Source organism: Dasypus novemcinctus, chromosome 14 (genome assembly GCF_030445035.2).
Source record: "Dasypus novemcinctus isolate mDasNov1 chromosome 14, mDasNov1.1.hap2, whole genome shotgun sequence".
Taxonomy (NCBI): Eukaryota; Metazoa; Chordata; class Mammalia; order Cingulata; family Dasypodidae; genus Dasypus; species Dasypus novemcinctus.
Genome location: NC_080686.1, coordinates 71,060,472 through 71,319,339, shown reverse-complemented (window position 1 = coordinate 71,319,339; position 258,868 = coordinate 71,060,472). Strand labels below are relative to the sequence as shown.

At 38.2% G+C, this 258,868-nt stretch overlaps 1 protein-coding gene and 1 non-coding gene across 6 annotated transcripts; one reads left to right on the top strand and one right to left on the bottom strand.

Moving 5' to 3' along the window:
- The first annotated feature begins 78,979 nt into the window (after positions 1–78,979).
- RSPO2 (R-spondin 2) lies at positions 78,980–227,598 on the top strand. 5 transcript variants are annotated; one of them, XM_004457533.4, is made up of 6 exons: positions 78,980–79,519; positions 79,901–80,162; positions 147,388–147,576; positions 176,081–176,224; positions 178,268–178,456; positions 225,649–227,598. In XM_004457533.4, exons 2-6 carry the CDS (start codon positions 80,069–80,071, stop codon positions 225,762–225,764), a joined length of 732 nt encoding a protein of 243 aa, XP_004457590.1. In that variant the 5' UTR covers positions 78,980–79,519; positions 79,901–80,068; the 3' UTR covers positions 225,765–227,598. The 5 variants fall into 5 exon arrangements, with proteins under 5 accessions (XP_004457590.1, XP_004457591.1, XP_058131894.1 ...); XM_004457534.4 differs by having other exon boundaries at positions 79,010–79,667; XM_058275911.2 differs by having other exon boundaries at positions 79,042–79,519; positions 79,901–80,183.
- Positions 202,311–202,414, bottom strand: LOC111763919 (small nucleolar RNA U13). The gene has a single exon (XR_002796645.2). It is a non-coding gene; the product is annotated as a small nucleolar RNA U13 (small nucleolar RNA).
- Positions 227,599–258,868: the final 31,270 nt, after the last annotated feature.

Genomic DNA, 258,868 nt, shown 5'->3' with positions numbered 1-258,868 from the left:
CAGTATGCCTCATGTTTAGATAGCATAATTAGACAAGTTCTACTTGTCTAGCAATAACTCCTTTGCTCTGAGATTTGCAGAGTAGTTCTTTGAAGATATGTAGGACTCAAATGAGATTTCACTAATGTTCAATAATAATGCCTCTGGCGGCGAACCTGGCCCAGTGGTTAGGGCGTCCGTCTACCACATGGGAGGTCCGCGGTTCAAACCCTGGGCCTCCTTGACCCGTGTGGAGCTGTCCCATGCGCAGTGCTGATGCGTGCAAGATGTGCCGAGCCACGCAGGGGTGTCCCCCACATAGAGGAGCCCCATGCACAAGGAGTGCGCCCCGTAAGGAGGGCCGCCCAGCGCAACAGAAAGTGCAGCCTGTCCAGGAATGGTGCCGCACACACACGGAGAACTGACACAAAATGATGCAACCAAAAGAAACACAGATTCCCGTGTCACTGACAACAGAAGTGGACAAAGACGACTCAGCAAATAGACACAGAGAACAGACAACCGGGGTAGAGGGGGGGAAGGGGAGAGAAATAAATCTTTAAATAATAATAATAATAATGCCTCTGATTTGGTTTCTATTTTTATTTTTACTACACATTCACCTGTGGCACCTTCATGTACATGATTTCAAGTGAGTCTTGAAAGCAAGTTGGACATCATTCTTCAGGTTTAGCCAGTTGATCATTTGGCAGTTTTTTTGGTTTTTTTTGGTGTTAGGGAGCTTTAGGAAAAGAGTTAACTAATAATGATATATAGTCCCATGCTAACAAAATTATTTTTTATAAGATACTAAATTCTGTTATTAGAATGTACTAATAGGATGAGAGTTTGTGTGAAGCACCATTCATCAGAGAAAAAAATAAACATTTTACTTCCTTTTAGATCATCTAGGGAAAATAAGTGAAAACTCCCATGGCATGTCTGAATATTTGAATAGATTACAAGGAAGAACTGTAGCCTTTTTTTTTTCAGCTAAATTATCCTAAGAACACTCTGCTCCAACATAGGAATGCCGGTGGAACAAGAGATGGTAACACAAGATGCACCAGGAGACTGGAGGTTTTGTAAGTCTGAAATTTATATTCTACTATAATGACTAAATTGTAGAGAAGCAAAACTAGTGTAAGTGTATTTTAAATTCACCCAATGTTTTTTTAGTTTTGTCTTCTAGGAGCAGATTTCCTTTGTTTTTGTTTTTTTTTTTGTTTGTTTGTTTGCTTGTTTGTTTTAAAAGTTCACTCTTAAATTTTTAAAAACAATATAAGACAAGGGAAAATTTTTTTTAAATTATACTATACTAGAACAATGTATTTGCTCAAAATAGAAATGCCAAAGGCATATGAAGATATGCAGTGTCTTTTTCCACATAATTTATTTAAATTGGTGGGATATTTTTTTTCTTTCAACTTTTAATTTTACTATAAACAAAGGTGAAGTAAATACAATTCTTACTATCAATTGAACAGTAGATGAGGTCTCAGTATTTAAAAGAACAGCTCTCTTTTTTATAAACTTGCTTTTGATTTTAACTCAAGAATAATTACAGTGGGTTCTTATGTATGAGTGGACAAAAACATGCAGTTGTGTGTTTTGTCATATGTTCTTTGAGATTTTTCAGTGATAGTCATGATAAGCCAATAAATGAAGTTTAGATTGGAAGGTCTTTTTCTGTGAGATTCTAATAATCACCCTAAGAAAAATTCCAACACTTAATGGTTACTTTTATTTGACGACCTTATGTATTTTCATCTTTTTTTTTTTTCCCTATCTGATTGTGCTGTTTTTTTTTTTTGGTGCGTTGCTTTGCTGCGCAGGGAGGCATGGGGTCCTGTGCCTCTCTGTGCAGCTCTGGGACATCTTTTTTTCCTCTTTTACCAGGAGGTCCCAGGGCTCAAACCCAGATCCACCGTATGGTAAATGGGAGCTCAATTGGTTGAGCCACAGCCACTTCCCTGTATTTCATCTTGATGGTTTTGGGTGATGGAATACAGAGATATGGAATTCAAGAATAAACTTTTGAATGGAAGCAAAATGATACCTGCACAATGCATAATCCTTTCACCTCATTGCTGTTTTCAGGGGAAAATTACATAAAAATAGATAAGGAGGAATAAAACATTTGTATATAGGACATTGTTTCTACCATTCAGGTTTATAGTTTTCCCTGGAGAGCAGAATTGAAATTGTAATCCATAACTTCAAACTATATCATTACCAAAAAGAAAAAGAACACATGCTTGCTCTTACATACACATCTACTCACACACATACATATCCACACACACTTGTAAAAAAGTCTAGATTTTAGCATCAAACAGAGGTGTGAATGTTTTACGATCAACAAAGCTGTTGTAAAGTAATTAAAGAATTTTTAAGCTGAAGATGAAATTGGAATATTCTTATACACAGAAATGGTCAACATTTTTCTTCATATCGAAAGAAAACTTGGGGAGCAGGTGTAGGTCTGAGGTTTGAGCACCTGCTTCCCTTATACAAGGATCCAGGTTCAATCCCCAGTACCTCCTAAAAATAAATAAAAATAAAGTTAATGTGGTTTTTTTTTTTAAAAAAAAAAACCTCATTTCTAAAAATAAGCATCTTCTTTGTGATGACCTTTTAAAATAGTTTTAAGTGATTCTATTCACAAATGAGCTTTTTGGTCTGCAGCACTTTGCTGTAAGTGGTTTGCTCTTTGATCCTGTAGCTTTTAATCAGGTGTGTATCAATAAGAAGAAAGTATTGGGATGGCAATATAACCAGCCAGACTCTGAATCTACCAGAAAGTGAATAAGGAATGACTAAAATATGTTCCTGGGTCCTGAAAGATCTCCTTTGCTGATGTATTTAAGGAAATACCGGTTAAACCATTTAAACTTTATTTTATAAAAGTGAGACAAACGTGGACCTTCCTAAAATCACCAAATTAAAAAAATCACTTCGGTGAAAAACAAAAGAAAAATAGGAAAGTGTTTTTTGGTTTCATTTTACTTTCTCAGAAATAAGAATTAAGTAAAAGGAAGGAGGAAAATGTTACCTAGTCTGTTAAGTGTTGTTATTGACTTTAGCGTTCAATCCTTCGTAATGTGAAATTGATTTGGTGTAATCTAAAAGTCTAGACGTTCTTTACTTAGAATATACTGGATATTGCTTAAAGATGTGCAAACCAAGAACAATCATTCTACTATTTTTATTTCTCTTCCCACACCCATACCAAGACTTCAAAAAATTTTTTAATTTTATTTACTTTAGTTTTTCTTTGTTTATCCCCCCCTTCTCCCAGGTGTTTTGCTCATCCAGCTGCTTGTTGTTTGCTCTACTTCTCCAGGGGGCACCAGGAACCAAACCCGGAAGCTCCCAGATGAGAGGCAAGTGCCCAACGAACTGAGCCACATCCACTCCCTGTGGGCTGTGGTGTCTGCTGGCTTGTGGCCTCCGCTTGTTGTGGTGGGGGTGGGGTCTAGTTCCCTGCAGCAGGAAGCAGCATCTGTTCGTTGTCTTTTTTTAGGAGACACAGGACTTAACCTGGGACTTCCCATGTGGTAGGCAGACCCCCAAGTGTTTGAGCCACATCTGCTTCCTAAGTTTACTTCTTAACACCACCAATTCTGTCACTTAGACCTCAAATCTTGGTCTTTTCTTCCCTGTCCTTTAGTTCCCCCTATTTAAATAGTCACTGACATTGTTTTATTTCAAAAGTAATTTAGGGAAGTGGCTGTGGCTCAAGCAATTGAGCTCCCATTTACCACATGGAGGACCCAGTTCGATACCCAGGACTTCCTGGTAAAACAAGAAAAAAGGCATCCATCCCAGATCTGCACAGTGAGACACAGGCCCCCACATGGGAAAGCGACACACCAAAAAGACGATGACACACCCGGATAGAAAAAACAATAATTTGAGACTGAGTTTCCTGCTTTGCCAGTTGTAAATTATGTGCCCTTGGGAAAGTTACTTAACCTCTCTGAAGACTGTTTCCAATAGGGTTTGGGGATTAAATGAAACAATTCATTTAAAGGAAAGAACACATTCCCTACTTTCAGTAGTTAGCCACCACTCACGCTTCACCCTCCTCTCTCTCTACCTTCTCTCTCATCTGCCTCTCTCATATCCTCCCCCTATCCTTCTTCCTCCTCCTTCACCACACAGGTGTGTGTGACTATGAGTGTGAATGTGTGCACATATCTGTATATATATACAATTTTCTTGGGCTACACTTCAGGTTTGTGCACTTTACCATTTATATGTTATACCTCAAACAAAAACCAAATTTTAAGAAATGACACCCCAAAAATTCTTGGCACTAGCATTACTGGCAAGTTCTCTTATATTTTTAAAAAGTAGGTATTTCTCAGGCTATAAAAGCTGCCACAGAGTTAGAAAAAAAAATAGAAATCTTGTGAGTTAATTTTATGAAATTAGCACATGTCCAGCCATGAACCTACAGAATAGTTCTGCCAAAATTCTATGGGCACTTACAACTGAAAAACAAAGCAGGCCACTCCACATAACAAAATAGTAACAGTATATTAGGGAACATGTGGACCAGCAAGCTAGTTCTGGGCGGCTGTGGGATGTTCAGAGTAGTGCTCCACACTACCTGGTGGGTTACAGGGGGTTGTGTAGGATAAGAACAAAGAAGGCACAGAGCCAAGTCCAGATTTGCATGGTAAACATGTCTTTCTGAAGTTACCGATATGTAGCAGAGTGGTTGTAGTGATTCTCGTACAGACAGCTAGCCTGGTAGGAATGCGCATGTGAGCTTTAAGTTGGGGGTGGGGGAGTGGAGAGGGTTGAGTGATGGGTTGTCTTATCCAGGGATTCATGGTTTCTCTGGTTGTTCATGGCCTCACAGCATTAACTCTGAAACCGAGTTTAAAGAACCGCAATTCCACACCAATGCGAGCTGTTGGTGGTGGGGTGGTGTATGGGAATCCTGTATTTTATTATGATGGTTCTTTAAACCCACAAAACTTCTCTAATAAAGATAAAAAAGAACTATTGACCAATTTCACTTAGGAATAGAGATTTTAAAAATAATAAGTTATTCGCAATACAGTTCAACAGTACATTAAAAATTTTTTTACCAGGACAATGCAAGATTTATTCCAGGAATGCAGAGACATTTCATTTTTAAGAAATTTACCAATGTATCCCACCAATATGCCATAGATGTCAAATGGCATACCACACAGATTCCTGGTTTTAGCAATGAACAAAAATAGAAGTAGCTCTGCAAGATTTAAAAACTATATAGTAAAAAAAAAAAAAAAGGATAAAAATTTAAAAATAAAGAAAAAATATACAGCAAAATCAAGAAACTGAAAGGTTGCCTATTGTCATCACTATTGTTTAACATTGCAGCAATTAGAGAGTCTAGAATAATGAGAAATGAAATAAAAATAAGAGTTAAGGAGAATTAAATATTATTTGTATATAATACAACCATATGGGAACATAAATTAGCCTGCCCATTCAGGAACATGGTTTGTTTTTCCACTCAAATCTGATTTTATATAAAGGAAGTGGTATACTTTTGTCATCTGAGCCCTACATAATTTCTATTAGTACAATTTTATGTTTCCTGTTTCTAAGGCAATAGATTTCCAGTGTTTTTTAGTCTGTTGAAAAGGAAGCTATTCCTTTTAGCATATTTATCTTCTCTTCTGCTTCTTTGCTGAAAGTCTATCAATTTTAAGACTTTTAAAAGTTGATTTTCATCAGTTTTCAGAACATATGATAGTATTTTCTATTGGAGTTGAGGGAAGATGAGTCTGGCACCCTGGTTAGAACTGGATGAAATCCCTTTATGTCCAATAAGGCATTGGTTCTGTAAGAAATAAACTTAATTAGAATTTTGAAGATACATGGTCCCACTAAAAGGATAAAGGAGATGGTGGTAGGCAGGCCCACTAAGGGGCCCAGCCATGACATACTGGACCACAAGAGTGAAGTAGGCCAGGTACCTTCAAAGGCTGCATCCTCTCAAAGTTGATAGGAAACAGCATTCTTCCTTGAGTTCTTTTATGTGGTTGGTTAACTCTAGGGAGAGTTTGTGGTACACCTGCTGAGTTTGGGTATAAACTGCCAACTCCAGTTCCCACAGCAGGGGTTATGCTTAGGATAGCTAGAAGAGGTATGAGGAGAGGCACTGCCCTAGGCAGAAACTCACAAAGACAGTATAGGCAATAGCAAGACAAACACATGGCAAGCAAAATAAAGACAGTACTTAAGAGAGCCATTCCTTTATCTTATAGGCACATTCATTAACTACTTAGGAAATGAGTTAAATATACCAGAACTTGTAACATGTTCAGTATCCCTCTGCATATAATCTAGAATAGAAAAGATATCATCGTAATCATCAAGCATATAGGTATAGTACTTAATACTAGATAATGCACAAGTTCCTCTTTGAGCTGCAGTTAATAGATCCAAGCTCTAGGTTTGCAATCTCATACATATTATCTCTCCATGGGAGCAGGCTATAATGCCATTTGTGTTTGTTTAAGTTCTGCTCACAGTACTCTGGTAATTATTGCTCCACTTTAGTATGTCCTTCATACAGACGGCATGCTGCAGCACCGTTGGCCATAGAGAGGATAGGAAGTTAAGGCTCTAGTGTTTCACTGGCCTTGTGCACAGTGCTCTTTGGCACTATGAAACAGAGCCAGTCTGGAGGCAATATCCATTGTACATCTGACCATATCAAGCTAGTGCTGGCTGCTGCAGGAGTCTGAAGCTGCAAGTACTCCCCATCCACTTCAGGAGCAAAACCAGAGATGTAGTAGATACTTTTATTGTTTTAGGGGTTAGTGACCAATCTAGCCAATATCTCAAAAGGAGAGGCACCATGCAGGGTATTTGGGTCTGGTTTGAAAGCACAAAAGAATCTCACAATACTGAAGTCTATCTCTTTCAATCTTCATACACGTCTAAACACTTCCAATGCAATGTATAACATATCAAATGAACTTAACTTTTACCAAGTATTTAACTTGTTACAGTACAAGAAAAACAACCTTCTCAATTATTTTATGAAAACTGAAGATTCCCAAAGGAATCAAGGTTATCTTTCCTTACGACCACTTTAATATGCAGATTGAGGTGGCCTCTGACAGGTTTCCCTGTTGTGAAGTTACTCTTTGTTATTAAGATCAATTTAGGTTTCTAATTAACAATGGCTTCCTGGAGTTAGCCACTTAAATGCTTCAGATTAGAAGATGCTTTTACAAAGTTTCCATATTTAACTATAACCACATAAACTAGTTACTTTACTTTTATTTATTTATTTAAAGATTTATTTCTCTCCCCTTCCCTCCCAAACCCCTCCCCCGTTGTCTGCTCTCTGTGTCCAATCATTGTGTGTTCTTCTTTGCCCACTTCTGTTGTTGTCAGTGGCACGGGAATCTGTGTTTCTTTTTGTTGCGTCATCTTGTGTGTCAGCTCTCCGTGTGTGTGCGGCGCCATTCTTGGGCAGGCTGCACTTTCTTTAGCGCTGGGTGGCTCTCCTTAGGGGGCACACTTCTTGTGCATGGGGCTCCCCTATGCGGAGACACCCCTGCATGGCACAGCACTCCTTGTGAGCATCAGCACTGCATGTGGGCCAGCTCCACATGGGTCAAGGAGGCCCGGGGTTTGAACCGTAGACCTCCTATGTGGTAGACAGACGCCCTATGCACTGGGCCAAGTCCACTTCCCTTACTTTACTTTTAAATAAGCTTATTAAATTACACTTAGCAACCAATGAAATTTATCCATAAGTTCATTAGCCATGAACTTATAACTTTCATCATCTTAAAGATTAACTATATATAATGCTAATTTATTTATTTTTAAGATTTATTTATTTATTTCTCTCCCTTTCCCCCCCACCCTGGTTGTCTGTTCTCTATGTCTATTTGCTGCATCTTCTTTGTCCGCTTCAGTTGTTGTAAGTGGCACGGGAATCTGTGTTTCTTTTTGTTGCGTCATCTTGCTGCGTCAGCTCTCCGTGTGTGCGGCACCATTCCTGGGCAGGCTGCACTTTCTGTTGCGCTGGGCGGCTCTCCTTACGGGGCGCACTCCTTGTGCGTGGGGCTCCCCTACGCAGGGGACACCCCTGCGTGGCACGGCACTCCTTGCACGCATCAACACTGTGCATGGGCCAGCTCCACATGGGTCAAGGAGGCCTGGGGTTTGAACCTCAGACCTCCCATGTGGTAGATGGACGCCCTAACCACTGGGCCAAGTCTGCTGCCTATAATGCTAATTTATTTAATTGTTATCCTATAAACCTGGGGAGATTCCACCCAAACTAAATAAAATTGAAACAGTTATAGTTTATATAGAGAATGTTTTTTCCTTCCTTTACAGGAGGCTAAAACCTATTTTTTTAAATAAAATTCTAAAGTTGTGAATAGCTGTAAAAGCATACTGGGACGCAGATGTGGCTCAAGCGATTGAGTGCCTGCCTACCACATTGGAGGTCTGTGGTTTGGTTCCTGGTGCCTCCTAAAGAAGACAGCAAGCTGACACAATAAGATGATGCAACAAGAGACACAAGTAGAAAAACATAATGAAAGACAAAACAAAGCAGGGAGCAGAGGTTCCAGGTACCTCCTATAGAGAACAAGCAAGACAGTGAGCTTGCATAATCAGCAAACACAGCAAGCTGATGCAGGAGGATGATGCAACAAGAGACATAAGAAGAAAAAACATACTGAGAGACACAACAAAGCAGGGAATGGAGGTGGCTCAAGCCATTAGATGCCTCCCTCCCACATTGAAGGTCTCAGGTTCAGGTTCCAGATGGTGCCTTCTAAAGAAACAAGGAAGATGAACAGACACAGCAAGTGCAAACAACAAGGGGGTGGGGAGAAATAAATTTAAAAAAGTGAATCTTAAGAAAGAAAGCATACTGACCATTAGGTTCTGGAATATATTACAATTGTTTAATTTGTTTTAATTATAATTTAGAAAACTTTCCATAGCTTTCAAGAACTTTTCCTTTACTTTCTACTTAATAATAAGATTATTAATCACCTTATTTTAAGGCTGTTAAAAGTTTATATTGGGGAATTACAGGGCAAACTGATTCTTAATTCCTCAACTTGAAAGATAGAGTTTTAATCTGCCACACCTAGCCTCTCCCTCATAGCTCTTGCAAAGAGAAGGCCCTAGCAGCTGGATAAGTCAATGAGTTTAGGAAAATCTTTTTTCCCTTTCCCAATAGTTTCTATATTCAGATTTCTATAAGATCTTCCCATCCTGCTTAGCCTAATTTCAGTTCCAGGAATATTCATTCACATATATAAATGTGTGAATATTTAATTTTCAACAATTTAAATAGAGCTCTTTTAAGGATTTTCATTTGTTAATATATTACCATCACAATGTATGAAGATGTACACTGAACAAATAGACAGGCATAAATAGTTAGGCAGTTACTTATAATTTTTATTCCTTTACAAAATAAGTTTAACTGTAAAATAACATTTAAAAGATATCTTTGAAGGCTATTCTAATTATTCTAATTTGCACTTTGACCATGCAGTTTTGCACAATAATTTTGTTCCTTTTTAATTACTGACATAACCAAAATGTTCCCAATGCTTTAAAATACAATTTACATTTTCCTTTATTTCAGATCTTTGCTTATTTCCCATTTTGACTGTGACAGACCCTTGATGAGCAAGACTAATCAAAATATATACTTACTGAGGCCATCGAAGTCTCAGAGAGACTGTTTTTTTCTCATGCTGCTTTTGGGAACATCAACATTCCCCTCACGCCCCAGTCCTTAGAGATAACAGGACTCTGGCAGCCACTGGACTAGAAGAGTGGACATCCAACCCCAAGGGTCGAAAAGTCCCACCAAGCAGCAATTTAGTCTACACCTTTCACCATTATCCAATTTGTAACAGGCGAACCCCAAATTTGATTTACAAGTTCCTAGGCATGAGCAGACTGACAAAGTTAAAGCAAGCACAGATTAGAACAGAAGAGAGAATTTTATACTTACTTAGTTTAGGGAAAGACTTGACTTGAGGATCGTGCAGGACCCTTCAGCTTCATTCCTCCAGGAGAATTCCTGGGCAGCTGCTAAGTACAGAGTCAAGGGGTCCAGAGAAGCCTTGCCCTGATGAGACATGAATTGGGGCTGCTCTGGGGGCTGCATCTCATTAGTGACCTCCCACAAGGGTTAAAGTCCTGCTAGGCCTTTTTGCTGGAAGGACTGGAGTGTTACAAGGGAATAGGCAGGGAGCTAGAAATAGCCAGGAACGTTTTAATCTTAATTAATAGCATATGTGGAGGTTCCTTATTCTACAGGGGAGAAGTTAGTAAATGGCCTAGATTGTGATTTCCCCTTCACTCCCCTGTTAAACACAACCAAGGTTAGGAGAGCTCCAGAGTGCAGGCTAGGACTGAGTAGTTGGGTCCCATGTTAATTAAGATATTAACAATCTTACCTGCCACCTTGACGGTCACCTGAGGCCTCTTGGTTGATGGTTCACTTGTGGCTTCAGGCCCCTTCTGTCCTCCCCTGGGGTGAGGCCCCAGTGGTCCATGTAGTGAGGCAGCTTGGGGCCAGGTTCCTGCTGATGTGGAGCCTGGATTCCCATAAGACCGAGAGGACGTGGCTTTAAGGGCGGCAGTTAAAAGGTGAGCCTGCGCCTGCCACTCCTTACCTTCTCCATATTGGCAGTGTGGTTTCAACTGATGAAAACAGAAAGATGTTTCTAAAAAGGAGTTAATGGAAGTTTGGGGGCCCAGGAAAAGTTTCTGCAGCTTTCTACAGCTTATCCAAGGTAGACTGGAGTTCCTAGGAGGATCTGTCCTTCTCAAGAAGTAGGATCTACCAGGGGGTGCTTTTATTGCCTGTCCCAGCTTTCTTTGAAATAAGGCTGGGTTTCTAGGCTCTGCCTCTGTAAATTTCCCTGAACTTATAATTGACAAATGTGGTAGTGCATTTCCTCATCCCCTTTAAGGAGACATACCATGTGGTCTCTGGCCTTCAGATCTGTCTGTCCTCTCCCCTCTTACACACGTTTAACTGGAATTCAGGGTCCCATACAGAGGCCACTCTTGACCATACTACAGCCATGTACTATGGAAGGAAAAGATTACCCTCTTCCTTTTCAGACTACCAGTAGGTAGGTTGTTCCAATTAGAAGTTGCCAATTATTCTAGGGGAGGATAAATGCATTTGTCAGTCTGGGTGGCATCCCACTGCTAGACCTGGTTGAACAGATTGCTCACCGAGCCAGCGTCCTGGAGATCAGAAACCCTATTCGCTGTCCCCATGCTCCAGAGATCAGGAGCCTTATGTCTCTGGGCATCGCCAGAGACTTGGAGATCTTGGGGGACATCTGGGTTCATTTCCTAGACCTTAGCTCCCAAACCAGGCTTTCCCACTAGGAAAGGGACTGGCTAGGGACCTGTCTTTTGTCTGCTTTGCAGAGGTCTTAGGAGACAGCCATGAGTGAACTCATTTCATGGCCTTTCCCAGGATCCAAGTTCTGCAGTTAAACCTGACATTGAAAGGCAATTAAGAAGCAGAGACATATCTGCAGCCAACAGCCTCAAGGGTCCTGGAGGTACTGGATTAAGAGGAACTTCAGGGCCTCCCAGGGGCTGAGTAAGGAACAAACTTCCTGGTACAGCCCAGGGTGAGAATCTCAGGGCCTTACTAAACTAATAAAATAAAAGAGGGCACAGACAGGCTTTTATTAAAAACTCACCGGTCTCTGGTGGGGGTCGGGGAGTGCCCCTTGCCTCTGTCTCCTGGCTTGGTTCATCAAATAATGTTACTGGATGGCTCTGGTTTCTGGGCTTCTAGGTTCTTGGCTTATGTTGCATAAAAGAATTTAAGGACATGCCATAGGGTAGGCAAGGGAGTAAAGAGTCTACTAAGAAACAAGAAAAGGGAAGTGAGTTGTCCCAACAGATGGGGTATCTGCCTACTACATGGGAGGTCCAAGGTTCAAACCCAGGACCTCCTGACCTGTGTGATGAGCTGGCCCATGTGCAGTGCTGATGCATGCAAGGAGTGCTGTGCCACGCAGGGGTATTCCCCGTGCAGAGGAGCCCCATGCACAAGGAGTGCACCCCAGAAGGAGAGCTGCCCAGTGTGAAAAAATTGCCGCCTGCCCAGGAATGGCGCTGCACACAAAGAGCTGATGTAGCAAGATGACGCAACAAAACGTGACACAGATTCTGGGTGCTGCTGACAAGAATACAAGTGAACACAGAAGAAGACACAGCTAATGGACAGAGAGAGCAGACAACTGGGGTGGGGGTGGGGTGGGGAGGGGAGGGTAGGGGAGAGAAATAAATAAAAAATAAATCTTAAAGAAAAAAAAAGAAACAAGAAAAGAGGTAAGTACACAACATGGGTTGTGGGTATACTCCAGTGTGAGCCGTGCACATGGAGCCCCGGGTTAGACCTTTTAAGACCTTTCCTCCTCCCCTTTCCTGATGTTGGGGGAGGGGCCCAGCTGTTTGCTGTTCTGATTGGTTGCCCCACCTCTTAGCTCTCAGGGCACCAGCAGTGAGGCCTTTTGATTAGTGTTACCCAGGGCTTCCCTTTGACCCTAAAGAGTTCTGTGGGGTCTTTCCAGCTTTGTTCTTTGTAGCATGGGGTTTCCAGGTGGGGTCTCATGGCCATGGTCTCTGCCAGGTTCTAGCTTGTTTTACCTTTTTCCCTACATTAATCTGTCTCAATATGATTAGGGATTTGGAGCTTTGAGCCTTATCATGTCAGCCTGACTTCCTCTGGGGAGAGGTACTGGAAATTGAGTTCACCCACCTGGGCATTGATTCTATAAATCATGCCTATATAATAAAACCCTATATAATCTGGACACTCCAAACTCCAGGGCTCTTCCATGACTGGTAAGATATATAATTGTGCTGGGAGGGTGACACATTCTGATTCCACTTTGAGAAGACATGGAAGCTTGTGTTTGAGACCCTTCAAGACCTTGCCCTGTGTGTCTCTTCTTTTGGCTTCTTCTTATTTGTTTTGTTTTACTATAATAAAACTATAATAGTAAGTATAGCACTTACGTGAGTTTTGTGAGTCATTCCAGTGGATTATCAACCCAAATGTGTAACCAGTTGGTCAGATCTGCTGGTGGTCTGGGCTGCTGAATTTGTGACTGGTGTCTGACAGTCATCTTGTAGAAGACTGCCCTTACCTTGTGGAATCTGGCCTAACTCTGGGTAGAGGCAGAATTAAGTAGTATTTGCAGATGGTATCAGAAGTTATTAAACCTTTTGTAGTTTTTATGATGTTTTTGTCATAAAATCTGTTCTAGTTGATAGTAATATAGTGACCATGTATTTTTTTGTGTTTTTTTAATCAGTATTTCCTAGTGTTTTTCCAAATTTTTATTTTAAAATTCTCATAGCCTTATGTTTTAGTTTAGATTTTTTTTTCTCTTAAATGTATTCTGATGATCTTTGCCTTTTCATGGTAACAGGCCATTAAAATTTATTTTAGTCACTATATGTAGGTATAATAACTTTATATGTGTGTATAAATATGTATGATATATAAATACATATATTTTAGTCTGTTTTACATATGTTTTAATTACTATATAATATATAAAATTATATATAGATATATAATTTTATATAAAAATTATATAATTTTTAGATATAATTTTTGTATAATATATAATTATTATACTTTTTGTAGAAAGATGGATATGATGCATCAGATAATGGGAACCCAGGTAGTAGACAGGTCTAGAGTATGAGGATTTACGTTTATCTAGCTAAGAGGTAAGCTGTTTTTACTGTTTGCTGCAAATGTAGACATCAGAGGCTTCAAATCTTTTAGAGTCCTTGCTTTTATAATCCTCATTATCTTTACATTTCCCTAGAAACTCCTTCTTAAATAGAGTCTTAGCCTTGCAGTTCTTTCAGCTGTAGTCAATTGTAATTGCACAGGAGCCTTGCTGATGTAGTGGTAAGGTATGGGGAGAGGGTAAGCAATCTGTAATCCAATGATGAGATCTCAGTTTTTTGGTGGACCTGTGCCCCTGGGCTGTGACCTTGACAAGTGTTTCTCAGACTTTTATTCCCCCTTTATGTGAGACAGGTAGGGAAGAGGAGTCTGAAGTTGAGTATTTTCCCTTCGTTCAAATTAGATAAGGCTTTAGTGAAATTGTTTTCCCTTGCTGCTTAGACCTTTGTTGTGGAGAATGCCCTGGGATTATTTCAAAGTTGTTACTGCACCCTTCTCCCTGGTCAACACGAAGGGATTTTTCTCTAATCTTCACCATGAGAATCTGATGGGCTCTTGGAGGTAAAATCATCAAAAGAGTGGAGGCTCCCTTATACTATGCTTCCAAGAGTTTTAAACTCTTAAACTAATCTACACTCAGCCTCCAGCAATTTGTCAAACTTAGACCGTATATGTGTTTCTACCAGTTATTGGTTCCAGTGACTTCTGCTCTGAGTAAACCGATTTGGATATTCTGTATTCACCTGTCTGTCTAGTTTTTGGAGTGTTGGTTTGTCCTAGAACCTCAGTTCCCTGATGAATTGAATAAAAACCATCGCTTTTCAGTTTGTTGAGCTCTTATCTTATTGTGAGGGCTTCGAAGATCTTTACATGTTAAAGCAGAAACCAGAAGTCCTGTCCTTGCCTTTTGACCTTTTGTTTCAATTATTTATTCTATACTGGGTCTTAAGAGATCCTTGTTATTTTTATCATTTTCAATAGCATACTCTATTTGTTTCATAATGGAATTAACTTCACTTATCTTTCTCTTTTGTATAGGAGGAAGTTATTTATAGTTTTGTGGGTTTTCTTTTTTCCAGTTTTCTTTTGCTCTTTGTTTTGTCTCTATTTAGGAAAGTGTTTCCATTCTTCAGTGTGTTTTTAAATTTACATATTTGATTTCACATTCCAAATAACTAGCAAATGATGCTATGGGAATTGATGAAACTGCCTAGCAACAGATCAAGAACAGAATATAGCCCTAAAAAGCTCTAACATGTAATAGTTGGGTAGAGAAGAAAATATATTATTTTTATGGCCTCTTGAATTGACTGTTAGTTCATTACTCAGATTTTTAAAAAAAGAAATGAAGGTTATGAATTTGTCCTTTTGGACAGTGTAAACTATATTCCATAAACTTTGATCCAATAAGAGAAACACTTTTAATTTTTTAAAAATAAATTAATCAATTTATTTATTTTTTACCACCCCCCCCCAAGATGGCTCTCTCATCTGCTCGTTGTCTGCTCATTTTCTTTTAGGATGTACAGGGAACCAAACACAGGACCTCCCGCTTGGGAGGTGAGTGCCCAGCTGCTTTAGACACTTCTACTCCCTGCTGGTTGTGACACCTGCTTGTTGCAGGATCTGTTGGTTATGGTGTCTGCTGGTTGCAGCATCTGCTCATTGTGGTATCTGCTCATTGTGGTGGTTGCGGCGTCTGCTTATTGTGGCAGTTGTGCTGTCTGCTGGTTGGAGCATCTTTGCTGGTTGTGGTGCCTTGCTGGTTGCGGTGTCTTGCTGGTTGAAGTGTCTTGCTGGTTGTAGCATTTGCTGGTTGCAGCATTTGCTGGTTGCAGCAGTTGCAGTGTCTGCTTGTTGCGATGTCTTTACTGGTTGTGGCATCTTGCTAGTTGCGTTACCTTGCTGGTTGCAGTGTCTTGCTGGTTGTGGTGTCTACTCATTGCAATGTCTGCTTGTCTTTTTTAGGAGGTACTAAGAACCGAACCTGGGACCTCCCATGTAGGAGGTGGGCATTTAACTGCTTGAGCCGTATCCACTCCCCGCACTTCTAATTTTGAAGCAATTAAGGTTTTTCTGTTTAAATTTATATTATTAATTTGTGAATTTGTTGTTCTGAAGTTCAGAATTTAGACTGCTATAATTCATTTTTGCACAATTTATTTATATTTTCTTTTGGGTCTAGTTGAAGTCAGTATATTAATTTTACTTGCAGTTTTTTTTTAATGTGGTATGAAGTGTTTGCAGTGTACATAGTTTTTTAAAAATATATTATTTATTTATTTTTAAAAGATACATGTTACATTAAAAAATATAGGAGGTGCCCATATGCCCCACTCCCCACACCCCCATTTTTCCCACATCAACAACTTCTTTTATTAGTGTGGTACAATCATTGCATTTGATGAATACATTTTGGAGCACTGCTACACAGCATGGATTGTAGTTTACATTGTAGTTTACACTCTCCCCCAGTCCATTCAGTGGGTTATGGCAGGATATATAATGTCCTGCATCTGTTCCTGCAATATCATTAAGGACAACTTGAGGTCCTGAAATGCCCCCATATCACTCCTCCTTTTCACTCTCCCTGCCTTCAGCAACTCCAGTGGCCCCTGTCTCCACATCAATGATATAATTTCTTCCATTGCTAGAATCACAATAAGCCTAGAGTAGAATACCAGTAAGTCCACTCTAGTCCATATTTTATTCCCCAATCCTGAGGACCCTGGGATGGCGATGTCCACTTCACCACTCAATTGAGATGGGATTCAGTCTCACATGACTGATGGATGGGACTCTCCTGCCTGCAGGTGTAGACTCTCTCAGTTCCTTGGTGTGGTGGTTGTCCATCCTCACCTCCCTGTTAGCTGACCGAGTCAATCCAACAAACCGGAGAGTAGGTGTTGCAACTCTGCTGAGGCTCAGGACCCAGCTGGCACATGGACAGCCTAGAGATTCAAATCTCCTGGGCATACACCAACCCTAGTACGAACCACAGTTTCAATAAAAGGAACAGAAGAGGCATGTGTAGAGAAGTCACATCTGAGTCCAACTCCATCACACTCAAAAGCACAAATTCCAAAGTAGGGCCCACTGGCAAGGCACCAAACTCTGGAGCCATCTTCCATGACCATAGGACCTGGGTGTCTCTGGAGCCCTCAGAGCACCACTACCTGGGATTGTATCTACTTTGGTTGTCTATGAGAGCCTGCTAAGACATGCATAAGTATTACCTCTCTGATGACCCCCCAACTCATTTTGAAGTCTCTTAGCCACATGAACTCATTTGTCTTTACCATTTCCCCCTTTTAATCAAGGTCTTTTTCCAGTTGCATCACCAGCTGGTGCTTGGTAGTTAATTCAGTTGTTAAGTAACTGATTCAAATCTTCATTCTTGTTTTTTTCCATCTGGTATGACAATTTGAAGTCATATTGAAGTTTGACATATTGAAGTTTTCTATCAAAATTGTATTTCTAGGGAAGCGGATGTGGTTCAGATGATGCAGCCTCTGCCTACCATATGGGAGGACCTGGGTTTGATCCCTGGGGTCTCCTGGTGAAAAGAAGAAGAAAAAGCATGCATGGTCAGCCAGTGCCTGTGTGGCAAGCCAAGTGTCTGTGCGGTGAGTCTAGTGCCCACGCAGTGAGCCAAGTGTCCGTGTGGTGAGCCGAGTGCCCATGTGGTGAGCCGAGGGCCCATGTGGTGAGCCAAGTGACCACACAAGTGCCTGCGTGGTGAGCCAGTGCCCACGTGGTGAGTCAAGTGTCCGCACAGCAAGCTGAGTGCCTGCACGGTGAGCCAGTTCCCACACAAGTGAGTCATGCAGCAAGATGATGACACAACAAAAAAAATGAAGGGGAGAGTCAAGGTGAAGTACAGCAGAGACTGGGAACTGAGGTAGTGCAATTGATGGGGAACCTCTCTCCACATCAGAGGTCCCCAGGATCAAATCCCGGTGAATCTTAGAGGAGAAAGATGAGAAGAAAAGACAAAAAGAGAAATAGATACAGAAGATCACACAGTGAATGGACACAAACAGCAAAAACAGCAGGGTAGGAGAGGTGGAGGGGAAGAAAAAAATTGAATTTCTAAATACTTCTCATATGTTTTAATAACTTTTAATTTTTACATTTTCATGCTGTGTATGTAATTTGTGGCACAGAATTTTATAATTGTTATCGCTGTTTATAATATGTTATGACCCACACATGCACACACACAGATAATGAAACTTTTTCCCACTTACCGCTTTCTTCCTTGAATTCTTCATTTTGTGAAAGTAATGTCTTGACACCTGCTTTATTTGTGTTTGCCTGGTAATTCTAAACTCTATTCTGTTACTTTTAGTTGCTTCTCTTGTGTGAAGAATTTGTGTTTTAGTATTACCTAATCTGACAATATTTCCCTCCCTCCCTCTCTGCCACCCTTCCTTCCTTTCTCTCTCTTTTTCTTTCTTTCTTCACTGGGAACCAAACCCACACCTACAATGCAGGAAGCAGGTGCTCAACCACTTGAGCTACATCGGCTCTTCATTTTTAAAAAACTTTATTATTTTTTATCTTTAAATTGATGATTCTATGGCTACTTTTATGTAGTTGACTGCATACTGCATATGTGATTTTTTAAAAAATTAATTTATTGACGTATATCACACTCACATAAACATACATTAATAACTGTATAATAATAGTTGTGAATTTACAAAACAAACATATATAACATCATACAGGACTCTCATAACTCACCATACCACCAATAACTTTTTAACTAATGATTAAAGAGCATTGTCAAATTATTACTACTAACCAAAGTATTTTTCACCCAATCCACCCTATTATTATTATCTTTATATCATTTATATATGAACATGTATAAACAATTAAGTGTATAGCAAAAGTTGTGAACTTACAAAGCAAACATGCATAACATCATATAGGGGTCCCATACATCAACCCTCCACCAACACCCTGCGTTGTTGTGAGACATTTTTTACAAATTATGAAAGAATATTGTCAAAATCTTACTACTAATTATAGTCCTTACCTTACATTTGGTGTGTTTTTCCCACAAACCAACCTATTATTATTTTTAAATATGTATTTTATGACAGAAGTTGTAAACTTATAAAACAATCATGTACATGTGCAGAATTCCCAAACAACACCCTTCTATCAACACACCATACTGTGGTGGAACATTTGTTACAGAAAAGATAATATCATCTGATTGTTACCATGTCCATAGTGTACATTTGGTTTACATTTTCCATACTGCCTCATTACTCAACACAGTGCATCTTTCTCACAGATGCAAGAATATTATATTATTACTGCTGACCACAGTCCATAGGTCACTCCAGTTGTATTTTTCCCATGCTTCTCACATTCCCAATACCCTGCAGTAATGATGTACATTTGTTCTAGCTCACAGAGGACCCTCTTGCATCTGTACCATCAACCACGATTCTCATCCACTTCTTGGTTTGTTGTGCTATTCAGTTTTTAGATTATTCTCTAGCATTCTGTCAGTTGGCATTTACATACCTAGACTACCATTTTTAGCCACATCCGCATGTATAAACTAGATGTTACTCATTATGTGTTACCATCCACTCTATACATTTCCACACTTTTACAGTAAAGCTAATTAAAACTTCTGCGTACATTAAACAACAGTAGTCTATCTCTGTCCTCCTCTTATCTCCTTTAAGAATCTACCACCTACCACCAGGTCTTGAAGATATTTTCCTACAATTTCTTCTAGAAGTTTTATGATCCTTGCTTCTAGTTTTAGGTTTTTGATCCATTTTGAGTTAATTTTTGGATTAGGTGTGAGATAAGGGTCCTTTTTCCTTCTTTTGGTATGGATATCCAGTTCTTTCAGCACCATTTGTTGAATGGACTGTTCTGCCTGAGCTATGTGGCTTTGACAGGCTGGTCAAAAATCACTTGACCATACATGTGAGGATCTGTTACTGAACCATCAGTTTGGTTTCATTGGTCTATGTGTCTGACTTTATGTCAGTACCATGCGGTTTTTATCAGTATAGTTAGGTAATATGATTTAAAGTCTGGAGATGAGGGTTTGCTTTTCCTTTTTATGATGTTTCTGAATATTCAGGACCCCTTACCCTTCCAAATAAATTTGATGATTGTGTTTTCAATTTTTTTTTAATGCTCGTGGAATTTTTATTGGGATTGCATTGAATCTGTTTATCAATTTGAGTAGAAGTGACATCTTAATGATATTTAGTCTTCCAATCTGTGAGCATGGAATGTTCTTCCAGTTATTTAGGCCTTTTTTGATATAACACTGTGTTGCAGTTTTCTGAATTCAAAACTTTACATCATTGGTTAAGTTTATTCCTGACTATTTGAGTTTTATCTGTCATATTTTATATTCACCACTCTTTTGACACTTTTAGTTACTTTTATTGAATTAATCTTCATTTCTAGACTTTCTTCCAGGCCTCTCTCCTGTCTTTTCTTTTCAGGCTCTAGCACACCCTTTAGTATTTCCTGAAAATCTGGTCTCTTGCTTAGAAATTCTCTCAGTTTCTATTTATCTGTGAATATCCTAATCTCACACTCATTTCTGAAAGACAGTCTTGCTGGACATAAGATTCTTGGCTGGAAGTTTTTCTCTTGTAGTATCTTAAATATTATCAGATCACTGTCTTCTTGCCTCCATGGTTTCTGGTGAGGAATCAGCATTTAATCTTATTGGTCATCCCTTATATTTTATGCATTGCTTTTCTCTTGCTGTTCTCAGAATTCTCTCTTTGTCTTTGGCATTTGACATTCTGATGAGTATGTGTTTTGGAGTTGGTCTATTAGAATTTTTTTTGGGTGGGAGTATGTTGTGCTTCTTGGACATGGATGTCTATGTCCTTCAATTGGGTTGGAAATTTTCTACCACTATTTCTTCAAATATTCCTGCTGCCACTTTTCCCTTCTCTTCTCCTTCTGGGACACCCATGATATGTATATTTGCACACCTTTTGCTGTCATTTAGTTCTCTGAGACCTTGTTCAGTTTTTTCCATTCTTTTCTTCACCTGTTCTTTGGTATGTTCACTTTCAGAGGTCATTTCTTCAAGCTCACCAATTATTTCTTCTGCCTCCTCAAATCTGCTATTATATGATTCCAATGTTTTTAAATTTCATTTATTGCACCGTTCATTCCCATAAAATCTGCTATTTTTCTATGTATGCTTTCTAATTCTTCTTTGTGTTCACCCAGTGTCTTCTTAATATCCTTAATCTCATTAGCCATTTCATTGAATTTATTAAGGAGATCTATTTGAACATCTGTGATTAGTTGTCTCAACTCTTTTATGTCATCTGGAGGCTTATCTTTTTCCTTTAACTGGGACATTCCTTCCTGTTTCTTGGTGTGGATTATAATTTTTTGTTGGTGTCTTGGCATCCGGATTACTAGAGTATTTATTCTGGGTGTAGTTTTTCTCTTTAGTTTAGGGCTCCATGCCCTTTCTCTCTTGCCAGTTGTGCAGTAGGATCCAAAGTTATAATTGGTGGTATAAGCTGTAGAATTTCAAGCTGCCCTCATTGCCCCAGGGACCGATGAAGCTTTCCCCAACTTTCCCCTTTGCCAGGGGTAGAGACAGAGTCACAGCTGTGTGGAATAATCCAAGTCATGCAGGCCTAGACTGTAGTTGCCCAGAGAGACTGATGAAGCTTCACATCCCTTTCTTCCCTGCCTGGGATGGGGATGGAGCTGCAGAAGTGGGCAGCTATCTATGCAGTGTGGGTCTAAGATGACCACAGTTGCCCTGGTAGACTTCCCAATTTTCAGTCTGTGTTGGCCAAATGTACCCATAGTTACCTGTATAGGCTGGTGTAAGGCCCACCAATCTCCTCCCTGCCAGAGGTGGGGCTGAAGCCTAGTCTAGGGCTGCAGGCTGATCTGGGTGAAAGAAACTGGTTCCTACAATCCCTGTGATTTTTGGTCAGCCTGGCCTCACCTCAGGCTGGGGGCAGAGTCAAAATGGCCACCAAGGGCCCCTTTCTAAGTTGAGCAGATTCCTACCCCAGCTGTTCCCAGGGTCATATCTCAGCCAGCAGAGTCTACTAATCAGTAACCGAAATCGGCAGCTAACCATCTCCCCCTCCCCTGTTTTTGGGAAATGGCGCTTCCGATTCCAGCCACAGAATAGCTCCTGGGGTGGTTCATGCTGCCAGAGTAGGATAATCACTGGCCTCTGTGGCTTGGACAGTAATTTCCTGGAAAGGGTGACTCAGGTACCCCAGCTTCCTCCCTGCTGGAACTGGCACTGGAGATTAGGCTAGACCTGCAATCTGATCTGGGTGGAAAGAATCTCGTCCCCACCAGCACTGGGGTTTTCAGTCCGCCCCGCTTCCTCCTATGCCAGGCGCGGAGTTAAGATGGCGGCTCCCACCTCTTTCTGACTTAGACAGGCTCAAACTTTAGCTGTTCTCAGGATTATACTTTAGTCCACTGAATTTACTATCAGTAGCTGAATTTGGTGCCTCCCCTGTTTTTGGGAAGTGGAACTTTCAATTCCAGCCATGAAACAGCTCCTGAGGCGGTTTGTGCCTCCAGTGGAGGATGGGCACCGGCCTCTGTGGTGTGGAGCGCTCTACTTATGAGTCTTCTCTGCAGATGGGCAACTCCTTCTTCCATTCCGTCAAGGATGTGGCAGGATGCTCTTCTGGTCTCCCAGAACCCTCAGTCAGGTGCTTCAGCTAGCTCCAGAGAGCTCAGGGTGTTTACTAACTGCCCTGTAGCAGGAGCTGACTCTAGGAGCGCCTTACTCTGCCACCATCTTGCTGGTTATCCTGCATATGTAATTTTTATTATATACTTTTCTGGTTTTGCAATATGACAAAACATTTTATTTGTGAATAATATTCTTGTAAGGTCTCATAAGTGGTAGATGGTGTACCATAATTTTTCTATTACTGTTCTAGGGCATTCCTTTTATTTTTGTAATTGTTTCAAGTGATGCTTCGATATAGTTCTCTAGATTTTGATTTAGGATATCGTCTCAGAAATGAAATTAATAAATAACAGCATATAAATATTTATAAGTCCTCTGATATATAATTCCACATTTCATTAAATTTATTTTTCTCCTATCAGTGATTGATACTGAATTTAAGTAAATACACTAGATTTTATATATCCCAAAGTATCACCCCCTTAAACTGTTCATGCTGCACAAATAAGTGTTTTGTGAGTACCATGCTCCAGTACTAAAACTTCTCTTTAAAAAGTATGGAGCATAACTTTTAACAAATTTCACTGATGGTAATTGTAACTTTTGAGGGTAGATTTGATTTTCAGAAATAGTAGTCTTCCATATTCATGTTTTATGACTAAGAAGGAAGAATAAACTGGATAAAACTGTCTTTTATTAAAAGCCTCAATATATACTTATCTGGATAAGGGAGGATTTTGACCTATATCTGTCTGATTTCCAGACCTATGTATTTAACCACTAGGCTTTCCATCAGAAAATAAATATTTATTGAGTATTCATTGATTTCTAGGCACTGTCATAGGTCTCCAAGTAGAAAACAAGACCTACATATTTTGGTTTTTATGCTGCTTATTTGCAAGTATATTCTTCCACTTACATTCTTTAAACATATAAGTAATGGTACTGAAAAATTCCATCTTGTTACTTAATAGTTAGTGCTTATATACACCACCTTCTGTTAATGTCATTTCCTTAAAAGCAAAAAACATTACTTCTTTTTATCTCTCCACTGTTATGCATTTAGTATTACTCAGTTAATATTTGCTCTGATGAATAGTTGATTTCTTATTGATTACTTTGACACATGCTCATTTTAGGTAGGAAGACATTATAAGTTATCATCTGAACTGGGATATATGTTTGCTCTAACTTTAGATGATATTCTGGTGAAGAGGTTTTAACAGGGCAGCAGAGCTGCTTTGAGAATATTTAAATAGAGATAAAAGACTTGGGAAATTAAGGTGATTTTAGAGGACCTCTTGGAAAAGCACTATTTTTCCAAACTACCTATTAAAATAAAAATTGTAGTTTGATAAATACTCCTTAGAACACCTTTATTCCAATATATTTATTTTGTTAAGTTGGATTTGACTATCTTAAAATATAGAAAAATCCTTTTGAACCAAGTACAGTGACATCTTTGCTTTAAACATTATGGGACAAGCAGAATTGTGCCTGAACTTACAGAAATGAGTTAGTCATAAATTTTGGAATCCCCAGAAAGAAGATTGGCATTGGGCTTTATCCAAATCAAATTTCTCTTGTCATTTGGCAATGAGGTCAATATCTGAATTTTAATAGCTTACATTCTTTTCTATTTATTTATATATTTATTTATCCCCCCACCCCCACCCCCACCGCTTGCCCTCCTCCCAGCCTGCTGTTTTTGCTGTCTGTGTTGTCTACTCTTCTCATTTTCTCTCCTCTAGTATTCTCTGGGATTCAATTCTGGAGACTCCTGATGTAGAGAGAGGTTCCTTGTCAGTTGTGCCACCTCAGCTCCTGGATTCTCCTGCCCTTCACCTTGACTCTCCCCTATCTTGCATGGGCACTAGATCACCATGCAGGCACTTGCACAGGCACTGGCTCACTGCATGGGCATTTGCACACACCAGCTCACCACAATGGCACTAGCTTGCCACGTGGGTATACTTTCTCTTCTTTTTCACCAGGAGGCCCCAGGGATTGAACCCAGGTCCTCCCATATGGTAGGCAGAAGCTCTGTCGTTTGAGCCACATCTGCTTCCCAATAGCGTACATTCTTGAATCATTTCCTGACCCTATTTTGTTTTTCCCAAGTCAGCATGAGTATAAAGTGCATCTGGAAAACATTTGATATCATCTCCTGAAATTCCCATTTTTCCTTCCCTTCCTCCCTCCCTCCCTTGTACCTTCCTTCTCTCTCTTCTTCCCTTCCTTCCTTCCACCAGGGATTGAACCTGGGACCTCATATATGTGAAGAAGGTGCTCCATTGCTGAGCTACATCTGCTTCCCATGACTTCCCCCCTCCCCAAGATGGTTCCCTCATCTGTTTGCTCACTGTTTTTGCTCATTGTTTGCTCATTGTCTCCTCATTCTGTTTGTTTCTTCTTAGGAGGCAGTGGGAACTAAACCCAGGACCTCCCATGTGGGAGGCAGGCACCCAACTGCTTGAGCCATATCCGTCCCCTGCTCTTTTTTGTTTTTGCTTACTTTCTGCTCATTGTTTGCTTGCTGTCTGGCTTATTTGTGTGTTTTTTGTTGTTGTTGTTCATTGTCTGCTTATTGTTTTTTGCTCATTGTTTTTTCTTGTTGTCTGCTAGTTGTTTTTACTTGTTGTCTGCTCATTGTTTTTGCCCAATGTCTGCTTGTTATGTGCCTGTCTTCTTTAGCAGGCACTGGGCACTGAGACTGGGATCTCCCATGTGGGAGGTGGGTAACCATCAGCCTGAGCCACATCCACTTCCCATAACTTTCTTTTTAATTCATGATCACATGAACCATAGAAACTTCTTTTGCTCAAGAACAATTTATATTTCAAATATTTAATATATTACTCTGAGAAAAGGCTGTACCTATTTGAAATACAAACAGGGATTTGAGAAGTTGTTTTTGGAGAGAATGAAAACCTACCATTTACTTATTTGAAGTGGTTATTGACTTTCCCAGCCAATGTCTGTTCTAATAATTAAATGACTTATAAATTAACATTTTAAAATCATAACTTCAGTGATGAGACAGATTAGGTTAGGACAATCATTAGAGCCTTATTCAAACATGAACTTTACTTTGGATTTCCTGCCTCCTACTGATAATGATTACTTGTGATCCTCTAACGACCCATCATAAGTATCAGAATCTTTGTGGAGTCTTATTTTTAATGCATTTAGTTCCAGTACCAAACCAGATGGAGGAAGCCTACTATAGCCCTATCTCTCTCATTACATGAGGAGTCTGAAAAGTAAAATCAATAAGGCAGTAATAAGTTTCCTGTATAGCCACTCCCCATGCCTTCCCCCACCCCTTTTTGTCTCATAGCTTAAAAGCAAGAGTAGGCCAAATCAGATACCTGGGAAGCTGGCATAGGTAGTAAAAACTCCAAGTAAAACTTATCACTGTGACCAGAGGTCTGAGAAAAGTGGTCCCTGCAAAAGAGAAAGTGTGGGAGAAATCCTTCTGTATATATTTTTTCTCTTTTTTACCTCCTGGCCCTGATTGAAAATGAAGATATAGCACATTAAAATTTGTGCAATGCAACTAAATCACTGCTTAGAGAGAGATTTATAGAATTAAATAAGTATATTAGAATAGAAGAATGTTCTCAAATAATTTAAGCTTCCACTTTAAGAAACTAGAAAAAGAACAACATTAATTTGAAGCAAGAAGAAGGAAATAAGATAGCACAAATCAATGAAATTGAAAACAGAAAAAGAATAGAAAACACTCAGTGAACCAAGAATTGACTTTTTGTAGACATCATTTCAACAAATAAACCTTTAGCAAGAATGATCAAGAAAGAAAGAAAATGAAAGGAGGGGATACCTCTGTATAACATAAAGAAATTAAAAAGATAAAAGGGATTTGATGAACAACTCTAAGCCTATAAATTCTATAACAGATGAAATTGACATATTCTTTGAAAGATACAAATGACCAAAACTAACTCCAGAAGAAATAGATAACTTGATTTGTCTTATATCTATTAAAAATTGAATTTATATGTTAAAAGCCTTCCAACAACAACCAACAGCAACAAAGCATTTCAGAGGAAGAAGTAATATGAATTCTACAGAAACTCTTCCAGAAAATAGGAGAGAATCATTTCTCGGATACCCAAATCAGACAAAGATAATACCAGGAAAGTTTTAAAGTTGGGAAGCAAGAAACAAAGCTGTCTTTATTTGAAGATGGCATGTTTGTCTATGTAGAAAATCCTATAGGATCTACAAAAAACTCCTTGAATGAGCTTATCAAGGTTGTAGAATACTAGGACAATACTCAAACATCAATCTTATTTTTATTTACATTGTAAATGGAAATTTAAAAAACTGTATCGTTTACAATAACACTAATAACAATGAAACACTTAGGTGTAAATTTAACAAATATATGTAGGAGTTGTGTGCTGGAAACTACAAAATATTGACTGAAGAAGTTAGAGACCTAAATAAACGGAGATATACATATGTATACACACCATGTTTATGAATTGAGAACTTCAATATTGTTAAGATGTCAGTCTCCTCTGTTTGCTATATAGAGTCAATGCAATCTCAGTCTAAATACCAACAAAATATTTTATAGATATGTATAAGCTGATTCTAAACAAATACAAAAAGGCAAAGGAACCAGAATAGGCAAAAGAATTTTGAAAAAGAGAACAAAATTGAAGGACTAACAGCTTTATCACTCCTTTTAAAAATGTATGTATATGCTGTACATACGCTTTTGGATGGATAACATGTTTCACTATAAAAGGTAAAATTATGTGAAAGTATATGTGAATGGCATCCAAGAAGACAGCAAGCCCAACCAGAGTAGCAGGAATTAAAAACAAACAGGTTGATGTTTAATCCATTTCTCTGTGAGTGCTAAATAGTATACGATTGGTTGTTTTTTCCCTCTGTAAGCTTAAAATCTCACTTTCCTCAAAAACAGAGATAAATAATGGAAGTTATCAGGCAGAGTCAAAGGGTCACAACTGAAGGTATTAAAACCTCCTCGAGGAATGTCCCCTCTGACACCTAGCTAGCTGGGCTAGGCTCTCAGGCAGGAGGCAAGAGCGAGGCATTGTTGACAGGAAGAGCGTTCCCCTCACAATCCAAGCCCTTATTCCAGTTGACAAATGACACCTCACTGAAGGGAATGATGGAATTCAACCTGCCATAGAGGGTATAACTGAAGTAGGGCCTGGTCAGTCCTCAGTGGGGAAATGGAAGAGATCGAGTGAGGATAAGCCAAAGGAATGTACTTCTACTACAAAGATAAGAAAGAGATCTAAACTGATATATGTGCAAATTCAAATGCTTGGACTTTATCTCCTGTGTCCCAAATCTGCCCAAGCCACTCCATTGCTCATTGCTTTTTCCTTTTAAGCTTGCTGTTGAGAAAATAAGATGCAAGCTGAGCAGGTGGGAACTAGAATCTAAAAGTTTGATATTCTATTTGAATGCCTCTAGAATTTAGCCAGCAGGGGGGAAAATCCATTCTGAACCCCTTAGTATCTTTTTACAGCCAACCAAGTAAGATCTGAATATTTGGAAGTATACCTATATTATCTGGGTTCAATCAAAATCAACCTACCTCCCCCTGTCACTCAATCTCCAAAGAATATTATTCTGGGAACAAAATAAATGTCCAAGACTAAATAAAAGGAATATTGGAAGACCATAAAAGATATATCTTTGCCTTCTTATAATAGTGATTTTATTGTTGTTAGTATCATAATCCCTCAACAATCTTGGAAAATTGATGTTTTTCTGGGTAAGAAAGAAGCTCAGTGAGGTTAAATAATTTGACCAAGGACATATAGTGACTTAAGAATTCTGAGTTATGTCTGAATACAAAGTGAAAAAGAAAGTTAGATGATAACTAATTTCTTAAGAAGGTGACTATAAAGAAAATCTTCTCAGAGTTGGTCAGATAGGTGGTAGGACAGTTCCCAGAAGGATTGGTCCATCTGTCTAAATTTATGAAAGCCTTGGGGAGTGAGGCTGTTTACTAGCAAGCACAAGGAAGCAGCTTCCTAAGGGAAATGGAAAGATGGAGCCTGAAAAAACTTGGGAGAAAGAGATGCTGGCCTCCAAATTGGAAAGACTCAAGATAGTATATTTGAATTTAGTCATCTAAGACATCATTTATGGTCCCATTTCTGCCTCTAAAATACCATCAGACCTTGGGCAATCACTTCACTGACCTGTGAAATATAAACTGCAATATATCATCATTGCACTGAAGTTGAAAAATAGAATTGGGGGTACTCAGACTCTTAACAGTCCAGCACATGAAATGGAGTAATACCAGTGTCAAGTTGTATGTTAAATGTTCATAAATCTTAATTCATTTTATAAGATAAAAAAGTTGAAATGCTAACATTTTCTTCCTGCACCCCATTGCACTCTATGTCATGCATTCATGGCACTTTGGAGACCCCTGACCTAAATACACGCTGCCCAAAAGAGAGAATGGTCCCAGAGACATAGACTGAATGGGATACAGCAGGTTTGGAGGACGGCGATTCCACCTTGAGAATGCTGCCTCAGCTAAAGGTCAGCCAGGTCAAATAAATCAAGAAAGGAATTTAGTTTTGAAACACCGTTTGGGAGGGTTGCTTGGTAGAAAGAGTGTCTATGTGGGTTCTCAACTATAACTCTCCTGCAAAAATGCCTTCTAATTTTTATGTGTAAACAGACTTTTTTCTTCTTTTTCTTTTTAAAAGATTCTTAAATTACATAAAATGTTACATAAAAAATATATATAAGGGATTCCCATATACCCCACTCCCTACACTTCCCACCCTTACCCACATTAACAACAGCCTTCATTAGTGTGCTATATTCATTGCAATTGATGAACACATTTTGAAACATTGCCACTAATCAATGATTATAGTTTACATTGTTTTTTTATGCTCTCTCCCACTCAATTCTGTAGGTTATGGCCATATATATAATAACCATATCTGTCACTTCAATAAACAGATTTTAAAAAAAAATCTGAGAGTGGCTTGTACTGGGCACCACAAACTCAAATTCCTAAAGTGACCTAAATATGTGAAGTGAGCTAGGTGTGAATGGACACTCAATCCTTTTGTTTTCTCATTTTTATAAGAAATGTGTTCCTGCCATAATAAAGGTCTTATATGAAGATGTGTGGCATGTGAAAGAGTCTCAGTGTAGAGCTGCAAGTAAGTGATGGGATTTATAGCATCTATAGGGGGCAATGGCTATGCAAATCATGCTGATAATTGTAATGGGGGATTTAGATCCAGTGTTGCTAAATTTCTTATTTTTCAGAAGAGGCCAGAAATCCAGTTTTTAAGTAAAAATCTCCTGATTAAAAAATTTTAAGGACTTTATTGGGCCTAAGTTTTTGCAAAGCATTGCAGGTGCCAAACAAAGCATGCCTCAAGGCTGTATCTGCGCTATAGGCAGTTGGTTTGCAACCCAGGATTTTTTCCAATGCAGAAAACCTGGGCTTGCAGAGAGGGAAGCAATCCCTGTCTGGATCACCTGTCCCAGTTGTACTTTCAATAATTCTCTATACATCCCCTCTCCTTCTCCACACATTTTTTATAATTACAAGTCTGATGCTTTTCTTTCCTGCCAGACTCTAAGATAATTAAGGAAGGAATAATTTCTTTGTTGGTCATTGTCATTGGGTTCCCTGGAATCAGACTCTGGCAGACAGGGAGTTGTGTGAAGAAAGCTTACAGGGAATGTCCTTGGAAACAGGAAGGGAGAGAGGGAGCAGGACTGGGCTGGGAGAGAAGTAGTGTGGGCAAAGTTTTAGAGATCAATGTAGGACATAGCCATATGGAATAAATAATACATAATTTCTATTTGTTATTACTTTAACATAAAAATATGAAAAAATGGGAGTTTATTGGAAATTATATTAAGTTCTATATTATTTCCTTTTGTTATATAAATGATATTATTAAAGTCATGCAACAATACAATTAGTTGGCAGTGACAATTAGAAGTAATTAATAATAGGGTTAACTGAAGTAATATTTGTGAAAAAAACTAATATTTTGACAATATCTCTTCTGATCTAGCCATTTAAATCTTCTATCTCAGAGCTATGTCATGCAGGGGTGACCCCGTGTAGGGGAGCCCCACGCGCAAGGAGTGAGCCCCGCATTGAGCCACCAGACATGAAAAAGTGCAGCCTGCACAGATATGGCGCTGCACACATGGAGAGCTCATGCAGCAAGATGATACAACAAAAAGAAGAAACAGTTTCCCAGTGCCACCTGACAATACAAGCAGATGCAGAAGAACACACAGCAAATGGACACAGAGAGCAGACAACGGCAGGGGAGGGGAAGGGGAGAGAAATAAATCAAATAAATCTTCAAAATAAATAAATAAATCTTCTATCTCCTTATTAGATATTACAATTGTGTAGGCTATATTAGTTTGTGCTTTTAAGATACCTAAATGTAAGCTTTAAAAATAACATAAATATTACCTATATTTAGCAAAAAAGTAACAATACGATGTTTCTTTAGGATATTTTTAATCTTTCAGTTTCCTTTTCCAATGATACATCATTGAACTGCCTACAGACTTTAGGATATCCTTTTTCTTTTATGTAGTAGTAAAACTGATTACAGTCAAATGTAAAATTCACTTGGACTTGAAGCTCTATTCTTATTTAGCCCACATTACACTGATTCCTGGTGTCAATCCAAAGTAATGACATCAATCTCACTACCTTCTCAACAAAATAATTTGAGTATTGAATACTGAGAATTTTACTTACTAGCAACAGCAGGTTTTTAGACTTCTAGGAATAATTTATTTTGAGGGAATTGAAAAATGACCAAGCACTTCCTTTACGAAAAATCAGTATCACAGGTAAGCAAATTATCCCCTTTTTAACAGTGTTGTATACCAGAAAGCATGATCATTATTAATATCTAACAGAATCAGCTCTACTAAGAAGCCAACATCTCAGTCATCAAAATTGCCCCTTTTATTTGCCCATGGAACATTTTAGTTGAAACCTCTGAATCAGGAAATGTAACTTCACTCAGTGTCAAAGAGCATTTATTAATGTGGGTTTATATGGTATGCTCAAGCTAGCTCCATGGCCTCCATTTTCAGCTGAGCATGGATATCTTTTTGGGAAACAAAAATCTTTTTATTGATTTAGAAATAACTGCCTTTTTCATCCTAGACTTGCGACATTTAGTTTCCATTTGTGTGTTTACATCTCTTTGTCCACCATGCCCAACTCAAAATTCTTTTCTGCTTATTGTATCAGTATTGTACCAACAGCATGCTTTCTTTTGGTTACTTACCTCTCCAAACCAGTTGTATATGTCCTTCCATCTGTCATTAAAATAACAGTCATTTGGCCTTCTTTTTCAGTGATGTCTGGGTTATGCTGGAACCAATATTGTAATTGTTCTCATTTTCATTATCTGAACTTTTAGAAAGCATAGCCACAGTATTCACAATGTTAAAAATTAAACTAACAGTATCTTGTCCAAAGACCAACAGTCAAACAACAAAGTCAAAGACAGACTATAGCTCATATTACAACTTACTTAATTTCCACACTTAGGTCGCATCACTTGGAGTAATACAGCTGTAGATCATCCATTATTGTGAACTGCACCTCATGGTGGCCAACATCAGTGGTCAGGGGAGGAAACAACAGCATGTGACAATGGTTAGGTGAAATCGATGGTGCTTCCTTTTGCTATTAAAAACAGAGGCTTTTAGCTCATAGTGTTTGGAATGCTGTCTGGGTTTTGCAATTTTCCCTTAACTGTCTAGCTTCTTTGTCACCGAAGTACTCTAGAGGACACGGGTAGGTCAGTTTTCCATGTTGTATTACTCTCCATGAAGCCTTAGGTTCTTGTGCTGAAACTGTTTCCCACTGCCTTCCAGGGCTTCCCCGTATGGGATCCTTAGTCAGAGTCACCAGGGCCACCCCTTCTTGTTTTCTTGTCTTTGTATGTTTGTGAGCTGGTGTTGGCATGTTGGCCCTTCCCTCCCAGAAGTACCTGGGCTCCTGAGCCCTGGTGGTGCTCAAGTCAGCAAGGAGCTCTGCATTACAAGGGAAATGTCAAAACCTCTCCCTGGCTCCCTAGGAGACCACAGAAGTTTCCATTATATCCCTTACCTGGCTTCTTTCCAGACCTACATTTTTACAACTAAGTTGTCATACTTAAATGATTCTTCAAAGATAAAAAAATCTGCTGCAAGTTGACTTTATGTTCCCTGACTTTATGAATTTGCATTTGATAGCTTCTCTACCTAAAACCAATTGAGAGTCTGTCTACTAGGTGGTAGGTTCTTAAAATAGCCATGTTATTTTTTTTGTCATTCATTCATATCACCTGGAAACATAATAGAAGCTAATAAATATTTGTTTGATAAGTGAAGTTTGAGTAGTCTATAGATACCTTTGCTGGGATGGCAAAACATAAAGTCACTTGCAATGTGGAAGAGAGAATTTTTACTAGTGTGTTTCTTAACTGAAAACCTAAATTTCATTCTACCCTTGATACTTTCAAAGTATCTGAATAAAGAAACCATACAGAACAACCCAAAAAACCAGGGTTCTATAGAACCACAGAGAAGTTGGTCTCAGGGAGAAAGATGACCTGACCCTAATTGCATTTACTCATGTACATTTAAGGGAGTTAAGACAACTTGGTACCTGCAGGGAGAAATACACTTACTATTTAGATAACAGAGGTCAGATGAATTCTAGAAGAGCTAGGCACATAATAAATGGAATGCTGGATAGGTAAATTTTTTGATTAAGGGGAAGAAAGAAGGATAGTAAGGTACAGAGGGTCATCTGGACAGTGAGGTAAGGGCCTGCAAGGGGTAAGAGAAATGCTACCAGGTAGGATGAGGCAAGGGCACTTACCTCCTTGCAGCATATACAATCAGTTTCCAGGATTCTAACCAATGGTGAAACCCTCCAGGCTTCACACCCACTCATCAGGCTCTGGACCACTGAGAACATATAATAAGATACAATGCTGTGTAGTCACTGAGCACCAATTAGGGCCTTGACACGTTTGCTGACATGAATGAACAGGATTCGGACTTTCTCCCTTGCAGGAACCTCATCCCAGAGACCCTTTCTCTCGCTCTGAATCATTGTCTCCCTATGACTATCACACATCAGCACCTGTGTGTCCATTATTTAATAAAGTGCTTCTTAGCCTTAGCTTAGCTGTGTCTCACATGCAGCCACTGACTCAAGAACTGCTTAATGGAGTTTTTGTTTTTGTTTTTTTTAGGTACTAGGGGCCGGGCATTGAACCCAGAACCTCATATATGGGAAGGCAGTTGCTTAGCCACTGAGCCACATCAGCTTCCCTGGGTTTTGTTTTTTTTTTTCAAAGATTTATTTTTATTTATTTCTCTCCCCTCCCTCCCCCCCTCCCCCCCCCAGTTGCCTGCTCTGTGTCCATTCGCTGTGTGTTCTTCTGTGTCCACTTGCATTCTTGTCAGCAGCACCAGGAATCTGTGTCTGTTTTTGTTGCTTCATCTTGCTGCATCAGCTCTCCACGTGTGTGGTGCCACTCCTGGGCAGGCTGGACTTTTGCACGGGGCAGCTCTCCTTTCAGGGCGCACTCCTTGCGCGTGGGGCTCCCCTACATGGGGGACAACCCTGCATGGCATGGCACTCCTTATGCACATCAGCACTGTGTGTGAGCCAGCTCAGCACATGGGTCAGGGAACCCTGCGTTTGAACCCTAGACCTCCCATGTGGTAGGCGGATGCTCAATCTCTTGAGCCAAGTCTGCTTTCTGTTCCCTCGGATTTTTGTTCATTTTGCTTGTTTGTTTTTGTGATTTTCAGGAGGCACAGGGAACTGAACCCAGGACCTCCCATGTGGGAGGCAGGCTCTCAATTGCTTGTCACATCCATTCTGAGTTCATTTTAATTTTTAGAAAACTGTTCAATTTTCTATATACTGCTTGATGAATAGGAAGCCATATAAAAAAGGAGGCCCTAGCACAGGGGTTCTTAACATTTTTTGTTCCACAGACCCCTTTGCCAGTCAGGTGAAAACTATAGACCCCTTACTAAGTCCACACTATACTGTGTATTATTTAATAAATACATTATACCTGCACCAACATGCCCCACAAGAATAATGTTTTTGTTTTTAATTTTCAATTCAAGCTCACGGACCCCCTGAAATCTTTCCATGGACCCCTGTGGATCTGTGGAACCCTGATTAAGAACCCCTACCCTAGCAGGAACTTGCATGAGTTCTGGAGTCAGTATAGCTGAATGGATATAAACACCACCTCCCTTCTGTTGTTCCATTTTTTCTTTTGGATAAGCAAATGGGAATCATCTTTGGGGCATTATGTATTCACTCAGGGGCTGTGACCTCAATCCATAAAGCCCTATAGAGTTCATACTGTGATTACGTTAAAACCTGCCTCCCGCATACAATGTCATAGACCGTGATAATTGTCCCACAGTGTGCCTGCTAACAGTTCCCTGCTGCAGTGGACCCAACACGGAGCCATCTCATAAATAGGGCTTGGCACAGGGTTTCCCCTCAAGGATGTCCCACTATATAGTTTGGCCTTGCAAGGCCCAGCCTTGGAAGTCTCCTCCTCTCTTGCCATAACGCTGGGCCAGTTCTAAAGAACTCTCTCTCTATTATTGAAGAATACTGTACTTAACAAAAATAAGCTCTAATTGTGGATCCCCTGAAACACAGTCTCCATGAGACTTTCTAAATGAAATGTGAGGTATTTAGAGGTTTTGTTTTATTAAAAGGAGGTGAATAAAGTTTAAATTCAATTGGGGGGAAGCGGACTTGGCCCAGTGGTTAGGGCGTCTGTCTACCACATGGGAGTTGCGTGGTTCAAACCCCGGGCCTCCCTGACCCGTGTGGAGCTGCCCATGCGCAGTGCTGATGCGCACAAGGAGTGCCCTGCCACGCAGGGGTATCCCCCGCGTAGGGGAGCCCCACGTGCAAGGAGTGCGCCCCGTAAGGAGAGCTGCCCAGCATGAAAGAAAGTGCAGCCTGCCCAGGAATGGTGCCGCACACACGGAGAGCTGACACAACAAGATGACGCAACAAAAAGAAACACAGATTCCTGGTGCTGCTGATAAGGATAGAAGTGGTCACAGAAGAACACACAGCAAACGGACACAGAGAGCAGACAACTGGGGTGGGGGGAAGGGGAGAAAAATAAATAAAAAATAAATCTTAAAAAAAAATAAATGTAATAGAAAGCACACTTTAAAAAATAATAAAATAAAATAAATTCTATTGGGGGGGGGTACAAGGTAAAGAACTAGTATTTTTGGAGAACCTGCCATGCATCAGGGAATTAATGTGCTTTCTCATTCGATTTTTACAACTATAGATATTTTTATTCCCAGTTTACAAATGAGGAAACTGGCTCAGAAAATTTAAGTAACATTAAATGCATGTGGTAAGTGGAAGGCTTGGGATTCAAATTCAAGTATGCAAGGCTCAAGATTCCAGGTACTCTATTTACCAAATAATCTCTTACTGAACTTCCTATTTCTCACCCCCTTTCTGATTCATTTTTTCTTTATTCTCTTTACTTTGTTTACATTGTGTCATCTTGTCATATTTTTTTCTTCTTTATTCACTGACATTTCTCTTTTTGAGAATCTCTCATATTTCTTCTACTATCAATGACTCTTTTATTAGTTTCTTTTCTGGTCTCCTGTGAACTAAGCCACCATTATCTTTCCAAGACCAGTGTTTCAGTCTCCTAACTGGTCTGTTATTTATGCTCTTTCCCTTATGGTCTATTCTCCTGAGTGGCCAAACCGATCATTGTAAAGGAAAAAAAAAAAAATCAGATTATGCTACTCGCTTTCTCAAAATCGTGGGATAGACTCAAATTCTCTCTCATCAAAAGTAGAATTCTCTCATTTGATAACCTAGCAGGTCCTGTGTGATCTGATCTCTACTCTCCTCTCTCACCTTGACTCCTGACCCCAGGTTCCCCTCACTCTAGGCACACTGATCTTCTTGCAGGATCTTGCACATCAAGCTCATTCCTACTTCTGCACTTCCTGCTTCCTCTTCTCTCGATCTTTTCTTGGCTAACTCATAATTCATTTAGGTCTGATCAAACAGTACCTCTAGAGAGTGAGTTTCCTTGACTCTCCATTTCTAGAACAATCACCAGGTGGTCCCACTCTAATTCCTTACTCCACGTTACTTTTCTTCATAGCACTTACACTTACCGCTTGAAATTACATTAGTTTTGAACATGAACGTATTTGTTCTCTCTTTTGCCTGTTTTTCCTGACATTTAAATATGGACTTCATGGTTAAAGGGACCTTTTTTATCTTGTTTATTACTGTGTCTCAGACTCTACAACAGTGCCCAGTCATAGCAGGCACTCAGGAAATATTTTTTGAATGAATAAAATTATCCTTTAACAAATGCCTTAGTAATATTCAGGGAAATCTTAGCAAATTGCTTTCCCAGCTTCTGAATTATTTCTCCCCTTCTTTTATTTATTGTATATTTTAGTTATACCCTTACTCTAGTAATTAATCACATACAGCTTTTTGATATATTTTGTATTAATTACTTAGCTGGTACAATTGCCATAGTTTATGTATTTCAGTTTTATCTTGTTGACAAGTACCTTAGTAGCTTAAGCATGTCCTATGCTATTAACATTTCCCATAACAGTACAGTTCATTGATACCACATATTTGGAAATCAATAGATGTTTTATTTGATTCATGATTGAATTAATGACTATTACTAAATACCTACTATGCACTATTTCTAAGTGTTTTTTGTTTTGCTTCTGTTTTTCCTTTTATAATGGGAATTTTATTTGGGGTAAAAGCTTACAGTTCTGAGGCCATGAAATTTCCAAATCAAGACACTATCAGAGATGCTTTCTCACTAAAGTCAGCTGCTATTGATCCTGGTGCCCTGCCATGAGGCAATCAGGCAAATGGCAGGGTTCACCTCCTCAGCCTTGAGCTGCTCTGTCAGCCCAGCCTCTTGGGGGGGCCTCTTTCCATGTCTCTTTGTCCTGCTGATTCCAGACTCCGGGAACTCTCTTGGCCTCTCAGGACTTCCCTGTCTTTCTGCAGCTGTAGGTGAACCTGGAATCCTCTCTCGCACATGGCTGGGTCTATGTGCTGAGCTCCTTTTCCTGTGTGTCTCTTCCTCTGTGTCTTCATTTATATAAAGCCCAGCAATATGTGTCATCTCTCTCTCTGATGTAGTCCAGTCAAAAGGGCCCCACACTCACAGGAATGGATTAGTTAAAAAACATACTACTTTTCTTTTTGGGATTCATCAAATGTCACAGCTCCTGGCATTCAAAGGAAGCACTATTATAATATCACCTGGATAAAACCTTAAGTAACAGATGCCTCACAGACTAAATTCCAGCAATAACCCATTAAAATATCAAAATGTCCAAGTTTCAATAGGTCAATAGGTTTCAATGCAAAGTCTAAGTGCTTTTTAAGTATTATTCATTTTATTCTTATGACAACAATCTGATAGTGGGAATTCTTTTTCTAATTTTGCTACTAAGGAAAGAGTTGTTCGAAAGGACAAGGGAGCAGATGTAGCTCAAGAGGTTGAGCACCTGTTTCCCACATACAAGGACCTGGGTTCAATCCCCAGTACCTCCTAAAAAACAACAACAAACAAATGAAAACACTAACTTGGGAAACCTGATGTAGGTCAATGGTTGAGTGCGGGCTTCCCACATATGAGGCCCTGGGTTCTATCTCCTGCCTGGTACCTCAAAAAAAAAAAAAAAAGAAAAAGAAAAAGTGAGCAGAGCCAGTGTAGCTCAGTGGTTGAGCACCTGCTTTGCATGCATGAGGTCTTGGGATCAATCACCAGTACCTCCTAAAAAAAAAAGGACAAGTGAATGGCTTAAGGTTGTACATTTAAGAAAAGGTAAGGTGGGTCTTAAGCATATATAACTGATTTAAAAACAAATGCTTTTTCCACTGGAAACCATAGCTTTACAGTTAATGTCATTTGATATATAAATTCATTCATAAAGCACAATGACCCAAAAGTCATACTGATCTGACTTCCCTACCTTGGGGGAAGAGGAACGTACTGAGTGGAATATGTTGCTTCTGATTATTATGCCATATACGTACAGAGCCGTCTAAAGAAATACAGAAAGGGCCAAGTACTTTTCACTCAAATGAAAGGCATTTAAAAATGCAAAACATTTACATGAAGTGTAAAGTACATTTTTAATTCAATTCTCATTATTTGGGTTCCACATTCCTTGAGACTCAAGACAAACTATGTTCCTTGTCCTTTCCCCTCCAAAGACCATTGCCCCCAAATGGACCTGAGGTGCAATAAAGAGTAACTTATTAGAATTGAGAAACTCAACATGGGGCCTACGGGAAAAGAGAACCAATCACTAGCTAACCACATTCCAATTCTCCATAGTTGTCCAAACCTTTCTATGTCCTTAAAGTCTTTGCAAAAACCGAAGAAACAGTCCCTTCCCAGAAGGCACACATGTTGGGGAGCAACATGGTCCCTTACTTCACAGTAGGCTTTGGTGATTTGGTGAAGTGTGCCATTTCATGGATCTCTACTTTTGCTGTACTTTTAAATTCAAGTTGCGATTTCTTGAATGTTATTATAAGTCATTGGCTCTTCAGGTTTAATATGCTTAAGAATCACCAAAGGATCTTGTAATAAAAAGCAGATACCAGAATCCTCACTCTCAGAGATTCTAATGAAGTTGGACTTGGATACAGCTTAAGAACCTGAGTTTTAAAGATGGTTCTAAAAACAAATAATCTATGGAGAAATTTCAAATAAAAACCTTTCCCTCTTCTTGGATATTTTAATTCTGGAATTATATTTTATGCCTCTGAATAATATATTATTTCCCACATGCACACGGAAGACGATTGAATGTGTTGTTGTGCTAATATTAGAGACTTAAATCCAAAACAACAATCAGCCAAGAGATTCTTCTTGTAATGGCTTCTCCAAGTCTATTTTTTCTTCTTCTAGGGCTTTTAATGCACAGTCAATCTTTTAAATTAGACACCAGCCAAGTCTTAGCTCACCATCTATATTGCTAAGTACTAAAAGCTGGCCCAGCTTTCTGGCAAGAAGGATGAGCTGTGAACAGTGAGGCCTGACAACCAAAATGGTGTGAAGTGCATAGATCACCGTGGGGGGAATCCTGACACTAATGCTAATCCCTATTTCCCAGAAGGTTCCTCTAGTATCACAAGTGGGGAAACCATTAGTAGACACATTGTGAGAGGATTTTGATACCTGATGTTTTTATTCCATTAAGTTCTCTAAATAGTTACTGAAAAACTGTGTTAGACTCTGGAAAAACATATATTTCACAGTCCTCGCCCTATATACTCTACCACTTATGGATAGGAGCAGACTTGCCTGTTACTAATTATGATAGAAAATGAAAAACACTACACAAAGGGTGTGAACAATATGCTCAGAGCTCGGAGTTTGTGAAGAGCACAGAGAAGATGACATCTGAGTGAGGCATTAGAGTCTAAGTGGCCTTTCACCAGGCAGAGAATGAAGCAAAGCCTTTCTGGAAAGGAGGACTGCCATCTGAGGAAACAGAATGACAGCAGTTGGCATTTATTGGACTTATCATTTACTAGGCATTGTCCTAAGCACTTGTTAGGCTTTATCTCATTTAATCCTCAAAAATTCTACGAGATAGGCTCTGGTATTATTCCCCATCTATAGATGAGGACACCCAGCTGTGTGCATATATGTGGCATATTCTTGGGCAGCAGGAGCAGGTCAGGAGGCCGCAAACAGTGTGGCATGACCAGAGTCAACAGAGAAGGCATCAAAGACAGGTTGAGGGCAGGTGAAGCATCTTCATACATGGAAGTTATTTTTAATTAGTAAAATTTTTTATTAGCGTGTCTTGTTTAAAAGGCAATATCTACACATGAGTACAAAATCTCCAAAGAGCATGCAATAAAAAATCTGCTTGCCACCGCAGATCCTTAGTTCCACAGTCACCCTGCTGAAAAGCAACTGTCATTATTAACTTCTTGTTTATCTGCATCCTTACTTCATCCTTTGTTGCATGCCTGGGAGCATACTGGCACAATGATACATTTAGATCTATCTCATTCTTTTCCATTGTGCCATGTTTTTCAATTATGTGCTTGTACTTTGATTTAGTTAACCTGTTCACTAATGATGGCCAGTCAACAAATACTGATTTGAACAGTTTTTTCTTTGAACACGTGTGAGCATACCTACAGGAAGTCCTGATAGAGGTGGAAGTTCTGTGTCCCTAGGAAGGAATTTAAACAGGAGAATGGCATAAATAAACTGGCATTTTAGAGCCATTAATTTGGTAGCTGCCTGGAGGATGGCGTGGAAGGGGAATAATATAAAATAAGGAGATTTACCAAAAGTCTCTTGAATTTCTTTAGGTGAGGGGTGGTGAGAGCTATTCAAGGGCACTGGCAATAAGTATTGTGAGTAGAGGACAGATTGGAGAAACAGGTTATTGATAGGATCAATTCTCCTTCTGTGCTCCCTATTGCCCCACTAAATTGTTTTCAGGAGATACCTAGAACTTGTGATCAGAAAGTATGTGCCAACACCACCATGCTTGGCTTTGCGGATAAGGATGTATGTTTTTAGTATTTTGAAATTAGTAACCACACAGAATTTAAGGAACTAATAAGCAGTGGGAGAAGTGGGGAGAAAACCCTCATACAAACCAGTTCCAAAACCTAAGGTCAATTACATTAGTGGTAAAATGTGTTCCCAATTCCACCAGGGAATGAAGGCTACAGCTATGTGTCTTGGCTCCTTTCATCGTAGTCTTTTTTTTTTTCCTTTTCCTCTTCTCATACCCAAAAAAGTAAACTTGTTATCTTTTCAATTTGAGGGTAACCCTGGTACCCTACTAAGCCCCATGATTTCTTTCATTCATTGTCTAGTCATAATCTTTATTACCCCTGCTTTAAAAAGCTTAACCTACTTAAAGGAGAAATAACAAATTAATCCTAATTTGACAACACATGCACACTGCATCTGGCATTAGAAGCAACAGGGTCTCTGCGAGCATTTATTACTGTGCAACCTCGGTGGGGAAAAAGACGGAGAAGAAGAGGAGGCTTACAACTGCCACCCTCTGTTCTCTCCTTCTCATTGGTAGTGGCAGCTTTGGGAACAGGACCACTCACTCCAAGCCTGAGCTCCAGAGCCTCAGCAGCCCGTGTGCCCTGGGGCCATCCCTTCTTATGCAATGCAGATGTGAAGCCGATCTCCTCCCCTGTGGTTTCAAGACTACTAGAATTTGAGAAACACAAAACTAAAAGCCAGAGAGAGGATCTGGCTGGGCTGCCAGTCATACAGTGTGCCCTGCTGCCAGGGCACGCCTGCCCCTGATCATATGTGCGCCAATATTTATTATGTTCTGGCAAAAAAAAAAAAAAAAATCTTCAGATGGTGCAGCTCACATCGCTTTGGCTTCAAGGGACATGGAGTGCAGACACAATGTTTCTGCTGCACATCCAGCAGGCAGGTTTTGATTTCAGCATTGCAAGATGGTAGTTGCTGTTTATTTGGGACAGGAAGAAAGTGGATTCTGCAGCTTGGTAGACTTTGGGGCAAATGGTGTTCGCACTAAGCTTTGGGACTCCTAATGCTTCTATTGTAATTACTAGTGGTTTGTGTTCCTGGAGGAAGAAGGAGAAAAGGAAAGTTGAAACATCTTTCAGGTGGTGGGGTATTTTTTGTTTTGTTTCAGTGGTAACATTGACCTTATTCAACACAGTTCTCTTTATTCCTGGGACACTGAAAATCAGAGTGAGTAAAGGAACAGAGAAGAGGTGAAAAATGGAGAAGATAGTAGAGGTTCTGAGTTCATTTGCTTACGTGCCTGGAACAGTTCTCTAAGTCAGAACTTCCCAACCAGGGTAGATTTCCAGTGTGCCAAAATATCGATCACTTCAGCTCGCAGACAGGAGAGCAGGGTCAAGGGGACCTCAAGCTGTACCCAAAGCTTTCGTCAAATATAATTTTCTATTTATAACGAGATGTGTTCTGGAAACAGTGCCATAAGGAATGTAGTCTTAGAAACTAAGCCTCAAATCCATGCTAGAAATACAAGATGGCTGTTTGAACACACCAAAGTTTTAGTTTCCTAGAATGAGTGTGTGTGTACATACACATATGGAGAGAAAGAGAGAGTTATTAGTTCATCTCACATATTGCCTCACACCATATGCTTTGGAGTCAGATGGATATGGTTTGAAACTCGGCTTCACCATTTTCTGTGTGGCTTGAACAGGTTGATCCTCTGAAATGTAGTAGCCTGGGAGATAAATGCCCACCTTTCAGTGTCATGATCTTGAACAAGGAGCTTAATCTCTTTGTTGCTCAGTTTCTTTACTTGTAAAATGGGAGAATAATAATATCTACCTCAAATTTTGCCATGAGGATTAACTAATATATTAATATCCATATTGATATGAGTTGATATATGTGAAACACTTATAACACTGCCTGGTACATGGTAGGACTATCAAAGTATGAGCTATTATAATCTTCATCCTCATCCTCATCCTCATCCTCATGTACAGCTTCTAGCATAGAATCTTGTGTATGTGAAGTGTTCAATATATTATAGCTATTATTATTATCAATAGCTTTAGGGAAGAGAAGTATTTTTGTTACCACCACAGAAAGCTAAAATGTGTGGAGCTCTGATGATATGGTTGCTACTGCTGAGAATATAGGAGATAAAACTCTTGTCTGGGTGAATTTAAAATACACAATGGAAATAATCCTAGCAGTGGAGAGGACGAGTTCCACTGTGCGGTTCTTTCTCGGCAGCCATCTCTCCTCTTCACCCTTTTCCTCCCCACCTAATCTTGTCAGTTTCCTGTCCTAGCTCAACATTTATTCTGCCAAAAAGGGACAATGGGAATATGTGTGTTCCTTGGAGCTCTTGCATGCCCATTACCAAATTGAAAAGCCAGCTGCCAATGAAGCGATTGCAGTGGGCCTTACCCGCTTCCCCTGTGCTCCCACTCAGCTGCACTCCACGCTGGCAACTGAAGGAAGCAGTGTTCCTGGGGAGCCATGCGAAGAGTCAGCAAGAGCTGAGCTGGCCTTAAGTGTTAGTAGAACCAGAAGATTTACTGACAAATTGAGCTTTCAGATGGGAAATTAAGGGAGGAATCTGTACTGAATCCAGGTGGACATCCTAAAGCCCCACGGGCTTTGGGGCCGATATATTGTGCAGGCAGTGTGGCAAAATGACCCTTCAGGGGACTTCTCTCTGCTACCTGTTGCCACACTACAGGAGTCAGTCAGCCCCAATCTTAGAACTAGAGCAGAGCTGACCTAATGTAGGAATAAAGCAGGCATTGAATCCTCCTTTTAACCTCCTTTCTCTCTGTGCATTAATTGGGAGGCAAATTGGAAAGAAGGGGGGTAGGAGTCGGAACTTGAATATTGCATCCAAAGACCACTCCAAAGCTCCCAGTACAGCAGCCCTGCACAGGGGCTGGGATAACAAAACTGGAGTCAGACAGACTTGCGCTCTTCTTCTTTGCTATTGAGTGACCTTTGCTGAAGTTAGTTTTTTTTTACTTTATTTTTAAAGAAGTTTTTGATTACAGAAGAGTTACATTGAATATACAGGGTGTATTAGTCAGCCAAAGGGGTACTGATGCAAAACACCAGAAATCTGCTGGGCATTATAAAGGGTATTTATTTGGGGTAGGAGCTTACAGTTACCAGGCCATAAAGCACAAGTTACTTCCCTCACCAAAGTCTACTTGGAGCTAGATGGCTGCTGACGTCTGTGAAGGTTCAGGCTTCCTGGGTTCCTCCCTTCCAAGATCTTGCTTCTCTCTGTTTTCAAGATTCCTTTCTTCCCAGGGCTTGCTTCTTCCTGGGGCTGGCTTCTCTTTCCTCTATGAGCTTACTTCCCGGGGCTTCAGCTTAAGTCTTCAGCATGAAACTCCAACATCAAAACTCCAACATCAAAAAACCCCAACTCTGTCCTTCCCCATGCCTTTTATCTGTGGATCCCCACCCACAAAGGGGCAGGGACTCAATGCCCTAATGACATGGCCCAATTAAAGCCCTAATCATAACTCAGTCAGGCCCAGGTACAGATCAGATTACAAACATACTCCAATAACTATTTTTGGAATTCATAACCATATCAAACTGCTACACAGGAGATTCCCATATACCCCACTGCCCTACACACTCTCATTTTCCCCTATTAGTAACATCTTTCATTAGTATGATCTTTCATTAGTGTGGTACATTTGTTATAATTGATGAACAAACATTGAAACACTGCTAGTAACCATGGTCTATAGTTTACAAGATGGTTTATACTTTGAACCATATGATTTTTTAAGTTTTGACAAAATGTATAGTGCCCTGTGTCAGTCATTGCAATACCGTGCATAACAATTCCAATGTCCCCAAAATGTCTCACGTTCCACCTATTCTCCCCTCCCTGTCCTCTCAGAACTTCTGAATGCTCAAGTTATTAATTTCTCTAAGTCTTAGGGCCCTCATCTGAGAGATGGAGTTAAAGGGATTGTATACATTGCCTTGTGCCCAAATGAATTAACGTATGGAAATAACTTAATATAGCAGAGCATGGCAGATGCTTAATGTTAGCTCTTGTTATTCTATTATTATTATCTTTTTTTTTTTTCTTTGAGGTACTTGGGGCTGGGAATTCTTTGAGGTACCTGGGACCTCCTGTGTGGGAAGCCAGCGCTCAACCATGGAGCCACATTGGTTTCCTTGAATTGGTTTTCTTGTCTATTTGTTTGCTTTTGTTTATTCAGGAGACATCGCGAACTGAACCAAGGCCTCCCGTGTTGGAGGCAGTCACTCAACTGCTTGAGCCACATCCACTCCCTTATTATTATCTTTAATGTTAAAACAGATACACCAGCCTTCAGTGGGTATACCCACTGCCACACTAAGATTAAATCCTTTTCCTTCTTCACTCACATCTGCCGGCAGCTTATACTGCATTTTCCTTTGAATATTGCGACTGACTTTCTTTTATTCTGGATTTTACTTGTATATAAGTTTTCACTTTTTGTGATAGTCTCTTAACCCTGGGTTCTTCCTGGGCCACCCTGATCACCAGTGAGGTTGGGACTGATCACCAGTGAGGTTGGGAGAGACTCCCATCTCGGATCCTTGTCTCACACTCTGATCCCTCCCAAGTCTTTTCTTGCTACCTCCAGTCTACCTAAGGAGTATTATAAACTACACATGTACTCACAGGGAGCATGCTTGGGTGGGAAGAGGGAAATGATCCCTCCTGTGAAATGATCTCTGAGATGGAAGGTGGAAGGAAGGCTGGGTTGTACAAGAGCGAAAAAGGTGGTGATACTACAGTCAAAAGGCTCTTAGTGGCTGTTTATTGTGGTCTCTTGTTTTGAAATTGCCATGCTAAGAAAGCTACTGACACAGTTTCTTTGTGTGTAGATGCAAGGAGCTCAGAAGCCCAACCAAGATCCTCCCAAACCTCCTTCCCCTCCATGGGACTGTTTCAGAGGAAAATAAAGAGAAAGAAGGCCATTGGTATCGTCTCCCTCTGACACTTTTATAGCTCCAGTTATCTTTCTGGAAAGGGCTCTGACCCAGTATTTCATAAGAAAACCCAAATGAAGCATGTAAAATACTCCTCGGTAGGCCACCGGAGAGATGACCTTAGAGGCTACAGACTGAAATGTTGGCTCAGAGGAAGCACAACTTTGGTATGAATAGTGTTGTCTTGATGGTTGTAGACATAGTAACTCCACGGGTTGGCATGAGGAAAATGTGGTCATTCTCTTAATAAGCACGTAAAGAAGGCATCGTGATCCATGAAGAAAGACTGCAATCCCAGGGTTCTAAGCCTTCTAAAGCTAGTGGACATCTTAGGTGGAAAATTTGGTTAGCTTTAAAGGAACAAAGAGGAGGAATTTTAACTCAGGGTGAGGTCTCAATCTTTAAGGCTGATTAGACTAATACAGGACAGGGGCAATCCTAAGTCTGTGCATTTCAGACACCTCTCATTTTTTGCTCCTGGATACAGTTTCAAGTGATGTTATCTGAGAGTTATTAAAATGACTCAGGATATAATTATACCTGTCTTCTTGGCCTTACCTGATTGATTCACTCTCTCTCCCTTTGCCTAATGAGTTCTTGTCACTATGTTCAATTCCTGGAATTATCTGGCTGCTAAAAAGGCTATAATGTTTAGTGTGCTCTGGACATGTCTAGTTGAAGAATTGTAATTAAAATCATATTTGCTGTGCAGCAGAGTGGCACTGAGGCCTGCATCCCCTGGTTTCAAGGTATAAAACAATGCAGTGCAAAGTGATTAAGGAATTTTATCCTTCCAAAGACAATTTTCTATTCAACTTTAGCACATTAGCCTTGATGGTTAAGCTAAGATCAGTTGATTTTTTTCTCCATCTTTCTCATACCAGAATGTTCATTCATTCAACAAATACTTATTATGCAATAGAAATACTTTCAAGTGCTGGAGATACAGTACAAAACCAAGTCCACAATCTCATGGACTGCGTTCTACTACCAGGCACTGGACCAATAAACTAATGTGTATATTATGTAAAGGCAAGCAGGGGTGCTAAGTGCTGGGAGAAAAATAAAGCAGGCAATCTAGTAGAAGACTTGCTTGGAAAGCAAAATACTCCTTGAGGAAAAGAGAAAGTAAAGTTTTGATGCCTCAGGTGTCATTCATTCTGTATAATTTTTCCCAAATTGAATGCCTCAGGACTCAAGTGATGTTAATGGGTGCACAGCAAAAGTAAATACATTTGTGCCGACACAGATATATACATACATGTCATAAAGAAGGAACTATGATTCAGTCAGGTTTGACTAAGAATAGAGTGTCCCATGCAGACTGGCCCTTACCCCAGAAGTGGGCTGTGCAGAAATCAGCTTGTAGTGCTAAGCTTGACATACCCGATGTAGTTATCATCCTTGAACCACTATCTAATGACGTGCCCCTGAATGAAAGGCACAGGTCATTCACTTGTAGCTTGCTGCCGTTCTCTGATTTTTCCAACCCCCATCATGATAGGGTGAATTATATACACCAGAAAAATCATGGTCTTAATTTTAACACCTTTCCTGTGGGTTTGAGCCCATGGGAAATTGGACCTTTTGAAAATGTTATTTTTAGTTAAGGTGTGGCCGACTGGACCCAAATGGGTCCTAATCCTATTAGAAGAGGCCTCATAAAGAGAGAAAGCCATGGTAAGGGGCCGGAAGTCGGAAGTCAGTGGAAGCCAGAAGAGAAAGGAAGGAACATCGCCATGTGACCTGAAGAGATACGAATCCAAGGAACCCCAAGGATAGCCCAAGCCAGCCTCAGAATGCTACAGACTCAGAAGCAAGCCTTCTAGGTTCCAAAACCGTGATCCAGTAAATACCCGATGCTAAAGCCAGCCCATTGTGTGGTGTTTGTCACAGTAGCCTGGGAAACTAAGGCGTACATGTATCAAGCCCTTGATATTCCCAGCCTCTAGGGGGTGGGGGGAAGGAGAAGAATAATAAAAGCCAACACTTTTTTAGTACCTCGTAGGCTCTGGGCACTCTTTTAAGCTGAACTTGGGAGGTAGATACTGTTATTACCACCCCTGTTTGTAGGGAGAACGTGGAGGCACAGAGTTAACTGGCAAAGGAAGAATGGGATTCCGTCCCAGGCAGTCTGGCTCCAAAGCCTGTGCGTGTAACCACCACATGAGCAATCTTTCCTTTGCCTTCCAAATGTTCAGAGTGTGACAAGATGGGGCTGACTGACAAGGAAATGACTGCATTCAGCAGTGCAAGAATTGCTGCAGTGTAGACTCTCAAACAGCTGGCTTTAGTAACACAGAGCAAGAATCACTGAACCTCTATGGAATTGGGCAAGATTTTTCTAGAGGCAGAGAGGTTTGGGTTGAGGGGACCAAATGAACACAGGGTCATCATAGGAAGTGGTAACTGCATTTAATGCATTTGAAGAAACTTCCAGGTAAAATAAAATCCATGTTTTTGCATACCAACTGTGCCCACACCTGCATTCGATACCTATAATTCAAGTGTTTTCTATGTGCTAGGCCCTATCGTTAGCATTTTATGTATTATTTAATAATTCCTAACAAGTTACTGAAGGGCAGGCATAATTATCCTTATTTTACAGATGAGGAAACTGAGATTCAGAGAGGTTCAGTATGTTGCCCAAGGACACATGGCCAAAGGCCAAGCCTGGTGTGTCGATTCCTGAGCCAGTGTTCCCCACACCAAGGGCGAAGGCGGGATAAGACAACGAAGAGTCAAACTCTCCACCCTCGAAAAACCCTGAGGGTGCAATTGCCCAGGCAGAGGTGCGGCGTGAGTTGATTCAGTTTTGCCTACTGACTGATAAACTTGACTGGAGTACAGTGCAGAGAAGGAAAGGTTAAGGAAAAGGGCAAACTAGTAAGATCTTTCTTTAAAGAGCGAAAGCCAGGCCTCCTCCTTCCCTGCCCGGTGGTGCGGCAGGGTGGTGGCAGGGGTGTTTGGTTGCCTTGCAGCCGCTGTTTTCCCCCTTCTAAGGTTGCAGCATAAGGCTTTGTTCACCTGACACTATTGAAAAGAGGAGCGAGTGAAACAGTGGCTTATCACAGGGCTCCGGAGGTCTCTGTTTCTGGCCGTGTTCTACAGTGAACTTGGCATTTAGAAAGCAATTGTAGATGGACTGCCAAAATGCCAGCTTTTTTTTTTGAATCCAAAGTACGGTCAGATTTTCTCTCCTTCCACCCCCTTTTTCCTCCCCCAAGGTAGTAATCACATCACAAGGATACCTGAGCTCACTTGTTTTTCACTACTTGTTCCTATTTGCCTGAAAATATGACATTTGCCGGAGAAGACTCAGGGAGTAACTGTGTCCTGATTTATTGCTCTTTCCCTGAGAAGGTGTTTTGCTTCTGAGAATTCTATTGTGTCAGAACTGAGGTGGGATTTACTTGCTCTAAAGGGATTGAGCCTTTGTATTAGGATTAATAAAAGACATGTTCTGCTTCCTCAAAGCCCCATGATATGGAAACTTATTACGCAGAACAGAGAAGGGATGTTCTGTTAAGTTGCTCTGCTCCTCTGAGGACCTTTTCATACTACCCTGTTGCTCGATGATGGGCAAGCTTAGTGGGCCCAAGCTGTCACACAGGTTCTCCCTTGGGCTCAGTGTCCTGTCTGTCCACCCCCTGCCCCCAGCCCCTACCCACCCCACACAATGGCAAGATTTTCATGACAGGAAAGAAGAGGAATATGTGTATTTTCCCTTCAATGACAAACATCTGCAGTGGCATGGAGGCTCAAAGAATGTGTGTTAAACAGATGAGCTAGGATTTGGCAAAATGTTGAAACTAGGGGCAAAAAGCTAGGAGAAAGTGAGAAAGAGAATGGTGATACACACATGGGAAACCAAAGCTGGTGTCTCAGGTCCAGAAGCTATATGTTGGAAGACAATGTGGGAAAGGACATTTTTGATTAATATATGGGAAGATGAGTAAAGGATTACCTTGATTTTAATTGTAAAAGTAATTATTCAATTGCTTTCAAATGACAAAGTATAAAATTATGAACAGTCAGGATCATAATTTCTATATATGTGGAGTAATTACAGTCTTAGTGGGACTGGACTTAAGTTTCATCCTGAATTCTAATTTACCTGTTGTTGAGTATTATTTTTCAATCTTGAACTAAATCAGTGTCTTAGTTTCCTAAGGCTGTGTAAGAAAGTACCACAAACTGGGTGGCTTAAAACAACAGAAACTTACTGTCCTACAGTTCTGGAGGATAGAAGTACAAAGTCAAGGTGTCATCAAGACCATGCTTCCTCTGAAGTCTGTTGGAAAGAATATATTCCATACCTCTTTCTTGGCTTCTGGCAATCGCTTGCCAGAATCCATAGCATTGTCTGCCATCACATGGTATTTTCCTCCCTGTCTGTGTCCAATTCTCCCATTCCTATAAGGACATTGGTCATCCTGGATTGAGGACCACCCTAATCCAATTTGGCCTCATCTTGAATCTTGACTAATAACATCATCAAAGACCCTATTTCCAAATAAGGTCACATTCACAGGACTGGGGATTGAGACTTGAACACATATTTTGGGGGACACAATTCAACTCAAAACAGTAGGGGAGAAGAATAAGTTGGCATACAGGTATACCTAAGTACTTGCAAAGGGGGAAAAATGATGAATATGCTGCCAGTTTTAAAAAAGAAAGAATATGAGAATCTGGAAAGGAACAAATCACAAAACTTTATTCTACATTGCTCATCATAATGTGAGAGCTAGCGAAAGTGGCATCAGCTCTAACTTGATGATACCTAAAGAAGCATGGAATGGATTCAGAATCCCATTGGACTTCTACAGGCAGTGTGGCAGTTTGAAATTTTTCTACAAAAAACAAGAAAATCCTGTTCTTAAAGCTAATCCATTCCTGCACATGTAAACCTATTGTAGGTGGAAACTTTTGATTAAATTATTTCAGGTAAGGGCCTTTGATTAGATTGCATGACCCAGAGTAGATCTTAATCCTCTTACTAGAGTCCTTTATAAATGGAGGAATAAAAAGCTGCAGACACAGAAAGGCCACAAAGACAGAGAGGAACCCAGAATCTGAGAAAGAAGGTCCTGAGAGCCAGAAGCTGAGAGAAAATCATGTTAGCCAGAACCTGAAGCCAACAAGGCCTGGAGGAGGGAGAAGGGATGAGCCACCACCACCATTGTACCGTGCCATGAGCCTGATGTCCAAAGCTGCAGCGTGGGAAAAGGATCTCCCAATGATGCCTTGATTTGGACACTATCATGGTCTTAGAACTATAAGCTTTTACCCTAATAAACCTCCATTGTAAAAGTCAACTCATTCTGGTATATTTCTCCCAGCAGCTTTTTGAAACAGGAAGCAAAGCATGCTTAGAAGATTTTCCAATGAGGTCCTGAGATGCTGTGAAATCTCTCAAGTGAGGGCCTATGTCTCTCTTGCTCATACCTCGATTCATGGTACCTAAAGAAGAGTTGTTACCAAGTACTCAACAAATAATTGTTCAGCAGATCGAATTAAATAAAATGGGAAAATAAGTTGGAACACCTCTACTGGATAAAACACCGTCACTTCAGTAGTGAATAAAACAAAGTCTCGACTCCTCTGGTGCTTGCATTCTTACACCAGGATGTTGGTGTGGAGAATATCCTCAGAATTATTCCAAGATTGATGACTTTTTGTTGATAAAAGTGTATTTCAGGATTGAATTGCACTAACAATTTAATTATTTGATCAGTGTGACAGTTTGAGAGTTTGTGAATCTCAGAAAAGATCATGTTCTTTGAACTAAACAATTCATGTGGCTGTAGGTCCCTTTGCTTGTATTAGATTCAGTTAAGGGAACTTGATTAGATTAGTTTTAATTAGATTGCTTTAGGGCTTTGGATTGGACTATGTCAATGAGGCATGACCCAGGCTATGTCTCTGCACTCTTGTTGGGATCTTAAGTAAATTGAGAACTGAAAGCAGAAACATACACAGAGATAGACAGCCACCATTTTGGCCCTCCCATGAGAGAGAGGACTGCAGAAATACAGAGTAACCCCAAAAGACTGAGAGAGAGGCTGAGAGAAACCCAAGAGGCCAAGAGAGAGGCCAGAGACTGAAATCAGTGGAGCAGTCCTAAAGTGAGGAGAAGCCACCATTTTACCTTGCCATGTGGCAGGAGTTCAGGATGCAACCACCAGCTGATCTTTGGTGAGAAAGTATCTCTGATGATACCTTGATTTAGACATTTTTGTAGCCTTGGTACTAATAAATCCCCATTATAAAAGCCAACACATTTCTGATATTTTTGCATTGGTAGCCTTTGGCAAACTAAAGCAATCAATTTTCTATTGAGTATAGTCAAGCCTTTTCTGATATTTCCATTTTACTGTTTTAACTGAGATATTTTTCCTGTGTAAACTTTGCAAATTTGATTCATTGATTGGGTTTTGTCCATATCAAGTATTACCAATTATAGCTTCTTCCATTTGTAATTTTTGACCCTTTTTAAAAATTTGTAAAATTTATTCCTCTCCCCCTCTCCACCCCACAAGTTGCCTGCTCTTTGTGTCCATTCGCTGTGTGTTCTTCTGTGTCCACTTGCATTCTTGTCAGTGGCACGGGGAATCAGTGTCTCTTTTTGTTGTGTCATCTTGCTGCATCAGCTCTCTGTGTGTGTGGTGCCACTCCTGGGCAGGCTGCACTTTTTTTTGCATGGGCCACTCTCCTTACGGGGCTCACTCTTTGCGTGTGGGGCTCCCCTATGCGGGGTCACCCCAATATGGCACGGCACTCCTTGTGCACATCAGCACTGCACATTGGCCAGCTCACCACACAGGTCAGGAGGCCCTGGGTTTGAACCCTGGACCTCCCATGTGGTAGGTGGATGCTCTATCTTTTGAGCCAAATCTGCTTCCCTTGACCATTTCTTGATCCTTACATCTACTAAGTCTGACTGTCCCAGGTCAAAGTGAACTATTGCCAATCTTTATTTTGTTCTGATTAATTCTACCATTTGTTATAAATGGGATAAATGATTGTAAGTTTGTATTTATGTCCCAGCTAATTTTTGAGGGTGCAAGGTGGTTCTTTTGTCTGGAATTTGTCTCCTGCATTGCTAACACAGTTCTAATCATTTTGCATGTTCTGTTCACCCTGCTGGCAGAACAAAGTGTCAACATGTCCTGCTTCATCTCTAATTTTAACACGTATCGCAACACTTCAAACATTGTAGTTTCCAGCCAAATGGACTTCTCACTGAACATTACTTAAAAATCTTTGTTCTTTCCCAACTTGAGCTTTTCTCTTTTTGTTTTTGCTCCTGTAAATTTTATCAATCATTTTAGGCTTCTGTGAAAATGTTTTGGATCATTCCAATCATAGGTAATTTTTTTTTAACATCGTTCATGTCATGATACCAGATATACACGAATTTTGTAACCTTATCTTATCTTCCCTATTTTTCTAGATTAAAAAAAATCATGTTTAATTCCTTTTTGAACCCCTATCCTAGTAAGCTGAGGGATCCCAGTCATCACTGCTCCTCTTCCACCCTCAGTACATGTTCTCTGCCTAGATACCTTGGTTCCAGTTGGAGTGTCCTACTGTTTCTGAAGCTCAGCAATACCTGCACCACTCTTGGGATGTGGGAAGCTTAGACACTGAGGGTTACTGGCTTAGCTTTCTTGCCTGAGTCCCTACTCCTCTTACTTTGCATGGACAACATTTTTCTATTCATCTGAGTAAAGATATTTGATATAAACACTTCAATAAGTTTTTCCAAAATATAAAAATGTGTTATCTTCTTCCAGCAGCTTTTGTTTTCTTCCCAGCAAAATTTTCTGGGCCTGGTTAAACCACTGCTTGAAATAATAAGAGAAGGGAAAATATAAATAATATTATTTATTTATAATTATAAGTAAAAATAGCCTTCTGTACAAAAAGACTGAGCCTAGCTGATAGGTCCTGAGATGTGAACATGTATAAAAATAAATGGCAAGTCTGTATCAGGCGGCAGTCAGCTATTCGATGGGACTGGCTTAGGAGACCAGTAAGAATTCTAAGGAATAGGAAATAAATACTGGCAGCTGAGCTTCTGAGAATTCCGCCACAAGCAATAGCTAGAAATGTTAGCAAGAAGGGAGGTAGCACAGGAGGGCTTATCAGATGGTAGATGGAGTCAGTCTCAGAGATAGGACACTGGCAATTAGGAGGATCAATGGGACACAGGACTTTGGCCTTGGAAGGATGAGGTACTAATTACCAGAAATAGATCGAAAGTCATGTCTAGAAGCCAGGCTGACTTCATGCTGGGTTGCTGAATCACTGAATCACCTGACTACAGTTCCAGAGTTTCCACACCTAGGAGGAAAGAGGATTGGTCCCAAAGCTGGTGGTGGGGCTGAGCTCCAGGTTGGAGCAGAAATCTGAGTTGCCCCAGGGATGGGGAGTGAAGGGTTGGAGATGGAAAGGAGAGTGATTCAGACAGGCCATTTTACAGTAGGCTTCAGATACATACAGTTTCAAAAAGGCACTAGCATAAAAATTAGGCTTCGCACACTTCTCCACACATGGATGCCATCAACACTTAACTTTAAACATGCTGACCAAAATAAAAATGGCTTGCTTTTAAAAATCACCACTTAGATATTCTTCTCAAAAGCTCAATTGCCACAACCCAAGGTAGAGAATGTCTCACATAATGAAAAATATAGTGATAATATTGTTCTGATAATGACTTCTAGTGATGTCTCAAAAGCTGATAGCACATTTTCTGGGAGGATCAGACAGTATATCATGGACAATTGCCAGTTTGTGAACTATTTGTCAGGACACACTATATTAGGGTAACTCGAAGACCTTCTGTTGGGCCACAACCATAACTGTTCCAGTGGACGCATTTGAATGTTATTCAGTAACTTCATAGACAAATAGATCCGATCTCTTTCCATTTTAATCTATACCATATTCTCAACCACAAGCTTTCTTAAGCTAATAGTTAAGCACATTCTTCCCCTTGCTTCAAAACTTCCAGTGGACCCCAAATGTCTACCATGCAAGTCCAAACCTTTCTTGTCAAAGTTCCCCACAACTCGAACTCATCTACTAATCCAGCCTTTTCTCACTGCTCCTAAGCACAGTGTCTACTTTAATCTGCTCTCTGACTATATCAGGCTAATCATTCAAACTAAACTTCTTCTGTTCATGCAAGAATAAACTCCTCCTACCCTCATCTGGATATCTGCCATCTTTCAAGGGGTAGCCCTTGTCCCACTTCCTTCCTTAAGGCTTTCCCAGTAACTCTCAGAAATCTCTCCTTTTATTGAACTCTCAAAATTGCAGACACAAATGGTCATCTACATAATATCCACTCTGTACTTGTTCCTTCTTTATAGGATCCCAATTTTGGTCCGGACAGCTATTTTGCAGTGAACTGTAACCATATTCTGGCCAGTGGGACATAAAGGAATTACTAGGAATTGCTTCCCTGATGTAAACATGGTACCACTTTTTCCTCATGGGCATTTCTTTCAATCTTCTTTCTGGAACATGGACTGAAAGCTGCAGGTACAGCAGCCTTCTCATGCTTATAAAATGACCAAGGGAATGAAAACTAAATGTTAAGAATGGTAGAATGGAGAGAGAGAAGGAGCCTGGGATGTTGATAACATCATGGGTCCACTGTATCAGCCCCACTCTGTCTATATAGGCATTTTTTGTTATATGGGAAAAATAAACCCCTCTTTAGGTAATCCACAGTTTAATGCAATTCTTATTTGATACCTCCATATGCTTAGACTTGATATCATACCATAAATTAATGATTTATTCTCTTATCCCTTCATTTTTGTTAATTTTCTCTCTCCAATTAATTATCTCCTTGTGGGTAGGCATGATTCATGCATGTCTTTATCAACATTTCATCACTGTTTTTCACTGGAATAAGTGTCTAGTAAAATCATGATAGTGTTAATGCTGTCAAAATAAATCATATCGATCAGCCAATAAATATGTAGTAATGTGAACTTTATGTACAGCATAGTAGACACAGTAACAGCTGGGGGAGTTTGAAGTCTAGAGTAGTTTTATTGTGGTGTTAGAAATCAAATCCAGGCATATGTAATTTTAATGTATTTAAAAAAATAGTAATTGAGAGTCTTGTCAATTATATTTCAGTATTTAATTTAATCACATTTCACTTTGAAGGAATAATTTTTACTTTCTGTGGCCAGTCTTAAAATAGATACATTAATTAGATAGACAAAAAAGAGAGAAAGGCAACCTCACAGGGACCTATTTAAAATATATCTTAGTATAGTATTTTCTATGGGATGAATAATGTACTATGAAGATTCTTTAATAATGTATTTTTTTTTTAAAGATTTATTTTATTTATTTCTCTCTCCCTTCTCCCATTGGCTGCTCTCTGTGTCCATTTGCTGTGTGTTCTTCTGTGTCCACTTGTATTCTCCATGGCACCAGGAGTCTGTGTCTCTTTTTGTTGTGTCATCTTGCTGTATCAGCTCACCGTGCGTGTGGCACCACTCCTGGGTGGGCTGCGCTTTTTTCACATGGGGCGGTTTTCCATACAGGGCACACTCCTTGTGTGTGGCACGGCACTCCTTGAGAGCAACAGCACTGCGCGTGGGCCAGCTCTTCACATGGGTTAGGAGGTCCTGGGGATTGAACCCTGGACCCTCCATATGTTAAGTGGATGTTCTATCAGTTGAGCCACGTCCACTTCCCAAGTAATGTATTTCTAATGCAAATAAGAGGAGTATTCTTTCATTAGCTCTTTGTATAAGTAATTATTTGTTAATTTCTCTTCCTATGTTTTCCTTTTTAATGTAAAAAGGTTAAAATGTATAGGAAAATGAAAAACATTAAAATCTATAACTATTAAACAACAACTTTTTAAAAAGTAAGTAAATATGAACAATGGTAGGGGAAATTTATCCCTGTTTTCATTGAATTTGTCAATACTCAGGTAATTTGCATCTGCTTTGAAGTTATGGAATATTTTGCAAGAAGATGGCTATAGACTGAGATAATTTAGGTGGACAAACATTCTGACATGTATCCATGAGGTAAATCATTAATCTTAGGGCTTTATCTGGATTACTTACTGCATTAGTTAGTCAAAGGGGTTTTAATGCAAAATACCAGAAATTGGTTGGTTTTTATAAAGGGTATTTATTTGGGGTAGGAGCTTACAGTTACCAGGCCATAAAGCATAATATACTTCCCTCACCAAAGTCTATTTTCATGTGTTGGAGCAAGATGGCTACCCACGTCTGTGAGGGTTCAGGTTTCCTGGGTTCCTCCCTTTCAGGGTCTTGCTTCTCCCTGGGTTCAAGGTTCCTTTCTTCCTGGGGCTTGCTTCTCTTTTCTCTGTATGCTTTCTTCCTGGGGTGCCAACTTAAGACTTCAGCATTGGGAAGCGGATTTGGCTCAACTGATAGAGTGTCATCCTACCACATGGAAGGTCCAGGGTTCAAACCCAGGAACTCCTGACCCATGGCCCTTGGGTGGTGCTGATGCATGCAGAGAGTGCTGTGCCATGCAGGGGTGTTCCCCACATAGGGGAGCTCCCTGCACAAGGAGTGTGCTCTGTGAGGAGAGCTGCCCTGCATGAAAAAAGCTCAGCCTGCCCAGGAGTGATGCCTCACATGTGGAGAGCTGGTGCAGCAAGATGACGCAATAAAAAGCAACACAGATTTCCGGTGAGGTGCCACCTGACAAGAGTCCAAGAGAACAAAGAAGAACAAACACAGCAAATGGACACAGAGGAGATGGGGGAGGGGGGAAGGGTGGGGAGGAAGTAGAGAGCAATAAATAAAAAATAAATCTTTAAAAAAAAAAAGGCCTTCAGCATCAAACTCCAATATTTAGAACCCCTAACTCTGTCCTTTGCCATGTCTTTTATCTGTGAGTCCCCATCCCTTGGTGGATATCCTAATGATGTGTCCCAATCAAAGTTCTAATCATAACTTAATCACACTCAGGTACAGTCCAAAAATAGATATTACAAACAAAATTCAATATCTATTTTTGGAATTCATAACCATATCAAACTGCTACAGTTACTATCCAAAATTCCTTAATTAATCATTGCCTACTATAACTTGGCTAGAATGCCTTGAAAGCATTCTAAGAATATATCATAATACCATCATTGCAATATATCTGATAAGGGTGACAGGCTCCTTTTTAAATTTTTTATTTTGCCTCCCCCCTTGTGGCTTGCTTGCTGCTATTGCTCTCTGTGTCCATTCGCTGTGCATTCTTCTGCGTGTCTGTATATTTTATTTTTATTTATTTCCCCCCGCTTGTGGCTTGCTTATTGTCTGCTCTCTGTGTCCATTCGCTGCAAGCTCTTCTGTGTTTTTTACTTGTTTCCCTTTTTGTTGTGTCACCTTGCTGAGTTGGCTCTCTGCGGTGCTTGTGGGCTGGGTGGCATTCCGCAGGACACAGGCGAGCCTACCTTCATAAGGAGCCCTGGGACGCAAACCCAGGGCCTCCCATGTGTTAGATGGGAGCCCAACTGATTGAGCCACAGTCGCTTCCCGACAGGCTGCTTTTTTGGGGAAGAATGAGAGTGGGAAATAGAAAGTTTTAATTTGGGCAAATAAAGTTATATTTTTAAATAAATCCTCTAGTATGAATAAGTGTGGTGGATTTTCCAGCCTGGTTTGAAAACCCAAAGGATTTTTGTTTTAAACATAAAAGCATGTTTCTCTCACTTTTCTTTACTGTTTGTTCAAGTCATGTATGATGGAATCACCCTTTGGGAGTGAATACTGGGCTAGTGAATCTTCGATAATATGAGATTCTAGAGTTTAAATGATAGTCTTATTAAATCTGCACTTTCAGTATGAGATTTCATGTGGAAAAAGTTATTCTATTCCACAGACTGAGATAAAATATTTGCATATTTGTTAAAGGATTCTGCCATCCAGAATCTCTATATATTTTAAAAACCCTTTCAGCTCAATAATGATAAAACAAGCAACCTAATTTAAAAATGGGCAAACGATTTGAACTGACTACTTGTATCTCACCCAAGAAGAGATACAGATGCCAAATAAGAACATGAGAAAATGCTAAACATCACTAGTGATCCAAGAAATGCAAATTAAAACCACAGTGAAACACCATTACACACCTACTAAAATGTCTTAAAAAAAAAAACAAATCAAAACGATGAAACTCAACATTATCAAGTGATGGCAAATATGTCAAGCAAATGCCATTCTGATGTATTGCCAGCTAGAATGAAAAATGGAAGAGCCACTTTGGAAAATTGTCAGTTTCTTATAAAATTGGGCATATACTTACAATATTACTATATTACCTAGCAATCCATTTCTAGAAAAATGAAGATAAATGTTTAGACATGTATGCCAATGTTTATAACAGCTTTATTTATAATAGCTCTAAACTGGAAACAATCTAAATATCCATCAACAAATTGTGTAAGATCCATGCAATGAAATTTTACACAGCAATAAAAAGGAATGGATTAGTGATAAATGCAGCAATGTGAATTGCAAAAATGTTTTTCTGAGTGAAAGAAGCCAGACTCAAAAAGACAGTCATTTGATTGTGATTCCATTTATATGACATGGTGGAAAAGGTAAAACCATAGTAAGAGAAAGTAGATCAGTGGTTAGAGGGGTCAGTACATCAGAGGAGAGGACTGATTACAAAGGACAGGAGGCAATTTCTTGGGGTGATGGAATGCTGTGTCATGATTGTAGTGGTGGTTACATGATTACATACATTTTTTAAAATTAATAGTACTATATATCTAAAGAGGGTAGACTTTACAATTTGTAAATGACACTTCAATAAATCCAACTTTTAAAATTCTATACAAATTTCTGTGATTTATGGTGTAAATTGTCTCATAAATACATCATCATGACTTTTTGACATTCTGAAATCATATAAGCTGTAAATAAAATAAAGACAACTATATATTTATGTCCACATTCATTAATTTAATGAATATTCATTGGGTACCCACTATGTGTCAGGCATGATAGTACCAAGGATGTTATAGTGAGATACCATGCCTGGTCTCTTGGAGTTTTCATGCTAGTGGGAGGAGATGAAAAGCAAAGATAATTTTTAAAAGTGACAATTGCTATAAAGAACAGATAACAAAGTCAGAGATGGTGTCTGGAGTTGGTAGAGGGGAGGCTTTTAGTATAGAAATGGGTGGTGAGTCCTCCTGAGAGGAGGCACAAGAACTGAGACTTGAATGGTACAAAGGTGCCAACCACAAGGAGAGCTGGTGACCATGTTCAGAGCAGAAGGACCAACCAGCATGTGCAAAGGCAGGAAGGTGTATGACATTTTATAGGAAAAGAAACACCAGCATGGCTGAAGGGTAGTGATTGATGAGCAGTGTTTGGAGATGAGGAGAGAGAAATGGGCAGGAGCTAGATGTGTGGAGCTCATAGACCATGATAAGAACCAAGTTTAATGGGAGGCCTTTGGGGAGTTTATAGAGGGGAAGGACATGATCTGATCTGCAGTTTTAAAAGACATGTGTGGATGATGGATCATAGCCAGAAATGAGTGGAAGCAGGGGCACCAGTTAAGAGAAGAAATGATGGCTTTATAAGGCTGGTCACAGCGGTGATGGTGAGAAGTAATTAAACCCAGGGTATATTTCAGAGGAGGGCTGAAGAGGACGTGCTGATTATTTGGATGTGGAGTAAAGGGTACAAAGACCGAGGGTGGAGCAAATTTGATGGGGTAAATGATCAGGAAGTCTATTTTTGTCAATTTTGTCTGTTTTGTCTTCCTATATGTTTTTGTTGTAAAAGAGGGTAAAGAGTATGGTACCATGTGTCAACCATAATGTAAACTATAGACCATGGTTAGTAGCAATGCTTCAATATGTGTTCATCAATTGTGACAAATGTACCACACTAATCAAAGAAGTTAACAGGGGAAAATGTGAGAGGGGGAGGGGGTGGGGTATATGGGAATCCCCTATATTTTCGAAGTAACTTTTCTTTAATCTAAAACCTCTTTAAAAGTAAAGAAAAAAAAGAGAGAGAGAAGCAGATGTGGCTCAAGTGATGGAGCTTCCTCCTACCATATGGGAGGACCTGGGTTTGATGCCTGGGGCCTCCTGGTGAAAAAGAGGAAGAGAAACTGTACCTGTGTGTCAAGGTAGTGCCCGCATGAGTGCCTGTGTGTTGAGCTGGTGAGTGCAAGTGCCCACACAGTGAGGCAGTGCCCGCACGAGTGCCCACATGGTGATCCAGTGCCTCTGCAACATGGGGGAGAGTCAAGTGCAGCAGAAACCAGCAGCTGAGGTGGCACAATTGACAAGGAATCTCTCTCCACATCAGGAGTCTCCGGGATCAAATCCTGGTGAATCCTACAGGAGAGAAAATGAGAAGAGAAGGCAACACAGACAGCAAAAACAGCAGGGTGGGAGCAGGGGGAGGTGGAGAAATAAGTAAATAAATAAATCTTTTTTAAAAAGAGGGAGAATAAGCCTAAACTTTTACCTACACCCCTTCCCTCCAAAAAAGGGTAAAGAAATGGGGCTTTTCCTGGGAGACGGAATTGAAGTCCCAGAAAGTTTTTTCCTCTTTTTTTTTTTTTTTTTAAAAAAAACCAAACTGGTATTGTGATAAGCCCTGTATGTTTGCTTGGGAATGACCCAGTAGAGAGGGAGAAATTGATGGTGCAGGAGAGAAAAGTCCTGAGGTTGGCAAGGAAGAATGGGATGAACACCAGGGGATGGGGAAAGAATCTATGAAATATTTACCTGGGAGAGAGGGAAAACCAATTTGTTGGAGAAAACATAGTTAAATTGCCCAGCATTGATGAGTACTCTGAGATCAGTGGTCAAAATTAAAATGAGAACAATTGGTATAGTCGTAAGATTTTCTTCAACAACCATGAACTGTTAGGCACAGATATATAAGTTATTAGATATTTGGGTTAACCAGAGTTGGTAATATAATTTCCTATGACACCTTTTAGCATTTTGGAATCATTTTTATGAGTATCTTTTGTGGGAGTAAGCATGTTAGAAGGAGAGAGGGGCTAGGGACTTAAGAACATTGCAGGGAAGTATTTGTAGTGCTGAACCATGGAATCTAAGCCAGGTTGAGCTATGTACCTCCAGGGAAAAACATATTAAACTTAATCCATTCCTATGAGTATGAGTTCATTGTAAACAGGACCTTTTGAAGATGTTATTTTTGGTTAATGTGTGGCCCAACTGAATGAGTCCTGTTAATCTTATTACTGGAGGCTTTATGAAGACAAAATCATGTGAAGGAGCAGAAACTGGATGGAAGGCGATGAAACCACCCAGAAGAGAAAGGAGATGACATTTTTCTGTGACAGAAAAGCCAAGACTCAAGGATCTCCAGAGGGCAGCCTCTGAACTCCACACTCTTTGGGGAACAAGTGTGGCCTTGCTAGTGCCTTGAACTTAGACTTCTAGCTACAAACCTGTGAGCCAATAAATTCCCTTTGTTTAAGTCAACCCACTGTGTGGTGTTTGTTATAGCAACTGAGAAACTAGGACAGTTAAGGATGGTAGCAAAGACAAGATGAGAGTGATCAATAATGAAAAAAAGTAATATGAATGATGGAGTAGACGTCCTCTTGGCATTGATGGGGGTGTCAATGCCAGAGTAAGGGAGTTGGGAGGACAGAAGGTGGGAGTCAGAGAATGAGATATCTGAACTGAATTGTTGACAGTGTGGTTTAGTGGAAGAAGCAAGGTTCCAAGGCTGGAGGGAACTGAATTTATATCTTGGCCATGTCACTGATGAGTATGTGATTTTTGCACAGGTTACCCCATTTTCCCAAGTCTCTCCATCTAGAAATGTGGTTATACTACCTTGAAATTGTGTGAATTAAATTAGACACCATAAGTCCTCTAAAATAGTGCCTGAAACATAGAAGGTGCTCAATTAACACTCATGATCTTTTAAAGATAGCTTATAATTTATTTCAGAGGAGGGCAGCTGTTTGTCCTAAGTGAGAAGACTTGACCTGTTATTTTCAATTATAAAGAGACCCCAAAACATAGCTATAAATTATAAAGAGAATGATTTCAAAGTATCTGAAAGGGCTTCTATTCTAATTCCCTTCCTCAGTCACAGTATATTTAGATAAATATGTACATTTTAGGGCTTAAGGAAGGGTGCATCAAGGGTAAATGATGTGCAATTTCTTTTTAGAGATTTTGAATTTCATTCTATTATTTTCTGTGGCTTAACATCATAGCAGGCATTTTATTATGTTTTACTTACATATGAGCTATGAATGTTAAGGAGAGGGATCAGGGGTGAAGAGAAAAAGGGAGATAATCAGTTCTCATGAAAAAAGTGAGAGCAATGAGAAACACTGCAATTATGTTTCTTCTTAAGTTATTGCACCCATTTATATATAAAGACAGTCTGTATAACTGGCTTCATGATATGTACAATTTGGTAAAATAAGAAGCAGCCAACAGACATTTCCAACTCCTTCAGTATATGCAGTAATTATTGTGTGTGACAGAAACAGTGAGTTTCGGGGTAAGAGGAGCTGGGCATGAGGGGAGGCTAAGCAGGAGTGGAGTTTTGAGAGTTGATTTTAAAATCAACACAATGGCAGTTTATTGCAGTCAATAAATTCTGGTAATAGGCTGTTTATACCCATATTTATTTGGTTTTTCTGTAAGATTCCTAGGTAGTTTGTAAGCTCCTTGAAGGAAGGTACCATGCCCTCTCTTTACATCCATTCCCCCAGCATCATACGTCTCCATAAATGTTTGTTGGATGAATGAATAGATAAATGAAGGATCCTAAGATTAAATGTCTTGAAGTTACCAAGTTGAACATATCTTGCAATTCTGAAAAGGGTAAATGGTGAGACTTTGGATAAAACAAAGCCGTTAACTTCAGATTACAGCAAAATATTTTGAGGTCAACTCTATCTACTTACAGATCTAAAGAAATGTTACTAATATCACAAACTGGAGGCCCACAGGCTTAATTTGGTAAGCAATGTCTGTGTGTATAATGTGTTTACAATTTTAAATTAGTTGCCAATGTGAAAATTAGGCGATGTCATAAAATTTGGATTTGCATGGTTTACTTGATTGAATCTTGACTCATATACCATTTCTCTTGAAAAATCTGGCTTTACTAGGTCAAATTCTTATGTGAAAAAATTGGTCAGGAGGAAGTCGTGGCTGCCTTCTCCAGATTGGACATGGAATCTCCAGTTCAAACCGCTCCCTCCCGCTGCTCACTTTATTCACTTATGTTTCCCACCTGATCCCTAATAGCTCACTGAGTTTATGACTCCTGTATCAAGAGGTCACACAAGGAGAAAGGGAATACCTCCTCCTCCTCTTCCAAAAATACTGGTAGAAGTCCAGTTGGACCTGATGGGGAGTTGTGGTTAGAGGTGGAGGGAATATGCGCCTGCAGAGCAACAGCATTTGGGGGCAAAGTGATGCAACTGATTGTGCACTAAGTGGGGGAGTCACCAGAAAATTCCAAATTCCATTTCACTGGACTGCATAATTGTCCTTTGTGGTAAACAAAGACGCATCTTTCTGCAGCCAGGGGCTTGCAATTAAAGAACTTGGTCACCGAAGAGGGAAGAGCAGAATGGAAGACAATTGAGAATGTATTCAGTCCAAACTACCTCATACAGCACTCTGGTTCTTAGAAGTCAGCCAATTCAATTTACTTACATTTGGCTTTCACTTTCAAAAATGCATACATTGGATGACACCATCTGTTATATTAGATTTACTAATATTTTACAGTGATGCAGCAAAGAGCAGGCCAAGTACCTTAGACATCTGAGATTTATGGCCAGCGATTAACCTTGTAAAAATAATGAATTGCTACCAAAAAGAGGGAAAGAAAAGATTCTTTCCCAAACAGGAAAGGAAATCTAACCCATGCATTTTATGGGTGAGTATTTGTTTTAAGAAACAAATAAAAAGCATTTGGAATCTAAAAAATCTCTTTTTGGGCACCAACACTAATCATTTTCCAAAACCAACTTGGTGGGTACAGTTGGCAAACTGGAATTTGCCCTTTCACCTTAAGAATATTAGCTAATTGCAATGGGTACACTCCAAAAGAAATATGATATTCATGCACCAGTGCTTTCCAGCAGGAGTATGGCTTCTTCGGCTGGCAGGCTCTAATTGACACTTGTAAACAGGTCCAGTTTGAAAGATGAGGATTCAGGATGCAGTGTGCAGCATATTTTTCTTATTATTTTTATGTGTATTTAGCCTTTTGAAAAAAAAAAACAACTAGAACTGAAACTCAAATTATAAAAGGTCTTCCTTCATGCTTTCTCTAATTCTCACTTTTGCCCTGTGATTTGAAAAGAAGGGAGAAAAATGAAAGGCTACAGTTTGTTAGATTTAGAGGAAAAATAATTTTGAATTTTTGAGAAAGAAGATTGAGTAGCAGATTGGCTATATCTATACAAATACAAAAATACAGTATCCCTGGTGGTACTCTTGCCTCACTATTATTGATTTTTGTCCATTTTTCTTTTTTTCTTTTTTTTTTTTTTGAGCTATATATAAAAATTCTGGAGAGTCTTCCTTCACTGGTTTTTCATGAAAGAAAACATTTCCTTTGCAGCTTGGAATTAAAAAATGCAACTATTGGAGTTGTTTTCCTTTTCCTTCCTCTAAAACCAAGAAACATATTTTTCTTTCTACACTAAGATTATTACTGAACTATCAGATGACCAGTTGGGTCCCGAAAGCAAGATATTTATAGTCTGTAAATATTTTTATGGCAGTAGTGGTGAAGAAGGGGGTGGTCTTCCCCATACACACAGACTGCCTTATGATTTTTTTTTTCATTTAAAAGTAAAGTCTATTTTTCCTGCAATGAGAGTAAAGTAATCTAAATATCTGCTTTGAGAAGTTATGGAGATCCTTTATATTACCTTTTCAGACACTGTGGATCTGTACTCATTCAGATATGGACTGATTTTTGTGGCTCACTTTCATGTACAACATAGGTATTGTTGAGAAGTAGAAAAGGTTTATAAACCTGGACAAAGATATTCTTCAAATAATGCTTTTTTTCTGAATTGGTTTTATCTCAGAGGAATGTAGTCTTGGAATCAAATAACACAGCAGTTTACTTTTTAAAATATTGTTGCTTTGTAGCTCGAAGGCAATTTAAAGATGTATAAATCAGCTTTCTTGTAGAAACAAATGATCCATCAAATCTCAGTGACTTAGGACAACAAAAATGTAAGAGGTGTCTGACAATCTGCTGCATCTGAGTGTCTGTGGCTTGGATTCAGTTGTGGCTTACTGTGTGTGTCCTCTTATTACAGAATCCAGGAGAAAGGAACAGCCCTTATTTGGGACATGCTATGCTCCCAGCTAAAGAAAAAGAGCAAGAGAACTGGTAGAAACACACCATGGCTCTTTCTTTTTCTCCTTGGATATGGCATGGGTTTCACAAGCTGTTGACCCGGTTGTGCTGGTTTGGGTCTTATGGACCCCAGAATATTATGTTCTTAAGCTAACCCATTCCTGTGCATGTAAATCTATTGTAGTGGGGCCTTTTGATTAGATTACTTTTAATTAGATCATTTTAGTTAAGAAGCTTTGATTAGATTGTGGGGTCCAGGGTGGGTCTTAATCTTTTACTGCAGTCCTGTATAAATGGAGGGCAGAGAAAGAGAGCTGTCATTTTAACCTGCCATGTTGGGACAAAGGATTCTAGGATCCCCTGCAGCCACAGAAAGACAGAAACCCTGAGCCATATGCTGGATTGCCCACAGCTGAACTTGGGGAGAAAGTGCACCTGGAGAAGAAGAAAGAAGCTGGCTGCCATTTTGCCTTGCCACCTGGCAGGAATCCAGGATTGACAGCCAACCTTTGGTGAGACAGCATCTCTGATGATGCCTTGATTTGGACATTTTCACAACCTTGGAGCTCAAAGCTCTTACCCTGATAAATTCCACTATAAAAGCCAACCCATTTCTGATATTTTGCATTGGCAGCCTTTAGCAAATGAAGACACTGACCCAAGTCACATGGCCAAGTCTGAGATCTTTAGGGCTAGGATTGGGATGTGTATTTCTCCCAACACAAGTCACTGCAGGTCGGATGGCAAGGTCTGAGATGAATAATAACCCTAAAAGAAAGGTGGTACAAGTAATTGATAGCCATATCCAATCTTCCAGGATGAGCAAGAGGAACTTCCATAAACTCATCACTGGGGTGCTTTCTGTCACCATCATACATTCGTGATTTGAATTCGGAACTTCCCTTGCCATCCAGAACACATCCAAAGCTCCTCTTCCTGCTGTTTGGTGTGTACTCAGGATATTAATAGTAATTTTATTATTTTCAAAAGCAGAGAAAAATTAGAAGAATCAATATTCTAAAATAAAAGTATTATTATGTAGCCCACCACTAGGGACATTTCTACCTTCTCTCATTCTTTTTCTCATTCTTTCTCTATCTTCTTTCCTCTGTCTTCTATCCTCTAATCTTCTCCCTTCCCCAAATACATAAATTTTCTTTCTTATATATCTCACTTTTTCATAATATCTCCTCTTTTCTATCTTGTTTTCTCTTTTCATTTAATTAACTCATTCCTCCATTCAACCAATATTACCTTCTGAATACATCTAAGATATCAAGATAAACCAGGCATTGTCCCTACCTCAATTTATGAAATGTGAAATCTTACTAAGTCTGTCCAAGTTCTTTTTTTTTTTTTTTATTAATTTTTTTATTTTTTATTGACTTTGTAATAATATTACATTAAAAATATATATGTGAGGTCCCATTCAACCCCACCCCCCCACCCCCCCTCTCCCCCCCCCAACAACACTCGTTCCCATCATCATGACACATCCATTGGATTTGGTAAGTACATCTTTGGGCACCTCTGCACCTCATATACATTGGTTCACATCATGGCCCATACTCTCCTCTATTCCATCATGTAGGCCCTGTGAGGATTTACAATGTCCGGTGATTACCTCTGAAGCACCATCCAGGGCAGCTCCATGTCCCGAAGACGCCTCCACCTCTCATCTCTTCCTGCCTTTCCCCATACCCTTTGTCCATTATGTCCACTTTTCCCAATCCAATGCCACCTCTTCTATGTGGACACTGGATTGGTTGTGTCCATTGCACCTTTATGTCAAGAGGAGGCTCAGATTCCACATGGATGCTGGATGCAATCCTCCCATTTTCAGTTGTAATCACTCTAGGCTCCATGGTGTGGTGGTTGTCCTTCTTCACCTCCATCTTAGCTGAGTGTGGTAAGTCCAATAAATCAGATTGTAGGTGCTGGAGTCTGTTGAGGCTCAGGATCTGGCTATCACATTGTCAGTCCAGAGATTCAAATCCCCTAAATATATCTTAAACCCCAACATTAACTGCACCTCCAGCACATTAGCATGAAAGTCTTATGAAGGGAGATCCCATCTGAGTCCAGATTCATCACACATAAACACCATTTCCAAAGAGGGGCCATCTGCCCTGGTAGTTAACCCCATCGGCCATGACCATAACTCCCATGGGTCTCTTTAGCCCTCAAAGGAACCAATATCTGGGGGTTGTATCTGCTTTATCTGTCTCTCTGACTCTGCTCAGTTGTGCATGAGGGCAAACCTTCTGCCAGCCTCCAGACTCTTTTTTAGAAACTCGTAGCCATATAAACTCATTTCTCCTTTCCATTTCCCCCTTACTTTAGGTCAAACAGCATTTTAAAGTCATGGTATTTTATGTAGACATGGATATTCTGCTGATCCGCATTGAACCTTCCGTATAAGGTCATTTTCCAGTTGCATCATCAGTTGGTAGTTGATAGTGGTCCCTCGTTGCCAGGGAGGCTCATCCCCGGGTGTCATGTCCCACGCTGGGGGGAAGGCATTGCATTTACATGCTGAGTTTGGCTTCGAGACTGGCCACATTTGAGTAACATGAAGGCTGACAGAAGGAAATTCCCAGGCACAAAGTTGCTCTAGGCCTTGTTATTATTTTGGGTTTATCAGCTCACAAGCATAGTCATTAGTATCAGGGGCTCACTGTTGAACCCTCACTCCCTCCCGGTCCCCACCACTGTACCTGGGAGACTGTCGCTGCTCCCCTAGGGACCACGACAGAGCACCACTGGCCAGGAACCCAGTACCCCCCCTACTGTGGTTTTTAATTGTTGCCACTATGAGTATATCCAAACATTACCATGCACCCTGGACATATGTTCTGTACAGCTCCCTGTCAGTCATATATCATCTGTCATTGGTATCCCATACCAGTATCCCTCCATTGCCATTGTTGAAACACTCTGTGATCCAGAACTCCCCGAAATTTGAAGCCCAATATAATGTCATGGTCCCTTACTAGGGAATGGCATATAGCGATGAGTTTAAAGGATAGATAAAGAACTTGGATAAAGTTAGATAAAGAACTTAGATAAAGAATGTTGACTTGAAAAAATTCCACATCCTATTTTTTTCTTTTTTTTTTTTCCCCCCCCCCCCCCCCCCCCTAATTATTCAGCTTTTCTTCACAGGAGTCCTAGACCACAGCAATGTATATATATAATATACAGCACTCCCACACATCCACCAGAAAACCTTTTCCCTTCCACAGTGATACTCTTACGCCCTATTCATATCATATTTACTTAAAGTGATGTACAGAGTCTGAGACATTAGCTTTCTAACAAGGTGACATCTGTGTTTACATTATGGTGCATACTTTAGGATACACAGTTCTTTACATTTTTAGTTATCCTATGTTTTACATTATGGTTTACATTATCAGTCTGTCATCTCCTATATGTTATGGTGTAATATTACATGTTTATATACACACAATGGAATACTACTCGGCTGTAAGAACAAACACACTACAAACACATGTGATAACATGGATGAATCTTGAGAACCTTATGTTGAGTGAAGCAACCCAGACATTGAAGGACAAATACTACATGACCTCAATGATATGAAATAAACAAGCTGCCCTAGATAGCAAGAGACTGAACGATAGGCTTGCAGGAAATCGGAGGGTGGAGGAAGGATATGAGCCGATGTCTGCAGGGGTGGAATTTAAGACGAGATGGTGGTAAGTATGAACACAAAGAAGAGATAAAAGGGGGGCAAGGGGTTGCCTTTGCTTGGGGCTTTGCGGGTTTGAGGGTGGCTGGGGAGGGACGGGTGGGTAACGTTGCCCAAAAGTGGGGGGAGGGAGGGGTAGCATACGAACCAGGAGAGGGTCAGGTGTTGGTGGAGAGTAAAATGCCGAGAAAATCATATCAAAATATAATAAAGAGGGTTACCTGTTTAGAATGCTCGGAGGGGAGGGTCTGATGCAGGACGGGCTCCTGGGGAATGTCTAAATGCTCATTCTGCCAGAGTGGGTGACACCATGGGGTAGAAACCCAAGTAGTGAGAGTGGGGGTGGACCCACATCCTGGGGAGGACTAATGCCATCCAATAGAGGGAACTGTATCCCTCGAGAGAAAGGGTGGCTCCCAGGGCATTGGGGCAGTTGAGCAAGTTAGGCCCTGAACACTATTCCATCTATCTCTGGAAGTGGCTCCTCAGGAAACGGAGGTTGGCTATCACTGAGGGCACCAAGGTGGAAGGGAAAATGGACGTTAAATGTGTGGAACCAAAGTAAATGGGGGGTAAGAGAGGAGTTTCTTGAGAGTACACAAGGATGTCCAAGTTCTTTATAGCTCTGAAATCCTATGATTATTTGTTTTCAGTACTGTGCAGATTGTAGGAAAGACAAAGAGATGCAAAGTTAACTATAACTACCAAGTAAAATGTTTTAAGTGTAATTGATAAACTGCTATGGAAAGGTGGTAAAGGGACAAGGATGACAACTGTGTATCAGGCACAAAGAGTAATTAGTCCAGGTGAAGCATGCCAGAAGCCTTCAAGAGGGACTTTAAGAAGATGAAATTGATAGACTATTTGCATGAAAGAGCATACTAAGAGGGGATTAAGACATTTAGTGGGAAGTCTGTGGTTGAATTTTTGATAAGTCACAGAAAACTATGAAAATGAAAACTTTTTGTTTACCTGGAGTTATAATTTCCAATTAACTTTCAAAACAAAAAGTTGCACAAAAATTAATAGTAGTCACAGCTTACTACATGGTTTATCCCTGAATAACATGTTTAGTCACAATAATATAACTACTTAATTATATATTAATTTAAGCAAAATTCTATATAACCATATTTGAAGGATGGGATGAGGTAGCATAAAGGGAAGAAGCAGGAGAAAAAGGGTCCTACATTATCTTTTTTTTGTGGAAAGTCTATATAAAATATTTGTATCAGTCAGGGTTCAGTCAAGGGAGCAGAGTCACTGAGGGTTATGGATAAGGAATTTCTTATAGGAATTAGATCTTACATAATTGTGAGAGCAACTGAGGAAGAAAAGGTCTAAATAGGCCCAGCTGCCATGGAGTAATTGCATAGAGGAGATTTGTGGAGAGGTCTTTGGGAAGCTAGTGCCTCTACAGTTAGGCATCTAGTGGCAGTCCTGAGGCCTCTGTGGGCAGCAGGGCCAGCAGTCAGGAAGAAGACTTGAATGTTGAGCAGAGGAGAGTGAGGTCAATCTGGAACCACTATGGACCTCTGCAGATGCCTATCACTGCATCTTAATTAAAAAAGATTTTCAGACAGTAATGCCTACTGTTTTATTTCTGCCCTCCAAATCTCATGTAAACTCCTCTGTTAGCCAACTCTAACTCAAAACCATATGCAGTAGGGTATTTGAGAAATACAATTCCCAGCTTAACCCAGATGACAAAGGTTTATCCCTTGACAATGTGGCATCCAATAAACACCTCTTTTAATCACATTTAACTTCCAAATAAGGAGAAAAGCAAATTTATGCTTCTATACAACATGATACATCTATATTTCATAGAAATAAAATGTATTGCCCTTACTCCCAAAAGAGGATACACAAATACCATCTGCTACTCTATTCTTCTTGGAGTGATATTCACTCTTCTTTTAGCTGAGACACATGCACTATTTGATAACCTGCAGTTTAAGTATTGATACGTAAGGTCTGCTCAATTAACAAGTCATATGTTAGATAGTAAGGGAACAGGAGAAAAAAAACAATATATATACAAAATATTTACAACAAATCGAGGAAGAAATACAACTACTTAGTCTGTTTTTGAAACTAGACATTTGGTTATGGCTATTTGTAATTTCCTTTTTCTCATTGTTCCCTATGACTGAAATAGATGGACAGTACACTAAAGTCTTACTTAATTTGTATAGATAGAAAACTTCCATCTAGTTTACAGAAGTAGAACTTGAGTCACCACAACAGAGTCACAGCCCCTTAACCAGTCCCAGACTCGAGCTAGTTCACAAACTCAGCTCCTTGAATGAAGAGGAGGCCAGGTCTTTGAGCAAGGACTCTGCTCACTCTCAATCTTTCTCCCAACCTTCCGCAAAAAAAACCTAAGGCATTTACTCAGATGACCATGTTTTGGGGAAGAGGAAATACTAGATTTGGGGGGATACTGGACACTAGCTCTGAACCGACATTAATTTCGTGACACTCAAAATGCCATTGTGATCTACCAGTCACATTAGGAGTTTATGAAGCTTGGGTGATTACTGGAGTTTTGACTTGGCTCCATCTCCCAGTGGGTCTAGTGCAGGAGTTAAAAGGGGTCTGTGAGCTTGAATTGAAATGGAAAAAAACAGTATTTTTGTGGCAATATGTTGATGCGGGTATGATATATTTATTAAATAATACACAGTATAGTGTGGTCTTGGTAAGGGGTCTGTGGTTTTCACCTGACCGGCAAAGTGGTCTGTGGAACAAAAAAGGTTAAGAACCCCTGGTATAGTGGATCCCCAGATCCAATCATAGTGTTTCCCAAGTTCTGTAATGACTAGAGGAGACTTACTGGGCAACTAGAAGAATCTCCATGTTAGTCTCCAACCTGTGTTTGTTCTTTTTCTATTTAAAAATTTTTTTTAATTTTTAATTTTCCATTTTGTTCCAAAATTAAATTGGCTTGTAGAGAAGCATTTAGTACTGCAAAGTAAAATGTATTTTTTTAAAAATGTGAGAAAAGCTTGGAAAAGGGAAACAAATGAAAGAAAAAACAGCAAGAAATGAGGCCAGAACAAGAAAGGCATGTCTTATAGTTATGTGCACTTGCTGACAGCAAGTCACAAATTTACTCCCAAACACTGAAACAATTCTAATATATTTGTAAGTTAAAGACAAACTAACTGCTTAGGAGAGGCATGTCCACTTTGGATAGTTCTGGGGAGGACACTTCCTGCACTTGGGGATTTCCTGTTCAATTGTTTACAAACACAGTGAAAACAGGCATTCTATTACTATTAAAGAAAACTGAGCCTAATTCTTAAAATAGTTGAAAATCTTTATGTATCTCATATTGTTAATAGGGTATAGTGACACTCCCTTCCAGCTACCAAGTTCACACAAAAGAGAATGGAAAAGACACACAATACTTTAATTCAAAAGAGTTCAGGATACACATGATTTAAAACTTCAGGTCAAATTTTGAGTTTTCTTTTTTGAGCTGATCTGAGTTCGACTTCCTTTGAAGTCAACAAAACTGCCTCCTGGACCTCTCCATGGAGATAGAGAGCAAAATGAGACTTTGCCTTATCACATAAGTCTACAGAAGAAGTCTTAAGTGGCAGCACACACTATTAACATTTGGAGGAGCAAAATATTTACACATTTTTCAAATTTTAAATAAGTAATTGTGATGTGGTCTTAGAAAACAACAAATTAGCCTGGAGAAAGACTGCTCAATGACCTTGTTGAATATCTTTTGTATTAATTAATTTAATTGCTTCGTAGAAAATATAAGTGAGCATAGGCTAGCACATGAAACTAGCAAAATGTACATTCTATTTATACTTAACAGGGAAATGATACTATTAATTTTGACATTGGCAAAAATGTCATAATTTGTTTTAGAGAAAATAAAGGATGAATTTTAGGCTGGAAGTGTGAGCACAACATTAATAAATATCAGCAATAAATAAAAAGATTGTGGGAAACCTTAAGTCTGAGAATATGAATACAAAAAAGATAAGAGAAACCTAAATAAATTGGTTAATAAAAATGAGTCAGTGCCAAAGTCAAACAAATATGTGACTACAAATGCTAACTTAGGAATGAGTCAAGAAATTTTTAAACTGATTCTACTGTAGCCTCTGTTATCCAGTAAAAAACCACTAGCATCCTATGGTTTTCAACATTTAGAAAAATGCATTAGAAAATTCCTAAATGAAAAAAAAGTTTAAGGCATGGAGAAGAGCTTTTTTCAAGTATGACACAAACACACAAGCTATAAAAAATAAGACTAACTATATAAAAATATTGAAAAATTCTCTGCATAGTAATAGACATCAAAAGTTGAGACATAAGATAAATTGGAAAAAAATAACGTAAATCACAATAGATTATATATACATATACATATACCTATTTATGTGTATTGTAAAAAGCAAAAATAACTAACCAAGAACATAATAGAAAAAGAGGCAGATGGTTTCTTCAGAGTTCATGGAAAAGGAACTGTAAATGGCTTGAGTATACTAAAGATGCATAACTTCATTTAAAAGAAAATAAGTACACATTAAAACTTCACTGATATACCACTTTTTACCCAGGAGTATCAAAGACCAAAAAGTGTTGTTGACTGTTGTTCCTGGGTTTTGACACCAAAAACAGAAAAAACAAAACAACAAAAAAAGTGTTGACTGGTATACAGGGAAGCAAACACTCTTATACAATGAAATTTGTTAGAACATATATGGGGACTATATGTATACACACATGTACACACATATACCGCGTGATTGATTGATCCAATTTTTCTTTACTTTTCAGAGTTATAATGCAGACAAAGGTAAAATGACCCAAGAAAAGATGGCTAATTTAAGCATTGCTATAAAAAAAAATGAATGAAAGGGACCTGGCTAAATATATTAGGATATGTGTATATAATGAAATGATATGTGGTTGTAAAAAATAGAATAGGAAGTTCTTTATGAGTTGATACAGAATGAATGCTCTTAGATACATGAAAAATAACAAGCTACAGATCAGTGGATAACAGTATTCTACCATTTGCATAAAAGAGAGGGGATAATGTAATATACACACAAATATTATGACATGTTTACTCAATAAGCATGAAATATCTATGGAAGTATACTAAAAACCTGGAAGATTATGTAAGAATAACACTGTCTCTGAGGAGGAGAACTGGATGGCTGGGAGAGAGAGGAGGGAGAGACTTCTCCCTGTTGGCCCTTTTGTGAGGATTGAATTTTGGGCTGCATGAATTCATTGCAAGTCAAAATAGTGATAAAAAAAAAAAAAAGCCCTCCCATCTATCTCATCATCTTCCACTCCAGCCCTCAGTCAACTTTTTCTACTGCTGAGCTGCACTGGAGTCATCTTCACCAGACACAAGGCACATGTCTAGCTACAAGTTAGTTTAGTGAAACCACCATCTCTAAACTAGGTTTGAAGAAAAAGTCCTTTGGATTCCCAAAATGAAGACACTGTGGAATGTGAAACTCAACAATACATTTGGAGTTCAGAAATGAAAGGAAGTAGAGATATGGAATTAAAGTTAATGATTGTTTAGGATTCATGGGGGTTGTATTTTTCAGTAGCAAGCACATTCCTGGGTTTTTTAAATTAGGAGAAATATTCAATGAATGGTAAAAATTTTTTAAAGGAGAAAGTCTGCATTTTCAACAAATTAGCCCCAAAGACTTGTTTTTTAAATAATATTTCTTTATTTTTTAAAAGATACTTAGATTACACAAATTTTACACTAAAAATACAGGGATTCCTGTATGCCCCACTCCCCATACCTCTTACACCCTCACACACAAACAACATCCTTCATCACTGTGGCACATTCATTGCAATTGATAAACACATCCTGGGGCATTGCTGCTGTGCATGGCCTATAGTTCACATTGTAATTTACACTCTCTCCCACACAATTCCACATGTTATGGGAAGATATAAAACGGCCTGTATCTGTAGTTGCATTGTCATTCAGGACAATTCCCAAGTCCTGAAAAAGCCCCCATATTACACCTATTTTTCCTTCTCCCTGCCCCCAGAGCCTCCAGTTGCCACTACCTCCACATCAATGTTATCATTTCTTCCATTCCTAGAATCACAGTAAGTTTATAGTAGTCCATCATAGTTCACTCCCCAGTCCTAAGGATTCTGGGGATTGGTGATGCTCACTCTGCCTCTAATTGAGGGCCTCAATTCCATACAGCTGATAGATGGGACTCTCTTGCTTGCAGTTGTAGACTCTCTTGTTTCCTTGGTATGGTGGTTGTCAATCCTCACCTCCTTGTTAGTTGTCCTGGGTGAGTCCAATGAACTGGAGAGTAGGTATTGCAACTCTGCTGAGGCTGAGGGCCCAGCTGGCACATGGACATCCCAAAGTTCCAGTCTCTTGGACATTCACCTACAAACTCTAGTTTCAAATATAGGTTCAAATAGAAGGGATAGATGAGCCATGTACAGGGAAGCCATACTTGAACCCAACTCTGTCACTCTCAGGAGCACAAACTCCTGACAGGGCCCACTGGCAAGGTATCAAACTCTGGAACTACCTGCCCTGACCATAGGACCTGGGTGTCTCCAGAACCCTCAGGAGCCCCACTATTTGGGGGTAGTATCCACTTTGACAGTCTATGAGATCCTGCTGAGATGTGCATAAGCGTTACTTCTGGGATGACCTCCTGATAACTTTGCGGTCTTTTAGGCATATAAACTCATTTGTCTCCCAAAGAGTTTAAGTGTGAGACTTGAAGCACCCCAACGGCTAAGTGTAACTTAAATTTTTGAGGTTCAGTGGTAGCCTGTAAAAAGCAGAGACAGGCCAGGAGTGAGTGCAAGAAGAAAAGAATCAGGAATCTCCCACCTACCCCCAGAATCTATTTGTGGTTTATTAAACATATTTGCCAATTTTCCACAGAAATGATACTGTTAAAATTCTTTTTCATTAACTGGACCTGGTGGTTCACTAATTTTAAAAGTATCTCTGATTTTTAAAATTCCAAACTGCAACACAAATGATTAAAATTGTGAAAGTTATCTTTGAGGAAAGAAGGCTGAAAGTAATTTGTCCATTTAACTAAGGATGACAATGGCCATCTCGCATCTTTTTCCATGGAGACACCTTCACTGTTGAGTTTGTTCTAACACTGATTAGACTCTATGGCAATCTTCCTGATAAAAACAGAAAATTGATTGTAAATCAGAGTTGAGGGAAAAGGGAACTTGGTTTAATTTTCTGAGAATACCGCTGACAAAACTGGGATCAGAGAATTGCCCAAAGCCATACAAGTGGAGTTGGATCACTTAGTCTTATGCTAATTTTTTTGTTTTTAAATTTTTTAAAGGACCCTGATAACCATGGATCTTGAATGGGTCTCAAAGCTGTACAGGACAGCATAGGGCCTACTTAGAGAAGATGATTCCCCATGGATTTAATTCCTTTATAAGTGTAACAAATTTGGTGTGTGTGTATTCAGGGGAAATGGTATTTATGAAGTTGGAAATTGAAATTATGAAATCATTATGTCAAATGCTGGACTACTTCCTAGGCTGAATTCTGGGGTACATTCTGAACTGCTCTGCCTCCAAATTCTGTGGTAAAAGCCAAGAACCGAGTGCCGCACTGTTTGTGCTGTGTATATTGTCAGTCATATTTGTGCCTTGTGGGCCAGTCTCCGGGGCTGGATTTCCTCATCTATGAACAGGTAACCTCATCAGATTTATGTGGGTATTCTCAGGCATGCATAAAGGGAATGGCACTAAAACTCTTGGCACATAAATACTGTTAGGCAATCGTGATGTTTGTAAAATAGTTATGGATAAATAATAAAGGAATAGTCAATAAATGTGACTATTCTAATATTGATCCCTATTGTTTCTATACGATTGTGTCATGTTGCCAAATTTCTGTGCATCTGAAATGGAAGGAATAGCAAAGGGGATTTAAACAGTACAACACACCTGGAGGGATGTCTAATAGAGACATTTTAGGCCATGGTTAGCAATATAAATTCTTATGTTTTGACTAAGGACTATGTACATTCTTTCCTGCAGCAATGAATGCAGGGCAGATTTCACCAGAATTAAATCAGGGAACATCAAGAGTATGTCATGTAAAACTTTTAAAAACAGAGTATTTCCCCAAACCCAAGGCACCTAAAAGTCACAAGACTTGGCTGGGGAGAGTGGATAGAGAAGGACAGGAGTGAAACGTGAACTTTTTTTAAGAAAGCAACTTCTCATTTCCTTGAATGCTGCAAGGGAGGGTTCACAGGTTTTGTAAGTTCCTGTAGGAAGAACAAAGTCAAGAAATAATAACAGTGCATCAGGGGATAAGCAAAGCTATCAGAAATCCTCTTCTAACGCCCGAAACTGAGAGCCCATTCTAATCTCAGCGTCGCTATCAGACCTTCCCATAAAAAAGGCACCAAGACGTAAAATTAAAAAGTGGCAGAGGTGTGACATCTTGCAAGAGACAGTTCAGGTTTAACCTCTACTTTTCAGAAGCAGCAGTCCAGGCGGGAGATCAGGAAGCCATCTGTCAGATCTCCCTGCAGGTTGGGAGCCGACCCCGCAGCGCTCTGAAAAGCCCCCTGGTGTGACGACAGTTGGGCTCCGGGGCGCAGCCAGGTCAGGAGGCACCCCCAACCCAGCTACTCGGCTTTTTTGCCACCAGCTCCGAGAAAGCCCGCAGGGGATTCGCCTGGGGTTATGATCACTGGAGGCGGTCAGAACTCTTTAGGACCTCAGGGAAACCCGAGCGTTTCTAGCTTTAGGACCCAGGAACTCCGAGGCAGTCTAGATTTAGATGCCTTGGACCACAGCACCACCTACTTATAGAAGCATCCCGAGCCTCAGCGGGTCTGCATCTCCTTCGGAAAGTGCGCTCGCCACATCCCGTCGGACTCCCCAGAGCGTTCCGTCCCCCCCCAGCTTGGACAGAGAGAAACCCTGACGTTAGCCGTGCAGTGACCGTGGCAAAAGAGCCGGGAAACGGCAGGCTTGGATAGGGACGCAGAGAACGAAAGCGGGCGCTCAGTTCGCCCAGGATCGAACCCTCCGGAGCATCCAAGTGGCTGCAGACGCGCCCGCCCCGCCGCGCTCCTGCCAGGCGCTGCCGGCTAGAAGGACCCTCGGGGCACGCCGACCTCGCGGCGGCCGCTGGAATCCCCAAGCTGCCAGGCGCCGCCGGTGCGTCTGAGCAAACTTTTCCTCAGCCCACGTGCTAGCTGGGCGGCTGGCTGCCTGAGTTCTGGATGGAGCGCAGCGCCTAGGCAGGCTCCGCCGCCGGAGACTTTCGTGCGCACGGTAGGCGACCCGCGCCCGGCCGCCGCAGCGCTCGGGGACCCCGAAGTGGGGCACGAAGGGTCGAAGTGCGCTCCTTGAACTCTGCGCCTTTCCCGGAGCACCGGCCCAACGCCGCTCTTCTCCGGGTCAGCGCCCAGGCTCGGCAGAGGTTGCTAATTCACTGATTGTAATCACCTTCCTCTCTAGCTCGCCGGCAGCTGCGCGCGCGGGGTTAAGCTGCTTCGTGGCTCGTGCCAGGCTGTAGTTTCGCACCCTCTCCTCGCGTTCTATAAATCGGGACGCACTGAGGCGCAGCTGCCTTCCGGGGCTCTGTGCAGCCTCGCCCCCCCACCCCCCGAATCCACCCCTATTCACTCTGTCTCTCTCGTCCTTGTCTCGCAGGTTCGCAGCGGAGAGATGCTGAACGCGCGGAATTGACCAGTGCGGCTCGGGACTAGCGGCGACTCTCCCTCTGCGTGGTCCCCAGCAGCGCGGCCGGCGCCGGCTCGTCGGATGAGCCCTCCAGTTGCCCGACTTTGAGAGAAGCCTTTCCCTCTCCCGACCGTCCAAATGCAGTTTCGCCTTTTCTCCTTTGCCCTCATCATTCTGAACTGTATGGATTACAGCCACTGCCAAGGCAACCGATGGAGACGCAGCAAGCGAGGTGGGTCCCACCTTGTCGGAGGTGCGTGCGGGTCTGGGGCGCGCGGCTCCCAGCAGCCGGGCAGGACCGTGCCCTTCACCCTCGCCCTTGCACGCCACTCCCCTCCATTTTCCGGGTCCTGCCTGGCGTTCGGAACGCAGAGTCCTTTCTGTCCCCAGTAGGAACTGCGAGCCCTAGAGTGACGCGCCGAAAGCAGAGCGTCTAGCGGGCTCTCGGGGTGAAGTCGTGCGTTCACACCCACATTCGCCGCCGCGCTTCCGCTCCAGAACTCTTTTCTCTTTCGGTCGCATTTCTTTTCTGGCATCCATTTTTCGTTTTCATTCCTTTTTTTTTTTTCTCTCCTCTCCCTCCCCACCCCCGCCCTTTTTATCCTCTTAGCCATCTGCAGCACGTCTGTCTCTCCCATCCTTACACACGTACAGCCCAATTCCTGGCCCCAGATGCCCAGGACAAGGCCTAGCATCGTGTATGTGGGTGTGCATTTGGGATTTGGGGAGGGGTACCCAGTCGAGGTGAAGGATCGACATTTCCGGGGAACGGGCAACGTTGACCACTAAGAAGCTGAAAAGAGATGGGATGATCTCCTGAACTTTCCGCTGGTTCTCTGGGGAGCCCTCCTGCAAAGTGTATTGGGACTGGCCTAACTCGGTCCCTTCCATTTGCTTCCTCAAAAGCAGCTATTTCGGGGAGGGGTTTCAGTTCCTAATGAAATTCACCTGTGGTGTTTCTTAACCCTCCCCTCCCCCTCTTTTTAGCCCTCTCCCTCTCCTCGGCTTGGGTAAGTAGCAAGGAAGGCGATGGAAGCCTCCAGAAAGGTTTCAGAGTGTTAGCCTTCCTGCAGATATGCTCGCTTATGTTGTTTTCCTCGGGCTTATTTTGTCCTTTTAGGGCTACAGCTAATACTACAGCATTTTAGGGGAAGGGTTGCAAGACACAGTTAAGTCTTCTGGGGGATTTAAACACAAACATCAACAAAACACACACATACACCTTGCATTACCCACGCATGGAAAGCGCGTCGCCAGCCCCTTCCAATCACTTGGTGACGGCTGTCCCTCTTCCTCCAGCAATTTGGATGTTTGTGCATTTAGACTTTGTAGAGAGGCTAATAGATCTTGGTTTCCCTGGAATATAAATGTCTCCTTCGACCTGCTGTGAGATTTGTTTATAACTCGTTTCATGGAATCTTTGGGTCTACATCCAGATTTTGGAGAGGGCTTATGGCACCCTCTTTCTTGATGGTTATTTGCCTACGGGCAAAGCTGGAGGTTGGCGGACCCCAGGACAGTGCTCGAGTTAAAGAGTGGCTGTGCGTCGTGGGCAGGGTCTGATCTCCAGCTGGCATTGTGGAGCTGTGGTTCATAACACAAGTCTCTCTCCGTGTCTCTTTCTCTAAGTCTCTCTCTCTTTTCGGACATTTGGGAAATGCTGCTTCTTTTCAGAAATTATTCCACATAAAAATACTAGGGAGAACTTTCTTCCCAGAGGCCATGAAAGTGCGATATGGAACTTTGTCTGGGAAAAGTTCCTTTTCAATTCCCCCCACCCCTCCCAGCTGGTGTCTTTCTCTACACCAATATTTTCTTCCCAGGTATTATTTGACAGAGCGGCAGTATTTTTATGACACTGTGATAAGAAGTGTTTGGAGAGGCCTTTTCCCCTTTTGAAGCTGCAGTCTATTTGGTTGGGGGGAAAAACTCAGTTGCTTAAAGTTTGTGCAGTATAGAAATATCCAACCCCCTGTGCCAAATTCTTGTTTGTTTGATGATCTACTAATTCAGCAATGGTTTTCTGATCCACACGGTCCCACTGTGGTTGAGTGGAGAAAATTGAGTATATTGTTTTACTAGAACTTATTGCGGAGATGCTGTTTGGTGGAGAATGACATTACAGCACTCCTGTGGCCAGACACGTTACTGCAGGCCTTTCTCAGTGGTGCCATCTCTATCCTCTGCCTATAAGGCTAAAACCTATTTCAAAGCTTGCTTTAGCAAAATCTCTTGCAGCAATTACCATCCACATCGGCAAGCGCTGACATTTAGAAACCCCAGTCTAACGTGTGCAATAGTAACTTTTGCCAAACCAACCTTCATTTTAATAGAACTGAAATGCTTTCAAGCGCATTTAAATAGGTAAGGTTGTTTAAAAAAATCTATCAACGTTCTTCCCCTTCCCCCCCTCCCCCTTCCTCAACAGATGTCCCTTTCCAAATCCCAAGTTCTGGCTAAAATATCTGCGGTCCTTAAAAGTGACCACACTATCTGTGCCAACAAAGGGTGTACTGTGCTTTTAATTAAAAGTGGAACTACTTAAAAGGCTTGCTAGACAGTGTAGGGTGATAGTAGCTTTTCTGCTTTGCAAGGAAGCTTAGGGACTGCATTGTGAGAATACTGAAATGAATAGAGATCTTACTCAAGTTGTGTGAATTGTCCTTCTTCACAAACTTAAGCTGGTTTTAATTGATCTCATGTTCATTGATTGATCTTACATCAATTGTTGTGCATACCAAACAATTGGCTCTCCCCAAGGAGATTGATTTAAATTAGTTCCTTGGTGAATGCTTGACTACTAGCCAAATCGTGTCAGCAGTGACAGTTGACATGCTAGAGCCTATTGTGGTACCAACATTTCCCTTTGTTTTGGATAGTGGCAGTTAAATATTACATTCTAGAAAGAAAAGTGATTTTTACTCTTTTAAAAAGGTGCTGTAGCTTAGAAGATCTGTTATTTTCTAGACTTTGTGCTAGGATATAGGCAGTAGTAGTACCAGGTTGGGACCTGATTCTTTTTCTTTAGTTCTTTTTTTTTTTTTTCATATTCCATCTGCAAATAATCAAACCTTCACTGTGGAGCATTCTCAGAACTCCTTTGGCATTATGTTTAGTCTGCTCTATGATCTCAGATGCTCCATAATATCATTTTCTTAATGAAATAAAATTCTTGGCAGAGATCAGATAATTTAGTCAGTTAAAATCAATTGCATCCAGTCTGGAATAGAGAGCAAATATATCATTTACCTCTATGTTTTATTTCAAAATATAGCCAGGAGACTGAGAGAATAGAATGGCAGTCTTCCCTACTTTTGAATAAAACTTTGTACAGAGGAGACCATTATAAACAATACTGGTCATCTACCAGTCTTCCATTATTTTGAAAGCACAGCCCCAAATAAAAATTCATTTGATCATCACTGATGGGCCTGGGTGCAATCATTTTTTATTGACCAGTTAGACAATGAACACCTTGGGGAGAGGAGACACATGTCAACATTTTTGAAAAACTGGTTGACTACTGAGGTTATGTCTCCGTGGTGGTGATAGTAGTGAGACTTCTTGGCCCTCCTTTGAAGGCATCATTATTTTTAGCTACTCTTATCCCCTGCTTCCTATATCTGTCTTGGGAGCTCTTATACTTAGGATTTATTTGTGTGGTAAATGGAGTTGTTTGGTTAGTTTTATTTTTGGACTGGTCGTAAGCCACCTTTCAGGCTGAATTATTGAAAGGTGGAGACAAGATTCATAACTTTATTATGGTCTCCTGGAATTTCTTGAGCTTGATATGCAATGACTTAATTTTATAGCTCTTTCATGTACCTAATCATATTTTAACCAAGGATTTATGATAATTTCTTGAGAAAACTCTTTAACAGGAGCAAGACTCTGAAACATAATTCTTGTCTGTGGTGGTAGGGGGCGTGGTGTGACAGGCTCTCCTGCTGTACTCTTTACCATGCTGAAGCTGCAGCTTCTTCCATTAGCTCTCATTTTCAGAAGATTAGATTTGGCTTCTTCCATGAAATTGAAGTGTTTATCACAAATAGTGTGGTGTTTTTCTGGCAATGGAGGTTGGAAAATAAATGAACATTTTCTCTTAAACCTTATATGGCCAAATTAACTTATGTTCTTATTTTCAAAATTTAATGAAGAGATTTAGAGAGATTTGTTTTTACAACTATTTTTAATAATAGTTTATTTCTCATGGTATTCTTTCAAAACACAAAATGGCACATGGAACATATTAACCTACACTTAAAGGAAAAAGCTTAAATACTCTTGTGTGCTTGCTTTTTTAAGCTCCAAAGTATTTCAGAAAAGCTGATGTGATGTTTAAACTTTGAAACATAAACATGTTTCTTTTCTTTTGCTCTCTTCGTTTTTAATGGGCTGCTTTTTCTTCCAGCATAATTCCCTTAGTTTTGCTGGCCAGTGACTTACCAGTGCAGAGAAGACAGAAATTTGCCATGCTCAAATCAACATCTTATTTTGCTACTGAAATTTGAAGTGATTCACAATAGGTAACATTCCTCCAGGCTTCCATTTCATTCTTTCTTTAGCTGCTTTTAAAATTCAGCTTGAGTAGAATGCAGTATCTGCAGAAATCGCAAGTTGGATATGACACTTCTTAATTCTTTAATGCGAAACTTCTTCTTGATTTATTCAGAGATTAACTAGCCAGTTTATGGATTATCCAGGCTACTTTTACTTCTTTGCTTGCAATTGGCTGCTTTTTTTCCCCCTAAAAATAAGCATTCTTACTCCTCCCAAATACAGGAAAATAGATGACAGACAAATCATTTGCTATAACACTAGATAACCACTCTGCTAAAAGGATGTGATAAGCTTTGGGATGAAAATAAGGTTTCAGATTTATATTTTTCAGGATGTTATGTTCATCGTTTTCCCTCATTATCATCAGCAATCAAAGATTGAACACTAGATGAATACAATGTTACATCCATATTTATAATTTTATTATTTTCAGCTGGAATAAATATGGAAGGTGTTAATTTGAAAGTGTATATATAATATTTCTCAGTCACTGATCTGATACATAACAGGGAAGGTGTGTATATATATACATGAATATATGGGTATGCCTTTTCATATATGTATTTATATAGAGAAAGATAAAGAAATAGAGCATAAATGAATAAGGATAGAGTTTTTCACTCTTTTCAAGGACCCCCCTCATACCTGTTTTTTCTCTCCTCTAGGATTTTCTGAATTAGTCACTCTTTTTTGAAACATGACATTGTATCCCTTATCCTAAAATTTTTAACTTCCTCCACACATTGCTGTCCAGTCTCTTCCCTGTTTCTTCCCTTCTACTGTTGCCTTCTCTTGCTTAATAATCCTGCTTTATGCACTCTTCAGTCTGTTACAATCTGGCTTCTATCCTCTTCATTTTCCTGAAAGGGTTTGCTTACCACTTCATTGCCATCTCCAACAGCATCATTGCAGTTCTCTCTTGATGCTTCTCTGGAGATGTCATATTGTCCCTTTCCAAAGAAAATTTCTTCCTTTGGCTAGAGATTCTACACTCGATTTTTTCCCCCTCCCTCTTTTCTGCCCATTTCTCTTTTTTGGTCCATTTATTCAGAGTAGGCGTAGACTAGGATTTCTTCACCTTTGTTCTTTTCCTTGGGGGAATTTATCCATACCTGTGTCTTCAACTGTTATTTCCATGTAGACTCCTTCAATCCCAGCTCAAACATTTGTTTTTTGTTTTTAGCTTCAGAATAATACCCTCTGATTGCCCATGTCCTGCCATATGGATAAATGTTCCATGCAGCTCAAACTTGACAACTCATTTCCTCTCCTGTGCCATCTCCCAAATGTGTTCTTGTGCCCGTGTTCCTTGTTTCTATTCATGGAATTACTGTATTTCAAGGCTGGAGGCCTCATTGTATTTTGTGTTTTTTTTTTTTGCCTCTTTATCTGTTCATTCGATCTTAGTGAGCCTACCTCAAAAATGTTGTTTATATACATCTTATCCTTTTCTTACTAAAGGCATTCTCTAGCTCAGGCCCTTACATACTCCCGATCTCCCAGCATCTACTACTTCTTCACTCCATCCTCTACTCTGATGCCACATGGAGTATTTCTCAGTCACTGATCTGATCATGTTACTTCTCTAATAAAACCCCATCCCCTATGTCTCCAATATTGCCTGTAGAATAAGCCTCAGTTTCTTTCATGGCATTCAAGGCTCCCCACCATCTGAAGGCAGCACTGCATGCTTTGCTATACCAGATTACTTCATTTCTCAAGCTCACTGTGTGTGTTCCTTCTTGCCGTATTGTTGAGCATGTCGTGGTGCCTATCTGAAAAGCCAGGTCCATTGTACAGCCTTTCTGGAATTTTCTGCCTTCCTTGCTGAAGCCAGAAATCAGTGACTCCTTTATGACTTTCTAAGCTTTTTTTGTGCTGTTCTTATTTTTTCCCTTTGTTCTGGTTATTTTGGCACATGTCTCATCTGCATATTTTAAGTTTCTCTAGGGCAGGACTATGGCTTGCTGGCTGTTGTACACCCCATAGCAGGCCTAACAGAGGGCTTCCTCCACAGGTAATGGCTGAAAAGACAAAACAAAACACTAAATGAGATTTTGTTTGCCCTTAAAATAATTTTGACTTAATGAGAAATATATTTTTTGAAAATTTGAAGTTCTTTGCACATAGTTGAAGTTTGAATGATTATATATCACTTATAATAGGTGTAGTCACATTATTTGCTATATTTCTTTAAAGTTTAAAAAACAAACCACTGAGGTGTGAAAGCATGTTCAACCCAGTACTTATTCTGAAGTGTCTTATTACATTCAGAATGTCACAGAGCATCCTAGTGCCTGCTTGTGCAGCCATATACCTTTTATTATTTGAGTGATAGTATTTCAAATGGCAGTTGACAGACTTGGTGGGGGTCACCTATATTTTTAAAACACTTTTTCTAGAGAACAGGCCAAATCAGGGTTTTTTTTCATCCTAAACACTTTGCCCAATTGTTTAGGTGAAAATAAAAGTAGCATTTGTCTCTTTAAACATTCATTTTACTAATATAGATGTTAGTGCAGGTAAATCTGTGTTATTTTATTCATGACTTAGGGTAATGAATGTAGTTATACAGACATATCTGTGAGAAACACGTATGCGTGTATTTTGGAACAAGCTCTGTAAGAGTGAGTAGAATGCATAGTGTTTTTTTTTTTGTGTAGTGCATTCCAAGAAAGTACTGACATTTCACTACACTTGGAAGGAGGTGGGCTTGGACTGGTTTGACTTATAAGGAAGGTGAGCTGTGCACTGAAATGTGATTTTTAAAAGCTGTTAAATAGAGCGAGATTTAGAATCCAACTCTTTGAATTCACTGGCTTTTCCTGTACACAGCATGCTTTCAGTATACACATTCCTTTAAAAAAGAAAAAAAATTCTGAACCCATTCAAGAGTTCTTCAGACCACTGACTTTTATTGAGTCTCAGAACTTTCTCCACCTCATTTTTATGCTAATTAAATTATGGATATTAAATAACTGAAGGCTGAGAGGGTGGAGGAGTTAAGGTATAGAATGAGCAAAACAGCTTAAAATTTTCTGTTTATCTGAATCCTTTAAGGTCTTGGAACTCCACCTGTGGTTAATTGTATTGCCAAATTTGTTCACTCATCATTCTTCTTTTATGTGAATGTTAGGAACTTCTTTGATTTCTGGTACTCTTATAGTGAGAGCATGCACGTGGGGGTGGGAGGATCTAGAACTTTCACTAAAATCTCTAAGTGGTCCATGGTTCATTTCTTTTCTTCAGCAGGTTACAAACATTGATTAAGGTAGACCTTAATTAGGATGATGCTAAATGGCTGCTTCAGATTGATACAGGCATTTATTTTCTGCAAGTTTATTTTCCTTGTGTGGGTTTTCAGCTGTTGTATACTTAATATGAGACCATGTTGGAAGCACTATCTCAAGATTTGTTTCAGTAAATATTTCAGGGTTTCTTAACAATGGATCTGTGAGCTTATATTTAAATTAAAACAAATAAACATTCTTGTGGGGAAGTATTGGTGTGGGTGTGATGTATTTATTAAATAATACACAGTATAGTGTGGACTTAGTAAGGGGTCCATGGTTTTCACCTGACTGGCAAAGGGGTCCATGGGAAAAAACGGTTAAGAATCCCTGAATTTCTTGCTCAGTAATCCTTCAGTCAAAGACAATAGTTCTTAAATTTTCCTCTCCATTCCCAAAAAAAGTTTATAAAGGCACAAAGTAAATGCACAAAGTAAGGGGTTTTGTTAAAACTTCTCTTATGATCTAATTTCTATCTCATTAATAAAACAGTTTATACGTAATTTTAGATATAGCTGAATGTGGTTCTGGCGCTGATGTGACTTGTGAATATCACACTGCTTGTTCACAGAATGGTCAAACACCAAAGCCTAACTCTTCCATTCTGGTCAGTGGGTTTCTGCTAGACCTTTGCTGCTGCATCAGCACAGCACATTTTAGAATTTTTATGCTGTGATCATCTTTGTCTCTCTCTTACCTGTTCTTGGGTAAAACTTGCCAACCAACTTGTCAAGCACTTAAAACACACACACCGATAGAGGGCACACTTTGCATTCTTTTCCTTATGCTTTGTTCTCTGAAATTTTGTGTTCTGCTTTGCCCTGTTGGTTCAGGTGGCAAATCTGCTCTCCCCTCTGCATGAAGTTGATGCTGTGATCATCTTGTCATTACAGAGGCGGAAAAAGGAACGAATAAAGATAGCTTTTAGTCTTCTGAGCATTTCTTGTTTTGGTGTCTAATCTTCTGATAAAACCTCACTAAACAGCAAATTTAACCAACCTTACAGTTTTGCTTCCTGTGGGACAGATATTAAAGGTAGAGTTTGCATTCACCTGGATGTGGATTCCACTTTCTACAGGCACTTTGAAAGACACCAGAGTTTTTATTACAAAAATGTTTTCCGTAAAGTGTATGTCTACACATTTAAGTATCTGGTAAAGTGTAGAGTCACCCAAATGACTCCAATATTACTCCAATTAATTTGCCAAATTCCTTAATTTTTATGGAAAGACCCATTTCTGCCAATGGGTTGGATCTCTCATATAAGGTTAGCTCTTTGAGAAAGGTGAAATTTGTCTGAAAATCCAAAGTTTGATAATTTTAAAAAGGTTCTCTTTCCTGCTCATGTAATAAAGTGTGATTTAAGGTTTAAAAATTCTCTGATGCCTCATTTGTTGTTTGTCTCACTTGCTGTGTTTGCCTCTTTCTGATTGTTGAAAGCTGGCTTTTTGGGAGGTTTGTGCTCTATCATTAACCTGGAAGACCATGTTGACTTTAGTTGAATCATAGCAGCCTTAAAATATTGTAAACAAATTTGACATACGCTTTGCTTACCCTCAAAAGTAATCCTTCAGGAGAAACTATGGTATTGTTCTTAGCCCTTTCAGTGCCATCGAAGATCTTTGAAGACTTGTTTTAAATAAAGACACCTGACGGCCAAGTGGATTGGGAGAAATTGCTCCCAGGGGTCCTAGATTACTATATCTAAATACAGATTAAATTAAAGAAGTCACGAGTCTTTGACTTGTCAAGTCCTCTGAGTGGGTCTTGGATGTGGAAGAAAACTTTATTAAAATAAATGTTAATTCTTGACACTTGCTCCTTGATGATTTTTAAGGAGTTCACTTTCTGTGTGTATGTGTGTGTGTGTTTAAGGTCAGGTTTATTGGGGAATTTTGAGGAACTCTTTGGTATTGATTCTGGGCTCTTCTAAGTAGATAGAAGGAAGGATAGAATGAGCAAACAACTTAAAGTTTTCTATTTACACAAGGATCTGGACTTCTATCATAATGCTTTGAGAGAAATCAGAGCAGTTCTGTTTTCTAGCATTCCTTCCACCTGTGTGAGATAGCTTGTGGCCACTCTCCTTTCCCCAGCTTGGTGGAGTAGAGAAGTTCAGTAGGGGTTAGTAACTTGTCCACCGATACCAGTGGTTCCCAGAAGCATCACTAGCAGGCTGAGGTTAGTTCATCGTGGAGTCAAGGATGTGATCGGCATCACTCCTGGTGGTCACTAAGTAACCTGAATCCTGTAATTATGAAAGATCTTCTTTGTCCCTCCTTCAAACAGTGTTATCCTGAAAATTGACCTAGACATGAAGAATTATCTCTTACACTGTCCAAAACTATGAATTTGGTGTTCCCTTTTGCAGAAGTAAAGAGACTTGTTTCTTTACAGCCACTGTATGTGATTCCACATGATCTTACTTTGAAAGTGGCTCGGTGAATAATAACTGTTTTAAAGGCTTCAGCATACTTCTTCACATCAAGAAGGCATCTTTTTGTGAAATTCAGAGAGAAAGATTTGAAGAAATGGGAGGCAGGACCTAGGGGGAGGAAAGAATGAGCAGGAACAAGCTCACTCATTTCAAAGACTTAACGTCCTGTCATGTGGAAGAAGAATTCCTTTTGGAATTAAGGCAAAATGAAAGAAGCTCATAGGGAGGAAGGTTAAGGATTATATTTAAGAAACTGTCTGTTGATGTAAGAGACCTTTCTTGATGCCCTGACTCTCTGACTTTGAAATCGGCCCTTTTCCAATGGCAGAGAGGATCACTTAAGACTGTTAAGCAGGTGACTGCCTTGAGTTTAAGGGACCACTAAGGATCATTCACAGCATAAGAGCCACTGTGAGAATATCTGTAATGCATCTTGCATCTCATAGACATTCAAATATAAATATGTGGTGTTGAATATAACACTTGTCTTCCTAAATAGCAGATGCTGACAAAATTACTTCTTTAGATTGTGCATCATATGCCTCTGAGTCATCATTCTAAGCTTTGGTGAGAAATAATACTATAGGTATTGAAGTTCAATCTGCATTCCTAAAAAAGAAAAGAAGGCATATTTTCCAACAGGCTTTGCTGATCTCCAGGATGTTTCATTATAAGAAAGTCTGAGCTTTCAAGGCAGCAATAACAGCAGGTTAATGCCCTACAAATAATTTGGCTTTTTTTTTTTTTCAATTTGCTTTTTTTAATGGGGCTACTAGACTGGAAGACAAAGAAGCATTTGACAAGTTCAGTAATAATACCTTGCACTTATGAACACATAATAAGCTTAAATCCTTTGGACAAAGAAGAGAAATGGAGATATATACATTTACTCACTTGACCTACATTGGGCAGATAGTGAATAAAGGATTGTCACCTTGAAGGGAGGCCTCAGGTATAGTAAAGGACTCTGTCTTCAGCCTTTTAGGAAACAATATTTATTTCTGATTTTGGTTGAGGAAAGAGTTACTACGACCAACTTTTACATAATTGAAGTTCAACAGAACATTTAAAGTGTTGCATGACTGGTTTACAGAAAGATCTCGATGGTTGGGAATGGCAGGATGAATTTAAGAATGAAATCTTAACAGAGTAAGTATGGAGTTTAGCTCTTAAAAGCAAAGAACCAACTATGGAAAAATAGGACATCGGAGACCAAAGGTTTTCACTGATTCTTGACTCATCCTGAAGCTACAGCCTGGTAGAGTTACAAAAAGAAATTGGTCACTTAAGAGAAATGCTCATCTAGAATCAAGACTAAAGCAGATGAAGTCCCCAGACCATACCAGAGTTATGTTGTGTTCCAGATGCCATTACTTTCAGAAGTGCATTTGCAGAATTGATTATAATACTAACCTGAGCCAGACCCTGTATGTCCTTTAAGTCTTTTATTTTTAAAATTACCCTGTGGAATTATTATTAGTGTTGTTACTTATTCTATTAATAGTAGACATAGTAGTAGAAGTGGTGGTGGTGGAAATGGAGAAGTGGGATGATTAGTCAAGGTAGGGCCACTGGACACAACTATGCAGTCTGTGAACTGCATACTTGTGCACACAGTGGCCTTGGAGATGGTGATACTTTAGACATCCATGGCTTATAAGTGTATAGGGTTTGGACTAGGTGCTTTCTGCTTCTGAAGTTCTGTGAAACTGCAAGTATCAGAAAGAATCACTTGTGTTTTTACTTTTTCAGATAAAACAATATGTTTGGAATTGGATACTTGTTATTCATCTCCTTCATCTGAAGTCTAACTTTCTATTTCATTGGTATCCTATTAAAATTTTCTGTGTTCCAAGAACTGTTAGCATCCTTAGTGGAAAATTGCTCCCATTTCAATATTATCTACTGTACGTTGCTTTTCATATTGAGGTGTCTTAATTTAGTCCCCTCTAATTTTGGATAGTATCTAACATTGGCATTGCTAAGGGGCTTAGTCATACTTGTGCACTGTATATAAGGAGCTAGTAGCAACATTCTTTTAAAATTAATGTGAAAAAATTCAAATATATAAAAGAATAGAATTATATAGTGACTCTCCATAGCCCCATTGCCCTTTGAGATTATGCCCCACTTGCTTTGTCTACTTTTGTCTTTTTTACTTTTAATTGCCTGAAATGTTATGCAGAAAATCCTAGGTATTGTGCCATTTTACCTTACATATTTCTGTATGTAATTCTTATAGATATGGACATTTTCTTATAAAACCACAGTGTCCCTAACAGACTGAAAAAAATTAGTAATTCTTTGGTAATACCTAATACTTATCAGTATATAATTATTTCACCAGTCACCTCAAAAATGCCTTTATACAGCTGGTGTTTGTGAATCAGAATTTAAATTATGACAACTTATAGACTTGGTTGGTACATTTCTCAAGTTCCTTTGAATCTAGGGCAGTATTTCCTTCCCACCCATTTATTCCATGTTGCTGACTTGTTGAAGAAACCAGGTTCATTATCTACAGAATGTCTGACATTCTGGATTTTTCCATTTGCTTCCTTGTGGGGGTCATATCACTTATTCCTCTTGTCCTCCTATTTCCTGTAAACTAGTTCTCCTTGAAGGTTTAAATAGATTCAGGTTCAACTCTTCTGACTGGAACACTTCATAGCTGGTGCTATGTGCTTCCTGTGACATCACAGCAGGAGACCCACAATGTCACATTGCATCATTCTTTGTGATCCTAAGATTAGTAAGTGGCCTTATGAGGTAACAGCCTGATTCCTCCATTTTAAGGTTCCCTTTAAACCTTTCATCTAATGGTTTCTTTCATTGATGATCTTTGAATCATCAGTTTCTTTAGGGATTGCAAAATAGTAATTTTTTTTCCTAATTTTATTCCTTCTATACTAGCTGAAATTCTTCTATAAAAATAACTTCATTTTCAGTCATAGATATTTTGTTACTCTGAAATACAGTTAGCATAGGAAAAGCAGGCTGTAAGCTTAATTCTTCTTCCCCTTTAATTGCCAATTTTCAGAGTAAGAAGCTTGATGCTTGTAGGGCAGAGGTTCTTAACCATTTTTTTCCGTGGACCCCTTACTAAGCCCACACTCTGCTGTGTATTATTTAATGAATACATCACACCCACACCAACATCTACCACAAGAATTTTTTTTTTTTTTTTTAATTTTCAGTTCAAGTTCAATCTTGAATTGGAAATCTTAATCCCCTGGTTAAGAACCTCTGATGTAGGGCTATTCTTTTTTTTTTCTTTTTTTTTTTTTTTTACCATTTGATTTTTCTTTTGTCTTTATTTTTTTAATGTTACATTAAAAAAATATGAGGTCTCCATATGCCCCCCACCCCCCTCACCCCACTCCTCCCCTGTAGGGCTGTTCTTAACTGTTATTCTGGCCAATGGGTCACCTTCACTACAAGTGAATAAAATGCTTTGATTTGTTTCAAGCCATTGCCTGTCAGATGGAGGAGGCAAAGCCTTCCAGCATTTTTTGCTCACTGAAACATTAGTGGTAGAATGACATCAAAAAAGTCTTTTTGGCTTCTCCTAACAGGAATGTAATGTGAACCTTCTGAAAACCTGAATTCTATTAGACATCTTCTGATAATGTTTTCTGTTAACAGCTTTCAGAAAAACTACTCAGTGAACATACAGTAGCTTCAGCCTGGTGTAATCTGAGGCTCATTGGGTAGAAAAACAGTGCTTAAACACTCTCTGGAAGTCTTAGAAAGGAGAGGAAGGAAAATATTTGAGATCAACTGGATGTAGTAGAATACAAGTGATGTCACCTGAGAAGGATTAAAATTTCCCCAAAGCTTGAGCCGAATGGCAGCTGGCCACTTAGAATTTGTTCTCCTAACCCATCGCTGCTCATTTTTTTGCTGTTCAGTCTTTAAGTTGCAGGCATATAAAAAAGTACCTAGAGATTACTGGTCTTTAGTGGTTAAGTGGCAGCCAAGTTTTTTAAAAATTAACATTCCCTGTACTTATTTGCTGCAGCTGGCTCTTTCTAATTACAGAAATCTTTCCTTTATCTATTTAAAAACTTGTTGTTACTAATCAAGTCACCACTGGTGTAGCTTTTGTATGACCAATTGGAAGACACCTGTAATAAATACGTTTATTTTATTATGTAGTTTGAAAAATTAATTCACATAAATGTCTATGAGGGAGGATTAAATTAAATAGCTTGTTAGAAACTTTAAATGTAAACCCATTTAATGTGACTCACAAAAAATAGACCTGTTGATGGAGGAAATACAGCATTTAGATGTGTGATTTTCTTATTAGTAAAGTGCCTTCAAAGTATTTTTAAGAGAGCAAAATGTATCATGAACTGAAGAAATTAGTTATATTGCAAGCCAGGGGACTAGAACTGGGATGCAAGCAGCTTCTTTTACTAATGAAAGCTTCTTGAGAATGATTTTTTTCCCTGCCTCTTTGACCAGTACGTTTTTAAGTAAGAAAACAAATGAGCTGTATCTGCTATTCAGGACTCATAGCTCATGTTCTTTATCCTTCCCCCTTTTTTCATTTGGTTTTGAAAATTATTTTGGTAATAACCCTCCATATCGTTGAGGCATTTAGGTGTTTTTTTCTTAGAAGTAGTAAAGACATTACACTGTGTTCATATAAGTAATTGGTTTAAAAAACAAACACACTGTGGATTTTTTTGGACCATAAATCCAACATGTATTCATTGTTGGAAATTTGGAAAATGGAGAATAACCTGAAAAAGAAAATAAAACTACTGATAATCTTGTCACTCAGAGATAGCCACTATTAACATTTTTTTTAATCCTTCCAGAGTTTTTTTCTCCCTTTTACATAAATATGAGCTTTTGATGTTAATACATTGTAAGCTACATTTTTAACAATTTTGGTGACGTTATTTATGTCTACATGATAAGTTGTTTATCATACATTTTTAAAGTCATTCTATTGATGGTCATTATTAGAAGTTTTCAGTGTTAAAAGTTTTCAGTGTTAATGCTGCTGTGAACACCCTTACACATATAAATTTTTTCCATTTTTATTTATTTCCTTAGGAATCATTCCCAGAACTAAATATAACAAGACACTATAATCATTATAGTTACTGAAAACTGCTCTGCCAATTATGTAGTTTTAAAGGCTACACATCACCGTATTTAATTCTGAAAATCACCGTGTGAGGTAGAGCCTATTCTCCCCCCCGCACCCCTCCCCCGCATTTTACAGGTGAAGAATATGAAACACAGGAAGTTAAATAACTTGCCCAAGGCCACAGAGCTAAGAAGTGATAGAGCCAGAATTTTGATTTTGGCATTCTGGGCCATGCTCTTTACCACCAAGCTGACAAAATGAGGCTCTCAATCGAATTATCATTTGCTTTCCAGAATGTTGTACTGATTCTTATTCTGTAGGCAGGAAATGGGTATACATTGTGTTCAACTTTTGATACATTTTAAAAACATCTTATTGGACTATTCTTATTGAGAATAAAAGAAGGATCTCCCTTGTATTCCCAAGAAGCTCACTACGTAGATAGACAAGAAACTCTCTCCCACTTTTTCTTGGCTCCAAGTAACATTAATATCTACCCAGTTGCTTAAATCTTGAAAATATTCTGTGGTATTTGTGATATTTGGTGTAATCACACATTTGTGCATTCATTATTTCAATCATTCTTAGAGCACTTAATCATTCCATTAATAATAAAAATCAAAACTCATCACCTCTCCGTCTCTCTCAGCTTCCCCTGCCATACATAGCTGCTATGCTTTTTCCTTCTCTCTAGTGTATTTATATTTTGTAAGACAGTCTTATATATGCAATATCATCCATACTCATGTTTTACTTTCTTGTATAGTCCCATGTTACAGTTTTAAGCTTTCCTTCTAGTGATATACATGACCTTAGACTTTCAAAACTACGAGATATTATTTCATACCTGTTGAACTGGCTCCTAATAATAAGTCAGAAAACTGTAAAATGTTGGAGAAGATATGGAGAGATAAGAACGCCTATTTACTGTTGGTGGGAATGACAGCCACTGTGGAGGACTGTCTGGCAGTTCCTAAGGAAGTTGAATATAGACTTGTCATGTGGCCTGGTAATACATTTACTAGGTATATACCCTGAAGAACTGAGGGCACAGACACAAACCAACATCTGCACGCTGATGTTCATAATGGCATTATTCACAATTGCCAAAAGATGGGAACAACCCAGGTGTCCATCAACTGAAGAATGGATAAATACATTGTGGTGTATACAGATGATGGAATATTATTTAGCTGTAAGAAGAAATGAAGTCATGAAGCATATGACAACATGGATGAACCTGGAGGACATTATGCTGAGTGAAGCAAGCCAGATACAAAAGGACAAATACTGTGATTGCCCCATTATGAACTAAATATATTGTGTAAACTCAATGGAGTTAATCATTAGAATATAGGTCACCAGAAAATAGAAGGAGGGTAGAGATGGAAGGCTGAGGATAGGGTTTATCTGTGTAGACGTCGTAAAAATGTTGGGTGTAAATCTTTGGAAATGAATGGAAATGGTGAAAGCATATCATGGTGTTTGTAACTAGCAGAGCTATTTGTATGGTTATGACAGTGGTTGGAAGGGAAAGTCTAAGGTCATGCTTAAACTTTTATTTCTTGTTTCCTAGGAAATGCCTATTATTTCTACACCCCTTCCTCCAGTATAGTTTGAACCCCTCTTTCACCATCTAACTCTACTGTCATTTTGTAGACCAGGCTATCATCATGCCCCTCTTGAACCAGTCTGTAGCCTTCCATCTGATCCTACTGGGGTCCATTTTCCGTAGGGCTGTCAGAGTGAATTCTTATAAAACAAAGTCTGAGCATTTGATTTTCCTGCTTAAATGCTTCTGCAGATTTCCTTTATATGTCAAATAAAACACAAACTTGTTGCCTAGCCTGCAGGGATCTGAGGGGCCTGGCCCCTGCCTTTCTCCAGTCTCCTTTGTTATCTATAGTCTGTCATGTTGGCCCTCTTTCTGTTTCTTCAACGCGCTAAACTTGATTGTTTCAGGACCTTCGCATTTGCTGTTGACTCTGCCTAGAAAGCTCTTTCCCCATCCGTTTCACGACTAGCTCTTCCCAGATAACTGTATCTAAAGCAATACATTTTTCTACCTCTCCATATTCTGTAGTTGAACTCTCCATCAGGGTTGGGACTAGGATGAGGCAAGAGGGGGGGCTAGGACACATAATCTAAGAAGTGCCCTTGCCTGAGTCTGAGTTCAAGTATCTTCTTGAATTTTGTACCCTAGGAGCCTTACTCACTTCTCCCTAGATGCAGCCCTATTCATATCAACTGTTTCTTAAACACTAGAATTTTCTCTATTTTTCTTCTTGTTCCTGTGGCAGTGAATGCCATGTTCATCAAAACTGGCTTCCTTTGCCTCCTGGGCATCTGCTTGTCTTGGTTTCCCAGACTTCCTTGGGTCTGAGTTTTGACTAGAGGAAAATGAGTAGATAGAAGTGATGTCTTTATCATTTCCATGTCCAGCCCCAATAGTCCTCCTATGGGAGAACCTCTTGCTCTTTTGTCTGCCAACCTGGCCCAGAGAATCCAGTCCCCTGCTCTGAGTCCCAGGGGTCAGCAAGGGCACGGGGTGAAAAGCGCCTTGGTTTCCCTGCTAATCTGATATATCTGCACTGGATCCTGTGTGAGCAAAGAACAAACTTCTCTTGTGTCGAGCCAGTGAAATGTTAAGGCTTGTTTGTCTCAGAAGCTAGCATTGCTTATCCAGTACAGGCTCTTATCCCCACCAGAGTTTGTGGTACAAATGCCCAGAGGGTGGAATCCTTCTTCACAGTGTATCACCAGAGCTCAGGACAGTGCTTAATTAGTTGTTAAGTATTTAAAAAAATTTTTTTTGAACAAATGAAAGCAGCATACAAATAGCAGTATATAAACAACCCAAGACAGAATGTCCAAAGAATGATACAGACAGGGAATGTCTGTATTCATTGAGGGAGAGAGCAATGCAGGGCGAGTCTATAGAAAAAGATTTCATGAAAATAGGGACTTGAGCTAATAACTCTTATAAAATTATAAAGTTGTCCTTAGATTTCTTAGCCACAAATGTTTTGAAAACATATTCCAAAGATCCAGGACAGTGATTTCACACTTAAAGTGTGAAATTTAATCGTAACAGCTCACCTATTTAAGCCTATAATTAGAAAACATTGAAAATGTCTTCCCTTTCTTCTTCTACCCAGCATATATTTAAACCTTTATTTTCAGAATTTCTTAATTGATGCAACAGAGAAATAATGCCTGCTTTAATTACTTATATGGTGAAATTCCTTGGTGTTCAAGGGTCAATAGATTATTTTGCTTGCCTAGTGGTAGAAACATTAGTTTGCGCTTAGGTTGTCCTCCTTCTCTAAATGTCCTTGGGCTCTCAGGAGGTGGTATTGTATTGGCACTGTACTCTGGATGATGGCAAGGGTTTTTTGGTCACGATTAAGGATTTCCAAACCTTTTAAGAAGAGAACCTGTTTTTCATTTCTTGGAAACCTTGAGATTTTGGGCAGGGGTGAGGATAGATAAGAGGAAGTGATAATCCTTGCTAATGAGGTTCCTTGGCAGTCCTGGGGTTGGAGTGGGGGTGTGTGACTCCTAGCTGCAGGTGCCATTCTACTAGGAAGCCCGATCCACAAGCCCCAGGAGAATGAGGCATGTTGTGCTAGGAGCAGATGGCCTACATTTTGTGATCTGTTAGAAGATCCAGATATATGGGATCAGGAGTCAGGTTAAGGCCTAGAACATAAGCCTGAGTCTTTTATTCCAGTTATATTCGAAAGTCATTGGTAAAGTAATACCCTACCTAAATTAGTCCTAGCAACTAAATCTCTTGTAGTTCTGCCACAACTAAGTGTGTGTGTGTGTGTGTGTGTGTAAGAGAGGGAAGGAGGGAGGGAGGGAGGGATGGGGAGAGGGAGGGAAAGAAGGAGGGAGAGACAACTTAAATTCACCTTTTACAAATTTTTTAAAAATTTAAGTATCCCCCCCTTGCCGCTTGCTTGCTGTCTGCTCTCTGTCCATATGCTGTGTGTTCTTCTGTGTCTGCTTGTCTCCCTTTGTTGTGTCATCTTGATGCACCAGCTCTCTTCAGGCACGGGCCATCAGCTCTCGGCGGGTGTGAGCCAGCTTGCCTTCACAAGCTGGGAAGTGAACTGGGAAGTGAACCCAGGGCCTCCCATATGGTAGACAGGAGCCCAATCGGTTGAGCCATAGCCACTTCCCTTAAATTCACCTTTTTTGACTAGATATTCCTATGTAAAATAAATGGTCTGGACTAAATGATCCCAAGAGTCCTAACAATAAAATTTGTCTCTCTCTACTTTATTTGGTCCAGATTGTTTCCCTGATTAAAATCCTCCTATCCCCTAGTAGATGTGTGACACTTGTTAGATTATTTCTCATCTCTGCTATTTGTAGAATGGGGATATTAGTAATTACCTAACTTATAATTTCATTGTGAGGATTAAATGGTTTAGGTGCAGAGTCTGAGAGAGCTAGCATGCAGTGACTCTTAGCTGTTGCTGCTAACTAAATTTTTTACTTGCTCTGTGGATGGTTTTTCTTCTTTGGTTGTTATTTTTCCTATGTGTCTTCCATACTAGGTCTCTAATAAATTCTCCATTCATGATTTTGAAACATTCCCTGCAAGTGTCCTTTAAATTTTTTTCTACTTTTAATTTGAGCCATTAATGTACCTCTAAAATATGTAGGAGTTTCAGAATAGGTATGGTTTTATTAATCTGGCATTGTTGAGCATGATACTGAGGAATACATCCCAATTGGAAGGCTGCATCAAAATCATAGGTATTATGTTTGAATTTCTCAAAGGCAAGAGCTTTTTCTTTTCAACTGAGTGCTTCTGGTGAAGAACAGAAAATGTACATGCTTAGTGATATCAAATATTGCTTGCTGACTTTCAAAATACACATTATAAAAATCAGTGAAGCATGTAAATCTAGAACTCTAAGCTCAGATTCCATTTCCTGATTTTCTGTATGTCCCAGTTCCTGTGTGATCTGGCTATTATATGTATAGGTTTATTTCACTGGGAAAACAAACCACATTAGAAGAATTCCACCAACTGAAAGAGCTAAAATTTGGCTCTTTATTATCATAGCATTTTGGCTTTTAAATAAGATAGCTATGCAAACCAGTATTTTAACATGTACATTTCTTAGCTTGGTATAAGTTACTGAAGAACTAGAATGGAGATGCCCAAAGAAAACACTTGTCGAAACAAACCTGAATTTGTTTAGCCCTGATTGTGCATGTAACTGTTGTTCTCTGGTTACAGTTTAAGTAGAAAACGCTGATTTAAAAATGTCGGGAGTCCTGGCCTGGAATACCAGATGGGACACCAGCTCTCAACGTAACTGTGGTCTTTGTATCTTCCTACGCCTCCTGTTGAAAGAATGACTTTAGCAGGGATGGCTCCTCTCTCCTCTGTCTCTAAGCCACTGTCTCCCTGTCTTTCTTTCCTCTTCATTTACTGTTTAGCCACTTAGTTCATCTGCTCGGCTCTACTTGTCCTTTCAAAAGGTCTTATATCACAGCCCTGATAAGACCCTGACCCCTCTGCACTACTTCCCAGATATTGATGCGTTTTCTCCGCATTGCTAATTTTATTGGTGAGGATTTTTAGGAAAAAGGAAATGTTCTAAAAAAATTTCCTTTTAAGACATTTGGCATCTCTTAGTACCCACATCTTCATATGTTGCAAGAAGTAGCCAGTTTTTTTTGTTTCTTTTTAAAATTATTTGCGGTCTTTTTTTTTTTTTTTTTTGCTCATAGAGCTGCACAGCCCCAAACCTTAACAATGCTTAAGCATATATTTTCCCTCCCTAACTGCCTCTGCAGTGCTCATTCTTAACTTGGTGGCTGCCAGTGACATGCTGTTTAGATTGATTTATAGTGAGAAGCATCCCATTTTAACATTTCAATGCAATTTTTAAAAAAGTCAACTGCAGATTTTGATTCTCTCCCTTAAAATTTCAGTTAGTTTTCCTTTTCTTGACCAAATGTGTTATTAGTAGGGTTAGGGTACAGTAGGTTAGGGAAGACTTGCTCCTTGCTTGAAACCCTGCAGCATTCTCTGGCTCTTGCACACATTCTTACATGTGGTTTGATTTTATGGTGTAAGAGGGCTCTTCACTTCTTGACTCAGTTGTGGAATGTTGCTATAGCCATCGCTGTAATTTATCTCCCAGAGAGAAAGCTGAAGGTTCAAGTCATTGAAAGAGAACCTAGGGAAAAGCTGCTGAGCAACATTTCTCCCCCCATACTCCCTCAGGTAATTATTCTGTTCCCAGAGATATAGATAGCATCTCCTCCTGGATTTCACGGAGAGTATTATTGGCACTTTTTCTCTCTCATTTTTAATGGGGAAGGTAGTGAAGTGGGGTGGATTATCAGCCAGCCAAGCTTGAGGTCCTGATCAATGTTCGACGGAGAGTGGCTTCAGTTTTCCCTGGAAACTCTGTCATTTACTCATGCTTACAACTTATTTCTTTGCTTTGTTTATTCCAAATGGGGCTTTATTAATGCCACCTTGCCTACTTTTGTTACTTAACAAATATTGTGACTTTTAATTTTGAAACACTGTAAATAATTTTTAAAATGTTGACAAAATAGTAAGCACCCGCATGCCCACAGCCTAGAATCAAACATTAAGATGTTGCCATATTTGCTTCATCAGTCTCCCTCTCTGTGTCTTTGTTACTCCTTTTTTATAGGTAAACTGTAACAATTTTGTGTGGTCCATGAAAGAGGTGATGAGTTACTCAAAAGGGTAAATTTCACTCTTGGATAAACTCTTCTTAAAATTAAATATTATTGTAATTAACTGATTGATATTTCAAGTCCAAAATCTCATGAGAGCTAACATTCTGGCAATTAAGCATTGTAAATGAGAAGCAACTTGTTTTTATTATGAGACTTTTTTTTTGGGTGTATATCTATTTGAAAATGCAATATATATAAAACAAATATATCCTGGAAATACAAGTGGTTTGTAGGATACCAAAGATTTCTCAATTCTGACTAATAGTAGTGGAAAAACAGTGGTCTAGTGTTTTTTGTTTTTTTGCCCCTGAGATTATGGAATTATGTACACGATAGAAAATATTTGAGTTTTATAATTCCCAGCTTGGGGTAAAAATATGGAATGGAAAGAACTTTTTGTGTTCTTTCAACAAATATGACACTATCAACCTTAGGGTTTTAAAGATATGGTGAAGTCTGAGCTATTTGGAACTCTGGAGAATGAGTCATTTTGGAAATTCAAGATTCCAGGTAGATGAAAATGAATAATAGTATTGGAACTTAGGGGTGGGGGTGGGGGTGGGGGGAAGATGTATTTCTTTCTTAAATACATTTATTTTCCTGTCTCTAGTAGAGTTCCATTGTGACTTTCTATTATTTCTAGTTGTAACTGTTGTGTGATATCCTTGTGTGGACTTAAAGGTCCTAAGTATTGACAGGTCTTCTCCACTCTCCTTTCCCAGTGACATGGAATTTACTTAAAGTTTCTCATGATTTTCTTCCTCACAAAGCTGACATGAAGCATATAATGAGGAAGGGAGATTAATGGATAGCACACAGGAGCGGGAATGGACTGTAGAGTTTAAAGCTGTGTGTCTTCAGCTAGTTGCTTATCCTTTCCTGGCCTCCATTTTCCCATCTGTAAAATGGATGTTAATAGTACCTACCCTTTGGACAATTGTGAGGATTAGATCGCAATACTTACAAAGTGCCTTACCCAATACCTAGCACATAGTAAGGTTAAATAAGTTTTAGCTGTCATTAACTTTCTGCTGAATTATTTAGCAAACTCATGGAAAAAAATGCTCTGTAGATTTTTTTTTCTTGTCTTCAGAAAAACAGTATTGATCCTTTAACTTGTCCCATTATGTTGAGTGAATATTATAAACACAGTGGATCACAGGCTTTCTTTTAAATTGCATACACTTTATTACTCTACCAAGTATATTCACTGAAAGAAGAAACACTGCCCAGGAACCTTTCAATATTATTCCTGAGTGTTTTGAAGAGCATGTGTGGTGAAGCCTGAAAACTCATCATCATTATCAGAAGATACTTTTGCTGGCCAGACGTTAGGTCACAGAGTCCCCAGAGTTTACCTTAATTTACTTGGCATGGCCTCTGACATAAGCAGGATTAAAATTTGCAATTTAAATACTTATAATAAAGTAGAAAGCTTTGAATAGTGTTTTCTGGTTCATGATTAAATTTCATATTCATTAATAATACTTCATATCCTGGATAATGTCCATAAGTTATAATTGATGCTGAAAGGCTAGGAAACTGATAAAAATATTACCAATTGCTAGTCCTGTTTCTGCTGCGTGACCTCTTGCAAGAAAATGACTTTTTGGCTGCTGAGCCCTGCTAAAAACCCACGTGTCTAGATGCTACTTTCTGTCTTTGCCTCTCCCAGCAGCTTCTAATCCCCATCTTTGCTGCTTCTCTCTTTCTTCTTCTCTGTATTTTTACCTTTCTTGAATTTTTCTTTCCAGGCACTTGGAACCAGGCCCTTGCTCCAATGAACTTCTTCTCATTTACTGTATAAGTTTTTAACTTAGTTGATAATGCAGTGGTCCACTACTATGCTCTTGTTGAGACAGTGGACATTTAGGATGTGCTTTTTTTTTTTAATTGTTTATCTGAATCTTTTTAAAATTTATTTCTCTCCCCTACCGCTTTCCCCCAGTTGTCTGCTCTCTGTGTCCATTCACTGTGTGTTCTTCTGTGACTGCTTCTATCCTTATCAGTGGCCCCAGGAATCTGTGTTTCTTTTTGTTGCATCATCTTGTTGTGTCAGCTCGCCGTGTGTGTGGCGCCATTCTTGGGCAGGCTGTGCTTTCTTTTGCACTGGGCGGCTCTCCTTATGGGGCACACTCCTTGTGTGTGGGGCTCCTCTACGCGGGGACACCCCTGTATGGCAGGGCACTCCTTGTGTGCATCAGCGCTGCCCATGGGCCAGCTCCACACGGGTCAAAGAGGCCTGGGGTTTGAACTGCAGACCTCCCATGTGGTAAGTGGACGCCCTATCCATTGGGCCAAGTCCGCCTCCCAGAATGTGTTAAACTTAGGTGTATCATTCAGGATTTTTTCAGTGGTAAGTGATAAATCCAATTTATGCTCGCTTAAGCAAAAAATTAAAAAGAATATATTGGCTCATATAATTATGGGACTCATGTATTGCAGGCCTGATTGGATTCAGGGCCTGAAACTATATGATGACTTTGTTTTTCTGTATGTGGGTCTCTTGGTTTTCCAGCAGTGTGTTCCAGCAGTTTCTTTTTTCCAAAAGTTCCAGCATTGGTTTTGGAGCTGATTCTTTTTGGCCCAATTTGATTATGTGTCCATCCCTGAACTGATCACAGCAGATAGGGAAATAGAATACCCTGACTGGGCTCTGTCCTAAGTCCACCCTTGGAGGAGGAGTTTTGTGTGTGGCGGGGTGGGTAGCAGCAGACAGAACTAAATCATGTGGGTTGAGGGGTGGGCACAGTAAGCCCTAAAGACAAATCATGATTTTTTCCCCTCATGAAGGGGGAATGGGTATTCACTAGACAAAACCAACTATGTCATTATTGTTTGTTTTCTCAGATATGGTTCAATGCCAGTTTTCCATCCTCAGAATTGTCTTAAATCTTTCCGTCTTCTCATTTATTAAGGAAGTTAAGAACAATTAAGATTTTTTTTTCATTTAAATCTCCTGGCTAGGTGAAAACTTAGTGTTTTGTCTGTACAACTAAGTGGTTTGTTTCATTTGTAGAAGGCCTATATATGGGTTGTCTTGGCCAAATCTACTGGGAGAGGAAATTCATGGGGCATGTATTTAAAATTCATGTCCCCTTTATGTATACTTTGGCAGAATTGCATCAATATAGTGGGACTTAAATTATGAACTCGAAGCATGTACTTTTAAATTATTTTTTAAAAGATACTTAGATTACATAAATGTTACATTAAAAATATGGGGGATTCCCAGGTGCCCTACTCCCTATTGCTACCATACTTTCCCATATTAACAGTATCTTTCATTAGTGTGGTACATTTGTTACAATTGATAAGCACATATTGGAATATTGCCACTAAGTTTGGATTATAGTTTACATTATAATTTAAACTCTCTCCCACACCTTTTTGTAAGTTATGACAAAATATATAATGGCCTGTATCCGTCACTGCAACATCATTCAGGACAATTCTAATATCCTGAAAATGCCACCCCATTATGCAGCATGTACTGTTTGAGACGACTGGTGTACCTATGAAGTTAGTAGAGTAGAATTTTGCAAATCGTGTTTTTGTCTCAGAGTATGCAGTTTTAACCCAGGGGAAAAGTTTACAGAATATAATATAGAATTTTTCCTTCCCAAAGCTGTTGGTTTAAAAACAAAGTTATCAGGGACTATTTTCTTTGCTAGTCTTAGTTCTCTTTTTCTCCTTAACATCATATCATTTACACATCTTAATAGTTTTGTCTACCACTGAACAATTTTCTTCAGTCCTAATTTTTGAGTATTCTAAAAAAAATTCTTTGTTAACTGTTTCGTGGTATATGTGGTGTGAGAGGAATCTGCAGTTGTTCTTGTTTAGACATTTCACAAGGCAATCAAAGCCCAGATATTATAATCCAAGATAAATGATAGCACATTTATCTTTGCATTTGTGAAATCTTATTACAGTGTTCTGCAAATGTATGAAACATTTACTTTTCATAAGGCCCTAGGCCTAAATTATGACTGCTCATTAACAAATGGTTTCCATACTCTGAAACGCATGTGGGTGAGCCTTATACAGGAGACAGCCTTCAGCCTTTGCACTGTCTGGATTCAGGGTTATTTAGCATTTAACCATACCTGGCCTCGCTTTTTAATCCCAAAGATGAGAGGTGTTTCCGGTTTCAATGAATATTTACTTATGTGAACCTGAGATGCAGGGATTCTTCACCTCAGCGAATAAAGATGGCAAGGTAGGAAGGAGCGATTTCGAATGGATCTGTGTTTTATATTACACAGTTTAATTCCAACCATATTTATATCCTGGAGTGCCGACTCTATTGCAGTCTGAATGGAGTAAGCAGTTAGCAAATTGTTCACATGTTTTCCCCTGCACCTCGTTTATGTTGCTGTAGGAAAAAAGGTCTTTAACTATTTAAGATGTATATATCACTGTTACATATACAGACAAGATGGCTATCTTCTAATATCTAGGAAAGGCGAACATAATTCGTCTAACTTTGTGTTACAGCTGCATGTCAAATAGACTTCTCCCCCCACCTAATGCCCCTTCTTTCTGAAAAAGTTTTAAGACTTGTGAGTTTCAATATTTGTGGATAGTGAATGAAACACACTTCTTTATCATCGTGAATGTATCATGTTATTTTATAACTTGAAGAGGAATTACTGTTCTCAGAGCATTTGGATTTCGAACCCAGGTGTCTAATACAGGGGCGCTGTAATCAAGAATGAAACTTTTGGGTTTTAAATCAAATTTGACTTTCAATAGCCTTTTAAGGAATTAGATATAATGTTACTTTCTGACATCTAAAATGAGAGAAAATTTCCTTTCTTAATCACTTCCTAAATAAATATTCATAGTTTTCTTTCCAAATAGAAGAGTCAGCAGCATTTTATGTCTGTTTGTAAACCCGTTTTATAATTGTGGCATAATCATCAGGATATATCAACTCTTTATGGGACATGGATTCATTGAGCAAAGATCTCTTGACTTCCTACTGGGTGCCAGGCATTGTGCTAGATGGGATTATTATTTATAAGCTAGTAAAAAGTTGCTTTTGGATGAAAATTTTTCTTTTCTAAGTGGAAAATAGAGTATTTTTTTCTCCCTAAAGAGGCTCTTGGTAACAATTCAAATACAGCCCTACCCATGCATATCTCTTAAAATTTCTCATTAAAACAGTGTTTTGTATAAGTGGCTTTTTGACTTTCTTTTACTCACTCTTCCCTGCTTGGACAGCTGTGCCCAGGCTGCACATTCCTCTGCTACTTGCCTGGCTATCATAATTGTAAAGTTCAGCCAAGTTGTCATGTGTACCTCTTTAATTTTCTTTCACATCAAACGTGGAATGAGAGAATGTTGGCATCCTTCAGGCTGAGAGGTGCTAAGACTATCTTTTGGTTTTTTTCCAAGGTACCACTTATTTTTTCTTTTTCTTTTTTTTTGAGGCGGTGGGGGCTGGGGATTGAACCTGGGACCTCATATGTGGAAAGCTGGAGCTCAACCACTGAGCCACGTTGGCTCCCCTGAGTTGGTTCGTTTGTTTTCTTTTGCTTGGCTTTTTTGTTTTGTTTTGTTTTTTGTTTTTTACCAATGGACCCTGGGACCTCCCATGTGGGAAGCAGTCGCTCAACTGCTTGAGCCACATCTGCTCCCCACTTTTGATTTTCAAGACTATTGGTAAAGGGTATAATTAAATAAAAATAACCTTTGCCCTGTAGTAATTTGGCAAAAGAGTAATAAAATGTTTTATACACAACTTTAGAAATAATGTGTTTTCCTTGATTCCTTATTATGGACCAAACATAACTTCCTATTTGGCACCATTAGAGAAACAAAGCAGGCGAAACATAATCCTTACCTTGCCAGAGTGAGAGCGATTACAATCAGGGTGTCTATATGTGCAGACCAGTGCTTTCCCACTACACACCAGCCCTGACTTTATCTCTCTCAGGTTTATACAAAATCTCATGCAGGATTTCAAAGTGATGAAACATTAACATTACGTGTATGTAGATTGAACAGTTTCCTCAAAACAAACTTCCTAATACAAACTGAGTACACTTACCCTTAATGTTTAAAAACCCCATTTATCAAGGTACTTGCTTTTATGAAACTGCTCTTCTCCTTCCACCCACAGGCTCCTCTAGGCTGTTTTCACTTTTCACAGCCTCTGAGACTATTCTAACCTCCCCTCTAGTCATAATGGCTGTTTATTTTTATTGTTTTAATAGCTAGTATGTTCCAGCCATATGTTTTACAAGTATTATTTCGTTTACTCCTTGTAACTGCCGTATGAAGTTGATAAGGATTTTGAAGGTTACAGGTGAGGAGTTTAAGGGTTCACAGAGGTGAGGCGACAGGCTCTTACAGCTATCATATGATGGAACCAGGGTCCAAAGCTGGGCCTGACTTCAAACAAAGTCTTTGATCCCTCAGTCTACCAGTTTGGTGCTGCTTCCCAGTCTGTCATTTTCATGCTTTGTTCCTCTGTTAGCCGTCATTGTTGGTAAGCTTATCCTGCTCCTACCAACAGTCTTCAGCCTTAGGAACTTGGCTCTTTTCTTCTCCATGCTCCCCATTTTGTCAGTTAGATTCCCATGGTGCCAGGGAAAAGCTCTGTTAGTCATGAAGTTGCTTTTATTTCTTTAAGACCCCTTCTTCCATCTCCTTACTATTCCGTAACTCACCTTTTAATGAACACCAACGTTGAGCTTTAGTGAAATCAGTTACAGGCAATTTTGCTTCTTTTCTGTGATTTCCCTATTCTCTCGTTTCTCCAGATTTCCTTGAAAAAGGAAGGACTGCTGCTTATTACCCTCTGCTGCTTCTTAGCCACCATTTCCACTGTCACTGTTCAAGTCCACTTCTTTGTAGTCTTCTGTACACAGTTTTGCTGCTTTCTCCACATTATCATCACAACTTACACCTTCAGGACCCTCCTTTGCTGTCCCCGTAAAACTCCTGCACTCTTGGTGTTGAGTTCTGAGGAACGCTAGGTACCATTAGGTATCATGTTGGTGATCCACATAGTCTTGTCCTTGATCTCATTTTCTCCTCAGTTACTTGATGAAGTGGCTGCATCTTGAGGCCCTTCTTACTCCCAGGTCTCACGTTTGTATCTCCTTCTCTTGAACACAGTTTATATCCTTCATCCTTCCTATCATTTAACTGAATGTCTTCCTTGACCTTGTTGTAAGCACAGGTCCTTAAATTTCATTCCTTTCTTTATCCAGACTGTCATCATATTGGCAGACTCAGAATTCTGCCTGGATCCCTGGTCAACTTCTGAGCTGTTGTCTTTGCAACCTTGACCCTTTCCCCTTTGACCTTTTGTGATGCCAATCCCATGCTGCAGAGGAATGTTCGCTGTATACTTTGGCCTCAATTGGGAGATCCTCTTAATCATTGATTTTCAGATTTATTGCATTTCCCTCACAGTGACTCTTCCAAATGGTTTCTTATAGCTTGGTCTCTATTTCACCCTGTCTTTTGTCACTCAAATAACCTTGTCACTTAATTTACTGAGATGACCAAAGCTATGTATAGTGAGAGCTCACCAATCTTTCCTCTCATTACCACCACACTTGGACTTTCCTGTTACCATACCTTACTTTCTTCTTAGAAATATCTTTATTCACTCACATTAAATTGATTTTTTTCTCCTTTTCCAGATGAAGTAGGGTCTGTTGCTTTTACTTATACTTTTGATCCCATCTCCCTTCCTAGATCTTGCCTGGATATGATGTTTCATTTGTATCTTCAGTTTCTAATTCTACTGGCAACTTCTCCTTTTACTTTCAGAATTGTTTAGGCACTGTGGTGGTTTGGAGCTGTATGTACCCAGGAAAACATATTCTAATCTTAATTCATTCCTGTGGGTATAAACCCATTGTAAGTAGGACCATTTAATGAGGCTACTTCAGTTAAGGTGTGGCTCATTTCAGTCAGGATGGGTCTTAATCCTATTCCTGGAGTCCTTTATAAGCAGAATGAAATTCAGACAGAGAGAGAGAGAAAGCTGCAGAAGGAGCAGCCAGAAGCTGAACATCAGTGGAACTTGGAAAAGAAGGGAGAGAACAGGAGGCATCACTATGTGCCTTGCCATGTGACAAGCTTAGGACCAAGGATTGCCATTTGCCAGCCCCAGAATGCTACAGTCTTTGGGGAGAAAGTATTACCTTGATGATGCCTTGATTTTGACTTTCAGCCTCAAAACCATGAACAAATTCCCATTGTTTAAGCTGAACTATTACCTGACATTTGCTTGAGCAGCCCAGGAAACTTAAACAGGCACCCTCAATCTTATATGTAAATATATACTTTGACTCTGCAATCCTTGAACTTGACTATTTTTACCCTTAATGTTCCTTCGTGTCCAACTTCTTGGGAAAAGTCATTTGCATTCCCTCTAGGATTCTTCTTTCTTGCCACTCATTCATGCTTTAAGTTCTTTGAAAATGGTACAAGGAGAAGAAAGCAGATTTCTCTTTATCTTTTAAGGATCCCCTCTTCAGTTGTTTGTTAGTTTTAACATCTTTCTCAGACTTTGAGACAGGTCCTGCAATTCCATTAGCATGCTGGACAGCTCCCCTTTCTTGGCCAACTTAATTTGTTCTAAAAGTGAACTCATCTCTCTACACCCTTCCCCCAGCCTAAACTAAACAAATTAAAACCCCACGACTCTACACTGCCACCTTGATCAATCCTGTCTTTGCTGTTGATTTTAGTGATACTTCAGTTATCCTCATCCAGGTTGGAAATCTTGACATCTTCAAATATTCTTTCCCTTTTAGACCCCACGTAATCTATTAACAACATTGTTCAGTTTTTTGATTTGTGGTAAATCAAACTCAACACTTCCTAAATTTCCATGTGTGCCAACACTCTGGGCCCAGATCAATATTTCAGTCAAGATTATTGCAAAAGGCTTTTAACTGATTTTTTTTCCCCTCTGAAGTCCTTCCTCTGTTAGTTTTATCTCATAATTCAAACCGGATTGGTCTTCCTATCATTACTCTTTGTTTATGTTATTGTCCTGCTCAGTTTTTAGAAACTTCTCACTTCCTGGAGACTGATTTTCATATTCAGTGTGATATTCCGTTTCTGTTGAGTCTGGACCTGGCCTACATTTTCAGTTTTCCTCTTAGACCTTTAGACATTTACTCTGGGTCCTACCTGAACAACCAAACGTATTGTTCCCAAGTTTGCCTTGTGGTTTCTTCCTCTGTGCTTTTTTATTTTCCCCTTATCTGAAATTCCTTTCTTTCCCCTTGCCTTACTTCTGCTTTTTGAAATCCAACCCATAAAACCCAATTCAATATGCCTTCAGCCATCACCCCTAGGTGAGAAGTTAGTGGATTAAAACAGGAAATTCCACCATTTGTTTTGTAACACTTACCTTGCCTGTTATTTTAGCTGTTTTGATTGCTGTTTATACAGCCCACCAATTGGATATTTTTCAAGGACTTCAGTCATGTTTTCTATTTCCCTATTCCTCAGAGCCTCCTGTCCATAGGTGTTCAGTATTATTTTCTTGATTGATCTTTTGTTTATACTATTTGTTATTTGAACAACAGTCAGAAAGGAGGGTGTGTCTGGCTGTTCGGTGTCAGTGGGATATTCTTGAGGTTGGTGTGAGAGCAGAGAGGCAGGGCCAGCCTGCTGAGGGCAGGATGGATGAGCTGATGCCTCTTTAGTACTTAGATTTTTTTCCCTTTTGAATAGAAACCTTATCATAAACCATCTTTCAAACATTTATTTATTTTCTACTGTTACACAAGAACAAATACATTTAAAGCATTCTTTTATTCAAAATACTAAAACCATACTGCCTGGGTTTTAATCCTGACTTTCCCACTTACCAGCTGAGTGACCTTGTATATAACCTTTCTCTTCATTATCTATCTATTAAAAATTCACATTTTGTTTCATAATCACAATGCCATTAACACACGTAACAAACTTTTTTATAGCCTGTTTATTCAAACCTGGGTTCTAGTTTGGGTAAACGACATTTTAACGAGTGGTACTAAAGACTTACTTAAAAAACACTTTATTCTGTGTAGTTAGAACCTGTGTGTGTGTGTGTGTGTGTGTGTGTGTGTGTGTGTGGTGGGGGAGGGGGGCAAAACCTCATGGGATTTCATAAGTATTTTTTGGAAGGAACTAATACTTTCAGTTTTCTGTCCTTAAGAAGTACTATTATCTATCCCCTGAGAATGAGTGATCCAATGCACTTTTTAAACAATGTAAACCACAGTATCTGGCTTAATGAGAGATTACTTTTCACATTGCATTCCATGTCAGTACAGATGCAATGATTTCATGTTCTAAAGTTAGCGCTACAATTACCATTTTGATAGCTCTTAGAAAAATACACACAAAGAATACAGTGACTCAGTGAAGGGTGTCGCTGGTGGGTGGTAGTTTTTAGTTTTCCACTTATGGAATTGCATAAAGAATGTATAACTTGGTACTGTGTTTTCTACTCCCCATGCCTTTCTTTCCCATACACCCCAAACAGCCCCAAGTACAACCAGCCTCCTTTTCATCTTATTTATTTTTAAGATTGGCAAGAGTCTTAGAAGCACAGTAGGCAGGTTAATTGTCAAATTCCATAGCAAGCACCCCTGCCTAATAAGAAGTAAGCTATCAATTCCCTTGTGATTACAAAGATTTGTAAGGCTGTATGTTTACTTAGAGAAAAATAATCCAGAGTCTCCTTAAATGTCTAATTTTCAACATAAATTATTGCTCAAGCAGCACCTCAGTATAGGGTAATTGAATGTTTTTATTGCAAGGGTGAAAGGATACTCTCAGCTGAAAAAGACTTGGCACTTGCCTTGGAGGCATGCCTCTCTTCTGAGGGGGGATGAAAGTAGGGTATGGGGAAGATTAGGGGTTTGGAGGCGAGGAAGCTGAAATTATGGACACCACCTAAAAGTTCCTGTAGTAATCCATTTGCAAGTTAATTAACAGCTGGACTAGAGACATTGGGTGCAAAGAAAGAGACCTTAGAAAGGTTAGAAACAGCCTCTTAATTTGGTGACATCCGGACCTGGGGGATGAAAGGAGATGGTGACCAAGAATTTGTTCTGCAGTACACAGAGAGGGCTGCTGTACTTTTGAAAAGAGACACGCAAATTGGTAGGGAGACCTGGACTTCTATTTCAATATCTTAACTTTGAAATTGGAGACAGGCAAGGGAGAAATGTTTAGTAAATTTCCAGAGATACGTGGCAGGACACAGGAGAGACTTGAAATTATTGATTTGAAAAGATGAGTAAAGCCACTCATTTATGCAAGACATTAACCCTCATATCCCGGCAACTGTATTAAAATGACAGTGTTAAAAAATTGTGTCTGCCCTTAGAAGTTCATCATTTATCAAGAATGAAAGGAAATTTTGAGTTCTTGGAAGGGCAGACTATATGCAAACTCTATATGGTATTACATGTTTATGATTTAATGCTTATGCAAAACTTAAACATGAATAAGTGTTTATGGGTAACTGGAAGACCTAATTAAGTAGAATCAATGGGTAGTTTTTCTGTAACTTTCTTTTCTTTCCTATTCATTTTTTCTTTTTTGAATTTTAACTTTAAATAAAACTAGAAAAAATGTGTATAAGGAATTTTACTAAAGTTGTTGAGTTTAAGAGGCAGGACTAGGACCAGAACTTGGATTTGGTCTTTATGCCTATGGTCCAGTTATAGTTCCTGGGCTAAGCTGCGTGTTGGTTTGTACAATCCTACCCTGTTCTCTGTCCATCGAAGCCACCATTGTAGCTACTGGGCCAATCTGCTGTATGGGAAAGATATGGGACACAAGTCCTCTGCTATTCAATAACTTTTCTTCTCCTTTTCCACTCAGCCAAAGATGGGAGAAACTAGTCACTGTCTGTAGACAATTGCAAATAACCTTGGTAGTTTGATGTATCTTCTGGTTCAAGGTCACTTTTTTTCCTCCTCCATCTACAGGGGAAGGAAAAAGTCTGAAACAAAATCTACTAACCTTTGTCAAAAGTATGAAAAGGCAGCCAACTCGAAATATTTGGCAATCACAAATCTGATAAGGGTTTAATGTCCATGATATATGAAGAGATCATAGAACTTAATAATAAAAAGACAAACGACCTGATTAAAAATGGGCAAAAGACTTGAGAAGGCAGCTATTCAAAGAAGAAATATATATGACAAAAAAGCACATGAAAAAATATTCAGCATCACTAGTGATTAGGGAAATGCAAATCAAAACTAAAATGAGATATCATTTTAATCTATTTGACTGGCCACTATTAAAATATCGGAAAATTGTAAATGTTGGAGAGAATGTGGAGAGGTAGGAATGCTTACTCACTGTTGGTGAGACGATGGAGTGGTACAGCAACTGTGGAAGACTGTCTGTCAGTTCCTAAAGAAGTTGAATATAGACCCGGCAATACCACTACTTGGTATACACCCAGAAGAACTGAGAGCAGAGACACAAACAGACATCTGCACACCAATGTTCATAGTGACATTATTCATAGCTGCCAAAAGTTGGAAACAACCCAGATGTCAGTCAACTGAATGGATAAACAAATTGTGGTGTATACAGATGATGGAATATTATGTGGTGGTAAGAAGAAATGAAGTTGTGAAGCATATGACAACATGGATGAACTTGGAGGACATTATGTTAAGTGAAGCAAGCCAGACACAAAAGGACAAATACTTTATGATTGTGTTATTATGAATGAAATATATTGTATATACTTATGGAGTTAATAATTAGAATATAGGTCACCAGTAAAAAGAACAAGGGTAGAGAATGGAAAGTTTAGGGTTAATCTGTGCAGAATTGGTAAAAGGTTGTTTGTAAATCTTTGGAAATGAATAGAAATGGTAAGAGCACATCATGGTGTTTGTGACTAGCGGAGCTATTAAATGAGTATGACAGTGGTTGACAGGGAAAGTCTAAGGACATGTATATTATTAGAAGGAAAGCTAAAAAAAATGAAACATGGGACTATGTAATATAATAAAACCTGTATCATATTGTATATGTAAGACTCCTTGTACAAAATATAAACAAACTAGAGAGAGAGAATAGCAGCTATATATGGCAGAGGAAGCATAGAGAGAATGAGAGATGCTAAGTTTTATTATTATTATTAGAATAATGAAAATGCTGTAAACATGATTGAAGTGATTAATGTACAACTATGTGATTATACTGCATACCACTGATTGTACACTTTGGATGGATTTATGTTTTATTAATATGTATCAATTGATTTGATAAAAATAAAACTCTTCAATCTTTAACATTCTCAGTGTCAATAATTACTGTTTTTTTTACATTTTAATTTCTCTGATTTTGAGTTTTCAATGTAGGAGCTTATGGTCTTTCATTGTTTCCTGATTTTTTACACCATATTTTATTATTCTCACTCAGGCAGCCTTCAATACTTACATTCCTCTTGTCCTGAGGGAACTTTTGCAAACATGAAAGGTTTAGTCTTCTTTTAAAATGGATTGACAATCTTCTCTGTGTATTTTTCAAAGTGCATGGGATGCATAGTGTTTTTAATAATCAGCAATAAACATTGCAATCTATTTTTTTTAAGTTGGTAGCATAATAAGACCATTTAGTCACACCACAAAAAAGGAAAGCCATAATGGACTCCATCTGCTTACTCTTACAATTTCCTGAGTCAAGTTTTCTACACCATGTAATGGTGATCCATTAGGGCTGCAACATCTTTGGAATCTTTTAAGTACCCTCTTTATAGCCATTACTTGAAGAAAGGTTAATCTATTGGTAGCTTCAAGTCTATAACACCATGACTTATATATAGATTCGTTCAAGGTATGCTTGTCCTAGTTTGGAAATGTAGCTTAAGATGCACATCCTGTGAGATATGAGAATAATTTAAGAAAGAAATTAGTTGAACCCAAAAGAAAATAATTGATGGGAGACAAAAGTCACCTTGATCCTTAAAGAATATTAAAACATGAATATAATCGTCAATTGCAAAATGCTTGCAATTCTTTGGGGACTTTGGCATTATGGAGTGTTTTCAGTGAATGTTAGATACATTTGATAAAATATGTTTGTTGTTATATCTTCAGAAAGTGGACAGAAATGTGAAAGAGAACCATGTCAGAGCTTTGTTACTCAATGATCTAGGAATAACTTTCCTTGGTCCACTCTTAAAAGCATTACTGGTCTTCATCTGAGTTTTTTCTAGTTTACTTCAACTTGCTGGATTAGGAATCCTCCTCTGGATTTCCATAAGAGCTTCTACACACTTCTGACATAGCACTTACCATATTGTATTGGTTTTATTTTCTTAGCTCTTAAATAGATTGAGTATACTTGTCAGGAGAGGAATGACGGTGAGTCACCTTCGATTTCTCCATCACCTGGGGTCACCATTTGGCTTCCATCATGATTTTCTTTCCTTGTGTGGACAACCACTAGCCAATGTCTGTTGCTCAGGAAGTTATATGAGGGAGGCTCATCAGGTCACAGCACATGACCATGCGGATAATCAGGCAAGATCAAAGCTACCTGCATGTGAAGATTCTCAACAGCCATGCTGGATTCCATGCACATGTCAAGACACACCCTTTCCCAAACTGTGTGCTGTACTTTGGTCATATAAATGACTATTGGTTGGATTTCTCCACACAATGTCTTCAAACAGCTCATCCAACTATTATTCCATACATTTCTAACTTCTGTAACTCAAACCTAGTGCAGTGAGCTGGCCAGTAGGAAATGCCTATAAAAAAATAACCATGAAATAACTAAATAACAAATTGTCAATACAACATATTTATTCTAATGAATTTCCAAAACCGTTCTTTTTTGTTTTTTCTTCTTTTAAATAAATATGTATTTTTCATAGAAAATAAAAGCAAATGAGATGCCTGGGGTTTTGTCATTTTACCTGTCCCAAAGCTTGACCCCACAAAATTCCTCCCTCCATCCTGGTTACCGAACAAAAGTGACAAGGAGCTGAGAAAAAGGGTGGGGATCCATTTCTTCTGAAAGTGTTTGTGCTCCAGTTAGTAGAATTCGGATACTCTTGTTAAATGCAGGTCGGTGTTCCTCACCCTACTTTGAACTCTGCAAGAACAAGGACTGTCTTTATCTTTGATCTCTGGCACTTAACACAATGTTAAAGTGGTTAAAGTTTAGGCCATCAGTGCCTCAGTCAGGCTTAATAGTTTTCACAACTCATTTCAAGCTGGAATAGCTCTCTTCAGTACCCTCTGCTTCTCATCCATTAAAAAGTATTAAATATGTAAATACTCTTGTTGCTAAAGTTACATTTCAAGATTCCTTTCAGTGGAAAAAATGTTTGGCGTATCTTTTTATTTCCCTTGAGTCATCATTGTTCTTGGGAATGCTGTGATAAATATTGTCTTGTAGATGCTTTGCAGTGGAAGAGTTTTATGGTGGCTAATTCTTCCTGAGCCTCCAAAATTGTGGCGAGCTAAAAATTAGGATTCTTGTGGATTCTTTTTCTCCTCTATTTTAGGTGCGGACTGTTTGAATGTAGGTTTTTTTATCTTCTCATTTTGTATGTCCATTGAAATTTTAAAATACTTTTAAATATTACTTTAAATATCTTAATAGTATTTAAATTGATAACAATCACTTATATGCTGGCACTAACATAAATAGCATTTTATCTGTACTTCTCACAACAATCCTATAGTACTAAGGTCCGCAAGCTTTTTCTATAAAGGGCCAGAGAGTAAATATTTTAGACTTTGAGGGCCATATGGTCTCTGTCACTACTCCTCAACTCTGCCATTGTAGTACAAAAGCAGCCATAGACCATACATAAATGGATTAGTGTGACTATGCTCCAATAAAATTTTATTTACAAAAACAGGTAGTGGGCCAGGTTTGGCTGTTGGGCCATAGTTTGCTGACCTCTGCTGCAGAGCATCTCCTTTTTATATGAGAAAATTGGGTTTTAAGAGACTTACTCAAGATCATCTTGCCAGAAATTGCCAGCACCAGCATTTCAACTGACTCCATTATGTTATGAACTAAAAAAATACGTATCAATTATGAGATCAGCTTTATATTTGCTCATTTTGTTATGAACGGTCACTACCTGAAAGGTCCTGTACAATGTACTGTGAAGGCAATAAAGACCCAGTTATAGGATCCTACACTTTAGAGAATGAGATAGTCAATAAATAGCATCCTTCTTACCTGTCCAAATTATGAATGATGACAAGACATCGTATGAGATCTTCAGATGACAAGTGTTATCTTTGTTTCTGGTAAAGAGATACTAAAGAATAACTTTGGTGTTTGGCAAAAATGAGTTTCTTGATCTCACAGGGAGGCCTGCCTGAGGCACTTTGGGAATATGCAGATTCTAAAGAAGGAAAGAGGGAGGAGGGTGTTGGTCTGCTGTGCTTAGTTTCTTGACCCAAAGACCCCATTCAGAGTGCCTCCTGCCTTTTCCTTGGGGAAGAATTAGTGAGTAGGAATTTATGAAGTCGTGTGCCCCCTTGAGGAAGGATACACTGGAAGTGGGAACTCAGTATTTCCCTCCTCCTACCCAACATGGAGCCAGTGTCACAGGCGGGTGAAGGGGCTTGGGGGGAGGGATGACAGTTAGATTGCTTTGGAATTTGCAGTGAAGAGAAATTGTTTCCAGGGTTGGAGAAGAGGAAAAGTTTGACAGAGAAGGTGGCATTTGGACAAGCCCATGAACAATTTTACTTGGATATGTGGAGCTGGTGGGGGCAGGATAAGCCAGGGGAAGTGAAGAACAGAAGCAGAGTTCCATTTGGGGGACCAAGGAGGTCAGATGCTAAGTCACAGAGCTAGAGTGATCAACTGTTCTGATTTGCCTGAGACCATATGGGTTTTAGCATTGAAAGGCTTGTGTCCTGGGAAACCTAGATGGTAGGTCTCCCTACAGAGGATCTTTCTTTCATTGGATGGAACAATATATAGATTGGCTATGTGTATGGCAGATCAATGTGACCAGACACTGGACTTTTGGATATATTTAGGTGCTTCCTCACGTGACACACTAGACTTGAAATAAAAGGTGAGAGGCCAAAGGCTGTTTAGCATACTCGAGGTTAGTGAAGATTTTTGAGAGATTTGAGGGTTACACTGAATTTTAGGGTATGTAAATGTATTAAAAGGAACTTGTGGACTGTTGAATACAAAACCAGATAAGAACATATTAGGGAGTGAATTAAAACAAGAGATTCTGTTTTTGAGAGGGATAAAGTCCTAAAAAATAAATAGGAACCCTTCTCATTATTCATATTAGTCTCTGAAGTGAGTTATTTAGAATTCAGTTCCTAAAATTACATTTATCCCAATCTGTCCATTTTAATGGATAATGGTGATTTGGTATGAATTGTTATATTCGAACATATAGATTTAAAAAAATATATAAGCTCTCTTACTCTTGCATTTTCCTAACAAAAAAGCCTTTGTAGTGAAGGATGCATTTCCTTGAGTTCCTTTATTTTTCAAGAATTTTTTTTTTACCATGGCTATATTGTATATTTTGCCTATGTCTCATAATCCTATCACATTGACTCAATTGGTGATTCATTTGGCAAAGCCCACTTGGTGAAACTTGCTTGGTGGTTTGTCATTGCTACTGAACTATTCAACTGGATGAACCAGATGTATATATTCTCTGTTTAGGCATCTAGATAGTGTCTTTCATTCAATGATTATTTATTAATGACTTAATCAGTTGGATGATTTTCTTTTCTGAGAAACATAAAAGAAAAAATGCAATATGTTTGCACATGTTCCTGTTTTTGGGTAAAGAGCCTTATTATCTAAGAAATGCCAGAGGTTCATCTCATGATTTACATAGAAGTTCCAGGAAATATAGTAGTGATGTAGAGTTCTGGTAACTTGGAAAAACTCAGGAGTTGTTTCACAAAACTAGTTTGTATCAATTGCTATATCATTTCTTATAGGTAATTACCATGTTAATAGTTTTGAAATGGATTGACTTGTTATTGCTTCTTCTCCTTATACTTGGATTAATTATGTTGTTTTAACTTTTTATTTTGAAATAATTTCAAATTTATAGAAAAGTTCAAAATTGTTCAAAAAATTGTTCTATACCTTTATTCAGATTCCTCAAATATTACTATTTTACCCCACTGGCCATATCATGCTCTCTGTATCTCAGACTTTGTCTGCCTGTCTGTCTCTGTCTCTAACTTTCCATTTCTCTGTCTCTCTGTCTGCCTCTGTCTCTGTGTCTGTCTGCCTCTGTCTCTCTGTCTCTGTCTATCTTCGTCTCTGTCTTGATCTGTATGTGTGTGTCTCTCGGTTTCTCTCTCCTTGGTCTCTCTTTTTCTCTCTCTCTGTGTCTCTTTTTCTCTCTTGGTTTCTCTCGCTCTCTCCATCTCTTGGTGTCTCTCCATCTCTGTCTGTATCTTTCTGTCTGTCTGTCTTGGTCTCTGTCTGTCTCAGTCTGTGTGTGTGTGTGCGCTCTCTAGGTTTCTCTCTTCTTTGATCTCTTTCTCTCTCGGTTTCTTTCTCTCAGTTTCTTTCACTCTTACTTTCTCTCTTCATCTCTCAGTCTTTCTCTGTCTCTCTCAGTTACTCTCTCGTTCTCTGTTTTTCTTGTAAATTTGTACATGAGCAGACACAATTCTCATTGCTTCTAAAATGTCAGTGTATATTTTCTGAAGAAGACATTCTTATAGATAACCACAGTACAATTAGCAAAATAAGAAAATTAACACTGATATATTACTACTTTCTAGTCTATAGAATTTGCTTAAATTTTGCCAGTTTGCCCACGAATGTGTTTTTGTGGTAAAAGGAAGAAAATTTTCTGGTTCAGAGCCAATCCAGGATCATCCATTACTTTCATCTCATGGTTCTTTAGTATCCTTTAATCTGCACCAGTTCTTCAGCTTTTCTTTGTCTTTCATAACATTGCTAATTTTGAAGAGCACTGGTCAGTTATTCTTTACAGTATCCTCAATTTAGGTTTATTTGATGTCTCCATTAGATTGGAGTTCTACATTTTTGTCAGGGATACCACAGAAAGATGTTGTGTTCAGTGCTTCATATCAGGAAGTACATGATGTCTGTTTATTCCATTTCTGGCAATATTAACTTTGACTACTAGATTAAGATTTCTTGTCATAAAGTTACTGGGTTTCCCTTTTTCCCCTTAAATAAGTATCTTGTGGGAGATACTTTGAGATTACATAAATCTCTTGTTTCTCATCATATATTTACTCACTAGCTTTAGATATTGCCTGAAATGATTATTATTGTGATTTTCATGTGGTGATCTTCTAATCTCATCACTTATTCTATATACATTATTTGGAATTCCGCAAGAAAGAGCTTTCCCTTCTCCCTAATTTATTTATTCATTTATCTTGTAAAGTATAGATTTATGGTTTCTTATTCTATGGATTGTAATGTTACTATCATTATTCTGTTGCTCAGATTGTCATAGACTGGGCCACTGGGTGTTCCCTTAAACTTCTCTTTTTGATATGCCCCCATCATTTTTTTTTTTAACTCTGTCCTTTGCCATGCCTTTTTTTTTCTCTTTATTATTTTAATGTTACATTTAAAAAATATGAGGTCCCCATTTACCCCCCATCCCCTCACCCCACTCCTCCACCCATAACAATAACCTCCTCCATCATCATGAGACATTCATTGCATTTGGCGAATACATCTCTCAGTACTGCTGCACCTCATGGTCAATGGTCCACATCATAGCGCATACTCTCCCACAGTCCACCCAGTGGGCCATGGGGGGACATACAATGTCCGGTAACTGTCCCTGCAACACCACCCAGGACAACTCCAACCCCCAAAAATGCCCCCACACCACATCTCTTCCTCCCACTCCCTATCCCCAGCAGCCACCATGGCCACTTTCTCCACACCAATGCCACATTTTTTTCGATTACTAATCACAATAGTTCATGAATAGAATATCAGTAAGTCTACTCTAATCCATTCTCTGTTCCTCCATCCTGTGGACCCTAGAATGGCTGTGTCCTCTCCACATCTATATCAAGAGGGGGCTTAGATTCCACATGGATGCTGGATGCAATTCTCCTGCTTTCAGTTGTAGATACTTTTGGCTCCCTGGTGTGGTGGGTGCCCTTCTTCACCCCCATGTTAGCTGAGTGGGGTAAGTCCAATAAACCAGAGTGTAGGAGTTGCAAGTCTGTTGAGGCTCATCATTCTTGAACACTTCTGTCTTTCTAGCACCTGATGTTTCAGGCTGATCTGGTACTTTCCCTGACCCAGCCCTGGCTCCTTTTAGTTGAGAATGGTATTTAGAAAACAAAAAATCTCAGTTTTAGGACTGCTTATTACTACTGGGATATTGTTACTTCTAGGCATGCTCAGCAAGCAATGCTAGGAAATATATGTCTGTGTTTGCTTCTATACAGACATCTCTTATTTTATATGCCTATCTGTCAATCATCTTAAAAATGAGTTCAAGCTGTGGCCTCTATTTCCAATCCAGCACCACAGAATTCATTCTAGTATTCCCTCTCTCCAAAATTTTTAGCTCTTTCTAATTCTGAGAAACCTAACTCCCTTTATCCACAATATATTTACTCATGTACTCAAAAACTAGAATATACATAAAGCAGTTTCAGAATTGCTTAAGGAAACCACTGTGAAAAACAAACCCAATGGGAATCAGTATTTGTTTATAGTGCTTTTTGTCTTTAGCTTGAGGATGTGCAGTCAAAATACTGTGTTCAAAAGCTAATTACTGAAAAAAGTTAATTACTTAAATTAATTCCCCTACCACTTTATTATGGTTATGTTATTAATCCGAAATTCAGTTATATTAATTAGTCTCTTCTCATTCCATTTTGTGTTTACCCCATCTTTGTTGATTTTATTTATTTGTTAAATATCACATGGTTCTAAACATCTGGACAATATGAAAAGAGGTGCACATGTTTCTGTTGTCTATTCCTTCTACCTTGTTCACATTCCTGAACTTTATCAGTCCATGTCCACCTACTCTCTGCAGGTAATCTCACTTATTCATCTTATGTATTTTTTTGCACAAATGAGCAAGCGTGTATGTTTTTTTATCCCCCTCCCCCTTTTTTTATATCCTCCCCTCCCTTTTTTTATATCCCCCCCTTGTGGCTTTTTTGCATGCTGTCTGCTTTGTGTCCACTCGCTGTGCACTCTTCTGTGTTTTTGCTTGTCTCCCTTTTTTGCTGTATTGCTCAGTTGGCTTTCTGCGGTGCCTGCGAGCTGGGAGGCACTCCGTGGCATGCAGGCGAGTCTGCCTTCACAAGGAGGCCTGGAGACACGAACCCAGGGCCTCCCATATAGTAGATGGGAGCCCAACTGATTGAGCCTACAGCTGTCCGCCTCCCCTTTTTTTAAAACTGAACAGTATATCTGGAAATCGCTCCATACTACTTTAGTTGACTTCCTCATTTTTTTCTTTTACGGTTGTGTTGTACTCCATTGAGTGCATGTATCATTTATCCAGCTACCCTTCTATGTGGGGCATTTAGATTGTTTCTAGTATTTTGTAGGAACAAACAATGCTACAAAGATTAACCTTGTACATATGTATTTTCAGATTAATATTTTTAAATTTTTATCAAACTGATTTAATCTAAATTTTTTTTCCAAGTTGGCTTAGATGAAGAGAATTTTGGAGTTATTTATATCTTAATTTGTTTACCTTTCTTTGGAAATATCCTCAGTGTATAAAATATTGTTAAATTCCCCTATTTTTAAACACAGAAATACATAATACTGGGGCTATACACCATGAAATTTCAGTAATTTAATTCATGTTTAATGTGTGGTCAAAAGAGCCCTTATGCTTCCTGGCTTTTTATTATCTTAGGTAATCTGAGTAGCTTCTAACGAGAGGTTCTAAAAGAATTGGTTTTATAGCTGTAATTGAGACACAGTTCTGCATAACTCCTTCCATCCACCACTTCCTCCTCCCTGTTCAGGATACGGGTCTTAAAGACCAGGGCATGGCCATGTGCATTTCTAAATTAATAGTGTTCTTTTATTATCAGTTGTCTTAGAAACAATATATTTTAAAATACTTGGTTATCTAATAACTACTGCCTGTGACAAAAATACATTGTCCTATTAAATATAATCATCCTTGTTACAAATTAATTTACAGATTTGCAAATAAAGATGTTTGTAGGCCTGCTGTGAATTACCTTCAATATTAACCACTTTTCTGTTCAACTGTCACCACCTAAGAGGAAGCCAATCTCAATTTTATTTGTACATCCTTTCTCTTAAGGGTTCACATTCTGCTGGTTTTTAAACTTTTAATCTAAAATCAAAGCATATCATTTTAGTTCAGATGCCATGTGTTGTGTTTTATTTGATCCTCATGCACTTGAACTCGGATTTCCTTGACAAAGACTCTGTTGTTTCTTGGCTGATTGACTTTAACCAGAAGCTGGTGCTTTCTCGGTAAGCTTCATTTTCTGAGTGGGTTCTGGGAGCAATGTGGTGTGCTCCTTAGGGATGCTTAAATACTACGACATTTTTCTCAGTTCTGAATTTCCAGAATTTGGTTAAAATGATATAATTTTATTTCTTTGTCTTAACAGTGAAGGGGAGTTCTGTTTCTGAAGAAGTTAACAAATGGTAATCTAAATATTGAAGGGACTTTAATTTGAAGCCTTGCTTATTGAGTCAGATTCCATTATAAGGAATCAATCTTCCTTCCTCTCCCTTCCCTTCGCCCTTTTTTCTACCCTCAGTGCCATTTTAGTTGCACTTAAAATAATCATATCACATTGAGTCAAACCATCTCAATAAATTAGTTAAATGGTTTGTTTGGCAAAGAAATACAGTGGATCTGCCTTTCAAATCAATGATTTATGCAACATTGTTGTAAGGTTGTTCAGAATGGTTAAGGCCAAACTTTAGGACTTTTCCCCATTATTATTTAATGTTACACTAAATTTGGCATATCATGCATATGTATCTTGCTAAATTAGACTGTACATTCCTGGTAACCAGGAGCATTGTTTTATTATCTCAGGAGCCAAGTGAAAGGAGCATGCATTAAACTTGTTAATTGAAAGGCACTGTATCTTAGCAATATACTCTTGCACAATAACAAATGTCTTTAGCGGATGCCAAATGCTGAAGTAGACTCTGGATACATCAAAATATATGGGAAGTGATACTTATCTTTTAGAAGATTAGTGTTCACTGAGGAAGACCTATAAGTGGCAGGGTAATTCCATTGTAATGTGCCAAACATAGTTATAGAAAACAGCCCGGCATGCTTAGGAATACATTATAGTGGCCCTAAAGCCTTTAAAAGTGGCTAGAGTTCAAGGGGAGGCTTCCTGGAGGGGGCTTATATGCTTCTTCTTAATTTTTTTTCATTAGAGTAGTTGTTGGTTTACAGAAAAATCATGAAGACAGTATGGAATTGCCACATATCCTTCCCACAGTTTTCCCTATTAACATTTTTACATGCATCTTCTTGAGTTAGGAAATCGTATATCATTTTACTCATTGTATTGCTACAGTGTAGGACATAGTAAGTAATGATAACATGTGAATGATTAAATGAATGAATGTCGTAAAGCCTGATATGAGTCTTGGATTATGAATAGAAAGAAGAAAAATAAAAAAATAAGGGCAGATGGGGGGTGAAGGTATTCTAAGGATGGATGGTGAAGAGCAGAAGGAATTAGATATAGCTCAGAGATGAGGCTGGGCTTTGCTATTTAACTAATAGGGAGAATCATAGGGTTTTAACCAGGGGCTGGGCAGATAGGATTTTTACTTACTTTTAAAATAAATCTCTTGACAGTTTTTTGCAGAGAAATGGACTCAATAGAGGTGAGGAGTAGGGGCATAAAAGTCTGTAGGCTGACAGATTAACCCAAGTTTTGGAGTGAGAATTATGGGCTATTGGGTATGGTTTCTGGGAAAGCCATTTGTTTCTCGTAAAAAAAATGAGAGAAACTCAACTGGCACGTGTCTTTGTCCTTGACTGGCCTAGAATGTCATGGCTCTGTTTATCTGTGAATATTTTGAACTCTCCATCATTTTTTAATGCCAGCTTTGCTGGATATAGTATTTTTGGCTAGAAATTTTTTCTTTTAGTACCTTGACTATGTCATACTACTGCCTTCTTGCCTTCATGGTTTCAGATGAGAAATCAGCACTTAATCTTATTGAGCTTCCCTTGTATGTGATGGTTCTCTTTTCTCTTGCTGCCTTCCATATTTTCTCTTTGTCTTGAGCATTGGATAATTTGACAAGTATATGTCTTGGGGTAGGTCTGTTGGAATTTATGCTATTGGGGGTGCATTGTGCTTCCTAGGCATGTAGATCCATCTCCCTCAATAGGTACTGGTGTTTCTGAGGGCTATGGATACACACAGGTTTTACGGTCATGGTTCTGGAGTTCAGTGCCTTGTCAGTGGGCCCTACTTTGGAATTTGTGTGCCTGAATGTGATGGAACTGGCCTCAGAAGTGACCTTTCTGCACATGTCTCTTCTGTCAGTTTTACTGAACCTGTGATTGGTGTATACTCAGGAGACTTGAATATCTGGACTGACCATGTGCCAGCTGGACTCTAAGCCCCAGCAGAGTTGCAACTCCTACTCTCTGGTTCATTAGACTTACCCAGGTCAGCTAACATGGAGGTGAAGATGGTCAACCACCACACCAAGGAACAGAGTATGCCTACAACTTCAAGCAGGAGTATTGCATCCATCAGCCATGTGGGATCTAAGCCCCCTCTCGATTTAGAGGTGGAGTGGACATCACCATCCTAGGGTTCACAAGTTGGAGGAATAAAATATGAATTAGAGTAGACTTACTGGTATTCTACTATAGAACTATTGTGACAAGCAATGGAAGAAATTTTATCATTGATGTGGAAAAAATGGCCATGGTAGTTGCGAGGGCAGAGAGAGGGAAGAAGAGATGTGATGTGGGGACATTTTCAGGACTTAGAGTTGTCCTGAATGATATTGCAGGGACAGATGCTGGACATTACATATCCTGCCATAACATACTGGGGTAGAGTGTAAACTACAATGTAAACTATAATCCATGCAATGCAGCAGTGTATTCACCAAATGCAATAAATGTGCCACAATGATGAAAGAGATTGTTGATGTGGGAGAAGAGAGATGGGGTGGGCTATGGGCTATATGGGAATCTCTTATACTTTTTAATGTAACTTTTTTGTGTGTGATCTATGTATCTTAAAAAAAAAAAGACAAAAAAATACCTGCTTAAAAAAAAAAAGAATGTCATAGAGTTATTGCTTCCTAACTGCCTTCAGTTCTGAGGAATCCATGTTTTAGTTAAGCACGTTTCCTCCCCAAAGGGAACTAAGGTCCTGAAAGAAGAGTAGGCAACTAGGAATGTCCAACACATCTTAAATTATCTGTTAGTCCTACTATCACCTGTATAAAAGAGCACAGAGTCTTCTTTTTAAGGACATTTGAGAAGTACTCATTTATGAATGGGGGGGCTTAAATTTGCAAGAAAAATATGGTTGTCATATCTTTAGCATCTTCTTAAGTTTGATTACTGTTCTACTCACCAAAGGATCACAGACAGAAATAAAAAAAGGAGAAAGAAAAGAGGCAGTTGGGTCTTTCCTGCCCAGCTTGACTTGAGTGAAGAGTAAAAGACAGAAACTGTCAAAAGAAAGTTTAAAAGCACATATAAATATGTGACCAATAATGTGGCTCAGATTAAAACACTGAAGGAACTCCAAGAAAGACAGTGCTTTGTAGAAAGGAGATAAAAGATATAAATGGGAAAGAGTTGTATGATAAAAATAAAATAAAATATAATGTTGGGTGGTTCACTGAAATATTTGGTTGTTGAATTCATATTTTAGATTTGAATATATTAGATACAGTGAGGTACACTAAATGATCATGAAGCCATGAAATTTCGAGCCCTGACACTTTTAGATCCTGGATGTTTTACAGAAAAAACCCTAGCATTTGATGATGCATAACTTAAATTTTAATGCTTTATCTGAGTTTTCTGTCATGTCCCTCCTATTTTTCCTTTCTTTTTAAGACTTTGAGACATCCTGGAAAAGAAGCACGAAAGAGATTTAATTCTTACTGAATATGAAACTCCTTAGGTCTCAATGATGTCTGTATTTTGCTAAGTCTGGAAAGATCTAAGTTTTAGCCAATACTGGAAGAGCTTGAGAAACTATTGAAATTGTACATGTATTGTTTTCTCTCTTATGTAGGAAAGTACTTCTGTGTGGCCTGCTTTTATTTGATGTGGTCCTAGTTAATCTGGTTGGCTGCTTAAAGTTTGTGAAGTATTGCTGCAATATTGGTTAATGTGCCAGAGTATGAGAAGGGCTTACTACAAATGTGGTACATTAATATAGATCTTCTTTCCTTGTAAACTCAATACTTTCTGTAAGAATCCATCATGATAACTTGGATTACCCCCTCATTTTCCCCTGAGTAAAATAAGAGACTCTCAAAGGGGCTCATGCTCATCTTTGAATGTTGTGAGCTGTGTGTCTGTCTGGAAATTCTGATCCTTGCTTTCTGGCAAGATTTAAGTGAGGTGCCCTTTCAACAAAGAGATATAAATAGTAATTAAGAGTATAATTTTATCCACAAGTAAATAAAAATTTTATACCAAATAATGCTTTGTTTTTTCCATTTTTACTCATCAAATTGTTTTTCTTAATTTGTCAAATGACTCAAGATTCTATAGAATGAAACTTGAGATTATGGAAGGTTTTTTGTTAGTAGCTGTTAGAAAAAATGTTGAGTTTGAAGACTGTGATACTAAGTGCTAACCTTTCACAGAATATTAACATTCTGTATGTATGTATGTTTCCCTCCTTCTGACTTTGTAGATACTTTGTAGATACTCTAATTGAATTTTTGTTTGTAATTTCTTATTTAATTATATAAAATCAAAAATTTAAGTGCATAGAAATCATTAATTACTAATATTACAAGGAAGTAAGCACATTCTTTGTTTTAACATTTTGTTATTATCTGAGTTAAACACACACTTGAGCAGAGCAGGTGTAGCTCAACTGGTTGAGCACCTGATCCTCATGTATGGGGTCCCAGTTTATATCCCTAGTACCACCTGAACACACATACACACACACACACACAATCGATTAGAGTCAAATAGTTCTACCAGGATTGTTATGAGAAACTGCTATCCTGGGCCAGTGTCCTCCTGCCAACCCCTCCCCTGATCTCTTGGAACTCTTTAGAGCCTTTTGTCTTTTTAGAACCTAGGTATTAGGTCATAGCTCCTCATATCTTGCTTTTTTTGCTTCTTGTCAACTTTTTAGTTTTGGTCATCATCTACTGAGTTTCAACCATGGATGATAAGGGTTTAGTTCACATTGACTACTTTCCTTCCTCACCACATATGAGGATACTTCTGCTCTCCATTCTCTGAGGATGGTTATATCATGCTTTTTGATGAATACCCACCCTGTGTTTATAGTCTTATAACTATGCAAACATTATCGATAGCTGAGCCAATAATACGTGTGTGTGTTTATATGAAAAGCATTTCCTTCATTATTTTTCAGGAACTGTTTTTCCCTCTGTATCTACATCCACAATTCAATTTTTTAAAATTAGTTTTTTCTTTTAAAGATTTGTTTATTTCTCCCTATTCCCTCATTGTTTGCATTCACTATGTCTGTTTATTGTGTGCTGGTCTTCTTTTAAGAGGCATTGGGAACTAACCTGGGAACTCTGATGTGGGAGTCGCCTAATTGCTTGAGCCACCTCCACTCCATGCTTTCTTGTGTCTCTCATTATGTTTTCCTCGAGTCTCTTGTTGTGCCATCTTGTTGCATCAAATTGCTATGCCTGCCTGTTATGTCAGCTTGCTGTCTTGCTCATCTTCTTTAGGATGCACTGGAAACCAAACCTGGGACCTCCCGTGTGGTAGGCAGGAGATCAGTTGCATGAGCCTCATTTGCTTCCCCCAAATTCAATTCTAAATTCTCCTCAGTTTGCCTAAATCTTTTCTTAGAATTTGGAAAATTAAAAGCTATTTTATTAATTTTATCCTTTTAAAGAAACTTTTTCCAGAGCCTCTGATCTGATACAATGTAGACAGTTTACTCTCTGGTCTGCTTCACAGCTTTCACCTTAGGATTTTACTTCATCATTTTGGAAATTCCTTCAGCTCCTAACTTGAGTTGGATACTCTATTTCCTGGATTTCCTGAATTATTATTATTTTAAATTTATTTCCCTGTTTTTGTGTAGCCCATTCTTCAGCATCTTACTGAGAAAGAGTATATGGGATATATATTTTGGGGGACCATGCATGTCAGAAAATATCTTTATTCCAATTTCACAGTTGACTATTTTGGGTAGATGTAGAATTCTGTTTTGGAAATTATTATCCTTCAGAATTTTGAAAATGTCATCCTACCTCTGGTTTCTGCTAGTTTCTTTGTAGCTTTTAGCAGCTCAGTGAGTGCAGTACTTCTCCCAGTTTTCTGTCTTTTGAAGTCTATAAAATCTCTTCAACTTGGTATTTTCAAATTTTACAGGATGTGCTATATTTTCATCTACTCTACTGGGCTACTCTGTGCGTGTTGGTGTATTTCCAGTTTGGAAACTTAAATTTTGGTTTTGGTGAATTTTCTTGAATTATTTTGTTAGTGATTGCTTTCTCTTCATTTTCTATTTTCTCTCCTTTTCTAACTCCTTTTATTCAGAGGTTGAAACTTTTGAAGTGGCTCTTAACATTTCTGCTTTTTCTCTCGTTTTCCATTTTTTTCTCTACTTTGAAATATTTCTTGACCTTTATCTTTCAACTTTTCTGAGTTTTATTTTGACTACCATTTTAAATTTCCGTAAGCTAATTTTGGTTTTTGAATATTCCTTTTTTATACTTTCCTGTTCTTATTTCATGGTTTTATCTCTCCAAAAACACTATTCTGTTTTTAAAGTTCTTCTTGGTATATTTTCTTCTTTTAGCCAATTTCCTTTTTTCTACTTAAGTTTAGTCTCTGTCTCTCATATTAGATGCTTTAATTAAATGTCTGGTAATATTTCTTAAGAGGAGGGTGCTAGTAAACTCATTGGGAGCTATGTTTAAAGAAGTGGGACATGGTAACTGTGTGATACATCTGGGCCATTTACTTGGAAAAGCCCTCTTGTTGGTATCTTTGCATTCATTTCCCCCCCTTGAGCCCACTATCCAAGAGAAGTCACTTTTTGCTCCTCTTCCTGGAGACCTTTGGTTGCCCTGCTCCTGGAAGACAACTTGGAGCCCCATAAGTCCAAGGGTGTCAACCTTCAGTAGGCAAACTTCTACTTCATCTCTCCTGTTTTCAGTATTCCACAACCATCTTCTGTGCCTGATGTCCTCTGTCCAGAGAATCTCTATTTTACTCTTTTCGGAAATGAAGCTTTAAGCCTTCTTCAGGTATTATAGAGTGAAGGTCATCTGGCTTTATGTGGGAGAAGATCTGGAAGACAAACCATGTCTTAAACAGAATTTTAACCATTGCTCCTGGTTTTAGTCCCAACTCCATGCCACTTCCAAAGGCATTTGGTGTCAATTTCTGAAACTTAAAAATTTCGGGTTACTCTTGATTGGTTGTTTTCACTGGTAGGTTAGCTTTCTAGGATCTGCTAACTTAGTTGTCACAAAGCATTAACTTTTCCCCTTCCAAAATTTTGTTGTCTTTGTACTTAAGGGTTTTAGTACATCATTAAAAATAAATTGCATTGTTTATTTTGGCAGGGTGGTGGGGCTAGAGTTAAATGTGATGGTTAAGTTTAATAAGAAGTCCAAGCTCACTGTTGAAAAAAAATTATCCTGCTTTTTCTTGTAAAAATTGTATTTGTTTTAATAAGACAACTATTTTCATGTGTTTATAGCCTCACATAGCCTCTGGCCCATCAGCGCTTCTCGGCTTCCACATAACCCCCTCTCCAGAGTCCCATTCCCTTGTTCTTCCCTGTCTATGCTTTTATTTCTTTAACAGTAATCATGATTACTACTGCAGGCCTTTTAATTTATTAATCACTTCATTTCAATTTTGATTTTGAATTATTTCACTTACAAGTATGGCTGGTTTAAAATTTAGAGACACATGTAGAAATGTAATTTTCTTAATTTCTCTGTGTCAGACCTCAGCTTTGAAGTGCTCATGATGGCTGGAGTAACTTGGGGACTATTCTCTTGATGTGGTCAGCCTATGGAGAGTGCCCTGTGCTGACTGAGCTGTCCCTTGGCCTTGGTAGGCTTTGTGGTTCTTCCTGAGGTCTGGTTGAGGTTCTGGTCTTGACTTTGGCAGTTCACTCACAGGCTCTTGTTAGAGGTCACTTTGCCCTTCCCTGTGGCAGTCCCCATGGAGGTGAGTTGTCTGACTCACTTACGCAGCTTCATTGTGCTTCCTGCACAGAGGTATATGGAATATTTGAGTCATGGGGACTGAGAAAGATTTAGGGAGTGCATGCTTAGTCTCAGGTCTGTCTTTCTATGTGAGCCCTATGCCCATTTTTTATCTATATCCATCTCACTGGGTACCAAGCACTCTGCAGTGCTGATTTTCCCTAGGTTTCTGGAATGAAAAAGGATATAAAACCCATCTACCCTTGCTCCTGGGTTCTTCTGGAGATTTCTGTATCCATCCTTCACCGCTTCCCCAGATTTCAGTCATAGGATAAGGACCACTTCAAATCATTCATGATTATCTCACTCTCTCAATTTCTGCTCTAGTTCTACTCTAGCACCCAAGTGGGTGGTAGAAATTGGGAGCATGCGTTTCTCTAAAAGAGTATCTTTCCTTTCTCTGCATCCCCACCTTCAAAAGTTATGATAGGTGCTGATAATTGGTATCTTATTTTTATTCATGGTTCAAGTTCTTCTGGGCTCCCATGGGAACTATACCATAGGGCCAAGAATTGGGCCTCAAGATAGCTCTTGTTAATTCCTCTTTTTTTTTTTCTTGACTAATTATTAGAACATGAAACAAAGGGTAGCATTGTACACATCGAAGTAGCCTACAGGGGAGAGTAATAATGTCTCTTTTCCTAAGGCTAGTTATCCCTGACTATATTTATATTGAATATTTTAATTTAAATGTTTGTATGTGTGTATCACAAGAAGGTGATGTAACTATGTCCCAATATACAATGTCATAGAGTTGGAGGGTGTCCTTATGCTGCTTCTATTATGGTTAATAAACTTAGGTTTAGGAATCACAGGTGTAATAGGGTTACTTTTCTGCAAAGAGAATATTGAGCAAACTGGGCATTTTAAAATTGATGCTCAGTGTTATGAGTTGAAATTTGTCCCCCCAAAATATAAAGTCCTAATTCCGAGTAGTTCAAAATGTGACCTTGTTTCAAAATATGGTCATTATAGATGGAATTAAACAAACTAAAACGAGATCATACTGAGTAGGGTGGGCCTTTAGTGCAGTATGACTGGTATCCTTATAAGAAGGGAGAAGAGGCACAGAGAGAAGAATGGCCCCATGGGGATGGAGGCTGAGGCTGAGTTGTGTGGTAAACCAAGGAATGTCAAGGCATTCTAGCCTCCACCAGAAGTCAGGAGAAGAGGGGTGTCGAATCGTTTCTTGCCCAAGGTCCTGCCAACACATTGATTTGAGACTTCTAGCCTCCAGAACTGTGAGAAATAAAGTTTCTGTTGTTTTAAGTCATCCAGCCTGTGGTACTTGGTCATGGCAACCCTAGGAAGCTAAGACACACAATGTAGACTTAAGGTATTTACTTTTTGAAAGTGTGCAGGTCCCATTTTCGTGTCATAGTACTCATCTCTGCCAGATGGTGGAAGGCCAACCCAGTGGGAGGAAATTGTAGGACAAGCTCTGGAGCTTACCTGTGTGAGCAGTGACAGCTACAGGCTGATGAAATTATATTCTCAATGGTAGGCAAGTGTAAAGATCAAGGTACAAACAAAAAAGAAAGAAGTAAAGCAGATTATAAGTATGGGAAGTTAAGTTTCCAGTAACTAGCAAAGATGAGGGATCACAGGATCCCTGAGGATTTTGTCTGAGGTCTTGGGTCTTCAGGAAAGGAATTTCTAAGTCATGTGGAGAATGTTCTCTAATCTTTGAACAAATTAGTAGTATATCTGCTCCTAGAATACCTTGTAATAAGGTGTGTGACTCCACCCTTCACACACCCCCTTCCCCCCCACAATGGAACTAGAGAAGATACAAGAAGGAGTCTAAAATGATCAGGTTGGAAAGTGCTTGCCTTATGAGGGAGAAATAAAAACAACAGGAGTCAATACAGAAAGACAAGCGCCATAAGGAGAATGGCAAGATTTTTGACCTCATGGATAATATGAATAGTATTAATGACATTATCACTTTTTTCTAGGATTTGGTGAGTTATGGGACTTGAAAATATCACCTTACCCAACCAATCATAAACTTATGGAACCCATTACTCTAAGAGGAAGTACGTGGAAAATATAAATAATCTAAAGAACGGTTTAACTAAATTTGTAGATGACAGATCCATAATGGGTTATTACAGGGAACTAGGATGTTTTGGGTACACTCCTAACCTTTGAGGTTGACATCAAAGAACAGCCATTCTTCTCACAGCATGTCCCTTGGTGCCATTATCAGAATCCTGGACAGGAAGGATTGTGAGTCTGATCCAATGTGGCAAGACTTATTAGATGCTGATCTATGCCAGATTTGTGTGGTTTGCAAATTTACAACCTCTTGTGTCTGCTCTTCTGGTTTCCACTCACTGTCGGCTTCTTCCAGTGGCTTTCTCTTGACTTTGTCCTTTATAATAATCTTGCAAATTTTCTGGAGTCTGAAATTATATCAACAGGAAAAGTTACCAAAAATTTCATACAGCACTTTTGTTATGGCACTTGTCATTGAATTGTATTTGCTTGTCTCCCTTGAAGGATACAATTCTTAAATCAGAGAATTCCTAGAGCCTTAGCACCATTGTTGAGGCTCATTGATAATAGTCACTGCAGTAACAATAACTAACATTTTGGAGTTGGTTAGGTATTAGATATTGTGCTAAATGCTTATGAATAACATCTCATTTAATTTGACCCCAGTTTCACACTCTGAGTACATTTCAGGATGGCTTGCTGAGGCTTTCTAATCTGTAAAACTGGGACACATAGAGCTGTTAAGTAAGTTGCCCAAGGTCTCATAGCCTATCTTAATCAATGTTCAGTATTTTTGCAGAATTAGATTTTATCATACGCTTTTATTTTCTTATAATGTGTTATGTATTACCTGTGTTATGTACATGTATTTTGGTATATTTCTCAGAAATTTTCTTTTTGTTTTCTATTTAATCTTCTTTGTCAGTGTGGTTGGTAAATAATTCCAAGGATCTGGGTGACTGATATTGCAAACCCCTTGGAGGAAGCATCACACAGACATAGGAAGGCCTAGATACCTTTCTGATGTTTTAGAAAGTGCTGAAAATTTGTAGCCTAGGGTACTAGGATGCACTGCACTCTCTTCCATAAGACTGTTTTTTTATACCCACCTTTGTCTCATTTCCTTCTGCCTCTAGCTTCATTCTCACTACCATTCTTTCTCCTGACATGTTTCAGCCTCCTTATTAACTAGGATTCTAGAGTTAAGTAAAGTTGGGTAACTGACTTAAACAAATTCTGTATTGAATAATTTTATCTCAAAAGACCTTTTGTTCTATACTTACTTAACTTTAAAATAGCCCACACATACATTTAAATTTTATATCTCTCCATATATAAACTAAATCTATTATTCACATTTGTTTTCTTTTAGGGAAATGAGTTTTTGCTTTGCCCATCTGAAAGAGCAAGTTTTTGTGAATCTTAACCGAATAATTCATTTTATGCATATTAGCATTGGTATAGCTGCAATTCTGATAAGTTTGCATTCAGTTTTGCACCTTTTTTGAGAATGAACAAACACTACTTATGGTTTTCCATTAATATATCAGCAGGTTCCTTTTGGCCTATCATGCTTGGAGTAAGTGGAGGAGAATCATGATCTTGACACAGTAGCAAATTCCTCTCCAAATCTGCTCAGAACAGAGGTTTTTCTTTTTGTGTCAGTCCATTGGTCCATCCGTCCATCATTCCACCTCTTTTCTTTAGTGCATCTTTAAAGTCTAGTTTTGATCATTTGAATGGCGTGCTGAGGCTTTATAATTACCTAGGTATGCTTGCTGTGTTACTTCAAAGGCTCTTTCACCAGGACAGGATTTGTCTTCAAAGACAGAAGAGTGACCCATTTGCAGGAAATTGCATGGTTTGAGGGTGATTTTTTTTCTTCTTTGAACTTGTCAAATAGAGATCCCTATTTTAAAAGTTTAAAAAGTTTTCCTGTATGTCCAGTTAAAGACTTCACATTTATGATTATGAACACTTCTTTTTAACCTTGGCCAGAGGAAACCTGTAACTCAGATTCCCCTGCTATCTTTTTTCAAGTATCAGCGGTTTTATTTTGAAGTGTTTTGCAGGTGACATCTTACTTTGTTGGTTTATAGGAATTACATAGTACTAGTTATACTAGGATTGAATTAGTATAGTATTCTGAGTGACTAATCATCAAAAGGAAGTTTGATTATTTTGTGGTCATTAAAACCAGAGGAAAGGGTCAGAAAGCAAATTAAAGGGCATGGCTTTATTTGAAGGAAAGTTCTTAGAGTTTTAATCATGCATTTTTTCCCCCTAGGTGCTGTACATACATATATCACTTAATGGGGAAATAAAAAGCATGAATTTAAAGTCAGAGATGGATTCAAATTTGTTACTAGCAAACTGTATGATCTTGGAAAGCTTTCTTAAAGTTTCCTCTTGCTAATTTCTTTTTTTCTGAATTTACAGAACTTAGAGCATGATAAGTAAGCAGATTTCAGACAGGGCCTATGCTATGAATTGCTGTAAAGTTAGCAAAGCAACAAAGCATGTCAAAGTTTATAAATGTCAAATATAGACTACTGACTTAAAAATTATTGAGAACTAAAGCCTATATAAGCCTGGAGATTGAGTAGTGCATTATTCTGACTTTGGTTAACACATACTTTACCAATAATTATGAATACCAAAGTTAATGGAATGTTCACTTTTTTTGCATTATAATATATTCCAGAATAATTATTGCATAACAATGTTTGTCAGCCTAAGAATTTGTTAGTGTCTTGTATTTAGGCAACTTTTAAAAAAAATAATTTTTATTATCTTTCTTTGAAGAAACCTTTCCTCACGATAATGTAGTCAACATTTCATTCCCAATTTTAAAACAGTGGTATGGCCCAAGGAAGTTTCCACATCAAACACACATGGAATCTTTAATTCGGTTAGTAATTCTTCTTGAAGGCTGTGTTTATGACACCAAATAAGCTATCCAGTTTACTTTCCATTTATTGTTTTGAAACTAAGGTAGTAATGTAAAAAGGCGTTAACAACTAGTTCCTATTCTAGGGAGCAGGTGGAGTAGGAGGGGTAGTTAAATAACTTGTATGTGTAGGAATATACTTGAATATACCCCACCACCACTACCACCCTTTTAACAAAGGGGAGAATTTTTCCTGCAGGCAGTTTGATAGGTCAATACCACAGCACTTATGTTTCAGTACTTAGGAAGTATGTAAAACTGTTTTGAAATAGTGTTCATATAAGAAGTATTTAAGTATTTGAGGGAATTAAATTCGGCTCTGTGAGCAATTTGCTCTTTTTTTTCTATTTAAAAAATTGGATTATCTCCTTGTATAAACATGGAACCATGTCAGAGTGGTGGTTTCACAATCTTCATAAATGTATATATTTAGATCTGCTCACGTTGTAGTTACCATTACAACCAAGGTCTGTCAAGATCTTTTAAGTAGGTTGTGAAAGCGCAAGCCAGCACTTGGCATGAGTAATATGTACTTTAACAAAAGCAGATTCTAGCCATGACTTATAGGATTGCACACATTTAATTTTAAGCTTTCTTTTCTTTTGGCATTGGAACAGTTTAATGGAGTAGTATTTTTTTCTCACAAATTCAAGCAGATGGCTTATTTAATAGAAGAACTTAGCTCCTTTTGTTGTTTTAAAATATCGCATCTTCAGAAAACTTGTCAGTCCCTAGCTATTTTGTGTTTTCAATGACTTTATCAACTAATTTGTTACTGGTATTAGCAGTTGTAGACACCAAAGAGTTTATGACCTGGGTGGCATATTTCACCTTCTTTAATAGCATAGTTTTGTGATGGATGCATTCTGATCCTTAATTGTACATTTTTATCATTACCAGATGGAATTAATATCTAGTGTAGGGATATGCATTGAGATTTGCATTAAAGAATTTGTGGGGGAATAAGTAGTAATGCAGGGCTTGACTTTCCAAAGTGAGGGATGACTATGGAAAATACTAATTCTATCATTTTTAGGGAATTACATGTCTAATTTGAGGGTTTATGATTTAATTCCTTATCAGTATACATAGCTACTTTTGTGTGCATCTTGTCTTTTTATTAGAGCATTAATGACTGGAAATACATGTTTGGAGTATTTCTAAATGTAATTTATTTCATTTGAATTCTTCTCTTCTACTTGAGACTCTCACTTTGGCGTATACTTTCAGTTGATCAGCACATAGAACTGACATGTTGAAGAGCGAGTTTGAACTTTCCTTGAGTCTCTCCCTCTGATTTGGAGGATCAGGACCTGATGGGTGCTTAATAAAAAGGCAGTCAAGGTATCTCATGTGGCTGTTGAAGTGCTTTCAGAAGCTTCTTTGGGAAACCTTTGGCTCCCACCATCAGATGTACAACCCACATCGTCTTCAGCTGCCTATGTTTTGGGTGAAATATGTTGAAGAGATACTGCCTTATCTCAAGGCAAAATGTGCTGAACCAAAGTTATTTTCCTTTGACAACTACAGGTATTTTTTTGGGGGTGGGGGGGCGTGTGTATATCATCTAAATCTCCTCCGGCTTTGGCGTTGTCTTGAATGCTAGTGATGTCTGTAACTTGTTAAGTTAGAAGGGTGAGTTTTTCATGTTCTGGACACATCTTTTGTGCCCTCAAGCAGAGCCATGTAAGATTCCATCTACATTTATTTTGCAATTGTATCTTGGTTTGTCTTTCCTTGACCTGTAGTTATTGACTATTCTGAGCTCCCCTGTGGCATTTTAGTTAAGTCAGACTTGGAGAAGGCATGACACGTAATACATTCTGCTTCCCTATGGTATATGTTAATAGAATATATCCTGTCTAGTGAACCAAACTATGGCCATAGTTAACTGTGATTGTAAATACACCTATGAGGGGCCAACTTATGAGGATTGTGGCTCAAGCAGTGCTGGCATTGGAGAATAATTAGGGGGTCATAATTGTGGAAGTTTCTCTTAGCATTTTATATGTGCCAATAAATCTGCTACTTTATCTGTCCGTATTTTTTTTTCAAGTGATTTTTTTTTTTCTTAGAGAAGTTGTGGGTTTACAGAAAATCATGCATAAAATACAGGGTTGCCATACACCACCCCTCCCTCTGTATGTTAAAGTCTCCTTATCGTTTTCAGTATACCGTATGATACATATTTTGATGGAGAAGAAAAATAATCTAAAAACCTTTAATCCTGATGTCATTAAGAATATTCATTTCTAGAGATGATTTCCATATTTTGGGGACTTATACATTTTTAGAAGTATGTTTTCCCAAGGAATATGTCTATGAATGTCCTGTATTTCATTCCTAATTGACATTTTTTATGAATAAAATGGTATTGCATATCAAATAGTAACATTTTAGTGCAATCAAGTACTCATATCTAGTCCTTCTTTGGGAAGTTAAAGCCTTTTGCCTAAAATATTGTTCTCTGTTAAACAGCTCATGGCAAAAATCTAAAAGAGATTCTGAAAAAATGTTATATTTCTGGAACTTTAAAAATCCATGGAATTTGATACAATTTTTGCCCTTAGTTATTATGCTTAGAAGTTATTTTTTAAAGTTAAATGCATCTTAAGTTAATTTAACCTCTAAAACTTTAGTGGTCATTTAGAAATTTATCTGTCTGTGCTTTATTGGTATTGTTAATTTTAACATTTATTTTCTGTCTAGGATGTACAATGTAATGATTGTAATGGTGAAAATTGAGAGTATTAAAGTTTTGCTTCACATCAAATACAAGATTACATATTTTATGAAGATATTTTATGTAAGCCAAGCAAAGCATCCTAGACAGGCATGTCTCATTTTAGTCAAATCTGTGTGGTTCGTTAATTCATGATGATGTTGATTGCTTAACTATGTTTGGGACTTGGTAGTATACATAATTACAGCATTTTTTTAACCAATCAATTTTATTGATGCTTATTAATGAAGCATCAATCCACCCAAAGTGTACAATCAATGGTATTCAGTATGATCACATAGCTGTGCATTCATCACTTCAATCATTTTTAGAGCATTTTCATTATTCCAATAATAATAAAATAAAAAACAAGCAAACTCATCACCTCTCAATCTCTTTGCTTCCCTTGCCATACATAGCTATACAGGATTTTTATCTCAGTATTGTCAGGTTCTAGCACCCAACTATGTTTGTATAGGACTTGATGTGCATGGTCCCTGTTATTGGTGCCAAGATAGGTGTGTGTGTGTGTGTGTGTGTGTGTGTGCATGTGTTTAATGTGTGTTGAACTCAGGGTTAGGGAAGAGAGAGAAAGTCTCAATTTTATTTTAAGCTTGATTGTTGACATTAATAGTATTAATAATTGTTCATTTAAAAATTGTTGAACTTTAACATTTAACATTATTTAACCCGTGAAGTGAGGCTGAGATGTCGATAGCCCATTGTTCAGTCCTATTGTCTTCAGAATTGGAAACCGTATACTTTTTCTGGAGTGGATGCCTTCACCAAGAAGGAATTTAAGTTTCTTTTTATTTGGCAAGGACTAAATCCAGAAACAGGGGAGCACTTTAAAAAAGTGTCATGAGTGTATTAGAAACAGATGGGTATTCACCACCTTCGTAACATGCTCTATGGGATAAAATGTGAATAACTGGATTTGCTTTAACAAAGGATCAAATTAAAAATACCAGGATGCATAAAAAGTCCAAATGTTTTACAGTTTAAGAGGGACATTAACACTACTTCAATTAAGAGTAGAGTTCTACTTATGGTGAGTTTTTGTCTCTTGATATAATTGTTAGTGATTATAGATGTAGAGGCCATTACTTGCTTTTCTACCTTATGGTTCTCCTTGTTCTCTAAAGCCATATATTCCTTTCATTGTGACAGAGATGTATGTACATTTGTGCTAAAATCACTGTCTATTACCTTTTTGATGATTTTTAATATTTTATGTGATATATTTTGTCTTTAGAGTTTTGGGTAGATCCTAGATTTTAAAAAGTGTTTTGGTTGGAATGGTGAGGCTCTGGATCTCAGCAGGCTTCAGGGTTGAAAAAGTTGAAGTTTACAGAGAGAGCAAATAAACATGGTCATCAAAGCTAGGAATTAAGATCTGTTTATTCACCTGCACACTTGAATTAAATCTCGCAGCAATAGGCAGAGCCATTTGACTTATTAGGATAGTGACAGAATAAATTGCTCTAGTCATATTTATAGTCTTTTGCCTGGCTTTAGACATACAGGTTGGTATAGTCACCGTGTGACAGACTGAGCAGTTCTTGTTGAATTGCTAAACGACTGATTTACAACATAGAGGAGACCACTAGGATAGCTGACACTGGACAACGGTTAATTAAAATGAGAAATCTGTTTGAGGTTTGGAGTATGAAGCTTCAAATTGCAAAAATTATGTTCCCCTTGTCCCTCGGCATTGAGGAACACTGTTAATGACTGAAGAAGAATGGGGGAAGGGAAGAGAGAGCACTTAAGTTTGGTGTGGCTTGCATCATTTTTATTTTAAGAGAATTCCTCATGTATAGGGCTATAAAGATATCTAAGATATGGACTCAGGTAAGTGAGTATTCCCTAATTCATTTTCATTGTTTAAGTTAGTCAAGGTTCAAGTATATACAGCAATGCTTTTAGTGCTGTTAAGAATAGCTTTTCTAAAAAACATGTAGGGCACAATTTGTTTACTCTGAAATCTTTGAGGTCAAGATGAAAGTTGGCTTTTGATACATAAAAACAAAATGAAACAAACAGACTTTAATTTATATTGATTCTCTTTGTTCTATAATTCTCCCCCTCCATACCTCTTTCTATGGAGTGAGATTTATGGTGCTAAAGAGCTCTTGGTTTAACTTTTGAATGGAGGGTAAGTGTAGACTCAGCTTTAGTTTGTGTTGCCTGTGGCACAGGGAGTATTCTCCTTAAGCCTTCTTGCTATGTATGTAAACCTTCCAAATTCTCTCCGCATTTACAGAGCTAAATTTGAAGTTTGGGTAATCTTGATATTCCTTTTCGAATCTTCAGTTAAATTCAAGAGCAGAAAATAGCCAAAGAACTACTCTCAGCTATGCTCCAGAGAACTCAGCAGCGTGGAGCTCTTTTGGTGCTGCTCTAGCCAGCAATCCTTGCTTTTGCCTTAGCCTCCTGGTAACTCAAATTTAAGGGCCATCCCTTATGCAAAACAGTTTTTAATTGCTTCTCCAAAATATCATGCCAGAGGTCTTTATGCTTTAAGTGGGTTATGTTTGTGGGAGGTCCCTGGAAGTTAAACTTTTCCTGATCTCGTCCTGCCTCGCTATAGGCATTTCCTCATATGGCCTCTTCTGTTCTCCTCCTCTAGCTCTCTGTACCCTACCCACTCCAGCCTGAATCTTTATCCCTTTCATACATGGAGTTGAGCTGTGCCTCAAGTTTCCTAAATTTTCATGCTCACTTTTTTTGCCCTACTCGTGTCACCAGTAGTAATACCAGGATGAAATCTCTTCAGAAGGCAGCTGGAAAAATTGTAAATAGTTTAGATTTGTTTTCTGTCAGTTCTGTGAAAGTACGTTATAAATCATAATGATCTAGTCAGAATAAGGTGTAGCAGAAATACCATGAGTTAAAAGGAGGAAAATAGATCTGACTATAGAATGTAGAGTGAAGTAGAAAGAGGTGGGCTTGATGTCAGGGGACCAGAACTGTCCAAGTAGGAGAAACAAGCGCCCGATATTGGAAGATTAGTGGAAATCACCAGAGGGAGTGTTGGTATTAAGACTGTAGGAGGTGACATAGTTGTGACAGCCAGAGGAGAAACACTTTCAGTAGTGACCCACCCTGCAGGACTTGTGAGGACCAGAAATTGAGCCTGGGACCTTGAATTGGTGATTGGAAAACTGGTAGTGGTTCCCATAAAAGGAGTGTTAGAAATAACCGAATGGATGGGTCATGGTAAATAAAGGCAGCAGGGATAACAGACCCTTCCAAGAAGTGTGATAGTGATATTGGTCTGGTTCCTTGCTATGGAAAGATGGGCACAACTTGATTGAAATTAAGCTAGTGATGATACAGCCTAAAGAATGATCATGTTAATGAAAAATATAAATTATATATTGCATATATACATATAGAAAGAGATATATGGAAAGCTGTTTGCCAAAATTTTACTAGTAATTATATCTGAGGAAGTGGTTTTTCATCTGAATTGATTTGGGTTGGACAAAAGTGTGCTTTTAAAATTGGAAAGCATATATAGGTTTGAAAGTGAAGAGTGTCTGTAAAACAGATGGAATGTGCTGATGAAAGTGATAGAAGAAGGTCCTGAATTAGGTGGGAAAAAGTGGACCTTAATGGCCAATTCAAAGAGCTATTTTGACCTTGATTCCTGATCTTGAAGTGCCTTGGTTTTTCCTCAGCCTCTTCTTCTAGAAGGTAGTTTAAACCCTTGGTTTTGGATCTTTCTGGAAGAGGGGAACTATAAGGCTAAATCAGGGCTGTGGGAGCCTAAGGAAAGGGAAAGCATCTTGTAGTACTAAAACTTATATAGATTCACTACAAGGGGCTATAAATATATTGGATGTTGAATCAATAAGTGAAAGAATGGTGTGGTGTACAATGTACTTTATTGAATAGCTGCTTGTCTCAATATTGCTAGATATTGGTTTTATGTGCAATAAATATTATATATAGGGCAAACGGGATATAGTCTCAAAGTGAAAGGGTTCAGTGATTGATGAGATTTCTATGCCTTCCCTCTTCTTTTTTACCTTTTTGGACTAACCCAATAAAATTAAGTCACTATGACCTCATGTATCTTGTTATATTTATGACCTTGCTTGGTATAGTGGTAGCTAAAAGTTACATGAATTTTTAATATTTTAGAATTTATATTAGGATTTCAGATGATAATATTTTAAAATTTTTATACCAGGAAGTCTAGAAAGAGTATTCCATTTCTTTTTAATTACCCTTTTCACCACTAGATGTAGTGAACTTTTTCATGAGGTTTACATCTTGATTTTTAGATGATATTGCAACTCTTTCTCTCCTTCTTCCCCACCACCATCTACAGGTTTATTTCTGTGTTAAAAATAACCTAAAAATGGAAGAATATCAAATATGTGAATATACAATGTAATTTATAGACTCTTTAAAAGACCTGTAATATAAGAAACCATATTACCCTAAAGTTAGTATATAAGCTTCCTAGTCATTTTTTTCTTTTTAAATTGATGTATAATTTACATATAGTAAAAAAACACTCAGATCCTAAGTGTATAGTTAGAAGAGATTTGCACATGTATGCACTGTATAATCAGCATCCAGTCAAGATATAGAACATTTTCATCACCCTCCAAAAAAATTCCACTGTGCCCCTTTCCAATCAGTCTCTCCACCACTCAAAGGCATCTAGGAATGGAATTCCACCTTAACAACAAAAATGAACAAGTCACACAAGGAAGCAGTCTCTCACTGTAGATAGACGTAACTGTCTTTGATTTTAATATACACGGCATTATACAGCAAATACTCTTTTAATATACATGGCATTATACAGCAAATATTCTTTGTGTGTGTGTCGCTGACTTCTTTTGCTCTACATAATGTTATTAGTTTCATTCATGTTGTGTATATAAGGTAGTCAGATTTTTTAAAAAGATATATTTATTTATCACCCCGACCCCTGCTGTGTTTTTGCACTCACTGTCTGTACTCTGTGTCCATTCGCCGTGCACTCTCTGTGTCTGCTTGTCTTCTCTTCTCATTTTTTTTAAGGAGGCACTGGGAAATGATCCTGGGACCTTTCATGTAGGAGAGAGGTGCTCAGTCACTTGAGCCACCTCAGCTCCCTGGTTTGCTGCATCTCCCATCATCCCTCCTCTGTCTCTCCTTTATTGCATCATCTTGTTGTGCCAGCTCTGTGCAGGCCAGCACTCCATGTGGTCCAGCACGCTTTCACCAGGAGGCCCTTGGACCTCCTATATGGTAGTCGGGAGCCCGATCATTTGAACCACATCTGCTTCCCAGGTAGATTCATAGTATGAATATGTAACAAATTATTTATCCATGTTCCTGTTCATGGACATTTGGGGCATTTCCTCCTATTCATATTTTATATATTTATTCTATCTGTTGGAAGCTGCCACTGATTTAGAAGTTATATATTCTTTCACTGTTTTTGCAGAGGGTATCTTCAAGTTTTATTTTAGCAAGTATATTTAACTTAGAAACCCTTAATCTATCTTGGTTCTCCTCATTCATATAGAAATTTAAATGATTTATGTTTGGCTTCCCCACACTCTTCCATATTATTGCTGTTGAGTATTAAGTATTTATTGATTTTTTTACCCTAAACATTAAATCATTTTTGTTTTAAAAAACTATACTCTTACCGATATACCATCATATTTATCAGTTGGTTTGATAAATGCTTATTGCATTCTACTTCCTTTTGGGTTTCATTTTTTTCCTACAATATACAGTTTACTAATTGTTTTTGTGAATGTTTTGCTAAGTTCCTTTCCTTAAGTTTGCCTAAAAATTTTTTTTCTTATTCCTCAACTGTAACTTAACTGTTTGTAGAATTATAGTTTAATAATTATTTTCCCTCAGTGTGTTGAAGATAGTATTCCACCATCTAGCACTTATTATTTCTGATGAAAAATCTGCTGTCAGTTAAGTTTTTATTCTTTGCAGGTAGTCTACTGTTTCTCTCTGGTTTGGCTTTGTACTTTATTTTAAATATGCTGTGTCTAGATGGAGATTTGTTTTTCATCTAAGAACTCATCATTCTTTAATTCTGGAAACTAATTTTCCATCATCTTTCTGAATGTTATATACTCATTCTCTGTATTCTCTCCTTCTGGAATCCCTATTAATCACATATTGGAACTTTTTCACTTTTTTCTTACATGGTTCTTACCCTTATAATGTTTTCATTTTTTAATCTTTTTTATGCTGTAGTTCTTTAAATTTGATTTACAGCTACCTCATTCTCTTCAGCAGTATTTAGTCTATTATTCAATTTGTCCATAGAAATTTTTTTCATTTTTAGAATTTTAATTTCTCACTTGTACATTTTTATACATTCTTGCTTCTCTCCAGGTGATTTCTAGTCCTTCCTTTATCTTTCCATATAGCCTAAATATACTCATTTAAAAGGCTTTTTCCAGTAGTTCTCTTATTTCTGGTTCTTCAGTTGTAAATTCTGCCTTTTCCTGAAACAGATGACTCTTCCTTTTGGAGGTTTGCTTCCTTGTGTGACCTGTTCATATTTGCTGTTAAGGTGGTAGTCGATGAAAGTTACAGGTCTCAAAATTGTAGAAAATTTCTAGAGTGTAGTCTCTTATTTTATTCCTTGTGGGTTTTCTTGGGTCTTGATAAGTTTTTATGCTAATTTCTTGACATCTTCCAATATTGATCATTTGAATTTGGATCCTATGCTTGAATGTATTACGGGCTCAGGGGTCTTATTCCTCACGGGTATGTTTCTCTTCTTCTGGACTCACTCCCACCACACCCCCAATCCAGGATTGTAATCTTCTTCTCCGGCTGGTTTGGATGGTGGTGATGGTGTTTTAGTACTTATTTCATAGGCAGAACAGCCTTTACAACTCCTGTCTACATGAAGGGAGCTAGTTTCTGTTCTTTACATGCATATGTCTTGGCCTGGATCAGAATTCTGCCATAAGGTCTGCCCCTGTCTGGTCCAAACATTCCCAAGAGCCATTTAGTTTCAGTTTGGGCTTCAAATCTGCCTCTACTTTGCTCTTTGTTTGTAAGCTGGGTTGGGTATTCACCTTTCTTTTTTGGTATATTTTGTTGAATACTTCTATGTCATTAGAGTAGAAGGATAAGAATTATTTTCCCTCTCAATATGTATTGACCAGAAGTCTGATCATATTCATATTTAACATGTTTTGTGTTTGTTTCTTTTACAGCTAGTTATGTATCAAATCCCATTTGCAAGGGTTGTTTGTCTTGTTCAAAGGACAATGGATGTAGCCGATGTCAGCAGAAGTTGTTCTTCTTTCTTCGAAGAGAAGGGATGCGTCAGTATGGAGAGTGCCTGCATTCCTGCCCATCAGGATACTATGGACACCGAGCGCCAGATATGAACAGATGTGCAAGTGAGCAGTTGTTTTGTGGATCCTATTTTATGTGTGCAATTTAGGGATGAGCTAAGCTGAAATTTTTGACTGAAGAAATAAGGTGTTATCGCAATATGCCACAGAAATAGTCTAAGCTCAAATTTTTAAAAAATTGAATGGGGTGATATAAGAGGACTTCTACTTTATTTTTTGTATAGAAGTATATCACATACCCCCACCCCCACCCCCACTTTTTTTTTTAGGTTACCAAAGTATTTTTCTTAAGAAGGATCACTAAAACAAGCTTGTTAGGCCGATCTTTGTAAGGTATACTTACACATCATTTACAAGAGAAGAAGGAATTTAAATACCTGTATATTGGGAATATTCTCTCTAGTTTACCACAGTTTCTCCAGCTTATTTTCCTCTTTTACCTGAATTTGTAATACCTGCCTTAGTCTAATCTGTAATTTAATACATGCATTCTAGGGTTCTTTAAAATAACTTACTAATAACTCTGTTTATTTCATTTATTTTAAGGTATTGTCAGTTCTAAATTTAATAGCGATTTAAAAATAGCATTCTCTTCATGAGAAATTGGTACATCTTTCATCTTTTAATCCAAAGAAACATTTACAGAATGATTTTCACTTTATAGTGTAACAATAGAAATTGAGGTTAAAAAATAATGTGATATCAAAGGAATATTCTCAAGGAGCTCAAATTTTAAGAGATAGAGGGAGATAAATGGAATATGCATTGAAATGACCAATGAGTAAGCAATATAATCAAAATTTAATACACTAAGTGCAACCAGTGTGTTATAAGAGTGATGTAATTATGTCTCATTAACATACTCTGTACAAGACTATTAATTCACATGAGAAGGTCTTTAGATTTGAATCATCTAGGGAAAAAATATTTTGTAAGGAGACAGAACCAGTGGTGGGGTGGTGGGGAGAGGTTAAGTAGATTCTAAAAAGAAGAAACCATGTATGTGTTTTTTTAAAAAAAAAAAAAAAAGAGTGTTTGGGGAACAAAAAGTCTCACCTGGAAGTGCTATTGGCATTTTGGTGAGACAATTCTCTGTTACATGGGACTTGCCCTACATTGCTGGATAGTCACCATCCTTGGTCCTGTCCATTAAATGCCCTTTTTGCCCTCTTATCTCTGAGACAAACACAGATGTCTGAAACATTTTCAAATGTCTCTTAGGGGAGTGGTCCCATCTTGACTGAGAATCATTGAGTAGCATGTATTTAGGGGAAGGAATGCCTAAGAAGTCTAGGTACTATCTGAGGTTTTTAAGTAGGCAGTTGACAAAGAAGTTGTGCTATTTAAAATAATTCTAACAGAAGTGAGGGAGATCAGTTGGAGAAGGATAGAAAGTAGAGAAATGCTATTAAAACAATCACAGATTAAAAATAATGTCTGGTCTAAAGTTTGTGGGTAATAAGTTCTTGAGGCTTTTAAAATAGAATCAGTGGGTCTTGCTAACTAATTGCACAGGGAGGAGAGAGAATCAAACCTTATCCTGAACTTTCTAGCTAAGGTGACTACCTGGATAGTTTTGCCATTAGCAGAGATTGAAATATATAAGTTTAGATAAAATTCGGATCTCCCTACATTTTGTGGGATTGTTTGGATTAATAGCAAGAGGGAAACAAATCACAAAAAGTTTCACTAGACTGACTGGTTTTTGCAAACACAGACTGTGTCCTGAAGGTGTATTATTTGGGCTAGCTAGTTGTTATTATTATTATTATTATCATCATCATCATCATCTTTGTGAGCAGTTGTGAATTTACAAAACAATCATGAAAATGTGCAGAATTCTCATACAAGACCCCTCCACCAACACCTTACATTGTTGTGGGACATTTGTTACAGATTATGAGAGAACATCATCAGAATATTACTCTTAACTAGGGTCTATAGTGCACATTTGGTATATTTTTTCCATAACCCCTATTATTAGCACAGTACTTCTTTAACATTGATTCAAGAATATTACAGCATTATTAACTGTAGTCCTTAGGATACATTACTTGTATTTTCCCCATGCATATATATTCTTACCACTTTGTAATAGTGATGTATGTTTGTTCTAGTTCATAGAAGAACACTCTTCTATTTGTACTATTAACCACAATTCTTATCCACCTCTGAGTTCACTGTTACTTAGTCCCTAGATTATTTTCTGGCTTTCTTTCAATTGACATTTACATTCCTAGAGTATCCCTTTCATCCACAATCCCATTTATAAACCTACTGTTTTAGTTATACCTACTATAATGTGTTACCATCAACTCTGTCCATTTCCACACTTTTACAGCCAAGCTAATTAAAAATTCTACATACATTAAGCATCAGTATCCCTTTTCAGCCCTCCTCCTAGCTCCTAGTAATCTATACTCTAGGTTTAACTCTGTATTTATTCTTTGTATATAATTCATATTAGTGAGACCATACAATATTTATCCTTTTGTGTCTGACTTATTTCACTAAGCATAATGTTCTCAAGATTCATCCATGTTATCATATGTGTCCTAATTTCTTCTTATAGCAGCATAGTATTCCATTGTATGGAATCTACCACATTTAAATCTATAAAATCTACCACATTTTATTAATCCACTCATTGGTCAGTGAGCACTTGGGTTATTTCCATCTTTTGGCAATTATGAATAATGCTGCTATAAACATTGGTGTTCAAATGTCTGTTCACATCACAGTTTTCAGTTCTTCTGGATATATTCCTAGTAGAGAGATTGCCAAATCATACAGTGGTTTTTTTTTTAGCTTCCTGAGGAATGCCAAATTGTTTTCCACAGAGGCTGCACCATTTTACATTCCACCAACAGTGAAGGAGTGTTCCTATTTTCCACATCTTCTCCAGCATTTACTGTTTTCTGTTATTTTAATAATGACCATTCTATGCAATGTGAGATGATATATCATTGTCATTTCGACTTGCATTTCCCTGATAGCTAGTGATATTGAACACTTCCTCATGTTTTTTTTGTTTGTTTGTTTGTTTTTTTTACCGTTTGTATCTCCTCTTTGGAGAAATGTCTGTTTAAATCTTTTGCCCATTCTAAAAATTGAATTGCTTGCTTTTTTATTGTTAAGTTGTATGACTTCTTTACATAGCATGGAAATCAAACCCTTACTGGATATGTGGTTTCCAAGTATTTTCTTCCATTTGAGTAGGCTACCTTTTCACCTTCTTGACAAAATCTGTTGAATCACAAAAGTGCTTTAAGTGTGAAGAGGTCCCATTTATCCATTTTTTCTTTTGTTCCTCATGCTTTCAGGTAAGGTTTAAGAATCTACCACCTATTAACAGGTCTTAAAGATGTTTCCTTACATTATCTTCAAGGAGTTTTATATTTAGGTCTTTGATCCATTTTGAGTTAATTTTTATATAAGGTGTGAGAAAGGGGTCTTCTTTCTTTCTTTTGGCTGTGGATATCCAGTTTTCCCAGCACCACTTGTTGAATAGACTGTTCTGGCCCACCTGGGTGGGTTTGCCAACCTTGTCAAAAATCACTTGATCCTAGATATGAGGGTCCATTTCTGAACCATTAACTTGGTTCCATTGGTCTGTCTGTTTATCTTTATGCCAGTACCGTGCTGTTTAACCACTGTTGCTAGGTAATATGATTTAATGTTTGGAAGTGAGAGTCCTCTAACTTTGTTCTTCCCTTTTAAGATATTTCTGGCTATTCGGGGCCCCTTACCTGTACATATAAATTTGGTAAATGTGTTGTCCATTTCTTTTGAAAAAGCTATTGGAATTTTTATCCAAATTGCATTGAATCTATATACACTAATTTGGGTAAAATTGACATTTTAACAATATTTAGTCTTCCAATCCTTGAACACAGCATGTTTTTCCATTTATTTAGTTCTTCTTTTAGCAATGCATTGTAGTTTTCTGAATAAAACTGCTTTATGTCCTTGGTTAAGTTTAGTCCTATACGTGTGATTCTTTCAGTAACTATTGTAAATGGAATTTTTTCCTGACTTCCTTTTCAGATAACTCATTACTAGCGTATAGAAACACTATTCATTTTTGCATATTAATCTTGTACCCTGCACTCTGATGAACTTGTTTATGAGCTCTAGCAGCTTTGTTGTAGATTTTTTGGGATTTTGTTAAAATTATTAAAATCTGCTTTGTTACCCAACATATGCTCTATCCTGGAGAAAGATCCATAAGTACATATTCCTCTGTTTTGGGATACAATGTTCTGCATATGTCTATTAGGTTTAGTTCATTTATCATATTATTCAAGCTCTGTTTCTTGTTCCTCTGCCCAGATGTTCTATCCAATGATAAGAGTGGTGTATTGAAGTCTCCAACTATTATTGTAGAGACATCTATTTCTGCTTTCAGTTTTGCCAGTGTTTGCCTCATGTGATTTTGGACCTGCTGGTTAGGTGCATATACATTTATGATATTTCTTCCTGGTGAATTGCCCCTTTTATTAATACACAATGTCCTTCTTTGTCTCTACTAACAACTTTTCTTTTAAAGTCTCTGTCATTTGACATAAGTATAACTACTTCAGCTTTTTTTGTTGTTGTTGTTACTGTATATGTGGAATGTGTTTTCCCATGGACTAGCTCGTAATTTGCCACTGTTTATCAGATCTAAGTTGAATTGTCCCAGGTAAACTGGGATGGACAGTCACCTTAGCAATACCTCAGAGTTTATGCCTGGATGGGGTCTTCCTAAGAGATATACTCCCAGGCAGGGGTTAATAACCATGTTTTGCCAAAGTTGATCCTTTTTTCCATTAGTGGGGAGGAGAGCCATGATTTTAAATCAATCTTGTAAAGAGAATCTATGAGTGAGAATGGGTCGCTATGGTTTTACTTATTGTAAAGTGAATATAATCAATGTTGTAGTTTACTGACCTAATGGAAATCATTACTTATTTGGTAAAAAAGGGAAATTCTTATTAGCAAGTCTCTTTGTTTTTTTTTGTTTGTTTGTTTTTAAAGATTTATTTTTAATTTATTTCTCTCCCCTTCCCTGCTCCAGTTGTCTGTTCTCTGTGTCCATTCGCTGTGTGTTCTTCTGTGTCCGCTTCTATTCTTGTCAGTGGCACTGGGAATCTGTGTCTCTTTTTGTTGCGTCATCTTGCTGTGTCAGCTCTCCGTGTTTGCGGTGCCACTCCTGGGCAGGCTGAACTTTTTTTCTCGTTGGGCAACTCACCTTATGATGCACACTCCTTGCGTGTGGGGCTCCACTATCTGGGGGACACCCCTGCGTGGCATGGCACTCCTTGTGCACATCAGCACTGCACATGGGCCAGCTCCACAAGGACCAAGGAGGCCCTGGGTTTGAACTGTGGACCTCCCATGTGGTAGGCGGATGCTCTATCCACTGAGCCAAGTCTGCTTCCCAGCAAATCTCATTGAAGCAAAGTGAAAATGGAAAGTAATTTCTTAATTCTCAGAATTTGACTTTGGATTATCATGTTGGTATAGAGTATTTGATTTGGGGAATGTCGAGCTTGAGGTGGCATGAGACATTCAAGTAAAGAAGTCTAATGAGCAGTTGGATGTAAAAGTCTGGATCCCTCAAAAGGTGTCTGAAATGAGTCACAGGTAGGAGAAGGAGAATATAGACTGAGGGGTATAAAAGTTCTTAGGACTGAATCCTGAGGACTGCTTACATTTAATATCAAGCAAAGAAAAATCTGTGGAGTAGGCTAGGACTGAGTCACCACGAAAATGGAAAGAAAACTAGGTATGTCCCAGAAGCAGAAGCAGGAAGGCTCAAGAAGGAGCAAGTGGTGTTTGTCAGAGTTGCACTGTTTAAACAATAGAGCTCTTGACCTTATTGGGAGTTGGTTCATTGCATGCTTGGGACACTATCCTAATTGTTACTGTGGAGTGTGTGGGGGAAGTAGCTACAGTGATTGTAGGCACTCTATTTCTCTTCTTTACCTGTACTACTAAGCGTATTGAAAAAGAATATCTGATATCTGAAAGGCTCATGGACTGAGAAGTCAGGGTATGTATGTATATAAGATGTAAGGAGATTTGGGTAGGGAAGAACAAGTTGAGGTGGCAAGAGGGGGAGATAATTAAGGGAACAAAATCACTGAAGAGACAGAAGGGAAATAGGATCCAAAGCATAGTTGGGAAAATTAACCCCTGAAAAGAACTTAATCAACAATCTGTATAATTCTCTATCTCATGTCAGTCATGGTTTTGAGTCATATACCAGGAAAATATCAGAAATATGCTGAAATTAAGGAAAAAGGATGAGTAAACTTTTTTAAACCTCAAAATTTATGTATAAGGAAATAATACAAATAATTTTGTCTGAGACAGTTTATATTTTTTAATCATTTGTAAACAAAAATTACAGATATGTGGTATTTTGTAATTCTATGTTCAGTAACTTTGCTCCTGTTTTAATTATTTCTCCTGCATTTTATGATTCTGATTCTCCTTTGGCACTTTGTGAAAAAAGTGTTTAGGCTATAAGAATGGTATAGCTTATATGTTTAAAATTAAGTGATATGGGTTTAAAAACTAGTAATTATGAACATGTAAGAAAATCCATGGTTAGATATAACCACCCCTTAATTTGTGAACCAAGATCAATGTTTAGGTGTTTGTGAAGAAGTGCGATATGTCAAGTGTGAGTGCCTTTAGGAACACCTCTACCATCTGAATAATGTAATTTAGTGAAGCATTTAAAAAATGGTCTGGATATTTCAAATGATCAGAAAGATACTAAAAATGTTTTTTTTAAAAAAGATTTAATTATTTATTTCTCTCCCCTCCCCCCCCCGTTGTCTGTTCTCTGTGTCTGTTTGCTGCATCGTCTTTGTCTGCTTCTGTTGTTGTCAGCAGCACGAGAATCTGTGTTTCTTTTTGCTGCGTCATCTTGTTGTATCATTTTCTCTGTGTGGGCGGCGCCATTCTTAGGCAGGCTGCACTTTCTTTGGCGCTGGGCGGCTCTCCTTAGAGGGTGCACTCCTTGTGCTTGGGGATTCCCTACGTGGGGGACACCCCTGCGTGGCATGGCACTCCTTGCTTGCATCAGCACTGCCCGTGGGCCAGCTCCACATGGGTCAAGGAGGCCCGGGGTTTGAACCGCGGACCTCCCATGTGGTAGACGGACGCCCTAACCACTGGGCCAAGTCCACCGCCAACATGTTTTTAACAAAATCCAGACAATTGTATGCTAAAAATGAGGGGACTTGTATATAATTATTCTGAGTACCAAAAATTTTGTATGTTGTGTGTTTAAAAATTTGTAATGATGTAGATTTCTAACAAATATGTTGGTGTAATTTCAGTATTTGTGGGATTACAGGAAAAGTAAAAAATTAAAAATATCTTCTTTAGAAGATAAAAATGAACTGAATGAAGACACAATTGCATTGCATATGAGACTGGTATAGAATGAGATGACAGTGCTATGCAGTACCTTTCTGTAAAGTGCTGCTAAAACACTGCAGAGGAACAGGATTAGGTGTGGTATAGAATTATAAAAGGAATCAGAGAAGTGAGGAGTTATCAGTCAGGCAGAACAGCTGTGAAGGATTTTACAGCTCTTGTGGGACTTAGCTGTACTCTTCTCTGACTTCATAATTGAGCCTGGCTGGCTGGATAGGGAGGAGTTGGGCAGTCCAGGTACTGAGGAATGGATGAGCATGAAATATGAGGCGGCCAATAATGAGACCTTGATAGGAGGCTGGGCTATAATAAATGATTGATGTTCCACCAACCAAAGTAAGAGGATTCAAAATTACATAGTTCAGGGACTGTATTCTGATTATACTCAAAAGAAATCAGAAATATTTAAATCAAGTCTTGTGTGAGGTCATTTTACTTTTGATCTTTAGCAAAGTAGCATATGGATTTGGACTACATTTAAGGAGCCTATCATATTCTTTATTTTGGAATATGGGCAGTGCTAGTATGGAGGAAGCCTGATGAAGAAGTCACCTGCCTGATTTTCTTAATACTGTTCGCAGGTATGTATCACAAAAGGGAGGAGAGAGCTATACTATAATCTGGGAGATGGTTTAGGCTACTTACAAAGCTACCTTTAGCAGACATTTAAAGCTTGCTTTGTATGTAGTAGGGAGGGGGAATGTGTGCTTTTAGAGAAACAGGATAGAGCACAGTGTGCTAACTGTGATGGCAGTGCACTTTGAGTGCTCTGAGAATGCATAGAAATTGGCTGACCTGCACCTGGGGTGGGTGGGTCTCAAGACTTCCTGGAGAATATGTTACCTGAAACAATCTCGAAGGAGGGGGGGGGAAATTAATAAGAGGAAGAGTGACAAGGGCATTCATAAGAGAGAGTAAGTTAGGAGGTGGAGCATAGAGTTTGGGGAATGGAATCTTGGACAATGAGGATGAAGCATTCTTAAGATGGGAAGACACAATTTTTCTTCTCATTTTAGAATGTCATTTGGTGGCAATAGAGACAGCTTGGAGAGTGGGTCAGACTGGAGACATGGAGACCAATTAGGAGGCTCTTGGATAATCCCAGGGTACAAATGAGGACTTGAACCTTTGAAATGGAGAAGAAGAGAGTCAAGACTTTAAGGAGGTAGAATTAGCATAAGATGGTGACTAATTGGGCACATAGATAGCAGAGAGGGAAGAGTCCAAGATAACTCTGTGGTTTCTGTGAGTTTAAAATACTAGTGATGTTCACTGGGAAGTAATACAAAGGTGAAATAAGTTTAGGCTTATTTACTGTTATTATTTTTTTTTAAGATTTATTATTTATTTCTCACCCCGCTCCTACCATTGTCTGCTCTCTGTGTCCATTTGCTCTGTGTTCTTCTGTGTCCACTTGCATTCTCGGTGGCACTGGGAATCTGTGTCTCTTTTTGTTGCATTGTCTTGCTGCATCAGTTCTCCATGTGTGCGGTGCCACTCCTGGGTGGGCTGCACTTTTTTTTTTTTGCTTGGGGCAGCTCAGTATAGGACACACTTTTTTCACGTGGGGCACCCCTATGCGGGGGATACACCCCACGTGGCAGGGCAATTCCTTGTGCATGGCAATTCCATGCATGGGCCAGCTCACCACATGGGCCAGAAGGCCTTGGGTTTGAACCGTGGGCCTTCCATATGGTAGGTGGATGCTCTATCAGTTGAGCCATATCCACTTCCCTGGTTTTGGTTTCGATTGACAGTGAATGGAGCTCAGATTTAGAACCTGATTGCTTCTTGGCCTTTTGGCTAAGATTAAGTGTAGGTTTAGAAACTGAGATTGAAGCCACACTGTCAGGTAGAGATGTACAGTCCAGAATTTAGATGTCTGAGTCGATTTTAGATAAATTCCGGGTAAGGTCCCTTTGCCATTCTGTCATACCTTACATCTCCTGATAATACCTATCATAGATGTAGATATTTCAGGAATATTTATTATGTTTAAATGCTTACCAGGCTATTAATGTATAGAAACACCTCGTTCTGGTGGGAAAGAAACTTCTGTGTAATGTTTTTATGATAAACTAGTAACCTTCAGGAGTCCTTCAAGCAGAGACTCATATTTTGGTAAAATTATTTCCCCTTCAAAATTAATGAAAAATTTAAAAGTCACCCTACATAAACTTGTGGAGCTTGACATTTGTGTGATGTGCCCCTTGCCACCCCTTTATTTTGCCCGTGCTGCTGCTTGGGAATGACTTTTTCTCTCCTACCCTGGATCATACGTTCTTGTCTGCCATGTTAGCACTTGCCAATTATTGACACATACCCTTGAAACTTCTTCATCCTAGAGTGAGGTCATTCTCACCCTGGAGTTTGTATCAGAAGCACCTGTTAAACCACAGATTGCTGGGACCCACCCCTAGAGTTTATGATTTAGTGAATCTGAGGTGGAGCCCAGGGACTTGCATTTTTAAAAAGTTCCAGCTGAGGCTGACGCTGCTGGCTCGGAGACTATTCTTTGAAAATCACTACTAATGTGCTATGAATATGTCATCTCCATCTGCATTTGAAGCATCTCACCCCTAATTATGGAATACTTTGTATTTAGGAAAAGACAATGTTTAGTGCCCCTAAACCTATGAGGATCTTGGACATAAACCTTTTATGGACTCTCCTGAGCTGATGACAGTAGAATAAACTGGCCTTCAAGACAGGTGTCTCCTTCCCTCACTCCCAAATACTTTCTCCTATCTTTTCTTTCTTCTCTAAGATTCCCACTCTTTAATGGGTTCAGGTACATATAGTACTTGAATTTATAATTGTGCCCTGGTATCTTGGAAACTTATTTATTTATTTTTATTTCGTTCATAACATCCTGACAAAAAATTCTCATTAAAACATAGCTTTTACATGACAAGAAGCTTTTTTTTTTGGCATTTTATTTTATTTTATTTTTTATTTTTTTTATTGACTTTGTAATAATATTACATTAAAAATATATATGTGAGGTCCCATTCAACCCCACCTCCCCACCCCCCCACCCCCCCTCTCCCCCCCCAACAACACTCGTTCCCATCATCATGACACATCCATTGGATTTGGTAAGTACATCTTTGGGTACCTCTGCACCTCATAGACAATGGTTCACATCATGGCCCATACTCTCCTCCATTCCATCCAGTGGGCCCTGTGAGGATTTACAATGTCCGGTGATTACCTCTGAAGCACCATCCAGGGCAGCTCCATGTCCCAAAGACGCCTCCACCTCTCATCTCTTCCTGCCTTTCCCCATACCCATTGTCCACCATGTCCACTTTTCCCAATCCAATGCCAATGACAAGAAGCATTTTAAACTTTTATTTTATCCTGCACTTTAAAAGGAAGGGCAGGAGAATGTTGCGGTGAAAGATAGGGATGATGGCAAACTGCTCAGGCAGAGAGAGCCCTCCTCATCCCGCCATCCACAGCTGGCTCCTGAAGTAGGGTCAGTGGGGTGTCCTGCCTTGGATGATGGGTGACTCACATCATCTCTGAGCCCCACTGTCCTCATCTGTAAAAATTAGGAGAGACTCCAGATCTCTGCTCTAACATTGTGTGATTTGAAGCCCACCTCCAGGGCTTACTGCCTCTTGACCCTCCAGACCAGACCCCCTCTCCTCACCCTCCTGGTGGGAATGGCTTTCCTAATTCTGTTCTTGGTCACTAGGACCCTATCAGTCACTTCTTTTTATGAACTGTTCCTCCGCCTAGTGTCAGTTCTAGACAAGGCTATAGTTCTTGAAGATGAACTATAGAAGGTGGAGAAGTAAGTAGCATTAGTGTTTTTTAGATCTTCATTAACCCTATGAGATAGGTAAACATTTACATTTTACATTTGAAAAAACAAGCTCAGCAGGGTTCAGAGACCTACCCAAAGAAACCTAATATGATGCAGGGCTCAGAATGGAATCCAGTATTCTCTCTGACTCTAATTCCCCTGGTTTTCTTTAAAACTCCATGCTGCTTCCCTTGGGGCAAACAAAATAAAAGCACATTATTGAATAAGTTTTAGAATCTGTTTTATTTATGGGGCATTGGGGGGGGGGGGGGGTTGGAGTGGGCACAGTTTGAAAGAGCATTTTCCTGTTCTGGTTTCTTCCCCAGAAGAGGGATCTTGCCCTTCAGTCCATTCTGCAGAAGTCACTTGGTTGGTTAATGGACTACCGCCAGCTGGAAGAAGCTCATTTCCCTGGAGTGGTTTTACATCAATATGTAAGAGCTGCTACCAGTCAGCCTAATGCCCTGGCCGTTCTTAGTAAGGTCAGGGATAGTTCCTGAAAGGGACTATAAGGATGGCTCTACAGTTTCCTTATCAGAAGATCATTGAGATCCCATTACATGCCGAGTCTTAATTCTTACGCTTTCTTCTGATAAAAACCCATCTGTGCAAGAAAGCTGGCTGTATTTGAATGTACCTATGTCCTGTGAATAATACAAAACATGTTCTGATTGATTTTAGTTTTGGGAGTGAATTCATCAGGGTCACAGTGAATTCACTGAGGTCAGCCAATCAAAGGTTTGGCATTTAATAGGTGCTCAATACATAGTCATTGAATGGCTGAAATACCCCAGGTGGCTTGGGTTCTCTGAAAAGGATAGGGAGGGCTCAGTGATATTAGCTGCTCTTCTTGTGTCAGATACCATGCTGCTTACTATTAACTAATAATAAAAAGCTTACTTAGCACCTTTTTCTTTTCTAAATTTTTTCACCAGCTGTATACAGTATATGCATGACTATGTGAGATAGATAAATTGAATCCTAAAAAAGTTAAATAGCTGTTCAAATCACCAGTTAGTTTATAACAGAACTGAAAATGGAATGTATGTGTAACTGACGACAACCCGTGTTCTTTGACTATATGCTTTCAAGAATGCTTTTCAATTTCATTCTAAAGAAGGATCACTGTATAAATTTGTGGAGCAAATAAACCATAATTTGAAACTAATTTTACCTTATTAAAAATTCCTATTTATTAACTACTTTTAGCATTTAAAACCATCAAAGAGAAAGACACTAATTTCTTGAGGATGGTACATTATCTTATGTGCATTGGAACAACTTGGTAAGGCCACTGTTAATCATGTGACAACCTTTTCCAATGTCTTTATTATTCTTTTAGTGTGAGCTAATGTGGCTGGTGACAAGGACAATCAGATGGTTCTTTATTATTTAAAAATATTCTAATAGAAAATAGCTCACAAGAGGCCCAATCTCTTCATTCTATAAACTGAGTTCCATAGGTAAAGATAAGCAGTAGCTTATTGTATTGTGCCTGTGATCAGTCTTAAAGAAAAGGAAGTTTTGTTCAATTGATAACCATTTTCACTAATCTACCTCTGTGTGTGTATGATCCTGCAAGCACCCTGTCAAGGATATAGAAGTTATCATAAAATAATTAAAAATTATATGCAAAGATCTGTAAGATATCTATAGAAATAATTTCACATTCTTCTTTCTCTTTCTCTTTCTCAAACAAATGTGGATGCTGAAGTTTGTAATGAAAGTACTTCCCCAAAGTTGTACAACTAGTCAGTAGCAGGGTGGGCTCAATGTCTGAGAATATGAACTCCAATGGGCTATTCTTTTCACTATACTGTTTTTTAAAAAAGAAATCATTTGTGATATAGACAAATGTATTATATAGAATTACAAGCCTGAGTATTAGAAAATCTCAAAATTCCTTTGACTTATTTTTTTATTGAAGAGATTATCAGTTTGAGTTTTTCACATCTCAAGAATTTCAAGACATTAGGTTTTACCCTTTAAAGAGGAAAACAATTGCTGTCTAAAGAGAGAAATCCCATCTTTAAAAGAACACTGATTGGAAGGAAAGCTTGGCTCTGATTTGAGTTCTGACAGTAACCAACTTTGTAACCTTAGACAAATTAACACTCTGGAATAATAACCTTCTAGTTCTCATATCTCTCATAAGTCTATAAAAACATCTCAATAAAATAATATGCCCAGTTGGCAGTTAACACTTTTAAGATTGATGTCTTAGTGACTTTATATGTATGTTACATATGATTTTCTGCCGTATTCAGTCTTTCCCTCATGCCCTTATCTCTGATTGGCTGCAATTGGGAAATATGCATTTTACTTTGTTTCCTAGAGATAAAAATGAGACGGATAAACTTCAATTTAGTATAAACTAGTATACACTGATGCCTAATTTGGAAAGGGAGCTCTTTGTAATCTAAGATGTTTTTGTTGGAAACATCATGCTATTGCATTAAAACATATAAGGTGGGCTCTAACCTGGTAAAAATAAACTTGTTATTCAGCAGAAACAGCTATTGTCATCTGTCACATCTGGCACCCATGCTAGGCACTGTGAATACAGAGTAGAATAAGATGATGTTCTGTTTTCTTCATGACATTTTCTGTTTGGTCAAATTATGTTGAACATAATTTACCAGTTGGTAAAATTGTGAGAGGAGAATTGCTGTTATGGGTATCTGAGTGCTTGGAGGTCACGGGGAGTTTTGAAGAAACTTTAAAAATAAGGAGTTCAGCATGCCCAGGGTAAAAAGTACACATGGAGATGAGGCTAGCTGGTAGGCAGCTATCTCTTCCAAGAAGGAGTCTGTGCTTCAAATCCAAGGATTTGAACTTGAACCCAGGATGAAGGGGGCCATTGAAGGATTTTTAAGATGGGAGATGACATGTTGTTTTTTTTTTTTTAAGATTATTTATCCGCCCCCCCCCTTTGCGGCTTGTTCCTTTCTTTGCTGTCTCTTCTCTGTGTCCATTCTCTGCATGTTTTTTCTGTATACTTGTCTCCCTATGTTGCATCATCTTGCTGTGCCAGCTTTCTGTGGGTGCAGGCCAGCCTGCCTTTACAAGGAGGCCCTGGGATGCGAACCCAGGGCCTCCCATATGGTAGACGGGAGCCCAGATGATTGGGCCACAGCCGCTTCCTGACATTTGATTTTGAAAGATCAAAGTGGCAGGCATCTAGCTGTAGTTGAGTCATCTTAGTTTCATCGATGTGATCTGTAGCACTGGTGTAGCTAAAACATCAAGGATTTAAGAAGTAGGCCAGATGAGGGCTATCATTAATAACTTCAGTAATGGTGTTTCTCCTGCACGCTGTAGATATTGAAATTTCTTTCCCATAGTAACAATATGGTAACTACTTTTTATGGTAGACAGTTTTAATTATATTACATAACCAACTCTAGGAGATTTAAAGGGTACTCTTTCTCCCTGTTTGATCGGGAAAATAAATGATACTAAATAGATGCCCTACGAGCCAGAATAAATATTTTCCTCTCTGTGGCAAAGATGGCAATATAATTTTCCTACTCATAACAAAATATTTTATTTTTTATTAATGGTAATAATTGTTGGAAAGCAAAAAGTCTGTTCTGTTATTTAGGAGAAGAAATTTTTTTTTTCAAGCTCATGTTGTACATTTCTTGTGGGTACAGTAGCTCTCTTGAAAGTGCCTATTATTAAATAGCTCCAGTTTGGCAGCATCTTTCTCATTTTTTAAAATTTGGTGGTTTTTTTTTTTCATTTTTTTTATTAGAGAAGTTGTGAGCTTACAAAACAATCGTGTGTAATTTGCAGAATTCTCATACATCTCCCTCCACCAAAAACTTACATTGTTGTTGAACATTTATTACAGATTATGAAAGAACATGATCAGATTATTACCACTATGTTCCCTAGAATACACTTGGTATATTTTTTTCCATACATCCCCTATTATTAACACTTCGCATTAGTATTATACATTTGTTAAAGTTCACAACATCATTTTCTTTTAAAGCAGGTGCTACCTTGAGCTCTGCTTTCCTTTTTGCAAGTAAGGCATGTACTCAGCACTTTAGTTTTTAAAATGTTTTCTCATATGTCATTTCATTTGGTCCTGACAACCCTGTGAGGGAAATAGCATTATCTCCATTTGCAGATCAGTTAACAGTTCTGAGAAGTCCACTGACTAGGCTAAGGATCTGCTGCCACTAAATAGTACAGCTGAGACTGCCGACTTTTATCATCAAAGTAGGCTGGCAGACACGACAAAGCCACCTCCTCAAATAGAGCTGGATGAATAAGTCAGACCGTAGGGCCAGGCATAGAAGTCATGAAGGTTTCAGTCAATTGCATTATTTTCTAGTTATTCTTTCTTCCTTTTTTCTCTCCAGTCAGCCCCTTTGTTCAGGAGTCAGTGAAACAGGTATTAAGAAATTAAGTGCTTATTAAAATAGGATGGGATTTTGATCTGACAAGTAATCATGAGTCTTAAAAAATTTCTCAGTGTAGTATAAAACATTGTGTAACATTTTATGTACTCTAAGTGTCTTTTAAAAATAAAAAAAATGTTAAAAAATATATAGTATAAAACATATTGAAGTAAAAGTGTTGCCTTGTTGAGATGCCAAATTCCAGCATCTTCAGATTCACTTATTGTCTTACACACACAGCCAGATGGTGTATGTAAGACATCACTATGTCTCCTCAAGCTTAAATGCTACCATTTGGTGTTTTAAAAAGGAAACCCTTTTCTATTTTCCTTTTTCCCTGAAGGTTCATCAGGGATTTCAATCATTCTTTAGCCTAAGTGTCAGCAAACTATTGCCCATGGGTAAAATATGCCCTGCCACCCTTTGGTAAGGCAATTTGGCAAAGAATATCTTTTAGATTTTAAACGGTTGGAGGAAAAAGAACAGTATTTCATGAAAATGATAGTAAATTCACATTTCAGTGTTCATAAATAAAGTTTTATTGGAAAACAGTTTTAATCACTTATATATTATTTAAATTGCTTTTTTACTAAAACAAGAGTTGAGTAGTTTAGACAGACTCTATGGACCACAAAGCCTAAAATATTTATCTGACCCTTAACAGGCAAAGTTTGCCAATCTCTGCTCTAACGTCTTCAGAGTTTGAAGGGATTAAGATTCTTCTCATTTTCCTTGGATGGGGTTGAAGGGTTTCCATTTATTTGGGTGGAGAGATCTGTGTTTTTCAACATTTGGAAAAATTTGAATAAGACTCATTCTGATGTTGATTAAACTGCTCTGGTTCCACCTTAATAAGAAAGGGTGACAAATTATCAAAAAGGAAAAGCACAAAGGGTAACCAAGATAAGGGATCTGCTACTGGCAGGAATATAAAATCTGATAGGAGACATTAATTTGGTTTATGTATTTTTCACTTTTTTTTCATTGCTATCACATTCCTTTCCTATTTTATTTTGAGGTAGTCGCCATCATCTCCTCACCCCTTAAATGGGAAAAATTATTTGAAACACCTAGCTTTATATTCCTCGCAAATGTGTTCGTTTTAAGTCATTCATTTTGAGAATGGTTCAAATAAGCATCAACTGAATATATGAGAAATGAAGCCAACAAGTTTTATAGTTTCTCATTATTTGACCACATAATTTTATACAAGCCTCAGTCTTTCCTTTCTGAAAGGAATCTGCAGATTATTTTGTGTGGGCAAGATATGGTATTTAAGCATTTAAGCATTACAATAAAGCTACTGTCAATATATTTCACAAGTTTGTCTTGGGTGTTATAAAATGAACTGTTGCAATACTTTAAGTTAAAATGAGTCAGGAGAAAAAATTATTTTTGACTATGTATTTCCTTAGAAGTTGAAATAAAGGGTACTCCTGGCATCCAAGACAGAATATTTATAGCTATCTGAAAAAGTAACATGTAAATTTATTATAATAATTTATATATTTCTGGAAGGAGTCCATTCACCTTACCTAAAATCCTTACCTAGGGCAGGATTTTAGTGTCCTTGCAATCACAGCCCCAGTGACTGTATAGAATGTCCTTTGTGCAATTCATAAATTGCACATCTTCATTTTGCTTAGAAAGGGACACTGTGTTTCAAACAATATCTGTGAAAACAGGCTTATTTGGCTCTAGAGTGTGATACATATTTTATATGGAGCATATGATTCTCCCCAGTCAAAGTTCAGAATTATCTTTAGATGTCAGTTCTTATAATTCCTATTTCCTAATGTTAAAAGCAGATGATTTTTCATGTAGGTGCTTGACAAATTATTGAATTGAATTTGTTTAGTGATATGACCTAGAGTAAAGCCACTGTACTTATCACAGATAGTGGTCTTTGGATAATGCCATTCATTTGAGTGGTACTGTGACAGTTTGATAGTTTATGAACTCCAAAAATAGATATATATATATATATTGGATGATGTTTGTAAACTGGTCTGTCCCTCTGGGCGTATTAGATTATATTGGATTCAGTGGTTTCACTTTTACTTGATTAAATAATGATTAAGGCTTTGACTGGACCATGTCAGTAGGATGGTGCATCCCCGCACAGAGAAACCGAAATGGCAGAAGAGTTAGTTGGAGTTTTAATGCTGGAGCTCAGGAAGTAAGCACACAAAGGAGCAGAGAGAAGGCTCAATTAGACGCAGCAGAGGTCCCAGGAAGAGGGAGGAGCCATTTGCTGGATAGTCTGTAACTGGCCTTGCAGAGATAGCAGAGCAGCTGAGCCCAGAGAAAAATGAGCCCTGGGAAGAGAGGAACCCAGGAAGCCTGAACCTTGCAGGTGCCAGCAACCATCCTGCTCCAACATGTGGCAAGAGACTTTGGTGAGGGAAGTAACTTATGCTTTATGGCCTGATAACTGTAGGCTTCTACCCCAAATAAATGCCCTTTATAAAAACCAATCAACTGCTGGAATTTTGCCTCAGCACCCCTTTGGTTGACTAATTCAGGTACTCAGGTACACAGATGAGCATGCATACACACACACACACACACACACACACACACACACACACACACATTTCTCTACATTGGGTACTGTGTTTGAGATTCCTTCCATCCACCATCACGACTGCCATTTTTTGGTCCTCTTTTAAGGCCTGGTTGGTAGATTTGTGTACTCATAATAGTTCACATTTTTCTATGACTAACCACAGCACATATTATTCTGAGGTCTTTGCATTCATACGCTGCAGAATCCTCTCAAAAATCCTGTGAGATGGGGGCTAATGTTACCCCTTTTTTTAGATGAAGGCACTGAGGCAAAGTGCTTAACTGACTTGCCCAAGGTCACACAACTAGCTAGTGAGGCAAGATTCTAACCTTGGGTCAGCTAGCTACTGTACTATTTGAGAGACCACTACATTCTCAGCCCAGTTCTTATTTCCTGCCTTTGGCTCTTGTTCTAAGCATTCTATTCTGTGCTTGATATAGTTGACTTTCATTCTATACTAATAATAAAGGCAATCTTGCCTTAAGATTGTTTCCCAGGGTTTCAAACAGACTTCTACCCTCTGTTAACTTAATGCTATCTGTTTTTATTTTTTGCATGTGTTTGTGATCACACAAAGATTACGGTTGTATGAAGTATTGTATCCTGTTGCCTCTGGACCATCCTTTGTATTTTCTTTATGTTGAAATTTTATAAAGCTTCTCATGAGCTATGAGTAACTGGACTGAATTACCAAAATTGTAATTTTTGACTTTAGGTCAAGTTATCGCCAATCCCTGCTTTAATGGGACTCCTGTAATAATACATATTAGTAGTGCATAATTATGGTCAAATAAAGCCTAAAAAATTTCCTTATGGATATTTATAAAACATTGCAAGTTTTAAGAAGGAATGTTAAACAGCAGTGTTTGAAGTTGTTAGAGAAGCCTAAAAATATTTAAACCATTTTAAATGTTAAAAATTGCTTAAAGTCTAATTTTGAATGTCATTTGGAATAACCTGTCTTTTTAGTCTCTTCAGATTTTAGCGTACAATGAGCAGGAAAAGCTTTTGGGGTTTGCAGGGTTGGCTTGGTGCTCTTTGATCCTTGCACTTGTAATCTGAAGACTAAATGACCCCTAGTGGGTCACTGCCGCATTCTAAATAGAGATGCTGGCTCTTTGATAATGAAGAGCAGTTGAAGAACAATAACCAATTAGATGTTCATGGGGAGTTAAGGCCCCCTGAAGTCCACAGCTCTGATGAGCGCCAAGAAATGATAGAAATTAATCCCTCAGTGTCTGTCTGAGATCCCCTCCGCCTGATTTCTTCCCTTTCTACAATAATTGATTTTAACATATATAATTATCTTTTCAGTTGGATTAAACATAGATTGATTTTTCTCTGACTTTAATTTAAAGGTTTAATTTTTTTTGTTTATATAGTTGGCCATACTGAGATACTGAATTAAGAGATGGTTCTTGTTGACCTGGATTTAGCTGGGAAGACAAACACAGCTAACTCACTCCCATGTACCTGGGAGAGCCGTGACACCCAAGGAGGAGGGTTGACTGCTGTAATCCTTGGCTTCTCTCAGTTTTTCATCCTCTCCTCTACCCAGTTTGTCAGTTATATTGATTTGTTCTAACTTCTATTCCCATTTACCTCTTGGAGTGATACACTTCCAGTGGTTTTCCTTACCTCCACTTTCTTCCTGCTTTTGGGAGGGTTAACTTCCTGAAAATGCTCCTAAGTATATACGGCTCAGCCTGTATATACTTCTAGTTTAGAATAGTCATAGTATTACCCAATTGCCTGCCTGTATACCTTTTTCTTCAGTAGATAGAAGATTCTGAAGTGCAGGGACCTCGATTTTTTCATCCTTGTATCTGGGTATCCACCGAGATGCCTGTCCCCTAAGTGTTTTTATCTGACTAAATAAGGGTACAAGCAAGGTACCATTTTGGTCACATTACTTTCATGTTCAAGAATCTATTGGCACACTCTAATAGTCAGAGCAAGATCCTAATTCTTGAACCCAGCTTCATTAGTATTAGCTTTAATTGTTACCTGAATACTTAAAACTACACAAAGTAAAAATAATTCATAATTCTTCTTCCTTTTTGTGAAACCAAATAAAATAAGTGAAATTTGCCACCCCAGTCTCTAAACCTGAGTAACCCTCCCACCATCTAACCTCCACTTCATTCAAGCCACACTTGATTGTGTCCATCATGTGCCATGTGAATTTTCTCAATTAGTTTTTTCTTTATTTGTCTTTATTGTGGTAATGTAAGTATAACATAACATTTCCCATTTTAACCACTTTCAAGTATACAATTGCAGTGGTGTTGATTATATTCAATGTGTTGCTACCATCACCACCATCCATTTCCAAAACTCTTCCATCACCCAGCCAGAAACTCTGTACCCATTAAGCATTGACCCCATATTCCCTACTCCATCCCTGTATCTGGTACCTGGTAATCTACTTTTTCTCCATGAATTTGTATATTCTAGTTATTTCGTATAAGTGGAATCATACAATATTTGTCCTTTTTTTAAAAATGTTTTATTTCTCTCCCTTCCTCCCCCCCAGTTGTCTGCTCTCTGTGTCCATCTGCTGTGTGTTCTTCTGTGACCGCTTCTATCCTTAGTTACAGCACCGGAAATCTGCGTTTCTTTTTGTTGCGTCATCTTGTTGTGTCAGTTCTCCGTGTGTGTGGCGCCATTCCTGGGGAGGCTGCACTTTCTTTCCCACTGGGTGGCTCTCCTTACAGGGCGTACTCCTTGAGAGTGGGGCTCCCCTATACGGGGGACACTCCTGTGTGGCAGGGCACTCCTTGTGCACATCAGCACTGCGCATGGGCCAGCTCCACACGGGTCAAGGAGGCCTGGGGTTTGAACCACGGCCCTCCCATGTGGTAGGCGGACGCCCCATCCATTGAGCCAAGTCTGCTTCCCAATATTTGTCCTTTTTATGTCTTTTTTCAATCAATATGATATCAAGGTTTGTCCATGTTGTAGTATATATCGGTTCATCATTTCTTTTTATTGATGAATAATATCCCATGATATGTATATACCACATTTTCCATTGCTCTTTTTTTAATGAATGGAATTGCCCTTTTCAGGACTCTGATTTTCCCTGTCTCTCTAAAATACTCAGCTGAAGTTCCAACTTCCATAGCATATATTACCTGCCAACTTTGATATTGACCTTATAATTATTTTGTTTTTGTTTTTTTTTTTTTTTTTTGCTTTTATAAAAGATATTTATTTGGGGTAGAATCTTACATTCACCAGGCCATATAGCATAATTTAACCCTCACCAAAATCTGATGCTTAGTGTTAGAGCAAGATGTCTGCTGAGGTCTGCAAGGGTTCAGGCTTCCTAGGTTCCTCTCTTCCAGGGGCTTGTTTCTCTCTGGGCTCAGCTGCTCTGCTCTCTCCACAGGGACAGCTGTAGATTATCAGGTGAATGACTCATCTCTTTTTCCAGGGCCTCTGCCATATCTGATTCTCTTGTGTTTACTTCCTGGGCTCCAGCTCAAAATCTCCAACATCATTTCTCTGTGGTGTAGTTTTCTCTGTGAGCCCCTGCCCACCAAGGGAGTGGGGACTCAATGTCCTACTGATGTGGCCTGATTAAAGCCTTAAATCATTATCTAGTCAAGTAAAAGTGAAACCTCTGAATCCAATATAATCTAATATGCCCAGAGGAAAAAAACAGTTCACACACATAATCCAATATCTATTTTTGGAAATCATAAACAATATCAAACTGCTACAAGCAGCTAAGTTAAAAAAATTATTGAGTTGTGAGAGATTTTTATATATCTGTAAATTCCTTGCCTATATATTTTAGATTGAGCTGTATTCTAGATATGACCTGCAATATGTTCTACCATTTGTTTTTTTTTTTTTTTTTTTTTTAATTTTTTATTTTTTATTGACTTTGTAATAATATTACATTAAAAATATATATGTGAGGTCCCATTCAACCCCACCCCCCCACCCCCCCTCTCCCCCCCCCCAACAACACTCATTCCCATCATCATGACACATCCATTGGATTTGGTAAGTACATCTTTGGGCACCTCTGCACCTCATATACATTGGTTCACATCATGGCCCATACTCTCCTCTATTCCATCATGTAGGCCCTGTGAGGATTTACAATGTCCGGTGATTACCTCTGAAGCACCATCCAGGGCAGCTCCATGTCCCGAAGACGCCTCCACCTCTCATCTCTTCCTGCCTTTCCCCATACCCTTTGTCCATTATGTCCACTTTTCCCAATCCAATGCCACCTCTTCTATGTGGACACTGGATTGGTTGTGTCCATTGCACCTTTATGTCAAGAGGAGGCTCAGATTCCACCTGGATGCTGGATGCAATCCTCCCATTTTCAGTTGTAATCACTCTAGGCTCCATGGTGTGGTGGTTGTCCTTCTTCACCTCCATCTTAGCTGAGTGTGGTAAGTCCAATAAATCAGATTGTAGGTGCTGGAGTCTGTTGAGGCTCAGGATCTGGCTATCACATTGTCAGTCCAGAGATTCAAATCCCCTAAATATATCTTAAACCCCAACATTAACTGCACCTCCAGCACATTAGCATGAAAGTCTTATGAAGGGAGATCCCATCTGAGTCCAGATTCATCACACATAAACACCATTTCCAAAGAGGGGCCATCTGCCCTGGTAGTTAACCCCATCGGCCATGACCGTAACTCCCATGGGTCTCTTTAGCCCTCAAAGGAACCAATATCTGGGGGTTGTATCTGCTTTATCTGTCTCTCTGACTCTGCTCAGTTGTGCATGAGGGCAAACCTTCTGCCAGCCTCCAGACTCTTTTTTAGAAACTCGTAGCCATATAAACTCATTTCTCCTTTCCATTTCCCCCTTACTTTAGGTCAAACAGCATTTTAAAGTCATGGTATTTTATGTAGACATGGATATTCTGCTGATCCGCATTGAACCTTCCGTATAAGGTCATTTTCCAGTTGCATCATCAGTTGGTAGTTGATAGTGGTCCCTCGTTGCCAGGGAGGCTCATCCCCGGGTGTCATGTCCCACGCTGGGGGGAAGGCATTGCATTTACATGCTGAGTTTGGCTTCGAGACTGGCCACATTTGAGTAACATGAATGACCTTATAATTATTTACAGGTATCTATTCTTATAATAAGTTTTGCAATACTTAAAAGCAATTATGGTTCCTTTGGGTGTTATTTTTAATAAAATTTTATTGAAGCATATCATTCATACATGAATATACATAAGCGATAAGTATATAGTAAAAGTTGTGAATTTATAAAACATGTATCTCACCACACAGAGCTCCCATACATCACCCCACCACCAACACCTTGCATTTTTGTGAAACTTTTATTACAAAATATGAAACAGCATCATCAAAATAGCAATACTAACTATAGTCCATATCTTAATATTTGCTGTATCTTTCCCCCAACCCACCTGATTATTAACACTCAGTATTAGTAGTATATATTTGTTACAGTTTGAGAGACCATTCTCATATTTGTCCTGTTAACTACAGTCCATCTTCCATCACAGGATTCCCTCTGTTACACAGCCCCATGTTTTGTACAATCCATTCAAAAGGTACACACAGTGACTCTCATTTTCATCATAGCTATGCTGTCATCACTGCAGTCTATTTTAGAACATTTTCATCACACCAAAAGGAACAATCCCATGCCCCTTTATATCCCTCTATAATTTGTCTCTTAGAATTGATATATCTTTTTTGCCATTGCTGTAAAAATATTACAATATCACTGTTAAATGTCTTCTGTAAGTTACATTAGTAGTAATTTTCCTGTGTATCACTATATTCTTAACACTCTGTAAAAAACATTCTTATATTTATACTATTAACCACAGTCTTCATCCACCACTGAAATTAGTTTATATGTTTCCTACATTATTCTCTAAATTTTTATAAATCGTGGGACTATGTACAGTGCCTGTGCAATCTTATACCGTGCATTCAAATATTAAAGAAACTGATTTTTAAATGGTATTTTAAATAGTATTTTAATGGTGTTTAAATAGTTCACTTGGCAAAAATTTAAACTCCACTATGTGTCCAGCACTGTTAGAGACAAAGAATTCACAGATTAAAAATACAAAGAAAATTTTTATGGCAGTACGGAAATGGGTCCCTTTGCTTTGCCCCTAGAGCACCGAGGCTCCCTTTGCTTTGCCTCTGTCTACTGTTTTGTGTTAAACTGCTCTGAAAGTGTCACGTGGCTCTTTGCTTCAACTTTGGTACCTTCAGGACAGGGATGGGGTCTTAAAATTTTATATTCTCGGGGTCTGGCACTCTACCTGACACATCCTAGGTATTTGGGGAATGATTGGAATGGACCATTGAGCAAAATTGCAGTATACTTAGCACATACTGTGGAAGGACAGGAGAAGGCGTGCCAGCTTGTTTCTGGTTGTTGGCTGGGGTAAGTCCTTCTTGCCAAATAACCGCCCCTTCAGATGGTACTTAGTTTCATCTGGACAGTAATTTTACTTAAACTGATATTGGCAGTCCTCGTTTGGTGGATTATATTTTTTTTTGAGGAGGCACTATAATTTAGAAGCATGCAAATTGGCTACTCCAGGGTCTGGTATTTCTGAACAAGAATTTATTGTCCAGATATTTATAGAAAAGATCCGTATTTAGTAAATTTTGATATACTTGTTTTCTTATGCTGTATAAATAAAAAGTTTTCTAAAGCTTAGCAATCCTATTATATGACCCCATCCGTGTTTTAAAACTCATTTATTTATAAAATTTACATAGAATATTTCCTGAAATGTCTAAAAGACACTGCTAATACAGCACCTGTTTCTGGGGAGTAAGCCTGATTTTCATTCAGGTAAGGAAGATTTGCCTTTAAACCTCTGTACTGTCTTGATTTTTTTGTTTGTTTGTTTGTTTTTTTGGTAATGAACATGTTTTACTTTTATATTAAAAGAACAGTTTAATAGAATTGGTATGAATCCCAGTTATTTAAGCATAATAAGCTCAAGAAATTCTTGTGAGAGCTAGTATGAAGAGGGAAAAAGTATAGAAATATGAGACCCCGCAAGTAGTGGTTTTCCCAGAGCAGAAGAGTTAGCTCCTGGAGAAGGAGCTGAACAGGACAGGGGTTGTGAGTGGACCTGGAGCTGGTGAGGAAAGTTTTCAGGAGCTGACGCATGTCAAGCAGTAGACTGCCAGGAGAGGTGGCTTATCCAGGTGCCAGCTTAAAAAATACTTGGTTTCATAGCTGTTCATCATTAGATGAGTTCTGTAAGTTCAGGCTGCTGAATGTACAGGCTGCCTGCGTTGGTTTTATGTTGTGTGGCAAAGAGTGACCGAGACAGAAATGTTAGTGGAGCTTTAGATGTTAGGACTTGGTACCAATCAGCCTTGTCCCAAAGAGTTTTTTGGTATATAAAATATTTTATTAGGTTTTTTCTTATGATCTGAGTGAAGGAAACACACATTGAACCTATGAAAACAAAGGATACTGGCAAGAGATGGTAAAATGAATGTGTTTTTGTAGGCCACAGCAGGATTAACATTGTCAATTAAGAAATATAATTTCATGTATCCAGTGCTGCAAGTGTTTAGGAAAGGAAAATGTGTCCTTTATTCATTCTTACATGTTAAACTCAGAAGAGTTTATTTCAGAATGTTAATATAGTGACTTTTTTGGGTAAACTTAAATGGGTCACGAATGGGTATTAAAATAACATTTTTTGTTATAAGTTTAATTCATAAATATAATTTAACAGATACATATGATTCAGAGATACACCATTTTGTCATATTTTAAAATTCCACTACTCACTCCCCAAATTGACTTATCTAAGCCACATATATACACACACACATACACATACAGTTTTATTGCATTATATTAAATATATCCTGCAGCTTGCCTTTTTTTACTTAATGATAGGTCTTAGAGCTTGTTCTGTAATTATCTGTAATTCAGCTTTGTGCTTTTTAATGGTTGTAGTATTCAACTTTTGAATGTATCATTTTTATTCCACTTAAGCTTTGAAAACAAATAATTAAGCTTTCTCCTATTAGGATTTATGCCTGAAGAAAGTCCTAGGCAACTTTTTAGAGAATGATGATGGTGTTTCAGAAATTCCATATGCTATGAACTGGTGTTAGAAACATGGAAGAAAATGAGCAACAATGAAGATCAGTCCCGGACTTCATAAAATTAATTCCAAATGCTTATTGCTGTAATTTTCTGGCCAAAAGCTTGTTGGTGAAGGCCATGTTTTAAAGAGAAATCCGACCATGTAGGATAATAACTGACTTATGAAGAATATAGTCCACTTTAAAAATATATATATATAAATGCTTTCTTCGTTTTTAAACTTCAGTCCTGTTTTGTTCTTTGGAACGTTTATCATTATTTCTTGGAAAATAATTCTAACGGGAAGGGCTGCTTGTTTATGTAAAAAAAATGTGTAACCAGAATACCCACAATTTGTGGAGGTAATGATTGTGTATTTTGACCATGATTAAGAGGCTGCTGACCAGCTGTAGACCATCATTTTATTAAAATATAAGTTACAGCATTTAAGACTACAAATGAACCTTTTATGGGGTGATAAACTGTTCTTCTGTGCCTACCATTTTCCCCCCAAAAGAGCAATAGTGTAATTTGACTGTAGATTTTAACCCACACAGAGTTGGTGCTGTGATTGTAAATTTGGTAACATTTTAGAAGTTAAGCTAGCTGCTCCGTGTTGGCCATTTAATATATGAAAAGCCTGTTTAGACGCGAAGTTGAAAGGTGAAGAGTTGCCATTTTCTTTGTTGTGTCTCTTTAGAAACTTTTATTTATGGTATCTACTATAATAAAAACTTTTATCCCTTAAATTTCTACTTTTTGACTTTATTTTTTCAATTTTCAAAATTTAATATTCATTAATTTCACGCCCGGGCTCTATTTTCTACTCCATTGTCTCATCACATGAAGAAACTAAATATTTTAAAGCTTTTCAGAATCATTAAAGCATAAATATAGTGTTAACATTCAGAGGTCTGTTAATTGAATAAATAGGATGGTACAGAGTAATGACAGAGCTTTACATGCTGTTAGTTGTCATCAGTTAAACCTGTTACGAATAATGTAATCCAGTCTATTGAAAACCTGACCTTTCAAATAGCCAATCCTCTAGCCTTCTCTCCTTTCCTCTCCTTGAAAAGAGCAGCAGTTTAGAGTGTGCTTACTTTCACCTGCTCATGCCAGTGTTCTAGGGCCCGGATGTTACTGGCCTAACAGGAAATTTGACCTAGAATACAAGCCTGTATGTTCCCGCTTCTTTTAATAACTTCTTGCAAAATGTGTGTTTCAGTGGAAAAATACCTCTTTCTGATCTACTATTGCTTCTATGTGCAGACTACCTATTATGACCCAGTATATTTACCTATATTGCTTCAAATCTTTCCAATAACCTTGCACGATGGTGGCATCACTGTTTCATACATGAGGTAATAGAGGCTCAAAGAGGCAGGTAGTTGTCCAGGGTTACAGTGTTGGTAAAGGCAGAAGTGAGATTCAAAGGCAGATCTCACACAACTCCAAGCATGTCAGTGTCAGAACCTGTTCCTTATGGGTTTAGGAGGCATCCAGTTTTGGAATTTCAGAACTAAACTCTGCTATGACAAGCTATTTGACTTACTCTTTTAATCTTAGTTTCCTCTTTTGCAAAATGGGGACACTGCTACTTATTTTATAGGGTTGTTATGAAGATTAAATAGAGATACATGTAAAATCTTTGGTACGTTGTAGGCATTCAACAAAATGACCCCTGTTTTACCCTAAGTCAAGTTACCCTAGGACTGAAAGTAGATGCCAGCATTGACCAATGTCTTAGCTAATGGACCAAGCATTTAAGGGTGTTTTCAAAATTAAAGTTTTTAACTCTTTAGTCTCCTGAAACAGAAGACACCAATTAAAGTGCCCATTGTGTTTTTCACTGTAGGTCATTTGAGGGGCAGAACACATTTCAATTCCAGAAGCAATATTTTTGTGGTAGAGGGTGTTTTCTTTTTCTTTGTAATCCTTTGTTTTAATTCCATTTGGAGAGTTGCATAAATGTCTGAAGGGTCTCAGGCTGCCTAGGGTAATGGGATAGCCCGTTGTGCTTAGCTTGTTTATGCGGTGAACTGTTGGAAGAAGAAGGTAGGAGTTAGAGACGGCATTAGGAAACAAATGGAATGAACACATTTCTCTGACCACTAAAATTTCAATGGGCCTAAACGAGTTCTTGAAAATTTCATTTGCAAAACAAGTAAACTTCTTTGACTGAACTCTTCTTTTTCTCTTTAAAATTGTTTTTAGGATGCAGAATAGAAAACTGTGATTCTTGCTTTAGCAAAGACTTTTGTACTAAGTGCAAAGTTGGCTTTTATTTGCATAGAGGCCGTTGCTTTGACGAATGTCCAGATGGTTTTGCACCATTAGATGAAACGATGGAATGTGTGGGTGAGTGGTTTTTAATGTAACTCTCAAATTGCAACTTTTATTTTAATACCTGTTTCTTGAAAAATGCATGCTGGATATATTCAGCCTAAAAAATAAATCAGTTTTCTTATTGTTAATTAGAACTGAAAAAATTTTAAGTGCTTTACTGACTTTCAGAATTCTTTAGGTATCATGATTACGGGTAATTTTGTGTATTATATCTTGCTACAAAATTTGTTAAGTTGTGTCTTTGCCAGGTTAAACTACTTAAGTGCTAATGTGCCTGATGATAAAGTTTTTATCATCTGTATAATACATCCATTACCTATTAACTTAAGAGAAAAAGTTTTACTTAGAAGTAAAACGAGTGTTTTAAGCTGTACCCTATCAGTTAACTATTCTATTACTTTTGTTAGGTATATTAATTATGAAGTTTCTTCCTTAGCTATTTGTGTAAAAAAAATAAATTGGAAGGAAATTTTTTTTTGTGCCAAATAGATTTTGTTGATGATTGACTGCATGTTGCAAAGGGTAATAAACAATTTTACAAAACAAACAAACAAAAACAAAAACAAAAAAACTAAAAAAAAACAATTTTACTTCTTTTACTAATTTTAGGTACCTTCTTTGGTAAATCCGTGTGGTCGAAAAGTAGGCTTAACCCTATTCTTCCTAAGGGATTAGGTAAATTAGAACGCATAATTTAATATACTCACATAATATATACCATTCAGGAATAATAACTAGCAATTCAAATTTTATATTTTTTGAGTGTTTGCAAGCTGTTTGGTACCACTGAATAATAAAAGGTCAAGATTTGTCAGTAGCTACATTCTGAGGAAAGCCTGAATCTAATCATGAATAAAATGGCATCTTTACTCCTTCCTACCACCACCCCTGTATTTTATCTGGCTTGTTACACTTCTGATATAATGTACAACAGAGCTAGGTATTATAAATGAGACTTTCCATTTCCTTAAAGTTGAGACTTAAAATTAAGAACCCTTTCTGCAGAAGTATTGCTGAAATAGTCTGTAATGATGTATTTGAGAGCTTGTAGAGGAGCAATGAGGGGGTTCTGAAGAAATGTGAACTTATGTTACTATTTATATGTGTTAATACATTCATACAGGTGACACCCAATTAAAAATTAGTCCTTTAAAGAGTATATTCAGAATTTTGAGAGGCCAAGATCCATTACAAATGTTTAATGGAAACTCATATGAAACTCTTAAATGTAAACAAATTGCAAATAGAGTCCAATGCATTCCCCTGAATATGAATCTTACATAGCTTTGAAAATCTAGGAGCAGCCACAATGCCAGCTGAGATCTGGAATGCTGAAACATTGTGTGTGGACCATGGGCCCGAGTCCTTCATTTCATGGTGAATTTAATGAGATTTAACTTACTTTATTTTTATCTTTTTACTGCTACTCACCCCCTTGGGAGCCTACTTTTCAGCAACATGGATTTACCAAAGAAGATGTTAAATGCTTTTGCATTTCTAGAAATATATGCATTTTCAAATACCTGATAGTGTTTGTTTACTTTTCAAAGTGTAGTAATTTACAGCACCAATATAGGAAATAAGAAATACTGAGTGCTGTTGTTCCCAGATGCCTGTTCAAAGAATATAGAGGAGCATAAAATGCGAAACAACCTCCTATCCTTTACACCATTTACTTTCAAAATAAAACAGACACATCTATGGATTTGAAGAAGGGGTAGGGTATGGGTTATTTAGAATTAACGTGTAAAATTTTGTCTTCCATCATGACATGCAGATAGTGTCTTCTACCTTGTTTTAGCTGTTAAATCTTTTAAAGAATATAAAATTTGGTGTCATTAGAACAGACCATTTGTTTGTTGTAAAAAGGTAACCCTTATGGTTCAAAGAAATCTGATTCCCAAAAGGCAACTGTAGATCTTGTGGGCATTACAGCTTAACTTTTGGTATATGAAAGGGAGGGGAGGGAGTGGAGAAACATTACTATATATAATTTGATGACAGTGGAGCAAATGGCTACCAAATTATCTGTATTTGTATTTTTTTCTTTATTAGAAGGATGCGAAGTTGGTCATTGGAGCGAATGGGGAGCTTGTAGCAGAAATAATCGTACATGTGGATTTAAGTGGGGTCTGGAAACCAGAACACGACAAATTGTTAAAAAACCAGCAAAAGACACGATACCATGCCCAACCATTGCTGAATCCAGGAGATGTAAGATGGCCATGAGGCATTGTCCAGGAGGTAGGTTTGGATAATCACTGTCATGTGCCGGGTGATTTCCATCCTCCCCCAAAAGGATTTATCTGTCCATGAAGGAAACCTGATGATAAACATTGGTGAGGGGGTAAAATTCAACACTGAACTTATTTAGAGACAAATGCTTAAGATATGAAGGACATAAAGTGAACATTTCATTTACTTACATGATATATTAGAGATAAATTAGAAGAGTATGTTACAAATGAGATTTTTAAAAGTGTGTATGTTTTGGTTAATGTACCATAAAAGTAGGTTCTTATGAAATCAGGCATTTGCAGATGTTCCTCTGAGGGAAGCAGCCAACTTTCAGTTGAGAATAGTTTAGATTAGAAGGTTTATGGAATCTGTAAAATCATCTGCAACGTTACTAGTTGAAGATGACAACTTAAAATAAACTTGCCCAAACACTGGGGGCAATAAACGTTGTCTTAATGTTACCACAATTAGCCATTTCTCTTTGTTTTGATAATGATTTGTAGAAAACAGCTACTGGTATGTGTGTTTATTCATGTCTTTGTAGTAATTGTGCTGATTTGTAGTAATTATCCTGTAGTAACAGGATTAGGTCCATTTAGAAATTAGGAGAGGCATATATAACTAAGGTGCCCGATAAAGCAGAATCAATACCTTGAAGGCAGCACACAGCACTGTCACTGTGGTTCTTAAGCAATAATTGCTTGTTGTTTTTAATTGTATCACTAAAGGATGATAAAATGCCAGTGATACAGGTGGGGTTTTCTAGCGCACAAAACAGGAAAGCAAAATACAAAAAACAAAAAAACTTGTGTTTGGAAAATTGCCCTATAAAATAATCAAAACTTTAGTTTGCCTTCATTCTTTGTATTGATGCATAGCTTTTCGGCTTTATGACTATAGCCCAAGAAGAGAATATGTATCTGCTTAAAATGGGTTTTGTATCTATGTTATGCTTCCTCTAGAGAAATGCTATGCTTCATGGAGAAAGACAAAACGTTTAAGACTTGAAGTCTCCAGTCCGTCTTTGAGAACTATTAGATCCAGATTCAGAAGCTACTGTTAGGAAAGCAGCTTTTCCTCTTGAATTAGTTTTGCTTTTCCTTGCTGGGTCTTTGAAACAAAGTTTTTTGGGGTCTGCTTTTCACTAACAAGGATCGTTTTGTTCACTTAACCTGGGTATTTTTCAGTCAAAATATAAGAAAATATTTTCTTACAAAACTAATAAGCCACTTCTTGCATAGCTGAGAGCATTTAACCTGCAACCTTGTGCCTAAAAACAAACCTGATGTATTCAGGTATTGGAAATAAAGACTTTCTTTGTTGTATATTGTTTATATAACTACCCTTCCATTCCTTTTCCAGCAACATGGTCCCCCAATTGTGGTTTACGTTAATAGCAAAAATTAACCTGAAAATGCTCGTATAACAAACATGCTTGTGTGTAACAGAAGCCAGCGCATCACTCCACCCCAGAACTCTTTATTTTGACCTAAAATTCTCAGTTTTGCTTGAGAATTTTATAGATAAGAGCTAGATTGTTAATCTAACATGTTTTTTATTGCATCCATATTTTTTGTGCTACCAACAACAGTATTCTATCTTAATGGAATATTACCTGACACTGTCAGCAACTTAAATTTGCCAAAACAAATGCTTATGTATGATCTGCTAATATTCTGTTTTTAACAAGTGAAACAGTAATGGACATTGATTTTGTTCATATTTTTTAGGTTTTACCAAGGATTTACCAAGTTTTACTTATTAGGAAAGACTGGCCATTGCTCTAATCCTTGTTTTTCAGGGATCCCTACATTTTCAGCTTTAAAAAATTCAATTTTTATAAGGCCTCTAAAATAAGTAGGTTATAAAAGTTACATTGGAATTTGTTTTATCATTTATTAGAAGGGAGCTAAAATGTAATTGTTGATAGAAATGGCAAATTACTCTACAATAAAATAACTTCTATTTACAAATGTAGGAAATGAAAACCCGAAAATTAATTTTGGAACTTAAGCAGCAATTGATAAAAATTGGCATAACTTCCAGTGGAGTATCCCACCTTGCCTCAGGTGAGAGAGGGAAAAGTTCCTTTCTTCAATAGGTCATGGTAATTAATGAAAGGATGGAAGAATGGAGAAGAAAACCACGTTGTCCCATTTTACATCTTGATTTGATTTCAGTGATCTGCTTTGACAAACCATGCCAAAATGTAAGTCATAATCAGGTTGAGAATACAGGCATTTTTCAGATCTTTTCAACATATGTATGGATTTTTCTCCTGTCGGAGCCAACCTTAACCCGACTGCACACAAGTGCAGCCCTAACCTTCTTCACACTAAAGCACCAGCACATTAAAATCAGCTGTTTTCAATTACTTAGAGGCATAAGTTAGAGGTCAGTGTAATGGGGTAGGCATAAGTGTATAAAACATTACACTGAAAACAAATATAAGTAAGTGGCAGTAAGATAGATATTTTTGAACCAATGGAATACTCTATTTCTAGATCTGTTTTTTCCCCCTCTTAACTGTCATATGGCTTATTTGCTTTTTTATAAATAAGAGAGCATCTGGGAATTAAGCAATGGGTTGATTTACGCTTGAAGTTAGTGTCTATTCCAAATCTATCCTTTTCTTTTGGATTAGTTATCTTTTCTTTCACTTCTGATGCCTTCACCTCTGGGGTTCTTGGGCTGTTTGGATGCTTATTCTTCAGGGTCCTGGTCTGGTGATCAAGAGCTCTGGGTGTCTGTACCCTGTCAGCTCCTTAACTCATGACCCTTGGCAAGTCACTTAACCTCTCTTGGTCTCTATTTCCTCATTGCTAAATTGAGGATATTGGGCTAGGCAAACTCTAAGGTTCAGCCCAGCTCAAAAATTTGATGGTTCTATGATTAAATGCCAGAAGATGCGAGCAGGTTCTGGGGTTGTCATGTCAAGGGTGACGAAGAGACTTGGGAGCCCAAGAGCATCAATGTACAACCAAGGAACTGAGTACTTTTCCAGGAGCCCCACTAAGTATTTGCCAAACCTTTCATCAGACCGTCCACATCTGTCAGCTTTCATCATCCTGCTCCATGAAGCACTCTGCTTGTGTAGTCAATTCCCAAAGACTCCCTTTTTGGCTCTCTTTGACTTGTGATTTAGCTACCAAGATAGCCAGAGGGTGGAGAGTGAGAAAAGGGAAAAAGTGGGGAGGGCTAAAGATTATGGAAAAGGGAGAAAGACGGGCAGGGGGTGAGGGAGAAAGATGTTGAATGGTGAGTGAAGGAAACAAGGAAAAAAATAGATTGGCGTATTTAAAAATGAAGACTGTACTCATTAGAGATATGTTTCTACTTGCTCCAACTCTAACTACACTAATGAATAGAATTAGGCATCTTGGTGCTAATTTAGTCTATTAATATATGGACTACAACCATTACATAGGAGGAATTCCAGGTCCATCATGCTATGCATTAGGCAGCATCTTCATAGAAAAAATAGAAACATGCTATTATTAGGTATTTAATTGAGGAATGAAAGAAAAATTTTGGTTGCCAAGGTAAGAAGTTGGATGGTGCTTATATACAGGAGACATTTGTCATATAGAGGTGGTTGAACCTTCCACTCTTACAGGATTGGCTTCCACGATAACGTCATCCTCAAATATTCCATCCCTTCTCTATGGGCTCCTCATTATTTTGTAAAGCTCCATGACAACTAATTTTCTGAATGCATTCTTCAGATGTTTATTGAGCATGGCTATGTGCCAGTCATTGTTCTAGGCATAGGGTGGCCCAAGGAGTCCTTAGAGAGCTTTTTCTAGTGGCAGTAATGGCAATAAAGACGTTAATATGTGAGCGTATGGTATTCTATCATGTGGAGACGAAGACTGTGAAGGAAAATAAAGCAGGCTATGGAGTTAGTGAATGCCAGGGTTGGGTGGGTACTGTTTTATGTAGGTTGTTCAGGAAAATTGAAAAAGTGATATTTGACCAGAGATCTGAATGAATGGAGGGAGCAAACCTTTTGAGGATATAAGGGAATTTTTTTTTTTAGCTATTAGTGCGGCTCGTTTATTGTGTATGAATATCCTTGTTTCTTCCATCATATTTTAGGAAAGAGGAAGGAACTGAAATCCAGAGAGGTGCTGACTGGTCCGAGTTACTAAGGGTAGCCTTGCTGCCTAGGAAACCTAAATTTTCTTGCCTTTTCCTCGTTCCTTGTAATAAAGATGAAAGATAAAGCCACAGTTGTCTAACCTCACATTGCCCATTTTAAACTATTTCTCCCTCCACCCCAAAATATCATTTTATTTTTGCTTTCAAATCCTTTTCAAAACAACCCTCACCCTCACCGCTCCCTCCCAAAACCTTCCAACTTAGAAATAGCTACTGAAGCCTATTCCAAAGGTCAGTTCATAAATGCCAAAGTGTTGAGCCACTGCTTTGCCCTGTTTCAGCCACCATTATTAAAGCTGCCTTCTCCTATGATTTACATGTCATCAGTCCTCAGTGTGTTGAATACTAAAAAAAAGTATGACTTAAAAATTATTCTTTCCACTCTCCATCTTTCAAAGCCTGTCCTCTAGAGGAGGCTGCCCCAGGTTGAGCGCTCATCTTGCCAACCCCTTGCTCCTGTGCAGAAGCACTGGGTGCTCTGAGCCCTACCCCCACATCTGATGGCTCTGTGCCCAGCATGGTTTTTCTCTTTCTGACACTTTTCAGCAGTCAGACCGTTAAAGTAATTTAGGTGATGCATTGACACATACCCTACCTCTTTTGCTTGTGTGATGGCCACAACCTCACCAAACTGTGGCTGTTAATAATAAAGCAAGGCAATTCTTTAAACCCTAATTGTATTTTCACAGTACTGTGTTAAAAACTTAAAGATGAAATCTGCATACTATCTCAGTTTGAAAGTGACTGCATTCCTCTTAGGAGACATTAGCTGACCGTTATCTACCTACTTAGTTTTTCTTTTCAAAAGTGGATTTTTACTTGGTAGGAAACAAACAAAAATTCTTACATGGCAATTTAGAACCTCAGTCTCTGCAAACATCTATTTTTTAAAAGGCGATACTAATGAGACCTCTCTGTTTTCTGTATATAAACTGACAGCAACATGTGGACTAGGTATAAGAAAATATAATGAAAGATGGTCGGTCATAGATTGTGATGGATTAAACTGAGAGCAGGAAATAAGCACATTTTCAGTAGGACAGGGTCAAGAAAATATGCTTTAGACATATGTTCTTTATTTTTCTATATTTTGTTTACATTTGAGTTACAATTTATGTGCTCTGCTTTTGACATGCCAACCCTAGAGTAGTTTGAAGAGAGAGTAAGAGAAAACCTCTTTTCTTTTGAAAATTTTTTACTTGTCAGGAATGTAGATACTGAAATTTTTATGTGAAGAAGAGACCATCTGTGTTTTCCCTCTTCACTCTGCTAAATACTGTATTATATATATTTTGAAAATGCATAATTTCTGTTAGTCACTTTAGATTAAGCAAATCATACTATTTCCCAGGCACTCTAGCTACATGGCAGCTAATTGTGACGTTTATTTTATAGTGATTGTAACCTGGTAAGGATTACGTAAGCAGCCACATTTTAAATGTTAATATGTAATTGTATGGAAAACGGACTTTGGCCCAGTGGTTAGGGCATCCGTCTACCACATGGGAGGTCCGCGGTTCAAGCCCCGGGCCTCCTTGACCCGTGTGGAGCTGGCCTATGCGCAGTGCTGATGTGTGCAAGGAGTGCCGTGGCACACAGGGGTGTCCCCCGCGTAGGGGAGCCCCACGCGCAAGGAGTGCACCCATAAGGAGAGCCGCCCAGCGCGAAGGAGGGAGCAGCCTGCCGAGGAATGGCGCCGCACACACTTCCTGTGCCGCTGACGACAACAGAAGCGGACAAAGAAACAAGACGCAGCAAAAAGACACAGAAAACAGACAACCGGGGGAGGGGAGGGGAATTAAATAAATAAAAAATAAATCTTAAAAAATATATATATATGTAGTTGTTACATAAAATTTTTATTTTGCTTTAACAAAGATCCACCTGCCTCTGAACATTTCACCTGGTAGCTAACATGTCCAAAACTCCTTCTTGAGGGCTCTTAAAATAGAGCCTTTAGGCAGTGTCTTGGGAAGAATCTTTTCTCTCCTGCACCACTCCCCCACCCCCACGTCTTTTTAATTTTTTCTTTTACTTGTTTCCTGGAAAGTGGGTAGAAAAAGCAGTTGGCACCTGTTGTTATTTTTAAGCAAGGATTTCTTTCAGGTTGCTAATTTTCACGTGTCAGAGGGTAGTGATCTGAGGAACTGGGGGATCAGGAAAGCAGGCTCCAATGGTGTGTGTGGGAGTGTAAGAAAAATTCATACAGTACATACCAGGGAGGGCCAAACCGAATACAGCCCTAGATATAGACATGGGTACAGCCACAGAACTTGTAGGGGGTATAAAATGCCCATAATGTAGAGGCTAAGGGAGGCCTTAAGACAGCCTTTTCCCCTCGGTTTCATTCTGAGCTGGTCCTGGTGCCAACGTTACTTGCCACAGGAGCCAGGAACAAGTGAGGGTAAGAGGCCACACCTTTTGCCTACTGGTCTGGGCCATTCTCTACCACTTCCTGTCTGGAATCTCTGTTTAATTATAGTCTAGGGCAGCATGTACTAGCCTCCTTTATGGGTACTTGTAAAAAAGGATTTCTCAACTACATATGCCACCGAAGTTCTATGTGTAACAAGGCAGAGGCAGGAAAATTTTACACAGCAGTAAGCTATTCTGATGTTAATGTAAAATATATAAAACCATTTTTATAGCACTCCAAAATAAAAACAACTTTAATAGGACACACATGGTGTTAGTGGTAAATTACCCTCCCCCCATAGGGTTTCTCTCCCCCTTGTAAGATAAGAAAGTCTTAAGTATAAATCCCCTCATGGTTTCTTAGAACAACTTATTTTCCTCATCAGACACCTCTCTGGGATTTTTAAATGGTGTTGATAAAAAGAGAACAGGCGGCTTGCTCATTTAGATTTCCTGTAAATACTTTCCAGCTACTGGATCGACTTGGAGCTCATGGATGTCCTCCAGGATCAGGAGGCAGAAATAAAACATTTTAATGGAAATAATGACAGAGTTTTACTAAAACCCCAGCATGGTTCCTGTTGTCATCATACAGAAGAGGTTAAGATGCTAAAATTACTTTGTACAGCAGAAGGGGCAAATAGGTTCAGGTGGCAAGAATTATTACTGTTAATTTAAACCAAAAAACGTAAAGGTGGTTGTTTTTGCTTTAAAATTGACCTGTTCATGTAATACTTAGTCCTAATATGTCTTTGTGTCGATATTATTTCAAAACTAGGAGTAAAATATTTGAACTTGTATAGTCATGAGTCATCTAATAGTTGATGTTATGCCCTTATATCCTGTTATTCAAAGGATTTAGTGATAAATGATTGTGAAAAGATCTAGACTAATAAGGCAAAACAAAACAAAAATATAAAAGATCAGAACTAAGAAAAACAAATTGGAAGAGCTCAGGATAATAAGAAAATAGGTCACATGATTCTATGTGGTTGAAATAGTTTAGCTCAGATTTAACTTTGGGTTTCAAACTGGGACAAGGGAAAAGTCAACATGGCCCTTTCTATCTTCATTTAAAAGAAATGAATAGTTATCAAATAAATATCAATTTAATAACAGCTTTTGGAGTGGAAAAACCTACACTGCATTAAATATATATGCTAAGACTTCATTTCAATGTCAGACATTTTAAAGTGTATATGTGAACATTTGGAGGTGTGGAATTTACATCATAGAATTGAGGACACAAATGATAGATCTCACAGAAAACATTGTCATTCCACAGGGAGACAAAGATTCTGCAGTACTTAAACAGATTTGCCAAATGTAAAATCATATCCAGGGCAATGAGTGGTAAGGTGGATGATGTCCTCAATAACATCCAGAAGGCAGAAAGTGACTTGGTGTATGACCCTCAATGAAAGCTGAAGAAGGTATAATACCAGTAAGGTACAAACACAGTATAGACATGTGTGATATGGAATCAGGATGTTTTAACTGATCAGTTATATTTATTGGCCATAATCATCCAGTAGGTTCTTTTTATGAATATTGACTACATTCGGAACTTGATAGTGTCTAGAGAATCTAGAAAATACATAGGTATACTTACTATACTGGTAGGCAGTTATCCTTTATAACTTATCAATAAGTGTGTTGTCTTTTCTAGACAGTAGGATATTTTTAAGATCAGGATTTATATACTTAGATTCAGAATCATTCCTGGTTATTATCTCATGCCCTGCACTAATGTTTTAGATAACTTATTGCGAAATTTTGTTTCTTCTCCAAGGCCAGCCTTCAATCATTTTAATCTGTCAGAAATTTTTGATATGCAAGAACTGTGTGGATTTTGAGTAAATGCTTAATGAGTTGAATTGACTTTATGAGAGTATCTTACAAGGTGCCTTCTCCTTCCTCCCTTTAACTCTACCTCCCCAGCATAATTCAGGTGGTAAGTGTTGGAACTGTGATTCCATCACATTCCATGATCTGTCCATCGCCATGTCTGCAGAGCCATCAAATCAATTATTTAAACATCCATTAATTCTTATATTCTAAAGAAATAGGCAAACTGGAAGAGGGGTGTGATACAAACAAAAGAGTTCATAGTCTGCTTAGGAAAGAAGAAAATACATAAAACAGCAAAAGAAGCAAAGTTGAAGGTAATGAATGCTGGCTCGGTATTGTTATAGGCTCTGATATTTTTAAAGAAAGTATTATTTTTAGCTGTTGTAGCCAGGCAAAGCTTCATGAAAAGGGACATAAGTTATATTAGGAAGAGTGGTAGATACTGAGTAAAAAACAGGAGGCAATTGTTTTAGATAGTGAGGACATTGTGAGGTAAGATATGGAAACCAAAGTGTGTCTCTCGTGTCCAAGGGAGGGTGAGCAGAGGAGCCTGGCTGTGGAGCTCAGGATTCATGGATGGCAGTCATGAAAGCTCACAGCAAAAGCAGAAAAACAGCACACTGAATACAGACCTTCTCTGAGGAGAGGGAAAAGGATTTTGAATTTTACCTTGTATGCAGTGGAGAGCCGGTGGGAGGCTTTTGAACTTGGAGGTATTTTAGCAGAAAGTTGATTGAAGATGGGAGAGACTGGAGGCTGTGTTGGTAAGGTCAATGTAAGGATATAAACTGTCCATCTTGGTTTTGGAGTAGAGCACTGAGCAGAGTCTGAGTTTAGTGGGAGAATTCCCAGAGAATACTTATGGGTTCTGATGTTTATGCATTTTTGCTTTTCTGAAGAGTGCACAGGATTTTGCCTTGGCTTACAGTCCACCATGACCTCTCTATCTTTTTCTGCCAACTTTCTAAGCCAGGATGTATCCCAGTTGGTATTTGTGTAGTTTTTTTCCTTCTCTTCCTTTTTCTTTTTTCAAAGCACATTTTCTTTTACTCTAACTGAACTATAGTTTCTAACTACTTTTTCCAGTTGTCATTTACCAAGTTCTTTGGGGATGTATTACTCTCTATTCCCTAGCTTGCCATGTTAACCTTCTAGTGGGTTCCCTTACCAGCCAGCTAGGAGTACTCTGAAAATTCAAAGAACACAAGTGAAATATTATTCAGGTCAAGGATAACAATGTTCCCTTGAGGCCCACTTTGAATTGTATAATGTAAGATGATTTTATCTAGCCATATAGCTTGCTAGCAGCTGCCTGGAATATTGTGTTGAGAAGGCTTCTGAGTTAATTTGTGGTGCTTGCAGCATGGAGTAGAGCAGTTGTCATGTATTTGTTACCCCGAATTCTTATCCTTTCACTCACTTACTTATGTGTCTTCTTCCTGCTTTCCTACCAGGCCCTCATTGCACACATTGGCATTTTGACAAGTAATCTAGTTTTTATCTTATGCCTTCAGTGGTGGTGGATGGTTTAGATTAGAGGGAAAGAAGTATGAAAGAGTAGGAGAAAGTTTTAAATTTGGTATCTACTAATCCTGGTCACTTATTGTTTGAATGGCTTGGGTCAACTTACTTAGCTTTCCAAAACTCAGTTTCTTCTTCATGTATGAAAGGGGGATATTATGTCACAGGATCTTTGTGAGGAGTAAATGAGTACGTATGCCAAAAGGTGAGCTCTTATCAGCTGGCTCACTCTTTTTTTTTTTTTAAACTATTTTTAAAGAGGCTTTAGATACAGAAAAGTTACATAAAAAATATAAGGGATTCTCATGTACCCCTCCCCCTCCCACATCTTCCTCAATTAACATCTTACAGTTGTGTGGTACATTTGTTACAATTGATGAATAAATATTGAAGCATTGCTACTAACCAAGGTCTATAGTTTACATGTGGTTTACACTTAATTCCAGTGTCCTAAAAATGCCCTATATTCTGCCTATTATTCTCTTCTGCTGTTAATTCTGCCTATATATTCCATCCTTCCGATATCTGGCTTGCTCTTGTTTCTTCACTTTCCTTTGATTTCTGTCCACCTCTTGGCTTCAGCTCTCTTTCAGGTGTTCATCTTCCATTTGAATCCCAACCCCACAGACCCAGATGTGGATGGCACCTCTCCCTAGATGTCCTGCTAGCATGTTAAAATAAATCTAGCTAAAACATACCTTGCTGGCTTTTCAAAACCTTTCCTGGGCTGGCTATCCTTTCGAAGCATCACTAGTCTCCCAGTCACCCAGGCTCTAAGTCCTATCTTTGAATCTCTCCCTCACATTTAGACAGATCAGGACTCAAGTCTTGACTCTACCACCTTAAAGTGTACAAACTTGAGTAGTTTACTTAATCTCTCTAAGCTTCAGTGTCAGCATCTATGTTATGAGGATAATAATAGATGCCTGATTCATGCAGTTGTTATGAGGATTAAATAACATCAGCCATGCAAAGACATTTGTATGGTGCTTTGCACAGAGGGCAGGATTAGTAAGTATGGGTTTTCATTATTTATTTTAAAAAATTTTTTTAATAATTACCCACCCAGTCTTGTTTCTCAACTGTCCATCTTCATTTTGATTGTCTCTACTCTAGTTACAGCCTTTTTGCTCTCTTTACCTGGAATATTGCAATAGTCAGTGGGAGTAAGGTTAGTTTGCATTTCATCTAATGAATGTGTCAGCATATAGAGAGTTGGATTCATTTCACCTCATTTACAGTGTAACCATGGGCTAGAATTAAAATGCTGAGTTCCCAAAATGGCCGGGGCAGCAGTTGAGTGTCCATTTTAGCACAGGGCCCATTACAGAGCATACCTCAGACGTTGAAAAGGAAGGTTGTAGAGTGAAAATGACAGGCCGCTGGTGGCTGAGGAGTGAGATTTCAGAATATAGACATTGAACCATGGGATGTTTGAAATAAGTGAGAAGGAGTAGAGGCTGAAGAGAGAAGATACAATGAGCAAAGGTATGAAATGTGGAGTGAGTATAGGCAAATATTTACATAAACAAGGAGAATCTGTTTGAAATAAAGCATGTCAGGAAGCAAAAGGGGAAAATTGGAGGCAAAAGTAATAGAAATAAGGGGAAGGAATAAATCAGGAGATACTTCAAAATCGGTAGTAACTACACCAGATAGAGCCTTATGGATTGGCTAGTGCCAGAAAAATTTGAAATTTGACTGAAGAGTTATCACAGAGAAGAGGAAGTTTCTGTCTGATTGTGGTGATTCATTTACAAACCTTGAGCCTTGGATATGTTAATATTCAATAAAAAGTTATAGCATGGGTATAGCATAGGATACATGGTCTAAAACAAGTGAACTAGCCACCCAAATCTTAGGAATGTGATGCGCCTAAAATTAGAATAATATGTGGGTACAGATACATGATAAATTCGGTAATATGTGTTGCCTCTCTGTTTGTACTGGGAGACATTTTTGCTTTGGAAATTCAGTTCCTTTAACCCATTGCATATCAGTTGTTTAATCTTGAGGAGGGGGTAGGACTTATAGAAGGGAAGTTCTAGATCTAGATTCAGGCGTGTTCAAACTAGGGTCTAGGCAGAAGTCTTGGTGTATGGGTTTTTTCTGAGGAGTGGGGGAAGACCTAGCAGGTGGGTTCTGGGCCCCTCAGAGTGGTTGAACCAAACAGAATAGGTGTACTTTTGTTCTTTTATATTTTTGGCGTTCTCTATGAGTTTTCTTTGGGAAGAAAAACATGTCTTCCTATCAAACAAAACTTTGATGTATTCATTACACCCCTCCTTTTACATGTTGGAAGATGAGGTGCACAGAGTCTGAGTGAATTCTCCAAGGTAAAGGGAAAGCATGTTCTTGCTTAGACGTCAAACTTGGAGTTCTTTTTCTCATACAGCTTCTTTATCTTTCAACCCATAGTAATCCCAAGGAATTGCTCAAAGGTGGCACAACTAGGATTTTACCTGTAATCATATGTATTCTCTATGGTGACTTGTCTTCAATTTTTGCTGTGTTACCTCTTGAACTAACATAAGCATTCTTCCCATTTTGTGCATCAGAGATAAATTGTAGGTTTGTGGCTGATAACTACTCCCTGAGACACAATAATTTTGAAATTAGGTCAAAGAATAACCGTACAATGGCTCCTAGGTGTCCAAGTGGAAGGAAGATTGCACATCTCTCACTTTAAATCTAAAGATAGAAATTATTAAGCTCAGTGAAGAGGGCCTATTGGAAGCCAAGAAAGGCTAAAAGTTAGGCCTCTTGTGCCAAATAGTTAGCCAAGTTGTGAATGCAAAGGAAAATTTCTTGAGGGAAACGAAAATTAAATGTGCTACTCCAGTGAACGTGAATATGGAGATATGGAGAAAATTTAGTTGTCTAGATAGAAGCTCAAACCAGTCACAGCATTCCGTTAAGCCAAAATTTAATCCAGAGCAAGACTTTACCTCTCTTCAACTCTATGAAGGCTAAGAGAAGGAAGCTGCAGAAGAAAAGTTTAAAGCTAGCAGAGGTTGGTTCATAAGGTTTAAGGGAAAAAGCCATGTCCATAACATAAAAGTATAAGGTGCTGTAAAGTAAGTGCTGATATAGAAGCTGCAGCATGTTATCCAGAATACCTAGCTGAGATAACTGATGAAGTTGGCTGCACTAAATTACGTATTTTCAGTGTAAATGAAGTAGCCTTCTTTTGGAAGAAGATGCCATCAAGGACTTTCATAGCTAAAGAGAAGAAGTCAATGCCCGGCTTCAAATCTTCAAAGGACAGGTTGACTCCCATTAGATAGTGTAGCTGGTGACTTTAAGTTGAAGCTGATGCTCATTTACAATTCTGAAATTCCTTGGACCCCTAAAAATTATGCTAAGTCTATTCTGCCTGTGCTCTATAAATGGAATAACAAGGTCTGGGTACATCTGTTTACAACATGGTTTACTGAATATTTTAAGTCCATTGTTGAGACCTGCTCAGAAAAAAAAAGTTTTTTTTCACAATATTTATGCTCACTGACAATACATCTGGTCATCCCAGAGTTCTGATGGAGATTAATATTGTTTTCATGCATACAAATACAACATCCACTCTGTATCCCATGGATCAAGAAGTAATTTTGACTTTCCAGTCTTATTATTTAAGAAATATATCTTGTGGGGCTCTAGCTATTATAGATAGTGATCCCTCTGATGGATCTGGGCAAAGTAAATTCAAAACCATCTGGAAAGAATTCACCATTCTAGATGCAATTAAGAACATTTGTGATTCATGGGAGGAGGTCAAAATATCAATATTATTGGGAGTTTGGAAGTTGATTCCAACCCTCATGGATGACTTTGAAGTGTTCAAAACTTCATTGTATGAAGTAACTGCAGGTATAGTAGAAATAGCAAGAGAACTAGAATTAGAAGTGGAGCCTGAGGATGTGACTATAATCTCATGATAAAATGAATGGAAGAGGAGTTGCTTCTTGTGAATGAGCAAAGAGAGTAGTTTTTAAAAATGGAATCTATTCCTGGTGAAGATGCTGTCAACATTGTTGATATGACAACAAAGAATTTAGAAGATTCTGTCAAATTAGTTGTTAAAGCAGTGGTAGGATTTGAGAGGATTGACTCCAATTTGGAAGTTCTACAATGCTGTCAAACAGCCTTGCATGCTACAGAGAAATCTCTCATGAAAGGAAGAGTCAATCATTGTGATAGCCTTCATTGTTGTCTTATTTTAAGAAATTGCCACAGCCACCCCAGCCTTCAGCCACAACAACCCTGATGAGTCAGCATCACCATCAAGGCAAGATGCTCCACCAGCAAAAAGATTATGACTTGCTGAAGGCTCAGATGATGGTTACCATTTTATAGCAATAAAGTATGTTTTTATGTTTTTTTTAGACATAATGCTATTACATTCTTTATAGACTATAGTATGGTATAAACATAAGTTTATATGCATTGGGAAACTAAAAAATTGGTATGACCTGCTTGATTGCAGAGGTCTGGAACCAAGGCTACAATGTCTTCTAGGTTTGTAGATATGCATGTAGCATCATACACATCTATGAACTAAATTCAGTAACATATCTACTTTTTGTCATGAAATCTTCAAGATTCTATGTTATACCTATTAAAAAATTTTAAGTGGTTAATAATCTCATTTGAATTCACTAAATACATACAGGTAAATATGGTACAAAGGAGACATGCCACACTCATTTTATGCTCAAACCACAATTTTATTTAATCTTTCACTGCCTCTTTAGCATTCTGTTTAGAAGAATAGGAGAAAATTCTGGCAGGATTTATATCTTTTCTGCTCATTTTTGGGTGATAGAGTCCTATGATCATTTTAAATTTAACTGTTAACTATTAGAATGTCTAGTGAAAACCAAAACTGGAAATTTGAATTAGCAGAAAGCATTTGATTATTGTATTGGACTTAGAAAATGTAGAAACAGATCTGATTGATTTTAAGGGGCTGTTTTTTTCCAAAATGCCCGATGCTTATGCCTCTGATTTGAAAGTCCTAAAGGCCATGAACCTTTGGTGAAATGAAATGATAATAAGCAACCAAGTGCTAATCCAGGTATATATTGCATGGACTCTTTTCCCTTCCTCCCTCTTCTTTTCATCTTATGTCAAAACCTATAGAAGGAAAACCTCTGTCTTGTATCTATGCAAAGATTTCTTGTGGTATTCTTATATTTTACATAATGTATGTTACATGTTGAGAGTGGTATTGCTAGCTTGAGTAATTTAAAGTAATTTCTGCTTCAAATGTCAAGGATCTGTTGCATTTTAGATCTTCCTCTATTTGGTATAATTGTCAACTCTAAGTGCACAGATTGACTTAATACAATCATCAAATATGCTTTGAATTAAGAGTTATTTGGCTAGCTTCTGTAGCTCTGTTTGAAGCAGAGCACTGTGTATTGCCGTTACCAGGTTGCTTCTACTTTATCAGAAACATAAGACCTGTAGATCCTAAGAACCCCTATGTGGAATCGTTCCACCAGGTGGATGACATGTGAGCATATCTAGTTGCAAAACTATAACATAAGTAGTAGCCTAATTTGAACCATTCCTTTCATAATAGGTTACATTTATTAAGAACTTGCTTCAATGAGTTGAAACGAGGGTAGTGACCTCCTAAACACCAATATTTTACAACTTTTAAAAAAACTATACTGCCCTTGAATTGCTAATTTTTATGTAACTTTTATTATTTAGTTCCAAATGATTCCATGATTTTCGGTATTGTGCAATCAATGCACAAAGATGATTGAAAATTCAAAATATGCAGTTTTTGGGGGGAAGAGACAGAGGGAGAGATGAGAAAGAGAAAGTGAATTAGTGGTTTCAACACTGCATTTAGGAAAATGTTCAATGTGTTGGGCATTTTGTTTGACAGTTGTCACATTGTTTTCATTGTCTCTCTACTTTTGTTTATTTCCCTGCTTCTTGAGAGCCTGATGAAATCTCATCAGCCAACTGGGAGTAAATTTCGATGAGTGCCAAGTTGCTTTGATGAAATCTAGTGTAATCATCTTAAACCCAACTTTATTTGGCTTTAGTACTGGCATTTTCCATATTGAGAAAATTAGTGCGTTTGTCTACTAATGGAGATAGAAGCCCAGTAAAAAACAAAGATAGCTCATATACAAAGAGAAATCACAATTTAAATTCATTTTATACTATTGTTTCAAAACTAGCTGATACACACATTCAAACTTATAAAAAAATGTTTTGCCATCTGTTCCTTTTAACAACAACAAGAAATCAGAATCAATTATTAGTCCAAACTACTTCATCCACAAACTAGAGAAAGCAAAGATACAGTTCCTGTTGACCAGAATAAAAGCTTTGGTTCCAGTTAGCTGTATTTTCCTGAGGAAGCAAAAGAGATTTTAGTACTTTAAGTACAAGATAATATTTCATTTTATCAGCAAAGAAAAAAAATTGTGTTTTTAAATTGGATGGCCTAGGGGTACTTATGGCGACAAACCAATACTATAAAGGAGTCAACACTATCCCAAATTTAGATCTTAATTTCTGATACTTATGATGTAGAGGAAATTAAACTTACTGGAATTTTATGTAATTAAGTTATGTAACTATATTGCTGTGTTTAAGAGATCATTGTGATGTTAGAATCCTGGGAAGTTTGGGTGACAGATCATTGTACTGCAGTAGAGTTTTCAGAATGTTTGAGACATTTGGTTGATCAGCTAGTACATTTAATTTCTGACATCAGCAACCTTCTGCTGTCCCCAGGGCTTCTGAGTCTATGGCAATTGGATTTGGCCTTGGAAGGGACCTCCAACTTTTATTCAGTAAGCATGGGCAGCCCAGGCATGCTTGAAGATTCTTGAGACTGGGTCTGTTCTCTGGACACTTAGGGTCACTCTCCATTTATCTCAGTTTCCTTGTTTGAGTTGATTCCCTAAAGTTACTATAGAATTTTGTACTCCAAAATCTGGCACAGAACTTCCCCACCAAAACTCTTATATATGGTGTCAGTTTAATTGGTGGCAGATAACTGAAGTCAGTTCTGTTGCTTAGGAGGTCCTAGGAGAAAGTTATACATGTTACATTTCTTTAAAATTACGTGCTTTTGTGCCTTTGCATAACCTAATTCAAATATCTTTCCCTTTTCATGGTTTTTCCCCTTTGGTCAATTTTTAGTGAGTGTAACATGGCTTATTAATGACTAAATATAAAGAATTTACTTCTTGGTTTTACGTTGTTTATAGAGGACTCTATTAAAGAATACTTTAGGATTACATTACTACTGGGTCCTGCTAGCTGTGAAAGCAAGCACCATTCTATGGGTGGACAGAATGGGATCAGCAAAATGCTGAGTTCTATCCGGTTAAGTTTACTTGTGACCTGACTGCCCATACCCATTAAATGTGTCAGAGTGGTAAGCATTCTTATGGTCATCTAAATTCCATTGATTTTATATTCTAAGAATTTAATGATACTTTTAACTTATATTTAATCAAATATCTGGCCAGATTATCTTAATGGATTTTGCAGGTGAAACCCCAAGACACAAAATTTTAAAAGTAGTTCACATTTATTGTATATAATTTATAGAAATTACCCCTACATACATTTCTTCAAAATCTGTCCCTTGTTAAAATGATCTATTTTTTTTTTTTGCATTCACTTATTAGCCTTTTAAAAACATTCTAATCTAGACCAAGGGTTCATCAAAGTCTTTGTATACCCAGTTTGACTTAAAACTACCACAGAAGATAATTTCTATATGAAGAACATTGGAGAGTGACTTCTAACAGTTATGTACTGAGCCTCTTTTCTATACTCTGATTGTGATCTTGTGTCACAGCCCCAGATGAATTTCAAGTAGTTATTTAGAAGTATGGATATAATTGCTGTCTTCTTGGTATAAGGGTTTCCTGATCTAGATACTTGGAAGAAATTGCTTAAATATCCTATTTTTTTCCCTTCCACTAAGATGCATGGTTTTTCATTATAAAAGGTATTTTTGAAACCATGAGCTATGATGATGAAGTGATTCAAGATATGAAAAAGTTTAAAAGTTGCTACAAGTGAAATTAAAGCAAGAACCGAATGCTTACAGTAGAGAGCAGGAACGTCATAGAAAAATATTGATGCCAGTTGCTTAAGGAGTTCATAAAGGAGGTATATGAAGCCCTTCTTAAAAAACTTCAGCAGAAGGGAACTGTGATTTGTGATTTTACTCAATGGCTAAAACAGTTCAGTGGTATTTGATTTTTCCTCATTCATCTATTAATAGTTTCCAAATAGATTCTTCTATAAAATGAATTTTCTTTCAAAAGTTGTTCTTGGAAGCTTTCTTTAGATTTCGATGTCCTTTCTTCTTTGAGATCCTGAATCCCCATTGCTTACTAGACCCCACTTCAGGAAGGGGTTTGTTGAGGCAGATGCTGAATGGCTTTGGGCCAAGAAGCTATGCGCAAGGCGTCCATTGTACATAGCTGGGAGCTGAAGCTTTTCTAAGAGAAACAGACCATCTGACTTTTTAATTAGAAAACCACTCAAGTCAACACCTCGGTATCAACTCTTGGGACTCCTAAACCAGAATCTCGGGTAGCTTTACTAGTGTTTTTCTTTTTTAAAACATGCAATAAAAATGTAGAACCATAGCCAGGGGAGGGATGAAGGGTAAGGGGGTGTGTCTCTAGGGATTGATAACAGGATTAGAACTTTGTAGGAATAATTTGCATTTCTGGCTAGTGTCTGTTACAAAGCACACATAACTTGGCTGGAGTTAGGAAACCTGGTGTTTTACATTTGGAGTTCCTTTTAGGCAAAAGCCAACACTTTATCTGCTAAGCAGAAATGACCACCTCTGTGAGAATTTAAGAACTATAGCAAAGTGTGGGAAGTAGACTAGTATGCGAGGAAATCTACCCTACATGAAACTGTTTCTTTAGCCAGTTTGGTGGCAAAAGACAGGGCTTCGCTCACATTGTTTACAGATGAAATAGAGGATGTTAAAGCAGCAAAATCAGAAGGTTCTGGAATGGCTACCGTTTTAACTTTGAGGAAGCCAGGTTCTACCCTGTTGGCTTGAAGCACAGCAGTTTGGGTCTGTTGTTATTAGAGACTTCCATAAAGTTATCTCAGGGTCAAAGCAATTGCAATTTTTTAGGAGAGATAACTGTTTTAAAAACACTTACCTAAAGTGTTTCACTTATTTGTGAAACAGACCCAGGAAAAAAAAAAATCAAGGTCTCAACTTACAACTAAGCTAGTAACATACCCTAGACCTTGAGATTCTAGACAACTTTTTCCTGTTATGTTGATAAAATATGGTTAAGATGCTTTGTAGTTAACTACGAAGCATCTTTTATCTCACATTCCTGTAGAGGTGGCGAAGGTGCTTCATGGCAGTCCGTACTGCAAAAGAGAAGCAGATTTTTGAAATGTTACTTCTTTCAGCTGTGCTCTTTCAAATTCCGATTAAACAGCAAAACAGAGAGGCAAAAACACAATAGAAAGAGACAGCCTTAATGCTAACACTAATTTAAATTTCTGTTCTCTGTAACGGTCCTATTACAATCTTTTAATAGATTATAGGCCTTTGGTCTAGTAACGTTTTAGGTTTTCTTGACGTTCCCCGCCCCCCCCCCCCCCCCCCCCAGTTCGCTTGCTAAACAGTTTGTGATGGATCAGCTGTACCACCAGGCCATCAAATGTATTCCGTTTTGCAAGCAAACACTTCATGGTTGTTTAAAAATCCAGAGTATTCACATGGGGAAAGTGTGGGCGGTTTCAAGTTTCTGAAACAGTCTGCAGAAAATGAAGTGATAACAGTTCCTGCCGGTGGCCATATGACTCAATAATAACTGGAAGAAAAAAATGTTTGTTTAGGCTTGGCCAGAATTAATAACAAGAGAGAGTTATCATCTTATTTTTGCTCACAAACATGTTTCCTTTCTCCACAATCCCTCTCCTTGTCTGCAGACACATTTGGCTGTCTTGAGCCCTGGCTTCCCTCTTGGAGAGAGGTTCAAAATGTATTTTGTGCTGACTCAAGGCTTTGCTTTGATTTCTGCCATTCCTTAAAAAAATTAAAAAACAAAAACAAAAACCACAGTTAACAGCAAACTTTCAATTCTTTGCCAGAGCACAGTGTTAGCCTGTGCACTGGCAAGGTGTAGGGAGCATTTGTGGGAGGTAGTCAGAGGTGGATGTTTAGAAGGTTTTCATTTCAATCCCGTCGCTTAACTGCCTCAGTTCATCAAAATGCTTTACTCTCAGAGATTGCAGAATACATTTGCTACCAACATGTGCCAACAGGAGCTGTTTTGCATTTAAATTCTTTCTCAGCTAGGTTGGCCAGATCTTTATTTTATTTTGGTCTACAGCCACATCTGTCACCTGTGCTCCTCGGAGGTTATATGCGTCCTGGGAGGGACTCCTTTTTGCTGAACCCATGATTCGTGCTTAGCATCCAAGTACTTTAGACATGTCTATAGCCACCATCAGGTGAGCCACCCAACTTTTAATCCATTTGTTTGATGGACTAGGGAGTTATGGTCTCTTTTATTTTATTTATTTATTTTCACTAAGTGGGTGGGATAGCATAGCTTTCATAAATGGCCTTCTGTGCTGATGGTGGTGTGGACAGGGAATGTGTATTTTAAAAAGAAAACCTTTAATTTGAATATGTTAAGTAATTCTGCAGGAATTCATAAATGAAAGGCTGAAGAGAATGTATTTTAAAGAGAATGCCTGGGGCATTTGCCTAGGAAAAGGGTGGGCAGTTGTAAACTGTCACAAGCCTGAAATTACTTGAGCATTTCTAGGTTAATTTTCTTTTGAATATTTTCAAACCTTAACTTCACAAAGACCTTACTATAAACAGAAGCAAGATATTTGATTTTACAAACATGTCAACATGTGTAGCAAAAACTAAGATTTTCCCTGTGACAATAAAATTCTTATTTCTTTTACATGTTTCATCTTTCTCTCCTAACTTGAAATTTAAACTCTACAGGACAGTAAAATTTTATGTAGTTATGAGATTCTTGTCCAATACTGCACTACTATTCTACAATTTTATTTTAAGGACCCTATTGTGGAAAAGTTCAGGGTTTTGAGGAGACATACAAGAAATGTTAGTCTTTATATACCTCATTCATTTTCTTAATTAATTTGCTGCAAATACTGAGAAGGAACTCTGTTTCTAGTATGGAAACTCTCACTTTCTTAAAATCTTGGTAAGAATAACTTTACAGAAAAGTCATAATATAGAATTAAGAGTTTAGACATTTGAGGGCAGGGGAACTCTTTTGGACCTCTCACAAATTAGCTTCAGTTCACTGAAGATTTGGTATCTTCAATTAATGCCAACCCATTCCAACCTTGATGCTACTGCAACTTGGGGCTCCAATGCTGGCCACATGCTCCATTTATTTCTGTTTTTGTTTGTTTGTTTGTTTTTAGCCCTCAAATTATGGGAGACATAATAGCAAAGGAGTAAGGAAAGCAGAGGCTTTGGAGTTAAAAGGCCCTGGAATTGTATCCCCAGTGCTGCCTCTTAAAACTAGGTTGCCTTGGACCCATCTCTGATTTGGTTTTACCTTTCTGTAAAGTAGGGACAGGTTATGGACTCCACCTTGCAGGCTTGTTATAAGGTTTAAAGGAAAATGTGCATTGCAGCATCTGCACTGGTAACATTTGCTGGGTGCTTATGGCTATTCATATCAGTGAGTATGGCAGCTCTTTCAGCTAAGATACTAGAGGTCTTCAGGTTCTGAAAAGTAGACTTATTGTTCTAGATCCCTGGCTCTTTCTTTTACATATGTGCCCCAGGAATAAAGGAATAGGATTACCTGGGGAGTTATACAGTAGAGTACCATTTTGTGGCCCTGTGCAATAGTCCCACACCTTTGTGTCTTCTGATTCTTCCCACCTGTGTGGGTTACTGTCCCCACCTGCTTGAACAGTTGCCTCTAACTTCTGTAATCAGGGACTTGGTCATCATGGTTTCCCCAAATCCTGACAATCCTCCTAGGGGGATAAGTGTTTCTCATAAATGGGACCTGGTAAGAAGCCATGAGATTGCAAAATTCTAAGGTGGATAATTAGATTCTATCCAGCTGGGTCCTTGTCTCATAATGATAACTTTGGGTTTATTAATGTATGTTTTTGAAACGAGTTTTAAAATTATTAGCCAGGGATTGAACCAAGGATCTAGTATGTGGGAAGCCGGCATTCAACCACTTAGCCACATTGGCTTTCCCAAGTTGGCTTTTTTTTTTGTCTTTATTTATTTTTTTAATATTGCATTAAAAAAAATGAGGTCCCCATATATCCCCCACCGCCCTTGCCCCACTCCTTCCCCATAACAACAATCTCCTCCATCATCATGAGACACCCACCGCATTTGGTGACCACATCTCCAAACACCGCTGCACCTCATGGTCAATGGTCCATTTCATAGCCCACACTCTCCCACAGTCCACCCAGTGGGCCATGGGAGGACATACAATGTCCGGTAACTGTCCCTGCAGCACCACCCAGGACAATTCCAAGTCCCGAAAACACCCCCACATCACATCTCTTCCTCCCACTCCCTACCCCAGCAGCCACCATGGCCACTTTCTCCACACCAATGCCGCATTTTCTTTGATTACTAATCACAATAGTTCATGAATAGAATATCAGTAAGTCCACTCTAAACCATACTCTATTCCTCCATCCTGTGGACCTTGGAATGGTTGTGTCCACTCCACATCTATATCTAGAGGGGGCTTAGATTCCACATGGATGCTGGATGCAATTTTCCTGCTTTCAGTTGTAGGCACTCTTGGCTCCCTGGTGTGGTGGTTGACCTTCTTCACCTCCATGTTAGCCGAATGGGGTAAGTCCAATAAACCAGAGTGTAGGAGTTGCAAGTCTGTTGAGGCTCAGGCCCTGGCTATCACATGGTCAGTCCAGAGATTCAGGTCCCCTGGGTATACATTAAACCCCAGCACCAACTAGAGTTCTGGTAAAAGTAACAGGAGAGGCTTGTGAACAAAGATCACATCTGAGTCCAGCTCCATCACACAGAAACACAAACTCCAAAGTAGGGCCAACTGACATGGCACTGAACTCCATCTGCCATGACCATAGAACGTGTGGGTCTCTTAGCCCTCAGAAGAACCAATACCTGGAGTTGTATCTACTTTATCTGTCTCTGGGACTCTGATGTTTGGATATTTTCATAGTGTATACAAGTAAAAACAACCCCTGAGGGAGTGCTGAGTTCCTAGCCAGGGGAACTCTATCACAGCCCCTAAAGGAACTGCAACAATCCCCCAAGTGCAACAGCAAAGACCAAAAAAGAAGGAAGGTCCAACAATGAACCCTTGATGCTAATGACCATGCTTGTGAGCCTGTGCACCTGAAATAAGAACAAGGCCTAGTGCTGCAGGGTGCCTAAGAGTTACCTCCTGAGAGCCTCTGTGTTGCTCAAATGTGGCCAGTCTCGAAAGCCAAACTCAGCATGTAAATGCGTTGCCTTCCCCCCAGCGTGGGACATGACTCCCGGGGATGAACCTCCCTGGTGCCAAGGGATTACTACCAAGTATCAGCTGATGATGTAACTAGAAAATGACCCTGAATAAAAGGGTCAACTTGGACCAGCAGAATATCTCAATCTACATATAATACCAGGAGGTAAAAATGCTTTTTGACCTGAATAAAAGGGGGAAATGGAAAGGACAAATGAGTTTATATGGCTATGAGTCTCCAGAAAGAGCCGGGAGGGTAGCAGAGGGGTTGCCCTTATGCACACCAGGTTGGCTTTTTTGTTTGCTTTGCTTGTTGTTTGTTTTTACTTTTTTCAGGAGACACCAGAAACTGACAGGACTGCATCCATTCCCCATCTTTTTATTTATTTATTTGTTTATTTACTTCACATCAGATGGATTATGTACTTATGTTGTAACAAGGTTTGAGGGAGGCATATTTCACACAAATATGTGAATACCCTTTCCTCATACTTGTGAACAACAAAAGGATCACATCTTTTTAAAAAATCATTTTATAAAAATGAATTTTTAAAAATTCCTCAGAAGTTAAACTTGTCATACATACTCTCCCATAAATCTCTTTGTGGGTTTCATCATTTTTAGAAGTTGTTACTGTGGTGGCACATTATGTTACTTAGCACATACATATATATACTTTAAATGGGTGATAAGATTTGAGACCAGCAATTTTTTAATGAGCAAAGAGGTACATGAAAGAGAATGGGTAATTTAAATACATGTATATTTTATATGAGTATATATGCATTCTACTTGACCAATTTCTTTTTAAAAGTTGACTATTTTATGTGATTTTATGTTTACTTTTATAATGGGCCCCCCATGAGCATAGATCAGGTTGTAATACTGGAAAAGTGATGCCATATTATTTTTCATATTGATAGCGACACAGTAAATTTAAACTCAGCATAGGATCAGAGAGCTGCGTTTAAGTGTAAGTGATGACTCCATTCCACAGTGTTCAAAAGAAGGCTGCATCATGGTGATTTGAGAAGTGGTCTGTGACAGACTGGCATAGGCAGGCTCCAGGAAGATGGGCTTAAAACACTGGCGTTCTGGAAGGATAGAAAGAGTAGTCTCCCATCCCCAGTATTTGGAAGTAGAGCTCTAATATTTTACTAACAAAGTGAATCAAAATGGTGATAAATGCAGATATGGACATATAACATAGGATATTCTTTCCTACTTCCAATCCATTTAAAAACAAACAGAGAACAGCTTGCATGATATAGAACATCCTCTTTTTACTTAGAAAATATTAAAGTTGGATTTCAGACAATGTCTGGTTACATGGAAACTTCGCTGCTGGGATGATAAGGAAAAGTAAGTGAAATTAAGTAAATGCATCTTATCTGACAGCTTTTTCTTAGAACTTTCCTAGTTCCATGCTATAGAGCTGATATGAAGTGAGTGCCACAAAATGCTCTGAAACTTACTCCAGCCACTTGCTTCATGTTAGTTGTTAGTTCCTAGTTTTGTATAAATGGATTATCCTTTGTAAATTCTATTCTAGTTTATTTGATTTCATTTTTCTACTTTTAGCACAATATTTATTTCTGTGACTTGATGTATAAAAAAAGGATTCAGTTAATTTTTTTGAGTGCCAAGATTCCAAAAATAAAGCAAAGCGGTGTGATAACATTCATGTGTTTTGACAGCACTTAAAGGGAAAATAAAGGAGGTTTGTGTCAAAAATTTCTGCAAATCTCAAATTACGAAGGGCATTACTGGACGTTGGCTATCTTGGAGCCAGAAGTACCGCAAAGCTATGATTTTGGGGATAGGTGAAGAATAAAGACCCACTTTATGTAATAATCCTTTTTACTATAAAGGAAATAACATTAATTTGAAGAGAGCTAGTATATATAAAGTAACCCTTGTGCTTTGTTGGTATCAATTTAAAATACAAGATTAATAAGAATTAGTATATAGCTTAAGCCTTAAATTTTATGTCTTGGAATTACCTTAATTTCATGTTACAAGTTTTTTGTTTTGTTTTGTTTTTTACTATTTAATATGTGAAATGTTTTTAATTTCATTATTCAGATAAAGTTGAAAAAATCATTAGCAGTTAGTAGCTCAATATCTATATAAAAATGATCTAATTTTTTTCATGTTTTTAATTATCTTTTTTTTTAAAGATACATAGATCACACAAAATGTTACATTAAAAAATATAAGAGGTTCCCATATACCCCACTCCCCACACCTCCCATTCCTCCCACATCAACAACCTCCCTCATTAGTGTGGTACACTCATTGCATTTGATGAGTACATTTTGGAGCACTGCTACACAGCATGGATTATAGCTTATGTTGTAGTTTACACATTCAGTGTGTTATCACAGGTAGTAGTTTACACATTTAGTGGGTTATCACAGGTTTTTAATGGGGACAACCTAAACTGTTTTATTCACTGGCAAAGTGCTTTTATGTATCCAGCCCAGGTAGGGGAATGCTAGATTTTATGTATGCCCTGAAACAAATTATCACACTTTGGTTAAAACAGCTGCCTAAATGATGATAAATAAATTGGATTATAAAATCCTACTTGGTAGTTCGTATGTCAATTAGTTAAGTAAGGATTTGAACCATATCACATAGTCATGAGATGAAAAATGACACACAGCGGTCAAGCCAAGTGCCTGGTAAGAGGGCCAACCTCAGCACCTGGCTCTACTGTTGATCAAGCGGGTTGTGTATATGCCCTTCTGACAATACTCAAGTTTTTCCAAGTGTGAGATCATAGTTGTGTATTTAATAAGGCTTTATTGAGTACCCACCATGAGTTAGATGACTTATTTAGGCATGAAGCAACATATTTCAAAATCATTACAAAACCAAGGCTCTATAATTTCAGTGTGCTAGTTCTTGTTGTTCAACTTTGTGGTTCAGAAGGCATCTGCATGTCAAGAAAACCCTAGTGGCAATAGAGTGTAACAAAGGATTTTTTATTACATCAGTTGTATGATATACCTGTAGTATACATCAACAGTAAGTTAGCAGTTGAAGGAGATTTGCTTCTTCAGTACTGGGGGACAGTGGAAAAATACTACAATTAAGTGACAGAGAACAGGCTAACAAAACCTGCAAAGTTTAATTCCTCTTCCTTATTTTAAACCCAATTTTCTATACCCTACTCCTACTTTATTTTCACTCTTTAAATTCTTATACAATCAGGAAATTAGCATATTATTTATGAGTGCAAGCTCTGAAGTTCATATCCTACCTCCTTTACTTAATAGCTTTGTAAACTTGACAGTTACTTAACATCTCTAGCCCTTAATTTCCCTGTCTTGTAAAATGGAGTTGACGAGATTAGCTACCTCAGAAGTTGTAATGAATACTATAAATGGATCAATGTGTGAAATCCTTAGCATAGTACAGGGGCACATATTAATAATAACTAATAATGATATTGATGACATTGGTCCAAGTAAAGAATACAGATAAAACAGTCTTAATGATATCAGGTGATTGAGAGAAGTGGTTCTTAAACCAAGGAGAGCATCAGAATCACCTGGAGGACTTGAAAATAGGTAGATGGAAGACAGATGGATACATAGATGATTTCTATGAATGCTATAGCTGAATGGGAGCCTGGTAATCTATATTTTTAAAAATTTCTATCTGGGTGGTCATGACGCAGCCTGATCTTGTAGCATCATAAAGCAATAGTGACAAATTCACCATACCCCTGGGATACCACTGTGAGTAGAAAAAAAGGGCAAAGGGGTACTTCCTCTAGTTTTTGGAAGATACTTTGTTTGCATTTTGATGTTATTCTTAATTCTTTCATTAGGAACTGTCCCTCACTTTATACATTACTCCATATTAATAGAAATGGGTATGTGCATGTGCATATTCCCACAGGCAATATTTTTCCTCTCTAGCAGACATCTTGCCTTAGAGAGCTTTATAAACAATTACTTTGCGTCTCTCTTCATAGTGGGAAACCTGTTTGGGTACAGGGAGAAGATTTAAAAAGAAGAAAAGCATCTATTGAAGAGATGAAATGTTTATCTGTTACAAGTTTCCTATAACCTGTGCTAGATCCTTTGAAAGAGTGTGTATGTGTTTTGAGTAGTGCCCTTTAGAGATTCTGAAAACATACATGTTTTCTACTTTAGCAAAAATTGGCCCCATTTATCTGCATAATCTCTTCAAGCTCGTAGTTATTGAAAAATTTCTGTCCTCTCTCTCTCTCAATTCTTAGCCGACAGCATTATGCACATTATTTGCTTATTTGGGTGCTCTTCTGTAAGTCTGTGTATATGAAGCTTGTGAGGGAGCCAAGCCACAGGATCTGGCTGGCTTTCAGCTGCTAAACAGGGGGCATGTAACTTGCCATAGGTCCCCAACTGAGAGAATTGTGGATTAATTTCTTTTGAGTAAACATCCATCCTGAAGTGAATTTACCTGCTCTACACATTTGTTTTCCTTCGGGTGTTTTTCTTTTGTTGTGTGATCCTCTCTTGGTTGGACATGGGTACTTCTGTCATGTTATTTAATAATCTTTCCAAACAATGAAAAATTACTCTTGCTAAACTGTTTAAGACAGGATGTAAAACAAATCCCATCCAAACTGGCAGTTATCTTCCACCAGAAGTAAGAAGAGCGACTTCTAATGCGAGCCAGATAACTCACTGTCCGTGGTGTGACAGCTGGTACAGTACTGCCTTGACGCTGCGCTTACAAAAGCATCAGGCTATGTGGCAAACTTTCCTTGTGGTTTGATTTATGTGAGTGGTTTAAGGCTAGTAAGATTTATTCTTGCTCGTTGGTTTTCAATGATACGTGTGTATAGTTACATATATGTGTGTGTGTATATATATTTAAATCATCATTATTATCACTGCCACCACCACCAACATTTATTGAGTGCTCAATGTTTACCATGATCTATGCTAAACACTTACTGCATTTTCTTCTTTACTCATAATACCAACTCCTTGTGGTTGGAACTACTGTTTCTCACGTTCAACAGATAAGAAACTGAGCCATGAGAACATACCAGTTATGAGAAGTTGAAGGGGCAGAGCTAAGGTTTAAACTGAGGCTCTCAGTTTCCAAAGAGCATGGGTTTTTTTTTGCTTTTTTTTTTGTTTGTTTTTACCTCTATGCTATATCGTTTTCCTGAACTAAGATGGTAGTTGGAAAGTATCCACTTGGAGAACTCACCCCTTGAAAATGCTCTATACATAAAAATTTGGAATGGCATTTCTCCCAGTTCCATTATTTGTTTATAATCTAAGTACCTTCAATAAGGAGAGTCAAAAGGTTAGGCTAGAAGTGCAATGTTGGAGAAATCTTTACATAATCTGGCAATACTAAATTTTTAGTCTCCTGTTTAAAATAAATATGACATTTCAAAAGAAGAATAGGCAGTTTGTGTTTATATAAAGCTAATTATTTATGCAAACTTTGTCAGCTAAGCAATGCATCTGTTAACTATATACTTTTAAAAGGGTAAGGAATGATCTAATAAGGTTTAAAGAACATAAAGATTATATGGAAGCTGGTGGCCAGCTCTGTTTCTCTGTGAAAAACTTCTTAAATAACCACAGAAGAAGGTTTGGAGTTCAAGTAATCAAGAGCTCCTTGGTACTTGAAGTTATTAAAAATACGTAATTATTCTCTTGGGTCTTTAAATACTTTTCCAGGGTGGATGGTGTAGTCATATTTTAAGAGAGAGAGATGGGATAGATAAGCCTTCAAGGTCCTGTGTAACACTGTGATTTTTTTTTTTTTTTGGTCTGTATTTAACACTTCTGATTAGTCAGGAGATTTTTAGAATTTGGCATTTGCCATTGGTTTAAACAAAACAGAATTGGACTTGCCAGCTGTTCTCAGTCCCATAAACTTTAGTTGTACTTTTTCTTTCCAATACAAAGTATTTGAACATACTTAGGGTCAATGGTCCTTGGTTCTCTGGTATAGAGTGGTATCTGGATGGATTTTGCCCTTGCCATCACACTTCCTGACTTCTCCTTTAAAATACATAGAAGGATGAAATAGATGACATTGTAAACTAAAATCGCCAATCAAGCTATTGTCAGAAGGAAGTTCCAGCAACTAAATTAAACAGAGGACTGAATTGAAAGTATAAGTGGATGGTTATGCTACTGGTGACTGTGCCTATCTGAAAGCTAGAAAATGGCAGATGTCTTTTTTTCCCCTTAATGCTCTTTGCATTGTAACAACAACAAAATAGTAATTATAACTAGTATTGATGATTTATGCCAGATATTTTAATAAGTATTTTAACTAATGTCATTAGTCAATGATTCTCTAAAGTAGATACTGTTTTTATTCTTGAATTCCAGATAAGGAAATAGAGGCACAGAAGTGATCAATGTTAGCTGTGTGATTTGGAGCAAGTTAAATAGTGGTGACAGACTTTGAATCTAGGCATTCTGGTTCTGGGGCTTACACCCCTGATCATGATGCTAAACTGCCTATGAAGCCAGATTCTTCTTTCTTACATCTTGCTCTCTAAAACCTATTGTTTCTACTTTTCCTACAAATTTTTATCAACTCCCAGAAAACAAATACATAGGAAGTAGGTGGCACATTGTGTTTATGTGGTTCCCATAAGGGCTATAAGTCAGAGAATGGTGGGAAGAAACATGGTGGTAGTGAATGCTTAAGATTGTAATTTAACTTACTTTCCTTTGGTGTGTCGGTTAGAAGATTCTGTTTAAGTTCAGCAAAGTTGGAGTAGAGGAAATTTACCTAAACATTAGAGTTAGATTGGGGTGTGCAGGTCAAGAGCTGTTTCACATGTGAAATGAAAATGGAATTTATTCAGCATCTGGTTGGGCAGAGAGGGAGAGTCCAAAGGTAATCCCCATGATTCATCTCCTGGAACTGAGTAGACTTTTACTTTTTGAAGAAGGAAAAAAATGAATTTATTGAATCACTATTATAGAGTAAGAGGGAAAATCATTCTGAACACTTAACAAAACTCAGATTTTTTATATTGCTGCATTATAAGACCAGAAGAAAAATTTAGGGAGAAAAGGTTTGATGCAGGAAAGACATATTACCCATTAAGTAGGTTAGAAAGCAATAATCAACAGGCTGAGATAATTGGACAGCAAGATCCAGTTAATAGGGAGGTCTGACAGGTGAGATAAAGAATCAAATGGAACCTAAACTTGCAGCAACTAAATTAAAATTTTCATTGGGAAGCATCAGATACAGAATTGATAATTTGTTCCTACATTAACAGTGCTTAAAAGACCATGTGTTCAGTATGATCTCAGAAATGTAAATACAAAAATGAATAGAGCACTAGTGTGTAAGGAAATTTAGTCTCAGGTTAACAGAGGCTCCGAGTGGTGGAATTTGGAAGGTTTTTATTTACTTCATTATTCTGCATTGGGATTTTCCCCCTAAAAGTTGCATATGTTGTTTTGAAATTCTGAAAAAAATATTTTTAAACAGTTGCATTTCATGTGTTATATTATTTCACTTACATAAAAGAAAGCATAGTTAAATGATGGAAAGGGAATTTAAATATTAATATTGGTTATTTTTGTTTTGAAATTATGAGGATTTTTATCATGACTTTTATATATTTTATAAATTTTATAAAATGAGAATGTATTATTTTTACAATGAGAAACAATACACTTGAAAATGTCAAATATTCATCATTTATGAAAAAGTTAGAAAATCTGTGATATGCACTAACTTTTTCAATATTGTTAAATAAATAAAATTTAAAACTAGTCCAAATGAGTGAGTCTTTAATTAGGTTAGTTCTTTCTTAACTGGATTTCATGGAACATTAGTCAAGGAAATACCAGCAGGTGATCCTAAATTTGGGGGAGAGACACTAGAACCTGCATGTATGTTATCACATTATATATGAGAAGACCTAAAACTCTTGACATTGAGGGGAACCCCAAATACAAGGAGTGTGCCCCGTAAGGAGAGCCTCCCAGTGCAAAAAAAGTGCAGCCTGCCCAGGAGTGGTGCCACACACACGGAGAGCTTACATAGCAAGATGACACAACAAAAAGAGACACAGATTCCTGGTGCTGCTGACAAGAATGTAAGCAGACACAGAAGAACACACAGTGAATGGACAAAGAGAACAGACAACTGGGGGGGAGGGGAGAGAAATAAATAAAAAATAAATCTTTATAAGTCTTTAAAACAACAACAACAAAATTCTTTAACATTTTGCAGACTTAGCGTCCTTAGTAACACAACAGAAAACAGCACTAATTATTTTTAACTTCTACAATAATAGAGGTAGTAGCCCTTAATGTAAGTGTTTTGTGTAATACATGTTTCCTTTGTTTAAAAACATTTTTCTAATGATACAAGTTGTGTATGGTCCATACCCACTGTTAGAAAAACTTAGTACAGAAATTTATAAAGGAAAAATAGCCACTACCGTTATCTCACCATTCAAGAATAAAGGACATATTTTTCTTCCACTCTTTTTCCTAAATGTGTGTATATATAATATATATAATTTAATGGTTGAAATAGATTTCTATAATCTTATTTTTAACTTATTTTAGATTCAATGTATTTTTCTAGTCATTAAAAACTCAATACAGACATAACTTTAATGGCTATATAATCCATTTTAGAGACATAATATATTCAAACAATTCCCCCACTGTGGAACCTCAAAGTTGAGTCCACATTTACTTATTATAGATAGCTGTCTATATAGAGAACTGTCTTAAAATTCTTATCTACAGTTTGAGTATTTTTGCAGATTAGAACCTTTTGATTGCAATAAATGACTCAACGTGTATATACTTTTGAAGAAATTTGATTCCGCTGTCTCTGATGCATTTCAAAAAGGTTGTACAACTTTATACTTGAACGAGACATGTATGTGATACTTCATTTTTTTTTAAAAATCTGCTTCATGTTTTAACTTACTAAATTTAATTCTGAGTCTGCAAGTATACAGGTGTGAGCCAGTTGTAGTTGATAATGTATACAAAATTCTGGCACTTGAGGGAGGAATTCTACTTGTATAGCATTATGCATTCATGTAATACTTAATAGGGACTGATCTAATTTCTACCTCTAAAATAAAGCCTTTGTGGCACCAAGGAATATTCCTTATCTCAATGGAAAAGTTACAGTATTTAAATCAATATACTCAGATTTTGAAATGCAGGAATAAACTTGGTGCACTACTTTACTTTTTATCTTAACTTTAATGCTTTGAGCAAAATGCCATACAATCCAGATGCCAATTTTTTAAGCATCTCCGTGGAGACTTTCCCTAGAGGATCGTAGTTTTAGTACCTCCTTATGATTGAGTATCTTTGGGGTTTCTATAATGGAAGCCCTTTGGATGGGCTCTAAGACAAAGCAATCTGTGTGTGTGTGTGTGTGTGTGTGTGCATATCTAGTTCCTTAACTTTTTTTTGGTCTTTTTTTAAAATTCAAGTTGTGGGTTTATAGAACAATTGTGCATAAAATACAGGATTCCCATATACCACCCTATTGTTAGGACCTTGCATTGGTGTGGTACATTTGTTATAATTGATGAAAGCACGTTTTTATAATTGTAATATTAGTTATAGCCCATGGTTTAATTTAGGATTCACTGTTTGTGTTGTGCCATTCCATGGATTTTTAATAAAATGTTTACTGTAGTACCATATATATAACCTAACCTTTCTCCTTTTAACCACTTTCAGATATATAAATAAATATATGATTTCAGTTCTGTTAATTATGTTCATAATGTTGTGCTATCATCACCACCATCCATTAACCGAAACATTTCCATCATTCCAAATAGGCACTCTATACAGTTTAAGCCCTAACTCCTTTTTCCCTACCCCTACTCTGTCCCCGGGTAATCTATATTCTAGATTCTGACTCTATAAATTTACTTATAATTATTTCCTGTCAATGAGGTCATATAATATTTGTCCTTTTGTGTCTTTATACTAATTTATAGATATAAGAAGTATTGTTATATAAGGCTTCAAAAATCATATCCTGGGGAGCAGATGTAGCTCAAATGGTTGAGTGCCTGCTTCCCATGTATGAGTCCAGGGTTCAATCCCTGGTACCTTCTAAAACAAACAAACCACCAGAAAACCACCATATCCTTCCTTTGGGTGATCTCAACTAATGATTTCTAAATGAAAAGCTATCTAGAAAAGGGTCCCCTAGGCCAATTTGTATTTGAGTGGTAGCCATAATAATTACTCATTTCGAAATTGTACAAATGGTTGAAGTTTTATCCTTGGGATAGAGAACCAACACTTCACATTTGGCAGGCGTCTCCATTTCCCTCTCTCTCCATCCCTCCCTCCAGCCCTTCCTCCATGTCTTTCTCCCATCCTCTCTCCCTACACAATTTGCCTCATCCAGATTTTCGGCTGTTTGAATATTTTGTTTATAAATACAGAAACTAGAAGAGAGGTTTAAGTCATGCTTTGACCTTAGTTAATAGGAATTATTTCCTTTTATTTTATGGCATAAAAATCTGGACCCTTAAAGAAGCTTCATTGTTAAGTGCTAAATGTTCTTTTCAGTGCCAGGAAAATAGCTTTGATTAATTATGACTCCAGACCATAAGCTTTTACTATAGGAATTTGTACTTCTCTTGAGTTTATAATTTTTAGTTCCCCAGAATGTTTAGTTTTATTTTTAAAGAAACTTGCAGTTCGTCGGGCATAATCCTGAGATAATCATTTTACTGTAGGATGAACATACACAAACATTTACATGGAAGTAAATCAATGTGCTCTCATCAATGTGCTCAGATATATTCTACGGAGGGTTGTATTTGCGATATACATGCACATATGCACACATATGCACACATCAGAAACTGTGTACAGTCTTTGCAATCTTTAAAGTGGCTTATTTCATTGCTACTAAATCTTTCAGTGACCCAATAATTTAAGATTAAATAAAGGGTCATTAAATACAGCTGTGCTTGTCTTTCAAAGAAACACTTCTTTTACACTGAATCACTTTAGTCTTTAATAGGATGGTTAGATGATAAGCCTGGGACATTATTTTGGTGGAATATTTAATTTTTCTATAGAAAAACTTATAGAGCACATTAATTAAAGACAATGAAAAATATCTATCGTTTCATAAAAAGTATTGAAATGTAAGTATCAGTCTTATTTAACTTTTATCACTCATACATTTTGTCTGTTATTTTTACAAATCAAACTGAGTGGAAGTGATTTCCAGAAGTCTTTTAATTCATTCCTTGTCTTCCAACTGAATTCTTTTTTAGCTATTGTCAGAAAAATGGTTGCCTTTTTAAAATAGAAAAAAAAAAAAGGAAAGCTTTTTCATATCTAACTCTGTTTCTAACTACCCTAATGGATAATGGAGTTATTATGGCTGTGCTACAATTTTGTACCTATCTCATCTAGTTTTGTTTGAGTACTTACAGAAAGGTAGAGAACACTTCTATTTTTTCTTTTTTAAACATGTCCTGAGAGCATTGGTATCTTTTCTTGTTTCTTGGCAAAACCTTCTCTAGTCTTTCCTGTAAATCCCTATTTGTTTTAATAATGTTTTCATTTTGGTGCCCTCATTTGGATCCTCTGGCTTAAATTGTCAAAAACCAAATGGATGTTGTATTTGAGCACAGGACATGTGCAGTGCTCTGCCCACCTTCCTTCGGCTTCAGTGCCAGGGACTATTTTTGTTCTGTTAAGTGCACAGACCTGTAACTTTACTGCACTGATCCATTTAGCTCAAGTTTTGGCACAAGTCCTTGCGTCTGCCCTGCTGAGATAGTGAGGAGTGGGTCTTGTATAACATGGTAATAGTCCACTGATGCTCTTTATATTGTTTTTCCTGTTGACCTCCGGGTAGTTTCACTCACTGAAATTTTGAGAATAGTTTGGAAAGCTAATATTCTTGGGTATCCGGTTCGGTGTCATTTATTTCAAATCATTTCTGTAACGTCCTAAATTTTCTCATGTTTTTTGTAGAGTTTTCAGGTTTCTCTTGCTTCCTCTTTAACATCTAAAAACAACTGGTGAGAATATAATGATATAAGTGTGCCAATAAGCCATGCTTGGTGAACATATTACAGATATTTATTGCATATATGCATGTGTAGTAGCTTCCTTTGACTTTATATTATATGTTTAATAGTCTACATACTATTTTCTGAAGAGTAAAATACCACTTTTAGTTGAGGGAAAATAAATCCATTTTATTTAAACATTAGGCTATCTTTAAAAATAATTAGCCATGTTCTGCTGTTTTAATACCTTACAATTACAGACAAAGATGTTAGGATTCAGGATAATCCAGCAAGATGGTAGAATTTTTTGAAACCTTAAAAATGTGATGTTTCTCATAAGCACAGAGGGGTACTGGACATGTTATTTAGAGTTCTTTGTCAAATGTGGTTTTCCCCTAGTCGAAATCCATTGCTGCTATTTGGGTAGTTGACAAAGGTTTTACAGTGACCAAACATTGGTCTGCCCTTTACTTATAGATGGAGACTATTTACTTGGGCTAATGTTTGCTTGCTTTCCTTTTGTCCAGTAAAAATAACAAAAAACATATGCCTTGTTTACCCCAGTTTTGTATCAAACCACTGATGGCCTGAGGCTCCACTTTATACACGTAATGGTCCAGACATTAATGGAATGATTTGTTCACTGGGTTTGTCAGAGTCTATGATTGAAGAGAAGTGAGTAACCTTGACCTCCTCCTACAACCCTCCTCTTCTGATTACATCCTTTACTCTTAGGAGATTGCATTTATTACCTTGATAGCCATTATTACATAAAGAAAAGAGGGTAGGATTTGGGACCAGGCTGCTTGAGTTCAAATCCCGACTCTACTACTTACTGGCAGTGTCATCTTTGTCAGGTTACTTAACCTCTCTGATCCTTAGTTTCCTCCTCTGCAAAGTAGGGTAAAGATAGTATCTGTTTCATAGGAATATTTTCAGTATGAGAAGAAACATATATAAAGCACTTAGACAGTGCCTGCTACACAGCTAACACCTGTGTAATGAGGATTTAATCATTTGGATGAGACTCGTAGATAGGACCTTCCTCAAAGAAGAAAAAGAGGCTTTATTCTTTCCCTCTTTCTGCAATACAATTAATAACATCTTAAGTCCTCTGGTATTTTTACTAACCTTGACTGAGGGGTACTTTCCTTGACTTTCCAAGTTTTGTACTACCATCTCTGTATCTTAGGAAGAAGCTCCAAATTTGAAAATAGTTTTAATTTTTTTCAACTGTAATTTTTTTTCCCCCGTATACTTCTTTAAAATGTATGCAAAGCAATTAGATTACCTTTTGAAACAGTATCTGTTCATTGCAAAGATTAGAGCAAAGCCAGTTTCTGGAATATACCCACAGAAGGAACAGGAATCTTCTGTCACATGAGTGATCTTTAGCATCTCAGCTTGAACCCTTTCCCAGGTGTGCACCTGCTCCTGTCCCGGGGCACACTGATCTCTGCTGCATCCTTTTTGGAGTGTCTCTCACAAACAGAACCTCAGGAACAGAGTCCAGGCAGAATGAGATTTGCTTCCTTTCATAACTTAGAAAGTGGATTCTCGGCAAAATTGCGAAGAAGGTTATAGGTTGTTTTCAGGCACTGTCACCTGGCACTTCCTTCCTTATCCTTTTCCAGATTCTGAAATTCTGCCTACACCCTTCTCAGCAGAGCTTTATGCTCTAGACTTGCATACTTGTACACAATCTTTTTTTTTAATAAACTTTTTTATGCAATCTTAACTTTGCACTGAAACCCCTCTGAAGCTAATAAAAAAATCCTGGATTTTCCTTCCAAGTCTTGTTTAGGAACCTGTATATGACTCAGGAACCTATATTTAACACACACAAAAAAAAGCTCCCTGGAGGTTTCTACTACCTTTGGCCTGTGAACTGGCTTTAGGGAAGCACAGCTCTATACCTTTTTAGATAGCCAGCAGAGAAATAACCTGTGGTTTCTCCCCTTGGCTTTACCACAGGTACACTGTTGATACTGAGTTGGAACTGCTAAATGTGTTGCTTGACCCCAGGAAACTGAGGCTTTGAATGTCTTAACCTCTCAGGAATAATTAATATGAGAAATATCAGTTGTAAGCCAGGCTCACTGGGGAGCTAATATGGCCCAAGGGAACCCTGGTAGTGTGTGAGATTGGGTGGGGAAGTTGATGCCTTTCTCCAGACTAATATTTGCTTATTAATGTGTTTGTTCAGCAGCTATTTAAATGATTATGAGATCAAAGTCTCTTTGCTGGGCACAGGGGATCTAAAGAGTATAGTGGAAAGAGTACAGGTTTTAGAATATGCCAGATGTTGATCTGAATCACTGCCGAGCTCTGTGATGTTGAGCTATTTACTTCTCTAAACCTATTTCCTCATCGGCAAAATGGAAATAATGCTTACCTTGTGGGTTGCCATGAGGACTAGAAATAATACACAGGAGGTACCTCACATGGTGCTGTAATTTATTTAGCTTTTATATGCCAGGTAACATACTTGAACTTTATATACCTTTTCTTTTACCCCTCACAGCAATGCAGAGGTAGGGACCATTGCGATGATCACTTTACAAATGAGAAAATTGAGATTTAAAGGCAGAAGTAACTGCCCCAAGCTTCTAAGTGGCAAACAGAAATAGGAGCTGCCTGATGCCAAAGCCTAAGGCTTAATAACCATGTATTCTAGATGTCTGTCCCCAATCTCTCCAGCCTAGACCTGGGAGTGACCTATCCTTGAGCTGACCAGGCATCCGTGACTCAGTGATTCAGCTCGTGAGGGTGGGCAAGGCGTATTAAATTCCTTTCTTGGGAACATGCAGTTGAAGCAAAAGACTAAGACTCTTACATGAGGGATTTGAGCCGAAAGGTGATAGGGTTTACTCAAGGCCAGGGTAGCCCACAAAGACCACGTCTAAGCTGAGGATGAGGGCAGATGCCACATGGGAGCCTAGAGGAGTAGGAGAATTTGTTTTACAATGACTGACAATGACCACATAGCTTTTGTTCCGGACCACATTCAGTGTTTAGACATAGCCCGTATATCTTTGGTCCAATAGTTCCCTTATTATTTGAGGCAAATTTGAGTGAATCATCTACAACAGGTTCCTAGAAGAACTCTAAAAAAGGAGAACTCTGTGTCACATGTTGGCATTGAATTGCAGCTATTTTTAATTACTCATAAGCTTGTAGCCGTGATATACATGCAAACATAAGGTTGCAGGAGAGGGTGGTACATTTTAAATGATGGGGGTTCAGTGAGCTACAGGGCACAGAGGAAAGGGATATATTTATGATCCTTCATGGAGGACACATCCTCTTATAATGTCCTTTGTTGAATGTCCTCCTGTAAAGCTTGCCACTTAAGTGAGTTGTAGGCTTGAGTTGATAACCTGTGCTCTTGCATAGCTACTTTGTAGAAGCCATTGTTAGCTTACTTCTTACTTGCCTGTGTGCTTCAAGTTCCAGAGAAATTGTGTTGAATCCAAACTAAATAAATATTTGCCATATGATAGTCCTAAATGCCATTTCTTAGACATTTTTTTTTCATTTAGTTAATGGTTATTGATTTATGACCAAGAAGAAGGTATCAAAGCCTTTTGTTCTAATGGAATTATCTTAAAAGGTACCTTCCATTATAGAATGAAGTCAGTTACAGAGGAATTTGAAATTCTTTTCTGGTTATCTCATACCTCCTAATCAAATGAAAATAGTTGTATCATTTTCTCTATAAATCCTGATGTTTTTCTGACTTAATTTAGGAGTGCCAAATGAGCCTGATGGTTTTCTGTGAAGTTTATTTCTTTTGAATAAATTTAGGGTGAGTAGCTGTACAATGTTCTGGCAGCATAAGTTGAGTACTTGAAATTCTTTCACAATATTCAATTAAATGAAAATGTGTATAAAGCATCTGCAGTACATAGTATTCAGTAGGAATGTCAGCCACTTACCCTAACTAGGAAATTTTATAGATTGCTACTTGCCACCAGGTAAGAGGAAGAATAAACTACAAATCAATGTGGTATACATTTACAGAAGGTCTAAGTTTCAGATAAGTTATTTATGCAAGACAACAGTTCATAAAGGATTTCTGCAGTTATGATGAGGTTAGTGACTATTCTCATACAACTTGGTCAGAATAATACTGGCTGTCTTCTCTGCGTTACTTATCAAGTAACTCTATAACTATCTTTACTCAATAATAGTTAAAGCAGTGAAAGTATCTAAGAAGAGAGAAATTGAAACCTGTGTTCTAAGCCCAGCTCTGCTACTAATTAGCTGTAGGAACTTAGGCAGGTCATTGTAGTTTTTTTTGTGCCTCAGTTGTCTGATTCCAAAGTCATTTTGTAGACTTGAACCAGAGCAGGGGGTAGAAACTGTCTACTATATACTCTGCCTTTCCACCCTCTCCTACATGCCCAATGGACTGAGGTGCTGGGAGGCCAACTGTTGTCAGAATCCCATGTCAGGAATCACCACCCAGTATACTTAATTTAAAATCTATGTGCATGCCATGGACCAGAAGATACTGAGGGTCACTTTAAGTTTTGTAACTTCTATACATAAAAGACCCAAGAAAAGGATTTTGCAGGTAGTTTGTTAATTGGTGCATTTAAAAAAAAATGACAGTCTAGGTTTTTGCGTAATGCTTTTTCCCCTAAATCACTGTTTGAGTAGCAGTTTCGTCTTTTTAATTTTCTTCCTTCTATCATCAGCCCCTGCTGCCCTCAAATGTCTTTTTAACAGAAGTACAATTTAGTATATTTCTCCTTGTGCTGTACTCGGGTCTTGTTACTCTTTAGTCCACTACAGAGCTTATCTTTGGCTAGAAGAGGAAACAAAACAAAACAAAACAAAAAAACTGCTCTTGCAATTGTATTTAAGAGAGAGTATTTGAGGTTAGAACCCCAAAGCTTCCCTTTACAGTTTTTAAACCAGATCTTACATTAAAAATGAATTATTGCCCCCTTGTGGTAGAATTTTGTATTTACTTTCTAATGCAAACGAAATTGTGGAATTATGTAGTATCACTACTTTGAAACTCTGTCCTTTACAATGAACCTAAAATATTTATGAAAAGAATTTTCAGTTTTTGAAATACTTCTCCTTGTTTATTCTAACCTATATTCAACTCTATAGAATCCTGATTTTGAACCAATTTTTTTTTCATATATCAGCTAAGGGCTTAAGTTAAACAAATCAGCTGGAGTGCCCAGTGTTATATGAAAGAAGTGCAAATCTCACATTATTTTGCTATTGTCCTTACTGCTTTAAACGAGTTGGTAGAGGTGTAGGAAGATTTGTTGCTCCTTTAAAAGTTATGGTATTCACTTGAAGAACAATGATTTTTGTCAAAGCTATAAAATGAAGACATTTTGAAATACCATGTGCAGGAAATTTTATGGTGATTTAATTAGCTCATAAAAGTTTAGATCATCTTCATGAATAGCCTTTCTTCTATTTTTATCATTTTGAATGTAAAACAAGATTTAAAAACCAAACTGGACTTGTGTCAAAAAAAAATAGGTAACAGACCTTATACTTAATAAAATGTCTTACATAACAAGTGTTTAAAACTCGTAGAGAAAAAAAGGCGTTTTGTGTCATTTTTACAATAAAATATGGCCAACTTTTATAGGTAGAAAAACATTTTCATATGGTGACTTTGAATTCAGTCAAATTCAATATAGATCTTTTCAGGTACTACATATTCTGAATTTTGATATTGCGAGTGATCATGTTCGGACGTTTATGGACTTCATTTTGTCTAGGCTTTTTTTTTTTTCTTCTTTATCTCATATCCTTGCAAGAAGAGCAGCTACTTGAAAGTTATTTCTAGATTGTGTGTAGATTTTTTAAAGCCCATGCACTTTCATAAAGGTAAAATGATTAAATGACCACTTGGAAGTTTTTAAAAAGTTATAACTTAAAATTAAAGATGACAAGTAAGCTCTCTTTAGGAGGCTTGTTGTTATCTTTCAACACTTTAACCATTTGTTGTTTTGTCTCTGTATTGTTATTTTTTCTCAAAGAAAATTTGATCAGAGTATCAGCCAACCACTGAGAAAAGAGATGCTGCCAATTCTTTCAAAAGACAGCTATCTGTCTGTGAAATGTCTTTAGTGAAAAGAAGGGGTATATTTCTCTAAAATTCAGATAGGTGTCATTAAAAATGCCACCTATGAAACTTTGTACTGTTAACAAGGAACCAAAATTTACTAGTTTGTCTTGCTCTTTCTAGCTTTAAACCTCTCCTCTGACTTCCCAGCTAATGTAAAAACAACAACAAACCCCAAAACTATCAATGTTTGTCATTCTCAGTGATTGTGGGCAGATTTTTATCTTAGGTTGTTTGGAACATGCCATTCTATGTAGATCCCTGATAGGCATGTTCATCATATTTGCCCAGTCATATTCCATTCTAGATTTTAAGAAACAACAACTTCATGAAATAACATCCAGACTAAATGTCTGCTGTGTTTAGGGGTAGTAATTCTTAAACTCTTATATCTTAGATCCAATTCCCATTGATCATGCCACTGAAGAATTGCTTACCACCACAATAGGAATGCTTTGGTATTACGGGCTTTTTTGTTATACACATTTATGATGAGTTTTAAGGATATGCAGATGTACAATTTTTGGGAATAAATTTAATTGCCATGGCCTTAAAATATGAAGGACTTCAATTTGTACATGAAAGTATATTTTACTGCTTCAGTAATCATAAAACAAAAGGGTCATGAAAGGTTATAGTAGGACATTTAGGCAATTTACAATCTTTTCAGTATTATAGTAAAACTTTCTATGTTTAAATCTTTGTCCAAGTTTAGATTATTTTCCTGGGATAGACTCCTAGATCTGAATCAGAATTTATGAATATTTGTAGTGCTTTTGCACATATTGCCAAATGGCTTTTCAGAGAGGTTGTATCAATTTTACATTTTCACAATGCATCCTGATGCCTGTCTCACCACATTCTCACCAGCTTTACATGTTTTCACTTTTAAGAATCTTTGCAGTGTCATCTCATTTTATTTGGCAGTTTTAATTGTAAGTGAGATTTGATTGTTGAAATATATTTATGAGCTGTTTTTATTTCCTTCATGAATTATATTTAGGTCTTTTGTCTATTTTCATATGAGCTCTTAAAATATTTTAGCAACCAGCTGGCACATGTCCAGAGAATCATTAATCACGGTTAAATAAATAAATCTCTGTTGCTACTCATTCTTGAGCAAACTCAGATTGCCCATTTGAGAAAAAGAAATAGTCCAATTGTGACTTACCATCTACAGCTCGGTCCTTGTGATGTTAGATGTGGAAGCATCCATTTATACTCTGTTCCAGATTCATCAGGTTTTTGGTGACACCAGCTTCTTTTCTCTCAGTTTTAGCTGCTTTGGAGGATACCTGAATCTCTTTGAGGTGATTCTCAAGTCTTGATGGTGAATTTCTTAAATGTAATGAAGCCTGATTTCAAGTTAGAACATCATAAACATATTCTCAAAATTTGTTAAAAATTGGTCCTGGTTTCAGGTGATTACCCTTGCCATAGTTGTGGCTATGACAAAGGTAATTACCATTAATTAGGATTGTTATAATTGTGGTTTACTCTTTCTAGTTTGTTAGTTTACACACGCGGACATACACATACACATATAAGCTTAGAAACTTCTTTTTATAATCACAGTTACTGAATATATTCTTTCATTTATTTTACCTTAGAAAGTCGTTCTCTCAAAACAAACACTAAGTAGTCATTATGCAAACCCTAGACAGTGTCTATTCCTTACTGATGGAACCACTGTTCTTATGACTAAGACTTAACTAAACCTAGTGAGAGCAAAGGCATTTGAAGATCTTCCTTGAATTGGGGAGAATAGGAAAGAGTGAAATCAGTATCTGACTGGTAGTGGAGTCAGTATTTGCACAGCTTCATGTAATTTGTGAGTCTTCCCGATATCTTGGTTCAAAAATAATCTACCCTGTTTCTGATTCTAATAGCAGTTAACCACAGCTGGACCTTAGGAGTATTTCCATAAGGGATGGTTCACCTTTTTCTGTAAAAGAGTTGGTTATCCTGTTGGACCATTTCCACATGTGTGCAAGTCAGTGTAATTATGTGGCTTTGATAGTATCTTTCTAACTTTTCATTTTGATGATAATCTTGTTTTACTAGGGATATTTTACACATCTCCCTTTCATCCTGGGAACATAATATTTTTACATTGTATCTCATAACTTTCTTGGGAGAGATGACTGTAGCATCTCCATTCTATAAATGTAGAAACTGAATCACAAGATTAATGTCTTACCAGACATCTCAGTTACAAGACAGTGCCTAGCTCTTAGGTTTTGTTCATCTCAGATGAGGAGTTTCTTCATTGAAGTACATGACCTTCATTAGCAACAGTTTGTAACATGGGGTCCAAGTGCCCTTCTTGTGTTCATATAACAGGCTGTAAAGAGCTGCTCTGTAGACCAGATTCCTCCTGATTATCAGGAAATTCATTCAGTGGTGATTTGTCAAGGTGCATTCTTAAAGCACTCAGGATAAAGAGGGGCAGAATTTATCATTGGAGTTGAACATGGCTGGAGGCTGACAATCTCCATGTAAAACTCAAGACCCTTTCTGTTGATCTTGGACAGTATATTTTCCAAGTCTTCTCTAGTTTAGCTACAAAGTAAGAAAGTTAAAGCCATGAGTTGAATTGAACTTTGGGTAACTGGCATCATACTTGTCCCTAAATGTTTCTGTATATCCACAGATGTAAGGAAGTGAAAACATAAACTAACATGTTTTTATGTCCAGTATAACTTTCAAATACACAGTAGATATAGGGATATATTTTTCATTAGTCTTAATCTTACTAATTTTCTTCTTAAGTTTGAAAACCTTTGTGAAGTTGAGAAAAAAATGTGTACAAGTCCTTGTCTATTCATTGTGTTATGCTGTTTTAATATTTTTTTTCATGTCTTTGACTTGGGCTTAATGTGGAACAACCTAGTATAGACCACAAAATATTTCATTCATTCAAGGGATATACATGGTCAAAGTGTAGCTAACCATCTTAATTCTTTGGTATTTGAAATATACATAATGAATGGAGCTGACCCAAAACACAACAAATCAACCAACCAGTAGCAAAGAGAATGTCATTGAAAAGAGATGCTTGGGGAGGGGGAGAATCTTTAAAGGGAATCTTTAAAGGGTATAAGTAGGGCGCCCAAAATATCTCTAATTGGAATCAATACCACATAACTTTATGCCAAAAGAATAATCATACAATTTGAAGCACTGCCAATATGTAAATACTGAGTAATTTGTCTGTTATTAATGTAAAATATTATATCAACTAGCAAACCCAAAGACCATATGATACTGACAATTAGATCAGAATAATATAGTAGGCAAATGATACTAATTTGACCCTGTCTTAAAATGAAAGTTTCCAGTCATTTAGCATAGATTTGCTGTTAGTGAAAAGTAAAACATATTTAACTTTCAGCTACATAATTTATATGAAGAATTGAACTTGTGAATGTAAAAAGCTTTCCTTAAATAACATGTATTTAGTATTTTTTATTTTAGCAGAACACATTTTAAAATCTTATAATGTTAGCATTATTTTTCCATTCACTTAATTTTGTTTTGCTTTTAAAAGAAACCCCAGGCTTTACATAAAGTAAATATAAACCTAAAGCATTTTCAAACTATAGTAGGCAATAATTTTTTAACTGAAGATTTTTGTTGTTTATTTAGAGAAAATATAGAACTGAGAAACTTTTTGTAAAACTTTAAAATTGAAACTTCTTTTAAAATATGCTGTTAAGTATTTCATCTCTTGCCCTTATTACAAGGTGTGTTTCATCATTAGACATAATTTTGCTAAATAGTTGTAACTTACAGCTGCTTTGATTAATGATGGCATGGCCTAAGGTTTCATTGGGTAGGATTAACTAGGTTTGAAGATGGCAAAATGCCATTATAACATTAATGCCAGGATTTAATGAGAACCAGAAGTTAACTTCAAGGGCCTTTATAATTTAATATGGGGGCATGATCATGTTCTCCTTAATGTAGTGTCTGATTAAAGGTAAGTTATTCTTTTTTATCTTTTTTTCTCTTGATAAAGATTTTTACTCAGCACACATTTATTAGATATCGACTATGTGCCAGCCCTGTCCTAATGGCTTGAGGAGTGAGATAGTTTTCCATCCTCCAACAAAATGGACCCTTTCTGATCAGTAAGAGCAGAAATAAGAACAGGCTCCCTTGTTTAGAAATTTTATGACCTCTGTTAATCCAGTATGATGCCGGATTCCTAAGGCATTTATCTCCCTAAGCTCTGATTTATTTTTCATTTCTTATATCAGCTACCTTCTTAACGGTCTGCATTGAAAAGCTGGCCAGTGATGTTTTTGTGATGAATGGGTCTGGGATCTTGAGTTTCTTAGGTATGGGAAGTATGGAGAACATGGATTAGAAGGTAATGCTCTATTTGTGGTACTGATTACTGTGGTGATGAAGAGCTACAATAATAGCTAAATTACAAGAAGAGGTAACTTAGATTTTATAAAACTACCTGACAAAGTCAGAAGAAGGGAAATTAGGAGAGGAAGAACAGCTGACAGTGGAATGCTTTCCAGTCTGTCCAGGAAGACCTTCTTGTATTTAAAGTGCATGGTAGTGACTTGCCTTCTGTAAAAGGTAGTGACTTTTAAAGCCCTTTTCAGTTCTAAAATTCCCTGATCTCTATGTGTTTAGGACCTAAAGAAAGCAATGGGTTTTTAAAATGCGTTAGGTTCTTTCTTCTTTTTTTTCCCCTTGAAATCATATATGTAAATACTTATAAAGAAACGGTGAGACCTTGTAAAGTTAGACTGTACACCATAACCACAAGAGGAAAAGGGAAAACTGCATTCAGAAACTCCTCATGGAAGAATTCATCACCTATTTAGCTTGTGGTTCTGGGCTTCCTATTGGCTAAAGCAAGGAGGAGAAACAGGATAAATTAGTGTGATTGGTAGTAAGACACATATAACCAGTTCACCATTGAAACAAGCAAGGATTTTCCTTGTTCTCAATTAATATAAGAACAAATTTTCAGGAGATTTAAATAAGATGCAGTAAACCACATAATGAATGCTGTCCTCATGAATTTTTATAGAAAATGAAGTATTCTACATATGTCATTTCATGCATTGGTCTTTGGAGAACATGAAGGGAATAATGTTATAGAAGCAAGATTTTTTTTTCTCCCCTGTGGCAGAGAGAGGGGAGTTTGAAACTTCTGGTATATTTGCCATAGATAGATGCTTATTTTCTTTTGACCCACTGACATATGGAGCAGTAGAAAGATGTAAAAATGTCTAGTAAAGGGTAGCATTGTTAAAAGTAGGAGGGGATAAATGGAATTTTTGTGGCAGGATGATATTTGCAAGACTGATCAGGCCACTGGGAGGTTTTAAAATATGCCAGTTCCCTGTAACAGGAAGATCAGTCTCTGTTTTAGACAGCATATCCAATTTAGTAAATTATTATTATTCCATCAAAATTAATGTGAACAATTTTCTCTTTGAGGCTGCTTTTTCCATAGGTGATGTTTTCCAGATGGGCTTTGTGTAAAACTTTGAATGCTTTGTGTTTTCTTTCACAGAAAAAGAGCCTTTTTCTGACATCTCCTTTCTTTCTCCCTTCATCCCCTTGGTAGGGAAGAGAACCCCAAAGGCAAAGGAGAAGAGAAACAAGAAGAAGAAGAAGAAGCTGATAGAAAGAGCCCAGGAGCAACATAGTGTCTTCCTAGCCACAGACAAAGCTAACCAGTAAAAAGACACATTGGTGGATTTTGGGGTGGGGGGGTTGTTTTTGCAAAAGTGCTCACAGCTCCTCTCCCCTCCTGCACACTGGTGTACAGCATTTGTACCGCTTTTGACTAGTTATCTGTTCCTGGTAATGTTGTGAAAGGAAGAGTCGCAAGCATGGTCTCTGTGTTATTTATAACTTTGATTTGAATCTGGAGATCTGAAAGCAGGAGCTCGTTGACCTGAATCAGTGCAGGCAGGCGGAGTGTACAACATGTGACTTGGCTCGGTGTCTGCTGAGAGAGCCTGTCCCTGGCACTGTGGAGATGCAGTAGGTATCAGGCTGCAGACCACCATTGGAAAATGGACTTGTGCATATTTATGTGAAAGAAGATGTTTGGCAAGCAAAGTGCTATTTCACTTGTGACCTTTATTTCTCACATTGTGCATTTTCAAGGGTAGATGTATGTGGATATCTGCTTAGTGTTAGCACATGTTGTTCTCAGCATGTTACCTTCAAGCCATTGTGCGATGAAACTGCTATTAGCTGATGATCTGCTACAGGAATTCCTGCTTAGTCCCACAGCAGCACTAATATGTACATATTTTGCTGGGGCTACATATCAATCTCTTATTTACTGTATATTTATGCTTTTTTATGTATAACAAGTCATACCTGGTTGATATTATATCACTTTGTTTCTAGTGGTCCCTAACCATTGTCCAGTAAATGACTGTTCTAGTTTTGCAAATTGACAAATGTTTTGTTGCCCCTTGAAACTTTTTTCTTTCTTCCTTTCCTTTCTCCTTTTTTTCCTCCCCCCTTTCTTTCTTTTCTTGGTGAGCTTATTTCTCATTGTAAGTGTAGGATAAGCAAGTTGTACATACAATCAGATGACCAGTGTCTAAGAGTTGGAATATCTGCTGCAGACCTTCCTCACACCACATCTTCCCCCACAGATAAAGCAGCATGCAGCATCTGGCTATCATTCAAAACTCCTTTTGAGGCAAAGATGTGACGACTTTATGTAATAAACTGAAACATGAGGAAATTACATGCGGTAACTTGGAGTACTCACCATGTAGTATGACAGGCTAACTAGAGAAATTTTCAAACTTTAATTTCTGACTTTAACATGTATTTTTTAAAAATTTAAAGCCAATACTGACTTGTAAGGATGGATTATTTATCAGTCTGTAAATCGGTTATTGTAAAAGTTAACATCATAGGCCAGGTACAAAATTTGAGGAGAAATCAGGTTGAATTTCCACAACTGCTGGTCAAATCCTAACAAGTCTCCATTGAGCCAGAATTTAATTCATATTCAAGGCTGGGAGAGAAACAATATAGAGACTGCCCAGGTAACCTGGAGAGCAGTTGTTTGAAAAACATCATAGACCACTTGGGGAAGTTGGTTCTTAGAGAGCTGTAAATTGGCTTCTTACTTCTAAAAGAATCATTATGTTCTTGACTGATCCACAAAAGAAAAGGGTTGCAGATTTTGAAGGTAAAGAAGCAAGGTAAAGCCTTTTTCTCACCTTGCATTGGCAAAACTACCTCTTCAGCATTTTTGTTTAACTGTTGAGTGAAATGCATCTTACCAATAAGTATAAATGTCATATACATTGTTATGAAAATGTTATTGCTATGAGATAATAAGCCATATATGAATGTTGTATACAACTTTAGGGCTTGCACTTAATCCTAAAGTGTTCACCTCCGTTCATGTCTATATACACTATATTCCTATTTACTAATGGGGGAGGGGTCTCCTTTATATAGTGCTTCATCGTTAATAAGTCAATATGTGTTCTGGTTCTGGGATGTTCTTTTTGTGCATTAAAATAATTCAAAATTATTTTTTGTGGAAATTTTCTTTAGATATAAATTTAGGGAAAATATAATATGTTAGACTTTACTTTCAAGCTGAAATATTGGGAAGTAGATTTGGATTAAGATTTTGGGGAATCTGTTAATATAAATGTTTCTTGTAAACTCTGCTCCTAAATAATAGGCCTCAAAAAAAAACAAAAACAAGGAAACAAATTACTAAAAACTACGTTGGTAACTACATCTAAGATACTTACTAGTTAAGTTGTAAATTATACTATAGTGTAATGGATAAGAGTGGGGATTTTAGATTCAGTCTGCCTGGGTTCAAATCCAGGCTCTCAAAGTGGCCTGGGATTAATTACTTAGTATTTTCAGGCCTCAGTTTCCTCGTCTGTGAAATGGTGATAACAATACGGAGTCATAGAGTTGGAGCTTAAGGATTACATGTGGTTAAATATGTAAATATTGTCATCAAAGTATGGTATATACTAAATACTACACAGGTTGTTAGCTGTTGTATATATTAATTACCTAATTACCTCTTGGATATTTAATTTAAAAAATACTCATTTTTCATCACAAACAGAACAGTATACGTTTGAAAGTATCAGTTCCCTTCAATCTGTTTACTTGATGCATGGGCACTATTTGATCAAACTTTCTTCTTATAGAAATTGATTTACATTTATTTAATTTCTGAATCTCCTTATAGCATGTGTGCATGTTTGTGTAATTAATTTATAGCTTCAGGGTATTTTGCAAAGTTTGGGTACAGTTTGGTGGTTTTCAACAAATAGCCATAGCATTCCTATATTTGGTACAATATATGAATAGAATATAGGAAACTAGATTTCTTTCCTATATTTTTAGGCAGCTTAGCCTCCATATAAGATGGGACTACTGGTTCGTCAATTAAGCAGTATAAAGATCAGCACTTGGGGAAAAAAACACAATTTTATGAAAAAAATTTTCAAGATGCTCGTGATAGTGTCAAGTTCATTTTAGAGCAGTTTGTGCACTGTGTGTGCTTACTTGATACTACCATGTTAGAAAAGACAGAAATAACCCTGTGAATAGGTCTATATCTTGACTAACCTCACCCTTCTTGGTATTTCGAACAGTGAATTTAATGTAAGAGATTGGTTACACAGGTCATGAGAGACAAGAAATCAAGCAGATAGCAAAGCAACCCAGAGGTTGGCAACAGTAGGAAGCCACTATCCCAGGATAAGAGGAATAACAGGAAGATGTTTCCAGAGCTCAGAAGTCAAGGCCACTCAGCTAGAGCTATTAATAGAAGTCTAACTGAGCTAGCATTACACCCACAGAAGGAGCTGGAACCAAGGACGGAAGACTCCACAGTGACTGTCATTGCCCAAACCTACCCAGAAGCCAGTGAACAAGGGAGGCTGGGTAATGTGTTCTGTGTGATGCAGCTCAGTACAAGGGGGAGGACACAGAAAGGACCCCACAATAAATAGGCAATTTGTCAGTGCAATCACCAATGCCTTCCCTCAAAACTATTCTTCTTCCTGCCTTCCCCATTTCATAGCTAATATCTTTACCTACTTTATAGGTTAAACTAAGACCCCTGTACTCATTTGGCCCATTGTTCCCTACATCTAATCAGTTACTAAATTCTAGTGTGTTTGTCTCAGAAATACCTCTTTAGTTTGTCCTCACCTCTTCATTCTCTCTGTCCTAAGCCTGGTCCTCTTTGTCTTTTAACTGGACTGTACCAGTATTCCTAAATATCACCCTTGCTCCCAGCTTCATTCACTCCAATTATTCCTTTACACTTCTAACACTTATTTGTTCTGTCATTCTCTTGTTTAAAAACCTCCCTGTTAATTGTAGAAAAAAAAATCTTTATGCAATTGACATGGAATTCAGTGCCCTTTTAACTCCTTTACACTCATATGTTTTTCAGAGATCAACTGGACAGATATGATTGTTGTAAAATCAGTCATCAAGGGTTCTTCTGTGGTAAACTTGGACATACTTCCCCATATTGGTTGCATTATGAAGGCAGAAATGTAAGGACAAGTGTGTCTTTAAAAGTGCATGGTGAACGTGTTAAATCTGTTAGAGAAGTTGAACAGTTTGAACTAATAAGATTCCCATATTAATCCATATTGAATCATTACAGCAAACTGCCATGAACTCTCTCCTCAAGCTCCAGCAGCCATTGTTAATCACTCACAAACTCTGGATCGCTGAGCCAAGCGTATCCTTCTCAATAAGGTGTTTTGAGGAAACACTACCAAGAGATTGGAGTTGACAGAGGAGTTACAATCTTTTGCTTTCCAGTTTCAAGTTATTGTCCTGGAGGAACCACAGCTGTCTTCTCTCAGAAATACCCCTTTGGAGCATTCCATGCAATATTTTTCAAACCTTTCCATTAAAGTACCCCAAAAGTGAGAGAAAGCAAACTTAAAACTCAGGGATTAAAACCTGAAGCAACTTCATTTCAAGTTTGAAAGGTCTTTATTCTTCTGATTTTAACATAGAAATTCATGCAAATTTTGCATTCTACTCAAATGGCTTCCTTTTTAAATACAAAATTATTCCCCCAGCCTCTAAACCCCACCAAACCCCAGCCCCCTACCCCCCAAACCTTTGAGAAAAATCATGTTCCAGGAAGATATTCCATGTTTATTTGGTCTTGTGTTTTCACATAGCCCTTGGCACATAGTCACTTATCCCTGGAGAAACACATATTCCCAATTAAGAAGCTGCGCAATGGTCTTTGGGTGGTGTTCTGAATTTCCCTAATGGCTTTGCCCATTCCTGTGCCTTTGCCACTGCCTGTGCCTTGTTTTTTGTTTTTGTTTTTTTAGTATACTTTTTTAAAAAGATACTTAGATTACATTAATGTTACATAAAATATATGGGGCATTCTCATATGCCCTCCCTCCATACCCCTCCCACATTAACATTCTTCATTAGTGTGGTACATTTGTTACAATTGATGAACACATTTTGGAGCATTGCCACTAAGCCTGGATTATAGTTTACATTGTAGTTTACACTCTGTCCTGTGCAGTTTTGTAAGTTATGACAAGATATATAATGGCCTGTATCTGTCATTTGCAACATCATTCAGGACTCCTAAGTCTGCAACTGCAAGCCTTGTGTTTTATAACCTGTTTCCGTGGCAGCATGCTCTCTAGGAGCACATGTGGCTTTGGTTTTATTCCCTTCTACTGGCTTGCTTCCTACCTCTTGCTAGTTCAGTTTTAAGACTCAGTCACAAATCTTCCCTGGGCCTGTTCATCTAAAAGAGGGGTTGGCAAACTCCTCCCTGTAAGGTGCCAGGGAGTAAATATTTTAGGCTTTGTGGGTCATATGATCTTAGACATGGCTACTCAAATCTGCGGTTGGAGCACAAAAGCAGCCATAGACAATACTTAAATGAATGGACATGACCATGTTCCAATAACACTTTATTTATGGAGACTTACATGAGATTTCATATCATTTTCAAGTCATGAAATACTGTTGTTCTTTTGATTTTTTTTTTCAACCACTTAAAAAGTGTAAAAACCATTCTTAGCTGCTCAGCCATACAAAAAAGAGGTAAACTTTGCTGGTATGTACTATCCTTACAAACTCTGAGGCTGCCCATAGCTCTGTATCTGATGTATAGATATAGATATAGGTATGTATATTTATAGATATATATACACACACACTGCCTCTGGAATGAGTTCAATAAATGTGTTGAATGCATAAAGCATTTTAACTACCCTGTGAATGGGGGTAAGTCCCAAATTTATATTTCTATTCTTGGTTATCTCATCCCTTTTCTAGTTTTATCTCTATTAGCTATTGAACATTTTATTTATTTCTGGTACAAATCCAGAAATATAAAAATCTCCAAAAGCAAAATAAGCTATCTCTGCTTAAGCACTTTTCATTCTAATTTCCTCATTGCTGTATGTAGCACTACTATCTTCTGGCAAACCCCAGTCCCAACATTCTTATCAGAGAATCATAAACGTACTCTTTAAAGATGCAGTCTCTCTCCAACATCAAGGCTCCCTTCTTGTAATATTTGTCAGTAGTCTACTCTTCCTTTGTTCTTGTAGACCTGATTTACATGAACTAATGTAATGGACTCATTTAAGACCCAGCCCAAAACTCCATTTAAAATGATTATTAAAGTACTCTTATAGGCTTCTGTACTGTGCTTCTGAGGTCCATAATTTCTTAGTCATGTTCCCCATTATATTATTACCTTCCCTATCCATTAAATTTGGCCCTGCATTTTCTGTCTTAGCCTATGAAAATTAAGTATGCACTGAAGGCTTTCTGAGAGTAAAACTTTTGGGAGATAGTGATCATAGTGTCCCTGATCTCTGGCTTGTTCCTTTAGGCTCCTAGACCATTTTTAGATGGACGCTTTGTATCACTTTGAGCCCCTGCTACTATGGAGAAAGTAAAATAATAAAGGGTTAGTGTGGGAATTCAAGGAAGGCATTTCTGGGCAGTCACGAAATGGAACTGATGGGTATATGAAAATCTAGGAGAGGAGCAGCCCAGACAACCAGTGCAAAGATTCTGAGTTGGAACCAAGTCTACATGATCAAAGTACTGACCAAAGCAAAGAGTTTTTAGAATGCAAGCAAAGGGAGCATGGGACCAACATGGGGTGGGAGTCATCAAAGCCAAACTTTGAAGGGCCATGAAGGCTGTGGTGAAAGACTAGATTTTAGTCCAAGTGTCTGGAAAATCTCCAGAGGATTTTAGGCAGGGGAGTTATGTGATTCCTGTGCTCCGTTCACTCACGTTGCTGTGTGGAGGATGGATTTTCAGAATAAAAACAGAGATATATTATTTGGCAGTAATCAGGTGAGAAGTAACTGACAGGTTGGTGGACGGCAGTAAAGGAAGGGAGAAGTGGCTAGACTCAGGGCATATTTTGGCAGAAAAGCCCACAAGGTTTGCTGATGAGCTGAAAGTGGGGGATGCAGTGAAGGAAGAAAAGGAAATCAAAGATGTCCCCTAGGTTTCTTGGCCTAAGCAACAGAATACATAGGGGAAATGGGGAAGACTGGAGAGTAATTAAATCCATTTTTCACCTGCTAAGTTTGAGGTGCCTGTTTGTTTACCTACATGGAAACATCAAGTAGGCTGTTGGATATTTAAAGAAAATCTGAGGTTTAAGGAAAAGGTCAGGGCTAAAGAAAGAATTTGGAGGTATGTCAGCATATAGATAGCACTTCGTGCCATGGATATGACCCAGGGAGTGAACCTAAAAAGGAGACAAAGCTTATAGGCACTGAACCCTTACACACCAATCAGAGGAGGCAAGCACCAACAAAGAGGCAGTGAAAAAGTGTTCAGGGAGGGAAACCAGGAGCATGCAGTCACTAAGAGTGACCAAAATTCTGGGACTCAAGACTTAACATAGTTCTCTTCTCCTTTGTTTTAGAATAAAAATATTGGGAGAAATTAAATGACAATTTTTAAAAAAAAAAGGATTTTATTTTTTGATCTCTCAAACTCATTTCCTCATTCTGTACTCCAAGAGTGAAATTTAGCAAGTGTCTTCCTGAAACTGTTTCCATGTACAAAGAAGTTACCTAGACAATTAACAACTTTGAAAACTACTCTTCACATAAATGTGAAAATTTACCATATCACCTACCTATTTCATTTATATTTAAGATAAAATAATGCCACAACAAAGAATTTTATTCCTCTCAAATTTGGTAAAATACATCAAGTGAACAACACAGCAAACATTCAGTGAATTACAGGTCCTTGAGTTTGTAATTTTCAACAATGAGGATTTTCAGACCTGTAATTACTGAAGTACTTTGGTAACTGAGTTCTCTGTTGTGAGCGTATACATGTTTGAACAGGGTTAGGTATTGCATAAAAATTCACAATCATGGCATTTATCTGGAAAGCAAAATAGGTATTAAATAGTACCCTTTTCAGGGTTTTCCATGGAAAATAAGATTCTACCTTTAAAAATTAAGTAAATATATTCCTAGTTATTTTCCCCATCACATGTGCTTCTCCCAAGTTTATTCTCTTCTACATATACTCCCTGGAAAAATTAAGTGTGGTGGAGTCATAAAGTGCTTACCCATATCCAGTTCTCCTTTACTTCCTGGGCGCCTATGGGCATTCCATTTTCAACCCTAAGGGGAATCTTTGCCCTACCCTTGAGTTTTGGCTGGAAATGATATGTCACTTCAGGGCTTGAGCATTTAAGAGCAAGTGAGAATTCCACACAATTTCTTTCTCCTGTTTGTAATCATGAAGGCAGAGCCATAACGTGATAGTAGCTGGATCTCTGAGTTTCGCATGAAAACAGTTGCGTTGGCTGGCTGCACAACCCAAATTAGACTTTGCATGATTAAACATGCACCTTTATTACATTAATTCACTAAGATATGGGGTTATTAGTTCCCTTAGCATAGCCTGGTGTTAGCATAGCTATGCTGTGTCTTAGCATAGGTTTCAGTTTGCCTTTTTTCTTATTTTTTGATTCTCTCCTTTCCTGAATGTCTACAGTGAATATAGTTTCAATACTTAATAACACTTTTAAATGAAAGGAGTGTTTTTTCAATGTTGAATACTTATTTCTTGTCTCACCAGCTGTAGTGTAAACCCCTTAAGGTGAGAGATCATGCTCTGTACTATATTCTTATTCTTCAAAATGACATATATTGTAGTCACTTCACAACTGCATGGTTAAATGAAAAGATTATGTTAATGGTCCAACATTTTCTTCCTGATTTTTTATGATTACTAAACTCTGCATCAGCCCAGAGTAACACGTAGGAAGTTTTTGTGAAGGTTAAGCGTGAGAATTTTATATTATTTGTAAGATTTTTCAATTATAATATTAAATTTCTTTAAAAGGTGTCATTGTTATAACAAATTACTCTTTCATATTTCTAAGACAATTGTGTTCCTGTGAGTTTGCTCAATGTTTAAATGGGGTAGTAAGAAAGGAATTAGAGCAATTCTTCTGTTTTAATTGACTTCATGATTTAATCAGATTAGTTCTCAAGTCTATGTAGTTTGCAAAATGGACACATAGTTAACGTTTTATTAGAGAAGAAACCATCTGTTTTAAATGTGATATCTTTATTTTGTGATGAACTAAGTGATTTGGAGTCAATAGATAGATGTTTCCTTTACAATGAGGGGAAAAAGTGGCTCATCCATTTTCATTCATGAACCATACTCAGAATTGTACTGAAATGACTGAGTTCTTTCACCCACATGCTCATTAAAATAAAAAGTAAAGAATCCTCTGGGTGCCTCTCTTTTTCCATCTTGTGTCTCTATGTATCTTTCTCTGCCTCTTTCCTCTCTCTCTCTCTCTCTGAGTCTACTCCTGTTATCCTGGATCTATCTGTCAATCGTGTCTCTCCATGAAAACACAAATTATTTTCTCTTGTATTTGTAATCAAAATAGTCCTGAAAGTTCTTGATGTTTTCTAGTCTGTTCTGCAATTATGTTATTAAGAGTTTACTGAGCAAAACTCAACATTGATCAAATGGAAAAATGGAGCACCACGGAGTTAAAGCTCCAAGTAAAACCACTTTATGAGTGCATGGCTGGGGTGCGTGTTAATAACACCAGTGTCCAGGTGGCCAAATTTATGTCCATCCTCTTGATCTGATAATGCAGAGCAGGGGGATGAACTGATAATGAACCAGGCTGAAAACAGATGGTGACTCCATGTGTGTATGCTGCTGAAAATCTACAAAGGGGAAACATTAAATATGTGTCTTTAAATTTAAATTAGTACATTTCAAAATACAGACTATTGAACTTTTGAAAACAGGCTGGCTGAAAATGTTTCATCTTATAGTTTTGAACTCTGCTGTGTTTTGTGGAGTAGCAGCAGACAAAATGGATGGTATGTTGGTCACCCTTTCTTTAGCCCCTCAATATCAGCGGTACTCCTCTGTAATTAGGAGCTTGCATGCAGTTCTTTGTCATTAAATTTGCTGCACCCAAATTAGGAAATTCAGAAAAGTGCAAAGACCACCATCTAAAAATTGGCACCAATTATTGAATATCTTTTCTCAGATTATGTGATTTTGTTTTGTTCCACAATACCGATTGAGTTTAATGCTGAAATGATTTGGCTTAAAACATTTTCTTGTTGTTTAAACAAACACTTCTATTAAAATGAACTAAAATATATAACATTCTACTGGCTGCTTATAACTTGGTCTGTATTGGAGATATTTGAGTCTCAATCTATCCAGAAATGATTATTTCTTTGATTTACACTCAGAGACAAATAAAAATGGTGCTCAACTGCCAACCCAAACACATTCAAGAATAATTTGGGGGAAAAGCTATCACAAACTCACCCTATGATCCTGTGAGGGCCTTGGATGATTTAATATAAAACTACGTAAAAATGAATATAGTTAAGGGTTGGGTAAAGTTTATAGTAAGTCCAGAATCTAGTCTGGACTCCTTAGATAATGGAGTTACAGGAAGTCAGGGCCCAGATGAAAGAAAAGGGGTAGGAGGGGCTCACTTCCCCCTCACATCCCACATCTGCTCTGCATAAATCTCTGGGCTATTAGCACCTGAGAAATTCCTTCTGTATTCTTCCAGGTAAAACTCAAGACTATCTGAGTTCAAGGAAGATTCAATTTAAGTCTTGGAACCTGAGGTTCCCTAAAGTGGCAGGATTTCTTAGCGGTGCCAATTATATCTATGTACGAACTTCCTTCTTAAATATAATCTCACCGCTTCTTCTTTTTGGTACAGATGATGATGATGATGGTGGTGGTGGTGGTGGTGGTGCTGACAATGATGATGATGATATTGCTGCTGCAGCTGCTGAGTTTCGGAGAGTTTAATCATAATATTTTTTACCTTTGGCACAAGATACTAAAATCTTTAACAAATGTCCTCACTCAGGAATAAGTTAAATGGTGAATATTTTTACAAGGCTAAGAGAAAAGAGGAAGATGAAATCCTAATGGAGCTTTCCTAAAGGGGTCGTGATTCTATTTTCATTCTCCTTACTCAAAGTTTTAATGTCAAAATTTGGTTCTGTTTCATTTACATAATCTCAATGAAAGCATATACAAAGCCTATTTAACATTAAATGTCAAGCCCAAGAAATATGACTTATATTAAGATAAAGAAGATTTGAATTTCCCATTCTTTATTTATCGTCAAAATACTAAGGAGTCTTATTATATACTAGGGCTTGCACTATACATTGAGAGGGAGAAAGCACAAAAAATACATGGCCTGTGCCCTCAAGCAACATGAAATTTAGCTATGGAAACAGAACAGCAAATACACTCAGGCACTTAGAATACAGACTGTTAACATGAAGCTAAGAAGAAAATATTTTTATCAATTCAGTAGTCACAGTCTTATATCAGGGCTTGCCATACTGTATCCCAAGATGGTGCAATGCAGTGCATTTGCATAGCTCAATGGATGGTGTTTGCTCACAGTGCTGTATAGTCCCAAGCTGTATAGCCTTTCTGAAAGGCTAGTATAAAGGAACTCCTAATCAGAAAAGGGAGGGATAGTAGCTAATAGCCACTGTTTACTTGGTGGTCCCATTCTCCAAAAGAATAATGTTAATTTAATAACTATGTGAGACATTTAAAATTTAATAATATGGCACTTTCTCTCCTCTTGGGTTAGTTTTATTATCACACTTAATTCTAAGCACCTTCTGGGGAAGAACTGTGTCTTTGGTTGTTACTTTTTTTTCATGTCTTAGCACCCAGAAGCATTCCAGGGACATAACCAATATGCTTCAAATAATACTGAAAGAATCTTGTAGACTCAAACTCCAACTTGAAAAAAGAAGTTTCTGTCCAAAGCTTACAATGTGGTAATGATGATTTATCAGAATGTATTTTGAGTAATCAAAACTTCATGGTTTCCATGAAGCTTAATCAATCCATGCACCATGCACTAAATTGGACATGGAAATACAATCCCTTTCCTCAAATAACTCGACTTCAGTAGAGAGGCAGACACATAAGCAGAATAGCTCTATAATTTGAGGTGCCCAGTACAAAATAAAAATGTAGGGTCCCTTGTTCAAAGTTTTTAAGCATTTCAAGATAGCCATAACAGAGCATTAAGCCAAAAATGAGCTTAATGCTAACCCTGCTAAATATGGACCCTGTGTGACTTGCACAGGTTGCGTGGCTGTAAATTCAGCCTTGAGTGTAAACATTGTTGTACTTCAGTATAAAGTAGTTTTTGCCTAAATGGAAGCATGTATTAAAATATAACGGGAACAAATATGCAAATGGTGCTCCCATTCTGGGCAGTTCTTGTGCATTTACCAGTTAGTATGTAGTAATATAAACCTGATTGCTTTTGGCAAATAATTGCAGTGAATGGAACCTGCAACAACAACAACATCAAAAGAAATAGACTTGTTTGTCTCTTTTGCTTGCACTAACCAGGTATTAGCTAGCAGGTATAGTTCTTCTAAAGACAATCCGATATTTAGAAGAGAGTCATTTTCATGCATGGAGAATAGTGAGGCAGACATATGGGATGAACAACAAATATGTTTGTGATTTTGTTCCTTGATCTATGGTAGCCAAGGAAACTCACATTTTACTCTTTATTTTTCCTAACCCAGTCAAGACAATATAATTCTAAGAAAGCAAATGTAAAATATTCCAGCACAGGACATCAATCGTTTTTTACAATAAGGAGTGAGCAGACAAACAGACCTTTTGGCTTTTCTTATTTGGATTAACTTCAATGTCTAAAAGTTGCTAAGTAACACTTTTAATAATAAGAGATTTCAAGGCCAGGAAATTAATGATCCATGACCCTATTTAAGAGAAATATTAGTGCATCGTAAGGCGAGATGGCTGAATACGGTAATGGGAACTTCGGGTAATATACTTAACCATTTTCATGTGCTACTTTTTCATTGCTACTCACAGTCAATTTGGCATGACGCTATTTTTTTTATTAGACCGCTTACTAAGATTATTTCATTATTGTCTCAATTTAGCTAATAATTTGCAGAGGAAATAACCATATAGAGAGATTAACCATTGTATAATCATTAGTATTTTTGAAACAATGGTATTTCCAGATCTGATAAATGTAAAATGTTTAGAATGCAGTAAGTACAATTTGGTTTTTTCAATATACATCTCATTTCAGCAAAACAAAACGCGCATACAAAATCCTCCCACAAACTTCTCTCTGGGCTGGAAACATTTATCCACTTTGCCTTGAACTTGAGCAACGTGGTCCTCCCCATGAAATTTAAACCAAGAGCTCAACCACCACCCAATGAGGACACAACCTGGGCAAAGAACAATCTCCGAAGGTCTCCTGAAGCCAAACTTGGCTGAAGCCCTGTCAATTCACGGTGAAAGGAAACTTCAAAGAAGTAAACAGCTTCTGTGGATTAGTGGCCATGGGAGTTTTAAGGTTGAATAAAATCCTCTACTGGAATAAAAAAATTGGCTTAGACCCATTCTTCTGAGAGCACAAAGAGTTTCAGGGGGAAAGTATCACCTTCTAAAACAACTGTTTAATTTCTTTTTAAAAGAAATAGAGTTTTTCATCTGGGAAACTTTATGTGTCAATGTACCTTCTAGAACTAGCCATTAGATCCCTGGAGTTCACATCAGACTGCTTCTCATGGCCTCTGAGATTGTAGACTTTGGGAGAATTGGGAATATTTTAGTAAAGTCTGGAAGAAAATTCTGGAGATGTTAATTTGGCTAGCTTACTAAAGGTTGGGATCCTAGACCTATGTTTTTTGTTTTTATTTTTGTTTTTTTCATGCAGAGATGAAAACTGCTCCAAATTGTCTAAATCTGAAGCTTTACCATTTTTATAATAAATGAGGGTGAAAACTTAAAGGCAAGTTACTCTCTCTGCCAGTATCCTGAGGAGGATGACTAAGAACAACAGCACAAGGGAAGGAATACCTAATGTTTAGAAATTTTAAACTGTTTGGATTTCTAATCAGGTCTTTTTCAGGAGTGACCTGGCATCTGCATTTCAGAAATATGTACGCTCTGAATACATGATAGCTTCATCATAAAATATCACATAAGATACGGTGTCAAATAACCTGGGTATTTCCCAATAAACTGGTAATTTTCACTTCCAAACTGGCAATCATAAAATTCGAGTTTGAGAAAACATACATAAACTTTCCTCTTTACCAATTTCAAGTAAACCTATAGGCTTCATCACAAGACAAGCAATATATATGATCTGTGACATGTCAACTGTGACTGTAGGTAAATTATTCCCCAGTACAAACCTCAACTTCCTCATCTGTGGAATGCTTTAACAATCTGTTAGGAGTTTTGAGAGGTAATGCTTCTGATATAGCAAACACTTCGTAATTAAAAACATCATTTAATAGGATTTAATATTATTCATTAAAATGTTAGAGAACCCTGAAGCAATGTCCAGCATTATGCATGACTAAACAGGCTTCCTAAAGAACTTGGGGTCAGCAGGTGCTGCTCACAAATGCAACTGTATGTGAAGACAGGTTCAGTAGCACAGGCCAATGGCTCCTGGCACTGCTACTGAAGAACAGTCTTGTGCCGTGAAACCTTCTATTCTCAATTTGCTCTGGGACCTTCAAGCATCAATTTTGATTGTTTCTCCTTTATCTCTATCCTCATAGTAATAGAAGCATCTTGATTGGTTCTGGTCTTTAATCTTTCAAAAATTGCCACAGGACTCTAAATTTTACTCTGTCAAACTCCTTCTCCTCAATGCACAGCTAAAATTAAAGAAACAATACTCTATGTATTGCATCTGGTTTTCAAAGATGAATAGAGGTTAATTACAAAGAGGAAATCTGAGTGATGGAGGGCAGGGAAATATGATTTGTGTGTGTGCACATTTTTTAAGATTTCAAAATGTTCAAATGTATTCTCTCAAACTTTTAATAAATGTAAAGTTGGAAAAAAATAAGTGAATAATTGTGATGTGAAGTCACTTCGAAGAAATGGGAGAACATTATTCATAGAAGAGGAAACTAAAGTGACCACTATACATGTCAAAAGATGCCCAACTCCACTGTTAATAAAAGTAAATGAAAACTACAATTAAGTACCATTTCACACCATTCCAGCCGAGAACAGTTTTATATGTGACTTTGCCAGGACTTGGTAAGAATGCAGGAAGTAGGAATTCATTTACTGCTGGTGGAAGTTATATGGCTACACCACTTTGGTGGACTATTTGTAACATCCACAAGGTTGAGGTTGTGCGTAGTCAATGATCCAACAGTTCCACTCCCAAATATACCTCTGAGAATCACTCATATATCTACACAAGTTACCATATATAGGAACAGTGATGACAACATTGTTGAAATAGAAAAAAAAAAGGAATAACTTAAAGGTTGACCAATAGGAGCAGAAATAAATTCCACATAATGTAAGATTATACAGCAAAATGACTGAACTACCTATATATCAAGGACAAATCTCAAAAATACAGAAAAACCTGCTTTCTAAAACAATATCTAGAGTATGATGTCATTTTTATAAAGCTTAAAACCACACAACGCAACTGTGCATACTGTTATGTATATTTGATAGGTTGAATTATGTACCCCGATTTAGGCATGTTCTTAATACTAATCCATTCGCCTGTGGTTGTGAACCCATTATAAACAGGATCTCTTGAAGATGCTATTTTTAGTTGAGGTGTGACCCAACGAATGAGGTTAGATTCTAATCTGAATTAGCAGGGTCATATATAAGCAGAAGGGATTCAGACATAGGGTGAGGGAAAACCAGCGAGAGGAACCAGATGCCAGGGAGGAGCAGAAAACCGGAAGTCAAGGAACACAGAAGAGAAAGGAGAGGGCATCAGGGATGTGGTGGGAATGTCAAGGAATCCAGGGGTTGTGAACCAACCAGAATACTACCAACCCCAGAGGAAGCAAGTCTTCTAGCCAATGCCTTGATTTGAACATCTGGTCTGAAACCACGCACTAAGAAATTCAAATTCCTGTTGTTTCTGTGAACCCATTAGTAAGCAGCCACAAAGCTATGACCGTATAATAGTATGTATATGTCAAGTGCAGTAAAAGTGTAAAGAAATACACAGGGCTGATAGACATCAAATTCAGGCGATTGGTTACTTCTTTTAGAAGAGGATATTGCTGGGAAGGAGCTGAGAGAGTCAGGTACATGTGCAACCGGGTTTTGTCTAGGTTCTTGACAATGCTGCAGAAATGAATTTCAAGAGCACATTGGGTTAGTTAGGTCAGTAATTTATTAAGATAGAGAGGGAAGAGAAATGGGAGAAAATAACAGATCAGAAGATAATTACCTTCAAACAGAGAGGAAGGGGCTGAAAAGTGATAAAGCGGGTTCATTTACAGACTATAATTTCCCTTATAGATTATAAATGCCCAGGTTTTACTTGCGTGTTGATCCATGGTGAGAGCAGGGCATAAAAGGCAAGAACAGGGGTCAAAAGACAAGAAAGAGTGATTCAGCCTTTGCACTTGCTTTTTGAGTCATTAATTATTCTGCCCCTTTGCGAATGGCATGGGAGAAGTCCCAGCTGTTTGCTGTTTTGATTGATTATCCCACCCATCAATCCCCCAGAAAGACCCAATGATCAGGTCCTTGAGGAATATCTAGGGCTTCTCCTGGCTTCAGGGGGGAAACTCATTCCAAATTGTATTTCTCATGAAAGTCTTCCAGTAGCCATCTTGAGGTTACTGATGTCCAGATGGACTTCTTGCCAGGTTCCAGATCCATCTACTGATTCCCTATCTTACTAGCCTGCTTCACATGGGAGATGTCAACTGTATTGATAATGTTTCATTTCTGAAGGTGAGTTTATCATTTTATTTTTAAACCCATTTGTATCTGAAATATTTCATAGTAATTTTTTTAAAGCTTTGAGGTATAAAAATCAGGCCTGGTTTTAAGGGTGAACAGAACAAGAAGGAAAGAAACTATCATTAGTTGGACACCTAAACTGTATTAGGCACTTTAAATTTATTATATCCTTTAGTACTTTTTGCTCTCTCTCCCATTTTACAGGTGAATAAACTGGAGGAGTTTAAGTACCTGGAAGATATTTCCCGATATAACAGGAATTTGATCAAGTGTAGCTGGTCCCAAAGCACTAGATACAGGACATTTCTAGGAGAGGAGGAAAAGCTCCGGTTCACTGACAGATCATGGAGGACACCCCATAACAGAGGGCCTGAAAAGCTACCTTCTAGCCTCTGCTGAATCCCGTAAGTCAGCTTCAATGCCTCTGACAATTTCGCTTCTTAGTTGTTTATATGGTGGTATAGCCCCAGTAGGAAATGGGCTACTGCAATTCAAGGTCCATTTCTGATGCAGTCAGTATCAAGTATATGGTGGGTGCTTAGTAATGCTAGGTGGATGGGTGAATGGATGGACAATAACACAAATAGGCCAATGTGATCATATAGAGACAATCTCATCATTTATTCCTATGACTGTATTGATTCCAACATGTAAAAATCAGTACAGACAAGAAAAGGTAAATAAAAAAGAGAATACTTAGGCTCAGCTGCAAAATGAAAGAGAGCTATATGTTTTATTATGGGGGCCAAGGTAATTACCTTCAAAGTGGTGATTAAGGAAGATGATTCTAATTTGAAACTGGTTTCCTAATTAGTGTTTGGCTTTCAGAAATCACACAGGCCTTTAATTTATATATATTTGCTTAACTCTCCATAGCTATTCCCTACCACCAACAAACCCTCCCCAATTTTTTCTTAGGATCAAGGAGGTGAGTCACATAAAGGGTCTAAGAATTACCAGTTACTATGGAGAATATTATTTTACTCTCCAAAGTCTTAAAACAATTATGAAATCATATAGTTCCACAATAAAAACAATAATCTGAAGTTGTTTTCTTCTCAGATGTCACCTATCAGGCCATCCCTGACCATCCTAATGAAAAAGCAACCCTTCTCCCCCATTACTCCCCTCTGTCTCCTTCCAGAATGTATTTGCCTTTGTGTTAAGAATGTCCTCCTCTTCCCCATAGAGTGTAATCTCTAAGAAGGTGGGAACTTATCCTGCACTGTTTAATTAAACATTCCTGGTGTCTAGTACAGTGCCTAGAAGACAGCAAATATTAAACAAACATTGTAAATGAAAGAATGAGTTTGTCTACATTTGCAGCAATAGCCCTTAATCAGGTTTTCATTTTAAATATTCAAGTCTTTCTCTGAAACTGTATTTAGCCTTATCAGTGTTCTTGGGTACAGTGAACAGCAGCAAGGGTTTCCCTTGCTCCTCTTCCTTCTTCCTTTTACAGTTTTATTGAGGGATAATTAACATACAAAAAACTGCACATAAGTAAAGTGTACCTCTTGATAAGTTTTGACATGTAAACACCATGAAGCCATCAGTACAATCAAAATAACTGAGCATCACTACTGGAAAGTTTTTTCATGCCATGTTGTTGTTTCTCTTTACCTTTCCCTGTCCTTAGGCAACCACTGATATGCTTCCTCTCACTATAGATTAGTTTTCTTTTTCTAGAATTTTATAAAATGGAATCATTCAAAATGGGGTCTTAATTTTTGTCTCTCTTCCTTCTTTCAGCATAATTATATTGCATTGGTATCAATTGATTTATTTTTATTGCGAAGTTTTCATTGTATGCTCTACCACAATTTGTTTATCTATTCAATAGTTGATGGGCTATAGGTTATTTCCAGTTTTGGGCTATTACAAAAAAAGCTGCTATGAACATTACGTGCAAGTATTTGTGAGTACATATGCTTACATTTCCCTTAGGCAGATTTCCAGACATGCGATAGCTGGGTTGTATGGAAGGTGTATGTTTAAGATTTTTAAGAAACTCAAACCATTTTCCAATATGATAGTATCATTTTACATTCCCTGCAGTGGTGTATCAGAGTTCTAGTTCCTCCACATCCTTGACAACACCTGATATGGACAGTCTTTTTAATTTTAGACACTCTAATGGCATGTAGTCGTCTCTCATTGTGTTTCGTTTGTATGCTGTTGAGCATCTTTTCATGTGCTTGTTTGGTGTTGTTATACCTAATTTGGTGAAGTGTCTGTCCAAATTATGTGCCATCTTTTTAAACTGAGCTTTTTCCTATCTTTTCATTCTCTTAAGGGTATTCTTTAGAAACAAATGTTCAGGGTTTCTTTATTTAACAAATTTACTAAATTACTCTTTGGTTTGGTCTAGGATTACAAATGCTTACTTGAAAACAAGGTCCTTGCCTTTAGGGAGCCTGCTGTCTAGTCTAAGGAAAAGCTACAATTCACTGATGAGAGAAAAGGGATCACTGCTAGCCGTCACATGTCAATTTACTACAAATCCTGGAGATGGGGGTTGTACATCAGAAAAGATGGACCCATCCTTTGCAGATCCGGAACTCCTAAAGTAATCCCATAGATGGGATAATATAGAAAGTAACCTCATTTGAACTGTCATGTATTAAAAACAAGAGAACGTGAAATGAAACACACCTTTCTGGAGTTTTTCTGAATTGTAAATGACTCTTTACAATTCAGTATTTTAGTGGTGTGCTTCCATTTTTTTTTTTCCTATAAGCTGAATCTTTTTTCCTACCTGAAAAGGAGGGAAACAAAAGAGTTTCACTCACAGAAATGAAAGAATGTAAGTAGCTATAGCAAAGGCTATGGGAAATATGGTTCAAATTCATTTACATTTTCATAAAGACTAGGAAAAACTAAGGACCATGACACATGAGTGAGATATCTTAAATGTTTTTTACCTTTCAGAATTAATGTGCAGCAAAACCTTAAGGTAAAACAAGTACATGGTTTATACCGAGAAATGGCAAGAAAGACAGGGATTTGGGGAAACTGTGCTCTACTCTTTAGGAAAGTCTGAAGAATGGAGGACTGAACCAGGAAGGGGGATGGAAATCTATTTTTAAATGTGGATAAGAGAGCATTAGAGGGAAGTGGTTGTGGCTCAACTGATAAGAGCATCCGCCTACCATAGAACCCGTGTGGTGAGCTGTCCCATGTGCAGTGCTGATGCATGCAAAAAGTGCTGGGCCATACAGAGTTTTCCCCCACATGGGGGTGCCCCACGTGCAGGGAATGCGCCCTGCAAGTAAAGCTGCCCCATATGAAAAAAGAGCAGCCTGCTCAGGAGTGGCGCCACACATGAAGAGCTGACACAGCAAGATGATGCAACAAAAAAATGACACAGTTTCCCGGTGCCACATGTCAAGAATGCAAGTGGACACAGAAGAATATACAGCGAATGGACACAGAAAGCAGACAACGGGGCGGGGGTGGGGTGGGGAAAGGGGAGAGAAAAAATAAAAAGAGAGCATTAGAAAGGCTGAGCCACTATAGTTTATAATTTGGTAAGTGGTCAGTTCTAAGGCCCAAGAGATATTGTACCTCAGTGGTGACTACAAGATTTTGTACCAACAATTACTGAAAGAATAAAATGCTGCTGTTGATAGAAATGGAGGTTTCAGGCAGAGGACTTAGTTTAAAATGAAGAATAAATTTGATTAAATGTTTAAATTTTGGAAAGAAACAGCAAGACACCCAAATGGAGGTGCCCAATAGGCACAACTAAGCATTAGTGGTGTTGAGGGTCATCAAAACTAGAGGAAACCATCTATGACTCATCAGCAAAGAGTTAAATAGGAGAATACATGCATTTTTAGAGGAATGTGGAAATAAAATGAGTGCTGGGTAGGAAATGAATGCTGGAGAAAGATTTAGAACTGTCATTCCATAGAAACATTAGGTTGAAAGTAACAATTATTTTAATCTCTTCTGCAGTGGGGAAAAATAAAACTTTTTATAATCTCTAATGTGACATTAAGTAGTTGGTTGATGTATTAGTCAGCCAAAAGGAGTGCTGATGCAAGGTACCAGAAATCTGTTGGCTTTTATAGAGGGTATATATTTGGGGTAAAAGCTTACAGTTACAAGGCCCTAAACAGTCCAACTCAAGGTACCATAAGAGGTACTTCCTTACCCAAAGTCTGTTGCCGTATGTTGAAGCAAGATGGCAGGTGATATCTTCAAGAGTTCAGCCTTCCTCTTCCCTCTTAAGGTTCCACAGGTCCAGCTTCTCCTGATCTCAGCTGTAGGCTGGCATAGGACTTGCCTCTCTTCCAGGCCCAACTGCTCTGTTCTCTTCACAAGGTCAGCTGTAAACTCTCAGGCAAATGACTCATTTCTCTTCCCTGGGCCTCTGCCATGTCTATGGAGCTGTCTCTTCCTGCTTCTGTGTTTTTTTAAAAAATTAATTAATTAATTAATTTATTTATTTCTCTCCCCTTCCCTCCCCCACCCCGGTTGTCTGCTCTCCGCATCTATGTGCTGCGTTTTCTTTGTCCACCTCTGCCGCTGTCAGCGGCATGGGAATCTGTGCTTCCTTTTGTTGCATCATTTTGTATCAGTTCTCCGTGTGTGTGGCACCATTCATGGGCAGGCTGAACTTTCTTTTGCACTGGGCTGCTCTCCTTACGGGCACACTCCTTGTGTGTGGGGCTCCCTCATGCAGGGGACACCCCTGCGTGGCAAGGCACTCCTTGCGCACATCAGCACTGCACATGGGCCAGCTCCACACGGGTCAAGGAGGCCCGGGGTCTGAACCGTGGACCTCCCATGTGGTAGACGGACGCACTAACCACTGGGCCAAGTCTGCTGCCCTTCTGTGTTCTTGATTGAGCATCCATTTAGATAGCCCAGCAACAGCAAAGGTGCAGGTACTCAACCCTGCATGCCCTAATCAAAATCCTAATCTCAACATAAGTTAATCAAAGGAATCTTAGCTGAATCTAATACAATCAAAGGGTATCAGAGGAACAGACCAGTTTATAAACATAATTTCTTGTTTTGGAATTCATAAATAATCTCAAACTGCCACAGTTGACAAATGGAATATTTATTGGTTTTCTTTTTTTTTTGTCTTTATTTTTTAAATGTTACATTAAAAAAATACGAGGTCCCCCTATAGCCCCCACCCTTCCCCCCCCACTCCTCCCCCCATAACAACAACCTCCTCCATCATCATGAGACATTCATTACATTTGCTGAATACATCTCTGAGCACCGCTGTACCTCATGGTCAATGGTCCACATCATAGCCCACACTCTCCCACAGTCCACCCAGTGGGCCATGGGAGGACATACAATGTCTGGTAACTGTCCCTGCAGCACCACCCAGGACAACTCCAAGTCCCGAAAATGCCCCCACATCTCATCTCTTCCTCCCACTCTCTGCCCCCAGCAGCCACCACGGCCACTTTCTCCACACCAATGCCACATTTTCTTTGATTACTAATCACAATAGTTCATGAATAGAATATCAGTAAGTCCAACTCTAATCCATACTCTATTCCTCCATCCTGTGGACCCTAGAATGGTTGTGTCCACTCCATATCTATATAAAGAGGGGGCTTAGATTCCACATGGATGCTGTATGCAATTCTGCTTTCACTTGTAGGCACTCTTGGCTCCCTGGTGTGGTAGTTGACCTTCTTCCCCTCCATGTTAGCTGAGTCGGGTAAGTCCAATAAACCAGAATGTGGGAATTGCAAGTCTGTTGAGGCTCAGGGCCTGGCTCTCACATGGTCAGTCCAGAGATTCAGGTCCCCTGGGTATACATTTATTGGTTTACAAGATAGCCTATTCCGTAGTCTAATAATTCAAACAATTGGAAAAAGCATTTGTTTGGATTGAGCCCCATAATGACCAAACTATTATCTTTTAGCTTGGTTACAGTTACTGGTAAGAGTGGACACTCAAGTAGTGCTTGTTAGAGGACCGGATGGTCCTTTTTGTTGTCCCAACCAATTCAGTAAGTCTCTTCTTTTCCATGTGTGACTAGATGGCTGATCAGTTACATGGATTTTTAGTTATATGAACCAAAGTACTTGAAATATTTGTAACTGCCTGTTGTGTGCCCCCATTTTCCTTTTTATTTTCCAAGGTAAATATTCTGGTTTTGTAAAGCAAATCCTCTGTTGATGTGATATTCAGACAGAGACATTCTGACATAAAGAGGAGGATAAATGAGGCTATATGTCACATGTCTTCCTCAATAAAATTAGATGGAGTTATTTATTCTGTGTGGAAAGACTTGAGGGTACTGAAAGTTTGGAATAATGGCTGTGGAGGAGGGTTCAGCAAGGGAAGTATAAATAGATTGTGGAACATTAATTGAATTGTACATAACATGGATTTGCCATGGATGATGATGGTCCTATAGTTTTCTCCATCAAAGTTCTATGAGAATATTGCCAAGTTAAGTAGGCAATGGAGAGACCACAGAACTATGTGATACTGAAGGGTTGGGCCTTGAGAGCTCTCCCTTCTTGGGGTTCTTCATATCAGAGTACTACTTATTGCTTCTTTATCCTGTCAATCCACAGTAGGTTGTGGCAGGTTATATGGACCACTATGCTGGTAAGGCCAGGAAGGTGAGAAATCATGACCTAGACTATGTCCAGGTTTCTATAACTGGGAAAATGTGATTAATAGAATGCTCAATCATTTAGGAATATCATTAATAAACTATCTCTCTTTCTTGGATAGTTTCTGCTTCTCAGAATTATCTCCTCATGGTCATGGCTTACTGTTTTAATTTCCTTTTCATTAATATGTATTATTAGTGCTAATAACGTTACTATAGCACAGTGATTAAGAACATGGCTTTTGGGGTCAAAGGTATCGTGTTTTAATTCTCGTTTTGCTGTTGACTAATTTGTGTAACAACTATTAAATTATTTAACAACTTGGTTCTCCTTTTTTCATCTAAAGCAAAGAAATTAAATAGTATTTATTTGTAGGATTTTTATAAGGACTAAATGAGGTGATATATTTAAAGTAACTCTGTGGCTAGACATTAAAACAAACAAACAAAAAATTGTTATTGGTTTCCAGAGTGTCCAGAATTCCTGACTCCCTATTAAGTGGGAGATATATATTCTTCCATCCTCATTCCAGAGAAGTCTTAGGATCATGACATTTAGGGATTATATGAATATTTAGGATTAAGAGTAGAAGGACACTTTAGATATGATAGAAAAACTTTCCTTTGAAAAGAAACCTTAAATTTGTTCTTGGGTAGCCTGAAAATCAGCGGAGGTTTTAGAGAAGAAAATGAGAAAATAAAATAAAAATAAAATATCTATGCATATCCAAGGTCTGATGACATTAAAGTTACACTTACCTATCATTTGCAAGCAAAAGCAATGCAAAACTGCAGACTTCTCCACCTTCCTAGCTACCTACCCTTGCAAGATTTGAGCCTTTCACCAAAACTTAATGCAAAGAAGAGGCCAGAGCAGAAGAGTATATATGTGGGAGTACATCAATATGCAAACTTCCCAAAGAGGGAAAATGTCCAGGAGGGCCTGACCTCTATATGCTTCAGCTTGCAGTTATTCTTGTCTTAGGGAGAGGTATGAATGGAAAAGGAGTAAGGAAGGAATATTTCTTCCCAATACTTCTTAGGAAGCAGGTACTGTATTCCTATTTGACTGGCCCAGGAAAGAACATAGAGGATTCGTAAGGAGAGCTCTTCCTACACATACGTATCACATGAGGATGACTCACAAGAAGGAAGGGATCATTCCCTTTTCTGATTCTGTGCCTTGATTCTTTCTGGGAAAGATATGGCCATGCCCCTTCATTTAAGTATTAGATGTGGCTGCTTTCACACTACGAAGGCACAGTTTAGTAATTTACTTCTCATCTTCTGGCATGCTTGTGTTATATTGAGACAACTATAACACCTGCTGCTTCCTACTGTTTCAACCCTTTCAAAATGGTGTTATAAATGTAGCGCATCAAGAGGTATCTTGTAGGATACTAAGATAGTTAGTTTTCCTGAAGACTCCATTATTGATCAAAGTTGGAGAGTTAAAATACTCCTAAGCAAAATAGCAAAGGTTACTGCTATTGCTGACAAATAAAAACAAATTGTTTTTGTTACTTTCTGTTTTCTGGTCTAGAGAGAAAGGTTTTGCTCTGCTTCACATCAGGTCCCAGGGATGGTGTTTATTGCCAGCAGAAATATCTGAACCAACAGATGCAAATAGACTCAATTACTTTAATTCTTCCTTTCTAATCTTTATGCCTTTTATTTTATTTATCTTTCTGGGTTGGCTAAGACATCATTACACTGCTGAATAAAAGTGGTAAGAGTGGACATCCTTGACTTGCTCCTAATCTTAGAGGGAAAGTGTATCATCTTTAGCTTTAATTATGGTATTAGATAGTAGAGGCTTTTCTTAGATGCCCATAAAAGGTTGAGGAAATTTTCTTCTATTTGTAGTTTGCTAGGAGGTTATATGTTTTTATTTTTTCAAGAGGTGTGGAATTTTGTCAAATACTTTTTAAGGTATCTTTTGATTTTTCAATTTTTCTAATAATTGGGTGAATTATGTTATTGTTGTTTGTTTGCTTATCTAACCTTGAGTACATGGGATAAATTTCCTTTGTCCTTTTTATATATCTGTTGAATTTGATTTGCCAAAATATTGCTAAATATTTTTACATCTATGTTTATGAGGAATATTGCTCTGCAATTTTCTTGATTTGTAATATCCTTGTCTAATAGCACTCTATAAAAATTTGTTGAATAAATTATTCACTGTAAAGTAGGACACAAACATATGGTATGCTAGTAAATAGTTCTATACTAAATATATACAAAACACATATTTTGGGGGTAGACTCAAGAAAGGCCTCTCCATTTCTAGCCTACCAGCTACAGTCCATTCCCCCCACAGAGTAGAAAGCATAATTTTTCTAAAGTGTAAATTTTATATTGTCAATTCCTTCTTAAAAATCTATCCATGGCTCCCTATTGCTCTAGGACAAAGTTTAAACTACTTGACTTAAAAAATTCCCTAATCTTTTGCCTCTTCAAAGTACCAAGAGACAGAAATAATAATTAGCAGTGTGCTTTACTGTCTTTAGATTTTCACACTTGCTGGTCTGTCTGTCAGAAACCCTTTATCTCTCTCCCCCACTCTCTTTCTCTCTCTTTCCCATCTTCACTTGCTCCCCCCAAGTGTGCATGCATACACACGCATGCATGCATGCACACACAATACATGCAGACATGCAGTCATTTTGCCTGGCTAATTCCAAGATACTCTTTTGGGCTCATCTTAAATGTAATTTCTATTATTGCCATTAAGAAGATCTCCCCAGGCCCTGAGAGAGAATTAGGCATCCCCCATATGGGCTTCCATGGTGCAATGGAGGTGGCGACAATTTAAAACAGGCATTGTCAGTAGATCTGGATTCAAATTCCAGCTCTCTCACTTATCTAGGGACATTTTACATATTACTTAACCTCTGTGCCTCATATACCTAAAAGTGTACCTAAAAAGGTTTATTATAAGGAATAAGTGAAAAGGGGTTTATACTATACTTGAAACAGTACATAGGACAAGTAGCAAGTTCCCCAAAAGGGTAATTATTGTTTTCTTTGCTGTATTATTTTTCCCATCACAGAATTTAGCACCAAGCATTTTCCACATATTTTTCTATTTCTTTTATTATAAGTTCTTTAATGTTTTATTCACTATTGGAACTTAATTGTCAGCATAGTACTAGACATATAATAAGTACTCACTAGATGAAAGCTGTAATAGTAGTTATGACTACTATTGTTAAACCTTAGAGTTGGATTTTTCTGGATGGAGTGTTGATGAGAGTTAGTCAGGAAGGGAATGGCACTATTTGAGGGGTAAATGAAATTGCTTGACCCTTGAAGGAAAGAGGAGTATCACATGAGCTCGAGGGTGACAGGAGGTCAGATGAAGAGACCTGCCAGTGTCTATTAATGATTTGCTCCTCTTATTATTCCACAAAGCTCCTCAAGCTGCTGTCCCATTCTTAAGGTTACATCTACAACCAGACTAAGCTGGCAATAACACTGATATTGGCACATTTGATGCTAGCACTAGTGCTGCTAATGACCAGAAAATCAAGAAGTGTCAATATCAAACTATGACAAAGTCATTCTGCTAAATCAGGGAGAACCTCCTTCCCTTGTTTTTGTGACATTTGGTGTGACTTTGGTCCCAGAGCTGCATTGTAGTCCCAATGGCTCCTGGGACTTTTGTTCTCCTACAGTCAACAGTCATTGGTTAATTATCTCTGGGGAGAAAGCATAGAGAAATGGCACAAAAAGATCCTAGGGGATCTTGAAGGAGCACAGAGGGATCCTAGGGGGTCTGGGAGAAGCACAAAGGGATCCTTGGGGATGTGGGAGGGACACTATCATTGCCATGATCTTGGTGCTAACATTTATTCAGAACCAAGTGCTAGGCTAACACTGGCTTTACATGGATTGTTCATTTAACCTTCACAACTGATCGCATTTTACAGAAGAGGAAAGTAAGTGTTGTATAGGTGAAAAACTTACTCAAGGTCACATAGATGAGGGCTTCGTGCTTTCTGAGAGTCCAAGGGTTTTGGTGACAAAAGTGCTGAACTGGAGGGAGTAGAGTAGAGGCAGATATTACAGATGTCAAAAGGACATCAGAATTAGCTGAGGTCTGAATTATCCAAGGTCGTGGGTCTCTTTCTTTCTGGCTACTTGCACTTAACATTTCCGTTATGAGTGGAGAAAAACAAACATATGAAAGGTCTCCCACTTGGTCTCCAGATAGTTCTATGTATCTAGACCTACATGGATGTATAAATGTAAGCAAGACTATGAGTGTAATTAGCTTAGAACAATGATTCTTAAGCTTTTTTTGTTCCATGGACCCCTTTGCCAATCACGTGAAAACCATGGACCCCTTCTCAGAATGTAGTGGCCGATAGTTTTATGACACTCAGCATCGGAGGTCAGAGAAAATAATGATAGTAAGTTGATTTTTTTTTTCAATTCAAGCTCATGGAATCCCTGGTTAAGAACCCCTGGCTTAGAAGGTCAGGGAGGAGGTGAACCGTAAGGAACTAGGCAGTGCTGATGGTCAGCAGCTGCAGATATTTAGCCAGATAGTTCAACACGGCTTCTTGTATTTAGAGAAATATCTTGGAACCATAGTTTTTATATTATCAGGGATGGGACAGTTCAGTTACATATTTTCAGCAAATTCAAACAGAGCTCATTGAATGAGGATATAAATGATTTAATGAGAAAGAAAATACTTCTGTAAGTAGGATTTCATTCTGAAATCTGAGAGGAAGGGATTTCATAACAGTTCTTAAAGTATGTACCCCTCCTTGCTCCCCCCTCCCTCACTCAGGGATGCTATTTAGTTAGACATTCAATAGGAAGTTGGGAGCTGAGACCCAGGGATCATGATAGGATTAATTCCCTTCCCCCTGAGAAAGAAGCGAAGGAACCGCCCTACTCCCCAAAGAGCATGGAGTTGGGCTACAGAAGCCAGTAAACAATTGAGCATCTCTCTGCTGACCTGGTTTGTAATTGGAGTCTTTAAGACCATGGCTTGTTGACCCTCAAATTTTTGTACACTGACATGTCATCATGGAATATGTGTTTGTCTCTTAATGTTTGAGTGGCCTTGTCTGTAAGAATAGTATAATGGCCCAGTGTACAGGAGGAGCTCTTTTGATAATCTCTTACTCTACTGGGTACTCATTTTCTTCCTAGTGGAACTGGGGGCTTTGGTGCTGGACTGATCTTAAGCTAGTTTTTCTGTGTATATTATGGTTACTCTGAGACTTCCAATTTTCCCTGGAAGAAGATCCATGTTGTGACAATTCGATTACTGAGCTGTCCAATTCCACTGGAACTCTCCAACTGGAACTCAGCTATATTTGTGGTGAGTGCCATTAGGCATCCCCATTGTCAGGTCTCTCCTCTCCTCCATGAGAAGTCATGGTTCTTCTCCCTGGGAACTGGCAGAATGCTAGAGGAACTGTTTCCTCATGAGTAAGTCAGGATGTTACAAATCACCTGGTGCCCTAAAATCCAGCATGCATCATAATCTCCTTGTGGGCTTGTTAAAGGATAAACTGTTGGACCCCAGCCTCAGAGTTTCTGATTCAGTAAGTCTGGAGTAGGGTACAGGTCCAAAGATCTGCATTTCTAACAAGCCCCATGTAATGCTGATGCTGCAAGTTTAAGGACTGCACTTTGAGAAAAAAATAGATAGTTAAAACTTTGGACACGAATGACAGAATAGAATGCAGCATGATGAAAGTGGTATATTTACAACACTGATTGCAGGAGAATTAAAAAATGATTAATTGTTGGCTAATAGTTGGGTAGAATAGGTGAGGAACATGGGAATGGGAAAACTACTAGATTTTAGTTCTATTTCGTGTACTCTAGATCTGAAAAATGATATCAATATTAAACATTTCTAAACAAGAAACACGTCATCCTCACTTTTAGCTCAGGCATCAGATCTGGTCAATTCTACTTCTAAATATCTCTCAAATCTATCGTTTTCTTTATCCAACTACTACTTCTTAGCTCACCCTGATAGCACCTCCCATTATGAGAATCTCTTAACCATTACATTGCCTTTGCTTCCTTTCAGTCAATTCTCCACACTGCAATTGAAATTATTATTTTATTTTTTAAAGACTTATTTATTTATTTCTCTCCCCTTCTCCCCCCTGCCCCAGTTGTCTGTTCTCTGTGTCTATTTGCTGTGTGTTCTTTGTCCACTTCTGTTGTTGTCAGCGTAATGGGAATCTGTGTTTCTTTTTGTTGCGTCATCTTGTTGTGTCAGCTCTCCATGTGTGCGGCGCCATTCCTGGACAGGCTGAACTTTCTTTCGCACTGGGCGGCTCTCCTTATGGGGTGCACTCCTTGCACATTGGGCTCCCCTGTGTGGGGACACCCCTGCGTGGCACGGCACTCCTTGCATGCATCAGCACTGCACATGGGCCAGCTCTACACGGGTCAAGGAGGCCCGGGGTTTGAACCGCAGACCTCCCATGTGGTAGACGGACACCCTAACCACTGGCCCAAGTCCGCTTCCCTGAAATTATTATTTTAAATACAACCCTGATCATCTGTTTATACTTGAAAATAATTTTAAAATTAATAATTTATATTATTATCAATTTAGGCTTAAAAATCTGTGCTTTCTATACTAATCTACGGATCCCCATTTTCAGTAAACTGCTTGCATGTTGTTCTTGCCATCTAGATGTTAAGCATCTCAAGAGCAGGGGGTAGTATCACTTTCTCTCTGTTTCCTTAACACCTAGATAGCAATCAAAGTAGTAATAATAATAATGATGCCGATAGTTTGCCAAGCACTTTATATTCATTATCTTTCCATTTTAAGATACTTTCACATTAGATATCATTAACCCCACTTTACAGACAAGGAAATGAATGCTTGAAGAGGTTAAATATCATAGTATCATAGAGATAATAAGTGACAGAGTTGAGATTTGAACCTAGTTCTGTTAGACTCAATGTGGTATCATCCCATATTTCTCCCACAAGTACCATGTTCTCTCCTATATCTGTATCTATTCATAAGCTATTCTTCTTGCCTGGAATGCTTTTCTGTTTTAGTTTAGTTTTCTAAGGCTGCTGATACAAAAATAACAGAAAAGTGTTGGCTTTTATAATGAGGAATTTATTAAGGAAAAAGCTTACAGTTCTGAAGCTGTGAAAATGTCTAAATCAAGAAATCATCAGAGATACTTTCTCACCTAAGGTTGGCTGCTGGTCACATCCTGGGCTCCTGCCAAGTGGCAAGGTAAAATGGTGACTCTCCATCTGGGTCTCTGCCTTCCCCTCCGGACTTGCTCCCTGGGCTCAGCTGTGGGTGATTAAACACATGGCAGGTTCCTCTCTTCATCCTTGAGCTGCTCTGTGGGCCTAGCTTCTTGGGAAACCTCTGTCCTCCCCTGATTCCAACCTCCAGTCTCTTTCTCAGCCTCTCAGCATTCACATGGCCTCTCAGCTGTTGCTGATCCTGGAGCCCTCTTTCACATGGTAGGATAAAAATGGTGGTTCTCTTTGTGGGTTTCTGCTTCTAGTTCTTGGTTTATATAAGACCTAACTTGGGTCATACCTCACTGATGTAGTCCAATCAAAGTCCCAATAGCTATCTAATAAAAAAGTGATCTAATCTAAAGGTTCCTTAGCTGAATCTAACCAAAAGACCCCATCTATACTGCATTTACAAGCATAGCCGTAGTTTAGCTTCAGAACATAATTTTGTGGGGTCCACAAAATACAAACCAGGACCCCTTCCAACCCATTTTGTTTGCTCATTTTTCAAGGATTAATTCAGACTTTCCTCCCCCTGCCTTCCACCCCATCCCTTTTCCAGAAGCTTTGCTATACACCCTCTGTATTTCCACAACATCTTAAATAAATCTCTATTTTGAAATTTATCACAACTTTGCTCATCTCATACTTCTTTCCCTCACTATGAGCTATTGAGAATTGGGGGGAAGTTCATTTTAAATGAGTTTTTGGCATAGAATAAGTGAACCAGTTTTTATTTGGCCGAGATAAAAACAAAATTAATTGGGTCAAAGATGTCTGCAGGGATTTTGTGAAGACTAGAAGTTTTATACACACATACGTACATATAAAAGTTCTAATATTTATTGCATGTATGCCATAGAGTATACACTAAGTAAATAATAGCTATCATTACCCTTGGACATTATCTTTCATTTGTCCATATCTGGATTACATATATGAAGATTATTTGCAATAATTGCCAAATTCTAGACCAGCTTTTCTCTACTACCAAGGACAGTGTTTCTTAAAGAATGTAGACCACATATCCAAATCATGTGAGTTACTTGTTAAAATTCAGATTTCTAGGTCCCTTCTTGTACTTACTAAATTGGTGGAGGGCCTAGGACTCTGGGACAGTGGGGTCTAATAGGCTTATTAACATGCTTCACAAGTAATTCTTATTCAGGTCCCATGTTCCTCCCCTTCTTTCCCATCCCATAATAGAACCATAGATTATTATTCCCTTTTATCTGGGAGGAATGCTTTAAATGATTTAGTTCACCCAACACCTCTTTTTTACAGGTAGAGTGCAACTTCTCTACAGATGAGTAAACTGAGACTCAGAGAAATCTAGTGATTTACCGAGGGTAGGCAAATTAGTGGTAGACCTGAGCTTTAATGATTTTTGCTCTAACAGTTTTGATTATTTTTACTGTCCTTACTTCTCCACTGCCCTGCCAGATGTAAATTCTATGTTCAGCAAATCAAATAGAACACATATAGCCTCATGGAAATACATAACCTTTATTATATGGCAAGAATTTTTTCAAGTGCTTTTCAAATTTTTCACACTTAATACTGGCAACAGTCATCTGAAATATGTACTATTATTGTCCTTATTTTAAGACAAACAAGCAGAGTCACACAGAAGGTGAATAACTCAATTAAGGTCAACAGCTAATGGGTGATAGAGTTGGGATTCAAATGGAGAGAGCCTGACTCTCTGATTAACCCCATATAGCACATTAGCACATAGCAGGAGATGCTTCTCTTCTTATCCTTTATGGTGACAGAGCTTTTACAAATGAGTGCACTGTTTCAAAGTTGTAGTTTGAGGGTTAGCAACATGGGTATCACCTGGGAGCTTATTAGAAATGTGGAATCTCAGGCCTTCCCCACAACCCACTAAATGAGAAGCTACAGTTTAACCAGATTCCTAGGTGATTCTTCTGTAGGTTAGTTTATTTTTAAGGCACTTCTGAGATTCCCTCATACATCCAAGCTCCCCAGGTCTGCTACCTGCCAGCTGTGTAACCTTGGCCACTCAACCCTTCTCTATCTCAATTCCCTCATCTGAAAAATGAGGATGATTGAATGTATAGAATTCCTGTGTGTATTAAGTGAAAGAGAGTGTGGAGAGAACCTGATACAGATTAATATTTTAAAGAATGTTTATTATTATTGTTATTATTCAGTCTACTGTCTGTGCTTATGGTTTTGCCTGTTTTGAATAGTGTGCTTTGGTTTTCATGTCCTTCTCTTCAGTTCTGGTCTCTGAAACCACAGTGTTGTAGCCCCATGGTGGCTGGTTCAATGCCCTTTCATAGTTGCGTTCAATATACATTTACTAAGTTTAATACTCCTCAACTCATTCCGATTATTTGCTGCATGGTCAAAGGCCTCTCATGTCAGAAAGCCGATTAATTCTTTGTATTTTAAAAAGTTCTTAAATTGTGCAGAATCTTCAAAAGAGCACGACATATGGGCAAAGGCCCTAATTAAACACTTGTTGAAAGCAAATTAGTTATTAGAGTTGACCGCTACTTCCCACAGAGGGTAATCAACACAAGATCTGTGGAAAGCACCAACATCCTGTGGG

What these genes read in the sequence shown, in the direction of transcription:
- RSPO2 (XM_058275911.2), top strand. Translation starts at nt 80,069, where the DNA reads ATGCAGTTTCGCCTTTTCTCCTTTGCCCTCATCATTCTGAACTGTATG. An exon ending in TGGGTCCCACCTTGTCGGAG is followed by an intron (nt 80,184 to 147,387) that starts GTGCGTGCGGGT and finishes TTTCTTTTACAG; the next exon opens with CTAGTTATGTATCAAATCCC. An exon ending in CATGAGGCATTGTCCAGGAG is followed by an intron (nt 178,457 to 225,648) that starts GTAGGTTTGGAT and finishes TCCCCTTGGTAG; the next exon opens with GGAAGAGAACCCCAAAGGCA.